The 288,358-nt window shown below is 38.6% G+C and overlaps 1 protein-coding gene, 1 long non-coding RNA gene and 6 pseudogenes across 9 annotated transcripts; 3 read left to right on the plus strand and 5 right to left on the minus strand.

Moving 5' to 3' along the window:
• Positions 1–878: 878 nt before the first annotated feature.
• Positions 879–1,180, plus strand: LOC120367377 (small VCP/p97-interacting protein pseudogene; annotated as a pseudogene).
• Positions 1,181–8,210: 7,030 nt separating this feature from the next.
• On the minus strand, positions 8,211–180,978 carry CCSER2 (coiled-coil serine rich protein 2). Of its 8 annotated transcripts, none has more exons than XM_010340546.3 (12): positions 180,759–180,978; positions 142,792–144,247; positions 141,393–141,589; positions 102,721–102,811; positions 94,843–95,005; positions 82,042–82,237; positions 62,642–62,725; positions 56,831–56,917; positions 43,734–43,823; positions 26,631–26,715; positions 20,094–20,133; positions 13,154–13,318 (listed from the first exon to the last, which is right to left on the minus strand). In XM_010340546.3, exons 2-12 carry the CDS (start codon positions 144,206–144,208, stop codon positions 13,255–13,257), a joined length of 2,514 nt encoding a protein of 837 aa, XP_010338848.2. In that variant the 5' UTR covers positions 144,209–144,247; positions 180,759–180,978; the 3' UTR covers positions 13,154–13,254. The 8 variants fall into 8 exon arrangements, with proteins under 8 accessions (XP_003929995.2, XP_074238295.1, XP_003929994.2 ...); XM_074382195.1 differs by having other exon boundaries at positions 26,583–26,715; XM_003929946.4 differs by lacking the exon at positions 20,094–20,133 and having other exon boundaries at positions 8,211–13,318.
• On the plus strand, positions 68,275–69,432 carry LOC141580683 (calcyclin-binding protein pseudogene; annotated as a pseudogene).
• On the minus strand, positions 119,362–121,225 carry LOC104651725 (transportin-1 pseudogene; annotated as a pseudogene).
• On the minus strand, positions 121,952–122,520 carry LOC141579886 (transportin-1 pseudogene; annotated as a pseudogene).
• Positions 180,979–221,612: 40,634 nt separating the features above from the next.
• LOC141580709 (uncharacterized) lies at positions 221,613–228,017 on the minus strand. The gene is made up of 6 exons (XR_012513001.1): positions 227,820–228,017; positions 227,452–227,629; positions 227,192–227,261; positions 224,439–224,874; positions 223,835–224,128; positions 221,613–223,035 (listed from the first exon to the last, which is right to left on the minus strand). It is a non-coding gene; the product is annotated as an uncharacterized LOC141580709 (long non-coding RNA).
• Positions 228,018–234,589: 6,572 nt separating this feature from the next.
• On the minus strand, positions 234,590–250,732 carry LOC101054182 (glycine cleavage system H protein, mitochondrial pseudogene; annotated as a pseudogene).
• Positions 250,733–286,294: 35,562 nt separating this feature from the next.
• On the plus strand, positions 286,295–287,464 carry LOC120367357 (ribonucleoside-diphosphate reductase subunit M2 pseudogene; annotated as a pseudogene).
• Positions 287,465–288,358: the final 894 nt, after the last annotated feature.

Here is a 288,358-nt window from a genome sequence, read left to right on the forward strand (position 1 = left end):
TTGTGTGTCTGTTCCTTAAGGAAGGAAGCTCTGACCAGGCATGTGCTGCTGAGAGCTGAGCAACTGGACCCTAATGGGGCTTTCCCCACTCACCCCAAACCAGAGTAGCACTGGCTTAGCGTTAAGGAAACCATAAATCAATGTTATAATTAAAGATTGGGGTCTCCTTCCGTGGCTCAAAACCGGTGAGCAGAATTAGATGACCTATTCTTTCTCTCTCTCTCTTTTTTCTTTTCTTTCTTTTTTCTTTGAGATGGAGTCTCACTGTCGCCCAAGCTGGAGTGCAGTGGTATGATCCCGGCTCACTGCAACCTCTGCCTCCCACGTTCAAGAGATTCTCCGCCTCAGCCTCCTGAGCAGCTGTGATTACGGGCGTGCACCACCATCCCCAGCTAATTTTTGTATTTTTAGTAGAGAAGGGGTTTCACCATGTTGGTCAGGCTGGTCTCGAACTCCTGACCTTGTGATCCGTCAGCCTCAGCTTCCCAAAGTGCTGGGATTACAGGCGTGAGCCACTGCATCTGGCCATAGATGGTCTGTTCTTTAGCTCATCTCAGCCTCAGAGGCAGGAGGCAGCAGAGCAGTGGCTGAACAAACCACAGGAATCCTCAAGCCTGTAACCAGTATGTGGGGCAAAACCCTGGGATCTATCTATTCTGGTTTTCAGCACTATAGAGCCATGCTACAAAAATCTGTCCAATGCAATCTGCATTCCGTCACACCATGCGCTAAGGTCCAGTTGATACTAAGAGTTGACATCCCACAGCAAACAGCCCTCACGCAGTAGGATGCTGGAAAGGACTTGTCAACCTATAAAGATTTCTTTTGAACCACTGGACTGCGGTGGGGTCGGGGCAAGAGCGGAAGACCAGGGACGCGCATCGTACCGCGCAGTTAGCGCCGCCTGGCCTGGGGTGGACCCTTCAGGGGTCCCCCAGTTGGTGGTCCCTATGGGGCTGTGTTTTCCTTGTCCCGGGGAGTCCACGCCTCCCACGCCTGACCTTGAAGAGAAAAGAGCAAAGCTTGCAGAGGCTGCAGAGAGAAGGCAAAAAGAGGCTGCATCTCGGGGACTTTTGGATGTTCAATCTGTGCAAGAAAAGAGAAAGAAAAGGAAAAAATGGAAAAACAGATTGCTACATCTGGGCCCCCACGAGAAGGTGAACTTAGGTGGACAGTTTAATAAAGCAGAACGTGAGTAGAAGAGTCTACTGCCAGTAACTGTTTATCTGTGATCAAGTGGACTTCGTCAATTTCATTTCTTCTCTTTGAATAAATAAAGATTCAGACTTTGTAATATTATTGCCTTTAAGGGCAATGCTAAAAAAAAAAAAACCTTTGATTTTCAAGCTTAGAAAATGGCTGGACTTTTCATTAAATACTAATTTTCCTACATTTGCTCTTCTGCAGTTAGTAGGTGATTTGCTATTTTTCTTAGTAGTTAAAAAATGGAACTAAATAGTGAATATACATATATTCCATGTAAAAATTTTCCATACACCTGTAAGATTAAAATTCATAATTGTATTTTCATCCTTTATAAAATGATCTAATTATATTTATGCTGCTTCACCTTACATCTGTTTTTATTTCACTATATATGAAGATGTTTGATTAAACTTATGGACTTACTGCCTTTAAACTGATCATGGGGGAAAATCTTGAAAAAGTCATTTGAAGGGCTGATGTGAAGGAGCACTGTAAATTTTTATAACTTACTAAGTAATGAATATTTTTAGGCAGATGTTAAGTGTCTTCTAATTTAATTTTATGTAGCTTATAAAATAAACATACTATGTTTTACATTTATGATAAAGGTTTTTTTATTGTTTGCTGAATTTAAAATTATATATTAGTGATACCATCAGAGGGCAGTGAAGTTCTATTATATATTAGATTCAGCTCTGTAAAGATCTTTGTAGTAATTGAATGAGTTAAACTAATAAGCTGGATGGGTTATGAGTGGTAATATATTTGTCCATATTTCATAAGTAGTGTTAATCTTGTCTACTTAAAAAGAGAATGATATAATATTTGATATAATGATATTTATAGAGATGTGAAATTGTCAAGGCAAGTATGAATGCATGAAAAAGAAAGTAGGTACTGTACTTAAAAAAGGTTTACTTCAGATGTAAAAATATTAAGAGGTAATTCTATACAATATGTGTTCATCAACCTTTACATTTTTGTTTATTAGAAACATGAATTTTATAGCATTTTTGGTTTCTCCTTATGTAATACACTGAAATAAAATAATTGCTATTAGCTATTAAGGTTGATAGCTCTTTTAAATGGCAAGGCCCATGTTGAGCCCTAAATTAGAATTTGCAGATATTAAGTGCCGATAGAAGTTATAAGTTACATTGGCCAAGTTTACTTGCTCTACACAAAGGAAACTGAGCCGCTTTCTTCACCTATCCCTACCACAAGACTTAAGTTATACTGTACATGTTAATTTTAAAAGGTTTGAACTATTATATAATACAGATTTCTTGACTTCTCACCGGTATGAAGTATTCTGTGAATATCTAGGAAAAACATACAGTTAGTCTCAATTTCTTTATCCTTTAGAGGATTAGTGCTGTTTTTGTTCATAAAGGATAATGAAATCATTGAACTATATTTTAGAATGAAAAATTTTGATTTTATTAAAATGATCTTTTTCAAAGAAAAAGGAATGATTAATAGCTTAGTGCCTATAGAGCTAGAGCATAGCATCCTTGAACTGTGCAAATCCTTTCTCCTAATAGCGAGAACAATTTTGTCTTTAATATATCTTAAAGAATTGGGACTTGGGTTCATATAAATGGCTTACTTCCATGGAATTATGTCCTATTTCTACCAGCAGTTTATACCCAAATGTCATGCTTATCTCTTGTTAACCATTAATTATATTCAGATATATTTCTTTTTGGGAAAAGTGGGACATATTCCTTCCAACCGTGGTCTGTTACCATGAGTGTAATCAGCTTTCTCCAAAACACTTGGGTTGTAGGGGATAAGGAGTGGTACCCATATGTTACGAACAGTGTTAGGAAAGGGCAAGGAAAAAGATGTGACTGGATGCCTAATGAGAAACCAGTAATATACCTATCTTATATAGGTGTGTGTGTACATATATATACACACATACATATATCCAGACATCTCCCTCATAAAGTAACCATCAGTTCTTATGAATACCTTACGTGGAAGCCAATTTCCCATAGTTAATAATTTAGGAGAAAATTTTAATGCTTAAAGTGTCACTTAAAACCCCTAACCAAATTACTAAACTATAATTGGAACAGTAAAATGCATATATGTAACTATCATGATGTAAAATGCTTAAACCACTGCTGCTTAATACTAATCAAACGTGGCTGCTGATGAAATAAATCAAACATGAATTATTATACAGCCCCTTTGTAACATGCTGCATGTTTTTTAAAACATTTCTGTGTTTCTGTTTGTTCCACTGCTGGTATTTGGAATGTAATTTAACAATTCCCACACATGGTTTGGTATAAATTCTGTTATTGCCTTTTAGGGATATAAATAGACATTTTTTTTCTATGTTTAAAAAAAATTATTTTAGGGCACCCCTATTCGGAATGGTGTAGATGGAACTGATGACTAATAAGAAAATATTACAAGAGCACAGAGAAGGGCTGACATAAGTAAGGATGAATCTCCCCAAGCTTCCATACTAAGGGAACAAACTATTCAAGTTTGGAAGAAATATATTTTGTCCCTGACAGTGGATGGATCCTGATGTATAAGGTAATGTGTTCCCAACCCCAATTACCACAACAACAAAAAAAAACGGAGTAAAACAATAATGCAGTAGTACTAGTTTTGAGGTCAGGGAGACAGGCCATTTGCTGTGTCTTTGCATAAATGACTAAAATTTTTTTGAAACATCATCCCATGATAACAAAGACCACTTATTAAGGCTGTGGCAAGGGAGATTAATTATTGGATGCCTATATGCCAGGTGCTTTACAAATGTTAATGTTGCCTGGGCAATAGTAATGACTCTATTAGTAAACACACACACAAGACATGCACACACACTTTTCTGATTATAAGAGCATAGTTTCACCATTTAAAAAAAATAGATGTATAAAAAGATAAAAATAAAATGACCCATAATTCAGCCATCATTAAGATGTTATTCTTTTATACAGGTGTTTATAAGCATGTACTTATTGATATTGTACTACATTCATGGCTTTGTAATTTCACTTTTGTTCCCAGTTGTAATGTGAATATTTTGCATAAATATTCTTACAGTGTAAATATTTTGAGTAAATATTCCCCAAGACCATAAGCTGTGGCATCATCTTGTCATATAAATCATTTAATCATTCTCCTACTCTCAGACATTTGTTTCTCAATGTTCCACTCTTTTAAAGTTATTTGCACATAAAGGTACATAAGCAGCATGTCATTCTGTTTTGCATCTCTTTGACTAACAGCCCAAATCATTAATTTGTTCTGTGATATTGGCCCTTTGGACTTCTGTGATTGATTTGTTCTTTGACTTAAATAATGCTTCTTGTAATATTCATAAACAATTCTAGGTCCATGGTCTCCTTTGCTTTCTCCTTGAATTCTTAAGGAGCTCTGACAGGCAGGAAAGCACGGTGTGCTCTGCTTCCCTTCCCTCAGCTGAAATTCTCTTTAGAAAGATAGTAGTCAGAACAATGGCCAGGGTTCTGAGTGCCCAGGTCTGGCCCACAGTCTTTCCCAAACACCTCCTGTGAGCTCTGTCTAGTCCTGAATCGCTGAACCTGGTGGAGGCAGCCTCTGGCAGCAGGGAGTTTATAGAGTGTCTGTGTTTGCATCTCAGTATCACTGTGGAACACAATTTAGGAAACCACTTACATTAACAATCCATCACAGATCCTATTTTGTTTTTCATTGCAATTCACATTTGCATTTGACTTACTGTAAATGTAAAACCTCAGCTAAAACTTGTGAAAATTTTCTAAATTCCTGATAATTCAGAAGTATTCTGAATGTGCTTAAAAAGGTCTCGAGTTAGAGCCTGGCCAACATGGTGAAACCCCATCTCTACTAAAAATACACAAATTAGCTGGGCGTGGTGGCGCGCATCTGTAATCCCAGCTACTCAGGGAGGCTGAGGCAGGGGAATCACTTGAACCCGGGAGCAGAGGTCGCAGTGAGCCAAGATCATACCACTGCACTCCAGCCCGGGCAACAGAGTGAGACTCTGTTTCAAAATAAAATTTTAAAAATAAAATAAAATAAAATAGGTCTCGGGTTGAATTTATCATTACCTCTACAGATTATGTGATAGTGGCCTAATTTTTATTTAGCTGTCATTAAAAACAAATCTTAACACACATGAACATTTGTCAAGGAAGAATGGTTTTGGAAGCAAGTTCACCTGTGGTCTCAAATGTCTCCTTCCTGCCCACTGGCTCTCTTACAGTGCTTTGTTTGGGATCCCTCTTGTTGTGTTGCAATTTGATCTCCTCAATTGCAGGGCCTCTGTCTTAACCCATCTCCTGCCACAAGATCGAAACCAGAGCTGTGCACAAAACGGGCATTTCAACCATGTTTCTTGCGGGGAATAGTTACCTTTCACTTTAATAGACTGACATTTGAGATATACTTTTGCTACAGAAAGGATTTGTTCTGTAATCACTTAAAATATAACCAAAGAAGGATTATTCATACTCAAAATGGATGTCTGAATGAATTCATGTGAGGATTAATGGATAGTTTTGAGATCTGGAAAACAGTAATACCATTTTTAAGGCTGAGTAATACCATTTTTAAGTGACTGTGAGGAACTGTTTCTTCCTCTCTGATCTTTGCACAGAAAAGATGCTAATTTGAGAGCTGTGTGTATGGAGGGCGGGGGGCGGTGAGAGGATTAATCAATGAGGAAAAGGCTCCTCTGCATGACTTAGATTCCTCCTTAGCGACTCCTTGGCAAGAAATGGTAGGAAACCAGCAATAATAGGAATGAAACTGGAGGTCATTATGTTATGTGAAATAAGCCATGCACAGGAAGGAAAATGTTGCACCTTCTCACTCATGTGGAAGATAAAAAAGAAATGCTCTTACAGAGGTAGAGAGTATAATAGTGGTTACCAAAGGCTGGAAAGGGTGGTGGGGAGGCAGGAATAAAGAGGAGATAGTTAATGGGTATAAGAATACAGTTAGAAGGAATAAGACCTAGTGTTCAGCAGCACAGTATGGTGACTATAGATAATAATTTACTGTATATTTCAAAATAACCAGAAGAGTAGATTTGAAATATTCCTAGCACAAAGAAATGATAAATGTTTGAGGTGATCGATATCTTAATTACACAGATTTATTACAGTATATGTTTGTATCAAAATAATACAGGTATTTCATAAATATGTATATTATGTATCCATAAAAATTAAAAAGAAAAATTTAAAGAGAGAAACTGAAAATGTCAAGTAGAACATATTAGATTTGATCTATCCAAGAGAATGGTATGGAAGGAAGAGCCTGGACAGGAATTTGAATGTTAAAGGTAGACTTCAGAAAGGGAGATCTTATGGTTTGAGGTTCTAAAAGGGACAGTGGCCTTAGGATAGTTGAAAGGCCTCAAAATTAAATTCTAAGAACCTATGGTAGAAAGCAGAGTACTTAATACCTTATGTGGCTAACGAGGCAGTTTGTTCTTGAATAAAATAATAAAAAACCAGGTTTTCGAGGGAAATGAAGGCATGCAACCAAACAAGAATAAACATAATATAGAATCCAAGATGAGAATACTGCAAGGGAGCTAAAGCCCAGAATGAAATAAAACTGAAGAGGAAATGTCAAAGGAGACTGGTAGGTTCAAAGGAAGATAATAAACAGGGAATGCAAGGGAAGGGCTCAGCACTGCAGTGGATGGGATGATGTTAAAAATCCCTTAGGGTTCCTAAGCTCCGTGAGGCAGAACCTGTATCATTATTACCTTTGTACACCCAGCAGCCAGCATAGAGAGTAACACAGGTAACACATCCCACCAAACTTACTTAAACCAAGTTAACACAGGAAGAAAGAAGTCAATTCTTTAACTCCCGCTTAATTGTCTTTTCTGTAGGGACAAAATATTTTCAGAACGGAAAATGTGCAACAGACAGCATAAATGAAGAAACTGAAACTGCTACACTTGATGACAAAATTAAAAGGGACATTTTTTAGTATGAGAAAGTATTTGCTAATGATAGATGGCAGAAGGCAGATACCGGGAACTCTTCAGCCGGCCTGTGCACTGAGAGAACTGGGTAGAGCCATGGGAATTTCACAACGTTGGGCAGGAGGGAAGAGCCTGGACTCTTTGGCTCCCAGGTGTGTTGGCCTGATATCAATCTGTGAGGTGAGAATCTCTTAGCAGGACCCCCGACTCCTCACTTTGCCGAAATTTTATTTTTTCCTTTTTGTCCAATGAATTCCATTCCCCACACAATTCAATGTGTCCGTGTGCCTAAATTTTCCTGGTCCCGACACAAGAACCCAGATTTAGCTGACCTAAGGAGCAAAATTCTGCAACACTAACAACTCAGATGGCCTTAAAGTGCATACAGGTGTCTTAAGAGGTAACAAATGCCATTATCAAACTTATTAATAAAATTTCCCTCCTTTTCCAGAATTCATGTAACCATTTTGGATTAATAACATATCACTGCATCAACTTTTTTGTAGCTTTTTATCTATCATAACTATCACGTGACTAAACGAGAAAACTGAAAAACAATATATTCCTTAATCCTTTTGTTCCTAAAAATTATGTAAAATTTCACTAAACACCTTTCTTGCCTCGAGCTATTTTGTATATATAATGCTTAAAAACAATAAAACAAAATAATTAAAATTACAAGTTTTCTTCCTTGTACAGCATTCTAAATCCAAGGTGTTAATGTTTCTTTAAATATCCATAAACCATTATCCAAATATTCTAAGATAAAGCAGATATTTTATCACAATGGAAACTGAAGTACTAGTTCACTTAGTGAATCTATGAAGACACAACAACAAAATACTTACCAACTCCTACTCAGTCAGGGCTTGGGGTGTGAGGATGTGTGCAAAGAAGGCAGCATGTAAAATAAAGTATCAGAATTGGGAAAAAAAAATAAGCAAATGAACAGTATCTTAGATCTTTGTGGGAAAAAAGATACCAAAGAAAAAGTAAACATGGGAGTCAATGTTGAGAAAGACAAGAGAACTTTTATAATTATGAACTTTATTTACTATGCCAACATTTTCAGGAGAGACTTTACATCTGTTTTTTAGAATTCATTTTACAGGCAAATTCTAATATACAGTTTATACTCTGAACTGACTTTTAAAATCAATGGGAAAAACAATATTGCAGACATTATTTTTGCTCTTTGTTAGTAATGACTTAAGAGACCTTAAATTCTTAGGGTCAGTATTATTTTGTTAAGTAAATGCTTTAGCAAGGAGAAAGTGGGTAAGCTTATTCCCAACAAGATTAAAACATGTATCTTCAGTTAATGACATAGCTGTAGATTGGCGCCCACCATCAGAATCATTTATCCAAAAGAATTCTTTCAAATTGCTGCAGCAAAAAACTTAAAGGGAGATGTGAAAGATCATTAGAAAATAGAATTCAAGCATCAGAATTTAAAAAGTAACAAGGCCATCATCTCCAAGGAAGAACATCAGGTATCACATCTATAATTAATTTTCAAATGTGTGCATAAGCATGCAAACATAACTAATGTTTCCTAAATATAGGAAATATAGCCAAACTAATTTAAAAACACAAAAACTACTGTGTAAGATGGAAAGTAAACTGAAACGGTGCTGCAGTCTTAATTGATCTTAATTGCAAGCCTATTTGGTGATTTCAAAGTACATCCCCAGTGCCCTAGAGGCCAGGAAACCAGTATGACAACCCTGCTCAGAAACCAAGAGAGCACCTCAGTGTCTGTAATACCATTTATGCTACAGGAACATTTGGAAGTGACAGCTGTAGAAGGGTCACACTCTGTGATGCACTGAGAAAAAGTAAGTAAAATACTTATTGAGACAATGGAACATTCAATGAAAACTTAGTGCTTTAAGGGGAAAAGTGACATGCTGGGAATATATTTCTGTGAACAGCTGTACTGATATCTTCAAACAGCAACAATTACAAATTTATTTCAATGAACAAAGCCACACCCAATAGGAGGCATTTCGATATTTCAGGCACAACTTCAAGCAATTAAGCTCATTTAAAGTGCAAATCTGGTATTTTCTTTCATATGCAGATTTTTACTTGTTAAAGTACTTAGTAAATTCCCTAATATCTATATAAATACAATGAACAGTAGCCTACATGCCTGAAAATATTGCACAAATAAAAATGAGACTCCAAAAAAAAATGCTAGATGGTCTCCATTATTAGAAACAGTCTAAATGACATAACTCTATAATCCTTTAATGCCTTAAAATCATCTGCACCTGTACCAATAAACTCCTTAGGCCAAACTCTTCTTTTAAAAATTTGATTTGCATCCCATTAATAGCCAAATATCTAATTCTACATACTCTACTAATTTCCTCTTTCGCAAATGTGAAACTTAACCGACTCCATAAAATTTCTTCCTCGGGACTTAGAATGCATACACTGTAACTATCTTCACTGATATCACTAGAACTAAGACAATAAATGGTTTTGAGTTCCTGTGGAGGAGGATTTGGCACAGAGTTGATTTACATTAATAGAAATAATAAACACAGATCAAGCCAAATCTAAGATGATATTTGATTATTCAGTAAAGTTACATCCTCACTTCCATTTTGGACTTAACATTTACTAAGAAGCAGACAAGCATGATATTCTTGCAGTTTTTAAGGAAAACTGCAGGCAAATACTTTGTCATGCAAGCATCCTAGATTTGTTTTCTCTTACTATATTATGCTTCATAAATATACTGATGAGCCTATCTTCTAAAAGATTAATACTCAACAAAGGTACAGAGAAGTAGAGCTAATTGGTTAACATTTGTGCAAATCCATCAGGGAAGGAAAAAACAGAGAAAATGGAGTAAATACATGGAAGAAAAAAGAGAAAAACAAATTACTGGAGTCAACATTTTTACGCAATGGACAACAAAGACATTTCCCTCGAACTAGGGGGTTAAAAATTTAGGACTTTTCCCTTACGGATAAGGCCAACTAGTAAATAATGTTTCATAAGGGTCTAAACCAAATTCTACATAAACAAAAACCACTAAGTCTGGTACATTTTACTTAAGGGAAATATAGTATGATTCACGTATTTGCAATATGTGAGAACGGTTTTCTTTCTCCTTCAAAAAGATAGACCATGTATGCCCACTTACAACTGCAGCCCATTATGGGTCATCTCGATGAACAAGTAAGTGCTTTGCTGATTTGCCTGACTCTAACAGTAACTGGACTATGTAAACAACATTTGGAACTGTTTCTCCAACAGAAATGCTGGCATATGAGTGTATAATAACAGATTTGTTTTGCTCACCTGTTACCAAATCCAAAAATGGTTTCCATCCAGTGAATGGCAAATTCATCTAATAGGTAAGGGAATAATGGGTCAAAACAGTAGCAAACACTTCTTTCAAATTTCTACTAAAAGATTTGCTGTTGCTTTTCTTATAAAGGGGCATATTTCATCAACATACATCTTTTAAAGGAATCTGTAGAAAATTTCAGTGACTTTTTGGCCGTAATCCTGTTTGATACATTTTTGGTCAGCTGTTCAAAACAAACCTGCACCTTGTAAGGTTACCTATCTGAAAGATATTAATTCATTTAAAGCAGCTGCAGGTGAACAACCTAAAGATGACATGATTTGGGAGAAGAGGAAGGCAGATTCACTGAACTGACAAGTGGCCAAAGCATGATTAGGTTTGTGCACGTGGTTGCGTGGAGGTTCCATACCTACCTTCTACAGAGCATTAAAATAAATAAGAATGCTGTCTTTGAAATACCTTCCAGCGCCTTTTTAATAAAACAAAATTTCCCATCTTTAATTCTGTTTTCTTCCCAAATCTATCTTCAAAAAATTGTCTTTTAAAATACACCACAGATGAGGCAAGCGGATCTTCTAAGGTCAGGAGTTTGAGATCAGCAACAAAGTGAAATCCCATCTCTACTAAAAACACAAAAAAATTAGCTAGGCGTGGTGGTGCATGCTTTGCAGTCCCAGCTACTCGGGAGGCTGAGGCAGGAGAATTGCTTGAACCTGTGAGGCAGAGGTTGCAGTGAGCCGAGATTGTGCCACTGCACTCCAGTCTAGGCAATGGAGCAAAACTCCGTCTCAAAAAACAAACAAAAAACCAAAAACCACAGAAAAGGGAAACCTAGGAAATTCATAAGGGAAAAAAGTATTATGAACTCCAGCTTTCTCAAGATAGTCTTATATGTGTTATTTTTCTCAAAATATTTTAACTTGTTTTGCTATAGAAAATAGTTTAAAATTCCTATATATGGGATATTTATATGCCATCAAAGTTTTGTGCAAATGTTTCAAGTCAATTATTTCAGTCTTCAGATAGTAGCAGAAAATCAATAAATATAAACATTACAATTAAAGACATAATTTAAAATATATGCTGTGGAAACTTAAAATAGCTATCATGGATCCATAAGCCTATAGGGTTCAAAACTGAATTACCAGCAAAACTCTAGCACCAACATAAGTTACAAATGAATACATCTTTAGGTACAGGTTTCAAGATGTATCTCAAGCTCTCCTAAATTTACCCAGTAACAAATACAAACATAAATGGTATGTGTGTGTAGATGTGCATATGTTTGTGCATGTACATGTGCATGTGTTTGTAAAACAAGATGTAAAGCAATATATAACTGATTTATATGTAATAAGAAGCATTTTCAGCCTTGGGAATCTGTCTGGGAAATGAATAAATAGTAACATTAGCTTGCTGACCCTGGCAAGGAAAAACAAAACTTACATAGACTTTCCATTAAAAGCCTAATCTTCTTTATTCATCACAAAGCTTTTGCATAGACCTTTTAAATATACAAAACACTGGCCAGAACTCTGCTTACAGATTATCATCTTCCATTATCACCATATCTTTAGTTAAAATAATAGCCATATTCACAGGAGAGACAAGTGAAAAGGGGTGAGGTTCTGAAAACCACAATAAATACAGACCTTAACAGGACTAAACCAGCAAAGCACACTTCTTGCCTGCTCAGTAAAATATGAATTTTCTGAAGTGGAGAGGGATGGATAACATGATTGGGGCCTTTGGCAGGCCTCTGAAATGGGTAAGCAAACCTTTGTGTTTACCTGAGATAATTATGCTCAAATGGCATGTACTTCAACCGGGATATCAAATGGAAGAGCCAAACTAGTAGAAGCTTCTACATTTTAATTTAAGATTTGCAGGCTTTAAATGGAACCTCCACCACGGTAGCAAGCTGCACATAAAGCTATTACAGATTAAAAACAGATTGTTTTTAAGGAACAAATTGGCAGGTGATGGCTATGTACTTAATGTATCTTTGGTTTAGGAAGACGAGAATATCGATTAGAGGCCAAACAATCCCCAGAATGCAAATTGCCATTTGGATTCTGCATGATTTCTTTTCGTTGCATTAGTGGCCTTGGGATGCTTGTCTTGGCCTGGAAACTTTGAGGCTCTAGTTGGGGGTTGGTTGGTTGTTTTTGTTTGAAAGAGCCTGAGGGGGGGCGGAGCTTAGATGCTTTCAAATTCTGATTATTTGAAAGATTTGTTTGACTAGATGTTGGCTGAAGTTTTGCTGAATTACATGTTGTGATTATTGGTGACTTTTTACAAGTGGGAGTCCTACTTGGAGATGATTCAGAAACTGGAGGCGGCACCAAAGAACTCAATACGGATGGCTTTAAAAGCTGCAAGGACTTGGGCTGAGACATACAGCCGACTGATGGAGACTGATTGCTTCCAACTCTCTTAGCCTGGTCTACTGTACTTGACTGGGGAGGTGTCTGAAGAGAAGTGGGTATAAACTGCATGTCACTAGTTTGATTATTTGCCAAATGATAAGGCTCTTGAGCATTTACAGTCATGTTTAAGTTTGCTTCAGAAGGTGTACTCTTAGCCGCATCCATTAATTGTGGGCTTGATGAAAAAGACTGGTCTTCCGAACCACAGTTGCTTTCTTGTTGCAAGATGTGTGTAAAGCTTTCTTCCATATGTGCAACGCCCTGATGCGTGTCTTGAATTGAGGATTCACTGTGGGCCTCGATATGTTGCGGCTTTATTAGTTTTCCCTGGGTGTGGTCTGTGGGTCTGGGAAGGCTGCTGGAAGGCTGTAGTACTTGAGGCTGTTAAAATTAAAAACAACATTAGCAACAAGTTATCTTAGAAATTTCACCCAGATTTAATATAAATACCAATTAAGCTGTGTTGGTACTTATTATGGCTTTAATATGGAAAATATGTGGAGTTTCTTTTATTTAAAAAATGAACTGTAATATTCAAGCAAATTAGACACAAACAAGAGTGATAATGCAAACAAAAAATGATACAGGCAGTAAACACTGAACAAGATCCAAAATTAAATGAGAAAAAACATTAAAGTACTAATTTATTACAGAAAAATTCCTGCCGTAATAGATTCATTGGGTATTTTAAACCTTACAGCTTGGCAGAATGATTCCACAGTTTTTGGTTTAACCTCCACAAAGCATTCAGATGTTAACTGTGACTTTCAGAATATTATTCATATTAAACTTAAAAAAAAAAGTTGTACACCACGTTAACAAGTGTTGTACTTCTGTCAAGAATGAAAAGTACCAGCAGATAGACAATATTTAGAATACTATATTCTCGGTTTATGTGAAATTTTATTTATTTAACAAATATAGGTCAATACATTTGGCTAATGCTAACCTTTTAATATTCTTGCTGAAAAGTTTCCAAATAAAATGTTTCAGAGTTTATTTATTTTGTCTCACTGCTATTATGGCAGACATACGAAAAAATAGATCTACCCTGACTAAAGGTAAACATTCATTCACTTAAATTTAGAATAATCAGCCTTTTTTTTTTTTTTTTTTTTTTTTTTTGAGACAGAGTCTTGTTCTGTCAACAGGTGCCAGGCTGGAGTGCAGTGGCGCAGTCTCGGCTCACTGCAACCTCCACCTCCTGCGCTCAAGCAATTCACCTGCCTCAGCCTCCCGAGTAGCTAGGACTACAGGCGTGCGCCACCACACCCAGCTAATTTTTTTGTATTTTTAGTAGAGATGGGGTTTCACTATGTTGGCCAGGATGGTCTCGATCTCTTGACCTAGTGATCCGCCCATCTCGGCTCCCAAAGTGCTGGAATTACAGGCGTGAGCCACCGTGCCTGGCCGAATAATCAGCCTTTTAAATGATGGCTCAGAGTAAAACAAATTTGAAGTTGCCTCTAACTGGAACTAAAGCACAGAAGCCTATGACGACAAAATTCTTATGGTTTATATGCCTCACATGTACTTCCCTGAAGCTCATTGTGTAGTGGTTTCAAAAAAAAAAAAAAAATATTAGAGGAACAGTGCAATTTCCACGATTTCAGGGTATCCAGTAAAAAATACAAATCTTAAGTTACCTTTCAATGGCCCAAATAGTTAAAATATATGGGGCAGGGCCTACTGGGCCTGTCCTGATACAGGCGTATTTGCTACAAATATATAATATCTCTCTCAATTTCTCTTCCCCCTACCTCTCTCTCTCTCCCCCCTCCCCTTCCCCCCCCCCCACACACTCTTTCTCTCTCCCTCTCTCCCCCTGCCCCCCCTTTAAACAGTGTGGGCTAAAAGTCAAAGAGTTTGGCAAAAGGCTTTACTACGTGAATTTCAAAGGACTGTTTCTCACTAGTAACTTTTTTAAATTTGCTAATCCACAAATAAATCTACATAGTATCGATAATTTCCGCATTAGAAGGGGAAGATCTATTCATACTGCATCATTTATGTGTTTTTTCACTTCTTTCACCTCCCTGACCAGCACTGGACAATGACTGCCCAGGATCAGCAGCCAGCAATTAGATTATGGCTGGACTGGGAGTGACTGAGGGCAAGGCTCATCAACTCATGGAGGATGGTTGGCTATGATGGCATATGGCTGACTTGCTATTAAAAAAAAAATGAAGCCAGTGACTATTCAAAATTTGAAACATATCATATCAAATCATATTGCAGAATATTTAAAATAAATAAGCCATCTCAATTGCTGTCTCAAGCTAAATATCTCAGACTTTAAAGTCACTGGGTATTTTCACAGTACATCAACACAAAAATGAATAGACTGTCCTGCAAAACGGAAGATACTAAAATCACCACACAATTAACAGATTCTCCCTGGGGTTCCCTAGATAAAAATGACAATGGCAAAGTGATCAAAAACCTTGAAAGATTAGTGAAAAAATAGAGCAGGACCATATTAAGCAAACCAAAATCTACCAAAGGGAATAAAAAGTAAAAAAGTAATCAAGAAGGAGGCACCATCAACTGGTTGAACTAGGATTTGTTTTCCCTTTTCACCTTCAAACATGTTAAGATATTCCAGGTCCAAGTTAAGAATCTGAAAGCAATTTGAGACTTTTGAAAATATCAGTGATAATTTTAAAATGGACTTTATTATGTCTATTGCCAGTAACAAAAAAGGTATAAATGTGCTATCAGTGGAAACCATAAAAAGAGATGATTTTTCAGTTAAGACAGGTAATTAACCAGTTATTCAGACAGCCAACTTCCAGAAATGCCCAGGTAAGGGCCATTGTGAACTACAAATTTGTACTATTTTGTACTCACCACTTATACTGTTTTGATTACTCATAGTACCCAACTGACCACTGCTTAGAGAAATAAGTGGAAATACAGCAGAGTCAAAAAGATATGCTACTTGTATTAAATGCAATAAAACTTCATATCAAATATTAATGAATTAGAAAACAGTTTTTAAAGAATAACAAAATGTTGAGTCAACTGAGAGGAATGTAACAGTTATATAATAAATGTCTAACGTACTAGACATCTACACTACTAATTAATTACTTTAAATCAGTGGTTTCCATATGCTAAATAATATAAATTTTGTATTTTTATTAAAAATTAATTTTGGTAGCATGATATAATTTCCCTATTCCAAAATCAATGTCTTGTTTTATTTATTTGGTAACTATAGTTTGGAAAATCAGTTCACTACTGTAAAACAGAAAGTCTACTTTATGAGGAATAAGAAACACCTATATAATGTGAGGAACAAGGAAACAACTTGCTCCTGATATGTGCAAGACTACATGGAAGTGGTTATCCACTAAGGGCTGGATTGACGCTAATTACACTTACCAGCAAGTTGAACAAGCTACCTCTTAACCACTAATAAGCAAAGCTTATTAGTGTGTTAAGCTTATTAGATGTGTTCTGATGGCTTGTTGCTACAGTTTCCCCAAATTCTAAACAATTAACTGTTTTAATATAAATGCAAGATGTTAATTCATCTTGCCCATATCCACTACTGCTTCTATGGCCATTAAAAAGACACCCTCAGACATTTTTAGAATGTAAATATAAAAAGAAATATCCCTCATCCTCTTGAATGATAAGACAAATAGGAATGAATATAAAAGACTATAAACTTTTTTTTTTGAGATGGAGTCTTACTCTGTTGCCAGGCTGGAGAGCAGTGGCATGATCTTGGCTCACTGCAACCTCCGCCTCCCGGGTTCAAGTATTCCTCTGCCTCAGCCTCCCAAGTAGCCAGGAGGACTACAGGTTCGCACCACCATGCCTGGCTAATTTTTTTTTATTTTTAGTTGAGATGGGGTTTTACCACGTTGGCCAGGATGGTCTCAATCACCTGACCTCGTGATCCACTCGCCTTGGCCTCCCAAAGTGCTGGGATTACAGGCGTGGGCCACCGCACCCGGCCCATTTTTTAAATGTTTATTATGTATCATGTACTATAATAGAAGGGAGAAAATCTGGAGCTGAACATAACTTTGTTCCTGTGTTTGAGGAGCTCAGTGAGGGAGACAATAAGGTTAAGGAGTGATGAGACCATGTCTCAAGCATAACAACATATGAGAACAAAAAGAAAACATGCCTGCCTGGAGAGGTCACAGAAGGCATTCCTGAACAGCAAACCATCTGCCCTGAGTTTTAATAGGGTGAATAGGAGTTCATCAAGTAAACAAGAAGGGGAAAATATTCTGTGTAATGAGCTAGTACAAGCCAAACACAGAGGTAAAAAAAGAAAATGGCATGATCCAGTCACTTCAAATTATAGACTGAATTTGAAAGGACAGTGCAAAAGCATAGATAAGGGCCAGCAACTAAGGGACCTGTGTCAGGCTAAGTAGCTCTGACTTTGTGTTGTAGATGATGGGAGATGTGGATGAATTTTAAGCAGAGGCATCCCAATATCCAACGTGTGTGTTTTAGAATGATCACTCTAGTGGAACTAGTGAGGAATGTAACCAGAGGGGATGAAACTGTCAGAAAAGCCATATAGTAAGCTACTTAGCAAAAATCTGAAGGTGGGACAGGCAAAATGAGTACTGGCTTGTATCCAAAAAAGGCCTCTGGGGAGCTGTCTACCAATCCATGGATTTCATAGCCTCAGCAGCTCACGAAACCTAGAGGGTAAAAGGAATCCCCCCACTACTGGGGGGACTTCAGGAAAGACCCCATATTTTAACTACTCCCTATAGTCACAAATGAGTAAAACTTTAATCCTGAAACTTGTGCAGGGGTTGGTTACTGAAGCATCAAAATGAGGAAGAATCCAGGCTTACAGAGCTAAGTGTCTCTAACTGAACTCAGCAACTTCAAGTCTTACTTTAGTTAGATATGTAAACTTCAGCATACCATTCTAATAATTCTCAAAGAGTTCCATGTGTCAAGGTCAAGAATGTCAGCAACAGGCACTACTGGGTGGTTGTGCAAAGGCTTCATAAACATCTTTAATGATAATCATAAATGTCTACTTTAGGCTGCTTTACGAAGATAACCAGAGACTGGGAGCTCCTTACAGGCATGTACCATGTACCATTTTTCATTATAGTTGGTATTTCTAATATTTGGCACAAAGTAGGGATGAAATACATATTTGCTAGATAAATGAATAAGTGAATATTAGCAGTATGTTCAAGGATTACTTATTTGGCCAAGAATTATCAAAGTGATACTTTTTTTATTAGGCCAATGATGAAGCACTAATAAATAAAAACTAGTTTAAAAAAATAAACACTGATGGAAAAGAAATTTAATAGGAAAAACCTATTGTTCCCTTCAAATAAGTCTGTGGTTAGCTTAATGATTCATGTTTAGAAGGATAGCAGGAAATACTGACTGCATGTTAAACCCAAGTACCACTCATAATGACCTTTTAAAAGCTTAGCTGCCAAATGTTTTCTATCTGAAGACCAGAAATAGTTTGGGAAAAGTGTCTTAACAAGCATTCAGCTATTTTCCATTTCTAATTCTAATAATTAAATATGATTACATATGTAAAACATTTAGCATAGGACTTCCTAGCACATAATATGTGCTCAATAAATTTCATCTATGATTATTAAAGGATATAAGAATGATGAGTTCAAACCATAGCTCTTTCGTAACTGGGTCTTCAAAACAAAAGCAAGTTCTTTGGCAATATAATAATAAACTAGAATATGAGGTTTCTAGGCTTCAAATACATAGTTCAATAATGTCAATATTATCTACATGTTTTGAATCTGCATAAAGTGTATTTGATATGACACAGAAGTCAAGGATTTTTAACTGCCTTCCTGGAGACAATAACCAGAGCAAAGACATACAAGTTTAGAGAGAACTTTACAATGGCTCTACAAAGGAGGTAGTACAACACAGTATTGAATCATTTAGCTTTTAGAATCAGACTGATCTGAGTTTGAATCCTGGATCTATCACTTACAGATCTATCATTGATAGATCTACCACTGATAGGTGAGATAGTGGGTAAATATAATCCCAATATCCTAAAATGGAATTTCATAATTTACAAAATGAGGGTAGTATCAGTATATATACGTCATGGAATTGTTGCAAATAATAACCAGTGACAGTACAATGCCTGATACATAAATACTTGAGAAATGTTATACCCTGGGCTCTTAGAGAGCAGTGTTCCCTTCTTTCCAATGGTATAGATCCAAACTCTTGAGTTTGCATGCATGATCTCTAGTTATCATGAGACCCCTAGGTACAAAATATTGTTCTTTTCCTTTTATAAATGAGTAAAGTGGGGTTAAAAAAAGTTAACATGTTCAAATTCAAACATTTTGGCAAATGAAAGACAGAATTTGGACCATCAGATAATTTCTTAAAATGCAGCCCTAAAATTTAACATTCTGTGCTATCTGGTTAGTTCTGATGAGTTCACAGGCTTTCAGAATATGCAATATAACCAGATGATTATTTTAATATATTTTAAAACACTATAGGCAGATGCAATACCAATATTAAGGAACTAACTTTCCAGGATAATGTCCTATTTCCTTCTTAGATGATCTAGCCTACACAAGATAACTTTCAGACACTAAACTCAAGCCACACTGTGGAGCAGTATTTCTGGAAAGAGGTGATTCCACAGTGACCCACTGGGGGAAACATAATGAACATGTACAAAGGCAAAGTAGCACCCATCAATGAATAAAACAGTTCACCTTCAATGTTTTACAACACTTCAAAGACCTACAGCATTAGCATATGGAAAAGCATTCATGCCAGTTTTCATAAGCAGTCTTGTTCTAGGGTTATTAGCAAAAGATGGCAGCTAAAACATCAACTCCTGATTGAGTAAAAAATATGTCAAAGTGTACAAAGATAGCAGGAAATGTTTTAAAGTGTAATAATGCTACTGCATAACAGACAAGATTTACCTAATTTTTTTCCTGGGTACATACAAATTTATTGTTGTTATTAAATACATTTTAACCATAAAAAGGAAAGTGAAAATAGAGCCATCTGTAACATGCCTGTACATTCATGCAGGCTCTGACATGCATCATGCAAACTGGAAAAAAAACAACAACAACAACCAAAAAGTGGTTATGAGGAGGGTGGTAGAAAAAAATCCGAAATTGTACTGTACCACGCTTTGTCAGAGAAGTAATGGACTAACTTCTCAACTCCTTGCCAATGGCATAATGGGAGAGCAGAGACAAGAAAAAGACAGGACAATGGCATCAGAGACCACACACAACACCAAGGATTGCCATGACTGGGTGGCAGCCACAAGTATTTGCTTTGCTCTCGTTGTGTTTTCATAGGCATTATTCATTATTTCATTTAATATACTTGTGCATAATAAAAACACTTAATAGATTTATACTTTCTTATTAAAATAATTTGCAAATTAGTACAAATGCTCATAACCATAGAAAGGCATGTGCACAACTTCTCACACTTAAGAGGGATCACTTGAAGACTCTTACCAAATAAAATATTTAAAATAATTATGGTAAACTTTAATATTCATACTCCAAAGACCTAAAAAGGTTTAGTCACACATAACCCCTTATGAAGAGGTAGAAATTAAATTTTAAATAATTTCAAGCTTTTGTAAGTTATAAAATTAAATGATTCAGTATGTGTTAGTTTAGCTTTATTATTGTCACTGCATTCAAGACCAGTAAAGGTATAATCTAACCTATGATGCAAATTATACGTGAGGTTCTGCAAATCAGTATAGAGATGAAAGACTTAACTGTATCCCTAATACTGTATTAGAACTAGATTTTAGCTGGGCGTGGTGGCTCAAGCCTGTAATCCCAGCACTTTGGGAGGCCGAGGCGGGTGGATCACGAGGTCAAGAGATCGAGACCATCCTGGTCAACATGGTGAAACCCCGTCTCTACCAAAAATACAAAAAATTAGCTGGGCATGGTGGTGCGTGCCTGTAATCCCAGCTACTCAGGAGGCTGAGGCAGGAGAATTGCCTGAACCCGGGAGGCAGAGGTTGCGGTGAGCCCAGATCGCGCCATTGCACTCCAGCCTGGGTAACAAGAGCGAAACTCTGTCTCAAAAAAAAAAAAAAAAAAAAACAACTAGATTTTAAAGACTTTTGCTTTAGAGATCACAAGAAGCCAATTACAGCTTCTAGTGCTTTTCAGGAATCAGGAATGCTCTTATTCTTCTGTATCTCACTATTATCTCAGAATGGTGCCTCTATACCTCAGAAAATTTAGAGGATAGCAGATTGGTAATATAAACTGTTTACAAATAATTTTGGAAATAAAGAGTTCAATGGCTTTTCTAAGTTGATAACCAGTTAACGTTTTATTTTTTTAAGTATCAAAGTGATTAAGAGGAATTTAATAATAGAGGCACAATCACTGTGAGATGATCAATTTTGTGTGTCTATATCTCAAAGACACAGAATCTATTAGCATCTACCTCTCGCATGATGCACAGTAGTTAAGGGGGAAAAAACTTAAATCATAATAGCATAATTCCATTGATGTGACCAATAGACACAGTATATTTATCCAGATTACAAGAATACTGCAAGCATTACAGTACAGAAACAAAGACTGGCTAAAAAAAATAAATCCCACAAGCTGCAAAGCAGATTGTAATAAAAGGCTTTATAGAGAAAACACTAATTGTTGCATTTCTCATAATTGCAAGAAACTAAACCATGTCTGTATTTGTGGAAGGCTTATTGGATGATGAGTTAGATGCTTATTTCTAGTCAATTAACCAATGACTATACTAGATAGTCCCTAATTTCAAGGACTATGTTAACTATACTTAAATTAAAAATGAGCATACACAAAATTGAATTAGTAAAGTGTTCTTACTGAGTTACTCTAGTTTGCATTCCATTAAAAAATATTTTATTTTTATGAAAAGTCATCCCAGAGCTAATTTCTAAGGAGGCTGAAGCTATTTTTATGTATAACATTGATTAAGTCACACATTGGAGTCAATCAGATTGAGCCTTGTTAATTTATACCTTACAAGCATATTTGACGATTCAACAATTGTCAAATACACATTTGACACATCAAGTGCCCTTAGAAAGTGCATACCCTTTAAGTGATATCCTTCTAGGAATCTATCTAAGAAAAGAGAGACACTGACATTGATTTATATACAAAGATAAACTGCTTAGCAATATTCCTCTCTGTAACTAGAAACAACATTAATGCCCCATAGTAGAAAAGAATTCATTTAGAAATATTTGCCATGTTAAAATGTGTGTATATATATAAAATACTACATGAAAAAGGCAGAACGACTGAAAATACATAAATTCAACTTTAAAACATAAAATTTAGAAGACTGAAAGAAAATATACCAAAATGTTTCTTCTAATTCCTCCCTAATGGGTTACTACATTACTATTATAAATAGGACAAATGTACATTTTGAAGGAAGAGTTATTGTACTTACAAAAAATATTCAAAAGTTCAGATTCTGGAAATAGAATGGAATTTAATTCTGGTTTGTTCACTTACTCTGAGCAAATTATTGCCTCATTTGCTCATTTATTTATGATTTGCATTTTCCTTATTATAAAATTGGAGTAAGAGCTCTAACTCTGAGTTGTGAGAAATAATAATTAAAATGAAATACCTAGAAAAGCATTTAAGACATTAAAAATCTTAATAAGTACTCAATTAACATTAGTCTTTTCCCCTTTCTTAAAATGTATGGCTAAATTAAAAAATATGTACATAAGAGTTTCCTATAGGAGTATTTGTGAAAGTGTAATTTTTAAGTAGCTCTTAAAAAGATTATCCAGATGTATGAATTTCAAGAGAACAGTTCTCCAGCCAAACGGACTAAAAGAATAAGGCTAGTGAATTATTAAAGTGAGACAGTACAGCTGAGGCAAATGGCAAAAGTGGGCATTCAGTGAAATCATCATTTTGGCTGAACTGAGGAAAAGCTGACTGTGTTACAAAGAGTTCATTAGCCATTTAAGCCATTCTGTTAATGGCTTAAATAGATAATTCTTAGAAGGCACCACTTAAAAACAGTATTTCTGCAAAAAAAAGCTTTACTATGGTTATACACACAAAATCTATGCACATCAAATTACCTAAACTTCTTAACCTTCATATTTAAAGTCAGCATATTAAAACCTAAATGCTCAGATTTATATGGGCAAAATAGATCAATGTTTTTCTAACTGCAGGTTGCTACCAGCATTTAAAAAAACAGATTAGAGAGAACAAATAAGAGTATCATATGTTTTAAGAAAAAGAAAAAGTATTGTCTATGAATCTTTTATCTGAATTTTTTTTTTTTTTGAGACAGAGTTTCGCTCTTGTTACCCAGGCTGGAGTGCAATGGCGCGATCTCGGCTCACCGCAACCTCCGCCTCCTGGGTTTAGGCAATTCTCCTGCCTCAGCCTCCTGAGTAGCTAGCTGGGATTACAGGTACGTGCCACCATGCCCAGCTAATTTTTTGTATTTTTAGTAGAGATGGGGTTTCACCGTGTTGACCAGGATGGTCTCGATTTCTTGACTTCGTGATCCACCCGCCTCAGCCTCCCAAAGTGCTGGGATTACAGGCTTGAGCCACCGCGCCCGGCCAATTATCTGAATTTTAAATACACATACACATGTGAATCAGGTTGTAAATATATTCTTTCAGTAAATACATACTGTGCTGTCATGTAAAATAAATTTATAATCACTGCACATCAAAAATGTTTGTGAAACACCCCCTGAAATTTGTTAGGAGGAAGAGGATGTAAGACAATATAAACTTGTCATTCTTAATGTAATTCTGGTGGACAAAACTACTTACTACTATAAAATATAAACTTGGAATAATCAGGCAACACTACATCAAGAAGCTGTCAGGCTATTACGACAAATATAGATGCATTTAAGTAATTGTTGTTGTTTTAAAACCACTTTTTCCCTTCCCATTAAGTCACTGCATATGGAAGGTAAAGATAAATAGGACTTCTACATTTCTCAAGCAAGGTACTAAAGAGCAAATTTTAAAAGCTCAGTTAGACACAATAAGAAATAGATATTATTTCAAAACATACTTTCTGAAAAGTCAAGTATTCTTCCTGTAAGTACATGCTCTGGCAAGAAATGCTATTTGGAATTACCAGTAAGGCTTTCTACTTGTCAAAAGCAATTATTTTTATTAAATTTTCCTACTCTGAGGTAGGTTATTTATCATTCCCAATTTTACACAGTTGGGAAATTAGAGTAGAAAGACTACACCAATGACAGTTAAGTGAATCTGTACAAAAGCTCAAGTCCCTACTAACAGGGAAAGACCTCTACATGTCTAAATGTACATATTTTCTGCTAACCTAGAGAAAATTTAATTTGAAATAAAAAAGTAAGTATCACGAAGTAGAGACTAGTAATATACATAAGAAATGTAAGTCAAAATTTCCTGAGAAAGAAAAATAATAAAGACCAGAACCTTCCATTTACTTCTATTTTCCTACATTCTTAAACTCAGTATAAACATTGCTGGCCAGTACAGCTTTCTATAGTGACGAGGGCTAACTATTCCCTGTAAACATTAATTATTGCACTCTGCATATTTGGAATGAACTATATTTTCATATTAGAAGGTCTACTATACTCCTGTAACTTAAAAACAACAGATTGCTCTTACTGAAGACTCACAGCCAAGATTTACCTGGCCTCCCCATTTAGAAGATAAAGGCAGTTGACTCAAGTTGATGTTCAAGAAGTTATCAAAGAACTTTTTCATGAAACATAATGGAGAAATCTCTCAACTATCTTCCATTACTTAAGCACAATTAACCTCTTCAAACATGAGTACTAGGACCCACATAATGACTAAATGTGGAGACAAGTATCACTGACTACAAGTTTATTGCAGGAAAAGATCTATTCCAAAACCCTCTGGAAAACCATTAGATTTATTCTAATAATTTCGTACCTTTCTCCTCTGTATTTTATCACTAAAAAAAAACCCAAAAAACCCTTTATTAGTAAACTGCTTTAGCTATTCTCAGGGTGAATTCAAAATAGAATAGTAGTTTAGAGCATATTTCCCCTGTAAAGGAAACTTTCAAGCTCATTAACAGTTATTAAAAGGCTGTGAACAAGCCCTCTGGTCATTACTTCCCACCAACAGGGTCCTATAGTCTATTTGTAATACAGAATAACTAACCCCAAACTTCAATTCTGTATTATAGCTAGCTAAGGAGAAGGAGAAAGGAAGAAGAAAACGGTGAGACCAAAGGAATCGGGCTAAAAGGGGGCTTGAGTAAGTACAAAGGTGGGTGTGCTAATCTGAGGAGAAATGTCAAACCATGCTGTTTACTAGTTACAAGCCTAAGAACACATTATAATTTGATATATCTGTCCTTTAAAATTCCAGATGAATTCACTAGCAATTTAGTATAATTCTTTTTGTGTTAGGATTATTTAAATGGAGGAGAAAAGAAAGCAACTTACTTGCAGACCAGAGAAGTAAAAAGGAGGAGTTACTGAGGCGGTGGGAGACAGAAAAGGAAGAGGACAAAAAACTCCTTTTCCCATTGCTTTTATATGATGTTATTTGGTAGCAAGTTCATTCCTCATAAAGAAATGAACTTGCTACCAAATAACATCATATAAAAGCCTATACAAACTATTTTTCTTTAAAACAAAAGTACAGAAGGGAAGGAGAAGTATAGCAGCAAAAAATAAACTTCACGCCTTCTCTGGAATTTATGTTGATACTTCATAATTTTGGCTAATTCCAAAAAAAAAGAGATTTTCTTTAAATAAATAAAATTGCTAATTATTTTAAATTTCCTCCTTTTACACCAAAATGGATAATAAAAAAATTGAACGAATCACAAATCTGGATAAATCCTTGGAGAAGGCATAAAAGTATCTCTGATTGACTATATTTATATTTCTTTTAAATTAATAATAGCTTTTTATGGGTGACTTTTCAAAAAAGATAAAATATAACCAACTTACCAGGCATACTTAAGTACATAAAACAAAATAACCCCCACTGTTTTAGAAAGGAGAGTTAACATAAACAAAAATTTTAAGGTCAAACAATAACTAAATCATTAGAAATGTTAGTAAACCATGCATGTTCCAAAGCCATTTCTTCTGTGCTGTAAAGCTGATAAATTACAAAAACATCTTAGTTGTTTTAAACCACTTTTAGATAAAACAATTAGAAATATCTTTATTTTAGACGACAGTGAAATGCAATCCAAGCCCTTAATTAGGAAATATTTAAAGAAATGTGCAATGGTCTAGTAAGCCTGCTCCCTACACATTATGCATCTGTCCATCATACCACTGTGGATCATATGTACATTTTTTAAAACAATTAGATAACATAGTAATTTTTATTCACATATTTCAAGTTTTTGAAACTGTATTAAAGACAGATGCATGTCAGTAGGTCTAGGGTCACTGGCAATAAGTTTAAACAGTATTAGAATGAAATTAACCTCAGCTTCCATTAAGGCTCTAAGTGGAGGTCTGTTTACATGCAGTCAAAGGAAGTGTTAAGAGAGGAGACCACAGAGTGCTGCTTTAGCAGATGCCTGCAGAGCACTCAGGATAGGAAAGGAGGTGCTGGGGAGGAACAGGTCATGCATAAGGGAAATACCATGAAGGGGAAGCCAGAGCAGGATAGGAGTGAGAGACACAGACTCACTCTGTCTGCGGTGCGGTGGAACAGTCCGTGGGATCCCCTGGAAGGAGCCCTGCCAAGGAGAGAAGGAGGGAGCAGAATACCCACCCTGTGCAGAGAGAGATGGGGTAGGGAGGTATAATAAAAAAGGGAACCAAAAAATAGAGAAACCAAAGTCATACTTTGTTTTACTTTTAAATAACACAGAGCAATAGTGTTAACAAGAAGACAGATTTCATTTTTTAAAATACAGGCAGCTCAAATTGCTAAAAATACATCATAATCCAAACAGTTATTTTAATACTTTTAAAAAAAATATTCTCCTCTAATATTTGTAGTACAATGTAAAAAAATAATATATTCTTTCTGGTATACATTATATTTACCATCATATGTATCATTAAAGTAGCAGATTCCAGTCTTTTGCAGAAAAGGAAGGAATTTAAAGGGAGAGATAGACTTTAGGTGTTAAACACACAGAAAATGTATCAATTTATGAATCAGGCAATACAAAAAAAATTACCATACAAAAAATTCATTTCAGCCAGGTATGGTGGCTCACACCTGTAATCCCAGCACTTTGAGAGGCTGAGGAGGGTGAATCACAAGGTCAGGAGTTCAAAACCAGCCTGGACAATATGGTGAAACCCTGTCTCTACTAAAAATACAAAAATTAGCCAGGTGTAACGGTGGGCACCTATAATCCCAGCTACTCAGGGACTGATGCAGGAGAATTGGTTGAAACCAGGAGGCGGAGGTTGCAGTGAAGCCGAGAACCCCCACTGGACTCCAGCCTGGGCTACAGAGCAAGACTCCATCCCCCTAAAAATTTTTTAAAAAAATTTCTTCTTAAATCACAGGTTTTCAGAAGATTAGCAGGTAAAAATAAAGAATGTTAGCTAAAGGTAGCAAAACCAACACAACATTGAAAAAGATTTAGGATGTTGTAAGAGTAAGTACTATATAAAGAATGTGACATGCAGGCCACAGGTTACACGTGCATGCTTTTTAATTTGAATAACGTGTGGCTTTTTAGCTTTACTTATTTTAATCACAGATTATCATAACTATGATACTTTTGAAATGTCATTTACTTCAATTTCCTCACTTTACAGATAAAACTTTCTTCAAGAAAGTAACTGTTCAATGTTAAACAAAGGAAACCATATTGGGTCTTATGTCCCTAGCCTCCTCAGTGACTGAAACATATACACAAATGAAACTATTGAAACACTCTTAAAATATCGAGGAAAATGAACCTATAATCATCATACCCAGTTAAATCTGCAAAAGAAATTATGTATATTTTTTAGAGCAATTAATCCAACATAAAAAATGTTGTATGAAAAATTACTGATACAGTTTATCAGTGTTTTCAGATCTTATGAATGGTTTCAAATGAAAAATTTTTTCTCACTTTCTTTATCAACATTCTTTGACTCAGGTATAATCAGATACTTCTTTAAATTTAAGGCTGATCCCACATTGTTCAATATAAAGCAGAAACAAAAAAGATTCATTTTCTATGTTGATGAAGAAAAAAAACACCTACAAAAACTAAATTAACCATCTTTAGAATATCCTAAATACAAATATTATTTTTGAAATTTTGCTAATTTAGCAAAAACAGCTTAGAAAATATCGATTAGGGTGATGAACCCAGATGCTCTCCACAGATACTATGACCTGCTGTTCTGCTGTTTGTGAAATGTTTTGGTTCAAAGGCTTTTTACTAAACAAATTCTCAACCAAATCCTCCCCATGCATTTTGCAGAACCAAGCCTCTATCCACTGTACTACTAAGTAAAGAAATTTTCAGATGGGAACTTGATATATATGTTTAAGAAAACAGTCATAGATTCCTTCATCAAAGAGGTACGTTTACCTTTGAAGGTATGTGGAAATAGCACTGACCTTGGAGTCAGGGAAAACTGTTTTTTTCCCTTGACTCACAAGCCTTGTAACCTTGAGAAAATTACTGATTTTTGAGCCTCAGTCTCCTCATTTGTCAGAGGCAGAGGTGGGACTGGTTCATTTCGAAGAACGCCCTATTTCTATATTTTACTTAGTCATATCTGTCCCCATCTTCATTCCAGTCATTTTATAACTCTATTTTTAATTTTATAACTCTATTTATATGGCATTTAAAACAATCAACTTGGTATTAAATTGTGTCTTCTGCTATATAATTAATTCCTGAAATGATTTAAGTGAAAGTATCTGTCATAGTAGGAATTTTAAAAGATATTAAATGTCCCGCCTTCCATAGCCTAAAACTCCCCCAGCATAGAGCAGACACTAAGTAATTATTTACTGATTTAAACAAAATTAAATCAATTTACTGTGTTTATCTAGAGATGCATCTGTAGCATCTGCTAATCCTGGCCACACACTACAGCCACCTAAGAAATTTTAAAAACAAAAACAATGATATCTATCTTCATTTCCTCAAGACCAACAGATCATAATCTCTGGCACAGGCCTGAGCATGAGAAGGGAAAGACAACCTTGTGAAATAAATACATAAACAGCGCTGCCAGCGACTCCCAAGGGGCACCCATCTATTAGCTGATCAAACAGCTGTATGCCCCATCTAAGCTTATGCTCAGAAAGGCAAAGAATGTGACTCATTTTGTTTCTGCCACCAAAATGCCTCCTCCACTTCTCTACTCATCTGTTAAAATCCTATCCAGCTCCTTTAAGCTTTTTCAAACCCATTTCCTAAAAGCTTTTCCTGATCCTATGTAAATTATGAACATTCTTGTTCATAAACAGCCACCGATATTGGTGGAATCTTTCTTCCTCTTTTCATTACTTTGATTTGAGTATCTTAAAAATTATTCTACTAAGCCGGGCGCGGTGGCTCAAGCCTGTAATCCCAGCACTTTGGGAGGCCGAGGCGGGTGGATCACGAGGTCAAGAGATCAAGACCATCCTGGTCAACATGGTGAAACCCCGTCTCTACCAAAAATACAAAAAATTAGCTGGGCATGGTGGCACGTGCCTGTAATCCCAGATACTCAGGAGGCTGAGGCAGGAGAATTGCCTGAACCCAGGAGGCGGAGGTTGCGGTGAGCCGAGATCGCGCCATTGCACTCCAGCCTGGGTAACAAGAGAGAAACTCCGTCTCAAAAAAAAAAAAAAAAAAATTATTCTACTAAATGTAACCACCCTGAGAATAATAGCTGTCTTACTTTCCTTGGTGTCAACTACTTAGCTTCTTGTCAATTTAATTACACAGCGTAGAAATAACATACTTGGATCAGCATTTAATAGAGAGAATTTCAGTTTCAGGAAAAGATGGAGTAGACACACTTCTCCCTTTTCCTGCTGTCAAATACAGCTAAAAACCCTGGGCACTATATGTAAAACACAATACTCTGAAAAAGTGAGACCAGCTAGGGACGTTGGGACCCAAGGAAAAATACCGTGATTCTCTTTTTGCCTTATGTATCCTACACTGAGTGGTAGAAAAGCCAGCACCTGGAAATGCCAAAAAACACAAAATTTAAGAAAGGCTGCACTCTCTAGCCAAAGGATCAGGAAAGAGGTAGCCTAGCAATGCAGAAAACTTGTATCCAGTAACCTGCCTAACACCACATAAAAACCTGGGGTCCCGGCCCCCATTCCCATCAGAAAGGGAGGACTGGGGAGTGTAGGTCTCCACCCTTGCATGGCTGTGATATTTTCTTATGTACTTCTTAAAATACATACAGAAAATATTTAAGACACTTGTAAATGAGGAAAGAAAAGGGACTTAAAGGGACATAAGGTTTCTATATGCAGTAGACTATACATAATTAAACACATATATGTGTGTGTAAAATACAATGCCTAGCACAACTAAAAATTAATATAAAGAGATCAACTCAAAACACTATATAAATAAAAATGGAATTATTAAAAACATAACTAATATACAGAAAAGAAAAAAGAAAACAGAAATAAATAAAATGGCAGATTTATGCCTAACATTAGCAATAATGACATTAAATATAAAGGGCTGAAATACACCCATTAAAAGACAGCTTGGTAGAGTAGATCATGACCTAACTATATGCAGACTACAGGAAATTCATTTTATGTATAAAAATTTATGTATTTTAAAGTAAAAGATGAAAAAGATACACCACATAAAAAAACTTCAAAGGAAATTTGGTGTGCTTATTATTATTATCAAATAAACTTCAGATCAAAAAGAATTCCCACATATAGAAAGGGACCTCACAAAATGATAAAAAGGTCAATCTAGCAAGAAGGCATGGTGATCCTAACAGTACCCCTAACTGCCAAATGTACAGTACCTGAAGCAAAATCTCATAAAGCTGAGAGAATAGCCAAATCTACAATTACAGTTGGAGAGTTCAATATCCCATCCCAACAACTGATAAAATAACTAGACGAGAAAATCAGCAATGATATAAAACTCAAAGACACCACTAACAATCAGCACCTAGTCAATATTTACAGAATATTATATCTAACAATAGCAAAAAGCTATCTTTTCAAGCGTTCACCAAACATTTACCAAGACAGACCATAGTTTGGGCCACAAGACAAACCACAACAAAGTTAAAATAATTGAAATTATACAGTATGTGTTCTTTGACCACAATGGAATCAAATTAAAAATCAATATCAGAAAGATAAGAAAAATATTTCCAAACACTTGGATACTAAAATTCATACCCCTAAGTAATCTATGGGTCAGAGAGGAAGTCTCAAGGAAACAAAAAACCCCACACTGAACTGAACGGAAAAGAAAATACATAATGTATAGGAAACAGTTGCAAAAATATATATATTATGTAGGACACAGCTGAAATAGAGATAGAAAAAAAGAAAAAAGTCTCGTCAATAAGCTAAACTGGTATCATAAAGAGACTAGACCCCCCAACCAAAACAGTCTGAGCAGCACCAATTAGCCGACTTTGGTCTTCCAGATATTACCTTTCATCAGGACTCAGAGTTATGAATGGCTGCTTTCTGACTAAGCCTCATTCTACCTTGAATACAAGAGACCCTACAAGTTAGGAAGGAATATCATTGCCCCTATTAAGCCAAAGGAAGCTACCGAAGATGGATCTTGGTCTCTCTACAACCTTTAGGGTCTCTCTAGACCCTTTACGGGTCTCCTTGTAAAAGGTAGGGAGAAATAAAGGTATTTGAACCAGAGTAATTCCATCTTGAACAGGAGCTGGGCAAAATGAGGGTAAGACTAGCTGGACTACATTCCTAGGAGGTTAGGTACTCTTAGTCACAGGATGAGACAGGAGGTAGGCATAAGATAACGGTTCACAAAGACCCTGCCGATAAAACATGATGTAGTACAGCAAAAGAAAGTAACATCAGTGTGAACAGGCAACCTACAAAAATGGGAGAACATTTTTGCAATCTATCCATCTGACAAAGGTCTAATATCCAGAATCTACAAAGAACTTAAACAAATCTACAAGAAAAAAAAAATCCCTCAAAAAGTGGACAAAGGATATGAACAGACACTTCTCAAAAGACATTTATGCAGCCAACAGACATAAAAACATGCTCATCATCACTGGTCATTAGAGAAATGCAAATCAAAACCACATTGAGATACCATCTCATGCCAGTTAGAATGGTGTTCATTAAAAAGTCAGGAAACAACAGATGCTGGAGATGATGTAGAGAAACAGGAACATTTTTACAGTGTTGGTGGGAGTGTAACTTAGTTCAACCATTGTAGAAGACAGTGTAGCAATTCCTCAAGGATCTAGAACTAGAAATACCATTTGACCCAGCAACCCCATTACTGGGTATATACCCAAAGGATTATAAATCACTCTACTATAAAGACACATACACATGTATGTTTACTGCAGCACTGTTCACAATAGCAAAGACTTAGAACCAACCCAAATGCCCATCAATGATAGCTCAAATATACATACCATGGAATACTATGCAGCCATAAAATAGGATGAGTTCATGTCCTTTGCAGGGACATGGATGAAGCTGGAAACCATTATTCTCAGCAAACTAACACAAGAACAGAAAACCAAACACTGCATGTTTTCACTCATAGCTGGGAGTTGAACAGTGAGAACTCATGGACACAGGGAGGGGAACAACAAACACCAGAGCCTGTTTGCGGGTGGTGGATGGGGTGCATGGGAGGGATAGCATTAGAAGAAATATCTAATGTAGATGATGGGGTGATGGGTGCAGCAAATCACCATGGCACATTTATACCTGTGTAACAAACCTGCACATTCTGCACATGAACCCCAGAACTTCAAGTATAATTAAAAAAAAATTGATCTTGTATCCTGCAACACTGTTGATTTATTGGTTCTAATTTGTGTGTGTGTGTGTGTGTGTGTGTGTGTATGTATGTAAAATTCTCAGGATTTTCTACATATAAGATCATGTCAACAGCAAACAGAGATGCTTTTACTTTTTCTATTCCAATCTGGATGGCTTTTGTTTCTTTTGCAGTTTTTCTTCTTAATACTGTCCATTTTTGCATTATGTCTTTTTAGCCTATTTAGTTTCATAAAAGTTCAAAATTGTTATAACATTTTGTTATATGAATTTTGCAGTATAATTTTTAAAATATTTCCTTTATTATCATACTTCTTAAATTATTAACATCTTTTATCATTTAGCATGTAATTTACTAATACGGTATCTTGATTGGTCATAAGATTTTTCTTTCCTTTTCTTTTCCTTTTTACAAATTCATTAGGTCATCAAAATATATACCTTTAGTAACTTCACTATCAAATGATGTAATTGAAAGCAATATTTGCCAACATCTTTTTTTTTTTTTTTTTTTGAGACGGAGTTTCGCTCTTGTTACCCAGGCTGGAGTGCAATGGCGCGATCTCGGCTCACTGCAACCTCCGCCTCCTGGGTTCAAGCAATTATCCTGACTCAGCCTCCTAAGTAGCTGGGATTACAGGCATGCGCCACCATGCCCAGCTAATTTTTTGTATTTTTAGTAGAGACGGGGTTTCACCATGTTGACCAGGATGGTCTCGATCTCTTGACCTCGTGATCTACCCACCTCAGCCTCCCAAAGTTCTGGGATTACAGGCTTGAGACACCTCGCCCGGCGCCAACATCTTAACAAATGCAAGATCATAAATTATTTTAATGATTTTTAATCTTGAGAAAGATCTTAATGATGATGTAAGTGTTGCTGGAGTTGTTACAAGTATTTTATAGGTCATGACAACATTTAGATACATTTATCATAAATTATTTTGAAATATAAGTTTTAGTATAACTACAACTAATGACTTGTCATTTTTCTTAAAATATTTACCTTTTAATACAAATCAGTTTCACGTACCTCTGAATTTAATTTTAAATTTAAATTTATACAACAGAACGTTAATGTTTCCTCTGCAATTTCCTGTAACTTATGGAGGTTGTGTAAAATATTAAAAGTGTCTTTTTGATTTGTATATAATTCAAAATATTCACATATTCATTCTGTCACTGTATCTTCAATTATAAAAAAAATTAATTAAAAAACAAAACAAAAAAACATGATACAATAAATAAGCTGGCCAAAACACACCACAATCAAGATGGCAATGAAAGTGACTTCTGGTCAACCTTGCTGCTCATTATATGCTATTATAACTCATTAGCATGCCTAAAGACACTCCCAAAAGCACCGTGACACTTTACAAATGCCACTGGAATGTCTGGAAGTTACCCTACATCAGGGGTACCCAACCCCTGGGCCAAGGACCAGTACCAATCCATGGTGTATTAGCAACCTGCAACATAGGAGGAGGTGAGCAGTGGGCAAGTGAATAAAGCTTCATCTGTATTTACAGCTACTCCCCATTGCTCAAATTATCACTTGAGCTTTGCCTCCAGTAAGATCAGCAGCAGCACTAGATTCTCATAGAAGCATGAACCTTATTGTAAACTGTACATATGAAAAATGTAGGTTGCTTGCTCCTTATGAGAATCTAATGCCTAATGATCTGTCATTGTCTCCCATAATTTCCAGATGGGACAATCTAGTTGCATAAAAATAAGCTCAGGGCTCCTGCTGATTCCACATTATAGTGAGTTGTACAATTATTTAATTATATATTATAATGTAATCATAATAGAAATAAAGTACACAATAAATATGTAGTTAAATCATCCTGAAACCATCCATCCTCCTTCCATAACCCTATCCCTGTCTGTGAAAAAGCTGTCTTCCACAAAACCAGTCCCTGATGCCAAAAAGACTGGGGACTGCTGCCCTATATAGTTTAAAAGGAAGAGAAACTCAAAGTTGTAGGAAATTCTCATTCCTTTCAGAAAACTTCTGAATAATCTACCCCTTGCTTAGCATATGATAGAGAAATAACGATTAAAAATAGCCAACCAGTAGCCCTCAGGGCTCTGTCTATGGAGTAACAATTCTTTTGTTTCTTTACTTCTCTAATGAATTCACTTTCACTTTTAAAAAGAGTTAGTAGAATCCTTGAAACTGAACATAGCAAAACAGAGAAAATCAAGGAAACAAAATGTTGGTTCTTTGAAAAGATCTATAAAATTGGCAAACCACTAGCAAGACTGACAAAGAAAAATAGAGAAGGTAAATTACCAAAATCAGAATGAAATAAGGAATATCACTATAGACTCTCCGGCCATTAGGGTGATAAAGGAATATTGTGAACAACTTTACAGTTATAAATTTGACAACTGAGAAAAAGGCCAATTCCTCAAAACCACAAACTATCAAAATTCAGCTAAGATGAAAGAAGTCATTTGAATAGGTCAATAACTATTAAAGTTGAATTTATAACTTTAAAACTCCTAAAAAAAGAAAAAAGAAATCTCCAGGCCCGATAATTTTACTGCCAAATTCTACTGAATGTTTAAAGAAGAATTAACCATTAATTCTATACAATCTCTTCCATAAAGTAGAGGAGGAGAGAACACTTTCCAAAGTATTTATAAGGCCAAATTTAATTTAATATGAAACCAGACAAAGACAGTACAACAAAAGAAAAATGAAGACTAAAGAGCATTAACCCCCAGAATACAGATGTAAAAATCCTTAACAAAATACTACTAACTAGAGTTCAGGAATATATAAAAAGAACTATACACCATGACCAAAGGGAGTTTATTTCAGGTCAATGAGATTGATTTAGTTTTAGAAAATCAATCGGTGCAATCAATAGGCTAAAGAAGAAAACTCACAGGTTCGTAGCAATTGCCAGAACAAAAGCAACAAAATCCAACTCACATTCATGATAAAAACTCTTAGCAATCTAAAAATACATGGAAACTACTTCAACTTGATAAAAACCATTCCCAAATATCTATAGCTAACATCTACTTAAAGGTGAAAGACTGAATGCTTTTTCCCCTTAGATTAAGAAAAAGGCAAGAATCCCCATTCTTATAATTCTTATTCAACACAGTAATGAAAGTCCAAGCTGGTGACATAATGCAAAGAAAGGAAACAAAAGACATCCAGATCAAAAAGTGAGAAACACTATTGCTATTTACAGATGACATAATGGTCATCATAGAAACCTGAAACTACAGAAAAATTCTCAAAACTAGTGAGTTTACTAAGTTCACAAAATATAAGGTCAATATACAGAAATCAATTTTATTTCTAAGTATCAGCAATCAGTACAGGGAAAGTGAAATTTAACAAACAGTATCACTTATAACCACCCCTAAACACGAAAAACTTAGCAAGAAATCTAAGACAGCTTGTAGAGAACTGTGTTCTGAAAACTGGAAAATGCTAATTAAAGAAATCAAAAAGATTTAAATTAATGGAGAGATATACCATTTTCATTAAGTGGGAGAATTAACATCTTTACTATTTATTTAAACAGTTCATTTAAACTGTGGTACATCCGTTATCACAGAATAGTACTCAGCAATAAAAAGTAACCAACAACTGACGCACATAACTACTTGAATGGATCTCCAGAGTGTTACACTAGTTTTAAAAAGCCAAGTTCCACAGCTAACTCAACACTGTATGGTACCATTTATATAAAATCTGAAAATAACAAAATCATAAAGTCTTAAAACAGGTTTAGTGGTTATCAGAGGCTAAGAATGGCAAGAGAAAGTGAAAATGATTATGAATGTAAAGAGGTAACACACAAGGGAATATGCTGTGGTAGTATAATAGTTCTGTACCTTAAATATGATGACTGTTACTACACAAGTGATAAAATAGCACAGAAGCACATGTGCGCGCACATGCGCACACACACACACACACACACACACACACCATCACTACTGTTAATTTCCTGGTTTTGACATTATATCACAATTATGTAAAAAATGACTGTTGTGGAAAGCTGGTTGAAAAATAAAAAAGATCTCTCTACAACTTTTGCAGCTTCTTATGAATCTTTTGTAATTATAGCACAGGCAAACTTTGCTTCTTCCAATGGATACTTTAAACAAAGTTTCAAAAACACCTTCTATAGTTCTGGTATTTGGTATTGAAAAAACATAGATTTAGATAACTGTAAACTTATAAACAATTGCTATAATATCCATATTTAATTTTTTCCTATCCTTCAGACACAATTCTATTTTTTCAGTTATTGGTTTAACATGTATCCATGAAAAAAGGTCACAATACTAATGTTTTCTTAAAAAAAAAAAAAAAAAAAAAAAAACAGAAGAAATGACACACATAAAATAATTCTTGTGTTGTCACAAATTCTGCATGTCACACAATGTCTCAGCAACACACATTGCTCCTGTCAACATTCAGATCATTGAAACACAGGCTGTATTCCATGGCCAATGTCTAATATTGAGTAAACATTAAACAATTTGAAAATAACTGCATGACCAAATCATAAATATTATTTGAACAACGTATGTGTGATTTTCACTAAAAATATTTTTAGTGGCATTTTAAAATATAAGTAATAGTGAATACAAATAAAAGGCTTTGGCAAAGAAACAATTCCCTTTGGATAATACAAACACACACACACGCACATGCACACGCACGGCTTTACCAAAGAAATAATTCCCTTTGGAACACACACACACACACACACACACACACACACACACACACAATGTCACTCCAGAGGAAAAAAATGGGCTCATTTAAATTTAAAATCAGGACATTTGATTTGGCCAGGCAAGGTGGCTCACACCTGTGGTCCCAGCACTTTGGGAGGCCGTGGTGGGCGGATCACCTGAGGTCAGGTGTTTGAGACCAACCTGGCCAACATAGTGAAACACCATCCGTCTCTACTAAAAATACAGAAATTAGCCAGGCATGGTGGCATGCACCTGTGGTACCAGCTACTTGGGAGGCTTAGGTGGGAGAATCTCTTGAACCAGGAGGCGGAGGTTGCAGTGAGCCAAAATCATGCCACTGCACTCAGCCTGGGCAACAGAGCAAGATTCCATCACCAAAACAAAAACAAAAACAAAAACATGACATTTTTCCCACATAAAAATTAACCAGTAATGTTGCCCATTTCCAAATCAGGAAAGAATATAGCCTAAGAAAATGGATTTGGGGAAGATTATTCATAAGATAAAACTTTTGCCTGCAATGTGTCTTTCAGTTAGTATTCTATTCCACGTCTCAGGCAAGAAAAAAAAACACAGAGTGGAGTTCTTTGCTGATAAATTTCCATTGTAGTTAGCAACTAGGTAAAATCTTTCTCTTTTGGAAATTATAAACATTTGATGTGATTTTTGTGATGTAACTCTGATAGTTTTCTGATTTTATCTTTTCTATTTTATAAATAGATATGATGGGAAAATACTTGACTTGGTAAATCTGAATCCCAAAAACCTAATTCTAAGCACAAAGGATGGTTGATAATGCTGACCACATTTCAATGGCTGACCTTAAATAAATTACATATGCATATCTTTTATATATACTGTAACATGGATTAATATTTGATTCAGTACTATAATTTCATCAGATCATTTTTAGTGTATATAAAATCATCTTTTCTTGCCTCTTCGCTACATAAAACAGTTAATTCTTAAAAATATGAGAGAAAATTACCATTAGAGCAAATTATGCCCAGTCAGAATTTTAACTAGTGGGCACCTTTTCACACTGATACTGATTCAATGAACTGTTTATTTATACACTTAATTTTCAGAGTAATCCAGGTCAGGTCACTAAATGACAGGCCAGGTAGATCTTTTGGGTCTATCCTGTACTCCCTACTTAGAGATTCAAGGGGATAAGTAATAAGCTATTTGAAGGTAAGAGTCCAGAAATGTTTATTCTAATATTTTAGTTTCTCTGGTTAACTTGAGGTGTTCAAACAAATGGCCTACAAAAGATATATATAAGATTTTACAATTTACTTAATGTGCAAAATATTCATATTTTTAAATACTGATGTTAAATGTTTTTAGAACAGTATTTGAAATACACAAAAATTAATTCAGTCCAAGATAATGCTAATCTTTAAAAGTATGCTTGTACATGGATCTGTACACTAATACTATGTTTAAAAATAGTTTTATAGGTTTTTATGTTATTTATTTATTTTTTTTATTTTTATTTTTATTTTTTTTAAGATGGGGTTTCACCAACATGGCCAGGCTGGTCTTGAACCCCTGACCTCAGGTGATCCACCCACCTCGGCCTCCCAAACTGCTAGGATTACAGGTGTGAGCCACCGCACCCAGCCAAGTTTTTATGTTTAAAATGAATCTTGATTTTCTTGCATAATCAACATCCTCCAGCAGTATTCACAGTAACATCAACTATTTTCATGTGAATGATCAGGCAATTTCCATATTGTTATTATTCTTTTCTTGTTACCCATTTCTCCATTGCATCTGGGTATTTTGCTCCTCAGATAAGGAAATGGCCCACTTTCCTCTGGAGGTATCATTTTCTGCTCTTACAGCTCATTCTTATCTCTTTTCCCTCTTTTTTCTCCATCTAAACCTGAATTCGATTTTTTCTATTTTCCTTCATTTCTTCTGAAAATTGCTTTTACTGACTTGCCCTTTACTTATTGTTCTAGGTGGCTTTCCATTTTCCATATCCATGTAAGTAGATTCCATTAGTTCTAAGGCTGCTTTGTCCAAAATGATATCAATTAGCTACATGTGAATATTTACATTTAAATTAATTACAACTAAACAAAATTTAAAATTCTCTTCCTTAGTCTACTGACTACATTTTCAAGTGCTCAACATTCATATGCAGTTACAGGCTACTGCAATGGACAACACAGAAGTTGTATAGGAGTGTGCCACTCTAAGAGTACAGCATTCTCAATTCTGGAATATAGTCCTTATGGCTGCTCCTCTTTTTTTTTTTTTTTTTTTTTTTTTGAGACTCGGTCTTGCTCTGATGCCAGGCTGGAGAAGAGTGGTGCAATTTCAGCTCACTGCAACCTCTGCCTTCCAGGTTCCAGCAATTCTCCTGCCTCAACCTCCGGAATAGCTGGGACTACAGGCGTGTGCTACCACATCTAGTTAATTTTTTGTTTTTTTAATAGAGATGAGATTTCACCATGTTGGTCAGGATGGTCTTGATCTCCTGACCTTGTGATCCACCCACCTCAGCCTCCCAAAGTACTGGGATTACAGGCGTGAGCCACGGCATCCAGTCTGGCTGCCCTCTTTTTATAATGCAAGGCTTGGGGGAGTTTATAACCCTATATTATTGCTTTCCCAAGCAGAAGATAGCTCCCTTACTCCAATAAGAAGTACTTCACACTGGTCCTCAATGCTGAAAACACTGTTCTTAAAAACTTATACTTAAAAACATCCTGTATTATGCCTACAGCATAGCCTAGGCAGCTCCCTATAGTAGTAGAAATCTTTATCTTGCCCTAAATGAATAGACCTACCAGGTGACTAACTACTATTCCCTTGCTGGGTTCAATATCACAAATAATACCCAAACCAAACCCAAACAGTTTTGATCTTTATCCCTACAGCTCTAACACCAAAAGCATCTGTAGCATGAAAGCCAAATTTTACTATAGGCATAAAAAGACTCCTAAAATTCTAAGGATCAATATATATAAAATTAATATACAAAAACAGAGTTTGAATGTATGCAGAAAATAGTATGATAAAATGGTTTCTAGGCCAGGAGGAAGAAAGGATTTGTAAGGTGAGAAAACATCACATAACAGGAATAGTCGTAACAGAAATAGTTGGGAGTGGCTTCCTAGTACTACCTGAAATGATGGTGTGCGGCACAAAGGGTAGCCCTCTGGCCTTTCTATTTCCTCTTTTGTGGTGGGAAATAGCAGGGGCTTTTTTAAAAAAAATATATAATCTAATGACATCAAACACTTGAATCATACAACCTAACATCATGGCCACCAACCACTTTCTGATTATACTTGGTGGTAGTATAAGGCTGTATAAATCTTTCAGGAAAAAAACTGTAGTAATGTATTTCAAAAACCTTACAAAAGACCATCCATTAAATAAATTAATTCCTTAACTTGATTAAAGGTAATGCATTTCTTCGTTTCGATTTAGCAAAAAACATACCAAATAATAATAGCAACCACCATTACCACTACCTATGTAGGTTAAAATGCCACATATACAACATAATTACATTTAAATAGATATGACAGATGGCACATACATATATACACACATCACCAAAAAAGGCTGGAAGACCACATATGAAATGTTAACAATGACTGTCACTGGCTTGTATGATTTAAGTACTTCTTCAGTTGTTTTGCTTCTCTATTTTCTATATTGGGTATAGAATGAATATATCATTATCTCTCAATAAAAACAGACAGGAAAGGAAAAATCCAATTTAGAGTACTTCTCTTTTAAGCATATATTTTTTGGCCTTACGTTATTCATAAGGTACCCTTAGTAATAAAAGTATGTGATTAGGCATGATGGATCATGTCTGTAATCCCAGCATTTGGGGAGGATGAGGCAACATGATCACTTGAGCCCGGGAGTGTGAGACCACTGTCTCTACAAAAATTAGCCACTCGTTGTGGTGCACACCTATGCTCCCAGCTACTTGGGAGGCTGAGGCAGGAGGATCACTTGAGCCCAGGAGATCAAGGCTGCAGTGAACCATAATTACACCATCGCACCCTAGCCTGGATGACAGAAAAAATCTTGTCTCAAAATAAATAAATTAATTAAATAATTTAAAAAATACAAGTATGTTTCTATGGATTATCACAGTGGACTGCCAAGTCTTCTAACATCCAGTGCAAACCTGGGCACCTGTGTTTTCTCTCTCAGGGAAGTAAGTCCTTATTATGATCTCTCACTAAGATTAAGCCTCTGTCCTCCCTTCCCAGAGCTATGATCCTTTTCTCTTCTCTATTCCTTCTAGCCCCGTCACCTCCTGCAACCGTTCAAAACAAAAATAACTAAAATAAGACTGCTGCATACAAGTTGTGTAAACATTTGCACAAGTCACTTCTTAGTCTTAGCTTCTTCACATGCAGAAAGAGTGAGCTTACTATTATTTAAGCACATTGGAGGTTGATAAAGCATCTTGAGGGATGCAACTGTTACCTTCTTTATATTTACATATTCAAATTAATATGGTGCCTGGCATGACGTAGGCACATAGATACCTGCTGAATGACTAAGTGAATATCTGCTTTTCATCCTTTCTCCTGTTCTATTATTGTGCTTCTTCCTCTTATTTCCTGTTGATTCTCTACCTCAGAGATATCTGCAGCCATGAAGTGATACCAAAGTCCCGTTGGACAAATCTATGAATTAAATTTCAGCTAGATTCAATACATTCAAATTTTTGCTCTGCTGCTCTTGGCGGCAAACCACTCTCCTTCCAAGGCTCTTTAATGTACTTTTGGGGAAAAGAACCTAGGACTTCTATTAAACAACTGTCTGCAAACAGATGAGTTTCCACAACCTTTTACATTAAAAAATATTACGTCATCTTTGTTGGTGTCTTTTGCTTTTTAAGATTCCAACACAACCTTCACTTTCTTCATCAAGCTCCTTGATTCTTTCAACCAGACTTTCCCATATCCTTTGAACCTTATAGACTTTCACAGTACTTTAACTATATCAGTGCATTGCCAGTTTCTTTAAGAAGTACTTATAAACAGAGGAATCCTTATTTGTCTGTGTATTTCCTTCCCTAATTCCCCACCTCTAATTTGAAAGCGAAATATCTGGGATGAGAAAGGATCACCAAACTTTTGTTGACAAATTAATTCCTATCACCATATCTTATACAGAGCACACAAAAAACTACTTGCTAGATGAAAAGAAACAAAACTCTTCTACAAACTTTAAAGGCTTATGGCTAAACTTTATAAACTAATTTGCTGATTACATTAGCCATTATATTTCCCTTTTCTTTTGTGTTACTAAATTCCACTGCTAAATATAAGGCAAAAGAAGTGGCAAAGCTGACTTGCTAGGCAATCTCTTAACAAAACAAGAAATGTCTATTACTTGGCCCCAAACAATAGGAGAATGATGACTAATGTTCATATGGTAATTCTCTGGTCACACACATCCTGAACTGAGTTCTGAAGAACTCAGATTAAATGATAGAGTATTTTTAGCACTAACCATGTTTTGAGATATAACATTTTTGTAAAACAAACGTGGAATATGTATTTACTTTCTATTTAAAAGAAACCATTGCCTAATTCTGCGTAAACATAACTTTTATTTGTCTATATCTTTGTGCCTTTATATTTCCTAATACCCTCAACATTTGAGTAATTATAATAAACATATTTGAAAAGTTTTAACAAAAAAGGAATATGCTACATCATATATTTTCAAAGTGTCATATGCTGCTAAAGTGGAATGATTGCATACTGGACTGTTGTTTCCTTTAAGGAATGTGGAACTACTCTCTTATAAATACATGCAATAAGAGGAGAGTAGACACGCAAATAAAATGAACTACAGTATGCAGAATGGAAAAGCTATTAAATGCACATTCACTTACGTAAGACACACAAGAGAAGCTTTAGGAAAGCACATAAACACCTAAGAGACAAGCAAAAATAAATTACCTACAAAAAAATTAACAGCCATGGCAGATTCAAAATCATGAGAGATTACTGTAAAAAGAGGGAAATAAAACATCAAAATAGCAAATGACAGGAGAGGAGGCTAAGAGCACATGTTACTTACAGGAATTCGTCTCCAAGGTGTTTGGGTATATTTATCAGCATAGGTGCATTTTTCCTCTTTACATTTTTGGTGGCAGTTATACTGAGTTGCCTAAACAAAAATACAAATTTTTACATTGGTTTAATTCTGCATATACATACCAAAGAGGTAATCAGGGCTCTTTTAGTGGGTATATAATCAAGTCAACAAAAAAGTCACACATGGTAAAATAGTTCTGGCTACGTTTTTGAAGGAAAAATGTTATCAACAGCAAACATTAAGGTCTATTCAGTAGCCTCTCATTCAGGGATTGGGTTTGAGAGTCAGCCTATAAGGTTAGAATTTTGAATAATCTAAATTACCCTGGGCAATCTCTTACATTATCCATAAAAATGCAATACATGATTTTATGTATATCAATATATAGAGCTAAGTATATGGATGTAGAATACATAGGGATATTCAGTACATAAAGAATACAACTGCAAAGTTTACAGTATTTCCCTAAACTGTCATGGTACTACAGTCACTAAAGCTCAGTTTCTGAAATAAATGCATTTTTTAATGGGACTCTTCTCGACAATGAATACCACCAGTCCACTTGTCAGGATGTCTGTTCTCACGTGCAGTGTGGTGAAGCCTCTTTTATGATGTGTTGACTTTACTAGACTAAAATATTTTGAAGAGTGTCAGCCCTTTGACAAGATCCATCTGACCATTTCTGTTCACAAATGAATTCTCCACACATGATTCCATTCAAAGCACACTCATTTATATAACACAAAGTAACTTTCTCAAATAATTATCAATTTCAAAAAAGATTATGAAACACACTGATAAAGAAAATTCCCCTTAGTGCAAAGCTAGAAAATAACCATATTATTTGTTAAACAACCTCAATGGAGGTAGATATACTTTCTCATAGGAAACTAAAAAATTCTTGATTATTACATCAGGTTAAAATGGTAAATTTCTACTTTCATAATATTTATCCATATTTGAAATTTTTCTTAATTGCATCAGATCATTCCAATTTCTTTATGCCAAATAAAATCTAAAAACAAAAATGTCTATCATAGAGACATATTTCCCATTCCTAAGAAATGAGACTGTCACTGAAACAAAATTCAATATAGGCTGGGTGCAGTGGCTCACACCTGTACTCCCAGTACTTTGGGAGGCTCAGGTTGGCTGGTCAACATGGCAAAACCCTGTCTCTACAAAAAACACAAACAGAAACAGCTAGGCATGGCAGCACATGCCTGTAGTCCCAGCTACCTGGAAGGTTGAATGGGAGGATCACCTGAGCTCAGAAGGCTGAGGCCGTAGTGTGCTGAGACTACACCACTGTACTCCAGCCTGGGTGACAGAGTGAGACTCTTAACTCCAAAAAAAAAAATCCCCTAAATTCAATATATAATCAAGTCAACTTAGAGTCTCTTGAAATTCACTGTAATAGGATAAACTTTTAACATATATGAGGGGTATACAAGGAACAGAAAAGATAATTTGAAAACACTACCATAATAAAAGCACTTTACTTATTCCATGCTACTGCAATTCCAGAAATTCAGGTGCTCCTTACGATGGGGTTACATCTGAATAAACTCATATTTTTGAAATTGCACTTTTGACTTACGATTATTTTCAACGTATGATAGGTTTATCAGGATATAAGTCCTCTTAAGTTGACAAGCTTACTGAATGAGTATCACTTTTGTACCATCATATAATTTAAAAAGTCCTAAGTAGGAGACTGTAATTTATTTTCTGTGCTCTATATGCTAACATATGAAAAATAATATTTGGCAAATGCATGAGTTTTCCAAAATTTGAAAAGTCTAGTTTCTAGTGACATGTCAATATATATAAAATGACTACCCAAATCATTTTCTCACCATCTGCCTTCTTTATTACTAACAGACTGTACAGATGTACAGCTTCTATTTGGTCCCATACTTGGGAAAATGTGTCTTCATCTCTAACCCCAAGGAGATAGATCTTAATTAGTCTGAACCAATGTGATTAATACCATTCCTCTATGCTTAGGAAGGGACAAGTAACTCAAATCTAGCCAATAAAACAGAAAAGTCTGGGGTATTTCTGAGAAAGGGTTCATTAATTTTAAAAACAGACAAACACTGGAGATAACAGACTCTTAACCTATCCTTGGGTGTTATCATGTGAGAATGTGACACGCACAGCAACAGACATCTTGTGACATGAATGGACTGCCAAGAAGATTTCAAAAAAGCTGATCTGGAACTTAATCAGTAGCCAAATAACCAATAAGCAACCACAGAAATCGATGGCACCTATATAATTTCTTGTTGAGTTTACAACTGTTCTTTAAAAAAAAAAAAAAAAAACAAAACCTTTAGTTAGAGACTTTTACTTTGAACTTAAAACATTATAAGATATGCACAGATTTACACTGTGCGATTTAATGCCTATATAAGAGTTACTATTCATCATGTATCCATGGACCAGGTATTAGGTAGTTTACATATGTAGTTTTATCACAACATAATTATCATAACCCTGTATGGTCAGTACTATTTTTTTTTTTTTTAAGATGGAGTCTTGCTATATCACCTAGGCTGGAGTACAGCAACATGCAATCTTGGCTCACTTACAACCTCAGCCTTCTCCCAGGTTCAAGTGATTCTCCTGTCTCAGTTTCCCAAGTAGCTGAAAATACAGGTGTGTGCCCTCATGCCCAGCTAATTTTTGTATTTTTAGTAGAGATAGGGTTTCACCCTGTTGGCTGGGCTGGTCTCAAACTCCTGACCTCAGGTGATCTGCTTGCCTTGGCCTCCCAAAGTGCTGAAATTACAGGTGTGAGCCACCATGCCCAGCCCAGTACAACTTTTATTATCCTCATTTACAGACGGGGCTTAGGAGAGATTGTAGGACTCCCTTAAGAGAGAACGTGGCTCTTAAGTTTCAAAGTCAGGATCTGAACCCAGGTCTGTCTCGGTTTTTCAAGTATACTATATTGCTAGCCCACTTAACCTGAGTTCTACTGTCTATGTGTCTCCATACAGGAAACTCTATACTAGCAATTTCCCAAGATTATTCTGAAGATTCCCTAAGAAATGTATCTGAACTATTATTTAACTATTATATTATGGTAAAGATAAATGGGCATTCTTAGCATTTTTGAATAAGATTTGAATAGTTAAACCTCTATGACCTCTATATCCTGATTTTATATTGTCAATGTATTTTTATGAAAGTTTGCATCCAAACCTAGGTTGGAGTTGAATGTCTATTTTTAAAAAAGATAAAAAAGGACAGAAGGCTAGAACTGAACGGGAACTTGGAAACCACCTAGAAAAACTCCCAGACTTTGGATAAAGCACTATAGAGAGGTGACGGAAACTGACAGTGCCATTCAGCTAATGAATACTAGAGACAAGTCCTTTAATTTCCAGTCTATAATTCTTCTGATTTTTTCTATTTTAAGAAGTATAGTTTAGGGACGTAAAAAAAATAAATTTAAATTAGGTGATTTTAATTTGATAATGTGAAAAATGCTGTTAGTTATCTTTGTTTTCAAATGGCTTGTATCTGTTAAAAAACTCCCTTAGTTTGAACAAGTCACTTTCTTGAGGTCTATAACTAAACTTTATGCTATTAAAATCTTTGAATGATCTCTATTTTCTACTATAAAAAGGATGCTTGGCTACCTAAAACTGAGGCATTCACTTTACAGAGATCACTGCTTGCAATGAGTACCAGTGAATCTTCTCCAATTCTCTAAATTTATGTTGAGAAAAACCACACTAATGTTAGTCTTTACACTAACTATAAAGAAAATTTCACAAAGCTCCCTTGGCACAAAGAAACAGCTCCTCCACAGTTTGTAAACGTACTAATGAGATTGTGATATGTTTACAGAGGAAATTTCTAGCTGAATGAACCACAGCCTCCCAAGCAATCCATAGAAAAACAATGCACAGCACCTAGAAAAACAAGTGACAGGCTCTTTTATGACAAATATGATTTCTAGGTTTAATATATTGAGTATAGAGAATTTCAAGGTACATACTGATAAAGATAAATGTTTTCACTTTTCTGTCTTTAGACGGCTCTTCAATATTTCTTAAATCTTTCTAAAAATTATTTTCAAGATGAGATATTGTTTAGGAAAACTGGCACAGTCTCTTCAACAGATCAATTAAAAAAAAAAAAAGAATGGTTCTAAATTAAAAGAGACTTAAGGGACATATACAGGTGTGCATAGCCCTAGACTGAATTCCAGTTTAGGCAAAATCAAAAGTACAGGATGTTTTTGGAACAACTGAGAAAATCTTAGTATTAGAAGACGTTAAGAAATTTGAGCTATGAAGACACCTGTTCTTATTTTTTTTTAAAGATACATTCTGAGGTTAAAAGAACACTTCATAAAAACTTTGCAGCATAAAAAGATTCATCTTTCATTATTTATCCTATGTCCACATAAAGTAAATAAAGTAACCTTTTTACAAATCTTTTTTTCTATGCTTTAAGTTCTGGGGTACATGTGCAGATCATGCATGTTTGTTACATAGGTATACACGTGCCATGGTGGTTTGTGGAATCCATCATCCCGTCATCTACACTAGGTATTTCTCCTAATGCTATCCCTCCCCTAGGCCCCACCCCCATCCATCCCCTGACAGGGCCTACTGTGTGATGTTCCCCTCCCTATGTCCATGTGTTCTCATTTTCCAACACCCATTTATGAGTAAAACATTTTTCAACACCCATTTACGAGTGAAAACCTGTGGTGTTTGGTCTTCTGTTCTTGTATCAGTTTGCTGAATGATGGTTTCCAGCTTTATCTATGTCCCTGCAAAGGACATGAACTAATCCTTTTTTATTGCTGCATAGGGTTCCATGGTATCCATGTGTCACATTTTCTTTATCCAGTCATTCACTGATGGGCATTTGGGTTGGTTCTAAGTCTTTGTTATTGTGAACAGTGCCACAATAAACATATGTGTGTACACGTGTCTTTATAACAATGATTTATAATCCTTTGGGTATATACCCAGTAATGGGATTGCTGGGTTAAATGGTATTTCTAGTTGTAGATCCTTGAGAAATTGCCACACCGTCTTCCACAATTGAACTAATTTACTCTCCCAACAACAGTGTAAAAGCATTCCTACTTCTCCACATCCTCTCTAGCATCTTTTGACTCCTGATTTTTTAATGATCACCATTCTAACTGGCATGAGATGGTATCTCATTGTGGTTTTGATTTGCATTTCTCTAATAACCAGTGATAATAAGCTTTTTTTCATATGTTTGTTGGCCATATAAATGTCTTCTTTTAAGAAGTGTCCCTTCATATTCTTCACTCACTTTTTGATGGGGTTATTTCTTGTAAATCTGCTTAAGTTCTTTGTAGATTCTGGATAGTAGCACTTTGTCAGATGGGTAGATTGCAAAAAATTTTTTCCTATTCTGCTGGTTGCCAGTTCACTTTTGCTATGCAGAAGCTCTTTGATTTCATTAGAAATCATTTGTATATTTTGGCTTTTGTTACCATTGCTTTCGGTGTTTTAGTCATTAAGTCCTTGCCCATGCCTATGTCCTGAATGGTACTACCTAGGCTTTCTTCTAGGGTTTTTATGGTGTTAGGTCATATGTTTGAATCTTTAACCTTTCTGGAGTTAATTTTTGTATAAGGTGTGAGGAAGGGATCCACTTTCCACTTTCTACATCTGGTTAGCCAGTTTTGCCAACACCATTTATTAAATAGGGAATCCTTTCCCCATTGCTTGTTTTTGTCAGGTTTGTCAAAGATCAGATGGTTGTAGATGTGTGGCATTATTTCTGAGGCCTCTGTTCTGTTCCATTGGTCTATATCTCTGTTTTGGTACTGGTACCATGTTGTTTTGATTACTGTAACCCTGTAGTATAGTTTGAAGTAGTGTGATGCCTCCAGCTCTTTTTTTTTTTTTTTTTTTTTTGCTTAGGACTGTCTTGGCTACACAGACAGTTTTTTGGTTCCATATGGAATTTAAGGTGTTTTTTTTCCAATTCTGTGAAGAATGTCAATGGTAGCTTGATGGGGATAGGATTGAATCTATAAATTACTTGGGGCAGTATGGCCGTTTTCACGATATTGATTCTTCCCAACCATAACCATGGAATGTTTTTCATCTGTTTGTATCCTCTCTTATTTCCTTTAGCAGTGGCTTGTAGTTCTCCCTGAAGAGGTTTTCCACATCCCTTATTGGTTGTATTCCTAGGTATTTTATTCTCTTTGTAGCATTGTGAATAGGAGTTCACTCATGATTTGGCTCCCTGTTTGCCTGTTATTGGTGTATATTAAAATGCTTGTGACTTTTGCACACTGATTTTGTATCCTGAGACTTTGCTGATGTTGTTTATCAGCTTAAGGAGATTTTGGGCTGAGAAGCTGAGATTTTGGGCTGTGGTTTTCTAAATATACAATCACGTCATCTGCAAATAGAAACAATTTGACCACCTCTTTTCCTAACTGGATATCCTTTCTTTCTTTTTCTTGTCTGATGGCCTTGGCCAGAACTTCCAATACTATGTTGAATAGGAGTGGTGACAGAGGGCATCCTTTTCTTGTGCCAGTTTTCAAAGGGAATGCTTCCAGTTTTTGGCCATTCAGTATGATATTGGCTGTGGGTTTGTCATAAACAGCTTTTACTATTTTGAGATATGTTCCATTGATACCTGATTTATCTAGAGTTTTTAGCAAAAAGGGCAGTTGAATTTTGTCAAAGGCCTCTTCTGCATCTATTGAGATAATCTTGTCGTTTTTGTCTTTGGTTGGGTTTATGTGATAGATTACATTTATAGATTTGCATATGCTGAACCAGCTTTGCATCCCAGGGATGAAGTCAACTTGATTGTGATTGATAAGCTTTTTGATGTGCTGTTGGATCGTTTACCAGTATTTTATTGAGAATTTTCCCATCAATGTTCATCATATATACTGACCTGAAATTGTCTTTTTTTGTTGTGTTTCTGCCAGGTTTTGGTATCAGGATCATGTTGGTCACACAAAATGAGTTAGGAAGTATTCCCTCTTTTTGTATTATTTGGAATAGTTTCACAAGGAATGGTACCAGCTCCTCTTTGCACCTCTGGTAGAATTTGACTGAGAACCTGTGTGGTCCTGGAGTTTTTCTGGTTGGTAGGCTATTAATTGCTGCCACAATTTCAGACCTGGTTATTGGTCTGTTCAGGAATTCAACTTCTTCCTGGTTTAGTTATGGGAAGGTATAAGTGTCCAGGAATTTATCCAGTTCTTCTAGATTTATTGGTTTATTTGCGTGGAGGTGTTTATAGTATTCTCTGATGGTAGTTTGTATTTCTGTGGGATTGGTGGTGATATCCCCTTTATCATTTTTTATTGCATCTATTTGATCCTTCTCTCTTTTCATCTTTATTACTCTGGCTAGCAGTCTATACATTTTGTTGATCTTTTCAAAAATCCAGTTCCTGGATTCACTGTTTTTTAACAGGGTTTTTTGTGTCTCTATCTCCTTCAGTTCTGCTCTGATCTTAGTTATTTATTGTCTTTTTTGATCTTGCTCCTCTAGCTCTTTTCACTTTTGACAATAGGGTGTTGATTTTAGATCTTTCTTCACTTCTCATGTGGGCATTTAGTGCTATAAATTTCCTTCTAGACACTGCTTTAAAAGTGTCCCAGAGATTCTGGTATGTTGTGTCTTTGTTCTCATTGGTTTCAAAGAATATCTTTATTTCTGCCTTCACTTCATTATTTATCCAGTAGTTACTTAGGAGCAGGTTGTTTAGTTTCCATGCAGTTGTGTGGTTTTGAGTGAGTTTCTTAATCCTGAGTTCTAATCTGATTGCACTGTGGTCTGACAGACTGTGTTTTGATTTCCACTCTTTTGCATTTGCTGAGGAATGTTACCTCCAATTATGTGGTCAATTTTAGAATAAGTGTGATGTTGTGCTGAGAAGAATGTATTTTCTGTGGATTTGGAGTGGAGAGTTGTGTAGATGTCTATTAGGTCCACTTGGTCCAGATCTGAGTTCAAGTCCTGAATATCCTTGTTCGTTTTCTATCTCATTGATCTAATACTGAGAGTGGGGTGTTAAAGTCTCCCAGTATTATTGTGTGGGAGTCTAAGTCTCTTTGTAGATCATTAAGAACTTGCTTTATGTATCTTTGTGCTCCTGTATTGGGTGCACACATATTTAGGATAGTCAGCTCTTCTTGTTTCATCGATTGCTTTACCATTATGTAATGCCCTTCTTTGTTTCTTTTGATCTTTGTTGGATTTACAACTGTTTAAGATTGCAACTTCTGCTTTTTTTTTTTTCCTTTCCATCTACTTGGTAAATCTTCCTCCATCCCTTTATTTTGAGCCTATGTGTGTCTCTGCATGTGAGATGGGTCTCCTCAATACAGCACACTGATGGGTCTTGATTCTTTAACCAATTTGCCAGTCTGTGTCTTTTGATTGGGGCATTTGGCCCATTTACATTTAAGGTTAATACTGTTACGTGTGAATGTGATCCACCATTTTGATACTAGCTGGTTGTTTTGCCTGTTAGTTGATGCAGTTTCTTCATAGTGTCAGTGGTCTTTACAATTTGGTATGTTTTTGTGGTGGCTGGTACTGGTTGTTCTTTTCCACATTTAGTGCTTCCTTCAGGAGCTCTTGTAATGCAGGCCTGGTAGTGATGAAATCTCTCAGCATTTGATTGCCTGTAAATTATCTTATTTATCCTTTGCTTATGAAGCTTAGTTTGACTGGATGTGAAATTCTGGGTTAAAAATTCTTTTAAGGTTGTTGAATACTGGCCCCCGCTACTGGCTTGTAGGGTTTCTTCAAGAGATCCTCTGTGTCTGATGGGCTTCCCTTTGTGGGTAATCCAACCTTTCTCTCTGGCTGCCCTTAGCATTTTCTCCTTCATTTCAACCCTGGTAAATCCAATGAGTATGTGTCTCAGGGTTGCTCTTCTTGAGGAACACCTTTGTGGTATTCTCTGCATTTCCTGAATTTGAATGTTGGCCTGCCTTGTTAGGATGGGGAAGTTCTGAAGAGTGTTTTCCAACTTGGCTTCATTCTCTCTGTCACATTCAGGTACACCTATCAAACAGAGATTAGGTCTTTTCACATAATCCCATACTTCTTGGAGGCTTTGTTCTTTTCACTCTTTTTTCTCTAATCTTGCCTTCTCACTTTATCTCATTGAGTTGATATTCAATCTCTGATATCCTTTCTTCTGCCAGATCAATTCAGCTATTGAAACTTGTATATGCTTCACGAAGTTCTCATGCTGTGTCTTTCAGCTCTGTCAAATTGTTTATGTTCTTCTCTACACTGGTTATTCTAGTTTGTATTTCATCTAATCTTTTCTCAAGGTTCTTAGCTTCCTTGCATCAAGTTAGAACATGCTCCTTTAGCTCAGAGAAGTTTGTTATTACCCACCTTCTGAAGCCTGCTTCTATCAATTCGTCAAACTCATTCTCCATTCAGTTTTGTTCCCTTGCTGCTGAGGAGTTGTGATCCCTTGGAGGAGAAGAGGTGTTCTGATTTTTGGAATTTTCAGCCTTTTTGTGCTAGTTTCTTCCCATCTTCATGGATTTATCTACCTTTGGTCTTTGAAGTTGGTGACGTTTGGATGGGGTCTCTGAGCAGACATCCTTTCTGTTGATGTTGAAGCAACTGCTGTTTGTTAGTTTTCCTTCTAACAGTCAGGTCCCTCTGCTGCAGGTCTGCTGGAGTTTGCTGAAGGTCCACTTCAGACGCTGCTTGCCTGGGAATCACCAGTGGGGGCTGCAGAACAGCAAAGTTTGCTGCCTGTTCCTTCCTCTGGTAGCTTTGTCCCAGAAGGGTACCTGCCATCTGACAGAGCTCTCCTGTATGAGGTGTCTGCCAGTCCCTGCTGGGGGGTGTCTCTCAGCCAGGGAGTCAGGGAGCCACTTGAGGAGGCAGTCTGTCCCTTATCAGAGGCTGAGCGCTGTGCTGGGAGATCTGTTGCTCCCTTCAGACCTGCTGGGCAGGGCCATTTAGGTCTGCTGAAGCTGTATCCACAACCACTCCTTTTCCCAGGTGCTCTGTCCCAGGAAGGTGGGGGCTTTATTTATGAGTCCCTGACATGCTGCTGCCATTTTTCAGAGATGCCTGCCCAGTGAAAAGAAAACCTAGTGACACAGTCTGCCTGCAGTGGCCTTGATGAGCTGCAGTGGGCTCCGCCCAGTCACTGTGTAAACTTTCCTGTGACTTTGTTTTACACAAGTGTGGCTAAAACCACCTACCTGAGCCTCAGATATGGCAATGCCCCTCCCCCCACAGAGCTGACCATCCCAGGTCAAGTTCAGACTGCTGCGCTGGCTACAAGAATTTCAGCCAGCAGATCTTAGCTTGCTAGTCTTCATGGGGTGGGATCCATGGAACCATATCACTTAGCTCCCTGGCTTCACCCTCCTTTTTCAGGGGAATAAGTGGTTCTGTCTTGCTGGTGTTCTAGGTGCCACTGGGGTATAGGAAGAAAAAAAAAAAACTGCTGCAGCTAGCTCTGTGTCTTCCCAAATGACTGCCCAGTTTTGTGTTGGAAACCCAGCGCGCTGGTGTTATAGGCACCGGAGGGAGTCTCCTGGTCTGTGATTCGTGAAGACCATGGGAAAATCACAGTATCTGAGTCAGAGGGCCAGAGTGCTGGGAAAAGTCCCTAATGGCTTCCCTTGGCTAGGAGAGGGAATTCTCCAGCCCCTTGTGCTTCACAGGTGAGATGATGTCCCACCCTGCTTTGGCTTGCCCTCTTTGGGCTACGCCCACTGTCTAACCAGACCCAGTGAGATGAACAAGTTACCTTAGTAGGAAATGCAGAGATTATCAGCCTTCTGCATCACTCCTGCTGAGAACTGTGCACTGGTACTGTTCCTATTTGGCTATCTTGCCAGAAATCCCAAATCTTTGTCTTAAATTTAGTTTTCTAATTTTAACATGTCAATCCTGGTATTTTTGATAAGAATAATTTTATTCTGTCTCCCCTAATCTTTTATTTTATTTTGTTTTTTGAGACAGAGTCTCACTCTGTTGCCCAGGCTGAAGTGCAGTGGCATGATCTTGGCTCACTGCAACCTCCACCTCCTGGGTTTAAGTGATTCTCCTACTTCAGCTTCCCAAGTAGCTGGGGACTACAGGCACACACCACCACACTCAGCTAATTTTTTAAATATTTTTAGTAAAAAGGGGGTTTCATGATGTTGGCCAGGCTGGTCTCAAATTCCTGACCTTCCAGCAATCCACCCACCTAGGCCTCCCAAAGTGCTGGTATTACAGGCTTGAACTACCACATCCTGACTTCCCCAACCTTTTATGTTCAGCCTTATTGTGCCATTTTCCTTTAGCTAACTTTTTTTATACAAAGGAAGTTACTGGATTTTGCTTTAGATCCTCAAGAAAAGTCTCTCCAAGACATAAGACCATTTGCAATTACTATTATATTTGTTATATTTGTTTTAATTTCTATTACTTTAGTTTTGCTGTTTTTTAAGTTTTCCTTATTTTTCTACTTTTTCTTTTCTTTAACTTTTATCTTTTGCAAAATAACATTATTCCAACCTACTAATAGTTACTTTAAAGCACTTAATAAACATTATAATTTATGTAAGTATATTTTTGAAAATTAAGAATAATGTAGAATATTCATTTGTAGAAGATAAAAATTTCAGTACTTCTAACTTCCTTCAGCATATTCCTTATCGTCTTCCTCAAACTTATTTTATCTTAATATTTTCCAAAATCGCAATTTGAAATTTTAAAATAGAAAATAATCTTTAATTTCAGAAAAATTAAAGATTTAAAAATGCAAACAAATCCTAACATTAGCATGATAGTAATTTACACTAGGTAAAATGGGCAGTAAGTTTTCTCCAACTAGTGACTCAGAAGTTTATACCACTGTTTCCATGTCACCTCATTCATTTTAATCTTTATCTCATTATTCTTGAGTTATTTTTCAATTAACCTCTCAAATATCTGAAAGGCATTAACTGGGTGGCATATATGTCAAGACATTAAAGACCAGAATTTACCTTTGAATATAAACAAACACTTGTGTGGATATAAAATATGAACTTTATAACCTATTGTCTGAATTGTACAAGACATAATATCCTGTGCTCTATAATATATTTTTATAAAAATCAAAGCTTATACAATTTCCTTTGTCTTTTTTCTTCTCTCCCAAAGTTGGTTGGGTTCTTGTCTTTTGTTCTGAACATAAACACTAGGTCTTATTATTTTCCTTTTTAATTTTGTATGTGACAGGACCTCAATTTACAATATCATGCAATTTTTATTCAGATTCATAAATCTTCTTTGTACCCTTAATCAAAATATCTGATCTGTATGCTCTATTTATTCATGAGATGGATCTCTGTGAGCTGACCCCAGTGGCTCAAAGCTCATTATATTATACCCTTTATATTTTCAGTGAGATTAATATTTCACACTGCCAAATTGCTCCGTTAGACCAAAATGTGCTTTTAACTCACAACAAAGATTTCCTTTTGACTGTTGTGATTTTTTTGGCCATTATTTTCTTTTTATCATGGCCTTTTATATACAAACTAAATTATAATTAAATTCAAGACACTATATAATTGTTTTCATATGATACTAATATTTGAAATTGCACAATTATTAGATTATAAAAATTTAAACAGGACTCTGGGGCATCATTCAGTATCATTCATAGGATATAAACATTTCTTGGAATACCCTTCAATCTGATAGTTATGCAGCTACCTAAATCTGAATACCCAGTCTAATTCTGCTCACAGAGATAAAATGTCCTGTTCTCAACTCAATAGTATTTTTTTTTAAATATATCTGAAGAAAATGTATTTACCCTTCTATCAACTAAATGAATATAAATTGGTGAATTTTAAATCCCCAAAACTGAGAGCCCTGAATCAATGAAAATTTCCAAACCAAACACTTAATATTTATATTAAAAATTAAATCATATACTTATATTACAGTGCATATATAATCTAAAAATAATATAAAAGTACAACTTTGTGAGAGTCAAAAAAAAAAAACACTAAACTTTAATTCTGGCTCCTACTTTACATATTATACTACAATACTTACAAGCTGAAGTTCTAATAGTTGGATCCTTTCATCTTTTTTCTTTATTTCCTCTTTAAGTTGTTTTATTTCATTTAATAAATCTTCATTCTGAAATATTAAAAATTTTTTAGATGAGTTATTTAAAATACCATATAATGAGAGGCATGAAATCAATGATGAAGACCCAGTAATGAATGATTTTGTCATTAAGGGGGGAATCCTCTATTAAAAAAAAATATTTAAGATTTCATCCAGTAATAAAGTCTGACATGTTGACAATAAGCAATAGTAGCAGCAACAGTTAGCATTCATTGAGGACTTACTAGATGTCAGAAACTAAACACTTTCAGGTATTTAAGCATTTGATTCTACCCACACTTCTGCGGTAGGTACTGTTTTCCCTTTTTTACATTATTAGAAAACTGGGACATAGGCCAGAGAGTTAAAAAAAAAATCCACATATAAAAGAGCAACTTCAGCTGCCTATGAAAGAAGACAAAGGGCACAAGGCGCAGAGGGAATAGAATTTAAGGTGCAGAGACATTTCATGGTTGGTTTAGAAATCAGCAAAAAAGATAAATGTGCTTGAAAGGTAACGAAGATTCTTTGTCCATGAGCCACTTTTTGAGGAATACCTCCTGAATCAATGAGAGAACATCTTGTCAATTGGATCTATAAGAAATACCTAATGGAAACCTACTGTCAAGCAGGAATCCAGTTACATTTCCAAACTGTTAATCTTCCCCTATAGTCAGTTCATGTTGTTTGTGTATCATTCAGTTATCCAAAAGAGAAAGTAGTATAAACAAGGAAATTCAAATATATATGTGAATAATGTATCTTTCCAGAGAGAATAACAAGTAAGCAAATAACTAGAATGTGTTGGAACTAAGCAAAGAACCTCATCTTCTTTAGATACATTGGGAACAAAAACATATATTCTTTTTAACAAAGAGATCAGAAATAGACATTTTACAAAGGCTTGAACATATCATATCAGCATCCCAAACAACGTGGAAGATTTTTAAAATATGTATACTGTAACTGAAAAAGACTTTATTACATACAAACAAATGATCTCCAGTTGCATTTTAAGTTTACAAATTATAAAAATTCACAAATCGAAATGAAAGAAGATGGACTGCAAATCACGAAAGATACATTTATAAGAACATATTTCTAAGTTGTGTAGCAAATACAGCTATTCAAAAGAAATGATATATATTTAATTATATAACATTTTAAGGCATCTAAACAATTACCATTAGTTAAAAGCTATTGAAAATCCATGCAAATATGACAGATTTATATCTCAAGTATTTTAAAGAGCCTGTCCAAACATTTAAAATCATTTTTAAAGGCCTCAACAGACAAGTAGCCAGTTCTCACAAATATACATATAACTGGTAAATGTTGTATTTAACTTGTTGAAGAAAGTATTGTTTTACAAATACTAAGTTAGTGGTGAAATACCCAACATGATTAACCAGATTGCAGGAAAAAAATAGCACGCCATCAGACATAGCAGTTAACCTTTCTGGACAAACATACAGCCATCAAAATACCTGAACACTGATTCAGTTATCCTACTCCTAGGAATCTATGTGAAAGAAATGATCTTAAATAAGAGAAAACCTACAACAAGGTGTTATCTGAAAGTTAACAAGTTTATCACTGTCCTGTAAGAGGACAACTGAAATAAAATGTAGCAACCTGATGGAACACTACCTAGCCATCATTCACGCAGTCATCAGTAGGTTCTGCAGTGTCACACAGGAAACTGACCAGAAAATGAAATCAACAATGTGCTAAGAGCATTAATAGCCAGCATGTATACAGCACTTGCTATAAGGCAGGCACTGCTCTAAGGACTTTTTTCCCCACCAAAACCATTTCATTGTTTTAATTTTATTTTTAATTGACAGATAACACTGTACATATTTATGGTTTATATAGTGATATTTTGATACATATAATGTATAGTGATCAGATAAGGGCAATTAGCATATCCATCATCTCAAACATCTATCATCTCTTTGCATTGGGAACACTGATTTTATACATAAAGACAGGCAAAGAAGTGACATCACACATCAGGAATGAGTGACTACAGTGGAGTTCCAAAGGATGAGCACAAGATTTTCAAAAGATAGAGGAGTGTGGTAGGCTTGGAATTTTAGTTAAAGGATTCTAAGTGTCATACAATAATACAAAGGTAAAGGCAAGCATAGCACGTCTGGAAAATAAGCAGTGACCCTATTGCACAAAGGCTCTAGTGAATGGTGAGGAGCAATTTGGCTAGTAAACTAGGCAAGGGCCAGATCACAAAGAGCAATGACTATCACACATGGCCTTAGCTAGGGAGTGACAGATTTGTATATGAGTTGGGTTTGACAGATGTTTAGAGGACAAATTTTAACAACAGCAACAAAACTAAGCTAGACACTTATAAAGGATTGTAATAATCCAGGTAAGAGTAGAAGCCTGATCCAAGAGAGTGATAATATAGATGAAAAAAAGAGAAGAAATCAAAATTTAGAGATTTTTTGGCATTTCACTGCATGTAAGAAAAGAAGAGAGGAGTATTCAAGGGTAACAGTGTATTTCTAGCTTGAGTGTCATGGTGAACTGTGCCAATAAAAGAAATGGCAAATAAAGGAGAAAAATAAATAAGAGGAATAGGTGTATGAGTTTTAAATATATTGTTAGATGGGTCGTGGCAGGGTAGGAGGGTGCATGGTGGAGCCAGAAGAGACCTTGAGGCTTCTTTAGTTCAGTATATCAGAGCACTGTATGTTGGGGTATTGGTTTCTGAGCTCAACAATTATCAAATTTTTCATTAAATGCTTAAGACATCACACACACAAATACACACGCACACAAACACACACACACACACACACACACAGTGGTGAGAAAGAGACAGTATGTGTTAGAAGTACTTCTGGGTGAAACATACAAAAGAAGTGTGTCCAGTGGGCAACTGGATTAGCAAGTATGAAAGACAGGTTCAAAGAAGACTGGACTAAAGATATAAATCTAACATTTAAACAAGAGGAGAAACCTACAGAAAGAAAATGGTGAAAGGTATGAGGGATTCCAGAGAGAAGTGACACAAAAGCCAGAGAAGAAAGCTTTTTTTTTTTTTGAGATGGAATCTTTCTCTGTTGCCCAGGCTGGAGTACAGTGGTGCAATCTTGGCTCACTGCAACCTCCACCTCTCTGGTTCAAGTGATTCTCCTACCTCAGCCTACTGAGTAGCTGGGACTACAGGCATGTGCCACTATGCCCAGCTAATTTTTGTATTTTTAGTAGAGATGAGGTTTCCCTGTGTTAGCCAGGATGGTCTCGATCTCCTGACCTCATGATCCGCCTGCCTCAGCCTCCCAAAGTGCTGGGATTACAGGTGTAAGCCACCATAACCCACCGGGAGAAAGCTTTTAAAACAAAGGTCATGTCAAACATCTATAGCATTGAAACAGTAACTATTTTCATTGTTCCAAGTTTTCACACTAACTGGAAAGGAGTTTAAAGGGAGTCAAGGAAAAATTTATTTGATTTACTGAAATTAAGTGACATACAAATTTACAAACGAATAATGACAAGAAAGTAGAGGAAGCACACTCAAGACAGATGAGAGAGGAGGAAGAGATGTAGTTAGGTCCTTAAGCAGCAGTAGCAGACAAGAGTTAAGAACACAAAAAAAGAACTGATCTTCCACAGCAGAGTGAACACTTTTCCCCTATAACTGAAACAAAGAAGGCAGGAAGCAGAAGATATTTAATGGATGAATATAAGGCTACCTGCAGAGGTTGAGAAGCATAGCTGAGCATGGAGCTTGAGAGGGCTGTTTAGAATTGCTCATTAAAGGAATGGGAGAGGGAGTTGTCCAGAGATAAATGAAAGGATAGATTACAGGCATGGTAGGTCCAATGGAGACTTTAGATACAAAAATTTAATGGCACAAGACACAGTATTTGTGATATTTGAAACTGCACTGCTAAAGCATTTTGGATGAAAGGTGACATAGTTGGGGATTTGCTGATTAAAATGAAAGAGAGACCAGAATACTGAAGAAAAGAGACAGTATGACCTATTGCATCTCAGCTTAAATAAGAAAGACTAGGAAAAATCTTCCTGGAAGGAAATGGAGCAGTGACAAGAAATAAATATTGTGTAACGATATGTCTATCATATAACATTAAATATGTAGATGAACTAGAGAGAAACACTGAAAAAAAAGTAAAGATAACCAGTTGTGTAACAATGTTGAAATTAATTTTTTTCTTTAAAAAATAATTCTTTGTCCAGGCATGGCGGCTCATGCCTGTAATCCCAGCATTTTGGGAGGCCCAGGTGGGTGGATTACCTGAGGACAGAAGTTAGAGACCAGCCTGGACCAACATGATGAAACCCCATCTCTACCAAAAATACAAAAAATTAGCTGGGCAAGGTGGCAGACACCTGCAATCCCAGCTACTTGGGAGGCTGAGGCAGGAGAATCGCTTGAACCTGGGAAACAAAGGTTGCAGTAAGTTGAGCACGCCACTGCACTCCAGCCTGAGCAACAGAGTAAGACTCCATCTTTAAAAAAAAAAAAAAAAAAAATTTTCACAAAAAGAAATTCAGGAAAAAGGTCAACTTTGCTTTTAAAATGTCACTTTCTTTTAAAACCAGGAGGTCATCAGAGATCACCTAAGTCAATGGTTCTCAACTGAGTGTTGTGAAAGAGATGGCCTGCTCTGAACTTGCTGATTTAGCGTATTATACCGAGAGCAGAATGAAAGCTCAGGGTTGGGAAAAATTTGGGAAAAGACAGGTAGTCAACAAGTTGAAAAGCCAAGATGAGAGAATAAGATTTACTACTATACTATACTCTTGCTTTTGATTTCTTTATATACAATCTTGTTCCCCATAGATCACTCTGCATCCTATGAGAAAATAATGCTTTTCTGACCCACTAATTCCAGGCCTGGCCATGTGAATTGTTTTGAAAGTGATATGTGCCACATTCAAGCAAAATTCACACGTGATCCTATGAAAGTTCTTTTCCCACTGGTACAATAATAACATATCCCACAATAGAGGCTGATCCTTTAGTATGGATCACAGAAGGAAGAAGACACATGAAGCAGAGTCCCAGCTGATTTACAGCCAATATGTAAGTGAGACATAAATTTCATTATTATAAGCCACCATTGCTTTGAGGTTGCTACTGCTGATGACTAGCAAACACTAACTAGTGTACCCTTAAAACAGGATGGAAAAGCTAACAATAACTGACTTGGAAATATTAAATAAATCAATATCTGTGTGTGCTTAAGAAATAAATATGTGCTTAAACAGTTGCAAAATAAAAGAGCTTTCTTCAACTAGAACTAGGCATAATGATAATGAGAATGGTAAAAAAACACTTTCACAAAATACATCTGTAGTCTATAACAATATTTTTAAACATGAAAAGAGGTAACAATCTCATTTTCATTATATTTCTTCAATTTTGGGATTTACATATGAGAAGTATCTATAACCATTTGAACTTTTATTGGTACTCATATTTTTAAAACTCAATTATTTATAATTGTAAGTGACATTTTCTTTTAACATCCTATAACAGTAGTAATACAGGGAGAAATCATTATCTAACTGACAAATTCAAATGAAAGCACCACAGAGATATCATTTCAACCTAATAAAGTAGCAAAAGTTAAGAACAAACCTGATGCTCTAGGTATTAACACATTTATTATTAAATGTTTTCATTGTCACTGTATCATTATCTTAGTATTAAAAAAGAATTCTGAAAAATCCAGCATGACTACATAGTCATACCTTATATACTTGATCACCATCTTCTGGTTCCGGACTGGATGGTAATGATAGTTGAATATCATGCAATGAACCACTTCCATCATGCTGTCAGAAAGAAGAGAAGAAAAACACTAGATTAATACAATAATTATGGACATTCAATTCAACCTGCATTTACCAAGACCTAATGCTAGCATGCTGAAGAACAAACAGGAGATAAAATTTAGAAATCTTCTTTTCACCTATATGCACTGGTAGAAGGAAATGTGGAAGAAGAAAAAAGGAGCTATGATAAGAATAATCTCTGGAAATAAATAACAGATACTATATAAGTGGTTGATGTTGGAAGGAAGTCTTGATGCGCATGTGCTGGAGTATATGTTGTTTGCTGAGAGGAGATGGCAAGGAACACCGAGCCACTCCCAGGCAGGAAACTGCTAGAATAAGCAAGCAGTATATGAACTAATTAAACTAGCTCTCAAAACACAGGATATTTGACTTTGTCCCCATTGCTGACTCACAAAGAGTGTTTTTTTAGCTTATTTCTATCTTAGTAGTGAATAGGTACTATCTGCCTGTTTTGTCTATTTTTATTTTATGAAGAAACACTGAATACCTGCTTATTAAAAATAATCCCTTGTTGACAAAGAATAAATACATGGGTCAGAGTCTGCTCTGGGCTGTTTCTATTTCCCATTTCCTTCAGCGCCACCTGGGTTGGGGTCTCTATGACTGAGCTGGTCTCAGCAGGTTGAAATAGAGAACCATTAAACATGTGAGAAATTTCCTAAAGAATTTTAAGACTGTTTCACCTAAGAAATATGTAAAACAAAAGTCAACTGAATCTGCTTTGGTTTAGACATGTTTTGAGTAAAAAAGAGCCATAAGCAATAATATTAAATAGCTCAGTAAGGCTAAGCAAAAAAATAACTGAATTAAAAATACTACTTACATGAGGCTATATATTGCATAAGTCCATTTATATGAAGTCTGAAAAAAGGCAGAATTAATCTACGGTGTTAGAAATCAGAAGAATGATGGTAGCCTAACAGGAAGGGGGGTTATGACTAAGAAGGAACTCTAGGGAACCTGGTAGGAAGCTGGAGATGTTCTATGTCCTGACTGTATGGCAGTTAAACATACATATGAAAAGCTCAAGCTGTACATTTAAGAAGGGTACACCTTAACCATTTTACTGGATGCATATCATGCCTCAAAAAAAAAGTTGAAATAAAGATTTTTGTTCTAAAACATTACGAAGAAAATATGATGACAATATTAAGTTCCATCCCTTGCTGAATTGGTTTAGTAATAAGAAACATGCTCAATGGTTCAGAAAGACAGCCTCAAGAAAAATGAACCCATGGAGAATACAACAGGATGATGTGCTACCTTGATCAGGACTAAGCCCCTCACCAAGGCAGTACAACTGAGGTTCAATACCTTATTTGTTCAGATGGTTCCTGGCTGCCTCAATATACCCAGTGACTGAACCAGCAAACTTCAAGGAACACAGCATTGAAAGCTTTCTCAGATATATCTTTTCTGGTTCTCCCAGACCATGAATAATGTCTAAAATAGGGGAGGTGAGCATGTAGGTTACATTCTTAATTTTTTGTACTGTATACCTACTGACACAGAATCTCCAGGGATGGGGCCCAGAATTTCTAAATGTATATTTACATTTCCTAAATACATTATATTTAGGAAAGTTCAACAGGTACTGCTGATTGACAGTCAAGAGTAAGTGTTTACCAAACTTCCAGCATAAATAAATTACTTTTCTACTGGTGATGTCATACAGACATTAAGACTTTGAGCTAAGAACATAGGCAACCTTCTAATGAATAGCAATATTCTCAGAACACATTTTTAAAAATTAAGAAAGTAAAGTTAGTTTTACAGGACTCATCTCAGTAAAAAATTGATCTCTGTTACTAAAGCCTAGACATGTAAACACATGGCCAGTCCTACCTTCAAGTATATTTGAAAAGAGAAAGACTGTAAGATGTAAATTATTTCCAAATATCTAAACATCTTGCCAATTGCAATGCAGGAACCCCAAGGAATGTTAGACAACACAAGCACATACTGCTTTGCATTAGACACTGGTGCACTTGTGGGAAATGTACAGCAGAATAGAAAAAATAAAACAACAGCATTTAGGATAGAGGAAAAAAGAGAAGTCCAGCAAAACAAAAAACACCAGGGCAGTCGCAAAATACCAGGAACTTAGTAAAGTAACTCCATAAAGCTGTCTGTGAATTCATCAGTTCATCCCTGAGCAGCAGCTGATTGGACTTCATCCTAAACAGCATAGCAAAGACTTTGAAAAATAAACTAAGATCACTTCTCAGGTCCCAGACTAGCCTCTGCAGGGTGTATACTCAGAACAGATCTGGAAAGTATGGCAAAAGTTTTGAAAATAGAGCTGGCATTAAAACCACTATCCAAAGACAACTAGCTAGAACTTGTAGCTTAAACTCAATCAGATCGTTTGCCTGTTCAAAAATAAGATAAAATAAAGATTTAAAGAAGATCAGGAATCTCATTATAAAATGTTCAAATACTGAATACATAATCCAAAATTACTCAACAGCTCAACATTTTCTCAAAAGGAGAAAATGTCAACTCACAAAGAAAAAGACAATCAGAAAACATCAACACCAACCCCGTCTCTACTAAAAACAGAAAAATTAGCCAGGCATGGTGGCATGCCCCTGTAATCCCAGCTACCTGGGAGGCTCAGGCAGGAGAATCGCTTGAACCTGGAAAGGGGAGGTTGTGGTGAGCTGAGATCATGTCCAGTATGGGCAACAGGATACAAGCCCAATATACAAAATCAACTATTTTATGGCAAACAACTGAAAACTGAATTTTAAAAAACTACCATTTATGATAAAGCAAAATTCAAAAGACAAGGGAAAAAAGTCCAAAATAACACAAGAAAAATACTTAGGTACAAATCCAACAAAACACAGACTAATTCTGTATATTAAATATACAGGGAGATTTCTTTCACATATACATATATATATATGTGTATGTATATATGTATATGTAAAAGAATATTATATAGGTGTATATGTGAAAGAAATCAGAGAAAACTAAATAAATGGAGAGATATCCTCTGTTCATGAAGGGAAAGATTAAATATTGTTGAGATATCAATTCAACTATAGATTCAGTATTCTCCTATCAAAATCCCAACAGAATTTATTTTTTGTAGAAATAGAAAAGCTACTTCTAAAACGTACATGGAAAGGCAAAAGAACCAAAATAGTCAACAATTTTGAAAAGAGATGGAGGAAGACTTATTATAAAGCTCCAGTAATCGAGAGAAAATGATAACAGCAAAAGACAAACAGACCCACACATTTATGGTCAAAGGCATTTTTGACAAAATTACAAAGGCAAAACACTATAGAAAGGATATTCTTAGGCCGGGCACGGTGGCTCAAGCCTGTAATCCCAGCACTTTGGGAGGCCGAGGTGGGTGGATCATGAGGTCAAGAGATCGAGACCATCCTGGTAAACAAGGTGAAACCCCGTCTCTACTAAAAATACAAAAAATTAGCTGGGCATGGTGGCACGTGCCTGTGATCCCAGCTACCCAGGAGGCTGAGGCAGGAGAATTGCCTGAACACGGGAGGTGGAGGTTGCGGTGAGCCAAGATTGCGCCATTGTACTCCAGCCTGGGTAACAAGAGCGAAACTCCGCCTCAAAAAAAAAAAAAAAAAAAGAAAAGAAAAGAAAAAGAAAGGATATTCTTTTCAACCAGTGGTGCTAGGACAACTGAACATACACATGTGATAAAAATAATCTTGGTCCGTAACTCACACCATACACAAAAACTCTTAAAACAGATTATAGACCTAAATTTTAAACTTAAAACTATAAAACTTCTCCAAATAAACATAAAAAATCTTTGTAATCTTTATTTGAGTAAATATTTCTTAGACCAAAAACACAATCTATGGAAAAAATAATGGCAAAAAATATATAAATTTTGCTTTAAGAGCAAAACTTTTGCTCTTATACCTGTAATCCCAGCAGTTTGGGAGGCCCAGAAAGGTGGATCACCTGAGGTCAGGAGTTCGAGGCCATCCCGGCCAATATCATGAAATCCCATCTCTACTAAAAATACAGAAATTAGCCAGGCATGGTGGCAGGTGCCTGTAATCCCAGCTGCTCTGGAGGCTGAACGAGGGAGGCAGAGGTTGCAGTGAGGCTAGATCATGCCACTGCACTCCAGCCTGGGCGACAGAGCAAGACACTGTCTCCCGAACCAAAAATATTAATAATAATAATAATAAGTGCATATACATACACACACACACACACACACACACACACACACACACAATAAAAAGAGAAGACGTGGACTGGGAGAAAATATCTGCAATCATTCAAATAAAATACTGAGCATAATGCCTAACTCATAGAAAGCCTTTTAAAAGTGTTGGCTAATTTTAAAACAATAGTCACAAAAATAATGTGAAGGGCTAGGGTTATTAACTCACAATTGTACATAGCTTCCCAAAAAGCTAGTCCCATTTTAAAAACTATCCATTTGTCTCATCACTTACATACCTAATAAAGCAGATATATCTAAAATATATAAAGAACTCTAAAAAATCAGTAAGAAAACCTACATTAGTGTTAATAGGCCAAAAAAAAAAAAAAGACATTCCATCAAAAAAGATACACAAATGGCAAACAGTCATATGAAAGCATGCTCAATATCATTAATCTTTACACAGATGCAAATTGAATCAACAATGAGATACCACTAAACACCTATTGAGTGGCTTTTAAAATATACTGATAATGCCAAGTGCCAGCAAGAATGCAGAACAATAGTTACATTCTTACACTGCTAGTGGAAACAGAAAATCTATAGTCACTAAAGAAAACAGTTTGGTAGTTTCCTCAAAAGTTAAGTTTACACTTACCATACAACCCAACAATCCTACTCCTGGGTATTTATTCAAGAGAAATGAAAACACATGTTCACATGAAAATCTGCAAATAAACGTTAACAGTAGCTTTTTTTGTAACTGCAAAAAATTAGAAAGCAACGTAAGTACCCTTCAGCTGGTAAATGAATAAGCAAACTGGTAGCATAAAATAGAACACTAATTCTGCAATCTATAGAAACAAATTACTCATGCGTAGTGTAGGATAAATGAATTTCAAGTTGCATTATGCTAAGTGAAAAAAGCCAGACTCAAAGGCTATATATCATATTCAAAAGGCTATATAATATCCATTTATATGGTAACCTTTTCACATTAGTGGTTGCCAGGAGCTTGCAGTGGGTGTAGAAATTGCCTACGAAAGAAAAAAAGGAATTCTTGCAGGTGCTTGTAATAGCTGCACAACTGTCCATAAAAGCTTATAGAACTGTACACGGAACTCATGCAGGTGGAGGTCTTTGCTCGATCTGAGGTCTTGGCATGGCATTTCCTGTTGTCTCACCTGTGTGGCTGCAGCTCGGGCTTTTGGCTTGACCCAGCTCAATCTAGGCTTTGGAAGAGCTACAGAAATATCTAAAAGAGACGAAAGTATTGCTGGAAAAGGCTACTGGGAAGAGAGTAAGTGATGCCCTTACAGCTGAAAAATCCAAATGGGAGACAGAAATCAAGAACAAGATGCAACAGAAATCACAGAAGATAGCAGCACTCCTAGGTAATAAAAAGCCAGCTGCTGTGGTTGCTCCCATTACATCGGGGTATACAGTGAAAACCAGTAATTATGAATGGGATCAGTCAGATAAGTTTGTGAAAATCTATATTACCTTAACTGCAGTTCATCAAGGTGCCACTGAGAATGTGCAGGTGCATTTCACAGAGAGGTCATTTGATCTTTTGGTAAAGAATCTAAGTGGGAAGAGTTACTCCATGATTGTGAACAATCTCCTGAAATCCATCTCTGAGGGAGGCAGTTCAAAAAAAGTCAAGACTGATAGGGTTCTTACTTTATGCAGAAAGAAGTGGAAAACAGCCAGGTACGGTGGCTTGTGCCTGAAATCCATGCACTTTGGGAGGCCAAGGCAGGCGGATCACCTGAGGTTAGGAGTTTGAGACCAACCTGACCAACATGGCAAAACCGGGTCTCTACTAAAAGTACAAAAATTAGCCGGGTGTGGTGGCAGGCACCTGTAATCCCCATCTACTGGAGAGGCCAAGGCAGGAAAATCGCTAGAATCCTAGAGGTGGAGGTTGCAGTGAGCTGAGATTGTGCCACTGCACTCCAGCCTGGGCGAGAGTGAGACTCCTTCTCAAAAAAAAAAGGAAAGAAAGGAAGTGGAAAACACAAGCTGGGATTACTTGGCTCAGGCTGAAAAAGAGTGCTGTTCTTACACTGCTAGTAAAGTACCTGACACTGGGCAATTTATAAAGAAAAAGAGGTTTAATGGACTCACAGTTCCATTAAACTGTGGGGATGGAACTGTGGTTGGGGATGTCTCATAATCGTGGCGGAAGGATAAGCAAAGGCTTGTCTTACAAGGTAGCAGGCAAGACAGCATGGGCAGGAAAACTGCCCTTCATGAAACCATCAGATCTCATGAGACTTATTTATTATCGTGAGAACAGCATGGGAAAAACCCTTCCCCCCATGATTCAATTACCTCCCACCGGGTCCATCCCACAACACATGGGGATTATGGGAGCTACAATTCAGATGACATCTGGGTCGGGACACAGCCAAACCATATCAAGTGCAAAGAAAAAGAGAAGCCCTCCTATGACACTGAAACAGATCCTAGAAAGAGACTGAATATTAAAGGAAATTTTGGAAGGAGATAATGATATGAAGCAAACCATTAATAAAGCCTGGGTGTAATTGAGAGAGAAGTACATCAAAGGAGACACAGAATTTTGAGACTTAAAATTCCTTTTGGGAACTGCATTGGGGAAACACTGATGTTTCTAATAAGGAAATATTGGTGAGCTGCATCTATAAATTTGACAGCTAACTATTTACATGGCCAGGTACGGTGGCTTGTGCCTGAAATCGAAGTAAAGGCAAAGAATTCTTCATTTCCTATTAGAAGATTTATTTAAATAAAATATGTTTATTAAACACTTAAAAAAATTATACACCAAAAGGCTGAATTTTACTGTGTATATCTCAACAGAACTGCACTAGCTTGAATAACATCTCTGCTCCCTGCCCTAGAAATTTATGCCTATCCAGAACCTGTGAATACGATCTTACTTGAAAATAAGCCTTTGCAATGTAATCAAGTTGAGATCACGCTGGATTAGGGTGGTTCATACATCCAATATAGCTGATATCCTTATTAGAAGAGAGAAATTTGGATGCACAGACACACAAGGGAGAAGGTCGTGTGAAGATGGAAGTAGAGACTGAAGAGATGCATCTACAAACGGAGGAATGCCAATGATTGCTGGTAATCACTAGAAGGTAGAAGAAATGCAAGTTTCTCATCTAGAGTCTTCAGAGAGAGCAAAGCCCTGATGAAAATGCCTTGATTTTGGGTTTCTAGCCTCCAGAACTAAGATAAAATAAAATTCTATTGCTGTAGGACTCCAAGGTGTTTGTTATAGCAGCTCTAAAAAACTAAGATTTGATCAAAACAGTTAAAAGCTAACCAAAAGGAGAGAGAAACACCAGATAAATTTCTACAATCACATCCACAAAAAGCTGAAACAGCAGTATTATTGTAACACAAGAAGCAAAGTAGCATTAAACAAGGAGAGTATTAATAAAGATAAACAAAGAATTCTAATTAGTCATCAGAGGACCAATCTGCCAAGAAGTACCAATCACAAACATGTGTCTACCTAATAGCCCAAAAATACTAAAACAAAAATGGAAAGTATTAAAAGGAGAAACTGAGACATCTGCAATAATAGTAAGAGATTAACACCACTCTCAGAAACTCACAGATCAAATGCAAAAATTTAGTAAGGATAAACAAGCTATAAATATTATAATTAACAAGCTTGATATTATAGACATACTGCTACCTAAGATACAGAAAATATCTATTTTATTCAAACAAATGGAGCCATCATAAAAACTGACCATGCTGTTGGCTAGAGATTAACAAACTATGATTCACAGGACAAATCTGGCCAGCTGCCTATTTTTACTAGAGTTAAAAATGCTTTCACATTTTTAAATGGTTGAATTTGAAATGTTTTATCTACACAATACCCTCAATTTTATGTCTTGCCCCAAAATGCTAAAATATGTGATATTCTAGTTTTCCAAACCCTGTTCTAGCCCACAAAGAAAATATTGACACATTCCAAAGAATTTTCAGAGAGTATATTGTTCTGATCAATTTAAAAATTACAAATAAATTAAGTATAAGCCCCATATACCAAGTCATTATTTTTGAAAACTGAAAAAAACTGAAATAAAATAAACACATAGGATAGGCCGAGACAACTAGGAGTTATTAATGTTTAAGTTATTCATATGCCTCCAAAATATTCTGCTCCTTTTTATTAAACAATCTAGCAGTCCAGATTTTAGGAGATCAAAAAGAGAAAAAGCTATTATTTCCATCAAAGCACAAGAGACTTAAAGATTAGGAATATAGCTACAACTGAATCAAACAATAACCACTCCCCCTAATAACTCTGACACTACCAATGATTAGTACTCTCTATTAATCCTTGACTAAAATCAATGTGCCCAAGCCAAAATTAGGAAACATTTGGTGGGGGATGGGGGGAACCAGGAGATCATAAAATTGAAAAAATTCCCTTTTTAAAAAATACTGAAGAAATAACTTCATGCACGCAATTTTCATGTTTCACATTATACATACTAAAGATCTAACATTTATTGACCAGTGATGGGTACTGTTCCAAGTATTTTGCATAAATATATTTAATAAATGCATGGAAGCAAAAATACTACAAAAAATCCATAGCAATGGAACAAAAAATAAGTAACTTATAGTTAACTGACTTTCCAGGAATTCTGGGCTGCTTTCCTAAGTGAAGTGTTTTTGCAGTTTCTATAGGTTCTAGTTAAAATCTGTGAACTCTAAATGTAATGAGGATGCTAATACATAATCAGCATTTTATTAAAGATGGATATACCTTCCTGTATTCTGAAAGCATTAGAGAACTATTGTCAGCAAACCATCCTCCACTCTTCTTTTTTGACATAGCATAAAGGTAAACTTTTGTTTTAATATTATAATTCTTCCACATATTAACTTACTAAAAACCCTGTAACAAACTCTATCTTACCCAGGTGTTTCTTCCATGAGTTTGCAAAAACTGGGATCTTCCTATGAGTTCCAGAGCAGCTGCAATGGACATGGACACTTGAAATAGCTAACAAAAATGTTTGGCAGCATTGACCAGTCCCTACTAACAAGCATCATCAGTGATGTCAACAAAGCTGCCTTTTGTTTCAGCTATACGATAACACAATCACAAGAGGCATCCCAGGAAAGGGAGCAGAGGAAGAGCAGAGAGAGGTTTTCTTTCTTTTCTTTTCACACATTTTTTTTTAAAATACAAAGGTATATGCATGAACAATCACAACATATCAGACAGTTTAGAATGTACAACTAAGAACAATTTTTGAGTAATACTGTAATTCAGCTGTGAAATTTAAAATCTAGTATTTCAAGCTACAGTTGAGAGGATTTTGAAAACAGACCTATAAAATCTGATTTTTTTTTATGCTATGCCTTAAGAGATAAAGTAAAGCAAAAGTATAAACAGAAGCACAATTAATTACTTTTAAGTTTTTTAAACTTTATTTTTATTTTTATTTTTTTGCCCAGGTTGGCCTCAAACTCCTAGGCTCACAGGATTCTCCCACCTCAGCCTCGCAAGTATCTGGGACTAAGGGTAAACAACACTGCACCCAGCCATTTTTTTCTTGCTATATTTAATTTTAAAAAATTCATGGCTGGGTACAGTGGCTCGTGTCTATAATTTCATTTTCAGAGGCAGAGGCAGGAGGATCACTTGAGGTCAGGAGTTCAATACCAGCCTGAGCAGCATAGCAAGAACTGTTTCTACAGAAAATTAAAAAAAAAAAAAAAATTACCAGGGCTTGGTGGCACATTCCTGTTACCCCAGCTACTTGGGAGGCTGAAGCGGGAGGATCACTTGAGCCAAGGAATTCAAGGCTGCAATGAGCTAAGATTGGGTCACTGCACTCCAGCCTGGGTGACAGAGAAAGATCTTGTCTCAAAATATAAAAATAAAAATAAATTGAAAAGAGTTCATGTTCATTTTAGAGAATTTAGTAACTATTGATGAAAAAATACATTTATTCTTTTTTTTTTTTTTGGTACTTTAAAAAATCTTTGCCAACATTAGAGAAGGTCTCAAAGATATTTTAGTTGCTTTTAAAAAGAATCTTTTAATTTTAAGATCCATATTCCACCTCATATTGATATTTACATATGGGATGTGCGAAAGGTCAATATTATTTTTTCCGGTGAAGAATATACAAAGGACTTATCCTAACTTCCTTTTTTTTTTTTTTTTTTTTTTTGAGATGGAGTTTCACTTGTGTTACCCAGGCTGGAGTGCAATGGCGCGATCTCGGCTCACTGCAACCTCCGCCTCCTGGGTTCAGGCAATTCTCCTGCCTCAGCCTCCTGAGTAGCTGGGATTACAGGCACGCACCACCATGCCCAGCTAATTTTTTGTATTTTTAGTAGAGATGGGGTTTCACCATGTTGACCAGGATGGTCTTGATCTCTTGACCTTGTGATCCACCCACCTCGGCCTCCCAAAGTGCTGGGATTACAGGCTTGAGCCACCGCGCCCGGCCACAGAATAGAATATTTTTATGACCTCAACAAGAAAGGATTTTCAAACAAGGATTTCTCAAAGTACAAACCACAAAGAAAAAGTCTGACAGATTCAACTATATTAAAACTAAGAACTTTAGTTCATTGAAGGATATCAAGAGAATGAAACAGTAGTGTACGAAATGGAAGATATTTGCAACATATATAACCAATAAAGTACTTACATCTAGAATATACAAAAATCTCTGTTTCTCTCATATACACAAAAGACAAAAGCAGGCAACAAACATTCCATAAACATACAAAGAGGTTCAACTTTATTAGCAGTCGGAGAAATGCAAATTAAAACCACAATTAAATGTCACTATATTCTATCCACATGACAAAAATTCAGAAGTTGGATATCAAGTTTGCATACATGTGAAATAATGAAAAACAACATCTACTACTTGGGGGAGTAAGGAAAACAGTTTGGTTTTTTTAGAGTGAAATATTTCCTTGTTTCAGGACTCAGAAATTCCAATTCTGATTAGATACTCCAGAGGAACTTTCTCACAGTTGTACCAGGAAAATGTTCATAGCAGTACTATTTGTCAGAGTCAAAAAAAACTGGAAACAAAATGGACATTAAGAGTAAAACAAGGCCGGGCGCGGTGGCTCAAACCTATAATCCCAGCACTTTGGGAGGCCGAGGCGGGTGGATCACAAGGTCAAGAGATCGAGACCATCCTGGTCAACATGGTGAAACCCTGTCTCTACTAAAAATACAAAAAGTTAGCTGGGCATGGTGGTGTGTGCCTGTAATCCCAGCTACTCAGGAGGCTGAGACAGGAGAATTGCCTGAACCCAGGAGGCGGAGGTTGCGGTGAGCCGAGATCGCGCCATTGCACTCCAGCCTGGGTAACAGGAGCGAAACTCCGTCTCAAAAAAAAAAAAAAAAAGAGTAAAACAGACAAAGATACTATGGTTTATTCACAGATTGAAGCACCAATGAAGCACCAATGAGAAATGAAAATTAATGAAACAGAGCTAAACATAAATGAACCTTTTTAAAAAGTTGAATGAAAGAAGTCACAGAAAAATACTCCCATTATAATTTCACTTATATAAAGTTCAAAAAGAGGCAAACCTTATATTCACAAAAATACAAGCACAGATGGTAAAAATGAGAAGGAAAACTCTAGACTCTGGAAAGAAAGGTACTGCAATCAGGAAGGAGCATACAGGGAGCTTATTAAGGTCCTATTTCTTAACCTAGGTGGTTAGGGGTACAAGCTCCTTCACATTCTAAGTTAAATTGAACCTTTATGTTGCATATATTTTTATTATGAATATTTAATAAACTCCTTTTTTTGGAGTGATAAGAAAAGTGGGGGAATAGAGAAGCATGCATGCTCTGGCTTTTCTTTGGTTCTCTGCTGCCAAGTGGCAAACATTCCGAAGCCTCTTAGCTCTTAGGGAACCCCACTTAGGATGATGCCACTTCTAATATTCCATTACCTACTATTGCCACCACCCCCAGCGCCCCTACACACAGAGAACAGGATAATTATGTGAGGGAAAAATTACTGGTTTTATTCTCAATGTTGGAGGGGAGAGGAAATAATGAAACTAAATATTTGCATATCACATTTGACAGGTCATAAAACACTATTATATACTCCTTTATTTTTATCACCAAAACAAGCATCCTGAAGTAGAAAGAACATAAATCATAGAAATCAAATATTTTCCAATGCAAATAAAATGCTAGAAAGAGGTATCATTATGCCTTTCCATCACTCCATCTTAAATTCTTCACTTCTTATTGCAAGGTCAAAACAGATGCTGAATGTGATAATATGACAAGAGAAAACAAAAAATAATGAAAAGAAATAAGAAGGGGGAAAAGTGGATGGGTATAACTACTTTAGAAAACCTTTGTACTATCTACTAAAGCTGAATATTTAACTAACTTATAACTAACCCAGTAATCCCACTTATAGGTATAAATACAATAAAAATGCACACATATGTTCACCAGAAGACACATACTAGAATACAGCAGCAACAGTGTTCATAATAAACAACAACAAAAAGGAAACCTGTCCAAATGTCTATCAAGTAGAGAACAAATGAAATAAACTGTGGTATATTAACACAATGGAATAATCTACAGCAATGAGAATGATGCAAAAAAAATAGATGACTCATGAATATAATATTAAGCAAAAGAAAGCATATATAAAACAAGTATATCCTGTAAGATTTCATTTCAAAGTTCAGATACAGATAAACTCATCTATATTTTCAGAAATCCACTGGCCACCATGACAATGGGCAAGCAGAGGCCTCTATTCTAGTAATGTTTCATTTTTGCTAGATGCTGGCTACATAGGTATTTTCAGTTTGTGAAAATTCATTATGATACATACGTATTAATCATGCCCTTTTCTGTATGTATAATATGCTTTGATAATAAGTTTTTGAACGAGGGTGTAGAGACTTAAAGAGACAAGATAACATAAAAAATGACCTTTTTCATCATGTCCCTATGTTCTTCATATCAGGATCAAAGTTCTTATTCAAAATTTCTAAATCAAGCAATAAACTGTATAGAGGTGTTAAGCTAAAATAATTAGAAAGCTCTGAATTTAAAATACACTCTACATTAATATGCAACTGGGTGACCTTGCAAAACACAATTAAATTTCAGGCTTAGTTTTCTGACCATTAAAATAGAATTATTACTGTTGTCTTTCTTATCCCATAATGATGTTATGATAAGTAGAATGAGGTATACAAAAGGGCTGTTTAAACTATAAAGTAATCTTGATTTGAGTAAAACCACAAATAAAAAATAGATCAAAGGCCAAATATAATGGTTTACAATTTTTAAATTTTTGTGTGCAGTAGGAACTTTGCTCAAGTCAACTCTTAAACCCTGGTTTTATCACTAATTAGTTTTCTGAGCCTAACCCTTTTCAACTCTGAGGGTGAATCCAATATCACCTGGTCTTTGGACTAGAGATAATGTATAACGGAGAACCTAGAAAAATGCCCAATTAAACTTAACAACTTTAGCCTAAAATTTGGATGTGTGCAACAGCCTCCTAACTACTACAACTTAGTTCACTTCCTCTGCTATTCACTTTCTTCAAATCCTTACAGTAATTTTTCTAAAAATAGCAATTTGGCCAAGTCACTTGTCTGGCTTACTACTACCAACAGAACAATGCCCCAGCTAACTTTGTGGCACACAAGGCCATTGACAAGGTGCCCTAAATCAATCTATCTCTTCTGCCTCTTCGCTAGCTTCCTACATTTTTAAAAATTATTATTATACTTTGAGTTCTGGGATATATGTGCAGAATGTGCAGGTCTGTTACTCAGGTACACATGTGCCATGGTGGTATGCTGCATATCCATCAACCTGTCATCTGCATTGGGTATTTCTCCTAATGCTATCCCTCCCCCAGCCCCCCAATCCCTGATAGGCCTCGGTGTGTGATATTCCTCTCTTTGTGTTCATATGTTCTCTCAATTATGAGTAAGAATATGCAATGCTTGGTTTTCTGTTCCTGTGTTAGTTTGCTGAGAAAGATGGCTTCCAGCTTCATCCATGTCCCTGGCAAAGTACATGAACTCATTCATTTTTAAGGCTGCAGAGTATTCCATGGTATATATGTGCTACATTTTCTTATCCAGTCTAGCACTGATGGGCATTTGGGTTGGTTCCAAGTCTTTGCTATTGTGAACAGTGCCTCCATAAACATACGTGTGCATGTGTCTTTATAGCAGAATGATTTATAATACTTTGGGTATATACCCAGTAATGGGATTACTGGGTCAAATGGTATTTCTGGTTCTAGATTTTTGAGGAAGCGCCACACTGTGTTCCACAATGGTTGAACTAATTTACAGTCCCACCAATAGTGTAAACACATTCCTATTTCTCCACATCCTCTCCAGCATCTGTTGTTTCCTGACCTTTTAATAATCACCATTCTAACTGGTATGAGATAGTATCTCATTGTGGTTATGACTTGCATTTCTCTAATGACCAGTGGTGATAAGCTTTTTTCATGTTTGTTGGCTGCATAAATATCTTCTTTTGAAAAGTATCTGTTCATATCCTTTGCCCACTTTTGGTGGGGTTGTTTTCTTCTTGTAAATTTGTTTAAATTCCTTGTAGAGTCTGGATATTAGCCTTTTGTCAGATGTATAGATTGCAAAAATCATCTCCCATTCTGTAGGTTGCCTGTTCACTCTGATGATAGGTTATTCTGCTGTGCAGAAGCGCTTTAGTTTAATTAGATCCCATTTGTCAGTTTTGGCTTTTGTTGTGATTGTTTTCGGTGTTTCAACGTCATGAAGTCTTTGACCATGCCTATTGTCCTGAATGGTACTGCCTAGGTTTTCTTCTAGAGTTTTCATCGTTTTAGGCTTTTAAGTATTCAAACCACCTTGAGTTAATTTTTATATAAGGTGTAAGGAAGGGGTCCAGTTTCAGTCTTCTGCATACGGTTAGCCAGTTTTCCCAGCACCATTTATTAAATAAGGAATCCTTTCCCCACTGCTTGTTTTTTGTTAGGTTTGCTGAAGATCAGGTGGTTACAGATATATGGTGTTATTTTTGAGGACCCTGTTCTGTTCCATTACTCTATATATCTGTTTTGGTACCAGTGCCATGCTGTTTTGGTCACTGGAACCTTGGAACATAGCTTGAAATCAGGTAGTGTGAGCATCCTACATTACAAAGTATCCAGTTGCTTAACTAATCACTGGATAAGACACATATCTTTTAAGAAACCTTTTTTTTTCTTCCCAAAAATAATAAGGTGTAGAGAATTAGAAATGAGAAAGGCCAGGTGTGGTGCTTCATGCCTATAATCCCAGCACTTTGGGAGGCCGAGGCAGGAGAATTATGAAGTCAAGAGATCAAGACCATCCTGCCCAACATGGTGAAAGCCAGTCTCTACTAAAATACAAAAAATTAGCCAGGCATGGTGGTATGCGCCTGTTGTCCCAGTTACTTGAGAGGCTGAGGCAGCTTGAAACTGGTAGGCAGAGGTTGCAGTGAGCCAAGATTGTGACACTGCATTCCAGCCTAATGACAGAGCAAGACTCCATATCAAAAAACAAACAAACAAAAAAAGAAATAAGAAAGCACAATTTTTTAAAAAAACACACAAAAAAGAAATTACATTCTCACCATCCAGGTAATATCATTACTAATACCTTAGTGCATATCCCATTGGAAAAATACACAGATGTAAATATAGACAGCTAAATGATCATAATGTACATACTGCCTTATAACCTGCTTTATTCAGTCAACAATCTCTCCTTTCCATTTTAGTAAATTTCCATCTCCTCTAATATACAAGCCATATTCAAATTTCCCCAACTAATCCAAAATGTCCTTTATAGCTGATCTGTCCAAATCAATATATAATTTAGTTTCACATCGTTATCTATTTGTCCTCTACATTTCTTTTAACGTAGCACCGTCACCTTCGCCCACCATCTTTTTAGGACACTAAGAAGCTAAAGAGATCTCACTAATTTTCCTACTGAATATCCAACTTCTGAATTTGTCTTCCTCTCATTCTTTTATCACCACATAATGTATGACCCCTTAAGGTTAAAACTCTGGGAATGAATTGAAAGTCTGTGGAGGAAATGAACATTTTCCCAGTCTTACACCTTATTCCAACATAAAATTTTCTTCTTAAGATAAATAACAACCAGCTCAAAAGGAAAAGCCTTTCACTCAGTAGATGCTGAGGGTTCATTTATACCCATACAACACCATAACATAAAGCCAGCCAATTCAGAAGCCTGGCTTATGTACAGAGTCCTGAGTAAACAACTAAGAGTCATTATAAACCTGAAGAAATACTCCAAAAGAAAAAGAAATCAAAATAAGCATAAAGAAAAAAATGATCATTTAAAAAGAGAAAGAATGCAGGGAATCAAAGAATTCTCAACAAGAATAAACAGAAATTCTCTACTTAACATAGTTCTTCAAAAAAAGTTGAATAATATGAATAAGGAATAGTTCTTAGAAATTGAAAATATGATTGCCAAGATAAAGAGTTAAATAAAAATAGAGAACTGGAATATCAAGTTGAGAAAATATACCAGGAAACATAACCAAACCCAAATAAAAAGAAAAACATATAAGAAAAAATAAAAAGATGAAGAGATTCAATTCAGAAGTTCTAGTTTCTGATTACTAAAGATTTCAGAAAGATAACAGAGAAAACAGGGGAGAGAGAATAATCATAGCAACAACAACAAAATTTCACACTACATTAATCTCCAAAGAGCCTACTAACTGCCAAAACATCAGGTGGAAAACAACCAACCAACTAAAACAAAACTCAAATCCAAGGACATCACTGTGAAACTTCAGAATGCTAGAAATAAGAGATTTAAAATATCCCAGAGATAAGAACAGCCAAAACACAATGTACAATGGACCAGAATGCAGTCGACCTTCCAATGGCTAAATGAGATCCTAGAAAAGCAATATCCTCAAATTTCTAAGGGAAAACTCTCTTCTGTGACAACCAAACTATTTCATACCAACCAAACTTATTAATATCAATCAAATGTGAGACCAGAATAAAGAGATTTTCAGTAATGAAGTAACTTAAAAAGTGTGCCATTCATTAATCCTCTCTTAGAAGTAAATATATGTTCCAGCAAAGTGAGAGAATAAACTAGGAAGAAAGAAGACATGCTATCCAGGAAAGAATGTATCCAATCCCAGATTATGGGGGGAAAAAAAAAAAAATTCCAGACTATGTCCCTCCATGACGGCTCTGGAGAAGCTTTGGACAGTAACCTGTTCAGATGAGAATGGGTGGACTGAGGTGGAGAGGGGGCCAGAAATACTGTTTTTTTAATTAAGCCTTTAAATAGTGTATAAATTTTTTTTGAAGACTATGTATATGTATCACATTGATTTTTTAAATTCAGTAAAATCAGAAACAAATTTAAAGAGGCAAGACATAAAATTTTGAACTCAGTCACCTTTAAAGCATTTGGGAAACTTTAAAGATGACCTAAAAAGATGTTGCAATTTTCTTCTCATAATTTTGTTGTCATTACATAAACAAAAAATAAAATCAATTTTATGAGTGTGTAGTACCTAAGATTTCAGAGGCCACAATAACAGAAAAAAGTCATTAAGAGATTTACTACTTTATATAAAGAACCTCAAAAAAACACTTTTTAACTCCTATGGTACCAATCATTGGTTACCAATTCACCTATTACCGCCTGAATTATGCTACTTCTTTCATTATTAGAGGTGGGTTGGTCTTATTAGCTAATCATGCTTCATGATTCAGGACAGTACACTCAAACACAAAAGCTGGTACATGGTATAGCTAGTACAATGATTGGTTCACAGTGGATATCTGACATATTTTACCTATTTCCAACTATTCCCTACCACCTCTTCCCTTTGACACTACAACTCCTAATCAAAAAATCATCTCCCCAGACCAGCCAGCAGAAAAACACTATATACCAATGCCTATTTTCTAGTTACAGTTAAACTAGTCTGTAAGCTCAATGTCTGGATAATTCAATCATATAATCTATTTCTACCTCAAGAGAAGTCAAACATTCCCAGATGCAAAAAGATTCTCCACACTTTTGTTCTTTAGCACAGAAAAGTTTCTTTTTAAAAAAGTAGTCATATATACACAAGATTGGAGAATAGTACAGAAAATCCATAACTGAGTAAAAGAAAACAATTTACCTGACTTTAACAGAATATTTACATTCACCATCATTTCTAACAAAGGAGCCAAATTTCAGTTCAACTAGCCTTTCGTGTGCATATATCATGTGTTTGGTTTTGATGGCCACCAGGAATTATAAGACAGAAAGCAAACTGAGCAGCAAAGTCAGGCTGTTCTTTCTCAACTGTAGTTTTAAGCTAATGTTGGCTATTGTACGAAGTATAAATATAGATTTAAAACCAAACAAAAGGTATCTATAACTTAAAATTAGTGTTTTATTCCTTGATTTTCTGCTATACATCTGACCTTGTCTCTAAGTGCTAAATGCTTAAACAAAGTAAGTGCTACTGAATCAGATGCCAGGTTCCAATATCAGCTTATCCTGTGACTTTGGACAAGTGACATCACTGCTATGAGTCTAGACTTTCTCAAAACAAAACAAAACAAAAGGCTGGAGAATATTAAACTTGAAGGTTCCAAACAAAAACTAAATTATATGATTATATAGGCAAAAATCGTTTCTTATTTGCCACTTAGCTCAAATCAGAGTAGCAGCCACTGAATACTGAATGCCTACTATGTTTCAGGAATTGGATTGGCCAATTTACAACTACTATTTCTAATTCTATCAACAACCTTACAATGTAGGTATTATGGAAATGAAGAAACAGAAGCAGAGATTGGCTTACCAAATATTATACAACTCATAAATGCCAGGGGCTGTGTAATGAGACTATGATGCAATATTCCACAGGTTTTTTCCACAAAACTTTCTGTTATGTACTATATACAAGCACTACTGTACAGAAATCTAAAAAGACATTAGTAACCCAAGTAACTATTTTTAAAAAGTAAATCCATTTTATAATTCAAAATATCAGAGCTAGAAATGCTCATTATGTACTCACCTGATGCAGGAGACGTTTGAGTTTGAGTAACTGAGTTTTTACAGCAGTGCAATCCTGAACCATGTGTCGAAGGGTCATCTCATCCAGTATCACTGTATTTTCCGGTACATCAACAAACATCTTCTGAGCCTGGAAAAAGGGCATCCCTCCATAGCTTTCAAAATGACCCAAAGGAGATTCTCTATAGGGAGAGCCTCTGGAAGGGCAGGGAAGAAGGTGGAGGGAAAACATATGCAATATAATTTCAGAAATAAATAAATAATGAAATTATTGCAGTGATTATTACAAATCATTTACCATTATCATCAAGCCTCTAACTTGTACTCATCTCAGTCACTAAATGTGAGTACACAGTTTCCACAAAAGGCGTAATCTGCTCTAGTTCATTAAAACAATTATCTTCTATATCCCCCATCCTTTTTGTATTTTACACATTAGATGAATAAACCTTCTTTAGGAACCCGGATAGAAACAAAATACTCTGAAAAGACCTCATCTGAAAAAATTTTATTCTTCCTTTTCTGCACTGACTGTTGTTCATTAGTTTTTGACTTTGACCTCTTAAATTGTACACTTTTTTTTAGCCCCATAACGATGCTATCAACATTAACTCTCAGTTTGTACACATCCTTGTATTCCCATTTCTTCAGAGTCCCAACAGGCAGTTAAGACAGTTTTTTTATTTTTTATTTTATATTATTGATAAAGCGTGTTTTCCAACAAAGTTTAAATAAGCTTTGATAAAGGTTTTCTATACACAACATATTTCCTAATCTTACAGTGCATTAAAAAAATCTACTCTCAGTGAAAGCCCGCCTCTATTAAAAATACAAAAATTAGCCGGGCCTGGTGTCACACGCCTGTAATTCCAACTACTCCAGAGGCTGAGGCAGGAGAATCCCTTGAACCCATGAGGCAGAGGTTGCAGTAAGCTGAGATCACACGGCTACACTCCAGCCTTGGTGACAGTGTGAGACTCTGTATCAACGACAAAAAAAAAAACTACTCCAAAAATTGTTACATTTCCCTTCGGATTCATACAATAACATACATGCTGAATAAGAAAAAAATTAAAAGTAATGTGTTTCATAGGAGTAAAAACTAAATATTTTAACCAGAAGTCATAGTTATAGCAATTTAAAAATTGCTACCTTAATTCCAGTTGGTTCTTAAATTGTAATGAGAACTTTTTTTTTTCTTTCTAAGATGGAGTCTTACTTTGTCGCCCAGGCTGGAGTACAATGGCACAATCTGGCTCACTGCAACCTCTGCCTCCTGGGTTCAAGCAATTCTCCTGCCTCAGCCTCCTGAATAGCTGGGCTTATAGGCACCAGCTAATTTTTGTATTTTTTTAGAGACAGGGTTTCACCCTGTTGGCCAAGCTGGTCTTGAACTGCTGACCTCAGGTGATCCATCCCCCTCAGCCTCCCAAAGTGCTGGGATTACAATGTGAGCCACTGCACCCGGCCAAGAATTTCTAATATATGTGAAATTGTTCTCATTCTCTCTCTCTCCCTCTCCCTCTTCCTCTCCCTCTCTCTCTCTCTCTCTCTCTGTGTGTGTGTGTGTGTCTGCGTGTGCGTGTGTGTGTGTAGTCCGCTAGTTAGCTAGTAAGTAGAGACAGGGGTTGCCCAGGTTGGTCTTGAACTTCTAGCAAAATGTCAATAAATAAGACAGTGAAAAAATATTATCTCCAATATAATGGCTATTTTAACATCAAGATTAAAGTTAAATTCATCACGTATTAAATATGCAAAAATCCCAATGCATTAAATTTCAACCATATTGAAAACAGAAATATGGTTTCTACCAAATTTTCTAGCTTTTGACAAATATTTCCGAATCTCTGAATTCTCGAATATTCAAAATGAGGTCAATTTTCACAAGATTATTTTTCTCTGAAACTAATTCTCATAAATTCTCATAAGTACTTCAGGCCTGACTTTCTTTTAACCCAAGAAAAAGATTTTTAGAAATGTTTAAACTGTTGCTCTTGAATCCTATTTATTTTTCAACTTTTTCCCTCACCACACGTGCCTCCCTCAGAGTGGCTTCTTAATTCACAGCTAATTAACTGAGATCCCAAAAGTATGCTAAACTCTCATCTCCAAACCACAACCTCTGGGGAGTCTTTGCCAGTCTCTCCATTCTGCCCTCCACTGCACACTCGGTCTAGATAATTCCTCTTCATCTTAAATTAGTTGACACTACTTCAGAGAACACTTCTCTAAATCCCTAAAGGCAGTATTTGGCACTTCCAAAGCTGTTTTTATAGAGACCTGTATACTGTGACCCATTATAGTATTTATTACAATATATATATTTTTGCAATTCAGGCCAAATTATAAACTCCATGAAGGAATTAACTGTGTACTGCATCTGAGTTTTGGTTTTTTAGTTTACTTTATTCAGGGTTTTTTTCGTTTGTTTTTTTTTTGTTTTGTTTTTGTTTTTTGGTTTTTGGTTTTTTGATTTTGTACTGAATGGGTAAGGAACATGTATTTTAACCACTAGAATTTTTTTTAAAGCTTATATCTCCAAGATTCTAAAATTTTGTAGCTGTCGCATGACAAAAGCACTGCTTTAGAATTATAATCTGAATAGTTAATACTCAAGTTAAAATGTACTTCTTATTTTGCCAAGTGAGAGACAGGTATGAATCAGATACGGAATATGGACACATATTAAGCTGACATAAAGGTGATCCAAATGCATGGAACTAATACATTTAAAATGTTTTAGGAAGAGTCAACAAGTCTTTGTTCACCAACTTAAAGAACTGACATCTAGAAAAACCACAACAGCCAGCTCTCACCTCAGATTTAGGTTTAAATCCTATCTGACAGTAACTAGCTATTGAAAATATTTATTCCATAGTTTCTTTAACTCTCAATGTTCTCTACTGCCCACTGGACAAATTTATATCCTTTGGGTTGCATTTCAAATACCTTCATCATGAGATTCAAAATTAAACCTGTATTTATTCCTAGTACTGAAATGCTGCTTTCTTCAGAAACCCCTTCCTGATCCCTTCAACTAGATAAAACTATCATTTTATGATCTTTAATTTCTTTCACAGCATAAACTAAAGAAACCTATATACTTATCAACTCTAATTGGATTGTAAGCCCTTCGGAAAAAAAAGAGTCACATCTTATTCATTTTAATGTTACCTGCATAGATCATTTGAGTTCAAATTCAGTTGCCACTTACTAGCTACACAACACACAGGGCAAGTTACTGAATCCCTCTATGCTTCATTTTCTAGTCTATAAAATGGGCATAATAACAATACTTATCTGCTTAGATTAGTATAAGATTTAAATGAGATAATACACCTTAAAGTACTTGGAGTAGTACATAATATACAGTAAATATTAAATAACTTACTATCATATTATCAATAGTTTCCAACCTCTTTATCTTGAAATATTTCTTCAAATAGAAGTATCAAAAGAATACTATAATGAACAACAATATACTCTTCACCTATATTTACCAACTGTTAAAATATTAACACATTTGCTTTGCCTCCATGTATATGTTACTAAACCATCTGACAGTAAGTTAAAAGGGACATAAAATCCCACTGGGAGGAAAAGTTTTCTGGGGGGAAAAATGAATATAACTGAGAAATCTAAGAGACAGAAAGAAGCAAAGATGAAACAGAAAGGAAAAACATAACAGGCATTACTTTCAGAAAATTAAAAGGAGATTGTGAAGATAGGAGGGAGAAGGAACACAGGACAGAAAGATAATGAAGATATTAATATCAGAATTGAGATTTCAGATTCTGAGGTGATGATGCTGTTCCCACATAAGAAAATAAATTTTAGAATAGGAGGTAAAATCACTTTTAAAGACTAAAGACACAAATCTAGCAGCAAATGTGTAAGAAGGGCAATAAAAAATAAGAGATGAAGGGAGAATTACTGACCGTAATATCCCACATTAAGTTGACAGGGATAAATTTGTACTTCTATATAAATTTTAACATTCATGAATTTCTAACAGAAAACTCTGGCAGTGAAAGCAACAAGAAGACTGCAAAGTTGTTGTGGCATGAACACACTAGAATGCTAGCCAGGTGTCAGTGAAGTGAGGTCTTATGTGGACAATCATAGCCCAGACAAGCAAGTAAATATGAAGAAATGAACCCTTAGAGATATGGGCAAAGGCAAAAATAAGTTCAGTAGTTACAGAAGCATGAGAAATGAAAGCCCACTGTCTCCAATATTATTTAATATTTTTAAGTGCTGCCAATAAAATCAAAAAGAATAGGATGCAGACAAAACTGCAGAAAAGATTCTTGAAGAGATAACCTTTACCCACTTAAACTCAATTCACATATAGTAGAAGAACCTGATATTAAACCCACAAGCATAAAAAAATCATTGTTGCATAATTATTTATTGCACTTTTAAAGGAATTTCTCCAAATTCTATGGCTACACATATACTTAGAAACAACTTTATTCTCCCTACTTCCAACAGAACTTCTTGATTACTAAGATGTGAGATTTCATGTTATTCTAAAAGTCTGTGATTCATAGGTTAGACTGGCAAGTGCAGGGGTGTGTGTGTGTGTGTGTGTGTGTGTGTGTGTGTGTGTCTGTGTGTGTATGTGTCTGCATGTACACATGTGTGAGGTGAAGAGAGATTTTTTTCTTCTTCATTTCTTATGTAACCTGAGTCACAGTCTTGATTTCACAAAATCATTAATGTTTCTTCTCTCACCATTAACAAAAACTTTATACTAAAAGTTAAATGTATGTATTTTTATGTTTGTGGTAATATTTTAACACAATCCCAATCAAAATTTCAGCAAGTTATGTTGAGGATGCTTGGCAAGGTGATTCTAAACTTTTTATTAGAACAGGCAAAAGACCCAGAACATTTGAAACAATATTGAAGAAGAAAATTGAATGACTAACACTACTCAACTTAGAGACTTACTACACAAAGCTACAGTAATCAAAATGACATGTGTGGTATTGGCAAAAGAACCGACATATCAACTGAACACAATAAAGAGCTCAGAAATAGACCCACATATATATAGTCAACTGATCTTTAACCGCGGAGCAAAGGCAATTCAACAGAGCATAAAAGATAGTCTTTTCAACAAATGAGACTAGAACAACTAGACAACCACAAACAAAATAATGACTTTAAATCTTTCACAAAAATTAAGTCAAAATGGATCATAGGCATAAATACAAAATCCAAAACTAACATCCTTACAAGATGAAAGGGGAGAAAATCTAGGTGAACTTTGATTTGGCAATGAGTTTTTTGGATATAATATGAAAAGTGCAACCCACAAAAGAAAAAAATGGATGTTCAAAATGATAAAAAATTTTTAAAATATGTTCCGCAAAAAGTACTATCAAGAGAATAAGACAAGTCACAGACTGGAAGAAATTATTTGCAAAACATACATGATACAAGAATTGGTATCTAAAATACACAAAGAATTCTTAAAACTCAATAATAGAATAAATAACCCAATTTTAAAATGGGCAAATAGCTAGAGGCCATTATTCTAAGCGAATTAAAGCTGGCACAGAAAAATACCACATGTTCTCACTCATAAGTGGGAGCTCAACATTGTACTCATGACAAAATGATGGTACCGTAGACACTGGGGACTACTAGATGGGACTGAAAGAGGAGCAACAGCTGAAAAACTGTTGGGTACTATGCTCACTACCTGCGTGATGGGATCATCTGTATCCCAAACCTCAGTATCACACAGTATGTCCATGTATATGTGATACAAACTTGCATATGTACCCACTGAATCTAAAGTATAAGTTGAAATTGTAATAAACAAAATAGGGCTGGGTGCGGTGGCTCATGCCTGTAATCCCAGCACTTTGGGAGGCCAAGGTGGGCGGATCACCTTAGGTTGGGAGATCAAGATCAGCCTGACCAACATGGAGAAATCCTGTCTCTACTAAAAATGCAAAATTAGCCGGGCATGGTGGTGCATGCCTGTAATCCTAGCTACTTGGGAGGCTGAGGCACAAAGATTGCTTGAACCTGGGAGGTAGAGGTTGCAGTGAGCTGAGATCATGCCTTTGTACTCCAGCCTAGGCAACAAGAATGAAACTCCATCTCAAAAAATAAATTAGTTACATTAAATTAAAATGAACAAAGATCTGAACAGACACATCACTAAAGAAGATATACAGATGGCCGGGCGCGGTGGCTCAAGCCTGTAATCCCAGCACTTTGGGAGGCCGAGGTGGGTGGATCACAAGGTCAAGAGATCGAGACCATCCTGGTCAACATGGTGAAACCCCGTCTCTACTAAAAATACAAAAAATTAGCTGGGCATGGTGGCACATGCCTGTAATCCGAGCTACTCAGGAGGCTGAGGCAGGAGAATTGCCTGAACCCAGGAGGCGGAGGTTGCGGTGAGCCGAGATCGCGCCATTGCACTCCAGCCTGGGTAACAAGAGCGAAACTCTGTCTCAAAAAAAAAAAATAAAAATAAAAAAAAAATAAAAAAAAAGAAGATATACAGATGGCAAATAAGCATGTGAGAAAATGGTCAACATCACTTATCATTAGGAAACTGCAATTTAAAACAACAAAGAAATACCACTATATACTTAATGGTTAATGATGTCCAAAGCATAGAACCAAAGGCTGATAAGGATGGAGCAGCAAAAGAAGCTCTCCTTCATTGCTGGTGGAAACACAAGATGGTAAAGCAACTTTGGAAGACAGTTTGGCAGTTTCTTACCAAATTAAACATGTGCTTCCTATATGATCCAGCAATATTGCTCCTTGATATTTACCAAAATGAGGTGAAAATGTACACCCATGCAAAAATCTGTATATAAATGTTTATAGCAGTTTTATTAATAATTGTTAAAACTTGGAAGAAACCAAGATATTTTTCAGTAAGTAAATGAATAAACAAACTGTAGTACATCCATACAATGGAATATTATTCAGTTGGTTTTTTTTTTTTGAGACAGGGTCTCTCTCTGTTAAACAGGCTGGATGGAGAGTGGTGTGATCTCGGCTCACCTCAGCCTCAACCTCCTGGGCTCAAGTGATCCCCCCACCTCAGCCTCCTGAGTAGCTGGGACTATAGACACGTGCCACGACACCCAGCTAATTTTTTTTTTTTTTTTTTTTTTTTTGTCAAGATAGGGACTCAATATATGTCCAGCTGCTCTTGAACTCCTAAGCTCAAGCTATCCTCCTGCATTGGACACTCAGAGTGCCAAGATTCTGGGCCTGAGTGACTGCACCCCGCCATTTTGTTTTTGTTTTTGTTTTTAATGAAATACCAAGCCACAAAAGGATGTAGAGGAACCTTACACATATTTTGCTAAGTGAAAGAAGCCAATCTGAAAAGGTTACCTACTATCCGATTACAGCTATCTGGCATTCTGGAAAAGGCCATATTGTGGAATCAGCAAAAAGATCAGTATTTACCAGGAGTTCGAAAAAAGAAGGGAGGGATAAATAAGTGGAGCACACAGAATTTGAAGGGTAGTGAAACTATTCTGTATGATACTATAATGGTAGAGATACGGCATTATGCATTTGTCAAGGCCTATAGGATATACAAAACAGAGTGAACCCTAATACAAACCATAAATTTTAGTAAATAATATCAATAGTGACTAATCAATTACAATACCAAAATCATGCAAGATGTTAATCACAGGAGAAACTGTAACAGAAGGTGAGAAAGCATAAGAGAACTCTATTTTTGCTCAATTTTTCTGTAAACCCAAAGCTGCTCTAAAAAAAAAAACCTATTAGTTAAAAAAAGAAAAATAAAGCATGACAAATGAAGAGAAACATTTCCAGAATGACAGAGATTTCTAAAACTCCATTCTTCCATTAAAGCACTGAGAACACTGGCAAATCTGTCAAACTCAACTTTTTCAAAACTCTAAAAATCAGTCAAATGCTTCCAACAATTAAGGAGCATTTAATCAATAAACACTGCTCAATCTCAGAGAGAACAGCAAGCTCAAGGCATTTTAATTTATCCAGTAGTCATGCCCATCTCCTTAGCTTTGCAGTAACTTGAGAACCAAAAGCCTTACAACAAGTATGGCAGCTGTGAAATCCAGCAGTTACCAGGGATTGGGGGACAAAACGGGTTTAGAACTCTCCAAAAAGCACCACTCACAAAGAACTGCTATGATTTGATCTGTCTGGGAGCCTCCCTAGAAATAGCCCATTCTCAGAAGTTGATTTGAGCTGATTCAAAGCTTGTTCAGTAATTTCCTTATCCCTAATGCACTGCTTAAAATCTCAGCAGCCTGAAATGGCAATATCAATTGGGACAAACAAGGAGCTGAACAGAAATCATAAAATGAAAACCTGAGGAAAGCAATGTCCATAAGAGGCTTTGAAAGCTCCAATACAGTCTTGGGAATAGAAAAGAACATCTGCATGTGTAGGCTGTGTACATGCCAAGGAAATACCAGAGAATTCCCTAACCTTCCACCTTTGGTTAACTTTGAAATTTGGAACAAGCAGGAAGTGAAGGCTAAGGTAGAGCTGCAAACTACTTACAGGGACTGCAGGTGTGCCTAGGCTGCAAACTACTAGGCAAACACACAGAGCCCCCTGGTGAAGGCTGAGAGACTTACTAGTTCAAGAAATTCAATGAAATCTCCATCCAACCATGAGCTGACCACTTAACCAAACCAAGCAAAGACTTCAATTTTTTTTTAAATACAGACTTTTTATAGAATCTGTCTAGAAAAGTCAGTAAACCACCACAAAAAAAAAAAAAAAAACAAATCCTGGCCAGGGAGAAATCTGATTTAAGTAGTTTTCACATTATTTGTATTTATCTTTTTCAATTTTTTTAAGACAAGCAAGGAATGATGCTCATATATTCCCTTAGTTAAGTGGCTAGAGCAAAGTGCGGAGAGGTAGAAAGAACTTAATGACCAAACGTGTCCCAAATTTGATGAAAAACATTGGTCTGCATATCTAGGAGGCTCAACAAACTACGTATATGATAAACTAAAAGAGAGGTGCATTATAATTTAACTGTTGAAAGCCAAACAAAAAGTGAAAATCTTTAATGCCGAAAAAATGGGAGGGATTCATGTGGAAGACATGCTCAATAACATTAACAGCTGATTTCTCATCAGAAAGCATGGGGGTTAAAAGATTATAAGGAACACTGTCAGTCAAGAAGTCTACATCTGGCAAAACTATCCTTCAAAATAAAAGAGAAATTAAGACATTCCCAGATAAACAAAAACAGAGAGTTTATTGCTATTACACCTTCCCTACAAGATATAGTGAATTAGGAGACTTGAACACCTCACTTTCAATACGGACAAAACAACTGGACAAAGATATATGAGAAAGAACAAGATTTAAACAACATTATAAATCAACAAGTTAAAAAAGACATCTATAGAATCTCTAAAAAAAATTAAATTAGCAATCAAAAAAACTGCCACAAAGAAAAGCCCAGGCCCAAATAACTTCAATGGTGAATTCTAGAAAACATTCAAAGAATTCACAAAAATCCTTCACAAACTCTTCCCAAAAGTAGAAGTGAAAGGAATACTTCCTAATTCAATCTGTGTGGTCCTGATATCAAAATAAGACAAGGATACTTCAAGAAAGAAAGAAAAAAAAAAAAAACTGACTACAGACCAATATTTCTTGAGAATGGATATACACAAAATCTACACACACACACACACACACACACACACACACACACACACACACATCTTCAATAAATATATATGCACAAAAATCTTCAACAAAATACTAGCAAACTGAATCACGCAGCATACTAAAGAATTGTATAGCATGACCAACTGGAATTTAGCCAAGAAATGCAAGGTTGGGTCAACATCTGAAAGGCAGCCAATGTATTACTCCACATTAGTAGAATGAAGGGGGAAGAAAAGATTACGTCCATAGACACAGAAAAAGTAACTGACAAAATCCAACATCCTATCATGATAAAAACACTCAACTATTCATGAATGAAAGGGAACTTAAAACTGATAAAAAGTCTCTTTAAAAATCCACAGCTAATATCACACTTAACAGTAAAATATTTGAAATATTTATTTTCCCCTATTATCAGAAACAAGACACAGTTATTGGCTTTCACAAGGTTGTAGCCATGGCAATTACACAAAAGATAAAAAGAAATTAATCCAAAATGGAAAGGAAAAAGTTAAACTATTCGCAGATAACATATCTTGTATATAGAAAAATCCCATAGCAGGGGTCCCCAACCCCCTAGACAGGGACCAGTACCAGTCCATGGTCTGTTAGAAACCAGGCCACACAGCAGGAGGTGAGCAGTGGTCCTGCGTGCAAGCATTACCACCTGAGCTCCACCTCCTGTCACATCAGCTGTAGCCTTAAGATTCTCACAGGAGCACAAACCATATTACAAGCTGTGCATGCAAGGGACCTAGGTTGCACACCCCTTATGAGAATCTAACTAATGCCTGATGATTTGAGGTTTCATTCCAGTCCCAAAACCAGCCCCCCGGACTCCTGTGGACAATTTGTCTTCCAGGAGACTGATTCTTGGTGCCAAAAAGGTTGGAGACTACTGTCCTACAGGACTAAGCAAACAGAGGATTAAATGATTCAGGTACATGAACGCTGCAGCCACTGCCACTATGCAGCAAAGCTTTTAATAAAGAGGGAAAGTGGGCCAAGGACCAAGCCTTTTGTAAGCTCCAGGTAGGAACCAGTAAACAGGAGTTGATACAGCCAAATGCCCTAAGTCTCAAAAAAAAAAAAGGACTTAATACTACTTCCTTTAAAAGTGACAATAAGGAATGAGGACAAAAACCCCATCTCTAAACAGGAAAGTATTGGGTGATTGGAAAACAAGAATCTTTGGTGTAAAAATGTTACTGGGAAAGGAGTACATTTGGGAAAGACCTAGGTTTCATTTAGGATTAGGAGAATGTAGCTGAAGAGATGAAGAATGTGAGTTTGCTAGGATATGAGAGAATTCCAGATAGTATATCAACAGGTGTAGAAGGAAAAAAAGGTCTGGGCATAAAAGAGGAGTAAAAGATTAGGCCAGGTAAAAAGACAGAGCAGTATTATGATGAGAACATGAGAGGTTGTATTAGTTCTCAACCACTAGTCTTTCCAACACCCCTGGGTTATGAATAGGACATGATCCTAACTAATGACATTAATAATGGTAGTTAAAGAGACTGAAGAAAGCGAGGCAACATTCAGGAAGTCTTAAAATGGGAAAAGGACTTTTGCACATACAATACTGGAAAGGCCCTGGGGCTAGTACACTCAAACCTTTTTAATATTAAGGCACAGAGATAAATTAATAGTTTTAAGGTAAGGGGTAAGGCTCATATTGGAGGAGGTTTCTTTTGGTACCACCCATCCCAAAACTTGCTCGAGTGGATCTAGGTGTCTGAAACTCAGCACCAACACCCCAAAGCTTGAGGGTTTCAATAAAATTATCAACCAGTGTACCTCAGTCCAATTGTTGGGAAGTTCTGTGCTAAGTCAGTCAAATTAGCAACCCCTAAGAATGCTGCGCATTTTTCTCTCCTCAGTAAGAATCACTCATGTGGATTATCCATACCATAGTCCCTTAAAAGACACTAAGTAGAAGGAATTTGTGATCATACGTTTTGGAAAATGGCTACATATTACACTTTTTACCACCTTTTGCAAAATCACAGTATTATAATATAAAAGCACAGTGGAGTCCACCGTCTAAAAAATGTTTATATCTATTCATTCTCATACTCATTTGACTGGGGAACCTCTTTTACTACAACTGTTGACATCCAAGGAGCACAGTTTTTTTTAAACGTTGCTTAACTGTTCTGACAAATTATTTCAGGAAAAAAATACATCCTTTATCTTATGCATACTGTGAATGTCACACTAAATTGAATTTTATTCTTTGCTTTTACTGCAAAGAATCTTAGAATCAATTTTTTTGCTCTCGTTTTACAAAATACATGACAGCATGTTTTTCTTCCATTATTTTTATACTAGTTGTACTATTTGTATTGTAAATGTGCTCCAAAATGACCTCAAATCCCTGTGGAAAGGGGTAAGAAAGTGAAAAGGAAAAATTAATAACTTCCATAGAGTGCCTACTGTAAACTAGACACTACTCTAGGCACTTTTATCCTTGATTCTCAAACACTGAGAGAAAGATATTATTAATTATGTTTTAAAGACGGTAAAGTGAAGTAGAGATGGCTTTAAAAAGTTATCTAAGATTGCAAAGCTAATCTGTGCCAGGTCAGGTTTTGATCCCAGGTTTGAATGACTATTGAGCTTCGTTACAAATAAGATCTAACCAAATTAAAGACTACCCTCTACTTTGGAAAAGACTAAACAGTACCTTCAGCACTAAACAGTACCTTCTTCTGTTTTTAATGGTACTTGTGGATTTTTAAAATTTTAACTTACTACATGAGCAAAAGAAGACCAACCACTTGGCACTAATTCTAAATATTATTTAGAAAAATAATAAACTTTAACAAAGTTAACATTTAATCATTTCCAAATGAGAGCTAGAAAATCATACCATAACTTGAAGTCCAAAAAAGCAGATATAAATAGAATATTTATATTTATGATAAAACTAATGAAAAAACATTTGGGCCACAAAGAACAAATTAGACCACATAAAATCCGAAGTGCTTTTTGGTGCCTCTAAAAACAAACCAGACAAAAACAGGTTTTTGGAAGGTTGTGGGAAAGGGAGAATTATAACTCAAAATCAGAGGACAGCAAATGAAATCTAAGTTAGAACAGTACTCACCTGCTCAAGTCACTTTTTCCATGGTGATGATAGTGGTCAGGGTGGCTGAGGTGGTAATGCTCCTGTCCACTCCACCTCTGGGGTGGCCTTTTCCAAAATCCTTCCTGAGGCTGCCGAACATTTCTGTCTGGTCGGTCAAAGCGGTTCATATTGTCACACTCCACTAGACAGATTCAAAAGCAAAAAGACTATAAACATGTGCACACTCCATAAAAGTTAACTACTTACAGCTTGGTAATTAAATGCTGCTGAAAATATAAAAATAATATTCTAAAAATACCAGTCATTTATGTGAATCACAATATCAAGATTTCTAAAAGCATAATCAGTTCTTCTGGTGAAAACTGAACTTAATATTATTCAAAATAAATCAAAATACTTTTATATCACAGTCACATAAACCATTAACTGCCACACTGTTTTAAAACAGGCAAATTATCCTTGAAATCAACATTATACATTTTAAACACTCATAATCAGTTTTAGGTAGTTTTGATCATATCACAAATTGGCTCTAATTTCAGAAAGAAAATGACAGGAAACAGCAGTTTTTTAAGAGAACTCATTCTACAAAAGGCTGCTACAATTAATTTTCACTGATTTCAAGAAGCACAAATTAACTTTTCATCATAAACAAACCACACTTTTAAAATTAAGCCCACATTTTCAGAAAGTAAGATGCTTCAATCTGCCTGCAGTAAGAGCTTGTTCAAAAAGTCTAAAATGCCACTGAAAACAAAGCCAGTACTTTGCAGTAACAAACAGTACACTCCCTTAAACCCAAATACCACAAAAACATGAAAAGAATTCTTCTGAAACATCCCAAGCTTCTTCACTTACCCAAATACTTTTTCCTCACATATCTGAGCACTCACTAAGAGAGTTACTTTGCACAAGGGAGACATTATGTTACCGCTGCCTACTCAGACATAGTTGCACACAAGGCACTGCTGAACAGGCCTTCCTTCCTGCTCAATTCCCAGCCCTCCCTGTGGGAAGCAAGCCCAGTTTGCCCTGTGACTCCATCTTCACTCAGTGCTTACATAGCTACTGACTTAAGACGGTTACTAAAAATACTGCTAAACACTAACCCAAGCCACAGAACAGGAAAGATTCTCTAGTCTGAGAATTACTACATGAGAAAGTTCAAGTCCTGCATGTTCAGAATTCCTTGTAACAAAGAGCTATACAATCAACATAATCCCCACTAAAACAAAACAAAACAAAACAAAAACTCGCTTATTTAAATTACTGTTTCACTGACCCAAAAACTTGAATTTGAAACATGATGAGTGTTTCATTACAGTATACTGGATGAAAACAAACTTTGGCATTCCAAAAAAGGATGATGCAGTTTAAAAAGTATAGCTGTTCCGTTCTCATATATACTGAATTCATTTTAATGTATTTTCTCTAAACGTATAACAATTCAAATAAATTTTCAAAAAGACAATGAAATTTTGTTTAAATTCATTAGTCACCTTGAGGAAGAAGAAATACACATTTAATAGTGTGAAAAATTGTTTTCATGTTTTAAAAGAAGACTTATGTTTGAACTTACATGTTTTTTTTTTTTAAGTTCACTTACAGAAAACTTGACAAAGGCATGGTGATCATTATGTCAAAAAAGGTCAGAAGTAGAAAACGAGATTGCAAAAGAAAATTTAAAATAATCATCTCAAGAAGGTTTTTCTTTTTGTTTGAGACAGGGTCTCAATCTGTCACCGAGGCTAGAGTCTAGTGGCATAATCATAGCGTACTGTAACCCCAAACTCCTGAGCTCAAGCAAACCTTCAACCTCAACCTCCAGAGCAACTAGGACTATAGGCACAAGCCACCATGCCAAGCCTATTTTTTAAATTTTTATTTTGTTGTTGTTGTTTTAATAGATAGGGTCTTGCTATGCTGCCCAGGCTGGCTGGTCTCAAACTCCTGGCCTCAAGGGATTCTTCTACCTCAGCGATCATATATAAATTCATATTTGTATTATATTCAGAGATTCAGTTAAGGCCCAGTTAAGTATTTCTATATGATATTAAAATGTTACTTTAGTTTGAGTAACTCTACAGAGCAAGAGATAATCTACATTTAACTATTCTGAATTCATATATTTCTTCAATTCAGGCAAGAAAAATTCTACTCCCTCCAAAGCAAGAAACGCCATTAAAAAAAAAAAAAAAAAAACACCACTTGATATGTTATTTGAATGGTATCAACACAGAAGTGTACATAGAAGAAGAAGCAAGCAAACTGGGAGAACAGGGCAGGAGATGTGTTAAATATTGTGAGCAATTACAATGTAGAAACTGATGTGGTATTTTCGTATTTGCTAATGTAGGTTGCACATATAGACTCCAAATTGAGGAATCTTTATTGAAACCTGAACTCAAACGTAAGCATAATGGCAAGTAAGCATTGGAAGCAAACATTCACCATAACCAAAAAAGACTAATGTTCAAACTGAGACAAAGTGGGCGTAAACTCTAGAGAAATGACTGCTCCAAGATTCTGCAGGAAGCGCCATGTTTAACTTCTCAAGGGATACGTCAATCACGCATTTATATATTGTAAAATGCTGCTAAGAAGATAATGTGGAATAAGACTGCTGAGGGTTCCTTAGAAAAGATTAACGGTTCCCTGACAAAACAAAAGAAATAATATAGAGAAGAAAAGAGAAAACAAACAAAATTACAAGACGGAGATAAATCCAGTTGTCAGAGACTTTTTTTTTTTTTTTTGGTGAGATGAAATCTAGCTCTGTTGCCCAGACTGAAGTGCAGCAGCATGATCTCGGCTCATTGCAGCCTCCACCTCCCTGGTTCAAGCTATTCTCCTGCCTCAGCCTCCTCAGTAACTGAGATTACAGGTGCGCATCACCACAGCTAATTATTTGTTTTTTAGTAGAGAAGGGGTTTCACCATGTTGGCCAGGTTGATCTTGAACTTCTGACCTCAAGTGATCCAAATGCCTTGGTCTCCCAAAGTGCTGGGATTACAGGAGTGAGTCACCATCCCTGACCAAGAGACTGATAAAATTTAAAACAGAACAAATACAACTAAAAAAGAAAATAAGTCCCTCTGAATGTGTGTTATACCATAGGGAATGATATGGTTTGTGGCAAACTAAAGAAAGAACTAGTAAACCTGAAGGCATCCCAATTCAAAAACCCAATGTGCTGATCACAACCAGATGCAGATGCAGGCGAGACTGGGCCTTAACTGAGTGGAGAACCCCTGCTAGAGAAAAACATAGGCCTTCTGAAGGAAGTCTTTAGCATGAGATAACAAACAAAGAAGAAAAACGTGTTATTAACAAAAGCATTCTGAAGAAGTCAAGCACCAAATTTTGTTTCACCCTTAAGGTCAAAAATAAATTTCTCTAGGTATTAAAGGACAACCTTACAAATGTTTAATTGATACAAGCACTAAAATATCAACCTATAACCACAACTGTTACCTTATGCTCAGGGTCACCAAAACACTCAGGTGTGGATTTCTCCGTTGGGGATCAGAATATGATACTACAAAGCCTGGCACTTTGGCAAGATGAGTACTTTGAACTGAGGAAAATTGGAAATGCCTCAGGGGCAAGATCCTTCTGATCTTCCTATCCTCACTTCTTCCTTCTTCAAAGTGAGTCACGGAAACCAGAATTCCTCTCCTAAGGCAGGTCATAGAAACTAAAAATCCTCTACCTCAAAGGAAGCCCTAAAACCCTGAAAGGTCACTCACTCTCTTTTCCTTTCTTCCTTTAAAGACTCTCATTTCAGAGGGGTTTTGCGCTATACCTAGGAAGCAGAAGTACTACAGAGAATCCAAGAAGAATCTAAACAGACAGTCCTTGTTGGGTCACCCTCCCCACCCTCAGTTTATCACTATTAGTTCATAACCCTTTTGTCCAATCATATTTCTATACAGCTGTCCATTCTTTATCAAGCTTAAGAATAAAATTAGAGTTTTCCCTAGGTCTTTAGGTCTTCACTTCCTAAGAATCTCATGTCACGTAAAATTTCGATTAAATAAATGTGTTATACTTTTTTGTTAACCTGTCTTTTGTTATAGGCATGTCAGCCATGACCCTTTTGATGGGTGAGAAAATGTATCATACTTTTCTGTCCTTACATCTCTGATATGGTTTGGCTTTGCGTGCCAGCCCAAATCTCACCTTGAATTGCAATAATCCCCATGTGTCAAGGGCAGGACCATGTGGAGATAACTGAATCACAGGGGTGATTTCCCCCATGATGTTCTCGTGATAGTGAATTCTCACGAGATCTGATCGTTTTATAAGGGGCTTTTCCCCCTTTGCTCAGCACTTCTCTCCTGCCATGTAAGGGATGTGTTTGCTTCCCTTTCCATCATGATTCTAAGTTTCCTGAGGCCTCCCCAGCCATGCAGGAGGTCAACTAAACCTCTTTCCTATATAAATTACCCAGTCTCGGGCAGTTGTTTATAGCAGCATGAGAACAGACTAATACAATCTCAAAAAAACTTTCCTCCGAGAACAGCCTCCAAATCCTAGCCCACAAATACCCAGAAAACATTTGACCAACATTCGCTCCTCCTTTGTGCTACTACATATGCCACTTAATAGGGAAAGATTAACTGTACAAATGCATTCACCAGAGAAATATTCTCATCATGGCTTCTTCCATGATATGACAAGTTGACAAGTGGCATTCATGAGGTCACATCAAATTTGTATCCTTAAAGATTTCAGTGAGGTGCCACTGTTCTGTGGGCAAAATCTCCACTGAGCTCCACTGATACTGGTAAAATTAGTGGCAGTGAACCCATTCATTATGGTTCAAAATGATCAAACTTTTTTTTTCTTGAGACAGTGTCTCGCTCTGTCACCCAGGCTGGAGTGCAATAGCATGAGCTCAGCTCAGCACAACCTCTGCCTCCCAGGTTCAAGCTATTCTCCTGCCTCAGCCTCCTGAGTAGCTGAGACTACAGGTACGTGCCACCATGCCTGGCTAATTTTTTGGATTTTTAGTAGAGATGGGGTTTCACCGTGTTAGTGAGGAGAGTCTCGATCTCCTCACCTCATGATCCGCCCACCTAAGCCTCCCATAGCCCTGGGATTACAAGAGTGAGCCACTGCAACTGGCCCCAATCTAAACCTTTACCAAACCTGCATAATATCATCAACAACCAGAAGCTATACAGAACTAAAACCTGTAGTAGAAAGCATATTATAAGACTCCCTAAACCTCTACCAGTCCCTGTAACATTCTCATACTACCGGCCAAAAACAATGAAATGGGTGTGTACTGTCATTCGGGACCTATGAGCCATAAAAAGAATAATTTCCCCCTTTCCTATGGTACTAAACCTAAATACTATTTTATCTTTGGTGCCTACAAAGGCTACATGTTTTAGATCCGTGTTTTTACATGCTTTCTTTAATGTTCCTTTACTCAAAATAGCCAATAGTTGTTTGCCTTCTCCTAGAAAAATCTAAAGTACTGCTTATGTGGGATGTTCCCAAAAGTTTCCTCCTACTTTTCACAAGTCCCCATTCAAGACCCCAAAGACTAAATTTCCCTATGATTCTACTTTTATCTAATACTTGGGTAACTTTCTGTTGTCTGCTAAAGATAAGGCAAGTTCTAAGTTCTAAGATGCTTTCTCTCTACTTCCATTCAGAAAGGGCATAAAGTTTCCAAGAGAAATTGTGATAATTCTGTCAAAGTAAAATGTATTATCTAGGATGTGATTTATTCCAAGAAGTAAATTCCTCACTCCTCACTAACAGCCCTAAAAATTCCCATTAAATTTCCCAGATCATCAAGTCTCATTATTTTTCCCCTATAACTTTCCAATGGTTGATGTTTTTCCTCTGCGTTCCACAATGTTTTTCTACTTGATCTTCCAAGTCAATCTTTCAGATTCGACAGCAGTGATGCTTTCTGTCATTTACTGAATAAACTATTCTGTTGGGAAATCTTGTCTTTTAACTCCAGAAAGAATTGTGCTGCAATTGAATCTAAGTGATTATTTCCTCGGACTACTCTAATCCTCAGGGTTCTGTCACTTTCCTTGTTCTTCCTGAGTGTTGGCTGGGGTTTTTTTTTTTTTCTTTTTCAGCACTAGAACTCAGCTGTTACTAGAGCATCCGAAGTAACAGCAGAACTATAAAAAGGTGAAACATTCTCTATCTCTGTGAGAGAGTAGATACTGTCTTCAACTCTTCATTCTCTCCTTACAGAATTATATATGCAATGTCCTCTATCATGTGCAGAGCCTTCATCATGAACAGTACACTTCCCAGTCCCAAAGGTGTTAGGTTTGGCCATGTTACCTGCTATGACCAACAGAATGTGCTTAGAAATAAGTGTCCTCTGTGAATGAAGGTAGCTGTCAGGTTAGCTGCAGGGGTGTGAATGTCTTTCTTTTCTTTTCCTTTTTAAGGAAGGAGGTAGTTTAATTTTATGTGCTCCTTTCTCCTGTTTTTTGGTGATCTAATTGCACTGGTTAACAGCAGCTAAGCAGATCTTTACAATATGTTCTCTAGCTAAGCCTAATTTTATTTAAACAATGTAGATGGACAAGGTTGACTGAAGTAAAACGGGAACATTAAACAAACATCAGAGCCCTCACTAATAACACTGTGACTTTGCTGTCAAGTGTACATTCCCCGCTTCGAAAAGGTTTGTGACCATTTTGAATGGCTTATCTGGAAACTTCTGTAAACCTTATGTTTTGATAAAATATTTTTTGTTACTCTAAAAAAAAATGTGCTGGTTCTTAGCCAAGACTTGAAGAGACATAAATATGCATGTTTCTGCTCACCTGTTGCATTTCTGCTGTCATGAGAACAACCTACCCCAAAGTATTTCTGATCTCAAAATGAAGAAACATGGAATAGACCTAAAGCCAGTCACATGGCCTGAGCTTCCCAGCTAATCCTTAGATCCATGAATGAGAAAAATAAATGCTTATTTTGAAAGCCACTGAGATTTTGAGAATGCTATATCACATTCTGGCAGGAAAACTAAAAGCCATACCAATATGACAAATATAAGCTGGTAGTAATGTAGCAAAGCAGGCTACTAACACCCCAGTGAAGCACTAAGACAAACACCTCCCCTCTCTGAAATATTCCTTGCATTTTTCTAGCACCATGGATAAAAGGACCCCACTCACCCTTTTTACTTTATCTCTAGCCCATGGAGGCTTGTGAGACCAGCCAAATTCTGACTGACAGGAAATTCTTTTATTTCTTAAGCTATCCCTCTTCCTAGAAGCATCCCTATTTCAACCTTTGCCCCCAGGGCTTTTTTATGCTGGTTTCTGGTTCTACAACAGTCCTTAAGACAGAAAATCCTACAAGTGCTATGTCATTGGAGGCAAGAGAACCTAAGGTCTGTCTCCCATATGGATTATCTAAAGTCTTACCCCAGCAGTTACTGGGATCTAGAGAGAAAGACAGACTAGAATTCCGAGTAAAATGTACAGAATGATTCATTCAGAAGGTTATCACTTTCCCAGAATCTTTATAAAATATCCGATTAAGATATTATAGTGTTTCACAAGTCAGATGGTATGTTTCTGAAATACATTTCTTCTTACAATCAAAATGAGATAAAGGGAGTAAAAACTGGGTATTTGTACACAGAAAAAAAGAAAACTCTTAATCTGCAACTGACTTTATGGTATACAATGTTATTGGATCATACAGAATTGTATCTAAGACTTACAAAATCAAGTTTTAAGTTAGTTTTCGAACGAACCTATTTTACATCACTTTAGACTGATTCTCAGTCTGAAAGTCTCCATTAAGATCAAGAAGTCTGCAAGTAACAAATATCAAATTGGCTACAGTCAATTATCTTAAGTATATACCTCTGAAGGTTCAATAATCTCAACTTACCATTTTCAAGAGGTGCATCCTCAGGTAGATCCACATCGAGCATAAGGTCATCATCCTCAAGGTCACATGATTCAAGATTATTCAAAATATCCTGTGAACAAAGCAGTAAAAAATATACTAGAACTTAGCTCTAAGAATATATATAACAATTATTTTTTAAAATATCACTATTATGATATCCTGAATTTACTCACTGTCTGCACTGTAAGAATAAAATAATTACATTTTTTAAAACAAAACTAGATTCAACTAGTTTAAGTAAGCTATTTATAACATCCTTCTCCTAGTCTTCCTCCTTCCTAGTATTCCTCTCCAACAGATTTTTATTTTCATATTTAAAAACTTTAAGCCCATGTTTTTAACACCTTCCCTGATAAGATACTGAAGAATAAAAAATAGTAAAGAATTGCCCAAAATTTATTCATAACTGGTATAAGAGGTAAGAGGCTGTGTTTTATTATTTCTAGAGATTGGACCACTTGCATAAATAATAAAACAAGTCTTTAACAATGTGGTTAGTCCATTTACTTTCTTGTGCCAAACCTACCTCCTACTACCATTAGCACCCTGTCACCTCCTTGGCTTGATTCAATTTATTCTTTTTCTGTGATAGAACTAGACTTTTCTAACAAGCATATGCAGTCCCTGCTGGGTTTTTATTTACAATCTTACTAGCTATTATCTCTTCTTAGAAAAGCAGCATTTTATTTTCAAAGACTGCTGTTCTGAAGCCTAAAGAACTGAATAAACAATAAGGTTAACGTAATAAACTCAGTTTGACCTACAGCCCACTGGTGAGTGCTTACAATCCAAGAATGGATCCGAATATCCTAAGACCTTTCATTAGTATATATAAGTAAAAAGATCAAAAGTCCAACAAACTTTTAGAAGACTAAGACATCATGGTAATGAAAAACTCTTATGGAAGGGAAATATCTATTTTATTCAGACAATATGAATAAAATTAAAACTGTTTCCTATGGCAGGTGTTCCATTCAAATATGTCCAATTTTTTATTGGGCCCTCCAAAGACTAAAAGTAACTAGAAAAATTATTTGAAAAACAAAATCTCTGGAAATTTTTTTTTTCATTTTAAAAACTCTATTGCAGAATATTTGACATGCAGTTAAACTGTACACATTTAAGGCAAACAGGAGAGAGTGCCAAGATGGCCAATTAAAAGTAGCGATGGTCTACAGCACTCAGAGAGAGGGCTGTAAGCAGCGAGTGAATTCAGCACCTTCAACTGAAATATCCAGGTTCTTGTATTGGAACTGACTAGACAAACAGCTTGACCCATAGAGAATGAAGAAAGGCAAGGTGGGACAACAGTCCACCAGGAGCAATGCAGGGCCAAAGGAACCCCCACCAGCAGCCAAGGGAAGTGATGAGTGATTGCGCAATCCAACCTGGGGAAACCACGGTTTTCCCACAGTCTTTGCAACCAGATCAGGAGATCCTCTCATAAGCCCTAGTCACCAAACAGAGAGCTGTGTGGCGTCCAGGTAGAGCAGCAACTTGGGCACACACAGACATACAGGAGTTTTGTATGTTCTAGCCCCAGGATTCCTGGCAAGGCAGATTTGTCCCTACATACCACTAGGAGCAAGGCTGAATCCAAGGATCCAAGCAGTGTTGTTCTTCAGGCCCCACTTCCATGGCACCTCACAAGTTAAGACCCACTGACTTGGAATTCCAGCCAGCCAGCAGTGACAGGCTGGAGTCTGCATGAGAAGGGCTGAGTTCCCAGGAGGAGAGGCAGCCACCATCTCTGCCATTTGGTCAACTCAGTAGATCAGTCTGCTGGCTTGGGACAGTCCAGACAGTCCGGACAAGGAAGGGTCCCCTACAACGCAGCACATCTGTACTACCAAAAGGCAGCCAGACTGCTCCTTTTTTTTTTTTCCAGATGGAGTCTTGCATTGTCACTCCGGCTGGAGTGCAGTGGCACCACCTCGGCTCACTGCAACCTCCCCTCCATCTCCCGAGTTCAAGCGATTCTCCTGCCTCAGCATCTCAAGTAGCTGGGACTATAGACTCATACCACCACGACCGGCTAATTTTTGTATTTTTAGTAGAAACGGGGTTTTACCATGTTGGCCAGGATGGTCTTGATCTCTTGACCTCATGATCCACCTGCCTCAGCCTCCCAAAGCACTGAGATTACAGGTGTGAGCCACCGCGCCTGGCCCAGACTGTTTGTTTAAGTAAATCCCTGATCCCATTTTTTCTGAAGGGATGAGACCACCCAATAGGTGTCTCCAGCACCTCCTACAGATGCAGCTGGGCTGCCAACAGGTCAGTAACCCCTGAGATGGGAGTTTCCAGAGGAAGAATCAGGCTGCTATCTTTACTGTTTAACAGGCTTCGCTGGTGATACGTCTAGGTGAGAAAAAAAAACTGAGGCAACTAGGGTCTAAAGAGGAACCCCAGCAAATCCAGCAGCTCTTTAGAAGAGTAACCTGACTGGTAAAAGAAAAACACAGAAAACCACAACAAGCAAAATCAACAAAGAAGATCCCACAAAAACTCCATTCAAAAGTCAGCAACCTCAAAGATCAAAGGTAGATAAGCCCACAAATATGAGAAAGAAACAACACAAAAACACTGAAAACTCAAAAAGCCAGAGTGCCTCCTCTCCTGCAAATGACTGTAACATCTCTCTAGCAAAGGTACAGAACTGGGCTGGGGATGAGAATGGCTTAACTACAGAGTAGGCTTCAGAAGGTGGGTAAATAACAAACTTCGCTGAGCTAAAGGAGCATGTTGTAGCCCAATGCAAAGAAGCTAAGAATGATCAAACAATACAGGAGCTGACAGTCAAAATAGTCAGTTGAGAGGGGAACTTAAATGACCTGATGAAACTGAAAGGCAACATGAGAACTTCCCAATATAATCGCAAGTATCAGCAGCAAAACAGACCAAGCAAAGGAAAGAATCTCAGAGCCTGAAGACTATCTTACAAAAACAAAATAACTGTAGAGAAAAAAGAATGAAAATAAATAAACAAAATCTCCAAGAACTATGGAATTATGTAGAAACCAAACCTATAACTGATTCGGATACCTGAAAGATAGGAAGAATGGAATCAACTTGGAAAACATACTTCAAGATATCATCCCGAAGAACTTCCCCCATGTAGCAAGACAGGCCAACATTCAAATTCAGAAACTGCAGATAACCCCAATAAGATATTCCATGAGAAGATCAACCCCAAGACATATAATCATCAGATTCTCAAAATTAAAATGAAAACAAAACAAAACAAAACAAAAAGTTAAGGGCAGCCAGAGAGAAAAGCCAGGTCACCTACGAAGGAAAGCCAATCAGACTAATAGCAGACTTCTCAGTGGAAACCCTACAAGTCATAAGAGACTGGGGCACAAAATTCAACATTCTTGAAGAATTTCCAATCCAGAATTTCATATCCAGTCAAACTAAGCTTCATAAGCAAAACAGAAATAAGATCCTTTTCAGGAAACAAATGCTGATGGAATACATCATCACCCATCGCCAGTCTACCTTGCAAGAGCTCCTGAAAGCACTAAATATGGAAAAGAAAAAACCATTACCAGCTACTACAAAAGCACACTGAAGTACACAGACCAGTGACACTATGAAGCAACTACATAAACAAGTCTGCAAAATAACCAGTTAGCATCATGATAACAGGATCAAATTTACACACAACAATACTAACCTTAAATGTAAATAGGCTAAATGCCCCAGTTAAAAGACACAGAATGGCAAGCTAAATAATTAGCCAAGACCCATCAATATGCTGTCTTCAAGAAATCGATCTCACATACAAAGACACACATAGGTTCAAAATAAAGGGAAGAATATTTACCAAGCAAGGTGATAAACTGAAGGACAATTATAATTTTCCAGTATGTGAGAATATAAGCACATATTTATGTTTTTTATATTCTTTTTACTTTTCTGTATTAAATTTTCCTTTATATAAAAAGAACATAGGGCTTTTATAATAAGTAAAATTTCATGTTGGGTTAAGTCCTGAAACCACTGGGGAATTTGAAACCACACAAACCCAGCCTGCCTGTGGGAACCTTCAACCCAGTCCATTCACCAACCACGACAAATATCAGTGCCACCCGCCCTTCCCTCCACGCAAACCATTCTGAACCAGTGTGGGTGACTGCCTTGTTCTCCCCAGAAAGTCTCACTTTGTGAGTTAAGTCTTTTTAAACATTTCTGGTATATGTGTGGTACCATCAGTCTTGGCAGCCAGCCAATTTGGGGGGGGGGGGGGCTAGGCATTGATTCAGAATATACATTCTCAATAATTTACAAACACAAATATCAATATATGCAAAGCACTCATCTGGGTACAGGATATGCCCAGGTAAACAAGACTAAAGAGTTTTAAAAAGCAACAAATTGAGAAACACATTAGAGAAGTATTATTCTGGCTGCAATGTAGGGAATAGATTTAAGGGAGACAGAAAAACCAGTTTTTTCGCTATTGCAGAATCCATGTGGCATATAACAGTGGCCTGATATTAATTAGTGTCAGTGAGAACAAAGAATAAGCAGTTTTGAAGCATAATGAGGAGTTCAGAATCTATAGGATGAAAGTTAACTGAGAAGTAAGCAAGAAGTCATGGATGACTTCTTAGTTCCTGGCTTGAAAAACAAATGTATGATGCGTATTAACTGAAATAAAGCATAAAAAAGGAAGGCCAACCTCAATAAAGCTGGAAGAGATTAAACACATGAATAAAACAAATGACTGAAGCAAAACAAAAAAGGAATGTCAACCTCAATAAAGCTGTAAAAGATTAAACAAACAAATAAATAAACAAATGAAGCAAAACCAAAAAGGAAGGCCAGATCTGGTAGAACATAAAAGAATACACATGGACACAGGGAGGGGAGCATTACACACTGGGGTCGGTGGAGGCGGGGGGCGGGGGGGGAGCGGTGTGCTAAGGGAGGGACAGAGCAGGGGGTAGGGAAGCTAGAATGGATAACAAGGGGAGAAATGCCAGTACAGGTGATGGGGCGATGCTTCCAGCTACAGAAAGCAAACTACCTTGCCAAGTATGTACCTATGCAACGATCCTGGATGATCAGCACATGTACCCCAGAACCTAAAGTACAATTAAAAAAAAAAGAAGAATACATAGTTTTAGCCACGTGTGGTGGCTCATGCCTGGAATACCAGCGCCTTGGGAGGCGGAGGTGCAAGGACAGGAGTTCAAGACCAGCTTAGCCAACATGGTAAAACCCCGTCTCTATTAAAAATACAAAAATTAGCCAGGAGTGGTGGCGCATGCCTGTAATCCCAGCTACTCGGTAGGTTGAGGCAGGAGAATCACTTGAACCCAGGAGGCGGAGGTTGCACTGAGCAGAGATTGCGCCATTGTACTCCAGCCTGGGTGACAAAGTAAGACTCTGTCCCCCGCCCCCCCCAAAAAAAAGAATACATAGTTTTGAAATCCAATTATTTTGATGTGCATACTGCATCTTTGAGAAGACAAATCCAAAGGACAATTGAATATAGGGGTCTAGAGTTAAGCAAAGAGATTTAAAGTGTGGGAGTCATTACCAACAGATGACAACTAAAAGATGTTGAACAGTAAGTTTGACCAAAAAAAATCATACAGCAGGATTACTGAATTCCAACATCTGCTTTAGGCAGTTCTTCCCTTGCCCATTTTTTGGGAAGGTCTATGTTTAACATCAGATTTTAAGAAGAGTTACATCACAGATAACCTTAGAATTGAAGTGGGGGTTCGGGTAACGGGAGAAAGAAAAATTAACTTATTCTAATTTTTCTTCACCAGCTTAGAAACTGCATTTTTATAGGAAGAGAGGAAACCATGTAGTGCAGAAATTGATTAATGTGGGGAAGAGTTTCTATTCCTTGTTTGTCGTGGCAGCCTCTTTCTCTAACCGGCAGTCCTGCACTTATTGGGAGCCAACATCCATATAGACATGTTTTTCTTAGTAGACCATTCAAATGCAATCATTTGTTCAGAGTATGACAATGAAAACCAAAATGTGTATATTCTCTGGCTTCCAGAGGCTTCCCATAAGACCCAATGGAATTAAAACTCTGAGCACATAAGAGCAGGTTTACCACAGAACCTCCTTGAACATTGAGAACACATTTCTATTCAAAGAGTGAACTGTGAGATGGTGTTTCAGTGCTTCCTTCACACATTTCTCCTTCACTAGAAATTTGAGTGTCAGAAACACTATAAATGTTTCTGATGAATGACACCATTATTAGTTTAATTACCATACTGTAAAATTAATTTTGGGGGGTATGGTTTATAAATTTTAAAGCACAAATAGATGTATAAACACCTACACAATTAGGATGCAGAACAGTTTCTTCACTCTTGAAGAAGTTCCTCATACTATCCAGATATAGTTACACTCTCCTCTCATCCATAACCTCTGTCAAACACTGATCTGTTCTCTATCACCATAGTTTTGCCTTTCAAGAAATATCATATAAACGGAATCATACAGCGTGCAACATTTTGAGAATGACTTCATTCACTCAGCTTAATGCCTTTATGATTCACGGGTTTCTTTTTATTGCTTAGCATTTCATTGCGTATGTACAGTTTGTGTATCAATTTACTAACTAAAGGATATTTTGATTCTTTCTAGTTTTTAGCTACTATACATGAAGTTATTATAAGCATGCATGTAAGTTGTTGTGTGAATATAAACTCTCATTTCTCTATGGTAAATACCCAGGAGTAAGACTGCTAGATGATACATTGAGTGTCTATTTGCTTCCTAAGAAACTGCTAGGTCATTGCCCAGAGTTGCTGTAACGTTTCACATACCAGCAATGAATGAGACTTCTAGTTGCTCCACATCCTCACCAGCCCTTACCACTGTCAGCAATCTTTTATTTTAGCTCTTCTAATATGTGCGCAGTAGTATCTCAGCATGGCCTGAATTTGCTAATGACACTGAACATACTTTCACATGTTTATGTGCCACTCATCCTTTTTGGTAAAGTGTCTATTCAGGTCTTTATACATTTTTTAATTTGGGTTGTCTACGTACTTATTGTTGACCTTTTTTTTTTTTCTTTTCAGAGCCAGCTGAGGTTTTATTTTGGACAAAAAAAATTGTTGATTTTTAAGAGTTCTTTATACATTCTAGATAAAAGTCTTTTCACAGATATGTGAGTCACAGATGTTTTCTCCCAGTTTGTAATTTAACTTTTTATTGTTTCTTGACAGTGTCTTTGGTAGAAGAAAAATTTTTAATTTAATGAAATCCAGTTAATTTTTTTTATGGATCATGCTTTTGGCATAATTTCTAATAACTTTCATCTAATCCCCAGGTCACAGTATTTTAAAAATAGGTTTTCTTACTGTTTTACACATTACAATTACATCAAAGGTTCATTTTAGAATAATCTTTGTATAAGATGTGAAATTATAGTGAAAGTTCATTTTTTGTTTTTTAATATATGAATGATCAAATAGTTCCAACAACATTTGTTGAAAGATTTCTCTACTGAATTTCTTTTACAGCTCTGTCAAAGATCAACAAGCCATCTTTATGTAGTTCAGTTTCTTTTCTGGAGTCTCTATTATGTTCCACTGATTGACCTGACTGTCACTTTGCCAATATTACAGTATCCTGATTACTGTAGCTTTAAAATGGGTTAGTACAATTCCTCCAGCTTTGTTCTGCTTTTCCAACAAAACAGATTGGTATCCCTGCTGGGATTCTGATAGGTATCACATCACTTTGGGGTAGAGTGATATCTTCACTACACGGAGTCTTCCAATCCATGAACACCACATGACTTTATGTATTTATATAGGTCTTATTTTACCTAGATCTTCTTTAATTTCTTTCATAATCTCCCTATACTCTTCAGTATAGACTTTGTTAGATTTATACCTAAGTGTTTTTGTAGATGTTATAAACAACATTGTTATATTAACTCAAGTTTATAACTAGTCATTGATTATATAAAGAAACAAGAATTGTGTGTGTTGACTTTGTATCTTGCAACATTGTTAAATTCACTTATTAGTTACAGGAATGCAGTGTTTTTTTTTTTTGTTTTTTTTTTTTTTTTTTAAGTCAAACTTTAATTGCCCTTTGAGGACAATGATCTAATCAAAACACAACACACATTCAGTAGCTAACTGGGCAAATATGCTCAACTGTGGTGGCCCACCAGTTTTGTCCTAAACAAGCACTAATTTCATTTAATGTGAAACAAAATCAAGCAGCTTGAACTCCACATCCAGTTTGTCCCAGTGGCATGTGCTTACTTCCTGGCCACTCCATTTTAAGTATTTGCATGACTAATCTTGTCCAATATTAAACCACATTTAAAATCAAGAAAACGGGAGCAATCAGTCAAAGGAATAGGAAGACAACCTAAACAACCTTGTTAGTAAGCTGAGGATACTCCCCAATCTGCTTCCCCATCAACAAAGGAAGTGGAGGGGTAAGTTTGTTTCTATGGGGTTGGCATGGTGAAATTACAGTTATTTGATACTGAGGATCAAGGGATGAAGCTCCTTGTGCATCCTGTGGGTTTCAGGGGAGTTTAATAAAATCAGAACAGAGATGGCTCCTTGTGTGCCCACAGGATGTGACCCTTTGGCATCTGGCTACACAGCAACCTGGGTAATGAATGTTAAATTTAAACCTAGTCTTATTCCCTCATGATCAGAACCAGAAAGTGAAGATGACAACTCTATTTTCAAAGATTATTGGTTTAGAAATGAATTCAAGGTATGTTCTCTCTCTAAATCTGTAACTCTTAAGTTATTTTCCATACGCTGAACAAAGACAAACTCTGTCTCTTATTTGTTATCTTCTAGAGTGCAAAGAGGCTTTTTCCAGCCCAATTTATTTAGCTTACACCATTTATATATATATTTTCCAGCTGAATCATTTTAATTCCACCAGAAATATATGAAATGTTGTTTCTTGGCATTTTCACCAGCATTTGTTATTATCACAATTTTTTATATTGGTCATTCCATAGGTATGTAGAATATGATTTTAATTTGCAATTTCCTATGGGTTAATTATAACAAATGTCTTTCCATGTCCTTATTTCTCATCTGTATCTCATCTTTGGTGAAATGTCAAAGTCTTTTACTCCTTTTCTAATTAAATTGCTTGTGTATTTTTTATTGTTGGACTTGTTTGTTAGATATTTTGGATGAGAACTTTGTCAGATACATGGTTTGCAAAGTTTTTCTCCCACTCTGTATCTTGTTTTCATCCTCTTAACAGAGTTTTTGCAATGCAAACATTTTTAATTTTAATGAGGTCTAAATTTGTCAATTTTTTTCTTATGGATGTTTTTAATATCAACGAACTCTTTGCTTAGCCCTAGTTCCTAATTATTTTATTCTATATTTCTTTTAAAGTTTCATAGTTTACATTTTATATGATCAGTGATCCATTCTGAATTAATTTTAATAGGTGGTAAGAGGTTTAGGTTGAGATTTATTTTGTTTTACCTATGGATATCCAATTATTTCAGTACTATTTATTAAAATTGTGTAGGTCTACTTCAGGATTCTTTAATCCATTCCACTGATCTCTGTTTCTATGCTTCTGCCAATACTACAGTCTCTTGATTATTGTAACTATTAAGTCTTCATACTAGGTGGAGTAATTCTTGCCACTTGATTCTTATTTTTCAAAATTGTGTAAGCTACTCTGTTCCTTTGCTTTTTTTATATAAATTTTAGAATAAGCCTACCTATATCTATAAAAAAGTACTACCTATATCTATAAAAAAGTATTTTAGGGTTATGATGAAAAACTTGCATTAAGCCTTTAGAAATTTAGGAAGAAATGACAACTTAACTATGTTGAGTCTTCCATGGAGACAATAATGTCATCTGAAAACAAAAATCCCTTTTCTTTCTTTCTCTTGGCTTATAACACCAGCTGAACTTCATGAACTATATTAAATAAGAGTAATGAGAATGGACATATTTGTCTTGTTCTCAAATTTAGGAGAAAAGCATTTTATGTTTCTTCATTAGCACTAACATAATGTTAGCTGTAGGTGTTTTAAATATACCCTTTGTAAGGCTGAGGAAGTTCTTTTCTATTAGTTTGACAAACGTCATTAATTGATGTTATATTTTGCTAAATGAAATGTTTTTTTCCACCAATTGTTAAGATTTGTTTTCCCATAAAACTGTTAACATGATAGACTATACTGACTGATTTTTTTAATCTTGCATTCCTAGGACAAGCCCACTTGGCAAATAAATAGTGTTTTTTGTTTTGTTTCATTGTTTTACACGTTGGTTTCAACTTTCCGACATTATATTTTTGTTTTGCTTTTATATCATAGTTTCATTTGCTGATATTAAGACTTTTAAGACTATCTTTATTTTGAATAAAACTCTTCAGGTTTCTCTGTCAACACAAGCTGGTAGCTACTGTCACCAGCAGCCACCAGAGGCCCAGATAAAAGAGTACTCACAGGGTTCACTTGCATGGGTCCCTTCAGGGTAGGCACTGCAGTTATGGGTCAGATTGTGGACATGGCTTCAATGATATAACCACAATGTGAAAGTTTAAAGAGTTTTTAGTACTTATAGATCCTGAAGCATACAGGGAATGCTTTGAAGCCACACACGGAGCACAGGTAGGCAGAGAGAAAGAGAGATTTTGGTAACTAGTAGTAGTATTGGGAAACAGGGTGTGGTCACTTTAAGTTCCTAGGCAAATATAATGACTGAATGGTTCATTTAAAGCAAGCTGAGGGAAAGAGAAGAACCCTGTCTGCTAGGCAGGAGTCATGGGCTCTCAATTTTTACCTCTGGCCACCAGCTTGTCATTTGGGTGCGGTATAGAACTAGAAACTGTGTCAAGGGCGACTATAGCCTGCCTCTGACACTAGAAAGCTAAACGTGCACTCGAAATGGCTGCTGAAGCCACATAAAATTACAAGCATGCACTACAATGTTAATGAGGGATACTGACCTGTAGTTTCCTTTTCATATAATTTCTTTGTTTGGTTTTAGTGTGAAGTTATTGCTGGATTTGTAAAATAAATTGGGACTATCTCTCCCTTTTTCACTTTCTGGAAGTTATTTCTTCATTAATTGTTTGGTAAAATTGGCCAGTGAGACCATATGGACAAGGAGGTTTTTTTTGGATTTTTTTTCTCTAATTATTAAAGCAAATTCTTTAATAATTATAGGGCTATTCAAATTATCTATTTCAACTTGGGCGAAGTTTAGTAGTTTTTGTTTTTAAGGAATTGGTGCACTCAACTAGTAAAATTTGTGCTTAAGAGTTTCTCGGCCGGTTGCGGTGGCTCACGCCTGTAATCCCAGCACTTTGGGAGGCCAAGGCGGGTAGATCACGAGGTCAAGAGATCGAGACCAGCCTGGTCAACATGGTGAAACCCCGTCTCTACTAAAAATACAAAAAATTAGCTGGCATGGTGGTGCATGCCTGTAATCCCAGCTACTCAGGAGGCTGAGGCAGGAGAATTGCCTGAACCCGGAAGGCGGAGGTTGTGGTGAGCCGAGATCGCGCCATTGCACTCCAGCCTGGGTAACAAGAGCGAAACTCCGTATCAAAAAAAAAAAAAAAAGAGTTTCTCATAGTTTTCTCTCATTATCTTTTTAATGTCTGTGGAATCTGTAGCAGTATCTTTATCCTTCAACCCTGTAATCTTTCTTTCACTATGCTTTTGTCAGTCTTGCTAAATGTTTATCAATTTTATTGATCTTTTCAAAGACCTAATTAAACTAAAGAGCTTCTGCACAGCAAAATAACTTATCATCAGAGTGAACAAGCAACCTACAGAATGGGACACGATTTTTGCAATCTATGTGACAAAGTGCTAATCTCCAGAATCTACAAGAAATTTAAACAAATTTACAAGAAAAAAACAACCCCACCAAAAGTGGGGATATGAACAGACGCTTCTCAAAAGAAGACATTTATACAGCCAACAAACATATGAAAAAAAGCTCCTCATCACTGGTCAGTAGAGAAATGCAAATCAAAACCACAATGAGATACCATCTCACACGAGTTAGAATGGTGATTGTTAAAAGGTCAGGAAACAACAGACGCTGGAGAGCATGTGGAGAAATAGGAATGCTTCTACACTGTTGGTGGGACTATAAATTAGCTAAACCATTGTGGAAGATGGTGTGACAATTCCTCAAGGATCTAGAACCAGAAATACCATTTGATCCAGCAATCCCCTTACTGGGTATATACCCAAAGGATTATAAATAATTCTACTATAAAGGCACATGCTCACATGTTTATTGAGGCACTGTTCACAATAGCAATGACTGGAACCAACCCAAATGCCCATCAATGACAGACTGGATAAAGAAAATGTGCCACATATATACCATGGAATGCTATGCAGCCATAAAAAAAAAATGAGTTCAAGTCCTTTGCAGGGACATGGATGAAGCTAGAAGCCATCATTCTCAGCAAACTAAAACAAGAACAGAAAACCAAACGCTGCATGTCTCACTCATAAGTGGGAACTCAACAATGAGAACAAATGGACAAAGGGAGTGGAATATCACACACCACGGCCTATTGGGGGGTGGGTCAAGGGGAGGGAGAGCATTAAGACAAATATCTAATGCATGTGAGGCTTAAACCTAGAGGACAGGTGGACAGGTGCAGCAAGCCACCATGGCAAATGTATACCTCTGTAGCAAACCTGCACATTCTGCATCTGTATTCCAGAACTTAAAGTAAAACTAAAAAAAAGGAATTCATGCAGAGGGAATGTATTTTCAAAACAATGTTCCCAATTCATCTAGCAAGGAAGAAAAAAACAAGGAAAGAGTAAATAAAGTTCCAGAGGAAGGGGAAAGAAATGAGAATTTCAGAGCTGGGAAAAGGCTCCAATCAGTTGATGCAACCTCTCATGGGGGAAGAACTCTACACATTATGTCATATGAGATACTAATTATACAGCTACGGTTGAAATCTGGGTTTCCCAATGGTTGGTCTAATGTTCTTACGCTACTTTCTCCTTCACCCATGTACTAAAAGGTAAAAAGAGGTTCAACAGACCAACTTTCCCTTCTGTGTCTCCATGCAACTCAACTGAAGCTACCAAGCTGGCAGCTTCTACTAATACAGGTTGCCGGACTCCCAAGACCAGAAAAGGCATCAAAGATTATGGAAGTACCACCTAAATGCCACTAGAAGTTGAAGAGCCTGAAGGCAATGCTTTCAATCACCAAAGGACAATAAAACAGAATAGCCTAAATTGAAAAATACTTAATTATTCATTCAGGCTAGAAGAGCAACTTCAACAACTTCTAAAATTCATTCAATCAGTGAAAGACTCTTAGCTTCAGTGTCCTCATTAACTATAACAATTTTTTAATAGCTACTTGATCCAAATCACATAATTCAATATTTTCTCCAAAAATATTTCTCATTATACATCTACTCTATGCCAGGTCCTATGCTAGGTAAAAGGAATAAATTACACTGTGTTCTTTTGTGGTTTTTTTGTTGTTGTTGATTTGTTTTTGTTTTTAAGACAGGGTCTTGCTCCGTCACCCAGGCTAGAGGGCAATGGCGCAATCATGGCTCATTGCAGCCTCAACCTCCTGGACTCAGGTGATGATCCCACGTCAGCCTCCCAAGTAGCTGGAACCAAGTAGCTGGAACCACAGGCATATGCCACCATGCTCAGCTAATTTTATAGTATTTTGTACAGATGGGGTCTTGCCACATTGCTCAGGCTGGTCTCAAATTCCTGGGCTCAAGTAATCCTACCACCTCAGCCTCACAAAGTGCTGGAATTACAGGTGTGATCCACTGCACTCAGTCTGCTCTCTGTTTATGAATAAATTAATTTTAAGTTCACTGACTTTTTCTCTGTAGCACAGGCTTTGATCAAGAAGGAGTTTAGATAATCCAGTAACTTCATTTTTATGAGAAAAAATGTTCAGAAAAAAATACTCTATGGTCTCATACATAGATGGGAAGTGTGTATGAAGAGCTGATACAGAAATATTGATAATATTTAATGTTATATCTTTCTTATTTTAAAAATCTGATTTATAAATATCATTTGTCCTTTCAGTTTGAGATACTGAATTTTCCTTCCTTTCCACCGTCTTTATTTCCCTGGGGTCATTTCTAACTACCCTCTACCCAACACACCATATTCTTAGCAATGCTGATATTCCTCTCTCACACATCATGATTTTGTGATACACTCACATGCTGTACATGCTGTTCCCTATGCTAAAATGTTCATCCTCTAATTTCCTTGGTCAATTGATAAAACTTGCATTCATTCTTCAACACCCAACTCAGATGTTAACTTCCTCTTCAAAAGCTTCTGAATGACTCCCTGACACAGACACACCTTTCATTTTGTTATTTCAAGACCACATGCATACTAATAATTTATAAATTCATACTATAATCATGTGTTTATAATTTATCGGCCTATCAAACAAGATTTTGAACTAATTAATGACAAGGACACTCTTATCCACCTCAACGACCTAAGAAATTAAGAATATATCTGGAAAATAGAAGCTCAAGAATTACTGAACTGATATTCATATTGTAAGATACTTAATCTATAAGAAACATTACTTCTGAAGAAAGAAAAATATAAATCTGTTTAAAGAATCACAACAACTGCATTTCATAAACTTTTCTTAAAACATAAACGTTCTATTAATAGGACAAAAAAGGATCTATACTGATAATTAAATGGACATGAAAGATTCACTACTGGAGTTGGAATAGAAGCTTCCTTCTATTCTTTCAAATTTTGTCATTCAATGTCAAAGCGTACCTGAAAGTATCAATTATCAGTTTGAGATTTCTATTTACCTACATTAGGACCATCTCAACTTTCTGTAAGCTGTCCCTCCACTACCACATCTATGCAAGCATCATCGTTTTAGTTACTTGTAGCTTGCTATTATGACATGTGATGCCTTAGAAACTTATTTTGTAAACAGGTTATGTCATAATGTGTATAGAAAACTAAGTGAAAAATACTAAACAGTACCTTTAACTTTTTTTAAGGTTAATTTAACAAGGATTTATTCACAGAAATATATGTAAGTAGAGAAAAATAACAGAAAAGCTAAACAAATAAAATGAAGAGGATCCAAACCAACTTTCACTCTGCAGCTTTTAATTTGCACCCTGTGTGCATATATCTAGGGCACAGAGGGCCACAACATGCACAAAATACAGTGTAGGAATTACATCCATTAACTTAAACATATCTTTAAGACCATGCTTTGAACAAAAAAAAAAAAAAAAAAAAAAAAAAAAAAGGAAGCTTAGAAGGTGGTATGTTGAGTGGGAATAAACACTGAAATACAGCAATCATTTTTCAACTTCTACAATTGTCTTTATGTGCCAACTAACATTTATGCAGCCTTTTACAGATCTTTTACCTTGTAATTTAAATTTTAGAAGTTTTGATAAAATCACTAGTAGCATATAACCACGCAAAAAGCACACCACATTGACAGCACAGAGGCAAAGATTTTGCACAGGTATATCAGCTTTCCACACTGTGCAGGTTACACACAATACAGTATCAATCTTATTCCTAACATATCCTAAAGAAGACATTTCAAGGCCTAGCTGTAAACTATAGTTACTTTATATATCTATATTCTTAATAAAAATAAAATTCACAAATCTTAAAAAGGAACTTTAAATGCAAGGCTGTAACGAATTGGTAAACTGCAACACAAACTGGCACAACATAGGTAAATGAATATCAATCTCTCTATGTGATGCAACCATGCTACTTTCCCACTAATTTAAATTACTTTCAACCACTGTGAGCCAGAATGCATGCCTGCACCTTAAAAAATAACATCTTGGCCTAGAAATTAAATGTGATGAAGTACAACCATCAAACTTATACATGTTACATTAATGTTCAAAGCAAAATTAAGATGTCATCTTTAGTTTGATATGCCCTACCCCATTTATTCCTCCCTCTCTCCCCACCCCAAAAAAGGTAAAAGGAGTGACTCATTTGGCATTCCACAGGGTACTTCATTGTTTATGCTTGTTTTATTTCTAACTTTTTGGGGTATCTTAAATTGCAGCTTCCAAGAACCTGCTACTCCTATGGGAAGGCAAGCTGATTTTAACCTATATTAACTTTGTTTGTATAGTTCTTCATCAACATGCAAAACAAGGCCCTATCGTGTGGAAAAACTTATATAAAAAAAATTTTTAATTTAAAAAAAAAAAGCTTCCTTAGTATTTGTAACTCCCATTCTTAGGTTTCCTTTATTGTACACTATAGAAATGTTTCTCTTTCTTGTCCCTATGCAACATTTAGATGATTCTTGCTTTGGTACAATTCCCCATAATATTCCACAATGTTCTGTTTTGTGAGTAGACTGAACAGACTTTTTTTTTTTTTTTTTTTTTTTGCTTCTTCAAATCCAGTGTGGAGCTGTAATTGGAGACATACTTCCACCCACAAAAGTTCCAGATGTTAAAACGTATCCCAACAAAGACTTGACAGCAAAAGCTCCCTCCCACCCCTCTCAGCAGGGTTGTGATTTTACATATTGTAGTCCCTACTGGTTTACCCGCCCACCCCCCCCCCCCACCCGTTAACATTTTCCCTGGCTACAGAGGCTCCCCCATAGTCTCCAAGACTGAAGGACCCTTAATTTTGGGACTGCAGCTTAAGTCTATTAGATTAAACACCATAAAGAGCTGCAAGACGCTCTTTTAAGGAAAGAGGAAACTGTCAGATTAACACCTCCAATTTTCAGCACCAACTTGATTTTTAAATCCATGAAGGATCTTACAGAACATGTCTCTGAGATCATCTTTTAGGTTAATCCATGACGCAACAGCATCACAAAAAAATGTAAAATCTTGGATTACACCGAGATTCACACTGATCATAGTACGAATTCCATGGAAGGGTGAATCCTTTTCCTCATTGTCTCTTATGTTTCTCAGAGAGGTGCACAAGGGTCTTATAAATTGCTGTAGCATCAGAGTCACCTCTTGAGGATAAATGTAACCAAGATGACCAGTTGTTATTGCTGTATTCTCTAACAACTTTGTGGTATTGGGTCTGTTAATTCTACAAGCTGGTGCAACACCATAGAATATAAGGCTGCATCTCTATACCCGTTTGAATGGAACTTTCTCCAATTGTCCTTGTGGCATTGTTGCAGACTGAAATGAATTCTGGATTTAGGCTGGTTTCCAATATTGGCATGAAATCAGCTATACAAGGTTTAACATGCTGAAAGCAAGCTTTTGTGAGGTCACCTAATAGGGCAAAAGAACTCTGTTGAACTTCTGGCATTTTATCCTGCATGCACTAGTGTTAGGATACATTAGTGTTAGGATGTTACTTCGGGCTACCAGCTAGCTGTTCAACGTTGCCTCCAAGTCCTTCAGCCAGGCCACTCAGTAAATCAAGAGCCACTATCATAAAGTATTTATCTAGAGCATCAGACTGATCTGGTTGAGCACTGTTTAGCATGGCTTGTGCAAGTGTCTTCTGTACTAGGTTTATACAACACTGATACACAGGTTCACAGTACAGAAGGAAGCCAGGCTGTACAAGCTTCCTAGTGTAGCAAAGGCACTGCAGGCAGCTTCTTGTGCTCTCTTGTTGCTATCCAAGATGCACTTTGGCAATTCTGTCATTAATGGCTTCAGGTACGTGTCTGGTGGCTGGCTGACTACCCAGTATGCATAGTGGCTAAGAGTACAGCATGTTATGGAACACACAAGAGCCTTCCTATCAAAGAGGCACTGAATAAGGTGAGGAATAAGCTCAGGCAAGTACGGAATCACGCCCGCATGCAACCTTCAGCAATGGCTCCTAAAACCAAGATGCCTGATTCTTTAACAACTCATTCATGATGAAAAAGTAACCTTTCAAAAGGGGCTAAATACGTGGCAGTAGTTCATCATGATACACATTTGCAAGAACACGTAGGGTAGCAGCAGAACATTTTCTTAGATTCCAGTCAGAAATTGTATCATCATCAACATTGTCTTCATCTTCAATTCCATCTTCATCATGCTGCTCGGCCACTGTCCTTGATCAGTGAAAATGTGGCCGTATATGCTGTTCACTATCAGGAATCATCTTGTCTTCTTCAACATCATCCTTAAATAGGACAGTATCTATATCTGAATACTTTATGCCATTCAATAACACAGGAATCAACTTAGGAAGATACCTTACAAGTACATTTTTGCGTAATGGCTATTCAGCTAAAGTTAGCAAAAATTCACAGGCTTCTAAAGCCACATTTTCATCTTCATCTTGAGTCACCTGTAGGATGTACTCAACTATACTATGCATGTAAGGAAGCAGACAATCCATTTGAACTTTGAGCAACATCACAAGTGCTAGGCACATATTTTTCCATACCTCTGGTTCTTCATCACCAGCCAATGCAAACAGTGTCTCAGTAAAAGAATCAGTGTGAAATTCAGTAAAAGAATCAATGTGCAACATCCTACTGACGATAGACTGATTTGAGGGACTACATTAACTTCTCTACCCAAGTCCACAATGGGCGTGGTTTCAAAGGCAAGAACTTCCCAGTAACACGCCCAACCTGCCTTCATTCCCATCTGGGAACTAGAGTTCTTTAACTTTCACCAGCAAAGTTAGAAAGGTAGAAAGCCCTTCACCAGCAAAGTTAGAAAGGTAGAAAGCCCAAGTAAGCTTCCTTTGTTTAGAAAGCCCGCCAAAAGCCTTGAAAGAAGGGGCTCTACTGTGAGCCAGGCAGCCAATCCAGCATCAGAGTTGAAGAACAATCACTCCAGAGGAAGTCTGGAAAAAACTTCTTTCACTGGACAAGAACTTGAATGGGGCTGGAGTTAACTCCGGGGTTAAATTCCCCCTACTCCCTTACCTATATGGATTTCCCTCTCTGGGATCCCCTCCAACAGCAATGTGGGAGCCCTCTCTCTCTATCTGTGCAGACTCCATCTCTGGATACCCTCCCATGACAACGTGGGAGCTCTCTCTCTTTCTTTCTCTCTCTCTCTGACAAATAAATCACTTTTCTGCAGAGCTCTTTGGGTCTGATATTTACTTGAACAGTATCTCCGTGGCCGCCTGGGTCTCTTCCCCATTATCGGATGAGGAAGAGCCCAAATACCTGGAAAAAACACATTCGATTGGGGAACAGTGAGCATCACTGGACTGCTCCGCAGCCCTGCTCCTGTCCCCCAGTTAGAGATTGACATATGCAACAGCGTGGGACCTTATTTTTGGACTACTGTGCTTGAAGAACTGTAAAATTTTGGGAATCGTGATGTTGAGAGGATGATGTAAAACATCACTATTTAAAACCTCAGCAGAATCTTCACAAATCTTCTGAAGGGTGTCAAATGCTCCCTGACAGGTGTTATAATCTTCACAATCCAACAGGCTACAGTTTTGGTAAGAGGTCAGGCCAATTCTGCAATTCTCCCTTGGAGACTATAGTTGTGATAAAAATACCAGCAGTGGCTCTAATCAGAGGAGAGGAGTCACCAATATTATCTAAACATTCACTTTTAATAAAGCCTGTTTCACATTATTCTTCAAAATGAGACCACTCAATGATCTTGTGGGTTCATCCTCAGATTTTAATTTTGTAAGAACAAAAATCAAGTAGTTGTTAAAGTCTGGATATTAATTAACCTGTTCCAGTTTCTGGTGCACAGTTCTCTGAATGGTGGTGTCTGGGGACTAGAACTACTTCAAAACTTCAGGATTTGCTGAAGCCCTTGCTTGTCAGGTTTCCACTCATACTCCATCTTGGTTTGCTGGTGAAACCAATGGAACTGCTCCTGGCAGCCCGAATCCCCAATGTCGGCTGCTGCTGCCACGGCCACCAAGCGTCAGTACCTTTAATTTAAATGTTTCCATTTATTTTTATGAAAAGGCAATATTTATCACATGTCATCATGACATCATCATGACCCATTTCAACACTTAATTATTGAGTCCTTGCTTAGTGCCAGAAACTTACAGGAGAGGTAAGAGAGGTAACAAAGTATCAACTATACATTCAGGAACATGTAGTAGTAACTAGAGATTAAAAGTGACTAGACAGACTGAAAAAAAGAAGTGAGAACAGATTATGAAAAGAAGAAAGCCAAAGTTTAGATATGACATAAGAAGGAATGGGAAAGCCACAAGAAAAGTAACAAGTCAAACTGGTGATAAAATAATTTGGCAAAATGAATTAAAGCAGAAACACCAGTTATAATTTCTAAAGCTAGGGAGGTGATGTTTTTCACCCTTACAGTCAATCAATAATGGAATTTGGTCAATGTACCCTCTAAACCCATGTTCAAAACTACTCGCCCCACCAGATCCTCCACTTTACCACCAAAATAGCATTAAGTGACTACCACCTCTCACTTCAACATTAGCTTCCAGCATCCTGTCTAGCTCCCCTCTAATTCAATCTTCATACAGAGCATTTTAAAAATGTAAACTGAATTAAATTTTTTGGAGTTTAAAATTCTCCAACTGCTTCCCTTCAATTTTTAGGTCAAATATCCAAATCCTTCAAGCTCTGTGAAAGTTCTGTACTGACAGCCTCTCTCCTGGCACTTCTTTCCTCTGAGTCAGTGCTCAGGCTATCCTGGCCTTCTTATAGTTCCTCATACACTCCGCAATCCCTCCCGCCCTTTCTAAAGCATTCAACATTCCTCCAGCAGTAGCAAACAGAAAGCAGTTTTTAAAAGCCAGCTGAACATAAATGAATGAACGAAAAAGAAACATACAGAGAAAACCTTCTATATACTGCCTTTTTTCCTTTTGTTCTGAGACCCTAATATATAGGTCAGTACAGAGATAAATAAGTGCAGAAGCAGATAATCTGAATGTCTAGTTTTCAAAAAAGGTTTCTCTGATAAAAGCCCAAGTGAACCATTCTCCAAAAGGCAGTCATTTGGTAACAGACAGAAAACAGAGGACAGTGCTAAACAGGTTTTCTTTACCTTAAAGGAGAAACCCAATATAAATCTATTGTGGCAGTAAAAACAATGACTAGAGTGACTATGTGACTTTACTTTTCTAGGCCTCAGTTATCTATCTATGAAATAAATGGATAAGACTAAATGATCTCTATGACCTTGATCTTATAGCATCTAATTTTTCTGCATATAAAATATACTACAGCTTTGCCAAATAGTAAAAGGCCAAGTAAATGAAAGAAGAAAGGTCTAGATGCTCTCCTAGAGCATACAAAGGAAGACAGCCTTGCCCCAGGACACATTTTGGACTTGAGCTTCAAAATGGTAAGATAAATGCTGTTTTAAACTACTAACTATGGTAATATGTCACAGCAATGAGAAAAAACCAATACACCAATATATTTACAAATGTGTTTTTTATTCAGTCTGAACCTAATTACAAAAAAAGAAAAAAAAAGCTCTGGATACCTAGCACCCTTAATGATATTCATTTAAAGGACAGAAAGTTCTTTATCTCTACAAATACACAACAAACGTAGTATCATATGTGCTGTTTTTTTCTTATAAGCAATATTTTTCCCTTTAGAAATAACTTTGAAAGAGATGTTTCTCAAATCTTTAGGATTGAGCTGATCTCAGGATTCTTACAAATCCTTCCAACACTAGTCGCTGTGCACTTTCATAAATGATTATAATTAAACACTACGATATAAACTGACCATTAAGATAATCTAATTTGCATTCCCTAAAAATCAGAGAAGTTTACACCAAATTTGGAACTATTATTTGAAAAAAATGAAGCTTTTAGCTCTCTGCACACTTCTAATTCCAAGCCTCCGTATTAATCACACTAAATGATCCAGATACTATAAAGTTATTATACACAGAAGGATTTTTCATAGTTTTTTAATGTCATTCATTTTGATAATGAAACAGATATATGCCTGGCCAGGCATGGTGGCTCATGCCTGTAATTCCAACACTTAAGGAAGCCGAGGCAGGTGGATCACTTGAGATCAGAGCTCGAGACCAGCCTGGTCAACATGGTGAAACCCTATCTCTACTAAAAACACAAAAATTAGAAGGGCATGGTAGTGTGTGCCTGTAATCCCAAGTATACAGGAGGCTGAGGCAGGAGAATCACTTGAACCCAGGAGGCGGAGGTTGCAGTGAGCTGAGGTTGAGATTGTGCCCTGCACTCCAGCATGGGCAACAGAGCAAGACTCCATAAGAAAGAAAGAAAAAAAAAAAACAGATACATGTGAAGCTCTTAGAATATTTATACGGCATCTATATTATTAAGATTAAGATGTTCAGCCTGGCATGGTGATTCACACCCGTAATCCTAACACTTTCGGAGGCCATGGTGGGCGGATTATCTGAGGTCAGGAGTTTAAGACCAGCCTGGTCAACATAGTGAAACCCCATCTCTACTAAAAACACAAAAATTAGCCGGGTGCAGTGGTGTGGCCTGTAATCCCAGCTGCTGGGGAGGCTGAGGCAAGAGAACCACTTGAACTCAAAAGGCAGAGGTTGCGGTGAGCCAAGATCATACCACTGCACTCCAACCTGGACGAGAGAGCAAGACTTCGTCTCAAAAAAAAAAAAAAAAAAAAAAAAAAGATTAAGATGTCCAAGATCATCTCCATAAATCCTTCTTCAAATAACCCATGTATAATAGTGTAGAAGTTTCAGACCCCAAACAGGATGAGACTTCGACGTGAAAGAGGATATGGTGGCAGAAATGAAGTGGGTTACAAAGGAGGTTTGAGAACAGTCATGCACCATATAATGACATTTTGGTCAAGGACTGACTGCATATAAAACTTGTCCCTTAAGATTATAACGGAGCTAAAAAATTCCTATTGCCTAGTGACATAATGATGTCATAACTGTCATAACATCATAGTGCAGTGCATTACCTTTTCTGTATTTAGATATGCTTAGATACACAAATTATTATTGTTACAACTGCCTACAGTATTCAGAAAGGTAATATGCTATACAAGTTTGTATCCTAAGAGCAATAGGCTCATACCATATAGACTAGGTGTATAGTAGGCTACAACATCTAAATTTGTTAAAGTACATTCTATGATGCTTGCACAACAATGGAATTACCTAACACATTTATCAGAATATATTCCCACTGTTAAGTGATGCATAACTGTAAATATTTTAAGGATAATAGAAGTTAGGTTTCTCAACATCAGAGATACGGGGTTGCAAATACAGAAAGGGAAAAAACTAGAATTGAATCCTGTGGTATTAGGATAGAACTGGAGGTATTAGTATGAATTCATGGTTTTAAAATTATATAATGTGGACATAAATATTGATATGTATGTGCACATATGTGTGTATGTGTATATATATATTCCCCAGCTCTCACCACTGAAGATGCCTGTAAGCAGCAACTTTTGGCTCACAGTGAGCATACCTAACCCCCAAAACTTGGCTCTAAAACAACATTTCCCAATAAAAAGAACCAGGACTCTAGAAGAAATCATTCATTCCAGGCCTAGGGTAGAAAAAAATGCAAAATGAGACTAAAACATCGTGTATGAAAGAGCAGAGGAGTGCTCAAAGAATTATGATAGAAGAAAAAAACACAGAAGCTTGTTTGAAGGAGCACGCACTGGCCAGGAGACTGAAGAGACTAATGTCAGTAACACACCAAACCATCATGTGATTCTAACATAGATCTTTTTACTACAGAAGATATTATTGCCTTCAGTTTTTCGCTCAGAGGAAGCCAAGGTGTAACTCTGGCTGTACCGAATCTAGGTTAATCCGACACCAGCTGCCTCCACCATGCTGCTGAAGTTCCACACCAACGAGATCAAAGTTGTATACCTGAGGTGTACCAGGGTAAAGTCAATGCCACATCTGCACTGGCCCCCAAGATGGGTGCCCAGAGTCTGTCTCCAAAAAACGGTGGGTGATGAAATTGCCAAAGCAACCAGCAACTGGAAGAGTCTGGGAATAATAGGAAAACTGACCATTCAGAATAGACAGGCCCAGATTGAGGCGGTACTTTCTCCCTCTGCACTGATCATCAAAGCCCTCAAGGAATAGCTAGGAGACAGAAAGAAACAGGAAAATATTAAACAAGGTGAAAATATCACTTTTGATGAGATTGTCAACACTGCTCGAAGATGTGGCACTGATCTTTAAGCAGAGAACTCTCTCTGGAACCATTAAAGAGATTCTGGGGACTGCCTTATCTATGGGCTGCAATGCTGATGACCACCACCCTCATGAGATCATACATAACATAAACAGTGGTGCAGCAGAATGCTCAACTAGTTGAGAAGCACAAAGGAAAATATTTCAATAAAGGATCATTTGTCAACTAAATATATATATACACATATATACATATATATGCATATATATACAAATTATTGATCAAATGGAGAAACTTGAATGGGGTTCAATAATTTGGTGGTAGTAATGTATCCATGTTAATTTCATGATATGAATGGTTATTCTGTGATTATATAGGAAAATGTTCTTGTTTCCAAAAAACATACATTAAAGCAAGGGTCTCCAACCCCTGGGCAATGGACCAGTATCAGTCAATGGCCAGATAGGAACACACTGCACAGCAAGAGGTGAGCAGCAGGCAAGGGAGCATTACCACCTAAGCTCCGCCTCCTGTCATATTACCAGCAGCATTAGATTCTCATAGGAGAGTGAACCCTATTGTGAACGGAACACGTGAGTTCACACTCCTTATGAGAATCTAATGCCTGATGATTGGAGGTGGAAAAGTTTCATCCTGAAACCATCGTCATCTGCACACCAGTCCATAGAAAAACTGTCTTCCACAAAACCAGTCAAAAAGTTTGGGGATCTCTGCATTAAAGTATCTGAGGGTCATAGGACTTCAGGTAGGAAGCTTATGTTTAAATGGTTCAGGGGGTAGGAGGAGTCATTTGTACTATTTGCTGTCACTTTTTAATAGGTACAAGTACACTGGTTTCTGCATCGCTTTGAAAGATCATCAACACCATCTATCCTACCCTTCCCACCACTTCATGAGGATGAATTAAAGGGGAAAATAACACTCTACAGTGGCCTCAGTAGAAAAGATTTTTTAAAAGGCTATTAATTCACAGTGACAGCACAAATGTAAACAAGGAAAAGTCCAGCCATGAAATAACCTTATGAATCACAAACCAAGATTTGAGACTTTATTCTAAACTAAAACAAAATAATCTAAATACACATAACTGAGAAGAAGCTTAATACTGATGCAGGGCATACAATAAAACCTGAAGTAAAGGGGCATAAGCATCAAAAAATGAGAATTTTAGTAAAGCAAAATCCAGGTTGGGCATGGTGGTTCACACCTGTAATCTCAGCACTTTGTTGGGGCCAAGGCAAGCAGATCAAGAGGTCAGGAGTTTGAGAGCAGCCTGGCCAGCATGGTGAAACACCATTTCTACTAGAAATACAAAAAATTAGCTGAGTATGGTGGTGCACACCTGTAATCCCAGCTACTCAGGAGGTTGAGGCAGGAGAACTGCTTGAACCTGGAAGGCAGAGGTTGCAGTGAGCCAAGATCGCACCACTGCACTCCAGCCTGAGTGACAGAGTGAGACTATATCTCAAAAAAAAAAAAAAAAAAAAAAAAAAAAAAAAGATAAGTCCAGTCCAGTCCTTGTCTTCAAAATTATTTCAGTGCAGGTATGAAGATCAATACAAAGTCGTACACCATAAATTAAAATAAAGTGCCAAAAGTAGGAGGAAGCAAATGATTAGATGTAGGAAGAATGGAGTAATTTACTCTAACTGGAAAGAACCATTTATCGATACTGACACACACTAAGTCGGTATCACAGCACAAAGAGATGAGAAGTCTTCTTGATTTAACAGGAAGGAGACAGGAAGAAAATCAGGGTGTAATTTAAAGTGCTATGGGGTCTCATCACTGAACAGTTAACCATTAGGGGAAATGGAGAAAATAAAAGTCTGAATACAGCCTTAAAGGAGGAACAGATGGGAGCATTAAGAAAAAATATAAGTAACCTCAAATGGTCTTAGCCCGGGAATGTAGGTAAGGTAGCAGCAGTATGAAATAGGGCCCTGAACGTGGATACATACTTTTTTTTTTTTTTTTTTTGAGACAGAGTTTCACTCTCATAGCCCAGGCTACAGTGCAGTAGCGTGATCTCAGCTCACTGCAACCTCTGCCTTCCAGGTTCCAGCAATTCTCCTGCTTCTGCCTCCTGAGTAGCTGAGATTACAGGCACATGCTGCCATGCCCAGCTAATCTTTTGTATTTTAGTAGAGATTGGGTTTCACCATGTTGCCCAGGCTGGTCTTGAACTCCTAAACTCAGGCAATCCACCCACCTCGGCCTCCCAAAGTGCTGGGAATACAGGCATGAGCCACCGAGTCTGGCCAGATTTTTTTAAATTTTAGATTCATGAGATACATGTGAGTTTACTCCATGAACATATTGCATAATGGTGAGGTTTGGGCTCCTAGAAACCCACCACCCAAAGAGTAAACACTGTACCCAATAGTTAATTTTTCAACTCTTAACCCCCATCTATCCTCTGCACTTCTGAAGTCCCCAGTGTCTATTATTTCCATGCTTATATCCATGTGTACCCACTGTTTAGCTCCCACTTACAAATGAGAACATGCAGTATATGATTTCCTGTTCCTGAGTTATACTTAGAATAATGACCTCTAGCTCTGTCCATGTTGCTACAAAGGATAGAGCTTCATTCTTTTTTTTTTTTTTTTTTTTTTTTTTCTGAGACAGAGTGTTGCTCTGTCACACAGGCTGGAGTGCAGTGGCACTATCTCCGCCACTGCAGCCTCCGCCACTGCAGCCTCTGCCCGGGTTTGAGTGATTCTTGTGCCTCAGCCTCCCAAGTAGCTGGGATTGCAGGTGTGCACCACCATGCCTGGCTAATTTTTGTAGTTTTAGTAGAGACAGGGTTTAGTCATATTGTCCACACTGGTCTTGAACTCCTGGCCTCGAGTGATCTGCCTGCCTCAGCCTCCCAAAGTTCTGGAATTACAGGCATGAGCCACTGTGCCCGGTCTGTTTCATTCTTTTTTATGGTTGCACAGTATTCTATGGTGTATATATACCACATTTTCTTTATCTAATCAACTACTAATGAACACTTAGGCTGATTCCATGACTTTGCTATTTTGATTATTTGTTTATTGTGATAAACATACAAGTGCAGGTACCATTTTGATATAGTAACTTCTTTTTCTCTGTGTAGACGTCCAGTAGTGGGACTGCTAGACCAAACAGTAATTCTATTTTTAGTTCTTTGAGAAATCTCTGCACTGTTTTCCACAAAAGTTATACTAATTTTCAATTTTCATTCCCATCAACAGTGTTATAAGCATTCCCTTTTCTGCACATCCTCACCAACATGTTATTTAACTTTTTTATAGTCATTCTAGCTGGTATGAGATGGACTCTCACTGTGGTTTTGATTTGCATCACTCTAATGATTAGTGATGTTGAGCTTTTTTTTCATGTTTGTTGGCTGCTTGTATGTCTTCTTTTGAGAAATGTCTGTTCATATCATTTGCCCATCTTTTAATGGAGTTAGACAGTTTTTTCTTGTTCATTTCCTTGTAAATTCTGAATACTGGTCATTTTTCAGATGCATGGTTTAGAAATATTTTCTCATTTTCTGTAGGTTGTCTGTTTACTCTGTTGTTTCTTCGGTTGTGCAGAAGTTATAATTAAGTCCCATTTTGTCTATTTTTGTTTTTGTTGCATTTACTTTTGAGGTCTTACTCAATCTCTTGCCTAAGTCAATGTCCAGATGAGTTTTTCCTAGGTTTTCTTCACAGATTTTTTATAGTTTCAGGTCTTACATTTAAGTCTTTAATCCATCTTGAGTTAATTTTGGCGTACAGTGAGAGACAGGGGTCCAGTTTCATTTCTTCTGCATATGACTAGCCAATTTACCCAGCACCATTTATTGAAAAGGGTGTCCTTTCCCCATAGTTTATTTTTGTTGATTCTGTCAAAGTTCAGTCAGATATATGTATATGTCTTTACTTCTTGGTTCTCTCTTCTGTTCCATTGATCAATGTGTCTATTTTTGTACCAGTACCATGCTGTTTTGGTTACTAAAGCTTTGTAGTATAGTTTGAAGTCAAGTAATGTGATGCCTCTGGCTTTGTTCTGTTTGCTTAGAATTGTTTTGGCTATTTAGCCTATTTTTAGTTCCACATGAATTTTAGGTTAGGAACTAATTCTGTAAAAACTGATGTTGGTAATTTAGTGGGAATTGCCCTGAATCTGTAAATTTGAGCAGTATGGTCATTTAAATAATATTCTTCTAATCCATAAGAATGAAATGTTTATCAGTTTGTTTGTATCACTTATGATTTCTTTCATCAGTGTTTTGTAGTTCTCCTTGCAGAGGTCTTTCACCTCCTTGGTTAAATGTATTCTTAGGATATGTGTGTGTGTGTGTGTGTGTGTGTGTGTGTGTGTGTGTGTGTCTATTGTAAATGGATTTCAGCTCTGAATTTGGTTCTGTTTGATCACTAATGATGTATGGAAATGCCACTAAATTTTGTATATTAATTTTTTTAAACTTTACTGAAATTGTTTATCTATTCTAAAAGTCTTTCAGAGGAATCTTTAGGGTTTTTTAAGTATGAGATCATGTCATCAACCAATAGGTAATTTTACTTCATCGTTTATAATTTGGATGACTTACTTTCTTCTCTTGCCTGTTTGCTCTGGCTAGGATTATGATGATAAGAGTGATGGGAGTGGATATCCTTGTCTTGTTCCAGTTTTCAGGGGAAATGCTTTCAACTTTTGCCTATTCAGTATGATACTGGCTATGGGTTTATCATATAGAGCTCTTATTTTGAGGTATGTTCCTTTGATGCCTAGTTTGCTTAGGGTGATCATGATGGGATGCTGCATTTTATCAAATGCTTTCTCTTCATATATTGAGATAAGCATACAGATTTTATTTTTAATCTTCTTACGTGGTGAAACACATTTACTGACGTATCTATGTTGAACCATCTTTGCATTGGTAAAATAAAACCCACTTGATCATGATGGATCTTTTTAATTTGCTTTTTGATTTCGTTTGCCAGTATTTTGTTGCAGTTTTGCATGTGTGGTCATCAAGGATACTAGCCAGTAGTTTTCTTTTTTTTGTTGTGTCCTTGCCAGATTTGGGTACCAGGACGATACTAGTTTAATAGAATGAGTTAGGGATTCCCCCTCCTCAATTTTTTGGAACGGTTTCAGTAAGATTGATGCCAGCTCTTTTGTATGCCTGGTAAAACTGAACTGTGAATCTGTCTGCTCTTGGGCTTTTTTTGGTTGTTGTTGTTGTTTTTTTTTTTAAATGACCAATTCCGTTTCGTTATTTATTATTTTCATTTCTTACTGGTTCAATCTTGGGATGTTATATGTTTGTAGAAATTTATCCATTTCCTTTAGGTTTTCTAGTTTGTGCACAGAGATGTTTATAGTAGTGTCTGATGAACTTTTGTATGTCCATGGTATCAATTGTAAAATCACCTTTATCACTTCTGATCATGCCTATCTGAATCCTTTCTCTTTCTTCTTGGCTAATCTAGCTAGCAGCCTGTCCATTTTGTTTATCCTTACAAAGAACCAACTCTTCATTTCACTGATTATTTTTATGATTTTGTCATTTCAATTTCATTTAGTTCTGCTCTGATCTTTGTTATTCAGATACAGATTTAAAGTAAGAGCAATATGATCTCACCAGAGTTTAATGAAAACAGTCTGACAGTAGTATAATACTATTAAATAAAGTGAAAAACGCAAAATGTAGACAAGGTGCAACTACCTGAGATAGCATAGGTGAATATGTGTGAGAAAGATTAAAGCATCTCTGGTCTCTTAGAGTATAACCCAAGCTAAGTAAAATGGCACAGATACAAAATTAGAGAGCAATTAAAACTTCCTAAATTCATTTTAAAACTCAAAACTAAATAAGGCAAATACAAGCCAGGCTTGATATTTTTATGTTCTTCTTCTATATTTTTGGACTAGAGAAATTCCAAAATTCAGTACAAATAATCTAAGAAACTCACATACCCACACAAACACTGCTAAGAATATTATGACATTCAGCAGACATTTAAATCTCAATAAAGTCTAGCTACATCAATCACAAGGTAAAAATCCAAATTTAGCCAGCTATCCCCTTAGAAAAACACAGATAAAGAAATGTATAACAAAATGTGTTAGCCTCATGAAAATGAAGGCATAACTACTTATTGGTGTGTCGAAAGCGTTCAAGTAAGTTTCTGGATCTACTTCTTAAAGTGAACAAGAATCTCATTTAAATAAGGAATTAAACTTGTCCACTAAATGAAGATAAAGCAAGACTGATAAAACAAAGCCAGATACTTTTAGTGATCATCTGATTCACATACTTCTTTGGGTCTCCTATAAAAATCATTCCAAAAATAAAGGCACTCCATGTGATGATTTAAAATTATCACCTCCTAAGTATTTTAGTGTTAGAAAATCAATCATCATGACATTGTAGTTCAACTATTCTTCAATGAGAGCTCTCACACTGGTCACAGCATTGCTACAAAGAAGATTCTGAGAATGGCTCACTGTTGCTTACAAGAGAAAAAAATGTCTTTTTGCCTAAGACTGTGCACATACAATATGATTGTAATAATATTTACCAGAAAAAAAATGGTATATTTAATCTTCAAGAAAGTTAAATATTAAAAGTTTACTGAGTTCAAAAATTCTGAGTTAGCCTGAGCATATATAAGGCTGAAAATCAAGAACCCCAGACAGAGAGTGTAACAAGTAGTAAAATCGTTCCCAACTTACCAGTGCCAGTTTGCTCAACTCCTCTAGAATTCATCCTAGTCTGAAACCAAAGGTAATAGGTAGTCCATAGCTACTCCAAAGGATTAATATAAAAGATGACGAACAAAATAAGATGCTATCATGCAGTAAACAAAGATAACTTCATATCAGTACCTGTGTCAGGAGGCCCCAAGCCCACAGCCAAGATAGACAATTCACTAAGAGGAGTCAAAGGATTCAGCATACAGTAATAATAACTAAAATTTATTCCAGCAGAAGGATACAAAGCAAAATAAGAAAGGAAAAGGCACATGGGGCAAAATCGGGTGTAAGCTTCCAAGAGTCCTCTCCCAATGGAGTTACACAGGATGTAGTTAATTCTTCTACCAACCAGTTGTGACAACACATGCAAAGAGTATGAAGTCTTGTCCATTATGGGTGTTCCTAAGAAACTCAGCTCCCAAGGTTTTCATTGGGGGATGGTCATGTGGGTACACTCTGCCTCACACATACCAAAATTCCAGATTCCCAGAAGGAAATCAGGTATTCAGCATAAATCACATTATTTGTGCAGTTTAGGCATAGCAAACCTACCACACTCTTACCATTTATGGAAGTTTTATATCACTGTAGGGAACTGTTTACCAGCCAAGGGCCAACCATTCAAGCAGGTTATCTAACAAGAAGCAATCTTAGAACCTGTGACATTAATTCTTTTCTGCATAGTACCCCAAGTATATCATGGAAGAATATTAATGAGTGTAAATTACTGTGCCTAATATCAACTTCAGATGAATAAAAGTCTTAAAATGTAAAACATAACAATTAGACGATAACATAACAAACATATGTTGAGCTCTTGTTATGTACCTGGCATTAATAAGTACTTTATATGTATGACCTCGGTTATTGTTCATAGTAATCCCATGAGTTAATCAGAGATGATACTCCAAAAATACTCAACAACCAGTATCACAAGGGAATCACATGCCTGTCATACTATCCAGGTGGACTTCCTAACATCAGTCCTGGAGGTGGGTACAATTATCATCTATATTTTTTAAAAAGGAACACAGAGAATCCAAGGAGACATGGCAAGTACATGACAGAGGTGGGTTTCTAACTTAGCTTGTTCCAGAGCTCTGGCTCTTAATCATTATGCCATAACAACTCTTATTAAACAAAATACCTGCACGGCCTTAGGATGGGAAAGGGTATCTTATACACACAGTATACATAAGCATGTGAAGCAAAAATGATAAAGAAAAACATTACTAAATTTGTCAAAATTTAAAACTATGAATGGTAAAAAGATACAAAAAACAAAACAGAAGCCATGGGCTTAGAGAAAATTCTCTGCAACACATTTAACAAGAATTAAATTCCAATCATGTAAAAACCTTTTCCCCAGTAAGAAAAAAGACAAAACAACCCAATTGAAAAAAATCATTCAAAAAATTTAAAAATTTACATAAAAGGAAACAAAACAGCCAGTAAAATATGTGAAAAAATGACAAAATCAACAATGGTATAAATGTAAATTAAAATTATGTATTATCTCACACTCACCAGACTGGTTAAAATGTTAAAGTCAGATGACATATGGGGTTAAGATGAGGAGTGACAGAAATCCTCAGCCTCTACTGGAAGGTATAGACTGGTGGATCATTTTAGGGAGAAGTTTGGTAATACTTAATAAAGTTGAAAATACACTATTCCTAGTTTTATATGCTAGGAATGCTATTGCTAGGTTTCTATCCTAAAGAAATTGACTTACATGATCAAAAAGAATTGAATCCGAATGTTCACTGCTACACCATGTAGACATTATTATTAGCAATAAAGAATAACTGAAATGTTGATTATCAGGGGAACAGAAAAATACTGGTATATTCAAATGACAGAATATTATAAAGTAATAAAAATGAATTTGAACTACAATATAAATACATATATACAGAAAAATATACAATTGAGATTAAAAAAAGGAACCTGTAGAATATTATATATCACTTACCGAAGTTGTAAAACACATATAAAACCATACTGTATACTGTTCATGGATATATAAAAGCATTAAGGAAAATAGTCTATACAACATGCCTGAGAATTCATACTTTTAAAACAAGGCACAAAAAAAGAAACTGCTATGTTTACTACTAGGGTGCTTCCTGTATGCTTTCTTTCCCACATAATAAAGCCTTCTCTTTGTGAGAATTCATTCACATGACAGAGAAGGGAGAAAGGCTAAAAAACAATTATCTAGTTTCCATGTCAAAAACTTTGGAAAAGAAAAAACAAATTGAACTAAAGAAAAGCAAAAGGAAATAAAGATTATAAACCGAAATCAATAAAAACAGAAAATAAGCAAAACATAGAAAAATCAGGAAGCCCAAATTTGATTCTTGAAAAAGAAAAAAAAAAAGGGGGGGGGGGAATATCAATTACCAGTATCAGGAATGAAAAGCAGACGTCACTATAAAACCCTAAAGATGTTAAAAAGATGATCCTAAACAACTTTCACCAACAAATGACAAATTTAGATGAAATGAGCTAATTCTCAAAAACCAACATGAATATACATACAAATTTTAATATGCCAATATCTAAAAATTAAATCTGTTATTAAAAACCTTCTCATAGGCTGGGCACGGTGGCTCACGCCTGTAATCCCAACACTTTAGGAGCCCGAGGTGGGCAGATCGTGAGGTCAGGAAATCGAGACCATCCTGGTCAACATGGTGAAACCCCGTCACTACTAAAAATACAAAAACTAGCTGGGCATGGTTGTGCACACCTGTAGTCCCAGCTACTCAGGAGGCTGAGGCAGGAGAATCACTTGAACACCAGAGGCGGATGTGGCAGTGAGCTGGAATCGTGCCACTGCAGCCTGGTGACAGAGCGAGACTCCATCTCCAAAAAAAAAAAAAAAAAAAAAGCACCTTCTCATAAAGAAAACTCCAGGTCCAGAAGGCTGAATTCTGGTGAATTCTTTTACATACTTAAGGAATAAGTACATCAGTTGTACACAAACTCTTTCAAAGGACAGAAAAATAAGAAACACTTGTCAACTCATTATAAAGCCAGCATGATCTCAATACCAAAACATGGCAAAAACATCAAAAAGAAAATTACAGAGTTGAACAATCTTGCTCATGAACATACACAAAATCATAGAATATTAGCAGAGCTGGGTATGGTGGCATGCACCTGTAGTCCCAACTATTTAAGAGACCATGGGGGGAGAATCACTTCAGCCCAGGAGTTCAAAGCCAGCCTGCACAATATACTAAGACCCTATCTCTTTTTAAAAAATTAATTTTTAAAAATAATTTTAAAATTTAAAAACTTAGAAAATCTAGTTTAACAACATTTGAAATAATAATACATCATGACCAAGTGAATGTATTCTCAGAATGGAAAGGTATTCTACTATTTGAAAATCAAGACATGCAATCTACCACGCTAACAGAAAAATGTATTTCATTATGTAGAGAAAGCATTTGGTAAAACTTGACATTCATTCACAACAAAAAGTCAGCAAACAAAAGAGAATTTCCATACTCTGATTAACCCCCATCACAATTCCCCCACAAAAACTTTAATGGTGAACTTCTAAAGCTTTCCCTCTGAAATTATATCACCATTTCAATTCAATATTATATTGGTGGTCCTAGCTCATGTATAGGGGTAGTCCTGGAGTGGTGAGGCAACTTTGCCAATGGTATGATTATATAGTGTATATACAAGTTGCAAAAACACCCACAGGCAAATTATTATAGAAAGTAAGTGAATTTACAAGATTATTAGAAAACTCACCAAACAAAAATCAGAGATATTTGTACATAGAGCAAAAACTTATAAAATTATAACAATAGTACCACTTACATTGCCAAAATCAAATATGTGTAACATTTTATAGAAAAGTACAAAACATTAGCAATAAGTATTTCTAAAGTCTGAAATCAATGGAGGACTATATCTCCATGATAAATATGTTAATTCTCTCCAAACTTATCTATAAATTCAATGCAATCCCATTCAAAAATCTCTGCAGGTCATTTCTGGAAACTGACAAGCTCATTCTAATATTTAATTGGAAACATAAAAGGCTAAGAAGAGCTAGGGAAATCTTGGACAAGAACAAAGTTGGAAGACCTAACACTACCAGGCAGCAAAATTTATTTTAAAGCTATAATAATGAAAATAACATAACTGACAAAATAAACAGAAATATTTGTCTATGCAATAAAATATTTATATATGCAGTCACTGATTTATGACAAAGATGATCCTATAGTATAATGGGGGAAAGATCACTTTAAAATAAATTAATCTTGACCACTATCTCACGCCATACACAAAAATAATTTCCAGATGGACTACAGACCTAATCGTAAATGACTAAAAATAAATAACACTTGCCAGGCACAGTGGCTCACACCTGTAATCCCTGCACTTTGGGAGGCTGAGGCAGGCAGATCACAAGGTCAAGAGTTTGAGAACAGCCTGATCAAGATGGTGAAACCTCATCTCTACTAAAAATACAAAAATTAGCCAGGCAGTGTAGCAGGTGCCTGTAATCCCAGCTACTCAGGAGGCTGAGGCAGGAGAATTGCTTGAACTCAGGAGGTGGAGGTTGCAGTGAGCCAAAATTGTGCCACTGAACTCCATCCTGGGTGATAGAGCGAGACTTTCTCAAAAGACAAACAAACAAAAAACAAAAATGGCTTCTACGCTTTTAGAGCAAAACACCGAAACAAATATTCATGATATTAAAGTGGGAAAAGACTTCACAAACAGTTTAAAAAATTGGTAACAACAAAGGGAAAACCTGTAAAATTGGAAAATATCAAAACTGGTTAAGTTATATCATCAATAGACACTATAAGGAGATTTCAAAAGCAACTCGCAGTAGAGAATATAATCTACATACATAAAATGTAAATACACGCATACAAATGTCTACATGTTTACACAAAATAAAAGATTTATATCCAAAAATATCAAGAATTTTTACAAATCTTTAAGAAAAACTACAAATAACCCAACAGAAGACACTTGACAAAAGAGGATATAATCTCATTACCCAAAAAACATATGGAAAGATGCTCTGTGAGTAGTTATCAAAATACATAAGATAATATCGCAATGCAATACTATTATGCCCACTCCGGAATATCAAAAATGCAAAAAATCAGAAAGCACCAGGTATACAGAAGAAGGTGAAATTTCTGGAACGTTCATTTACTGCCAAAGAGGAGTGTACACAAGCACAACCACTTTCAAAACCTGACAGCATCTTTATACATGAGCATAGCCTGTAACCCAAGAATCTCTCTCTTACACATTTTCCCAACAAAAATGTATAAATGTTCACCAATAAAAATACATCAAAATCTTCACAATAGTGCATACTCTAATAGCCAGAACCTGGAAGCAACCTAAATGCCCATGAACAATAAGATAAATTGTAGTTTATTTTCACACAAAGGAATATGATACGAGAAAACACTACAAGTCACAAACACATAATATTAATGAAAAGAAGCCAGACATAAACTAGTACATGTTTATGGTTTCATTTATCTAAAGTTCTTGCAGAGTAAGAGAATGACTGAAAGGAACAGGAAGGCACTGTTTCTTTTAAAAAGGAAGACTTACTATAAAAACAATGTCAGCAGAAATAAATAGTGGGTGGAAGTAAGCTGTGTCAGAAGTGACACAGTTGATGTACATTCTAGAGAAAGCTCCTGATCTTGACCTGGACCGGAAGAAGCAATGTTGTAGAGACCAAAAAAAGTGAGAATATGCTAAAGGTCTTTAGATTAAGTTAGAGATACTATTTTGAACTACTTTAGGAAAAAACAAAAAAAGGACAATTTAAGTAAAAATAAGATGGCAGAATAAAGTCCAAGTATATCAATAAATGCAAACAAAAAACTTGAACTCGGTAGTCAAAAGAAAAAGACAAATTGAAAATGTTAACAAAATAAACTGTTTGCTACATATCAAAGAGGTTGATAGTAAAAGAAGAGAAAAAGTATAAATAAAACTGGTAAGGTATACTAATATTTGGGGAAAAGAAGTCTGAAAACAAAAAACATTATTAGAGATAGAGAAGATCTCTAAATGATGATAGAAAGTCAAATTCACAAAAAAAAAAAAAAATTCCGAACAGGTACACACCTAACAAAATAAGCCTAAAATTTATAGAAAATAAAAAATTCACAGAACTTCAAAGCAAAAATGGTAACTCCAATAGCACTGTAGGAGAATTCCACACACTGTTCTCAACTTTTGCCATCAATTCTCTACCCGTTCTCAGACTTTGTCTTCTCCTTAGATCAGAAACACCGTCGTGTTCCAAAGCACAGAATGAATGTTTTTGTTGTTTCCCATATCATATACATAAATCGACTGAACAAGGAGCAAACTCAGGGATCTTAAGAACTAACAGTCAATCCAGATGCATTCTAAACTCTTTCAGAGAAAGCTATTTTGTGATTAAACAATAAACTCAAGATTGTTAGCCTCTAAAAACTGTCGGGTACTAAGTGGTACACTACTGCCATCTGCTGGACACCTTTTTCATTTGCACGTCAATCATGTTTGCCTTTAAAGTCCTAGTAAGACAAAGGTCTTAAAACTGTTTCGTTTTCTGAGCCTCCTTTATCTATGAGATGAAGATACTCTCTCTAAATTAAATGTTTGTATATAAGGTGTTGATATAGGTTAAAAAAAGCTTTGTGCTATGTAAGTCTCTGGTAACAGTGGCTTTTTAAAATAAAAGGTTTATAGAAGTATAGAAAATTATACTGCCTGAAATTCACCTGGAATTTAATATATCCACAAAGACTACCAATTTTCCCATACAACTACTGGAAAATCATATTTTATATACTGAATAATTGCAATGAGTCACTTTAAACATACCAATTATAGTTTACCTATATGGCACATTATCCACATAACTTGCTGTGTTTCTTAAAATATGCACATATAAATTCAAGGTAGGTCTTCTAACACTTGCCGATACCTGGTTCCCTTGCCTTCCAGGCACACAGTAAGATTACACTTCCTGTCTTTAGTTCTTAGGTGGGACCATATGATTCGTTCTGGCCAACAGATCATGAATGGAAGTGCCAAGTGTTGCTTGCAGGCCAATACAAGTATATGTGTGAGACCCTCCGGCACTCTCTTACTCTGCCATAGTGACAAGAAGGGACCTCCAAAGATGGTCAAGCCCCAAAATCAAAGCAGCTTAGATCACTAAAGGCAGCTGCCCTAGAGAGCTGTCCAGACCCACAACAGACTAAGAGTAAAAAACAAACTTTTACTGTGTTATCCCACTGAGAGTTGGCACTTCAATGTTACCTCAGTAGAGCACAAGCCAAGGTTTCTCAACAGCAGCACTACTGCCGTCTTAGGCTAGATAAATAATTCATTGTGGTCTCTGTCCTGTGCACTGTGGGATGTTAAACAACATCCTTGCCATCTACCCATTAGATACCAAGAAGCCCTCATCACTATGACAACCAAAAACACCTCTTGTCATTGACCTCCTTCCCACTATCTTTGAGAACCACTGGCAAAGATTAACTTACTAATATAGAATGTACATACATATGTACATATGACGAATATCTATGTAAATATGTTGAGTATATTTAAGTCAAATGTCACATATTCTCATGCTTTATTTCCTACTATGGTCAGATATTTTATAGGCTCTTAAGAAACATGAATTCCCATTTCTCAAAGTAGTAAAGTTAACTCATAAACTTTTTAAAAAATCAATCATAGCACACGTGTCTCTATAATAGGGTAAATAAAACGTCCCAAGAATATATAAATCCATACATACTATGCTGTTCATTTCAGAGGACTCATAGCTCCCAACTGGATGGACATTTCCAATGGGTTCCAAGCCTTCTTCATCCCACATGTATGTTCCATCAGAGCTATCAGATGGAGAGAGTTCAAATGAAGAACCAGCTCTGTAGTCTGTATCCGGTGAAACGAAATTATTCCCAGAAGTATGTTTTGTACATTCACTCCTGTCTTCAATTCATTTAAAGAGACACAGAGAGAAAAGATTACTGACTGACAAAAATATAATTGCTTCTCATGTCCTAAAAATATAAATGTGTATAATTTGATACATCATAGCAAAAAAGCTGGTTCAAAAAAAACAGCACTTATAACTAGCATTTTCTATATCCTAAGCAATGAAAACATCAAGAGGTGAAATCTTTAAAATAACCTACTGAAATATTTTCTAATAGACAAAAAGAAAATTTACTTAGTCATCTTTCACTTCTGTAATATTTCCAAAAATGTAAATAAAGCCCCATATTCCTATGTTTCCCAAGATACTTATTTTTAAACATTTGCCAGGAAACTCCTTTTCCTCTGTGTACACTATTTAACTTCATAGATTAAATAACATAGGGTACTCGTAATTGCCTCCCTATAAGGAAATAAACTTGTTCTGGCAGTCACTTTTAGAAAACCTATAGACAACCAGGGGTTTGTACATGCATCTCTATGCACTGATCTGGTTATACCACGGGACAAACTGAACAAACTGAAGGGACTGGACACACCACATGTCTATATCCAATCCCTTCAGTTTGTTCTATTTTCAAGCACATGGGCGTACAAACACCAAATACATTTTCTCTAGCATTTAGTAACAGGATAACCAAACATAAGAGGAAATGTTTAACAGGTATTATTTCACTTTGTTCAGTTTAAAAAATAAATAAAGCTCCTTCTGGATATGTATCTACAAAAATTGCTAAACAAAAAAAATGTTTTAGGATTAAAAAAAAATCAATCAGATTAGACAAAACCTAGATTATCTCATTTTACCCTTTGGCACAGCTTTACTCTTAACAAATAACAATGATATGCTACCCTAAGAGATGATTTGATGAATGTCATACCACTGTTTGAGGTAAGTAGGGGAAAAGTCATTTAGAAGTACTGTCTATACTAAGCAGGAATAAGCCTGTGTGTAACAGCCAAAGAACAACAAAGATTAAGAGTGGTTTTATTAATGTTGTTTTAGATAAGGTGAAAAATGGGGTCTGAAGCAAAAGTCACAAGGAAAATAAATGTTACCCCACTCCAATTTTGTCTAGATCTATCCCTCTGTAAAACTGATAGTACCTTGAAATCTACCTGAAGATAATCCTAAATGTAAGTTCCGTTATATTATCTAAAAGAAAGCAAAGAGACTTAAGGTTAGTAATATTTACCAGAGACACTTATGTCTATCCATTCATCAGTTTTACTGAGGGCTTTTTCATTTTCCTTGGGGGAATCAAATATATCCTGTGGTAGCACATTTTCATGTTTCTCTTCTTTGAGAGACATTTCCTCTGGAGTTATTCTAGTTCTGTTAGAGTCTTCTATATCTATAAAATCATCACTAAAGTCTTCACTTAAATCATTCTTGTCAGAAGATGACAAAGAAGACAAGGAAATGTCATCCACATCATCACTCAGGTATCTCGTTTTAGCATCATGTTTCATGCTCTGGTTGTTTTTCGTTCTGTAACTTTCATTTTCAATCACTTCTTGGTCCTTATTAGTAGCTCTGCCCTCAGTCAAAACTGTAGCATCTTCCTTTACATATGTGTCAGCAGGTGAATTTTTATTTCCATCAACTGTGATAGTCCCAGAAAATGGAGATCGGCTAGATTTCAGTAGAGAGGGATGAACCATTCTATAGCCTAAAGTAGAAGTTACACCTGGACCATTTGGTAAAGCCAACTTCTTTCCACTAGCAGCATAAGGCCTATTAAATCCATACCCCAAATGTTCATTCCCATTGAGTACTTCTGACTGACGGGAATTTCTTGTTAGCATACTTGACCGTAGAGGCACTCTAATGGATAGCTGTTGGTTTTGATAAGGCTTTGTAAGATCCACTGCTCTATTAAAGGAATGTGATCTGGTTATAGATGAAGGTGGAAGAAATGAATTTTGAATGGAATGTGAAAAACTTTGTGACCTTACCATTTTTTCACAATTAATAGGTTTACTACTGTCTGGGGATTGAGCTAAGCTTTCACCAGAACTGCTTCTGGTGGCACAGGAGTTTGCTCTAGGCCTTTGCATGCTACTAGCCGACCGGTTTCCATAAAATCCATTCAACTGTGATTTTGGAGTGTTGACTGAAGAATATGAAGTCCTTCCTAATAATGTGCCTTTGGTAAATTTACCCAAATTAGATGGTCCAGAAAAAGACTTTTGGTTTAACTCCTCTGTAGATGACACTAACATAGTGGATGGCTTTGCTAACTTTGATGTGAATAACGACACACTTTTCAAACCTCCCTTTACCCCATTTTTATCAAACATTCCTTGAGTAGGAACAAGTTTTTCAGGATCAATTATTTTATCATGTGAATTTTGAGTATTGTTAGGCTCTTCGGCACCTTGTGCACAAAGCTGGTATTTATTTGCTTTTCTCCAATTAAATGAATGAGATGATGAACAATCCGAGCCATTATTTTTGATGTAACTTTTGATGTTACTATTCTTGGAAGTTCCTAATAAATTAACAGGAGTCCCATTTGACATTGGCTGCAATGTACTTCTTACAGATTTTGTTCCATACTTTGGCAACTTGGAACCCAAAAATGTCTTGATTTGTGTTTTTTCTTCCATGAGCTATAAGGTGCATTTGTTCTTAAAATTTGACAGAATCTGTGAAGAGAAAAAAGAAGTACATTAAACATTCCTAAATAAGGATAATTACTTGAATTATTACATAATATGTACTTACATTTTTATATGCAGAAAAGCCCAAAAACTACTCATGATTTCTATAGATCTCTTAGCAAATAATGAATGCACTAATAACTTTATGTTGGAAGAAAATAAAGAACTTTTTTTTAACTTTTACAAACATATGATATGAATGATGACTACAAAATCCAGAAATAATAAAACCAAATTACCAAATTTGATTATGTAAAAAACAATACTCTCAGAGTACTTCTTCCAATTTCCAATCCAAGTAATTTTTTCATTTTGGATAACAGTCTCTCCTTTAAAAATAAGAACATACAGAAAGCCATAGCCAGTTCACTCAGGCAAGAGAATGAAATAAAGGGCATTCAGATTGGAAAAGAGGAAGTCGAACTATCTCTGTTTGCCAATGATGTGATTATATATCTAGAAAATCCTACAGACTCCTTCAAAAGATTCCTAGATTTGATAAATGCATTCAGTAACATCACAGGTTGCCAAATACAGAAATCAGTAGCACAACAACAATGACTAACAATCAAGAACTCAATCCCTTTGACCATAGTTGCAAAAAAAAAAAACCTAGCAATATACTTAACCAAGGAAGTAAAAGATCTCTACAAGAAGAAGTGCGAAACACTTCTGAAAGAAATCAGACAATGCAAATGAACAGAAATACATCCCACACTCATGCATTAGCGGAATCAATATCATGAAAATGACAATGCTGCCAAAAGCAGTCTACACAGTCAATGCAATTCATATCAACATACCAACATCATTTTTCACTGAATTAGACAAAACAGTCCTAAAATTCACATGGAGCCAAGAAAGAGGACAAATAACCAAAGCAATATTAAACAAAAAAACAAATCTCGAGCCATCACATTACTCGACTTCAAATTATACTACAAGGCTACTATAGTAACCATAACAGCATGGTACTGGTATAAAAGTACATACACAGAGCAAAGAAACAGAGTAGAGAACCCAGAAGTAAAGCCAAATATAACTAACTGACTTTTGACAAAGCATACATAACAAAAATTAGGAAAAGAACACCTTATTCAATAAATGGTGCCAGGAAAACTGGATAATCACATGAAGAAATTGAATCCCTATCCTTTGACTTATACAAAAATCAACCCAAGATGAATTTAACACTTAAATCTAGGGCATAAAACCATAAAAATGCTACAAGAAAACCTAGGGAAAAATCTTCTGAATATTGGTCTAGGCAAAGAATTTATGACTAAGACACCAAAAGCAAATGTAACAACAACAAAAAAAGGGACCTAATTAAACTAAAAAGCTTCTGCTCAGCAAAAAAACAAGCAGAGTAAACAGACAATCCACAGAATGAAAGAAAATATTTGCAAACTACGCATCTGACAAAAAACTGATATCCAGAATCTACAAGGAACTCCAACTAATCTGCAGGAAAAAAATAAAATAATCCATTCAAAAAGTTGACAAATGACATCAATAAACATTTCTCAAAAGAAGGTATACAATGGCCAAGAAAGATGAAAAAAAAAAAGTTCAACATCACTAATCATCAGGGACATGCAAATTAAAACCACAATGAGTTATCACCTTATCCCAGCCAGAATGGCTACTATTAAAAAGTCCAAAAACAATAGATATTGGCATACATGTGATGAAAAGGGAACATTTATATACTGCTGGTGGAAATATGAATTAGTACCACTTCTATGGGAAATAGTATGAAGATTTCTAAAGACCTAAATCTACCATTTGATCCAGCAATCTCACTACTGGGTATCTACCCAAAGGTAAACTGTATTTTAAAAAACAGCTGCATTATGTATGTTTATTGCAGAAAAATTCACAATTGCCAGATGTAGAACCAACCTAATTACCCATCAACTGATGAGTTCATTAAGAAAATGTGGTATAAACACACCAAGGAATATTACTCAGCCATAAAAAACAATGAAATAATGTCTTTTGAAGCAATGTGGATGGAGATGGAGGCTGTTATTCTAAGTAAAGTAATTCAGGAATGGAAAACCAAATACCATATGCTCTTACTTATAGTTGGGAGCTAAGCTATGGTTATGCAAAGGCATACAAAGAGGTATAATGTACACTGGAAACTCAGAAGTGGGGACAGTGAGAGAGGGATGAGAGATTTTTTAAAAACTACACAATGTAGAAGGGTACAATGTACACTATTTGGGTGGCATGTGCACTGAAATCTAACTTCACTGCTATACAATTCATTCATGCAACCAAAAATCACCTGTTCCCTTAAACTCAGTGAAATAAAAGTTAAAGAACATGTATTTTTTTAAATGTATATAATTTTATAAAACCTGGAAGACATCTGAAAAACATTAATTACTAAAGCCATAGAAGTATATAGGTGAAGAATATAACAGTACCAAAAAAATTATTTTGGCATCAAGTGTTGAGTAATAAGCTGTCATTTTAGGCAACTATCCCAAAAGAATTTCCATCTAGTAACATAAATACACATTACAGTTAGTGCCAGGGTGAGCAGTATAAAAATTTAATAAGGTTGATTTGTCCATTAATCTCAATCTTACACAATTTATTTTATTTTATTTTATTTTTTGAGCTAAGCTCTTGCTCTGTCACCCAGGCTGCAGTGCGGTGTCATGATCACGGCTCACTGCAGCCTCCACCTCCCTGGCTCAAGTGATCTTCCCACCTTAGCCTCCTGAGTAGCTGGGACTAAAGGCACACAGTATCACATCCAGCTAATTCTTAAAAAAAATTTGTACAGTTTCACTATATTGTCTAGGCTTGTCTTGCATTCCTAACCTCAAGCAATCGACCCACCTTGGCCTCCCAAAGTGCTGGGATTAGAGGCATGAGCCAGCGCACCCAACTTGTATTTATTTTAAATATAACACAAAACTACAAAAACAAAAAGGTTCAATGCACACAAAACAGCATAAACTAGAAACCAATAGTGTCCTCTATTTGAGTAACTTTTTAATAAATTATGACATATCATGTGGTAAGATTATAAAGATGAGCTAGAAATATTAAAATGTTTGTCTTAATATTAACAAAAATACATGGTCACTATATGCTCACTGTAATTATATAAGAATTCTGTAAAAACTCAAACAAGGGAAAAAATGGAAATTTACAGATGCCAAATCACAGATGGAAATATATATATCCTAGTTAATGAAATACCAAGGATAAAGAAATAATTCTCCAGAAATACAAGCAGACCAAAAAAAAATCACCTTTAAAAAATTTTTTTAGGGGCCGGGCGCGGTGGCTCAAGCCTGTAATCCCAGCACTTTGGGAGGCCGAGGCGGGTGGATCACGAGGTCCAGAGATCGAGACCATCCTGGTCAACATGGTGAAACCCCGTCTCTACTAAAAATACAAAAAATTAGCTGGGCATGGTGGCGCGTGCCTCTAATCCCAGCTACTCAGGAGGCTGAGGCAGGAGAATTGCCTGAACCCAGGAGGCGGAGACTGCGGTGAGCCGAGATCGTGCCATTGCACTCCAGCCTGGGTAACAAGAGTGAAACTCCGTCTCAAAAAAAATAAATAAATAAATAAATAAAATTTAACTTTAAATATACAAAGGAAATTACTAGATATCCACCCAAAGAAATGCTGGGGACTCTAGTGATAATTTAATCCTATAGGAATCACATTAATTTTACCTTTAAAATTTATTCTAAATTCACCATTTCCATTTCAGAATTTTAGTTCTTAAGCTCATCATTTTTTCCTTTACTACTCCCAAGGGTTCCTACATTTATGTCAAGATTCCAACCTTACTTCTATACAAACTGTCAAGAGTTACCTTCCTCTTAAAGCACAGATCTGGATCACATCATTCTACTGATTAAAAACCGTGTGTGAGACCAGGAAAAACAAAATAAAACCCAAAACCCATTGTACAGGGAGGAAGCTACTCTATTTGCTTCTACCTTATCTTTGTTATGTACTTAAGCCAAGATACATTATTTGTCATTCCCTAAAATCCATCCTACACTTTCTATCTTCTATACCTTTGCTAAAGACTACTTGAAAGATTCTGTTCTCAAAATCCAAAACCACCACCTGGGCGACACAGCAAGACTCCATCTCAAAAAAAAAAAAAAACTTAAAATAAATTAATTAACATTAAAAAAATAAAAGGATTCTGAGGTCAAATCTAGCTTCTGAAGTAGTCACATTATCAAGCAGCAATGTTTGCCAGGAGCAGAGCAAGGGACAGTGGCAATATCCATGCCACATAACTGTCTTCTTCATTTTTGATAATGGTCTTTTCTATAAAACATACTCCTATGCCCACAACCACTTTCAGTATAAACATAAGAATACGGGTAATGATACTACATATTAGGGTCATTTTGCAAATCAATAAATAATACATGTTAAAGATTAAAGAGCCCATGAGTCAGAAAGGCTTTAACATTTCCCTGCTTGTCATAAGTAGACCATGGAAAGAAAATTCTATCTGTTCCCTTCTCTATACCTCTATTTTCCTGCCTAAGATGAGGGTAATACATGTTATCTCCCAAGAGCAGCTTAAGTCTTAATAACTTAGAGGCACAAGATGAGCCCAAAAAACATATTACTAGTGTTTGTGGCTGTTAACACTTTACGGGGGAAAGGAATAATGTTAGAACCTGAATGTGCTATTCCCTATGAAGAATATTTATTGATTTTCGAATGTGCAAATAATTTCAACACAAATGACATCAATCGCCTTGAACTTTGATCTTAAGATAAACTAGTCTGACAGCTCCACTATAAAGTTTACATTATGAATATTATCACTTCATTTGATGACCTACCTACTGTCTTCAAATGTTCATGAAACTTTCCCTTACATTTGCTTATACTTTTGAAGTAAAATAGACATTGTGAGTCTGCCTCATTTTGGTAGCCATGCTGTCTTTCACGCACTTGACCTAATTTGTAATCTGTTAGGTGTCTAAAAAATGCATTCATTAACAATTTGAAAAATAAAAAATAAAAACATGTTGCCTACATCATCTAATGATACAATCTTTTATTGAGGAAGGAGACCCAGGCATCTGGAATCACCTCCTCCTAGACTTCCACACTACATTTCAACAGAAGAAAAGGCCGGGCAACTGTCCCCTCCTGAATCCCCTTCCTGTAAATAGCAGACTTGGTATTGGGGAAACTCTCCAGAAGACACTGTTTTTAATTAAAACAAGACCAAACCTCCATCAGAAGACCAGAACCTTTTCACATGTGATTGCTAAAACTGTAAACCCGAAACCCTTTCATATGTGATTTCTAAAACTGTAAACCTGAAACCTTTTCACATGTGATTTCTAAAACTGTAAACCCGAAACCCTTTCATATGTGATTTCTAAAACTGTAAACCTGAAACCTTTTCACATGTGATTCCTAAAACTGTAAACCCAAAACTCTTTCATATGTGATTTTTAAGGCTGTAAAACCTAAGATTCTCCCATGCATAATATCTAGAGTATAAGCCTATGTAAAGGTAGAACATTCCTTTGTTGGACAAGCGAGCTGAGTTTAGACAACTTATCGCTTGGCTCCCAGCCAGAATAAACCCTTTCCTTCCCCATTTGGTGTTCAAGAGTTCTGTTTCTCGTAGCCGCTCTTGCTACACTATGAGACACTTCAATACCATCTGTGAGGTTTAATTTAATGGTGAACTAAGACTAATATCTGGTACAGTACTTGGAAATGTCTAAGTCTTTTTAGTTTCTGTAAAAGTATTTTTTTTTTAAGTATAGCACATTTATAGTATTGGTATTTCATATTTTAAAAATTTTTTTCAGGCCAGGCATGTTGGCTCATGCCTGTAATCCCAACACTCTGGGAGGCAGAGGCAGGCAGATCACCTGAGGTCAGGAGTTCCAGACCAGCATGGCCAATATGGTGAAACCCCATCTCTACTAAAAATATAAAAATTAGCTGGGCATGGTGATGCACACCTGTAATCCAGCTACTCGGGAGGCTGAGGCACAAGAATCACTTGAACATGGGAGGTAGAGGCCGCAGTGAGCCTGGATCGCACCATTGCACTCCAGCCTGGGCAAAAGAGCAAGATTCCGTTCCCCCAACCCAAACAAACAAACAAACAAATAAAAACTAAAACTACTTATAAATGCCTCTTTTAAAAAACTGTACATCAGGTTTCTTGCTTTTAAAAGGAATCTATAATTGGATAAGGGAAAAGCAGAAGCAAATATTATTAAGCACTTACATGACAGGTACCTTGCTTATCACTTCGTCCTCATTGTTTAATCTTCATAACATTATAAAGTAGCATATTTCATCCCATATTAAATAGCTAAAACCAAGACTCAGAGAGGCTAATATACTTGTCTAAAGTCACAAATTCATACACTGTCAAAGAGGATTCAGGTTCAAGTTTACCTGATTCCAGGGCCAATGAAAACTGCTTTCGTTGACAAAGGAATGAAATACAGTCAATGAGCCACATAATGATGTTATAGTTAATAATAGACTACATTTACAACAATGATCCCATGAGATTATAGTAGAGCTGAAAAATTCCTATAACCTAGTGACACGGTAGCCATTGTAACACTGTAATGCAATTACTTTCTTTTTACATATTTAGTGTATCCTGTGTGTACAGTGTTTATAAAGTCTACACTAGTGTGCAATGATGTCTTAGGCCTTCACATTCACTCACCACTCACTCACTGACTCACCCAGAGCAACTTTCAGGTCTGCAAATTCCATTCAAGTGTCCTATACAAGTATACCATTTTTTCTCTTTTATATACTATTTTTATTGTAACGTTTCTACATTTAGATAAACAATTCTGCACCACTGTGTCACAAGTGCCTGTAGTATTCAGTACAGTAACATGCTGTATAGGTTTGCAGCCTATGAGCAAGACAGTATACTATATAGCCTGGGTGTGTAGTAGGCTATACCATCTGGGTCTGTGTAAGTATACTCTATGCTGTTCGCAGAACGACAATGGCTTAAGGAGGCATTTCTCAAAACAGATCCCCTTCATTAAGCAATGCATGCCTGTGTTTTGAAAAGCCTACTGACAGCAAGGGACAAGAATGAAGGAAGGGACTGAACAGCTAGTATCAGAGGAGAAGCATAAAGACTGCAAAGGGCCCAGATATTAATTTCAGACATTTTGCAGAACAGTAAGAGCCGTTACTTTTCAAACTCCTTTCATATCCATTACCTCATCATCTGAGGAACCACCCACTCACTTTTTTTTTTTGTTTTTCAAATAATTTTTTACAAGGTATAAATTGTCTGCATTTTAGGGATTTAAACAGACATAAATTCACTATAAGTACAAGAGCAATTAACTGAACAACAATACTGATGACTACACATGTATAAGCAGTTACTTCTGAAATCTGCTTTCACATTCAGATAACTAGGTCAGAATTTAAAGTGATTTTTTTTTTTTTAACCTTATGTTACTCAATTACTTCTTTTCTATCCCCTTTCACATTTTTCCTGGCTGTCATCTGTGGCATAAGTTGATTCAAAGGCTTGATTATAGCAACTAAATAAGCAAAATTGACAACTTTAGCCAAAGGAAAGGTTTAAAACACTGCACTTACTTCCAGATTCTTCAAAGCTTTAAAGAGGACATGCCATGCTCAACACAAAGCCTCATTATTATATCAGTTTGACCTTTCTGTACTCCAGCTACAACTTCATTTTCACTCACTTAAATGGGAGTTCAAAGTAACTTGTAAAAGTTAGGCTCAAAAGGAATTTGTGGTTTAACAACCTTAAATAAGGTTATTATACAGATCCAATATATATTACATCCTAAAATTTCAATTTAAAAAGCAAAAATACTAAGAAATAAAGAGAAACCAGAAGTTCCCATGGCCAAACCATAAAAATTTGTCCCTCCAAATTTTACCAGTTGGCACAGGAACACAAACTCAAATACCTGTAGGACATGCCAATGTCATTAATGTGCAGAGGGCTAGGAAAAGATGACACGTGCCAAACTACATGAATACTAAGCCATATACTGACTTTTAAAATAGTAGACAGGTATAACAATTAAGTACAGACATTTTACAAACACTGGGTCAAATCACAAGAAGCAAACATTTAACATTTCAGTCTATATAAGATCTGCTTCAGCAAAGTTCCCTCAGTTAAATTAAATGGGCAGAAAGGACAGGGCCTTAGGAGCTTCAGCATCAGGGAGAAGAGTAACAGGAGTAACAGTAACATGGATGGGAGACTACTAGGCCATAAATTCACTAATGGCACATACTGGGCTTGATTCACCAGATTACATTAGTCAACCCCAAGTTTGCTCAGTACATGACAAACAGTAAATACCTAAACATTAAACATTTTATAAAGAACTACATACATTAGAATTATAGTTTCATAGAATGATATTAGCGGTACTTTTTACATAATAGAATACAACATGGCAATGAAGACCTAAGTATTGCTATATGTAACAACACAGATAAAACCAATAGGATCCTTTAAACAGGATCCAGAGACTTGAGAGGAAACTGATGTGGTTCCATTTATATGAAGAATTCTATAAATAGACTCCAGAGACTTGAGTGTAAAAAGGGTGTGGTTCCATTTACATGAAGGTCAGATTTCCATTTTCAGTGTAAAAAGCTGCAATTAATATCACTCTTACCTAAAAACCTGGAAGAGCCAGATAATCTTCAAAATCATAACCTTTCATAAGCCCATCAGAAAGCTGGTATTATAAGGCAACCAAGTTGACCAAATTCCAAAGGGAGAAAAGCCCCTGCAAGGAGAGATGGGACATTTACAGTTTCACTTTTGGCTGAGCATAAGAGACAGAAATGACCACCATAACAAGAAGTAATAAGCTAACATTTTAATGTTGGCTTAAAAGCCAAATGTGGACTAGCACAACAGCAAGCTCTTCCACATGGGCCTCAACCCAGTGTTCATGAGAAAAACATGGGAAAGCCCCCTCTTAATGGCACACGCATGCAGGAGGTGATCAAAGGCTGCACTGGGGTAAACATAAAGCCTCTCACTTTCCTGCTCCTCCTGTCCTCTGAAGCAAAAGCCTTAAACTACCGGGGAAGGGGATTTAAGACTTCTCACCCACGAACGAAGGAAAAAGTCTACTGCATCTGGGGGAAACAGAATGGAATGTGAGAAATGTTCAGTTGATCCATTTACGTGAGTGCAAGGTTATGAACTGATTAATTATGATAATATGTGTTAGAATAGAGCAGTGGTTCCACAGTGCTTGTGTGTACCAGAATCACCCGGAAGACTTCATTAAAACAAGATCTCTCAACTCCACTCCCAGAGTTTCTGAACCAACGTATCTAACGTAAGGCCTTAGGAAAATGTATTTTTAACAAGTGTCCAGGTGATGTTGATTCTGCCAATCTGGAGTTCGTATGTTGAAAATCCCTGGGATAGAGATTAACTCTGCAGGAGGTGGCTAACTGAAAAGGTGTTGACTGAGAAGTTGGCAACTTGATCTGGATGGTGTAAAATTCACCAAGAGTACATCATTTCAGATGTATGCATTTTATTCTATGTAAGTTATACCTCAGTTTTTTAAGTTTCCCTTAAAAAATTAAAAGACTTCAAACTGCTTCTAATGCTATAAATAGTAAAAATGAGCCTTACTGCTGACAACTTATTCTATGAATTGATAAAGGAATTAAGCATGTATCCTGCTCTTCTCGTACTTCAAAGCGATCAAAAGATTGACAGAAAAATCTTTATAGAAGAACCACAACTAGTAAGTACAGAAAAAATGATGGAATCACAAAGTAAAAAAATCTGAAACACTCCATTAAATACCAAAACACCTCTCTAAAAAGGAAGTGTGACAGTTAAAACTGGAACTATTAAAAGCTGAGTTGTAAATAACACTAGGGGTTAATTATGCTGTTTTCTCTACTCATTATGTTTGAAAGCATCCAGATATTTCCATTTAAAAAAGTAAACTCTGGCTGGGCATGGTGGCTCACACCTGTAATCCCAGCACTTTAGGTGAGACAGGTGATCACCTGAGGTCAGGAGTTCCAGACCAGCCTGGCCAACATGGTGAAACCCCATTTCTACTAAAAATACAAAAAAATAGCTGGGCGTGGTAGCAGGTCCCTGCAATTCCAGCTGTATGTATCTCAGGGATAACACAAATAGTTTCATAGAGGAAGCAATGCTTGAGCTGAGCCTCAAAAGATAAACAGTAAATAGAAATAAAGACACTGAATGTGAAAAACAATAAAGCCAAGAGCATAAAGAAAATTATAGAACCCAGATTCCAACAAGATGGCCGAAAAAGAACAGCTCCAGAGTGCAGTTCCGAGAGAGAGAGAGAGAGAGAGAGAGAGCGAGCGAGAGCAAGTGATCTCTGCATTTCCAAGTGAGGTACCAGGGTGATTTCAATGGGATTGGTTGGACAGTGAGTGTAGCCCAAGGAGGGCAAACCAAGACAGGGTGGGGCACTGCCTCACCCGGGAAGTGCAACGGACCGGAGGATTGGGGACTTACCCCCTACCCCTACCCTGCACTCCAGTTCAGATACTGTGCTTCTCCCATGGCCTCTGCAACCCACAGACCAGGAGATCCCCACCTGGCTGAAAAGCACCATAAGTTAACAGCACAGATCTAAGCAGCAGCTTCAGCCAGTGCCGCGGGTTGTCAGCACAGATCTGGGCAGACGTTTTGACTAGCACCAAGAGCACCTGTGGGACAGACCTACCTGCTCCCCAGAAAGAGGGAAGCTGAAAGCAGGGAGACAGGTGATATCACTGGGTGGTTTCCACCCCCACAAAGTCCAAACTGAAGCCCTCTCACTTGAGAGTTTCGCAGCCAGCACACCAGTTCAAGCTCAACCCAGGACAATGGAGCTCAGCAGGTGAATCATCTGAGGTCAGGAGGTCGACATCAGCCTGGCCAACATGATAAAACCCTGTCTCTACTAAAAATACAAAATTAGCCAGATGTTGTGGAGCATGCCTATAATCCCAGCTACTTGGGAGGCTGAGGCATGAAAGCTGATTGAACCTGAAAGGCACAGGTTGCAGCGAGCCGAGATTATATCACTGCAATTCAGCCTGGGTGAGAGAGACTCTGTCTCCAAAAAAATAAAGAAAGAAAGAATTATCAAATCTTAACTTCTTACCTTAACAACTAACAACTACTAGAAAAGTATATTTATTCCCATTTCACAGATGAGGAAATAGGTTTAGAAAAGTTAAGTAATTTGTCCAAGCTCATACAGAGAGTAAGGCATCAGGTTCAGTGGCACTTAATATGGTAGGAGGAGGAGGAGGTGGTGGAGGTGGAGGTGGATGTAGAGGTGGAGGTGCTGGTGGTGGTGGTGGTGGTGGAGGTGGAGGTGGTGGTGGTGGTAGTGGTGGAGGTGGAGGTGGTGGTGGTGGTGGAGGTGGAGGTGGAGATGGAGGTGGTGGAGGTGGAGGTGGTGGTGGTGGTGGAGGTGGTGGTGGAGGTGGTGGTGGTGGTGGTGGTGGTGGTGGTGGTGGAGGTGGAGGTGGTGGAGGTGGAGGTGGAGGTGGTTGAGGTGGAGGTGGAGGTGGAGGCGGAGGTAGAGGTAGAGGTGGTGGTGGTGGTGGTGGTGGTGCTGGTGCTGGTGCTGGTGGTGGTGGCGGCGGTGGTGGTGATGGTGGTGGTGGTGGCGGTGGCAGCAGCAGCGATAGGGTAGCAACAGCAGCTAACACTTACAGCTCTTACTATGTGCTATGCAATATTCTAAGGAATTCACATATATTAATTCATCTAATCCTCACAACTTAATGAAGTAAACATAATCTTTATTTTACAAATGAAGAAACTAAATAGGGTCACACAACTAGTAAGTGTGGGGCCAGGATTGAAATTTAACCATTAACCTATACAGCCGCTCTCCAACTATTTTTCTTAAGGTAACATTCAATGTATCTGTGTTTCTCAAACTGCAGATCATGATATTAATTTCTTCGTTTATGACAAGCAGATTTTGTTGGTAAATACAAAGAATAGAATAGAATGAACTATCCCATTCCTTTCCCAGTACCTTCTCTAGTGCTGAACGAGACGACTGAGATACTAGAGGTGACAAACTACACGACAAGCCAAGGTAATGGTTGCATTTAGTTTCATAATGGGTAGGGGGAGGAATAATCAAATTTAACAGTGTAAAATATTTAAGAACATATTTATGGAGCACAAATCAGAAAACCTGTTTCTTCTGTAAGTGCAGAAGTTACATAGAATAGAGAAAATATTTAAGAATTACTCAAAGCAACTGCAGAGTTAGTTTCAATGAAAAAACCAAAAGAACAATCAATTTTCTTAAGAAATCAATACTTTAGGAAAACTTTTAGAGGAATATGAGAAAAAAGGGGGGGAAAGGAAAAGCAGAAAGTTAAAAAAATGCTCAATTTAACTTTAATAAGCCAAAAAAATTTAGTCACAAAACACAAGCATGCAAAAACAGAGGGGGGAAAATGGTGCCACCAGAGCCTCCTGAAGAACTGAAAACAAATATACAAATTGAAGTTTTATCAAGAATATTACAGTAAAAAACACTTTAACAATGTGTTAAGATGGACAGGAACTATATCTTAAAATAACTTTTCGCACAAACATAGCTAATGCCAAAAAAATGTAGCACTGAAAGAAAATCACACAACTACCACAAAGAATTAAGATTCTTAAACATTAAGCAAAGAAAATACTTCTCACCACCTCAGGAAACTAAAGGTGGCTGAGAAATCTACAGAGAAAAGTGAAAAGCAATGTTCTAAACAAGACAATGACGTAAAACCAAATTGGAAGTACACCTGGGTGGTGCAGGGAGAAGTTTTGAAAAGCAAGTGGAGAAAGAAATCTTAAGGGAGAGAGAGTGAACTGAAAACCAGTCAGCTTGACAATTAAAAGGAAGTTAAAGAAACAAACACAAATTATGTAAACAAGCAAGCCTGTGAAAGATTAGTCTATAAAATAGTAAACAGTATTATACTGACTCAGCTTCCTGAAGCCAGCCCTCATAAATAGGATCAGTGCCCTTATAAAAAGCTTATTTTCCCCTTCCACCATGTGACAACACAGCTATTAATATAAGGCACAACATACAAGGAAGAAGGCCCTCAGCAGACATCAAATCTGCTAATACTTTGAACTTCCCAGTCTCCAGAAATGTGAGCAAAGAATTTCTGTTGTTTTGAAGTGGCCCAATCTAAGGTATTTTGATACAGCAGCCCTAATAGACTAAGACAAGTATAATAAAATGCATTTATTTTATATACATATTTTGGCTTTAATAAGTATCTCATATAAGTAACGCCAATATAGAACCTAAGATGGTTACAGCTTCTGTGGCTTCTTAACGTTCAGTTGCTTTCTTTAACTTAATTTGGCATATCCTAAAGCAGTCTTTTCCAATTTGGCATATCCTAAAGCAGTCTTTTCCATCTTAATAATAATGGGTAATTTATCCTTGCCACAACAATAAAAATACAATAGACAATATCAGAAAACATCATATATAGCCGGGCACGGTGGCTCAAGCCTGTAATCCCAGCACTTTGGGGGGCCGAGGCAGGTAAATCACGAGGTCAAGAGATCAAGACCATCCTGGTCAACATGATGAAACCCCGTCTCTACTAAAAATACAAAAAATTAGCTGGGCATGGTGGCACGTGCCTGTAATCCCAGCTACTCAGGAGGCTGAAGCAGAAGAATTGCCTGAGCCCAGGAGGCGGAGGTTGTGGTGAGCCGAGATCACGCCATTGCACTCCAGCCTGGGTAACAAGAGCGAAACTCCGTCTCAAAAAAAAAGAAAAAGAAAACATCATAAATAGTGAGACTGTTTTTGACACTGTTTCAGTTATAACTCTGGATATATGTGTACCATGTAAAATACATTTCTATTGAGTCACAGTCAAAAAAAGCTTGATGAACACTACACTACACTATGAAATGTGGGAGTCTTTCCCACAAGAAGTGAGCAAAGAGCCCCTGAGATTCCAGGTTAGGAACTGGCACTAGAGCACTTCATAAAGCATCAGGGGAAGCTTTGACAAGCATGGCAGCTAAGACTTTGTTGGAGTGAACCAGCCCAAGACAGCTCCGATGCCCTGTTACAGAGACACCACTCTCTATAGAGTCACTTGGTTAACTTCTTTACGGAAAAACAGAAGTAGTTGAAAATCGACTATTAAAGACTAATCGCTGTTCCACAGAAAGGTCTTTTTCAAATATGCTTCTTTAAATTCCCTTGAACATTACAAGACTAAAAATACATAAGGGCAAAAATATTTTTATGTAAATGTCTAAGAATTTTTTTTCTGTATAGGCACTCTTTGAAATATAAAGACCCTACCAATTAACTTTTACAGACACGGAAAGCTTGCACACTAGCTCCCACTCACCTAGAGGACTGCTATCCTCATTATTCCTACTCCCAGAGTGCTTCTCCAGTAAACTAGCAGGCCTGAAGAGATACTGCCACCTAATGGCAAGTGCAATGAACTATGTCTTGTGGCCCTATTTCCATACCTCACTTTGGCTCCTCCACCTTCAACATTAGGCCTCTAAAAGATTGGATGCACACAAGTCACCATTTTGCCTATCTTGCTCTCATGAGTGATCCATCCCACACAATCTCTTATTCCAGCACTATCCATAGAACATGGTGCCATAAGAAATGCTCCCTATCTGTCCTTACCCAATACATACATCTGCCCTGTCAATACAATAGCCACTAGCCAAATGTGGCTATTATTACAATGTGATAAGGTTACAAAACAAGCATTCGTAAACTACATTAAAGAAATATAGTCTTGCCGGGAGCGGTGGCTCACGCCTGTAATCCCAGCACTTTGGGAGACCGAGGCAGGTGGATCACGAGGTCAAGAGATCGAGACCATTCTGGTTAACATAGTGAAACCCCGTCTCCACTGAAAACACAAAAAAATAGCTGGGCATGGTGGCGCGTGCCTATAATCCCAGCTTTTCAGGAGGCTGAGGCAGGAGAAGTGCCTGAACCCAGGAGGTGGAGGTTGCAGTGAGCCGAGATCGCGCCATTGCACTCCAGCCTGGGTAACAAGAGCGAAACTCCATCTCAAAAAAGAAAGAAATATAGTCTGAATGCAGACCAGTGAACTCTCACTTAATTCTAATTGCAATGACATTTCCAAGCATTAGATTTTTCTCCTTTCTTATTAAACTATTTATAAAATACTCTATATTTTAAAATTTCTGGGCCAGGCATGGTGACTCATGCCTATAGTTCAAGCTACTCAGGAGGCTACAGTGGAAGGATCACTTAAGCCCAGGAGTTTGAGAGTTCGAGTCCAGCTTGGGTAATATACTGAGACCCAGTGTCCAGAAGAAAAAAAAAAAAAAAAAAGCCAGGCACAGTGGCTCACACCTGTAATCCCAGCACTTTGGGACTTTGGGAGACCCAGGCAGGTGGTTCAATTGAGGCCAGGAGTTCGAGAACAGCCTGGCCAATAGGATGAAACCCCATCTCTACTAAAAACACAAAAATTATCCAGGCATGGTTGCAGATGCCTATAATCCCAGCTACTCAGGACACTGAGGCACAAGAATAGCTTGAATCTGGGAAGCACTGATCTGAGATTACACCACTGTACTCCAGAGTCAGGAAGACGGAGTGAGACTCTGTCTCAAAAAAAAAAAAAAAAAAAAAATTATCCCTATAATTCTACCACCCTAACACAACTATACAACTATTCTCTCACGTATCCTTTTACATTTGGCTACTGGCTACTGTACTGACAGGGCAGATATATGTATCGGGTATGTACCTTTAGAAGGTACTCACGTACCCTTCTAAATTTCATCTATACACACACAGTCAGCTACATTAACTATCTAGATACAATTCAATGTTCTACTTTTAAAGTATCATTGTTTTATAAATATATCCCACAGTTCTACAGTTATATTTCTTATTTTAAGGGCTATATTACATTGAATTAATGTGCTATAAATCGTTTAACCACAGATGACTGGACCAAAGATTGTAACTATCTCTATCCTTCAATGTACCACTTTTAAAGCTACCCTGGCAAAATGAATACAGAGGAGGTAAGAGTAAAAAAACGTGTCACATGATGAAAAACTGAAGCACTTATAAATGGTTTAGCCTAACAAAGCCAAGAGCATATATAACTGTTGCTGTCAAATAGTTTAAGTTACTACATAGAGAGTCAAAATAGGTTAAGTTTTGACAAATGGGCAGAACTAGATCAATGAACAGAATTAAGAAAAGGGCAGCTTTCAGCCCAAAATAAGGAAAACTTTTCAAACTATCAAAATTATTCAAAAAAGTAAACTACATAAAAAACACTAAGCTGTCCATCTGTGAAAGCATTAAAAAAATAAGCTAGATAAGCACTTGCCAGAGATAGTGCTGACTCTTACAACAGGTGGGAGGCAGTACTAGGTAACCTCTCAGGTCTCCTTTCACTCAAATATTCAAATATTTATTAATCGCCTGTTATAATCCTAGCCATGTGCTAGGTATAGAAAAGAGCACAAAACAGACAGGGTCCCTATGCTTTTTCCATTTACAGTCTAGTGTAGGAAATAAAGGAAAAGAAAAAATAATAATTACAAATCACAAGTGCTGTAAAGGAAAACGATGAAATGCTATAGTAAAAATAACAAACTAAGCATCAAGGAAGGCCTCTCAGAGGGAGAATATTTAAAGTTGTGGACTAAAGAAGAGTTAAGCTATGCAGAGAGCGCTCTCAAGCAGTGGAAAGCCAGTTAATATATAAGCTGGGGAGTGACACAATCTGATTTACATTTCTCAAAGATCACTCTGGCTGTTATATAGAGAATGAATAGGAAAGAAGAAAATGTAGAAGCAGGAAAATCAGGTAGGAAATTAGGTAGGAGTGCAGATGAGAAATCATGATAGACTAGGCTGGTTGAAGTCGATGGATAAAAAGGCATACCAAGTTTCTTTATTTTGAAACAAGGTCGGTCTCTGTCATATAGACTGGAGTACAGTGGGATGATCACAGTTCACTGCAGCCTTAATCTCCTGGGCTCAAACAATCCTCTCATCTCAGCCTCCCTAGGAGCTAGGACCACAGGTACATGCCACCACACCTGGCTAACTTTTTAATTTTTGTAGACAGGGGGTCTCACTGTGTTGCCCAGCCTGGTCTAGAACTCCTGAGCTAAAGTGATCCTCCTGCCTCCCCAAGTGCTGGAATTACAGTCACGAACCCCTTCAACCCAGCCAACAGAAAGGTTTCAAGACATACAGGGAAGACAGATGCTAAAGGACTCAGTGATGGGTTAAACGCAAAGGATAAAGTTAAAAGAGAACCCAAATAAGCTTAAAGTTTCTAGCTTGAACAACTAACGGGGTTGTGCTGTCATTTTCTGAGAAGAAAGTTTAGGGGAGGTATGGATGTGAATCAAAACAGGAAACCAACTTTAAGTATGCATGATTGTCTTTCTACCCTTAATAGAAAGTTTCTACTAAAAACTGCTCATGACTCATTCTTTTCTCTTTAAAAAGCAGTCTGTGGAAGGGGAAATACTATAAAGGTGACTGGGCCAATTGAAAAAAAAAATTGGAATACAAATGGTAGATTAAACTATTGCGTCAATGTTAAATTTAGTGAGGTCTATACTGTACAATTTTTAAAACATCCCTATGGTTAGGAAATACATATTGAAGTACTTAGGACAGGCATCCCCAAACTACGGCCCGCGGGCCACATGTGGCTCCCTGAGGCCACTTCAGGAAGGGGCACCTCTTTCATTGGTCAGTGAGAGGAGCACAGTATGTGGTGGCTCTCCAACAGTCTGAGGGACAGTGAACTGGCCCCCTGTGTAAAAAGTTTGGGGATGCCTGACTTAGGAGGTAAAGTGCCATGATATGCACGTAAACATACATACACACACACACATACATATTCATATATACATATATATGAAATAGAGGAAATAAGAAAATGGCACAAAATATTAACAACAGGTAAACCTGGATAAAGATTTTATACTATTCTTGGTCTTGCAACATTTCTCTGAGTATAAATTACCAAAATTAAAAAAAAATTAAAAGTTTTTTAAGACAGTCCCAGATTTAACTTATTCACATCAAATAATTCAAATTCCTTTAAACTCACATGTATTTCCCTCCTCAAACCACTCTATCATGTCTTATCCATCACCCAGAGTAGTGTCCCCATGAGGGAGACAAGGAACATACACAACATACTCTATAAAGAAATGGCATAATAGCCGGGCGCAGTGGCTCACGCCTGTAATCTCAGCAGTTTGGGAGGCTGAGACGGGTGGATTACGAGGTCAGGAGATCGAGACCATCCTGGTCAAAGTGGTGAAACCCCGTCTCTACTAAAAATACAAAAATTAGCTGGGCATGGTGGCGCATGCCTGTAGTCCCAGCTACGTGGGAGGCTGAGGCAGGAGAATTGTTTGAACCCAGGAGACGGAGGTTGCGGTGAGCCGAGACTGCGCCATTGCACTCCAGCCTGGGTAACAAGAGCAAAACTCCGTCAAAAAAAAAAATTGAGGACTGCAAGAGGTTTGCAATCTGCTATCTCCCATGAAGCAGCATGTCCTTAACTGTGCTCTCTGAAATACACTCTGTCCTTACCTGTAACAGGTGGCTAGATAATAGACTCCTTTCAGTTCTAGATCTACTCCTCTCATGTAATATACAGCAATAAATCTATCAAATCAGCATGATCATGTGGTATCTGCAGATTAGATGTTCCTCCTACAAATGCCCATGGTTTAGCTGGGTATCCCTGGGTACAGCAATTATTACACTATTTTATTTTTAAAATTATGCTTTCCTGTGTTCTACTTTCTTCAGTAGACTGAGAGCTCCCTTAAGACAAGCAGCATGAAATATTTAGTTTTTTTTTTTAATTCCTAAAGACTACTCTAATTAATAAAAAAGGCTGCATGTAGTGGCTTACGCCTGTAATCCAAGCACTTTGGAGGCCAAGGCGAACAGATCACCTGAGGTTGGGAGTTCAAGATAAGCCCGACCAACATGGTGAAACTCCATCTTTAAAAAGATAAATATAAATAAATAAATAAAACAGTAAAAAAACACTAATAAAAGCTACTAAGTGAAGAAATGAAGATCACACTGAAAAATCTTTCTTATGATTGCAGCTCTACTAAATGTTATACTATTCTAAATAGCATATTCTACTAAATGTTACTTTTTTGCCCTTGGATATAGCAGTATGTAGAAAGAGTCGTACTCTAATTCAGTAGTGAAGGAGACATAACTTCTAGGGTTGCTGATAAACAAGTGAAATTGCCTATAACCTGATACATAATCCCAAAATCTTGTTTACTTCAATAATTATTATAATTTTATAAAATATGATTAATAAAAAGTAAAATATCTTAGGCCTGAGTCTCAACCACACCTTAAAGTACATTATATTTAACCCACAGTACAATTGGTCAATACAAGGAACACTTCAGTGAAGAGAAAACACGTCATAGTCTAGACAGAACTTTGTTCTGTATTATCAAAGAATTTAAGTAAAATTATGTAAGTTAAGAACAGTCAACTGAGTAAACAAATTAAAGTCTAATCATTTTACTGTGAAAGGGCAGTTTTTCAATGCTACAATGGAACTTGCCAAAGAGAATACCATTCAATGAGAATGTACATAAAGTACTCCAAAAACAAAATTGTGTAAGTAGACATGTATCTTTATCCCAAATGATTATATGGTAACACTTCAAAATGTCCCAATACCAAATGTCAAAATACCAAATGCTTTTAAGGTATGTTTATGAGCTATATTCAGAGGAGGAAAACACAGTGTTCCTTACTCAGCTACGTATTCTGTCCATACTCTTGCTGTCAATTCTCCTATTTCCCTTTAGATCTCCCCATCTCATGAGATACAATGCACATGATAATTTGCAATAGTTCTCAAACCCATCCATCCTGTCCTCTCCTCTCCTCTCCTCATTTCTTAATCTAGAATCGTACTAGCCAGTATTCTACACAGGCCTACTTAATTTTCTGCCTTCCATTTCTTCCCTTTCAATCAATTTTTCACAATTTTCCTGAGGTTAATATTTAAAATTGAGTCTGATCGTGTCACTCTTCAATTTAAAAACCTCCAGTAATTTGCTAAAGTACAAACACCTAAACACAGCAGCTGATATTTATTAGGTACTTGTGTGCCAGGTACCAATGTTACCTAATTTAAATCTCACAACAATCCTACAGTGTAGATATTTTTATTATTCTCATTTTGCACATTTAAGGAAATTGAAACTTAGGGAAATCATATATAGACACATAGCTAGTGAGTGAGTGCATTAACCAACAAACCACTAACCAACAAACCCTGCCTTCCAACCATACAAACCACCTAAGGATCTATAACCATAAGATGCTCTTTCAGGAGTCCTTATCGAAGTGCACCCTACTCCCTTGACTCAAAATGCTACTTGTTCACCATGGGAATTCTCTCCAAAGAATTTTTCCTTTCTTTCCCACCTTCCCTAGGGAAAATGCCCTGGGCAGAATAACATAAACCAAAATGATACACAAATCCGACTATCAACTTCAAAATGCTACAATACGGAGTACCCAAATCGATTTTCCATTTTCCAAGATAATGCCCAGGTGACAATCTACTGCCAGCCTCATAAACCCCTAAATTCATCAGAAAGTAAATAAAGATAAACAATAAAGCAACATGTATTCAAAAGATAACATTAAAAAGGAAAAAAAAATAAAGCAACAGCAAAATTTTAAAAAATGCTTTCTAATACTTTTGTAAAATATTCAAATATAAATTCAGTTATTTTGAAATACGTTATATGTGCAAACTTTTAATCTTTTCTTGCCTTTTCCCTGTAATACTAACACATCATCTGCTTAAGCCTTAAGTAAATTTTTTGTAAAAAGTAAAAATTACTTCATAACAATGTCATCTAACTGAGATATTTAGGAAACTGCCCTTTAATGGATACAGAATAATTAGTTGGTGGTTTAAGCCCTATTCTAGGGTAGTCAGCTCAAAACTATATTTCGTGTTTAGCATTCCTACTGGCTATAACCAAAATGCATTTCCTGAATATGTGTTACATATAATATCCAGGACCAGGTGAGGACTTAACACTAAACGGGCTTTTTACAGTGGTGTACTTCAGATGTTAGATCTAGCCCAAGGAAACAGTAAAGAGAATGAAGAGAGAAGAGATACCTCACCAAGACTTGAAAACAAATGGAAAATGAAAGATAAGAAAAGTCTGGATAACTCCCAGCTTTATAATTTGGACAACTGAACGACTGGCAGTATCATTAACTAAAATGGGAAAATGAGCTGAATAAATGAACAAGAAACAATAAAGACAGCTGGAAAATAAGAGGTATAAAAGAGAAACAGGGCCAGGCATGGTGGCTATAATCCCACCACTTTGGGATGCCAAAGTGGGTGGGTCACTTGAGGTCAGGGAGACCAGCCTGGCCAACATGGTAAAACCCCAACTCCACTAAAAATACAAAAATGAGCTGAGTGTAGTGGCAGGTGTCTGTAATCCCAGCTACTTGGGAGGCTGAGGCAGGAGAATCGCTTGAACCTGGGAGGCAGAGCTTACAGTGAGCGGAGATTGCACTACTGCACTGGGCAACAGAGTGAGACTCCGTAACAAAAAAGGGAAGAAGGGAAAGAAAGGGGAGAGGGGGAGGGAGGGAGAGAGAGAGAGAGAGAGAGAGAGAGAGAGAGAGAGAGAGAGAGAGAAGGGAGGGAAGGAGGGAGGGAGAAAGAGAGGGAGGGAGGAAGGGAAGGAGAAACAGGAGACTGAAGCTTTGGAAGACAAGAAAGTGTCAAGAACATGGGCATGATGGTCTAAGGAGGGTTTAACAATTAGGAACTATGTCAACAGATACAGTTTCAGTAAATAGAGGAAGCAAACGTAAAATGTTGGAGGAGACTTAGTACAAAATCAAGACAAATAAAGAATGTGTTTAGAACAGAATACAGAAGAGTTTTGCTGGATGAAAGGTTCATGTAGCAGAAGACAAGAAAAGAAAGTCTGAGTCAAGGGCTTTGAATTCTAGATTTTATTTTTGGAGTTCATTCTGTGAACAGGAGAAGGAAAGGCATGTAACTTTTTTTTCCTTTTTAAGACAATTTTCTGATGACAGGGTGCATGAGGAACTGGAATGACAAGAATTAAGACAGGACTAGCTATTAAAAGGTCTTACAATTACCTAAACATAGTAATAAGGACCTGAAAGAGATTGGCAGTTGCCAAAGTAAAAAATAAGGAATATTTGAAAGAGATGTTCTTCATTCCCTGGCTGCTTTTGATACTGTGATATGATAATATTACATATATATTTGGTCCCTGCCCTGGTTCAGGACACAGCTCCTAAAAGCCATGGAATCTCCAAAGTGATGAGTGTCTTTTGTATGCTAATGAGGACTGCTGGCTGGGAACCCCTAGTTAACCATAGGATGAAAGCTGGTCACCAGAAAGACCAGGTCATGAGTACAGGGTTGGGACTTTTCAGCCCCATTCCCCAACCTCCATGGAGGGGAAGGAGACTGAAGGTTGAGTTCATCACCAATGGCCAATGATGTAATCAATGATACCTGTGTAATAAAGCCTCCAAAAAAGGCCAGAAGGACAAGGTTCAGAGAGCATATGGATTGCTGAATACATGGAGATACCAGGAGAGTGGTACACCCAGAGAAGGCAGAGAATCTCCACACCCCTTTCCATGCCCTACCCTATTCATCTCTTCCATCTGACTGTTCATCTATATTTTTCGGAATATGTTGTTTAATAAATAGGCAAACATAAGTCAAGTGTTTCCCTAAGTTCTATGAGCTGCTCTAGCAAATTAATTGGACCCAAGAAGAGGGTCATGAGAACCCCAATTTATGGCCAGTCACAGGCACAGGTCATAATCTGGAGCATGCATCTGAAGCGGGTGGGGGCAGTCTTGTGGGACTAAACCCTTATCCTACAGAATTTAACACTATCTACAGGTAGACAGTGTCAGATTGGGCTTAAATTATAGGACATCAGTTGATCTTCACTGGAGACTCTGGTGTCAGAATTGCTTAGTGTGTAGCAAAACAATCTCCATTTAGTGTAAGTGGTGCTCTGTGACCAGGTGCTGTGGCTCACTCTCGTAATCCCAGCACTTTCAGAGGTGGAAGCAAGAGGATCACTTGAGGCTAAGAGTTTGAGACCAGCCCACACAAGATAGCAAGACTCTTCCTCTTAAAAAAAAAAAAAAAAAAAAAAAAAGAGTTACAAAGGCCAGGGCAGTAGCTTATTCTTGTAATTCTAACACTTTGGGAGGCCAAGGTGGGAGGATCCTAGAGGCCAGGAGTTTGACACAAGCCTGGGCAACACGGCAAGACCTCATCTCTACATAAAAATGGTTAAAAAAAAATTAGCTGGGCATGGTGGCACACACTTATGGTCCTAGCTACTGGGGAGGGCACATCACTTAAGTCCAGAAGGTCAAGGCTGTGGTGACCCATCATCAAGCCACAGCACTCCAGCCTTGGTAACAGAACAAGACATTGTCTTTAAAAAAAAAAAAAAACTGTTGTATTGAGTGGTATGAGAGTAGAAAACACACTGGATTTTTTATTTCCCATCTTCTAATAGTGCCCTAAATATTTCACTATTACTATATTACCATACTCATCACATTGTATCATAATCATTTCCAGACTAGGACCATCTGTTATTCAGCTTTTTACTAATACTAACAAGACAGGAACATAGGAAGTGGCCAAAACATGTTTGCTCAACTCAGTAACTAATCTTATGTAGAAGTAAGACCTACAGATACTACAGAGAAACCTAAATGACTTGTAAGCTGGAGACAGAGAAAACACTAATGGAGAAGTCAAGAGGGGGATCAAGTTTAGGGGATGAGTGCTAGGTTAGAGGATGGTTAAGGTCAACATCCAAAGACAGAAGTCAAAGAGGAAAAAAAATGAAATCAGAGGAAGAAAAAAATTCAGAAAAAGTAGAGATTTAGGTTAGAAAATAAACAAGTCTCAATATTTGCTAATGAAAAGAAACATTTAATAAGTATAAATTTCCTAAGACACTTTAGGATACAACTGTCTTTAAGAACACTGTTCGAATTGCTCATTTGTATATTCTGTACAAACTGAATGATGTAAATTCCCAACCAAATTGGTCAATCAAAACTGGATCAACATTGAATGATTATTCGCTTTCCTCATTCATTCAACAAAAAATTTATTGAGTGTCTGTAAGTTGGGGGCAAGAGAAACCTGTCATGAAAGCAAACAGTAAAATACAGCAATTACTACAACAAAATAACTGCATAATGTTAACAGGAACACAGGTAACAGAATATAATGAAGAATAGATGGAAGAGGCATAATGAACATATGTCTAGCAGCTTTCTAGGAAGAAGAGGCATCTGTATTGGGCTTGTAAAAAAAGATAAAGTGATGGCTAGGCTCAGTGGCTCACGCCTATAATCCCAAAATGTTGGGAGGCTGAGGTGGGTGAATCAGCTGAGGTCAGGCATTCAAGACAAGGCTGGTCAACACAGTGAAACCCCATTTCTACTAAAGAATGAGTATATACAAAAAAATTAACCAGGCATGGTAGAATGCACTTGTAATCCCAGCTACTTGGGAGGCTGAGGCAAGAGAATCGCTTGAACCTGGGAGATGGAGGTTGCAGTGAGCCGAGATCTCGCCTTTGCACTCCAGCCTGGGCAACAAAAGTAAAACTCTGTCTAAAAAAAAAAAAAAAAAAAAAAAAAAAAGATGAAGTCATTTAATGAGAAGGCTGACAAGATGAATGGTATTCTATTAAAAAAAAAAAAAAAAGGAATAGTGACAGGGCATGATGGCTCACACCCATAATTCCAGCACTTTGGGAGGCCAAAGCGGGCGAAATCACCTGAGGTCAGGAGTTCGAGACCAGCTTGACCAACATAGAGAAACACCATCTCTACTAAAAATACAAAATTAGACCGGGCGCGGTGGCTCACGCCTGTAATCCCAGCACTTTGGGAGGCCGAGGCGGGTGGATCACGAGGTCAAGAGGTCGACACCATCCTGGTCAACATAGTGAAACCCCATCTCTACTAAAAATACAAAAAATTAGCTGGGCATGGTGGCACGTGCCTGTAATCCCAGCTACTCAGGAGGCTGAAGGCAGGAGAATTGCCTGAACCCAGGAGGCAGAGGTTGCGGTGAGCCGAGATCGCACCATTGCACTCCAGCCTGGGTAACAAGAGTGAAACTCCGTCTCAAAAAAAAAAAAAAAAAAAAATACAGAATTAGCCGGGCATGGTGGTGCATGCCTGTAATCCCACTTACTCAGGGGGCTGAGGCAGGAGAATCACTTGAACCTGGTAGGCAGATATTGTGGTGAGCTGAGATCATAACATTGCACTACAGTCTAGGCAACATGAGGGAAACTCCATGTCAATAAAATAAATAATAATAAAGGAATAGTATGTGCAAAAGCAGAGAGATGTCTACGTATTTCTCATTATCATGGAACCTCCTCTTGGAGGACTATCTGTATGCTAATAAAAACTCTGGTCTTTATTCTATAGTCCTATGGTAAGAAACATCATGTGTGTATTAGATTCCCTTAGGGAGGCAGGGCATGGTGGCTCACACCTGTAATCCCAGTACTTTTCCCAAGGTAGGAAAATTGCTTGACACTAGGAGTTCAAGACCAGCATAGTCAACATAGCAAGATATCCTAGGGAGCACTCCAGATCCCCTGAAGCATGTGCAGGCAAAAGGTAGGTAAAGAGGCAAAAAAAGAAAACTAACTTCTGCAAAGAATAGGAAGCCACAGGTGATTTTTTAGCAAAAACAGAACTGGTCAGATCTGAGTTTCAGAAATCCAAAAGTCAGGAGCATGGATCAGAGGCTAAGGTAAGAAAACTTGGAGAAAGAGCAATGAAGAGGGTTAAGAAGCATCTGCAATGATGCTCCAGCACTAAATATTGACTACTACTTACTCAAACATAAATGAACCACTAAAAGAGGCTTATAAAGTGCTATAACTATAATATGTGCTTTCAACATAGTTTCTGAACTCATCTCGAACATCAATTAAATAATCATAAACAACCATGGTAAAATGCGCTCAGGTACATTTGAAAAAAAAGAAAGGGGTGGTAGAGAAGAGTAGCCATCAAAATTTCCCTGGAAGGCCAGGCGCAGAGGCTCACACCTGTAATCCCAGCACTTTGGCAGGCTGAGGTGGGTTGATCATGAGGTCAGGAGTTCAAGACCAGCCTGGCCAAGATGGTCAAACCCCATCTCTACTAAAAATACAAAAATTAGCTGGACGAAGTAGCAGGCACCTGTAATCCCAGCTACTCAGGAGGCTCAGGCAGAGAATTGCTTGAACCCAGGAGGGGGAGGTTACAGTAAGCCAAGATCACACCACTGCACTCCAGCCTAGGTGAGAGAGCAAGACTCCGTCTCGGGAAAAAAAAAAAAAAAATCCATGGAAAAGTTGCTCATTTGTTCTTCAATTTAATTTTTATTTTTAAAAAGGTAAAACATAACAAACAGGTTGCTAAATCAAAACTTAGAAGCTACTACAAGGCAAGCACTGCACAAAACTTCTAAGAATAATCAACAGAGAAAAATAAGTTAGCACATATATGGCTATTTAACTCATTTTCTGTTAATGCATAAAAAAACTGTTAATCATATATAAAAACAACAGTTTTTATATTAATAAAAATTCACCCACTCCACCTACTAGAAAGTAAGTGGGGGTCAAGTGTTCAACATCTCTCCCCAGTGGCCATGATCTTCATTTGAAAGAAAGCAGGAAATTACATGCAAAGATACATATATAATGATGATGGACCTTGGGTGCACAGATTAAGATACAATTAATTTATGTTTCAAGGAAATAGATCCTGTATTTCTTTCTCTATTAACTACACATACTTGTATTGTGAAAGTAAAAAATTAGAGTGGTAATTTCACTATGCCAAAAAGAAAAAAAAAGCTGAAAGCTAAGTCACAGAAGAAGCTGCCTTTCCTTTTGTTCTTGTTTTGTTTGTTTGTTTTTGAGATGGAGTTTCTCTCTTGTTACCCAGGATGGAGTGCAACCTGATCTCAGCTCACTGCAACATCCAACTCCAGGGTTCAAGAGATTCTCCTGCCTCAGCTTCCCAAGTAGCTGAGATTACAGGTATAACCACCATGCCCAACTAATTTTGTATTTTTAGTAGAGATGGGGTTTCACTATGTTGGTCATGCTGGTCTCAAACTCCTGACCTCAGGTGATTCACCTACCTTGGCCTCCCACCAAGCCCAGCCCCCTTTCCTTTTGTTTCTAAGCTGATAGCTACAGATAAAAAGTTAAATATATCCATGAGTAGCTACTGGGTGTTCACCTTATCTTATGTAAAGCACCAGTTTACTGGAGTGCTAGACAAAAACACAATTGACTATTCCCCTACCCGTTCCTTTTCTTTTGCAATGTGTGGATTCAGTAATGGGATAATTTCCTTTCTCTTGCCCCGCCACCTGCTTTTTCCGTTTAAATAATGAAGCTCAAAATCATCTTTGGAGGAAGACACAGACCTGTCTCCCTGGCGTACATCCTTAACCATGGCAAAATAAACTTCTAAATTGACTGAAACCTGTCTCAGATACTTTTTGGTTTACAATTTATATACACGAGAATAAAAAAGCACCTATCTTTAAAAAAAGAATTCCTTGACAACTGGCTATTCCCCCCAGCTACCACCCTGGCCTTTAGCTTCACTTTATAGCAAACTCCTTGAAAAAAAAAGTCTATCCCAGTAGTCTACAATTCATTTCCCCCAATTCTCTCTTAAGCCCACTCCAATAAAGTCTTCACTTCTACCACTAAACCAGAAACAACTTGTTAAGGTTGCCAATAATTTTCATATTGCTCTATCTTAATCCTCATCTAATAGCATCTGACACAACTGGTTACTCACTCGTTCCTTCTTAGAACATTTCACTTGGCTACATTGATACCACTCAGTCTTAGTTCTCTTCCTTCTTCATGGGGGTGCTGCTTCTTGGTCTTCTTTGCCAATTTCTTTCCCTCTGAATACATTACATGATCCCAAGGCTAACTTGTGGAACTTCTCCAACCACACTCACTCCCTAAATTATTTTAATCCCTTCGCGTGGAATTAAAAACTGTCTCTCTAATAACTGGAAATTTATATATCTCTAACCCAGACCTCTGCTGTGAACTGCAGACTCATGCACACTCAGCTCTCTACACAATCTCTCCACTTGGATTACTAACTTAAAATGTCCAAAATTGAACTCATTATTTCCCCCCCAAAACCTGCTTCTTCTGCACTCTTACTCATCTCAGTAAATGTTGACTCCATGTGTCCAGTTGTTCAGGCCAAAGCTCATAGCCCACATTCAATCCATCATTAAATTGTTGACTCTGCCTTCAAAATGTATACAAAATGGGAGCATTTCTCCCAATCCCTGCATAAAATCACCCCCGACCCAGGATTACTGCTGCAGCCTCCTAAATAATCTCATTATGCACCACCCCTGACATTCTCTACATAGCAGCTGAGAGTTCTACTTAGAACAAGTCAAAACTCTGGTGGCTTCCCACCTTTTAAAAGGCAGTCTCACTGGCCTACAACACCATATATCATCAGATATCTCCCCCAACTCAATCCACCTCTCTGATCTCATCTTCTACCAATCATTTCCCCTCAGTGCCTCCACTAGCCTACTTGCCACTCCTAGAACAGGTCAAACAAGCTTCAGCCACAGGATCTTTGCATTCCATTTCTGTCTTCATCAAGTACTCCCTCTCTCCTAAACATGTGCATAGACCACATTTCCACTTCTCCAAGATCTCTGCCCAAACACTAGTTTTTTTACAGCCTTCCCTCACCACCTTAGATAAGACAGCAGCATCCCCCTCACATGCTCTTTTCACCTTATCCTGCTTTATTTTTCCCACAGAGATATAATAGCTGACATATCACACATATGCTTTTTCATTTTCTGTATCTTGTTATTAGAATGTAAGCTCCACAAAGGCAGAAAACTGTCTTGTTCACTGAACTATTCCTAGCAAGTGTTCAGAATACATTTCTTGAATAAATGAATGAGAAAAATCCAGAATGAAGATCTGTTCTCTAAGCCAGGATTGAAGAAATTTTTAACATCTCAAGTCCTGGAAAAACAGGACTGCAAGAAAGGCCACAACAAGGCTGGGCGCCGTGGCTCACACCTGTAATCCCAGTACTTTGAGAGGCCAACATGGGCGGATCCCAAGGTCAGGAGTTTGAGAAGTGCCTGGCCAATATGGTGAAACACTGTACTAAAAAATACAAAAAAAAATTAGCCAGCCTTGGTGACGGGACACCTGTATTCCCAGCTACTTGGGAGGCCAAGGCAGGAGAATCACCTGAAACCAAAAGGTGGGGATTGCAGTGAGCCAAGATCACACCAATGCACTCCAGCCTGGGTGACAGAGTAGACTATGTCTCAAAAAAAAAAAAAAAAAAAAAAAAAAAAGAAAGAAAGAAAGAAAAAGAAAAAGAAAGAAAGATAAGAAAAGAAAGGTCCACAATAATGGCCAAGTTACAACTCTAGCTGGTACCAATAATAAATAAAAGTTGACAAGCCATACCATTCCTAAACTGAGGAAAATACACTCAAGGAGAATTTAAAAAAAAAAAAAAAAGATAGCCATTCCTGCCTCCCCACCCCTGAAAAGAAATATCACCTGGATGTTTCCTAAAAGTGGCCTACCAACTCTGACCAAAATATCACCAACTCCATTCTACAGACTCAAATAGCTGTTAAGAATAGTCCCTGTTTTTCTAAGCTAAGGTCTTCAGAGAAAATTATTACGTAACTTCCAATCCTAACACTGGCTGCCAAGAGATAATGGTCAGAGAAAGCTCTCAAATTGCCCTAAAGCACTCAGGCTGCAACAAAATACCATTAATATGATGACAACAACAATTCAAAGTACCTTCTGGTATCTGTCTTGTTTCTTTGTCCCTCGGGTATTCACTAGAGGCTCCATCATCAAAGGTTTTGCTATCTTGATATGGGGGTATCGTTAGGGAGGAGGAGAGGCAATTCAAAAAAACAGGACTGGAATTTAACTTTGCATTTTAAAGAAAAGTAGGGCCAGGTGTGGTGGCTCACACCTGTAACCCCAGCACTTTGGGAGGTCAAGGTGGGAGGATCACTTGAGCCCAGGAGTTTGAGCCCAGCCTGGGAAACATGGGGAGACCATGTCTCTATGAAAAATTTTAAAAATTAGCCAGGCATGGTAGCACATGCCTGTAGTCACAGCTACCCAGGATGCCAAGGTAGGAGCATAGCTAGAGCCCGGGAGGTCAAGGCCGCAGTAAATCATGATGGCACTACTGGTGATAAAGTCAGACCCTGTCTCAAAAAAAAAAAAAAAAAGAGAGAGAGCGAGAGAAGTAGAATGCCGGGGAACAGAAAACATTTGCTCAGATACAAGATGTCACTGAGCTGCCTTTTCAATACCAGGCACCAAAACAGAGATCACAAAAGGACCAAAACCCTGAGATGCCCATCATTCCTCAGCTAAAGAGCCATGCCTTGCATTTCTATTCCCACACACAGACCTCAAGATACAGGGTAGGAGACCATGCCAAAGTGAACAGCTGGGAGCAGTGATGGCAGGAAGGAGAGCAGTAACGACTCTCATAACAAAGGGAAGGGAGGAGCTTCACTCATGCCTTTTCTGTTTTCCCCTTCCTACTGTTCTTACCCCTTCCTACTGTTCTTACCAGGTAGATGAAACCAGAGAAGGCAGAGAACACAGGGTAAGGATGGCCAGAAGCAAATGGTTGTAGAAAAAAATCAACAGCTAACTCCTTTACCAAGTAACTCATTGAAAAAGAGACACATGAACTTAGGAACTGACCAAGAAAATGTAAAACAAGCCCCTATGTCTATATACTTTGTATAAAGAAAACAGACAGTTCTTAATTATTTGGAATAATCTGTGGCATTTTTAAGACCAACAATCTTCTAAGATGATCCAACTACATTCAAACTAAGCTACGGATCAACATGGAAAAGGAAACAGGTGAAAAATTTCAGTGCTCGCGGATCCAACCTTTAAGGATCCTTTGGCTTCCCAATGGCTCCAAACCATAATATAACCAACCAGAAATCTTTAAAGGTAGAGAAGTAACTCTAGGGCATTCCAAAGCAATCAACTCAGCAGAGAAGAGCTAAAAACTCAGACACTACATCTCATATACTGTGATTGGTCAATTCACTTAAAAAGAAAGGACTGTTCTCATTGGTTAATCTCTATAGGCTGAATCACACCCCAGCATCAGCACCTGTAGCAAGCAGAAGTCAGAAGCAAGAGAGGCAGAAAGCAATCAGATACTCAGAAAAAGCTTGGTGGGGAGGGGTGTGGGGGCCATAGGGGGAGCGGTCTGTAACAAAGGAAAGACAAAGTCACCCCATACAACCACTCATTGGCTTATGACAGCAGGCCACATCAACCACAACTGTTTGCAGCCTGAGGTGGCAGCATTCTACATGCTCACATCTGTGCTAATACTTTCCTCCCCTCTGCTCCCTCCCTGATGGCTCTTTCCCCATCCTCCCTGACAGCTGTCACATTCTAGAGCTCCTCTTCCTCCACCCACTCTTTCATTTTGGTGATTTGGTTTTTCCCAGTTCAGTCAGTTGATGTCTTTCTGTATTATCTCATCCTACATTCACTCATTCCTCTACCCAGTCCCTATCCTTGACAAGCACACAATCCAGTGGGGGAGATAGATGTGTCACTAGAATAGGTACAATACATCACAGTCAATGCTGTGAAAGAAATATAACAAAGCGCAGTGAGCACATATTCATCTGTCATTACCCCACTCTATGTCTTCCAAATCAATACTCTGCCTTCCCGCTCTCTTATAGATCAGTTACTAAATCCTGTATCTTTCCAAAATATCCCCTGATCTCCAATTCCACCTCAAAGTTTAGGCTTCATTTCTTGCATGACTATTTCAACCACTTTCTATTATAAACATAATTCAATATATAGCCACTTTGTCACATGAGCAATCTCCCCAAAAGAGATAACATACCATACCATCCCCTTGCTTTGCAACACCTAATCTTTCCAATGTCTGAGAAATGAAGTCCGAATCCTTGGCATCAAATAGGATCTTTTAAAAGCAGGCTGAGTTCCACTTCCAATGCTTACTACCTATGTTATCTTTGGCAGGTCACTGTCAGGAGCATCACATTCATTCTCAGATAACACAGTCAAAAGAAAAAAAATCACTGAGCTTTTTCTTTTATCTTTTTCTCTTTTTAAATAGAGATGGGGTCTCACTATGTTATTCAGGCTAGTCTTGAACTCCTAGGCTCAAGTGATTCTCCCGCCTCAGCCTCCCAAAGTGGTGGGATTACAGGCATGAGTGACTGCACCCAGCCACACTGACTTTAAAATAAATATATAATAATATAAATTTAATAATACAAAACCTATAAAGCCTATAATAAGGAAAAATAGATCAGAAATAATTTTCAAGAGATTAATATATTTATGATACTAGTGCTAATGAAAATTGGTGAGAAGACTCCAATAAATTTATGGATGATGGACAAATAAAGGAGAAAATAAAACTAGAAGAATACTGCTTTTGTTTTTCTACTATGGATTATGATGTTAGACTGCAAGTAACCTTATCATCGTTTTTAAAAAAAACAAGCTTTTAAAAGCAAAATCCTATGAAGTACAATAGAACTAATCAACCAAACTCTACTGGAGTCAGGTGTAAATCAGTATCTTTTAGAAGTAAATCTGGTAATATTTTTCAAAATTAACAAAACCTTCATACCCTCTGACTTTGTCATCCTGCTCCTAGGCCTTTAGCTTAAAGGAAAGACGCAAAATTATGAACTATACACTAACTGCATTACCTGCAAAATAGTAAGCAATCTAGATGTGCAATTGTTAAGAAACAAGTCACTGTAACACTGCATAATCATCTAAAGGTATAAAAACTACAGCAAAAATGAAACATCCAATATGAAAACAAATATTCAGCATTACATTTATGCTTTATTGTTTAAAATCACTTAGACATGACAAGAGATAAGAAGAAAAATTAAAAGTTTGTTTTGATTCTTAAAATTTCTTTGACCATTAAGTTGTTGGTAAGATAAAAAGCCTTTTGGAATTGGTCAGGCCCATACCACTAAGTACACATTTTAAAACGGACTTTTTAGAGACAGCCACAATCATCAATTTCCCCCCCTCCAAAATCCTATCACATAGGAGTAAGACAGGCTCTTCTCACAGACAAGCCACATAAGTAATTTTAGCCATTACCCAGCTGCAACCTTCTTAAATTAAAATCTCATTTTACCATCAAAACTTAACTATATGAGAGACCTCCATATGGTGATCAGAAGCCACTTGTTATGGGGCATCTGGAGAGAGGGCACCAAGGAGTGATGTTAAAACTATCTGGCTGAATGGAATAGTGAAGGTTAGGTTACTTATATCCCCAAATGAATTATCATGTTTCTCAGCCACAAGGGTTCTAAGTCCCTAGAAGTGGCAGCTATGGATTCAAAAAGGAATAAAGTACAAGCAGATGTGCACTCCCTCTGAAAAAACTAGCAACTCCTTCATTTCACCCCAAAGCACCATGGAGTGGCGAAAAACGCACAATCACAAGGTCAGATGTGAAATATAGGTGAACCTAAGCAATCTCAAACAAGTTATTTGTCTTTTCAGCCTGGAGCTGTTTAATGCTAAAATTTTTAAAGTTAAACCAAATAATCTGTTAATTCTTTCAAGTTCAATATTCTATTAATTTAACATACCCTTTATTCAGTACACCTCCAATTCGCTCACAACCCCCATTGGAATTGTAAAACAATTAAAATTTAGAATTAGGAGACTGGGAGCAAAAGTCAAATACAAAGATGGTCAAACCTGGACTGTAATCCTTGCCTTCCCTTTCTACCTGTATGACTTTGGGCAAATTACTATGCCTCAAAATAAAGTTGTAGGACCAATGAAGCAGCATCTTTATTGGTCATGCTCTTAAGTTCCTGTGTCATAAAATGAACTTTTTAAAACATAACTGGGGCTTCATTCCTAACCAGCAACAATTTTTGCTTCATTCTTGGATATTTAAGACAACCTTGTGCGTTCTTCTTTTCTAAATTATCTGATGCTGAATACAGTGGTCTAACATATTTCACCTATCTTATAGCTATATTCAAGACTTGGATTATTTGTCAAAAACGCATTGAGTAAATGGTTTTTGAGGATTTGCACCACACAACTCTGTGTTAGGGTTGCAAAGTTCTGTTCCCGTAAGAAGCCCAAAAACCAGTTGGCTCAGGCCTGTAATCCCAGCACTTTGGGAAGCCGAAGTCGGTGAATCACCAGGTCAGGAGTTCAAGACTAGTCTGACCAACATAGTGAAACCCCATCTCTACTAAAAATACGAAAGAATAGCCAAGTGTGGTGGTGTGTGCCTGTAATCCCAGCTACCAGGGAGGCTGAGGCAGGAGAATCTCGTGAATCTGGGAGGCAGAGGTTGCAGTCAGTTGAGATCAAAGCCAACGCACCCTGGCCTGGGCAACAGTGACAGATACCCTCTCAGGAAAAAAAAAAAAAAAAAAAAAACGAAGAAGGCCAAAAACCTGGTGGAGACAGACATACAAACAAATCATTAACTACCTGTTATCAAATACTAACTGCAGAATGTACAAATCAGTTAAGACAAGAGGAATGAGCTGTCTAGACAAGCCTCAGAGATAACACTTTAGGTAAGGTCTTCAAGGGCAAGTTGTTTACTAGGTAGAGAATTCTCAACAAAGGAATACTGAAAAACCACAGAGGAAGATGTCATCTTCAGAGAACTGCAAGCAGTCTTATACGGAGAGGGCAGGCATAATGGTAGAAGATGACACTAAAATGTTGACAAATACCACTAGTCATGAAGGACTTTGAATTTTATCGATATAGACTATGGAGTCACTGAAGGACTTCTAAATATGGATTCAAAGTCCTTTCTTCCACCACACAGTCAAAGGAGTTGAGTCAAAGCAACAAAAACGCGGGTCTGAATGTGGAAAGGTAGAATTTTTACAGAATTCTTAATGGAGACTTTCTGCTTGCTTTCAGGATGGCTTCTAGCGCCTTCTTAACTATGGCTAATTAATACGATGCTGAAGTACCACAGTATAAATTATGGCTAAAAGGTTCAACAAAGTGCATTTTTAACCCGGAGATTATTTGAACCCAATGTGCTAAGAACACAAACGAAAACAAAAAATAACAGTAAAGAGTTTTCACAAATTAAGAGAAGCAAGCAGTAATGAAGTCCAAGAGAAAGAACACTGATTTCAGGCAAACACTCAGGAATATTTACATCGTTATCATATACTGATGACGGATAAGATGTTTTGCACCTACCTTTTGCAGGAGAGCATCTTAAGTTCCTTTTGGTTAAAGAGCAGCTGCCATCTCTAAAGTCTCTAAACTAGTCTAAAAGAGGATGCTCTAAAAACACTGGCCAAATTTATAGGCTCTGCTATATTTTAACGCTCGGGAAAAAAAGGAATGCCTTTCATATGGCCATTTTGAAAAGCTTAAAGCTCAATTTCTCACCCATAGGAGTGAGCAACCAACACTCTAATCGGAGACCAGAGTCCCTGCATCAGTCATTTCCACCCCGCTAAGGCCTAGTCTGGGAGCAGCCAGCCTCACTGCCCGGGGAGCCCACACAGATGAATATGCAATTATTGAAATGAAAACTTAAGTTTCGCCACCAAGGGCCACCACGAAGGAGTCCTCGCATTCCTTTTACTTTCGCAAGAAAGTAGGTGCATTACAAATAAAATGTATGAAAATACATGTCTAAAGAGAAGAGAGAGGATCTGAATCTACGGCAACGGTGTGCCCCGCCAAAGTTCCACCTCAGGATGGGTTTTAGGGTGTGTCTTTGATTTAGTCCTGAAATTACAAAAAAAAAAAAAAAAAAAAAAAAAAAAATCCCACTCCTTGGGGCGCCCCGGTACTTTCCTCATCCACCCTCACAAGCTACCAGGTTCTGAAATCACTGAGTGCCTCGGCCTCGCCCTGATTCCCCGTGAAGGCGGCGGCGCCCGCGGCCCGAGGCCCCACGCTGTCACAGCCGCAGGGAGGGCGCCCTCCAGCCTCTCGGGTCCGCGCCCGCCCCGCGTCTGCGGGGAGCTAGAGAGGCTGACCCCGGAGGCCGGGGGACAGGAGGGCGCCACCACCTCAGCCCGGGAGCCCCGGCCACCGCCCCGCCCCGCACTGTGCGCCTAGTCCTGGGCTGCCCCCGGAGCCCGCGGCGACCCCGGCCCCGGCTCGGGCCCTGAGCCCCGCGCTCACCGTGCGGAGGTCGCGCTGCCTCCTCTTCCGCCTCCCAGCAGGAGGCCGCCCAGCGACCCGCGGGCCGGAGGAAGGAAGGTGAGGCTAGGGCCGCCCGTCACATCCTCGCCGTCCCCGCAGCTGAAGCCTCAGCAACCAGCATCGCGTCCGCGGCCTGAGGGAGCGCAGGACTCCAAAGCCGCCGCGCCCCCTCCCTCTGCCGGCGCCAGCCTGGACTCCGCCCTCCAGGGTCCACGAAACGCGCGCGCGCAGCCCCGCCCCGCCGAGTGACCATGCGCAGGCGCGAGCCTCACGGGGCTACGGAGCCCGCCCCCACCGCGTGATCCAGCCTCAGCCCACCTCTGGCCCCGCCCCACCCTCGCACCAGACTTTCCCAAGCTCCGCCCCACTGCGGCCCCGCCCCCTCCACTGACCTTGCTGGGCTGCCTCCTGACTCAGGTTTTTGCTCGGCCCACGCAGTGACGCTCGTCTTGCGGACGACCTCACCTCTAGCCGTCCGCGGGACTGCATTTGCTGCTTGACCGTGGTCAAACCTGACAGCTCTTTCTCCAGGATGTGAAAAGTGAGGAGTGGTCTGAGCATTGGGCATGACTGAACCACGCACCTGCCTTCCGCTTCAAAACACAGGATCTTGCTAAGGCTGAGGGGAAGGGGCACCCCACATGCTAATCTGGTTTTCTTTTTTCTTTCTTTTTTTTCCTTTTTTTTTTTTTTTTTTGAGACCGAGTCTAGCTCTATCACCCAGGTTGGAGTTCGGTGGCGCTGTCACAGCTTACTGCAGCCTCCTGGGCTCAAGCGATCCTCTCGCCTCAGGTGTGCACCTCCACGATTACGAAATAATTACATCTAAGACCAAACTGGTCAAAGTGAACTATCACATACTGATCACATATGTACACATATTTATATTTTAAAATATAAAAATACACGGCTGATTTTTATATTTTCTTTTTAGAGACGGGGGAAGTAATCTTACAGGCTGATCTCAAACTCCCAGGCTCAAGCAGCCATCCCACCTTAGCCTCCCAAAGTGCTGGAATTACAGGCGTGAGCCACCGCTCCTGGCCGATGTGGTTTCCTTTGCCAGACACCAGGTCCTTTGGGCCGTCCATCTCCCAGAGGCCATCTCTTCCCGTCTTTTCTTCCTCGACCACGGCCAGCCCGGCCCCTGAGAGCTCTCAGCCTGGAAGCCTTCCGGGCCTGGTCGGCTGTTTAAAGCGCTGGAGCTGCCCTTATCTGGTTGTAGACTTGCAGTTCTCTTAAATCCTTGTCCGCCCCAACAGCTCGACTGCAATAAATAACATTTCAGGAGAACTGCTTGAAAAATAACAGTTCCTTTATGTCTCCAGATCAGTGATACTCAAATGGGAAAAGCATAGAGTTGCCTGATTTGTATGACCATATTTCATTTAATAATATATTTTTATATTTAGAAAATAATGGCTTTTAAATATCAGTCCCTAAAAGATTTTATTGGACGAAAATGTGCGTGCTCAAAATGTTGAGAAAGAGTAGGTCTAATCGCTGTGCAATTTCTCTTTGGATTAAGTGAGATTAGAAAAGCAAACAGCAGGCTGGGCGCGGTGGCTCACGCTTGTAATACCAGCACTTTGCGAGGCTGGTGGGGGGGTCAGATCAGGAGGTCAGGAGTTCGAGTCCAGCCAGACCAATATGGGGTAACCCCATCTCTACTACAGAAATTAGCCAGGGATGGTGACACGGGCCTGTAATCCCAGCTACTCAGGAGGCTGAGGCAGGAGAATCACTTGAACCCGGGAGGCAGAGGTTGCAGTGAGTCGAGATTGCGCCAGTGCACTCCAGCATGGGCGACAGAGCAAGACTCTGTCTCAGAAAGAAAGAAAGAAAAAGGAAGGAAGGAAGGAAGGAAGGAAGGAAGGAAGAGAAAAGCAAGCACCAGATGGAACTCTTCAACACACCCCCTCAAGAACATCGTTCAAGAGATGCAGTTATGAAAATGTGCTTCGGGGTTTATGCCACCAGCTAAATTGAGAGATGGTTCAAGAAAGGGCTCCCCACAACTTATCCTGGGGAATCAGGGATGCTACATTATCAAGCCTCCCTCCATGTGATGATGAGGGAAAGAAACATCTCTCAATTCCCAAAACCAGGAAGAGCTATGCTTCTCTAAACTGCTAGGCTGTTGTCTTGTGATTGACTGCCTGATTACTTGAGGTGATCATGTGTTCTTTTATCTGGGGCAGTTGTGACAGACTCAGTAACCCTTCCCTTCCTCCTCCACAAAGTTAGAAGGCTTACTGGGTGCTTGCTGCACACAGTATTTCCAAGTTTCATCTGATTTTCCCTATTCCTATTTTGTCTTTATCTCAATGTTCTCATTTCCTTGGTTGTTACCGTGTCACATGAATTTTATTTCTATTAGCCATGTGATTCGAAATGTACAGAATTATAATTTACGGAGATGACTAAAATGACACGAGGGGTCTCAATACATTGAAAGAAGATTTTTATTACCTACATTTCTCAGGGGCTGGGAACGTGCCTCTTCATACAAGGGCACATGAAGAAGCACCAGGTTTGGTCAGGAGGCAAGAGCAGAAGTGAGGGGAAAGCCCAGAACTTTAATTGAAATTTCTGGTGGAAAGGCAAGACAAGGAAGGGGGAAAAGCTTGGGATTAGCTAGTTTGAGTAACGTCAGCGAGTAATGTCAGCGAGCTCTGGGCTATTAGGGTGGTCTCTAGTTGGCTGGTACCTGGCCTTGGGTGAGTTAGGAAAGGGGAAATATTGGCTTGGTGTGAGAGAGTTACATAAAGAGAGTGGTTCGAACTATGGACTTGGGTTTGTTTGGAAGGCTTCAGAATGATTTTTACACACTCACAGAAGCTAGATTTCAGGGGAGGTGTAAACAACTTTGACTATTAGCTTGGCTTTGTATTAATGGATGTCAACTAGACAAATACAGAATCTGAAAAAAAAAAAAAAAAACACCAAAAAAAAAAAAAAAAAAAACGTGGGCCAGGCGTGGTGGCTCATGACTGTAACCTCAACACTTTGAGGGCTGAGGCTCGAGGATCACTTGAGTTTACAAGTTCAAGATCAGCTTGGGCAACATAGAGACCTCGTCTATGAAAAAAAAAAAGTTACCCAGACTTAGCGGCATATGCCTGTAGTTCTGGCTATTCAGAAGTCTGAGGCAGTAAGTTTACTTGAGCCCAGGAGGCTGCGACTACATTGAGCTAAAATCATGCCACTGCAGTCCAGCCTGAGTGACAGAGCAAGACTCTGTCTCAAAAAAAAGAAGAAAAACAAAAAGAGGCTAGGAAAAAATTCCCATAATTCTAATACATGTATGTACATACTTAGCAGACTCACGGTAGCATTTTAGTGTATTTTCCTAATTTTATAAGCATCCTTGATATATTTTATTTGTTTTGAGTTATTTTTCCTGGCCCCCCTTCTTTTTTTTTTTTTCTTGAGACAGAATGTCGCTCTGTTGCCCACACTGGGGTTCAGTGGTGCGATTTGGGCTCACTGCAGCCTCCACCTTCCAAATTCCTGCAATTCTCCTGCCTCAGCCTTCCGAGTAGCTGAGATTACAGGCATCTGCCACAACGCCCAGCTTATTTCTGTATTTTTAGTAGAGACAGGGTTTCACCATGTTGGCCAGGCTGGTCTCAAACTCCTGATCTCAAGTGATCTGCCTGCTTCAGCCTTCCAAAGTGCTGGGATTACAGATGCGAGCCACCGTACCTGGCCTGCCCATCCTCCATCTTCAAAACCAGCAAGAGTAGTTTGAGTCCTTCCCACACTGAATCACTCTGACCTCCTCTTCTGTCTCAGTCTTCTACTTCTAAGGACACGTGATTATGTTAGATCCAACTGGATGCTCTAGAATAATGACCTTATTTTAAGGCCAGTTGATTAGCAGCCTTAATTCCATCTGCAACCTAAATTCTTGTTGGCTGGTATCCCCTTGATGTAAGAGAGAGACATTCTTTCCGGGGAAGTTTTAGAGTTCCATGACTAATAGCACAATGAAACATTTGTTAGAGCCCCGGTAGATGATTCTGGAGACCATCCCAAAACAGACAAGCTGGGTGCAATCTCACACACCTGTAATTCCAGCTACTTAGGAGGTTGAGGCTGTAGGACTGCTTGAGGCCAGGAGTTCAAGCCCCACCTGGGCAACATAGCAAGACCCTGTTTCTTAAAAAAAAATACAAAATTACAACAGATGAGAATCTCCGATGAAATCTCCTGGCTAGGCATGGTGGCTCAAGCAAGAGCTTTGGGTGGCTGAAGCAGGAGGATAACTTGAGACCAGGAGTTGTGACCAGCCTGAGCAACATAGAGAGACCCCCACCCATCTCTACAACAATAAAAAAAAAAATAGAAGTTATCTGGATGTGTTGGTGCAACCTTGTAGGTCTAGCTACTCAGGAGGCTGAGGTGGGAGAATTTTTGAACCCGGGAGTGTGAGGCTGCAGTGAGCTATGACTGCGCAACCACACTCCAGCCTGGGAAACAGTGAGACCCCTATCTGTAAATAAATAAGAATAAAAGAGAAATCTCCTCCTTTCATCTCACAAGTATTTACTGAGCATCTACAGGCACTGTTCTGGATTAAGTCATGAACAAGGATACAAATCAATAGGATTGACATTCTAGAAAAATCACCAGTTCTCCACAGAAGGCAGTCTGATGATGGAAATTCTTGGCTCCCACAGTCACAGAAAGTTTCCTTTTTTGGCCATAACTTCTCTTCCTTTGGATGCCCTGATGCCTTCTGGATCTAGAATCTGGCAACAAGGAGCATCTTCAGCAGTAAAGGACAGAGTATTCAAGATCTGGCCTCCTGGATGAAGATGGAGAAATCCTGCTTCTCAACCGTGAAGATGACAAACGGGAGCAAAGTAGAATAAATTCCTTCCTTTAACTCCCTAAATTGCTGGGCCCAAGCCCAGAAAAGTGAAGAACAACGTATTCATCAGAGTTCTCTAGAGGGACAGAACTAATAGGATAGCTGTTTATTAGGGTGTATTGACTCACACGATTGCAAGGTGAAGTCCCACAATAGGCCATCTGCAAGATCAGAAGCAAGGAAGCCAGTCAGAGTCCCAAAGCCTCAAAGGTCGGGAAGCCAATGGTGCAGACTTCAGCAAGAGCCCCGGGCAAGTCACTGGTGTACGTTCAAGAGTCCAAAAGCAGAAGAACTTGGAGTCTGATGTTTGAGAGCAGGAAACATCCAGCACGGAAGAAAGGTGAAGACCAGAAGACTCAGCAAGTCTAGTCCATCCATCTTCTCCTGCCTGCTTTATTCTAGCCACGCTAGCAGCTGAATAGATGGTGCCCACCCACACTGAGGGTGGGTCTGCCTCTCCCAGTCCACTGACTCCAATGTTAATCTCCTTTGACAACACCCTCACAGACACACCCAGGAACAATACTTTGCATCCTTTAATCCAATCAATTTGTCAATATTAACCATCACAAATTTACCCCTTGTCAACCTGAACTCATACACATCTCCTGAAATCATACATAATCTTCAAATAAAGACAACAATAAGGTCATCATTTTGCCTAACAGAATACAGCTATCCTTCATACAACTGGAAGTGCACTAATCCTTAATCTAAATAATATCACATAAAGTTAACAACACTTAAATGCTGATATGAAATCAATAAATCTTATGTCACATGATAAACAAAAAATAAAGAAAATAAAATGAAGATATTTTCTTAGTACAAGTGTATACATGCACAAACATGTTCTTAACAAAACAAGGAGGAAATACGGCAATTAGAGTCCTGATTGCTGCAACTGGTCATGTGGCTGTAGCTGGTGTTGCTGACTACATTCTTTTACTACCCATTCTATATTCCCCTTGATGTCAGCAAGCACGTCCCCAGGTCATGGTTTTTTACCTGGTAGAGTGACCCAAACCTTCAGTCCTGAAGGGTCTGGGCTATTTGTAGTCCTGTCTGAATTGGGTTGTTGTAGTTTCCCATTAATCTTAATCATAGGTCATAGTAATACTAAGAGACACCCTAAGGGATTTCCTATATTCCACTGATACTCTTCCTTGCCTCCATTGTGGAGTAGTAGACTGATTTCATCTTGATAGTCCAGCTCAATCACCCCAGCCAACGTGTAACGTCCTTCTTAGCCTGCTGACTTCGAGGTAGAAGGAGCCCAAAGTGGCCAGGTGGCAATCTTCCAGTTTCATGGAATCATTGTTGTGTCTCCTGGTGGCAGCGTTCTTCCCTCTGGAACTAAGACCTCCAAGCTAGCAGAACATAAAGTTGCAGGAACAGGAAGCAAAAATTTTGCTAGTGGGTCACTAGGGGTGATGAGGAATGGAGATAATGGGGAGTGGTGTCACTTCCACTTCCAACACTTGATTTCTGAAACCATGAATTCTGTTCATGGGAGAAACAGTATCATACATTGCACACTGATTCTGAAGAACTTTCCCCCAGCCCTGCAAAGTACTGTCACCTAGGTGGCATTGTAATTGTGACTTTAAAAGGTCATTCCACCGTTCTATCAATACAGTTGCTTCAAGATGATAGGGAACATGGTAAGCCCAGTGAATTCTGTGAATGTAAGTCTACTGCTGCAGTTCTTTAGTTGTAAAGGGAGTGGCCTGGTCAGAGGCAATGCTATGTGGAGTAATATGATGGCAGATAAGGCATTCTGTGTATCCATGGATGATAGTCTTGGCAGAAGCATTGCGTACAGGGTAGGCAAACCCATATCTAGAGCAAGTGTCTATTCCAGTGAAAACAAACCACTGCCCTTTCCATGATGGAAGAGGTCCTAAATAATCGACCTGCTACCAGTTAGCTGATCACCCCGAGGAATGGTGCCACATCAAGGGCTCAGTGTTGGTCTCCACTGCTAGGAGATTGGGCACTCAGTGGCAGCCATAGCCAGGTCAGCCTTGGTGAGTGGCAGCCCATGTTGCTGAGCCCGTGCATAACCTCCATCCACGTCACCATGGCCTCTTTGCCTGGCCACAAAAGGCACTATGCTTGTACATTGGCATCCTTCTCCTCGTCTCTCATGCAGAGTTCACAAAATAACAGCACTAGATAAAATTCAGCCAACAGGTACATTTCATTTGGCCACAAAACATTTGGCCACAAAATGATTTTTAAAAATTGAATTTATTGCCAAAGTTTAAAAATTGATGATTTCACATATTTTAATAATCCACATTTTCAGTTATCTACAATTGGCCAGAAGTCTACAAGGACCTTTTGTCTATACTGACTCCATCCACTCATTTGCTTGCCTGTTTCCTGTAAGCATTGCAGTTTGCGATCCTGCTGTAGAGGTTGCAGAGAGAGAGGATGGATTCTACATGATACAGCTTTCAAATTCATGGAGAGTTTACAATGCTTCTATGCTTTCCTCTCCTCTGAAGGAAAAATTAAATTAACACGATTGTGAACCTCATATGCATTAGATTGTTTTTTACAGTGGTTGTGGTAAAATACATGCGAAGTCTACTCTCTTAACCATTTTTAATTATATAGCTAAGTAGTTTAAGTACACTCAGGTTGCTGTGCAACCATCACCGCCATGCATCTCCAGAACTGTTCTCATCGTGCAAAACTGAAACTCTATACCCATGAAAGAACAATTCCCCATTCCCCTCTCCCCCAGCCTCTGGGAACCACTGTTCTACTATCTGTCTCTATGAATTTGATTACTCTGTGTACTTCATATATGTGGAATCATACAGCATTTCTCTTTTCACAACTGGCTTCTTTCACTTAGCATAATGTCCTCAAAGTTCATTCATATTGTAGTATGTGTCGGCATTTTTCTTTCTAAGGGTGAATAACATTCCATTGGATGTACAAGCCACACTTTGCTTATCTGTGCATCCATTGAGGGACACTTAGGTTGCTTCCATCTTTGGCTATCATGAATAATGCTACTATGAATATGAGTTTGCAAATACGTCTTTGGGACTGTGCTTTCCATTCTTTTGATTATTTACTCAGAGGTAAAATTACTAGATTGTATTCTAATTCTTTTTTAATTTTTTGAGGAAATGTCATACTGACTTCTACAGCAATGTGTGAGTCCATTCTTGCATTGCTATAAAGAAATACCTGAGACTGGGTAATTTACAAAGAGGTTTAAGTTACTCACAGTTCCTCAGGCTTAATAGGAAGCATGGTGCTGGCATCAGCTTGCCTTCTAAGGAGGCCTCAGGAAGCTTACAGTCATGGCAGAAGATGAAGGAGGAGCAGGTACATCACATGGCAAAAGCAGGGGCGAGAGAAAGAGTGGAGGGGGAATGCCACACACTTTTAAATGACCAGATCTCTTATGAGCTCGGAGCAAGAGCTCACTTATCACCAAGTGGTTGGTCAAACTATTCATGAGGGATCCACCCTCATTATCCAAACACCTCCCACCAGGTCCCAACTCCAGCATTGGGCATTACAGCTCAACATGAGATTTGGTGGGGACATATATCAAACTATATCAGTGACACAGGCAGACTTGCAAAAAACAAGAAATATGTTTTTCTTATGAGAAATAAATTAAATATCATATAATAAGAAGCAACTGAAATTAGGCTAACAATAAATCCATAAGAGATTTAATTATTTAAAAATTTTGAGTATGACTAGTTTTATAGTCATACATTTGATAATCTCAATGAAAGAAAAATTTCCACTCAAAATTATTAAATTTAATGCAAGGTAGAAGAAATCTCAAATGCCTTTTTAAACTCTAAAAGAAACTGTTGGCCAGGCACAGTGGCTCACATATGTAATCCCAGCACTTTGGGAGGCCAAGGCAGGCAGATCACCTGAGGTCAGGAGTTCAAGAACAGCCTGGCCAACATGGTGAAACACCATCTCTACTAAAAATACAAAAATTAGCAGGGCATGGTGGCACATGCCAATAATCACAGCTACTTGGGAAGCTGAGGCATGAGAACTGCTTGAACCTGGGAGGGAGAGGTTGCAGTGAGCTGAGATTGCACCACTGCACTTCAGTCTGGGTAGACTGTATCAAAAAAAGAAAAGAAAGAAATTGTTAAAATTGCTTTAAAAATTGATACAATAAAAAATACTTAGATACTTGAATATTTTTTAAGTATATTATTTCATATTTTCAAGAAGAAACTAATTACCACAAGAACACTGTGAATCGGAAAAATAACTTGTACTAAGAATACTTAAAGAACTCATCCACTTAATAATGAAAAGATAACTGTAATTTTGAAATGAGAAATAGCACTAAATAGACACTTCACAAAAGAAGACATGTAAATGAGCACATGAAAAGCTCCTTAACATCATTAGTCACCAAGGAAGTGAACATTAAAGTTTAATGACATCTCACATCACATTAACATATAAGTTGGCTATGAATTTTAAAGGATTGACAACACCCAATGTTGGAAAGAATTTGAAGCCACTGGAACTCTCTCATATGCTGCTGGTGAGAATTTAAAATTATAAAACTATTTTGAAGCTCACTGTGTCAGATTTTTATAAAGTTAAATATGTCCTTGCTCAGCGATCCAGCAACTTCAGTTTTAGATATTTACTCAAGAGAAATAAGAACGTAGGTTCACAAAATGACTTAAATGAGGATGTTCAACAAGGCCAAAACTGGAAATAATTACTTGTTTATGAACAAGTAATTATTAATGAACAAGCAATTATTAATGGATAAACAAATTGTGGCATACAAGGTAAGAGTAAGTCAGCATTTAAAAGGAATAAACTACTGATATATGCAAAATAAATCAGACAATAAAGGGTACATACTGTGTTATTTCATTTATATAAAATTCTACCACAGAAAAAATTAGGCTATGATGATAGAAATCAAAATAGTGGTTGCCTCAGGGGCAGATGGGAAATGGTAAAGGAAAAGTGGCATGATAATACTTTCTGGGGTCTTGGAAATGCTTTCCGTTTTCATTGACATGGTGGTTTCATTGGGGTATAAATTTGTCAAAATTCATTGAAGTATTCAAACAAAAGTTGTGCATTTTTATGTAACAATTATACCTCAATTAAAGAGTATTATTTTTGGCCAGGCATGGTGGCTCATGCCTATACTCTTATCCCTTTGGGAGGCCTAGGTGGGTGGATTGCTTGAACCCATGAGTTGAAGACCAGCCTGGGTGACATGGTGAAACCTTATCTCTACAAAAATTAGCCAGGCGTGGTGGCATGCACCTGTAATCCCAGCTACTGGGGTGGTTGAGGTGGGAGGATCACTTGAGCCTGGGAGGTTGAGGCTGCAGTGAGCCATGATTGCACCACTGTACTCCAGCCTGGGCGACAAAGCAAGACCCTGTTTCAAAAAAAGAAAAAAGAGTTTTTTGGGTTTTTTATTTTTGTTTTTGTTTTTGTTTTTGTTTTTGTTTTTGTTTTTGTTTTTGAGACGGAGTTTCACTCTTGTTACCCAGGCTGGAGTGCAATGGCATGATCTCGGCTCACCGCAACCTCCGCCTCCTGGGTTCAGGCAATTCCCCTGCCTCAGCCTCTGGAGTAGCTGGGATTACAGGCATGCACCACCATGCCCAGCTAATTTTTTTGTATTTTTAGTAGAGACGGGGTTTCACCATGTTGACCAGGATAGTCTCGATCTCTTGACCTCGTGATCCACCCGCCTCGGCCTCCCAAAGTGCTGGGATTACAGGCTTGAGCCACCGCGCCTGGCCTAAGAGTATTTTTTAAAGTCTATTATTTCCTCACTGGTTTAACATTTGGCTATGTCATCTTAATATTTAATATTGATACATTGTCATGTATTACTTTTTTTTTTTTTTTTTTTTTTTTTGAGATGAATTCTTGTTCTGTCATCAAGGCTGGAGCACAGTGGCATGATCTCGGCTCACTGCACCATCTTCCTCCCAGGTTCAGGTGATTCTCCTGCCTCAGCCTCTTGATGCCATATGACCGTAATTTTTTTTTAAGTTGTATTACCTTTTCAAATTCAATGTAGTCTATTTTTGTATGTTAAGATTTTGTATATATTGAGCCATTGTCAAAATGTTTTAAATATAGAAACCGAATAACATATTTTAATATCTGGTAAAACTATCCCCGAGCCTCACCATTTCCTTTTTATTTATTTTTTTTCCAGGAGTTTTCTGGTTATTTTCATTCTCTGTTCTTCCAAATCAATTTTATAATCAACTTATCTAGTTCCAGGTGAAACGGTAGATGGCATTTTTATGGGAATTGCTTCATTTTTTTTAATATATATTTTTTGTAAAGACATCTCACTATGTTAATTGGGCTGGTCTTGAACTCCTGATCTCAAGCAATCCTCCAGCCTCAGCCTCTCAAAGGGCTAGAATTACAGCATGAGCCACTTTACCAAGCTGCTTTGCATTTAAATTGGTTTTATAATACCTCATATAAAACCTCATCTTTCAGGGCACAGTGGCTCACTCCTGTAAACCCAACACTTTGGGAGACCAAGGCGGGTGGATCACCTGAGTTCAGAAGTTGGAGACCAGCCTGGCCAACCTGATGAAACCCGGTCTCTACTAAAAATATGTAAATTAGCTGGGCATGGTGACATTTGCCTGTAATCCCAGCTAATCAGGAGGCTGAGGCAGGAGTATCTCTTGAACCTAGGAGGCAGAGATTGCAGTGAGCCCAGACTGCGCCATTGCACTCCAGCCTTGACAAAAAGAGAGAAACTTTTTCTCAAGAAAAAAACAAAACAAAAACAAAAAACAAAAAAACCCTCGCCTTTATGAGATTGAATCTTCTTATCCAGCAACTTGGCATGTCTTTCTATTTTTTCAAATCCAATTTTGTGTTTTCAAAATTATTTTGTGGTTTTCATCTTGTGGACATTATCTGTTATTTTTGTGCCTGGTATTTTGTATACTGTAATAATGGGGTCTTGTTTTCCATTTTGTTTCCTGTTTCTAGTTTGTATGCATGAATTTCTTTGGTGTTTTTATGTTAATTTGATTTTAACATTTGGTACTTTACTACATTATCTTGTTTGTATGAGTCTTCTCACCAATTCTTCAAGGTTTTCCAGACATAATCATGACCTCTGAAAACAGCATTTATTGACTAATGCTGACAACTTTTATGTTTCTTGGTATAGGATACAGTGAAATCTTTGTTTTCTTCAGTGTTTTAGCAGAAAAGCTAGTAAGATGCTGACTTCTGGGCTGTGACATATTTTTTATCATGTTAAGGTTATATCTATCAATTCCTAGCTTACTGAATGTTTTGTATTGAAAAAAATACACAGATTGAATTTGCCAAATGCCTTTTCTACATCTGCAGAGTTGATCACATAGTAATGAAAAACTTCGCATTCTCAAATTTCAATTTGACACTGAAACACTGTATTCTTTAAATCAACCCCACTTGATCACAATGCATCTTTTAATCTGCTATCAGAGTCTATTTTGAGTTTTCTGCATTGAAATTCCTTTTTTTTTTTTTTTGAGATGGAGTCTCACACTGTCACCCCAGCTGGGGTGCAAAGGCGTCATCTCTGCTCACTGCAACCTCTGCCTCCTGGTTCAAGTGATTCTCCTGCCTCAGCCTCCAGAGTAGCTGAGATTATAGGCACCCACCACCACATTTGGCTAATTTTTGTATTTTTAGTAGAGATGGAGTTTCACTATGTTGGCCAGGTTGGTCACAAACTCCTGACCTCATGAAGCGTCCTAAAGTGTTGGAATTACAGGTGTGAGCCACGGCTCCCAGGTCTGCATTGAAATTCTTAAGGGAGAATTGTCTGTGGTTTTCTTTTATTGGAATAAAAGTCTTTGAAGTTTATTCCGAACCAATCTGAAATGTATTGGAAGAAAAACAATGCAATCTTTGTCAGGTTGGGGGATTAATATTATAAGTGCTTCCTAAAATGCAATGTCCTGAAATAATTTAAGTAACAATGGAATTAGCAGATCTTTAAAGATTATGCAGAGTCCTTTGTGATATCATTTGGCTTAGTGTTGCTTTGTTTCTGTGAAAGAACTATTCAGCTTTTCACTTCACCCTCAAAAATTAGTTAGTTTAGACTTTCTGTTTCTACTGGTTTCAATTTTATTAAGTTGTGTTTGTCCAAAACAAAATATCTATTTCTTCTAAATTTTCACACTTATTTGCATAGAGTTTATCCATCTTCTTAAATTGCTTTCTGTTTTTTATGCTATTATTTCTATATTTATGTAGTATCTTTTCTGTTTAAAGCTAAAATTAGACAAGAGCCTGTGTATTTTTTGTGCTTTTCAAATATCTAGCTTTTAAATATACTATATTTACTCTTCTGTTTTCCAAATAATTACTTGTAATTTTATCTTTGTTAATTTTTTTTTCTCTTGGTTTACTTTGTCATTTTGTTTTCTATTTTGGACATTAAATTTATTTATATTTATGCTTTCATTTTTATTCCACCAGATACTTAAAGCTATACATTTTCCTGTAATAACTGCTCCTTGAGAAAAACTTTCAAACCATGCTTTTCCTCTGCTTTCACTCCACTGTGGCAATCCACACAGAAGATGTCTGTGACCAGATGTGTGTCCTTTTCCCCACCAACAAGCAGCGGACATCAGCTGCATATAATCCAATTCCATTGTGATACTATTTACTTGGAGACAGTGTCAGATCTCACAGGTTGAGGGCTCACAGTCCCTTAGAATACTCTCTCTCCCTTTACACACCCAGTGGCAAGTTGGAGACTCTGGAACTTCTCAGTGATGGGCTTCAAGTTGGCATTACCAACTGGGCATGGTGACTCATGTCAGTAATCCCAGTGCTCTGGGAATAGGAAGATCACTTGACAACAGGGGTTTGCCACCAGCCTGGACAACACATTGAGATCTCATGTCTATTAAATAAAAAAAGTTGGGGTTACCATGACTCCATCTTTGGGTTTAATTTGCTGGAGCGGCTCTTAGAACTCAAGGAAACACTTACTTATGTTTAATGGTTTATTTTATTTTATTTTATTTCCAAGATGAAGGCTTGCTCTGTTGCCCAGGCTGGAGTGCAGTGGCGTGATCTCAGCTCACTGCAACCTCTGAATCTCAGGTTTAAGGAATTCTCCTGCCTGAGCCTCCAGAGTAGCTGAGATTACAGGTGGTGCCACCACACACAGCTAATTTTTGTATTTTTAGTAGAGATGGCATTTCACCATGTTGGCCAGGCTAGTCTCAAACTCCTGACCTCCTGATGTGCTCACCTTGGCCTCCAAAGTGCAGGGATTACAAGCGTGAGCCACCATGGCTGGCCTGATTTTTTTTTTAAAGGATGTAACAAAGGATACAGATTAAGAGACTGGGTAGTCAGAGGTATGCCCAATGGGTATGCCACTCTCCAGGAACCTCCAGGTATTCAGCTACCTGGAACCTCTATGAATTCAGTCCTCTTAGGTTTTTATGGAAGCCTCATGACCTCAGAATTTCCAGAGTGTGGAGTGGAATCCTCTGTGGAATAAGGGTCTTATGATCCACAATCAGAAATGAGGAAAGATTAGATTATTGCCCTGGGTCAGATGAAAGAAGGACAGAAGGTCAGAGAGATTCTGTTTCCTGAGACTTAACACACCCAACATTGTAACAAAAGACTAACAAAGGCTATGGGAGTTATGAGCCAGGATCTTCAGACAAAGAACAATATACATACCATAACAACACAAGGGTTTTAGCATGATCACAGAGATTACGTCTTGTTTTTAATCACTATTTTCCAAAAATTTTATAATTTTATTTTTTTATTTTCCAAAGAGCTGCTTAAAAGAGTATTTGTAAATTACCAGGAAAAAGGCAATTTCAGATTAAAAATACCTGTCATTAATTTCTAGTTTTACTGCAGTATGATCAGAGAATACAGTTTTTAATTTCTATTCTTTGGAATTTCTTGAGAGTTTCTTGGTGGGCTAATATTTGGTCAATTTTCATGAATGTTTTATGGTCACTTAAAAAAGAAGGTAATTTCTCTTTTACAGAGGAACAGAATTCAATATTCTTTGGTAGAATTCAATAGTGTTTGAATTCTGTTCCTCTGTAAAAGAGAAATTGTTTGCAGGATCTGTTATTTTGCCGTCCCCACCTAACAACATATAAGAAACCAAAATTGTAAGACGCTAGAGGACAACATCTAACACGGAAGATAGAGACCTAAGGAAATAAACCTGAAAGGACCCGGAAACTGTAAGAAGAACACAATGCTTCTGACGCTTCCTTCCTAAAAACTGTAAATGATATGTCCAGAGAAATGAGAAAAAATATTGCATCCATGAAGCAAGAATAAATGTCATAAAAAGCACAAAAGAGTCCTTGGAAACGAAAAAGATGTAGCAGTGATGACAATTTAATAGAAGGGATAGAAAATAAAGTTGAGGATATCTACAAATGGGAGCAAAAAGAAAAAAATTGAGAATAGGAGAAAAAGATAATCTTGAAAGCTTGCCAAATTCCTGGGACGCTAAGAGGAAACCCTGGCAGCTAATCTGTGAGAAGGATTCCTGGTGGGATGTGAGCTTAAGGAGCTTCCCCACTGGGCGGGGCAGGCAGGGTATGTGACCAACACTGCAGACTCCTTTCCCACCGCTGGGCCTGTGCTGTTGAGTTGCCTCTGGGTGCAGGATGCCCCTTCTCTGGTCCAATATCCCTCCTGGGCACTTGTCTAAAACCCTCTAATGCCCCTTTCTCCATTCAGATCTATTCCAGGCCGTACACCAAAGATGGGACCGTAGACCAAAGGCCAGGTTCCCAGACTCAGGACCCAGAGACCTTGGCCCTGTTCCCTACTCCCAGTCTTGCCTTAAGATGCCAGCTCCAAATCTCTCCAGTACCACTCCTGCAAACACTCATTTTGCTTCCTTTCTCTCATAATAAGGCTTAAAGTCCTTTCAGGTAAAACTTCTCAAAAAGGAGCTCCAACTGTTAACAAAGAAAAAGTGTGTCTTCCCTTTAAGTTAATAAAAACCCACCAATCTTTAGAAACACAATGACCAAACTCTACTTCTACTTACAAGAGAGGAAATGAGTTCGTTCTTTCCAGATGAGTCACTATTCCTGAAGGTCGACAGAAGGCTAATTGTTAAAGCAGCAATATGCAGGCTTCATTTTTATACCCTAGAGTAAAACATGAAATTCCATGTGGCTCTTAAATGCAGTACTGACCGGTGAGACTACCAGGAAGTATCTCCCCACACCGAGAGGGAGTCTTGCTCTGTCGCCCAGGCTGGAGTATACTGGCTTGAGGTCAGCTCACTGCAACCTCCACTTCCCCAGGTTCAAGCGATTCTCTGGCCTCAGCCTCCTGAGTAGCTGGGATTTCAGGTGCCTGCCACCACCCCAAGCTAATTTTTGTATTTTTTGTAGAGACGGGGTTTACCATGTTAGGCAGGCTGGTCTCAAACTCCTCAACTCAAATGATCCACCCAGCACAGCTTCTGAAACTGTTGGGATTACAGGCATGACCCATCACCCCTGGAAACTAGCAGAAAGTATCTTTAAGTAAAAAAAAAAAAAAAAAGTTTCCCTGTGCTGGGAAGGGCACAACCCAACCATGTTGCTCTAAATCCTGGCTCTGCCTTTTCTCACTTCCATATTGTGAAGCTTTGGGCAGTCTACTTTATTTCTCTGTCCCCCAGTTTTCATATCTGTAAATGGGGATTAAATTAGATTACTATGAGAATTAAGTGAGTTTACTTATGGAAGCCTGGCACATAGGAGGTGCTAAAAAACTAGATATTATGGAAGAGATGGCTGATCACTAGCAGCTCGGGGTTGTAGCTCCCACTGAAAACGCAAAGAACGAGAGGACGCCACACCTTCACATGAATTCTTGTTGCTCACGCACCAGAAGATTCCCAGCGGAGGAGCCCCACGGGTTGCCAGCGCGACTCTTGTGACTGGCCAGGCGGTTTTGCCGGCGCCTCAGAGCATCGGTTCTTGGTGCAGAGTCAGAAAAGCACCATCCATCTTAACGCCGCTGATTTGGTCAGCGCAGTGGGTTGCTCAGATTTCGGCGCTGAGAATCAATAAGTTGGACGTCCACTCAGAAACCCAATTACAAAGACGGTAATTATAAAGACCACAGATGGATAAATCTACAACAAAGGGAAGAAAACAGCCAAAAAAGGCTGAGAATACCCAAGATCAAAACGCCTCTTCCTCAGCAGGGGATCACAGTTCCTCATCAGCAACGAAACAAGGCTTGATGGAGAACAAGTGTGTTCCAATTACAGCAGCAGGCTTCAAAACGTGGATAATAAGAAACTTCTGTGAATTAAAAGAACTTGTTCTAACACAATCTAAAGAACCTAAGAACTTTGAAAAAAGGTTTGACGAAATGTCAACAAGAATACAAAATTTAGAGAGGAAAATAAGTGAATTGATGGAACTGAAAAACACAATACGAGAACTACGTGAAGTATGCACAAGTTTTAACAGCCGAATTGATCAAGCAGAAAAAAGGATATCAGAGGTCGAAGACCAACTCAATGAAATAAAACAAGAAGACAAGATTAGAGAAAAAAGGATAAAAAGGAATGAGCAAAGTCTCCAAGAAATATGGGACTATGTGAAAAGACCTAATCTACGCTTGATAGGTGTACCTGAATGTGACGAAGAGAATGAATCCAAGCTGGAAAATATACTTCAGGATATTATTCAGGAAAATTTTCCCAACTTAGTAAGGCAGGATAATATTCAACTCCAGGTAATACAGCGAACACCACAAAGATATTCCTTAAGAAGAGCAACTCCAAGGCACATAATCGTCAGATTCACCAGGGTTGAAATGAAGGAGAAAATACTAAGGGCAGCCAGAGAGAAAGGTCAGGTTACCCACAAAGGGAAGCCTATCAGACTTACAGCAGATCTCTCAGCAGAAACCCTACAAGCCAGAAGAGAGTGGGGACCAATATTCAACATCCTTAAAGAAAAGAACTTTCAACCAAGAATTTCACATCCAGCCAAACTAAGCTTCATAAGTGAAGGAAAAATAAAGTTTTTTGTGAACAAGCAAGCACTCAGAGAATTCATCACCACCAGGCCTGCTTTACAAGAGCTTCTGAAAGAACCACTACACATAGAAAGGAACAAACAGTATCAGCCTTTCTAAAAAATACCAAAAAGTAAAGAACATTAATATAATGAAGAATTTACATCAACTAATGGGCAAAATAGCCAGCTAATATTAAATGACAGTATTAAACTCATATATATCATTATTAATTCTAAATGTAAATTGACTAAATTCCTCAATTCAAAGACAGGCAATTTGGACAAAAAACTAAAACTGAATGCTGCATCCAGACCCATCTCACATTCAAGGATACACAAAGACTCAAAACAAGGGATGGAGAGAGACTTACCAACCAACCAGAGAGCAAAAATAAATAAATAAAAAGCAGAAGTTACAATTTTTGCCTCTGATAAAATAGTATTTAAAGCAACAAAGATCAAAAGAAGCAAAGAAGGACATTATATAATGATAAAAGAATCAATGCAACAACAAGAAGAGTTAAAGGTCCTAAATATACACGTACCCAATATAGGAATACCCAGACATACAAGACTTATAAAGAGACTTAGACTCCCACACAATAATAGTGGGAGACTTCAACATTAATATTAGACAGATCAATGAGACAGAAAATTAACAACGATATCCAGGACTTGAACTCAGATCTGGAACAAGTAAACGTAATTAACATTTATAGAACTTTCCACTTTACACAAAATATACACTCTTATCAGTACCACATCATATCAACTTAGAAGTTTAAACGAAATGTTGATTGGCTCCTTGTTTGTTACTCTCTTCCCTCATTTTCTTTCATGTCTCCATTTTTAAGGACAATTATAGGCATACCCATATTTAGACTGCATTCTAGCCCGGGCAACAAAGCAATACCCCCATTCTCTCTCCCTCTTCCTCTTTCTCTTTCTTCCTCTTCTTTAAAAACAAAACAAAACAAAACAAAAAACTAGATATTATGACATACTTCTATTATGTGAAAAATTTAAGATTTTACCAAGAAACATTCTCACTGTCTGATGCACATATAAAACAATACTAGGGCACTAGCTTTTGAAAAATTGAAAGGCTTTATTGCGAGGTCAACCAGCAAGGAGATAGAAGGCTGGACTCAGATTTGTTTCTCCCTTCTGGGAGTTAGGTCAACTATTATTTGTTGTTGTTGAGACAGGATCTCACTGGGTTGCTGGCTGAAGTATAACGGTGCAATCACTGCTCACTGCAGCCTTCACCTCCCAGGTTCAAGCCATCCTCCCACCTTAGCCTCCTGAGTAGCTGGGATTACAGGAACATGCCAAAACACCTGACTAATTTTTAATTTTTTTTTTTAGATGGAGTTTGCTCTTGTTGCCCAGGCTGGAGTGCAATGGTGCGATCTCAGCTCACTGCAAGCTCCGCCTCCTGGGGTTCAAGGAATTCTTTTGCCTCCGCCTCCCGAGTAGCTGGGATTACAAGCACCTGACACCACACGGAGCTAATTTTTGTATGTTTGGTAGAGACGGGGTTTCACCATTTTGGCCAGGCTGGTCTCCAATTCCTGACCTCAGGTGATCTGCCCACCTTGGCCTCCCAAAGTGCTGGGATTACAGGCATGAGCCACAGTGCCTGACCATCTTTAAATTTTTTGTAGAGCCAAGATCTCACTATATTGTCCAGACTACTCTTGAACCCTGGGCCTCAAGTGATCCTCCTGTCTCAGTCTCCCAAAGTGCTGGGATTATAGGTGTGAGTCACTGTGACTGGTCCAATATATATATACATATACGTATATATATATGTGTATATATATATATGTATATATGTATGCATATATATATATATATATATACACACATATATATATAGTTATTTTTCTTTTTTGAGATGGAGTTTCATTCTTGTTGCCCAGGCTAGAGTGTAATGGTGTGATCTAGGCTCACCATACATCTGCCTCCCAGATTGAAGCAATTCTCCTGCCTCAGCCTCCTGAGTAGCTGGGATTACAGGCATGTTCCACCATGATGGGGTAATTTTGCACTTTTAGTAGAGATGGGAATTCTCCACGTTGGTCAGGCTGGTCTCAAACTCCTGACCTCAGGGATCCAATCACCTGTCCACCAAAAATTCTGGGATTACAGGCATGAGTTACTGTGCCTGGCCAGTAAATTTTTTTAAAACAATAGTTATATATTTTCATTTTATTATTATTTTTAGTCTTCTTCTACTTCTTTTTTTTCTCTTTTTTTAAAAGAAAATCAGTTTATCAACATGAATTTTAAGAGAATACAATTCAGCCAATAATGGCAGGGAAAGAGAAATTCCTTTATTTGACTATAACTAATCTGGATTTTTTTCATGAGTCTCTATTTCCTGTTTTTGAGAAAAAAATAATTATAAAATACTAATTTACTTAAAATTTGGATATAGGTGATCTTTGGAGTAATACCGTTTAAGAAGACTTTAATCAATTTTGGATAAAAAGGTCCAAGATCTCAACGGCTGCCTCCATTTTTGCTTTTCTTTCTAAGATGGTATCTAAATATATGGAGAGAGGTTGTAGCTTTCAAAACCTTATGCCAGCATTTGGGAGAAGTTGTGCTCCTGCACTAGGAAAAAGTAGAGTTGACCAGCTGTTTTGGTACAAATGGGCACGCCAAAAGCCCATGGGACCAGGTAATATTTAAAAACAGAACAAAACAAAACAAAAACTATGGCAGCAGGGAAAAATGGAGGTCATCAAGAGGGATGTTTCCTGATTCCTCTGGTTGTTGGAGCAGTATCCCTGCCTACTCTTCCAGGCAGAAGACTCCAGCCACTGTGACAAGAAATGTTTCTGAGTAGCTCTTCCTGGACACTCAGCCTCATTCTCAGCTCTTGCAAACACAGTGGATCCCTCTTAGGTCTGTCTGCCATTCCACTCGGTCCCATCCTGGGAAGCTGGCCCCATAATGGGCCAGGTAAGAAAGGGATGATGGATGATCCCCAGTCTAGGAGAACCAAGGACATTGTGGAGAGGACTCACAGTAGAGGAGGTAGGGATTCCCAGTTGCCATACTGAGAATATAGCAAATATGGCTTATGTGAGCTGGCATCTGCCTCAGCCTGACACTGTGGATAGGGCTCAGAAGCAGCTTCTGTAAGCAGTATGGACACCCTAAGTCAGTTGGCAGCCCCTGAGAACTTTCTGACCCATCGGGTTTAGAGCTGGGCCAGGGACCAGGCACCAGCAACCCAGAAAGACTTCTCTAAAAAACTATGAAAATTGCCCTGTATCCTTAAGCTGGGTAAACATGCCCATGCCCTGCCGCCCAGTGGTGGTGCCAGTGATGGGGAACGATCAGCATAGTGACCCAGTGCCACCTCCCTTACTTCTTCTCAACTGGCTCCTATGCCAATTCTGCCTCCAATTTCCCTGATACCTGGGACCAGCTGTGGAGAGGAATCCCATCCTAGGCCTCTGGCCAGTAGCCAGTTCTTCCAACAAAGATCGGAGGAGGATGAGTGCCTCTGAGGAGTAAGTGGCCGGCTCATGGGAGAAAGGCTGCAAGTCTGTTCCTGCCACTGTGGGTCAGCAGATATTAGGCTGAGGTTCTATGTGCATGTAGGTTCCCATGGGGTCAGCTGGGTAACCTGGGCATATTAGAGTCCAGCCTCCTGAAAGAACAGTGCCAAAATCCTCTGTACCTCTCTGCTCCATTCTACATGCACACTCCACGCCCCTCTCCCTGGCTCATGCACCAAGTAGGGTGAAAGTTTCAAGCTGAAGTGTGTCCTACGGTTGGAAAGGCAGGAAATCAGAATAGCAGACACCTTTAAAATCAACCTCTATAAATTAAGCATTGTCATTGTTGGCAGAAGAGGTTCAAAAAATATACATAAAAATCTATTTATTTTCTTTCTTTCTTTTTCGTTTTTTGTTTTGTTTTGTCTTTTGTTTTAAGATGGGGTTTCTCCACAATGGCCAGGCTGGTCTTGAACTTCTGACCTCAGGTGATCCACCCACCTCAGCCTCCCAAAATGCTGGAATTATAGGCATGAGCCACCGTGCCTGGCTTCTCTTTCCTTTTTTTTTAAAAAAAGAGGTGAGGGCTTCCTCTGTCACCTACATTAGAGTACACTGGCATGAATATAGCTCACTGCAGTCTTGAACTCCTGAGCTCAAGTGATTCTCTCACTGCAGCTTCTGGAGCAGTTGGGATTGCAGGTATGCACCACAATGCCTGGCTAATTTGTTAAATTTTTTGGAGAGACAGGGTCTCACTATGTTTACCAGGCTGATCTCAATCTCCTGATCTCAAATTATCCTCCCGCCTTACCCTCCATAAATGCTACAATTACGGACATGAGTCATGGTGTCAGGCCTTAAAATCTATTTCTGAGTGGATGGTAGTTCATTACTTAGGGTAGATAGAGATTTAAATTAAAAGAAAAAGTCAACATGACAGAAGCTGTGACGAGATCAGAATCTATTTCTCCCCCATGGAAAAGTCATGATGTGTGTGGTTCAAGGTTGGTATGAGGGCTAGATTCCTTCAAGTATTTTTTTGCAGTCCCTCATTCCTAGACTCTGGCCCTTGACAAAGATTCTTTCCTTAGCCAAATTTTACTCAAACACTTCTGAATTCTTTTTCTTTTTCTCTTGAGACAGGGTCTTGCTCTGTCCCCCAAACTTAAGCAATCCTCCCACCTCGGCTTCCCAAGTAGCTGAGACTACAGGCATTCACCACTATGTCCAGCTAATTTAAAATATGTATAATATTGTAGAGATAGGGTCTTGCTATGTTGCCTAGGCTGGTCTCAAACTCAAGACTCCAACAATTCTCCCACTTTGACTTCCCAAAGTGCTGGAATTACATGGATGAGCCACCGGGCCCAGTCCCTAAATTTTTTTAACTGGGTCTAACTTTGAGACTTTTACGTTTGTCTCTGCATTGAATTAGTGGAGAAGAGGCTAAATTTTTAGGCAGTGATAATTGCATAACCCACTAAGAGGTCCCATGCTTCAGACTTACACTTATGAAGGAGTAACAAAATTGAGATACCATGCAGCACTGGGCCCTGAGAAGGATGCTGACTGTTTCTTGTGCAAAGTGACCCCTTGTTTATCTTAAAAGAGAAGCAAGCATATTAAGCAGGAAGGATTGCTGATTTGATATTGCTGATACTGGTCCTAGCGGTATAAATGCCATTTATCTGATATGGCTGGGAAGGTTTTGTGAATCTGGGCTCCTTGCCAGACACCAGCAAATCATTGTTGAAAGTCCTCAGACTCCCTTACAGGAAAAGCCATTTCCCTTTTCAGCTCAGCTGTTCTGTAGTAGAAATGAAAAGTTCTGTGGCTAGAATGGCTTCATTCCTCTCCATCACTGGCAGGAAGGCCAGGGAGAGGGGTGGGGATGGTGCAAATCCCTGAGTGCGGGCTGGCAAGCAGAGGGTGCCTCTTGCTAGAAGCTGTAGTACAGGGAGCAGAGGGAAGGTGAGGCACTCCCAGAATGGCCCAAGACTTTTGTTCCCAAGTGTCAAAGCCAAAGAAAAGTGATAGTATTAACAAGAATGAGCCGCTCTCTGTTCACTGAAATGGAGCACTCTCCAAGCTACGATGTCAGTGGGAAAATACCAGATACAGAGCAATCTGTACAGTATGCACAATCTGTATAGAAGAAAAGAAATATGTGTATATACATAAATATTTATAAGTTCACAGGTCATCTCTGAGAAGATACTCAAGAAAGTGGTAACAGTGGTTACAACAAAGGAAGATTCCATTACTATGAGATGTGGTGAAAGGGGACTTAACTTCCACTTGTATAGCTTACAGTGCTGTACCATGTACATCAAATACCTATTTATAATAGGATATTAATACAGATTGGAAAATAAATAATAAGAAATCACAACTGAAAAGCACCAGAATCAGTGGCTGAAGCAAACAGGCTTGAGGGAGGAAAAAGGAGGCAGCTTTGGGAACCAAGAACATGAGATGCAGAAAAGCCAGGAGTGGGTACCACAGTGTGATGTGAATAAGCTAGGAGAGCAGTTTGGTGAGTGAGCATCAGAGAGAGGGAGCTGTTCTCTGGGGCTGAGCACTCATGGGATAGGGGGATGGGAGCAGACAGTTAAACTCCACCATAACTCACTTAAAATTGTCCAGAAAAATTCAATCTTGTAAAATGTATGGGATCATGTTACTGAGAGGCTAATGAAATGAAAAGATACAGGACAGGTCCTGTAATTGTCTTTTTTTCCATCATCCAGAATTATTAAGAAGTGAGATGGCTTTAGAGAGCCAAATTTTATCAGTTTTCAAAAAAATTATTTTTATTTATTTAGAGACAGGGTTTTGTTGTGTCACCTAGGCTAGAGTACCGTGACATAATCATAGCTCACTGTAAACTCAGCTTACTGGGCTCAAGTGATCCTCCCACCTCAGACTTCTGAATAATGGGGACTACAGGTGCATGCTACCAGGTGTGGCTAATCTTTTAAAAAAATTGTCACAGGCTATTCGAGGTGACTCACACCTGTACTCTCAGCACTTTGGGAGGCAGAGGTGGGAGGATCACTTGAGCTCAGGAGTTCAAGATCAGCCTGGGCAACATAGTAAGACCCCATCTCTATAAAAATTAAAAAAATTATTCAGGTATGATTGCACATCCCTGGTAGTCAAGAAGACTACCAGCTACCAGGAGCCTGAGGTGGAAGGATCTCTTGAACCCCGTGAGCTCCAGAGGCTACAGTGAGTCATAATATATATATATATATATATTTTGGTAGAGACAAGGTCTCGCTCTGTCTGCCAGGCTGGTTTCAACCTCATGGCCTCAAGTGGTGATGCTCCTGCTTCACCTTCCTAGTGTCCTGATATTACAGTCGAGCCACTGCGCCTGGCCAGGACAAGTGTTTATAGTTGGGAGTTCCCCAAATCCATCCAGGTCCTGGCTGTATTTGGTGCTATCTGTAACAAAGATTCTGTGCTCGACCAAACCTGAGTCAGGCTCCTCTGACTCCTCTTCTTGACTAGGTCCCCACCTTGGCTTCTGTCTTTGGACCACTTAGTCCACACGATCCTCGAAGTCAGTTTAGTGGAAATGCCCCACCTTGGTATTTGATTACTCTCAATACCTGATCAAATTCCTCACCTCTCACCCCCAATTCACATTATTTATCATGCTGGCCTGCCTTGAGCAAACAAGAATCCTGTTGAATCAAAAAAAACAAAAGATAAAAAGTGCTGGTGAGGATACGAAGAAAAGAAAACTCGTGTGCACTGCTGGTCGGAACGTAAATTGGGATTGCCATTATGGTAAATAGTATGGTAGTTTCTCAGAAAATTAAAAATAGAACTACCATATTATTCAGCAACCCCATTCTGGGTATTTATCTAAAGAAATTGAAATCAGGATCTCAAAGAGATACCTGCACTTCCATGTTCATTGCAGCATTATTCACAAAAGCCAAGGTGTGGAAACAACCTCCACATTTCCATATGAATGAATAAGAAAAATGTGGCATACTTGCATCATGGGATATTATTCAGCCTTAAAAAAAAAAGAAGAAAACACCACCATTGGGACAACATGGATGAATCTGGAGGATATTATGCTAAATAGAATAAGCCAGACTTAGGAAAGCTAAACACTATCTGATCTCACACGCAGAATCTAAAATAGTCAAACAAAAAAATGGAAAGCAAAATGGTGATTTCTAGGTGCTAGTGGGAAGTGGGGAGGTAATGGTCAACGGGTACAAAATTTCAGTTAAGAAAAATAAGTTCTGGAAATCCACTCTACAGCTGATACCTATAGTTAGCAATACTGCATTGTATACTTGAAATTTTCTAAGAGGGTAGCTGTTACATTAAGTGTTTCTACCCCACTTATGCAAACATGCAAACACCCACAAATGGCAATAATAATCATAAAGGCAATTGGAGGAAACTTTGGGAGGTGATGGATGTATTTATGGTCTTGATGATAGTGACAGTGCCACGATTGTATATTCATCCCCAAACTCATTGAGTTATATACATTATATGTGTACAGCTTTTTTCATGTCAGTCATGTCTCAATAAAGTGGTTTTTCAAAAAACAATATTTTTGAGTTGGCCTAGCAAGAGTCACCCTAGTTTTGATGTTTCCTCTGAGGAATTTTCCTTTCACTGGTTCCCATTTCACTCAGCTAAACATCGCATTTGTCCTTTTTGTATTTAGAGTGGAGCTTGATCTCTCTCCTCCCCACTACAAAACGTTCACTGCAGTAACTCCTCTTGAGAGAAGCCTTCCTACCATCTTTAACAAGTGTCTTAAGTAACTTTTCTTTACTACCTGCTAGTAGCTGGCTGCCTCAACTGAAATATGGGACAATGCTAGGTTCTGTGCTGATTCAGACATCCAGAGCAGAAGCAATAACCTCAGACGAATTAGTCCATTTTCATGCTGCTATAAAGAACTGCCCAAGATCGGGTAATTTATAAAGGAAAGAGGGTTAATTGACTCACATTTCAGTGATTTCTGGGGAAGCCCCAGGAAACTTACATTCGTGGTGGAAGGAAAGGGAAGCAAGGCAGCTTCTTCACAAGATGGCAGGAAGGAGAAGTGCCAAGGGAAGAGGGAAGAGCCCCTCCCACACCATCCGATGTTGTGAGAACTCATTACCTGGAGGGTCCAGCCCTACAGGGTTCCATGAGTTCCTCTCTGCTGGTGTGGAGATGGGAAACTGTGGAAATAAAAGACACAAGACACCAAGAAAGGGAAAACGGAGTTTGGGCCCAGGGGTCCACTACCCATCAAAGTGCAGAGTCTGGCAGTGGCACAGAGTACCTGGACGTTCCGACTTTTATTGAGTACAAAGCAGGGTGCAGGGAAGGTAGGGTGCGGTAACGTTGGTCAGTGAAAGGGTCAGGTAAATCAAGTGTCTTGGAGATAGGGGGCCCAGGACTTTCAAGTAGACCAGACGAGGAGAAAACCTAATGCATCAGCACTCTTCGAATATTTGTCAGAAATATCAAGGACGTTAAGATTATGTTACTATTATTAATTCTTATCTTCTGAGAAAGAGAAACCAGGTGCAGAAGCAGAGCTTGAAAGTAGACATTGAACGTGGCCGCTGAAGCACAGCACCACAGAGAGACAATTAAGTCTCTGGATGTCTGTGGGCCTCGCTGACAGCGTCAGGCCTGTCACAAGAACTTGGAAGAGCAGAGTTTTCTCCTCACTCTCTTGAGGACGGAGACGTCTCAGCCATCTTGGACATCTCCTTCCCGAGCTGGCTAAACACTGAGGGGTTTCACAGTGCTGACACTGTCTCACAGCCGAGGCGTCTTCCAGCAGCCCTTATGCAGGCATGATAGAGGACTTAGAGCACCTTGTCTTAGGGTCACCTCTTTTCCAATGCCACTTCAGTCCCATACTTCATGACCTGAGTAAGATTAAAGATTACATGATTATATAGATGTATATATTTATGATTACATCTGAATAGCTATATTATTATTTATGATTACATATATATAGGAATAATTATATAACTATATTTCTAATTCTTTTCTAATTATATATTTATATGAGAACATCCTGAGGCTTCAGACCCTTTCTTTGGCTCTTGCTGGGTTTTCCCCTCAAATGACCAGGAGTAGAGCATGGGAGAAACTGACCCCACGATTCAGTTACCTCCACCTGATCTCTCCCTTGACACATCGTGATTATGTGGATTACAATTCAAGATGAGATTTGGGTGCGGACACAAAGCCTAATCATATCATTAGTAATCTCAAGGCTGGTTGGTATCCAGTCGATGGGGAAGAATGGATCAGGAAAACCCCAGGAAGTTGGTAGTCATGTTCTCTTCATTTCACTGCCTAGTCTCTCCTTCTTTTAACATCCTCTTTCCTCTGTGGAAGAAAAAAATTTTAGCTTGCTCTATTTTTTTTTTTTAAAGAAAGAAAGAGAGACAGAAAAAAAAATAAGAAGAGGAAGAAAGAGAAAGAGGAAGAGGGAGAGAGAATGGGGGTATTTCTTTATTGCCTGGCTAGAATGCTGTCTAAATATGGGTATGCCTATAATTGTGCTTAATAATGGAGACATGAAAAAAAATGAGGGAAGAAAATAACAAACAAGGAGCCAACCAATATTTCATTTAAACCTGTAAGTTGATGTGATGTGGTACTGATAAGAGTGTATATTTTGTGTATTTAAAGTGGAGAGTTCTACAAATGTTAATTAAGTTTACTTGTTCCAGATCGGAGTTCAAGTCCTGGATATCATTGTTAATTTTCTGTCTCACTGATCTGTCTAATATTAATGTTGAAGTTTCCCACTATTATTGTGTGGGAGTTTAAGTCTCTTTATAAGGCTTACATATCTGGGTATTCATGTATTGGGTGCGTATATATTTAGGATCGTTAGCTCTTTTTGTTGCATTGATCCTTTCATCATTATATAATGTCCTTCTTTGCTTCTTTTGATCTTTGTTGCTTTAAAGACTATTTTATCAGAGGCAAAAATTGTAACTTCTGCTTTTTGTTTATTTATTTATTTTTACTCTCCGTTTGGTTGGTAAATCTTTCTCCATCCCTTTGTTTTGAGTCTTTGTGTATCCTTGCATGTGAGATGGGTCTGTATGCAGCATACCGATGGGTTTTAGTTTTTTATCTAATTTGCCTGTCTGTGTCTTTGGATTGGGGGATTTAGTCAATTTAAATTTAGAATTAATAATGATATATGTGAGTTTAATACTGCCATTTGATGTTAGCTGGCTATTTTGCCCATTAGTTGATGTAAATTCTTTATTATATTGATGCTCTTTACTTTTTGGCATTTTTTAGAAAGACTGATGCTGTTTGTTCTTTTCTATGTGTAGTGGTTCTTTCAGAAGCTCTTGTAAAGCAGGCCTGATGGTGATGAAATCTCTGAGTGCTTGCTTGTTCACAAAAAAATTTATTTTTCCTTCGCTTATGAAGCTTAGTTTGGCTGGATGTGAAATTCTTGGTTGAAAGTTCTTTTCTTTAAGGATGTTGAATATTGGCCCCCACTCTCTTCTGGCTTGTAGGGTTTTTGCTGAGAGATCTGCTGTAAGTCTGATAAGCTTACCTTTGTGGGTAACCTGACCTTTCTCTTTGGCTGCCCTTAGTATTTTCTCCTTCATTTCAACCCTGGTGAATCTGACAATTATGTGCCTTGGGGTTGCTCTTCTTGAGGAATATCTTTGTGGTGTTCGCTGTATTACCTGGAGTTGAATATTATCCTGCCTTGCTAGGTTGGGAAAATTTTCCTGAATAATATTCTGAAGTGTATTTTCCAGCTTGGATTCATTCTCTTCGTCACATTCAGGTACACCTATCAAATGTAGAGTAGGTTTTTTCACATAGTCGCATATTTCTTGGAGACTTTGCTCATTCCTTTTTATCCTTTTTTCTCTAATCTTGTCTTCTCGTTTTATTTCATTAAGTTGGTCTTTGACCTCTGATATCCTTTCTTCTGCTTGATCAATTCGGCTGTTAAAACTTGTGCATACTTCATGAAGTTCTCGTATTGTGTTTTTCAGCTCCATCAATTCACTTATATTCCTCTCTAAATTGTGTATTCTTGCTAACATTTAGTCAAACCTTTTTTCAAAGTTCTTAGTTTCTTTGGATTGGGTTAGAACAAGTTCTTTTAATTCACAGAAGTTTCTTATTATCCATCTTTTGAAGCCTGCTTCTGTAATTGGAACACACTCGTTCTCCATCAAGCCTTGTTTCGTTGCTGATGAGGAACTGTGAACCCCTGCTGAGGGAGTGGCGTTCTGATCTTGGGTATTCTCAGCCTTTTTTGGCTGTTTTCTTCCCTTCATTGTAGATTTATCCATCTGTGGTCTTTATAATTACCGTCTTTGTAGTTGGGTTTCTGAGTGGACGTCCAACTTACTGATTCTCAGCACCAAAATCTGAGCAACCCACTGCGCTGACTAAAGCAGCGGCATTAAGATTGATGGTGCTTTTCTGACTCTGCACCAAGAACCGACGCTCCGAGGCGCCGGCAAAACTGCCTCGCCGGTCACAAGAGTCGCGCTGGCAACCCGTGGGGCTCCTCCGCTGGGAATCTCCTGGTGCGTGAGCAACAAGAATTCATGTGAAAGTGTGGCGTCCTCTCCTTCTTTGCGCTTTCACTGGGAGCTACAATCCTGAGCGGCTAGTGATCAGCCATCTTGGATCTCTCTCCGCTTGCCCTATTTCAAAAGGAAGAGAGAGTAAAGAGGAGGAAAGAAACAAAGCACCAATCTCAATGGATCTAAATATGTACTGTCTCCAATTTCACATTGTTTATGGCTCAAACTACAGCAAGATTTTCATGTCTGTAGAAATTAAAAGACAGTGATAATGCTACCTGTTGAAGTAATAGAATACAGTCAAACCATATAAAAAGGTAAGCTTCTCAGCAGAGAGTAGTGGCTCATGCCTGTAATCCTAGTGCTTTGGGAGGCCAAGGCAGGTGAATCAGCTGAGGTCAGGAGTTTGAGACCAGCCTGGCCAACATGGTGAAACCCTGTCTCTACTAAAAAATCCAAAAACTAGCTGGGCATTGTGGTGGGCACCTGTAATCCCAGCTACTTTTGAGGCTGAGGCAGGAGAATCACTTGAACCCAGGAGGTAGAGGTTGCGGTGAGCCTAGACTGAGCTATTGCACTCTAACCTGGGCAACAGAGCAAACTCACCTTCTTAAAAAAAAAAAAAAAAAAAGATAAGTTTCTAGCTTGAGATGTTTCATTATATTAGAGGAACAATACGAGGTACGGTGCTCATGTGAAGAAAATGGTGGAGGTGGGAGTGGCAGAGAGGGCCTCTACAGTAAAAATGGCACCTATGGCATGGTGCCATGTGTGTACAATTACATACTTCTATGTGAGTGGGAAATATATTCTTAAAGTTAAAATGATAAAAAACAAAAGAAACTTTCTATTCAATATGTTAAGAAAAAAAATCTACAAATGAAGAACATTAACTGTAGGAGATCAGAATATGCTAACCCAAAATATGACTGTAGGAAACCAGAAGGTAACACACCAAATATGCTTCTTTGGCATAAGGGTTATTTTGAGCTGATTATTTTCAGAAACAGTGGTCACAGGAGAAGCTCCAAAACAGAGTATAAGTTATCCTTTGGTAAAGGAAATTTAAATTTATAGAGGAAATCTCCATTTGTAAGAGTGTCTTCTTCTCTGTACCAGGAAAAGAAGGATGGCTCTGAATCACAAGATAGGCAGCCACAAAAAAGAATGAAATTATGTCCTTTGTAGCAACGTGGATGCAGCTGGAGGTCATTATGTTAAGCAAATTAATGCAGGAACAGAAAACCAAATGCTGCATGTTTTCACTTATAAGTGGGAGCTAAACATTGGGAACTCATGGACATTAGGATGGCAGCAACAGACACTGAGGACTACTAGAGTGGGAAGGGGGGTGAGAGTTGAAATAATATTAGGCACTATGCTCAGTACCTGGGTGATGGGATCAGCTGTACCCCAAACCTAAGCATCATGCAACATACCCAACTAACAAAGCTGCACATATGCCCCAAATCTAAAATAGAAGTTGAAAAGCTGAAGAAAAAAGAAAAAGAAGAGAAAAAAGAAAAACTCTACTAAAATTTTTTTTTTAAATTACAAAAATACAAAAATTAGCTGGGCATGGTGGTACATACCTATACTTCCAGCTACCTGGGGGGGGCTGAGGCAGCAGAATCATGAGAATCCAGGATATGGAGGTTGCAGTGAGCCGAGATCGGGCCAATGCACTCCAGCCTAGGTGACAGAACGAGACTTGGTCTCAAGGAAAAAAAAAAAAAAACTAATACTCTAGTCCATGGAGAAGACTCCAATTTCAATCTACGTAACCTCACCTGGTCACCTGGTTTTCTGATCACCTTCCCATAGCTTGCCTCCCTCACACCTTTTCTTTCTTTCTTTCTATCTATCTTTCTTTCTTTCAGCTTAAAGCCATGTCTTTGGCATCTGCACCTCTGTGTATTACATATATATGTTGATAAACTTCTGTTTGTTAATCTTCCTTTTGATACAGGATTCTAGAAAAAACCTGAAGAATAGAAGAAAAAATATTTTTCTTCCCTTATATAATAAAGGTAACATAATTACTGAGTCTGAAAATAGGAAAAAAAAGTAAAACTGATAAGTAAAGCCAAATAAAGCAGCATAAACAAATAGACAAATGTCTGGCAAATGTAATGAAGAAAAATAAAACACAATTACTACATGTACCAGAGACATTTTGAAAACATTAAACTCTATATTTTTAATATTCTATAAATTATATTTCCCCGAAGCCACTGTGCCATTATGGCTCCAGGGAAGGTGGCCAAATGTCTACCACAGACACATACACAGCAAAATGAGGCATTAACGATGGAGGGGTGACTTCCGGACAAGAGGGGAAACAGAAGAAAGGCTTTCCGGTTCTGGGAGGATTGTGAGGAGTAAGAAAGAGATGAATAGGATCTCAGATTACAGCATCCTTGTCTACCTCTTTCCACATTCAGGTTTAATGTTAAAGTGGAGGAAGATGGCAGATAAAAATTACTTTGGAGCAAAAGCCTGAAGTAAGGGACTTGTGTTTCTCCTCCCAGTTGGTGCTTTGGAAGGACCTCTGAAAAGGAGCCTCCACATCAACATGGGGGAGAGGAGGCAGCATGGGATGTCCCCAGAGAGAGGGCTGCAGGAAGCACTCCCCGCTTCCCCACTTGGGTTTCCCTTGTGGAAATGCAGGAATCTAGGATATATCTCTTAAGCTCTAGTAACATGTAGGGAGGGAGCTTGGTTGAGAGCCAGTGACCAGCCAAGGTACTACCTTGGTGAGAGCAAAGTGATTCCACAGCAAGGCTGTGGTGGAGATGTAAATGAGGGTATTCAAAGTGTGGCTTAGGGAACTGCCTCACCTGGGAGCTTGTTAAAAGTGCAAACACTCCATCCCACCCTGACTTACTGACCAGAATCTCTGAGTGTGGTGTGTAGGAGTCTGTTTTCACAAACTTTCCGGGTGCTTTGCATGCCGGCTGAAATCTGAAAGCACTAGTCTAGACAGACAGGCCAGGAGGCTGATGGTGAAATGGTCTAGCTTTGGAAGGCTTGCAGGAGTGTGTACAGGGAGGCTCCCATGAGGCCAAGGTGCCTGCTCCACTCCATGGCCAGATGCGACAAGGGACACAGCTGGGAGGCCTGCTAAAGACAGTCTGTGCTCCCTATCAGCCCAGAGGCTGATTTCAGAAGTAGGAGACTGAATATTGACAGAATAATAAAAGGCATAAACCAGACGAGATAGCTAAACTTTTAAATGGCACATTAAGGTTTTTTTATTATTACACACAGTAGAGACTGTCTTATGATAATTACAGAGAACTTTAAAAGCTATGCTCTTTGGACCTGAGTAGACTGAGAATTTTTTCTCTCAGCACACACACAAAACTTGGAATAATAAAATGCTGCTTGTGATGGACAATGGGTACTAACAAGGAGTAATGCAAATGTGAAAAGGCAGCCATTAAAAATTATTGTTGACTTTTTTCTTAAATGGAAAAAGAAAACTATAAATGATCTATCTTAATTGGTAAAAAGAAAACTACAAAACAGTATCACAAAACAAACTTTTGTAAGGAGTTATGTCTGCATGTAGTGTACCAATATATTGTGTGTATATTTCTATATATGTGCGTGTATGTGTATTATTCACATGTATATACACACACGCAAAGAAAAGAGATTTGAAATGTATACACCAAATATATGGTGGTTATCTTTAGGGGAGAGGGTAATATTCCAAGTAGCTTCTGTTTCCTTTTTTTTGCTCATATGCCTTGTCTATTTTTTTCTTTAATGAATATGAATTTTTCTGTGTGATTAAGTTTCATGAAAATTGTATAAGGAGATTTATTTAAGTGAACTTTAGGAAAAAGAAAGCCTGTATTTAAAATGAGGATGGTGGCCAGACACAGTGGATCATGCCTCTAAGACCAGCAATTTGGGAGGCTGAGGCAGGAGGATCACCAAAGGTCAAGAGTTCAAGACAAGACTGGCCAACATGGTGAAACCATGTTTCTACTAAAAATACCAAAATTAGCCAGGATTAGTTGTGTGTGTCTGTAGTCCCAGTTAGCTACTTAGGAGGCCAAGGCAGGAGAATTGCTTGAACCCAGGACGCAGAGGTTGTAGTGAGCCAAAATCACACCACTGCACTCCAGCCTGGGCAACAGAGCAAGACTCTGAAAATAAATGAAAACATGAATAAAATAAAATGAAGATAGCTTATTATTATTATTATTATTATTATTATTAGAGACAGGGTCTTACTCTGTCATCCAAGCTGGAGTGCAGTGGCACAGTCATAGCTTACTGTAGGCTCAAATGGTTGAACTCAAGGGATCCTCCTACCTCAGCCTCCGAGTAGCTGGGATTTCAGGCACCAGCCACCTAATCTGGCTGGGATTGCTAAAAAACAGTAATAGCTAGAATGTATCATGTGCTTACTAAGCAGTGGGTCCTGCTTTGAGCACTTTGCAGGCGTTTACTTAAATCTCACAGGTGCCCTGTGAATTAGGTACTCTTATTACCTCATTTTACAGAGATAGAAGCTGAAGCTGTGTGTCCTCCAGTGTCACACCACTGGAAAGTGGCAGCCCAGAAAATAGGATTGCTGCACCTGCACTCTTAGCCAGCACAGTGTTGTGTTTTAGATATGCCGCTAACATGGTTTAGACACATGATGAGACCAGGTATAATTTACATCAAATTCCAAAAGATACATATTGCACAAAAACTCCCACAAGATAATGTTAAATGGGAAAAGCCATATACAGAGCTGTGTGAAGCTGGAGAGTTGACCTGGCCTTCCCCGGTGAGGGCCAGCTGCCTCTCATGTGTGGAGATAGAGAGAAGGTTCTGACCCATGGTTCGGGAGGGATCCCCTCTGGGGGTGTTCAGCATCAGGAGCTCTTCCCTGCTGGGTGGCTGGAAGAGCATGACCTGCCGGGGGGCTAGTCTCTGGACCCTGGCTGCTGCTCTCCTGCAAGGCAGCACAGGGATGATAAGGCAGTGGAGGAGGCCCCTCTCCTCCAAGCCCCTTGCAAGCCCCAAGACACCTGCTTCTTACAGCAGCTATTCCAGAAGGCACATTTTCATTTTACAGACGGTTGGGGCACTTTTTCTTTATAGGTGTATAAATTTTTAGTAAACATTGTATACGAACATGGCTAAGAGTACTAACAGGATACACCACGATGAGGTGATGGTGAGGTGATGATGAAGATGATGGTAAGCACTGCTTTGTGCCACCTCTGACCGCACCCCATCGCTCCCCGGGCATACACTCAGACTTGCAGTTTATTAAATTTGGACATTACCTCTTTGCCTCCTGTCGATCATGATTTAGCTCTCTTACCTCCCCCTCCCCCTCTTCATTCTCCCCATGTAGCTCTATTTCTATTTTTGGTTAAATCAATAAACAGAGGCTACCTTATTATGTCCACGTTGACAATGTTCTTTGTAGGGCTAGGGAGTGCATTTTGACTACATTGTCCTTCTTGTACAGCTTAGCTCTGTGTCTTTCCTTTCTAATGTCCTAACATTCTTTCTTTTCTCCCATTAGACAATAACCACAAAAACAAGGTTTCTGTGCTATCAGATACAGAGTTATTGTGTTTTTTTTTTTCCCAGAAGAGAGCTCCCTTCCGGTGGCCTCAGTCTCCCTACTACAATATGGGCTGTCTTGGCATGATTTGGGGGCTTTGATTTGGGCAGTAGAGGAAGATTTGCCTAATTGAAGGTAATGACTAGCATTTCTCCCCAAAATCCAAGAGATGGCAATGGGTTCACAGGCCCCTCACAGAGAATGTAATTGAGGGCATGTCCCAGGTCCAGCCTCCCTGTGGCGATGCACCTTTCTTAAACCCTCCATTCCTAGCTGGGCGCAGTGGCTCATGCCTGTAATTCCAGCACTTTGGGATACTGAGGTGGGCAGATCATGAGGTCAGGCATTTGAGACCAGCCTGGCCAACATGGTGAAACCCTGACTCTACTAAAAACACAAAAATTAGCCTGGCATGGTGGCACACACCTGTAATCCCAGCTACTCAGGGGGCTGAGGCAGGAGAATTGCTTTAATCTGGGAAGTGGAGGTTGCAGGGAGCCAAGATCGTGCCACTGCACTCCAGCCTGAGCAACACAGCAAGATTCTGTCTCAAAAGAAAAAAAAAAAATTCTCCATTCTATTTTGGGCAACAGAGGCCCCCTGTCTGAGCAACAGGATCTCCTGCCCCACTTCCATCCCTTTCTATGGCTCCAGTACCTTTCTCCTAGTCTGAGTCTTTCATCTTCAGCAGCCCCTTGGCTTCAGCAGAATGGTCAGGAAGCCCCCCAGTGAACACGTTCCCTGTGGATTCTGGGCTGGGAGAGACTTTGGCACTCAGATGCCAGGGGTCCAGGTGGACACTACTACTGGGACAGATTTTCTAGGCAACATCCCCCCTAGTGTGACCCTCAGGCTCTTCTGCCTTCTTAAATTATGCACCTGTTACATCAAGCATCGCCACCCACATCTCTCAAGGACAAACACTAGGACCAACTGTCAGGGACCCTGCCCAAACCCACAATGAGGAAGGAGCCCTTTCCTTACCAGCCTCATAATTAGGAGCACGCCTCCCTTTTTCCTGGGAGTCAGCACAATGCATTGTTATACTGTGCCTGTGTCCTGTTTGGCTTGCTTCCTGCCTTTTGGGGCCAGTCCGAAAAATAAAAAGAACACATTATGCTTCAGAGGAGGCTCCCTTGGTTACCCTGAGAGAGGCTGTGAAATGGCCCTTCCAAAAAGACCTTCATTTCATTTTCAGCCAAGAGCCTTTGTTCTTCCAAGTCCTTCTGAAGGAAAGGGAGCTAATAGCCAAGGATGTGTTACGTGTTTCCTATTGTACATATATTGGTAGTAAAAACCAGGCTGGAAGAAAATATACCAGTATTTTAGCATTGTTATCTCTGAATATGAGTGTAGAAATCATACTTTTTCTTTTTTATACTTTCTGCATTGAGATGGAGTTTTGCCAGGCTGGAGTGCAATGGCGCGATCTCAGCTCACTGCAACCTCCGCCTCCTGGGTTCAGGCAATTCTCCTGCCTCAGCCTCCTGAGTAGCTGGGATTATAGGCACGCGCCACCATGCCCAGTTAATTTTTTGTATTTTTAATAGAGACGGGATTTCACCATGTTGACCAGGTTGGTCTCAATCTCTCGACCTTGTGATCCACCCACCTCGGCCTCCCATAGTGCTGGGATTACAGGCTTGAGCCACCGTGCCGGTCTTTTTAAATTTTTTGTGTATTTTCTTTCTCTCTCTCTCTCTCTCTCTCTCTCTCTCTCTCTCTCTCTCTTACTTTATGGCTTCCTTCTTTCTTAAGAGTCTTGTTCTGTCATCTAGGCTGGAGTGCAGTGGCACAATCTTGGCTCACTGCAACTTCTGCCACCTGGGTTCAAGCGATTCTCCTGACCCAGCCACCTAAGTGGCTGGGATTATAGGCATGCACCACTACATCCAACTAGTTTTTGTATTTTTAGTAGAGATGGGGTTTTGCCATTTTAGCTAGGCTGGTCTTGAACTCCTGGCCTCAAGTGATTTGACCACCTCGGCCTCAACGGCACTGAGATTACAGGCACGAGTCATTGCATTTGGCCCACTTTTTGGCATTTTTTCTTTCTTTCTTTCTTTTCTTTTCTTTTCTTTTTTTTTTTTGAGACAGAGTTTCGCTCTTGTTACCCAGGCTGGAGTGCAATGGCGCGATCTCGGCTCACCGCAACCTCCGCCTCCTGGGTTCAGGCAATTCTCCTGCCTCAGCCTCCTGAGTAGCTGGGATTACAGGCACGCGCCACCATGCCCAGCTAATTTTTTCTATTTTTAGTAGAGATGGGGTTTCACCATGTTGACCAGGGTGGTCTCGATCTCTCCACCTCGTGATCCACCCGCCTCGGCCTCCCAAAGTGCTGGGATGACAGGCTTGAGCCACTGCGCCTGGCTTGCATTTTTTCTAATTGCAGAAACTATATCTAATTTTTGAAACTATTGTCTACCCTCTGTCCGGACACCATGGCTCACACTTGTAATTTCAGCACTTTGGGAAACAAAGATGGGCAGATCATTTGAGGTCAGGAGTTTGAGACCAACCTGGCCAATGTGGTGAAAACCCATCTCTACTGAAAATACAAAAAAAATTAGCCAGGCATGGTGACACACGCTTGTAGTCCCAGCTACTCAGGAGGCTGAGGCAGGAGAATCACTTGAACCCAAGAGGTGGAGGTTGCAGTGAGCCAAGATTGATCCACTTCATTTCAGCCTGGCTGGGTTGTTCAGACAGAGGGCCTTTGTAGCCCAAAAAATGGAGGGTTTTTTTTGGAAACAGTCAGAGGGAGACTGTCGCAAAAACAAAAAAGAAAAGAAAAGAAAAGAAAAAAATAAGAGAGAAACTATATGCCCATGAAATGCTATTTAACAAATGTTATAAAAATATGTAAATATACAACATAGTAGGAGTAAAGGAGGTCATCTTGAGTTTGAACTGGAATCAGATCTATGTGGACACATCTACCACTGGTGTGCTGGGAGCAGAGGTCTCCTTCGTAAGGATGGGCACCCCAGAATGTCAGAGATGGTTAGTCACAGCTGTTTCCCCAGCACCTACAGCAGTAGGCACTCGAAATATCTTTTTAAAACACACTAGTGAGTGAATGATGGGGGAGAATTCCTGCACGTTGAGCCTGATCCAATCAGGAACTTGATGGCCAGGGAGGCAGCCAGTCTAGGCGTCCCTCGGCTTTGTCTCTCAGCCCAGCCTTTAATGTCCTGGGAGAACAGGATGTTGTAAGGAAAGACAGAAAGGCCGTCATCGTAACAACAAATGATCTTGCTTTAGAGCTGCATGAAGAAATTGCATCACAGAAGCTAGGGAAAGTAGCTTCCCTGTAGACCACCCACAATCTTAGGCAAAAGGGACTTCTCTGTGAAACAGAGGTGAAGCCCATCCGCTGGAGCTGAGGGGCTTGGTGAAGCAACATAGCAGCCAGCAGCTTAAACCAGGTTTTGAGCCAGCTGGAGGCGGCTCAGTTTTCACCACATCGGCCACTGTTACGAAACTTTGTTAGAGCACAAGACACTGTCAAAATTTTCTGCTTGTGGGGAGGATAGAGGCAGTTTCTGTTTATGTTCACCTCACCCCCACTTTGTCAAGCCTAAAGCTTATTCTTGCGCATCGGGAAACAGAAACACAATGGGAAGGGAGACTTTCCACTCCAGTCGTCCTTGATATGAGGTCTGCGGCCTCACCCTTCCTTGTTCACATGTGCAGATTAACAATGCAACGCTTGCACTGGCGTTCACAGCATTTTTGCCAAACCCCCAGCATCTCTGGGACTGAGACTTTACTACCTAGTTCAGGAGACTACTTCCTTCACTCCTTGGTGATGGCCGGCATGAAATGTACCCAATCATCATTGTGTGGCAGTCAGAAACCGAGGAGGGTGCTGTTCTCAGTCCAGTGAGTCTCTGGACATCAGTTGTCCACTTGAGGTACAGGAACAAATGTTTTTATAAAATTTTTCTTTTCAGGACAGAATCTTGCTCTTGTTGCCCAGGCTGGAATGCAGTGGCACAATCTTGGCTCACTGCAACCTCCCTCTCATGGGTTCAAGCAATTCTCCTGCCTCAGCCTCCTGAGTAGCTGGGATTACAGGCACCTGTTACCATGCCCGGGTTATTTTTGTATTATTAGTAAAAACCAGATTTTGCCATATTGGCCAGGCTGGTCTCAAACTTCTGCCCTTGTGATCCACTTGCCTCTGCCTCCCAAAGTGCTGGGAATACAGGCATGATCCACCATGCCTGGCCCAGGAACAAATCTTTCTTACCTTATTTTTATTTTTTGGTTATAGAAAGGGGTGATGTGGGTGGGGGAGGATCCTCTACATTATCTTCTCTAAAAATAGGATCAAGTGGGGAGACTTGTGAGCATCCCTCGGAAGTGAAAGTGGACTGAGTATTTCTGTCTGGGTGTCCACATTCTCTAGCCCCTGTTAAGGCTAATTTTTTATGTCAACCTTCCCAGGTGATGGGGACCAGTTGTTTGGTCAAACACTAGTCTGGATGTTCTTAGGAAGGTATTTTGTATATGTGATTAACATTTACAATTGGCGGACTTTAAGTAAAGCAGATCACCCTCCATAATGTGGGTGGGCCTCATCCAATCAGTTGAAGGCCTTAGGAGCAAAAGCTGAGGTGTCTCGGGGAATAAGGCATTCTGCCTCAAAACTGACGTAGAAATCCAGTCTACGTTTCCAGCGCTCTGATCTGCCTCACAGACTTTGGACCCAAGATTACAATTTCAACTCTTGTCTGAATTTCTAGCCAAGGGGTCTGCCCTAGATTTCAGAGGTGCCAGCTTCCACAATGGCATGACTCAATTCCTTATAATAAATCTCAGTCTCTCTCTTTTTTATTGTTTCTGTTTCTCTGAAGACCCCTGACTGAAACTGACAAAGACTTTCTAATTGACCAAACTCTGAGCCCTCTTCTCAACTAGGCCTCCTCCATGGCCCCCTGAGTACGGTTTTAGCAAAAAAAAATTCGCTGAAGCAGTTTATTGAGAATCCCTCCCCCCAGCCATTGATATCTAATCAGGTTTCTCTCCCCTACCCCAAGTTCAACCTAGTATTTCTCTGTGCTCTCCCCTACTGGGCCCACTGGCTACAAATCTTCATTTGTCCCTGTTTGTATTTGTAGCTGAGTTCTGTCTCTCTCCCTGTCTTAGTCTGTTTGGGCTGCTGTAACAAAATACCATCAACTAGAAGGCTTGCAAACAACAGAAATTTATTTCTCACAGTTCCAAAGGCTGGAAAGTCCATGGTTAGGGCATCAGCAGATTCAGTGTCTGGTAAAGGCCAATTTTCTGGTTTGTGGATGAAGCCTCCTGGCTGTGTCCTTAAATGATGGAAGGGGTGAGGGGTCTTTCCCAAAACCTCTTTTAGAAGGGCACTGATCTTGTTCATGAGGGTTCTGGCCTGTGACATAGTCATCCCTCAAAGTGCCCACCTCCGAATTCCTTCACCTTGGAAGTGAAGCTTCAGCATATGAATTTGAGGGGGACACAAACGTTGACAGCATAGCACTTCCCTATTGTAATACTCTTGAATAAGCTGTGTCTTGCCACTTTTTACAAGTGTTTGCTGAATAATTTCTCTTTAATAATACAGACCCTATGCCTGAGGCCAATAACTATAAGGACTTTATAATACTCCAGAGTCAAACTCAATTTCTCACCTGGCTGCTGCCTCCTGTGTTCCTACAGCAATCTGAATTACTGAAGTCAAGAACAGCAAATCTAGGGTGCAGCAAGCAGGCTGATGGGGAGACTGCCTTTTACTGTGTTCCACTAGAGGACACAGAACAGAGGGTGGCAGTTCTATGGGATAGGAAAGCTTCTCAATCCCTTTGATCTGGTGGAGAAACAAAAGAGCTGGCAGCAATCTGGGGTGAGGTAAGGGCCAGAAGCTAAAGAGCAGGGTGGTTTCATGATAATGAGCTTCTTTTGCAGGTAGGATGTCTATAGCAAGTTTATCTGCAAGACCCACAGGGACCTCAGCAATGACACATTGTGGGGTGGATTGGGAAGCCAGATTAGGTCATCACAGAGCTGGAGCACTGCTCTAAGAACCAGCTGGGGCTCTGCAGGGGTGTGACAAGTGCTCATTCGGATGAGGGACTCACAGAGACAACTGGCACATTAAGCAGATTGCATCGTCATTTTCCTGACAGCACACCCACAAAGGACCATGCTCAGCTGTCATCTTCCAGTGTGGAAGCAGCTTCCTTCCAAGCCCTGAGCAAGAGGCCACAAGATCCAGGTGGGGACCTGGTCTCAGACAAGTGTGCAGTCGTGGAAACGAGTCAGAAACCAGGTCAGATGGGCAGGGACAACAGGGCAGAGAAGGTGAGGCCTGAGACTTGATGGGAACCCAAAAAGAAGCTTGGCTGTGTTACAGATCATGAGTTGAGGCCATGATGTCCTCCTGTCTGGTGAGGAATGGTGCCGGACATGGCTGGAGTTGCTGCTTCTGAGGAGTGTCATGAAGACTCCAACAAGAAAGGCCTGGGGCAGTGAGGCCAGACCCATCCTATCATTTCAGCTCCCCTTCAGGGAATATGGAGATGCACTAAAGGAGTGTCTCTCTTAAAGTTGAAAATGTGCACCTTTTCCTTCAGTGACCTGTATCACTGCACAGTAATAATGATAATAATAGAACTATCTAAAGTTTATTGAATACTTTCCTTAGGGCAAGCAGATGATATACATTGCATGTAAACAATCTATAGGTCCCATTTTAAAGATGCAAAACCTGAAGCTTATGGAGTTAGTGCCCCCAAATAACACAACTCAAAACTGGAGTTTAACACAGTGAAAACTTAATGTGAATGTAGGCAATCTGAGTCAATACTTAACCACCACATTATTAGCATAAAAGTTCATTCTAAAGTGTGCTGACTGATCACATCTCAGGTATACTGAGATTACTGAGAATAGCTTTACAACCAAATGACCAGGAGCCTAATTTTGCCTCTGCTGTTTTCTGGCTGAGTGACCTCAATAGGTATGGCTTATTGGCAATGTATCAGATTCTTCATCCATAAAATGAGGATGGCAATGTATATAGTATGTAGTATGTAGTATGTAGTAATCATACAGTATGCTTACTTTCTAGTCTGAAACCCATCTGGAAGCCATGCCTGAGATGTGTTTAGGTGGGGCCCCATTCTGTTCACTGGGGACCTTACCACACAAAGGGGGATCTCTAGATTGTCATAGTCTTTTTTCTCAGGACATTACCAGCCTAAGTCCTTAGCTTCTGGGACAGTCTCACTTTCTCCCACTGAGTAGGAACGCAGCTATTCGTATTCTCTTTCTAGAAGCAAGAGGACCTCCTCTGAAGGGTGAAGAGAAGGTATAGAGACTCAGTATCACCTGGATTCCAAGAAGACAACCGACCATAATTAATTAGAAAACAAATTGTGTTACCTGCTTCAAATACTCTTTATTTTTTAGACAGGTTGAGAGTCTGAAGTGTTGTTGACTTTTGGGAAATAGCAGCATCCAAAGTGTAAGGATCTGGGCTTTGGAATGAAAGATCTAGAATTAAATTCTTTTCTCACTGCTGATTAGCTGGGTGGCCTTCAGTGAGTTAATTAAATTCTCCATGCCTCAGGTTCTTTGTCAGTAGGGAAAATGCTGCAGGATTGTGACTAAAAACAAAATAATGTTTATAAAGCAACCATCCTGGTGATGAACATAGAGTGGAAGTTCTATCAATATCTATTCTATTCTTTTCTTTTCTTTGAGACAGAGTCTCACTCTGTCACCAGGTGCCAGGCTGGAGTGTAGTGGCTTGAGCTCAGCTCACTGCAACCTCCACCTCCCAGGTTCAAGCAATGCTCCTGCCTCAGCCTCTCAAGTAGCTGGGACTACAGGCGCATGCCACCATGCCTGGCTAATTTTTGTATTTTTTAGTAGAGATGGGTTTTCACCTTATTGGCCAGGATGGCCTCGATCTCTTGATCTTGTGATCTGCCCGTCTCAGCCTCCCAGAGTGCTGGGATTCCAGGAGTGAGCCATTCCCCTCGGCCTATTCTTTTCTTTTTCATTGTTGAAAAGATATATGTGTATAAAGACAGCTTATATCAGGCTAGAAGTCCTTGGTTGATTCAAGTTTCATTTCATTTTAAGAGACTTCTTGTTCCTAGGAATATCCAACTTTGGTAGAAAGCTGAGTACACACGCTGCTGGTGGGCTGAAGTCAGAGCCCTTCTAAGGGGACCAGTGGGATCATTCAGCACTAGAACTAGGACAGCACTGGCTCGCTGGGTTTCCCTGTTCTAATTCTGTGGCATAACTTCTGGCCAAGGTGCTGAAAGACACTTTTCTTGATTCCCTAACTAATTTCTCTTCTCTCCACTTCCTTTAGTCACAGGGTGGTTCATGGTCTTGTGGGCAGCCTGGGCTGGCCCCTAGTGAGTACCATAGATAAGCTTCACATCTCTTCACTGGAGCCTTTTGTCCAACTTAGGAAGACAATGAATCGAGGTTGGAAAACAGGAGACAGACCAGTTCCAACAATTTCTGATTCAGTGTTCGTTCGAATGACAAGCTCCCTGCTGGTTAATGTAATAACAACGCTGATAATTGACATTCATTTAGTCCCTACTACTTTGCCTGTATTATTAAATTAAGCAATGATATAAGCAACTCTGGCCTGATATATTACTATATATTATAATTACTCCTTTTTTTTTTTTTTTGCTATTGTTATTTTCATTTAATTCTCTCAAATCTCTGATGAGCAGACATTGCCATCTTTATTTTACAGATGAAGAATCTGACACTTATTGCCAATGAGCAGTACCTATTGAGGTCACTTAGCCAGAAAACAGCAGAGGCAAAATTAGGCTCCTGGTCATTTGGTCCTAGAGCTATTGTCAAAACATTACACTGTATCTGAAGATCCTTCTGTCCAAATAGGCAGAGGTCAGTATGATTACTTGACCCAATCTATTTGTTCTGAGCTCAGTTCAGTGGTGCATGGGAGCTCATATGAGCTTGCAAGAGACAATTGTGTGCATTTCTTCCCAATTCTATGTTGGTAGCATGATGTCGACCAGTGGGAATATTTGCAACACACAACTAGGTAAACACTGCAAATTAGGGCTTTCCAAATTTTTCTGGAGGTACGGCTTAGTAGTACCTCACCAGACCAGATTATTAAAATAAGACGTAGGTAATGTCAAAGACTATCAGATATGCCTGTGGATTTTAGTCTATGGTTTTCTGGCTACATGTATAGCATGACAGATTAATGGGAATTAACACAATTGGTGCTATTTTTTTCTGTGTAACAAATTATTCTGAAATTCAGTGGCTTAAAAAGCAATAAATATGTATTATCTCTCATAGTTTCTTTGGGACAGGAATTTGGGAGAGACTTAGTTGGCTCTGTTGGGTGGTTTGGCTTGGAATCTCTCTTGAAATAGCAGGCAAAAAGCCACTGAGCCTCCAGTCACCTGAGCAAAGTTGTGCAACTCACCTAGCAAATTTGTCGTGGCTGTTGTAAGGAAGCTTCAAGTCCTGATCACCTGGACTTTACAGAGGGTTACTTGAGTGTTTTCACAACATGGCAGCAGCCTTCTCCAGGGTGCATAATCTGAGAGAGCAAGGTAAAAGCTGCAATGTCTTTTATGAACATCAAATTCTGCCATTTCCACAATATCCTGCTGTTCACACATCAGCCCTATTCTGTGTAAGAGATAACTACACAAGGGCATGAATAGCAGCAGAAGAGAATCATTGGAGGAATCTTGAAAGCTGGCTACCATGATTGTCCACCTTCATGGCTGACAGCAAATAATTTTCTCCTAAATCCCATGCCACTTGCCTGATATCTGTACCACATAGCTTTTTTTTCTAAGCAATGAAGAAGGATAGCTGTTGGATAAGAAAACAAATGACGGTGTATACCCCAACATTATACACTCCCCAGATAAGAAACTCTTCTTGTACTCACCATACAATTAGCCTCTACATGTTTGCTCCCAGCTTATTAACCAGAATAAATTGTTCTTGTGTATTTTTTGTTTGGTTTGCACAAACCATCTTTGTGTTTCTCTGACTGAATAGACAGCCTTTTCTTGGGGTGGGGTTGAAACCAAGAATTAAACTCTGGGCAGTGAGTAAGGGAAAAAATGAAGCTGATACAGAAAATAAACTTAGTTTCATTGGCTCTGAGAAGATAAGGGTAGATGATGCCTCTATTCTAATTGGCCTGATCACAGGTGCATAATTCTGAAGCTGCTGCTTGCTGAGTTAATGTCCACGCTGAAGGAGAATGTGTATGACTGCTCTAAAGGTAGTTTGAAATATTTTCAATACAGTGTATAGTGAAGGAAGGGGAGGGGAAAGCAGTTTTACAACAAAAAATGTTTATGATCATTAACATTTGATTTCTTCATTATTTAAATGGTACAGTAAGTTTAAAAACAGAAAAATATTGTTGCCCTGACTTAGCAGACAGTGTTTTTTACTCAAAACTTTAGTATGAAGAGCTCAAAATAGTAACTAGTTAACACAGCATCACCTTGTAAAAAGGTCTGGATAAAGCAGACACTACGAACTGTCATCTTTATTCCTTTTAACCTCCAAATTGAATGCATAAATCCAAGCGTTCTCAAATAGAAAGCATATTTTTCTTCTAACTGAGATAGCTGGGCCTGGGATAAAAATGCAATGAATGTAGCATTCCTTATTAATTAGATTAATGGTCCTGCCCACCTATAATGTGTGTTTTGTGTAGAAGATAACACCAAGCCCAAGGTGTGGCAGACTTACTTGAGCCATTCGTGATGAGATCACCAGACAAGCATATTAAAGAATTACTCAGACAGTGGTATCTGAACTTCTGAAAGATACACAATGAATGCCTTATGACCACTAGGACAAAAGTGAGGAATGGGGGCTGGATAGCAATATTGTAGAAAGTCATAATTGGTTGTCTCAAAAGGGTCCCAAATGACAGTCTCTAAGACCTGAAGTGAGTTTCCCTTTCTTCATCCTAGAAGCTGTTAATATGTTCTTGTCAAAATTCTTACCTGTAACAGGGTTCAATTAGAGAGGAAACCACTGGGATATTACATATACCAGTGATGTGTTAGTAGGATTTGACCTTACATAGGCTGGCAAGATATTTAACCACCTTAGAGGCTAAATAGTCTCTATAGGGCTGCCATCTTCGTATCTGAAGCTGAACCGTGAAGTCCTCAGGGCAGTCTGGGAAGGAGAGGAAGATGGCTGCAAAGTGGAAGAGAGCAGGGACAAGCTGGAACCCGCAAGCACGAGCTGAAATGTACACAGAAGGGCTGAAACCCCTGTTAGTATTGCACTGCCTCCAATTTTAAATACACAGTGTCTTGTAAGAAAAGCTGGTGCCCTTCTTCATGCAGATGACCACATATCTTACCCATAAATGGAGAAGCTGAAGTAGAAATTCAGGGGAGGATGGAGCAGCTGCAAGCCTGGCTGTGTCCCATGCCAGCAAGGTGGCCGAGCAGATAAGAGACAAGGTGCATGAGCTGCCTGGTGCCCTCCCATAGACTTTTCAAGTGTTAGAAAAATGTGTCTTCATGCCTGGCAATTTGTCTCTTGTGGCCAAGCCTAACTGGAAACAAACAGGTAAGGGATTCTAGGAAACCTGCTTCCACCTAGCCAAGTTGACATGTTACTAAGCCACCACACCACTTCACAGGCTAAACATTAGGTTCCTGGTGCAAAGTCCTGCTCTTCACCCTATCAGCTATCCATAAATCTGATGACTTCAGCATTCAATATCTGCGACTCCTGTTTCCTTGACCTCCTTAATACCAGTGAACTGCTTGTCCACTTCACCTCACCCATGACTCCCATAATTATCCTTGACCTTGGGTCCCCTCCAAGATGGTCCATCTTCATAGTCTAATTAAAATTTCATTCTCTCTGACCCCTCCTTTCCAACCAGCTTGCATACTCCACTCTGTGCTTTTACTTCATTAGGATTTCTAGTCTGTTGACTCTTTTGCTTTCATCCAAAACATCACCTCTTTCTCTTCACTATCCTCCTCAGTCAGACTAGATTCTCAACGCTGTCATTTTAATGGCCCTCAACCTTATCTTTCTGTTTTTGCTTTTTCTTTTTCTCACAGTTATCAACAAAACCCCACTTCTGGGTGAACTCACATAGTTTCCTCTCAAGGCCTTTCCTGAGCAGCCAAGAGCTGTTAGAAGAACTGAAACAACAGGACTATAGTCACTTACCTCAAATGGTCATGGTTACTGTCCTGAACTTCTACTACACTCTCCAGTCAACTTGTATTTTTATATGAAATAAAATCTATAATTTTATTAACATATATGGAAAAACAATTATAGATTCAGATGCAGCTGTAAGAAATAATACAGAGATCCAGGCTGGGTGTGGTGGCTCACACCTGTAATCCCAGCACTTTGGGAGGCTGAGGTGAGTGGATCACTTGAAGTCAGGAGTTTGAGACCAGCCTGGCCAACATGGTGAAACCCCATCTCTACTAAAAATACAAAAATTAGCCAGGCATGGTGGCAGATGCCTGTAGTCCTAGCTACTTCAGAGGCTGAGGCAGGAGAATAATGGCCTGAACCCAGGAGGCAGAGGTTGCAGTGAGCGGAGATTGTGCCATTGCACTCCAGCCAGGGCGACAGAGTGAAACTCCATCTCAAAAAAGAAAAAAAAAAGAAAAAGAAAAAGAAAAAGAAAAAAGAACAGAGACCCTTCGCACAGTTTTCCCAGTCTCCTCCTATGGTAATATTTTGCAGAATTATAGCATAATATGACAATAAGAATACTAACTGATATAATTCACTAATCTTATTCAGATTTCCATTTTACTTGTCCTCATTTTGTGTGTATGTATGTATGTAAATTGTATAGAATTTTATCACCGGTGTAGGTTCATGTATTCTTTATCATAACAAAGATACTGAACAACTGTAACAGCACAAGCCTCCATCGTGTATTCCTTTATAGTCACCCCCACCTTCCTCTCACCCCATCCCATCCCTAACCCCAGAAAAATCCAAATCTGTCTTCCATTTATAAAATTTTGTCATTTCACAAATGTTACATAAATGAACTCATTCAGTATGTAGCCTTTTGTTACAGGGATTTTTTCTTAGTTTAAGTCTCTGGATATTCATCCAGATTGTTGTATGTATCAATAATTCATTCTTTTTGATTACTGAATAGTATTCCATGTATGTGCATACCACAGTTTATTTAATCATTCACCTTTTAAAGGACGGCTATATTTACTCCACTGTGGGGGCTATGACCAAAAAAGCTGTTATCAACATTTGCATATAGTTTTTTTGTGTGTGAACAGAAGGCTTCATTTCTCTGAATAAATGCCCAGGGGTGTAATGGTGTTACGGTAGTTGCACATTCAGTTTTTAAGAAAACTACCAAGCTGTCTTTCAGAGTGGCTGTACCGTTTTACATGCCCACCAGCAACGTGTCAGTGGTGAAGTTTCTTTACATTCTCACTAGCATTTGATGTTGTCTCCATTTTTCAATTAATTTATTTACTTATTTATTTATAGTGACAGGTCTCACTCTGTTATCCAGGCTGGTATCAAACTCCTGTGCTCAAGCCATCCTCCTGCCTCAGCCCCCTAAAATTTTGGGATTACAGGTATAAGCCAACATGTGTGGCCTGTTTTTAATCTTACTCATTTCGATAGCTACGTGAGGTTATCTCATTCTGGTTTTAATTTGTATTACCCTAGTGGCTAAAAAGGTTGAACATCTTTTCATGTGCTTATTCACCATCTGTATATTCTCTTCAGTACAATATCTCTACATATATTTGCCCATTTTGAGTTGCATTATTTTTTTGACTGTTGAATCTTGAGGTTCTTTATATATTCTAGACACAAGCACTTTGTCAGACATGTAGTTTCCAGATATTTTCTTCCATTCTGGAGCTTGTCTTTTCATCCTCATAACAGAGTACTTTTGCAGATCAAAAGTTTTTAATTCGATGAAGAGCAATTTATCAGATTTTCCTTTTATGACTCATCCTTTCGGTATCACTTCTGAAAACACTCTGCCTGGTCCTCTATCCTGTAGATTTTCTCCCGTTTTTTACTAAAAGTTGTATAGTTTGACATTTTATATCTTTATCCATGATCTATTTTTAGTTAATTTTTGTATAAGATGTAGGACACAGGTCAAGGTTTTTCTTTGTTGTTTATTTATTTTCGCCTGTAAATGTCCAACAGTATCATTTGTTGGAAACATTATCTTTCCATTGAATTGCTTCTGCACCATTGTCAAAGTCAGTTGGGCATTTTTGTATGGGTTTGCTTCTGGGTTCTCTGTGCTGTTCCACTGATCTGTGTGACTATCCTTCTGCCAAGTTACACAATCTTGGTTACTGTAACTCTATGTCTTAAAATTGAATAGGCAGATTTCTTCTTTTTCTTTTCCAAAAACTTTGAAGTATTCTTGCTTTTTTGCCTTTCTTATAAATTTGAGAATCATCTATAGCTACAAACATTTTGCTAGGATTTTTAATGGTCGTTGCTTTATACTACATATCAATTTGGGGAGAATTAATACCTTAACAGTGTTGAACATTTTGCTAGGATTTTTAATAGTCATTGCTTTATACCTATATATCAATTTGGGGAGAATTAATATCTTAACAGTGTTGAATAATCCAATTCATGAACATGATGTGTTGCTCTGCGTATTCAGATCTTCTTTGATTTCTTTCGTCAGCATTGTGTAGTTTTCAGTATATAAATCCTGTATATGTTATTTAATATTTGCACCTGAGTATTTAATTTTCTTTGAGAAATTGTAAGTGGTATTGTATTCTAATTTCAGTTTCAATGTATTGCTAGAATACAGAAAAATATTGCTTTTTATCCTGCAGGCTGCATTGATGGTGGATTAGTTCTGGGAGCTTATTTGTAGATACCTTGGAACTTCCTACGCAGACAATCATGTCCTCTGCAAATAGAGGCAGTTTGATTTCTTCCCTTCTAACCTGTATGCATTTTATTTCCTTTTCTTGCCTTAATTGCACTAGCTGGAAATTCTAGCACTATGTTGAATAAGATTGCTGAGAGCAGACTGCTTGCTTTGTTTCTGATCTCAGGAGGAAAGCATTCGGTTTTTCACCATTAAATATGTTAGCTACAAGTTTTTATAGTTTTTAAAATCAAGTTAAAGAAGTTGTCCTCTATTCTTATATTTCCGAGAGTTTTGCTATGAATGGGTGTTGAATTTTGTCAAGTACCTTTTCTATATATATTGATACGATCATGGAATTTTAAATTCTTTAGTATGTTTGTATGGTGGGTTACAATGATTAATTTCCCCATATTAAAATTAGTCCTGGATCCCTGGGAATAAACCCTATTTGATCATGGTATATAAATATTTTTGTATATTACTAATTTCTGTTTGATAGTATTCTGTTAAGAGTGTTTGCATTTATAGTTATGAGGGATACTCGTCTGTAGTTTTATTTTCTTGTCATATCTAGTTTGGGTATCAGGTTAATAATAACTTCATAAAATGAAATTGAGAAGTGCTTCCTCTCGCTTCCATTTTCTAGACAGATTGCATAGAATGGGTATTTATTCTTCTTTAAACATTTGATGAAATTCATTAATAAAATCATCTGAGTCTGGAATTTCTTTTTTAAGAGTTTTGAAATTATACATTTAATTTACTTAATAGTTGTTAGGCTATTTATTTATTTATTTATTTTGAGATGGAATCTCATTCTGTCACCCTTGCTGGAGTGTAGCGATATGATGTCAGCTCACTGCAATCTCCACCTCCCAGGTTCAAATGATTCTCATGCCTCAGCCTCCCTAGCAGCTGGGATTACATGTGCGTGCCACCACACCTGGCTAATGGACTAATTTGATTATCTATTTCACATTGGGTGAACTGCAGTAGTTTGTGCTTTTTTTGAGGGATTGATCCATTTCATCTAAGCTGTGAGATTTATTATAAGTGTAGATTGTAGTATTTCTGTATTATTCTTTTGCTGTCTGTAGGATCTGTAGAGCTATCCCAGTTTTGTTCTTGATATTTGAGATTTTTGTCTTCTCTCTTTTATTCTCTATCATTCTTACAAGAGTTTTGTGAATTATCTTTTTTAAAAAAGCTCTTTGTTTTATTGATTTTCTGTAGTTTTGTGTTTTCAATTTTAGTGATTTTGCTGTTAACTTTTTTTTTTTTTTTTTTTTTTTTTTTTTTTTTTTTTTTGAGACAGAGTTTCACTCTTGTTGCCCAGGCTGGAGTGCAATGGCACGATCTTGGCTCATTGCAACCTTCACCTTCCAGGTTCAAGTGATTCTCCTGCCTCAGCTTTCCGAGCAGCTGAGATTATGGGCATGCGCCACCACACTTGGCTAAATTTTCTTGTATTATTAGTTGAGGTGGGGTTTCACCCTGCTGGCCAGGCTGGTCTTGAACTCCTGCCCTCAGGTCCTCCACCCACTTTGGCCTCCCAAAGTGCTGGGATTACAGGCATGAGCCACTGCATCCAGCCAATTTTGTTATCTTTGTTATTTTCTTTATTCTGCTTGTTCTGGGTTTGTTTTGCTTTTCTTTTATAGATTCTTGAAGTGGGACTTAGATAATTGAGTTGAAATCTCTTCTCTTTTCTAATGAATGTATTTAGTGCTATCAATTTCCCTCTTAACACTACTATAGCTGTGTCCCATACATTTTTATATGTTACATTTTTAAATTTTAATTCAGTTAAATGCATGTTTAAAATTTTCCTTGATATTTTCCCTTTCACTCATGAATCATTTAAAAGTATTTTGTTTAGTTTGCAAGTGTTGGAAGATTGTCCCGTTATCTCTCTGTTGTTGATTTTTAGTTTGGTTCATTATGATTACAGAACCTACTCTCCATCATTTCAGTTATTTTAAATTTGTTGGCCAGGTGTGGTGGCTCGCACCTGTAATCCCAGCACTATGGTAGGCCAAGACCAGCCTGGCCAACATGGTGAAACCCTGTCTCTACTAAAAATACAAAGATTAGTGGGTGTGGTGGCACAGGCCTGTAATCCCAGCTTCTAGGAAGGCTGAGGCAGGAAATTGGCTTGACTTGGGAGGCAGAGGTTGCAGTGAGCTGAGATCATGCCACTGCACTCCGTGACACAACATATTACCTATCTTAGTATATGTTCTGTGGGCATTTGAAAAGTATATGTATTGTTGTATATATGTATGTATGTATGTAAACATATATGTAAAGTATATGTTGCTGTGAGTGGAGCATTCTATAAATGTTGATTAGATACTATTCCTTGGTGTCATATTTAGTTCTTGTACATCCTGGCTTATTTTCTGCCCAGTTGTTCTCACAATGATTGAGAAGTTGTTGAAGTTTCCATTGTTGAGTTCTGCTTTCGATTCTATCAGTTTTTGCTTCACGTATTTTTCAGCTCTGGTATTTGGTACATCCAGAATTATTAAGTCTTCTCGAAGGATTTGCACTTTATCACATATAGGGTGCTCTTCTCTCTTTGGCAATTTTCTTTGCTCTGACATCTACTTTACCTGATATTAGCATAGCTGCACCTGCTTTATTTTGTTCAGTGTTTCTTTTCTCCCCTCTATTCTGCTGTTAAGCCCATTCAGAGTTTTTTCTTTTTTCTTTTTTTTTAATAAAGAAGTATTTTATTTTGCTGCAAAGCTGTTGCTTCACTGTATAAAAATAGCACCAGCAAATGCAGTGTATTGCAAAATTAAGGTAGTGTTATTCTTCATCTGACACTGTACAAGCAACAAAAACTCCTTCACTCCCAGTTATTTCCAGTGGACAGATCATTAAGTATTTCACCCCAAATCCACGTATGGATGTACACTAAGTTACAATATCATATAAGGCTTAAGAATAACAACATTATCTCTGGATTATGTAATTTTTATAACTAGTTTTTAACATGGATAATTTCATGAATTCTGAATACTAAAGCCTAGTCTAAAAATCATAGGATATTGTGAAAAAGACATGTATTATGTTTATGTATAATCATTAGAAAGTTAAAGGGCATTGTCTTTCAATAGCAGGGTCAACAATAGATTTTTCCCCATCAGTAATGCTAAAAGTTGCTATTCTAAGTCTTCTACCCACCACTAATTTAAGACAACTCTGCTGGGTTGCCTTAAATCCTACTGGTTTATTTAGCGGTTCCATTTTCACTCCTCAATAGATTTTATGTATTTCTCATACGATTCTTCACTCATAAGTCCATCTAGTTCTGAAGGGTTACTCAGTGTCGTCTTGATCAGTCAACCATCTTCACAACAAGATTTGTTTACAAGTCCTGGATTTTCTGCAAGAGCTTCATTAATTTCGGTGACTTCTCCTGATAAAGGAGAATAAAGTTCACTAGCAGCTTTCACACTTTCCAAAGCATCAAATTCATCGTTTATTCAATTTTGTCCCAACTTCAGGCAGACTACAGTAAACAACATCTCCCAACGCTTCCTGTGCAAAATTGCTGATTCCCACTGTTCCAACACCGTTTTCTGTTGTTATTCATTCATGTTTCTCTGTGAATTTACGCACCGAAAGCAGAGCGGGTCCCGTGCGCAGCTTCCGGACGGCGCCCGCCCCCAGCTGCCAGGGCCTCGGCGGGCAGGACGCGGCGGGTGACCGGACCGCGCGCAGGGTGCAGAGCACAGCCCGCAGGTTCCGCGCCGCTCGCAGGCCATGTTCGCAGGGTTACCCGGGTCGCGGCGCTACGCCTCGGCCACCCGCACGGGGAGGTGGAGTGGGGCCCAGAGTTTTTTCTTTACATCATCTATTTCTTAGATGAGTTTTTCTAATTATTTTCATTTGTTTCATGCATGTTCCAATAGTTTGTTAAAATATGGGCCAGGCGCGGTGGCTCATGCCTGTAATGCCAACACTTTGGGAGGCAGGTGGATTGCTTGAGGCCAGAAGTTTGAGACCAGCCTGGCCAAAATGGATAAACCCTGTCTCTACTAAAAGTACAAAAAATTAGCCGCTCGTGGTGGTATGTGCCTGTAATCACAGCTATTCAGGAGGCTGAGGCACGAAAATTGCTTGAACCTGGGAGGTGGAGGCTGCAGTGAGCCAAGACCAGGCCATCGCACTCTAGCCTCGACAGGAGATCAAGAGTCTGTCTCAAAACACACACACACACACACACACAAAATTAATTAATTAATTAATTAATTAATTAATCATGGCTGCTTTAAAGTCTTTATCAGATAATCCTAACCTCTTTCTTTCTTTCTTTTTTTTTGAGACGGAGTTTCGCTCTTGTTACCCAGGCTGGAGTGCAATGGCGCGATCTCGGCTCACCGCAACCTCCGCCTCCTGGGTTCAGGCAATTCTCCTGCCTCAGCCTCCTGAGTAGCTGGGATTACAGGCACGTGCCACCATGTCCAGCTAATTTTTTGTATTTTTTTTTAGTAGAAACGGGGTTTCACCATGTTGACCAGGATGGTCTCCATCTCTTGACCTCGCGATCCACCCGCCTCGGCCTCCCAAAGTGCTGTGATTACAGGCTTGAGCCACCGCGCCCGGCCTAATCCTAACCTCTTTCTTATCTTAGTGTTGGCCTCTATAATTGTCTTTTTATTTTTTATCTAGTTTGAGATCTTCCTGGTTCTTTGTGTGATCAGTAATTTTTACTTGAAATCTGGATATTTTCCTATAATATGAACCTGTGGGTCTTACTTAAACTTTCTGTTTTAGCTGGCATGCCCTGGCACTTCTCTGGCAAAGGAAGGAGGGGTCACCGCCTTGTTACTTCCAGGTGGAAGTAGAAGCCTCGGTTCTCCACCTCGCCTCTGTCGACATCTGAGGTCAGGTGAGGCCCCTCCTTACTGCCGGGTAGATGTGGAAGTCCAGGCTGCCCACGTGGTGCTCATTGACAATCAGGAGTGGCCTCATTACCGGTTGTTGAGAATAAAATTCTCAGTTCCCTACTTGGACTTACCTGACTCAAAAGGGGTCTTTGGTGCCTTTTTACAGTCCTGCCAGAGTGTAAGTCTAGGCTCCACATTCAACCTCACCTGGGCTGGTGGTGATAGGGGCCATGGTCTTTTTCATCATGTTTTGCTGGAGTGGGACAGTTATTGTCTAAAAGTTTTCTGCCTTGCTAGGCTGCCCCTTTCCAGATTATTTGGCTAAACACATAAGGCCTTTATTGGGGCTGTATTTTTTTTTTTTTTTTTTTTTTTTGGTCTGCATGAATTATCTTGACTGAGCCACTGGCTTCTTCAGTTTCAAAACTGTGATAAATGAGGCAAAAAGAAAATCCAGGGAACTCACCACTGTGTCATTCTTCCGTCTGGAGAGCTCTCAGCAATTTTTCCTTCTCTGCGTCTTTCAGTTTCCTGTGTTTGTTTTATATATAAAATGTCGAGGGTTTTCAGTGGCACTTAGCAGGAAGAATAGAGAAGGGTGCTTCTATTTCGTTTCCTTGGAAGCAGTTCTCTCTCTGTGATTTTAATTTGCATTTCTCTAACGCCAAATGATGTTGAACATGGCCTCCTGTACTTTTGTGGCATCTGCAGTTCTCTTCCCTGAAATTCAACTACTATCTTAAACTTCATTCTTTCAACCTTCCAACCATCTTATTTCCTGCTTTGCTAACAGCAGATTTTTCTCTTCTCAAAGAAAATTGAAATCATCAAATGGGAATCTCCTCAAATTTCTAACACCAATCCCACAAATGAATCCAGATTTGTCCCCTTCAACCTTTCTATCCTGCTACATGGGGTCCTCCTCACTTCCTCTTCTCTGAACCCTAGGCCATTAATGATTGCTTATCTTTCCCATATATTTAATTACTTCTCAATCAACCTTTCCCATGAACATTTAAACTGGCTCAAGTTTCACTTTGTTAAACAAAAGCACACAGGACTTCCCCTCTCTTGTGTTATTTTGTTTCTCTCTTCTATCTCAGTCAAAGTTTCTCAAAACAAACACTTTATTTCTACTAAAAAAAAAAATTGTTTTTTAAAATAGAAGCAGTGTCTTACTCTGTTGCTTAGGCTGGTCTCAAACTCCTGGTCTCAAATGATCCTTCTGCCTCAGCCCAAGTGCTGGAATTACAGGTGTGTGCCTCCATGTCTGGCAAAACAAGCACTTGTATTTCCAGTCTGGCTTCTATTCTCTTCTCCTGACTGAAACAGCTCTTGCTCAGGTCAATGAAGGCCACCGAGTCACCAAATCCAGTGGGCATCTGTCCACCCATACTTTACTTGACCATTTTTTTTCCTTGAAATACCCTCTTCCTTCTACTTTGGGACACCCCCACTCTAGGTTTTCTTCCTGGTGCTCTGGATACTCATTCTTGTCCCCTTTGCAGACTCTTCCTCCCCACCAGGCCATTAAGTATAGTGGATTCCTCAAGGCTCTGTCAGGCTCTTTTCTCTCCTCCATCTAAAACCTTTCCCTGGGAAACCTCATCCACCACCATCGCTTCAGTTATCAGTTCCATAGCAAAGACTTACACATCGATATCCCCACCCAGACTTCTCTGAGCTGCAAAATCTCATATCCAATTGGCTTCTCTAAATCTCTACTTGGCTGTCACAAAGATACCTCAACCATAACAATCCCAGACAGAACCCATTACCTTCCCCCATAAGCCCAGTCACCTTCTGTTGCTCTTTTCTTCATTTCTACTGCTGCTACCACGGTTCAAGCCATCAACATCTTTCACCTGAATGTCCATAAATAGCCTTAATTGTACTCCCTGCATCCACTCCACCTGGATGGATGGATGGTTCTTTGTGCCAGAATGCCAAAATAGAAATTGGATTATATCAGCTTCTGCTTAAACCCTTTCAATATCTCCAGTTACAGTTAGCGTCAAGCCCCACATCTTTTTTTCTTTCTTTTTTTTTTTTTTGAGACAAGTTCTCCCTCTGTTACCCAGGCTGGAGTGCAGTAGCACAATAATAGCTCACTACAGCCTCAAACTCCAGGGCTTAAGCAATCCATCTTCCTTGGCCTCCCAAAGTGCTGAGGTTACAGGTGTTCACCACCATGCCCAGCTAAATATTTAATGTTTTTATTTGTAGATAGAGTCTTGCTGTGTTGCCCAAGCTGGTCTTGAACTCCTGGGCTCAAGAGATCCTCCTGCCTTGCCCTTCCAAAGTGCTTGGATTATAGGCTCACACCACTGCACCCGGTGAGCCCCAGATCTTCAACCTGGTCTCTAAGGGTTTCTGTGATCTGGACCCTATCTCTTGTCTAGTCTCATGTCATGTCATTCCCCCCACTTTCATTTATCACTTAAGCTCCAATGGCCTTCAGTCAGTGCCTTTACCCTCATCTCAAAAACACCCCAACTAAAAGGATGGGATTTTCTCAAACCTCAGCAATATGAAGGTCCAGAAAGTCAGAGGGGAAGCCATCTCCTGTTCTAAATGTGAACATTCTTTGCTTCGGGACCTTGAGTTACAATTCTGCTCCTCCCAGCACTGCCCATTTCCAAATCTGTCCTTCATGAATCCACGTGGAGGCTTTCACCACTGCCTGCCTGTTGTTTCTGTCTTCTGTCTCCTCTTCAGATCAATACACACCCAATGGATCGTGGCATTGGGCCATGACATCCTTATCAGCTTTGCTTCTGCGGCTCTGTTATGCTGAAGCATAGTGCTTAGTAAAACCATGCTACAATTCAGTCATGGAATAATGCCCCTTACACCCTGACATTCAGCCTCCCGTAGCCCCCTTCCCTTATATCCCCATGGGCAATTTTTCCCACCCAGCTCCGAACTTGAACATGGGAGAAATATGAGAATTTTTGTGCAAGATGTCTGTAGAAATTGATTTTTAAAATGACAATAAAAAATGTATTTAGGTGTAGGAGAAGCTTCTACTAAAAAATAGGTGAACAGATGGGGCTTGAGGGATTTTGTGATTATTACGTAAAGCCTGTACAGAGGAGAGGAATGCACTGGGAAGGAGTATCAGGATGTGAAGTAAGACCTTTCTGCTCTGCTGAGCCATTAGTTTTGAAAATAATTGTGCACGTACTATGCTTCAGGGCCTTCAGTGTTAAGAGGAGGACTTGTGTCACCTCCTCAGGGAATCCTTTCTGGATCCCTCCTGCTACTTTTGAGTTTCATCTTTTCTGAGTTCCCATTGTACTTTCCATTAGTTAATTTAATGAATTATTAATTTTATTAAGATATTTATATACCATAGAATTCATTCTTTTAAAATGTACAATTCAGTGGCTTTCAGTATATTCATAAAGTTATAAAATCATGACCACTATTTAATCTCAGAACGTTTTGAATATCCCCAAAATAGGCCTCATACCTGGTAGCAATCACCTCTCAAACTTCTGTTCTCCCAGCCCCTGGCAACCCCTAACTTACTTTCTGTCTATAAAATTTCCTATTCTGGACAATTTATATAAATGAAATAATTCAACATGTGATCTTTTGTGTCTGGCTTCTTTCAGTGTTTGTTGATATTGCAGCATGTATCAACACTTCATTTTTTTAACAGCTGAATGATATTTCCTTGTATGGATAAATTACATTTTACTTATCCATTCATCAGCTGATTGACATTTGGGTTGTTTCCACGTTTTGTCTATTGTAAATAATGTTGCTATGAATAGGTATACAAGACTTTGTGTAGAAATATGTTTTCAATTCTCTTGGGTATGTACCTAGAAGTAGAATTGCTGAGCAGATGATAATGGTATTTTTTTTATTTTTTGAGGAACTTTCAAATTGTTTTCCAAAATGCCATACGATTTAACATTCTTACTAGCAATGTATAAAGTTTCCAGCACATTCAGATCTTTGCCAACACTTATTATTATTACCTTTTTTATTTTTGCCATTCTAGTAGATATGAAATGGCATCTCATTATGGTTTTGATTTGCATTTCTCTAATAACTAACGATGTTGAGCAATTTTCATGGGCTTATTGGCCACTTGCGTAACTCTTTGGAGAAATATCTATACAAATTTCTTTGACCATTAAAAAACTGGTTATTTATCCTTTTTCTGTTGAAATATGAGTTTTAAAATATATTCTGGATACTAGTGACTTATGAGATATATAATTTCCGAATGTTTCCTTCAGTCTGTGGGCTGTTTTCATGTTCTTGAGTATTTTTTGAAGCACAAATGTTCTTAATTTTCAAAAAGTCCAGTTTAGCCATTTCTACTGTGTTTGGCTTGTGCTTTTGTTATTGTATGTAAGCAACCATTGCCTAAGCCAAGGTCATTAAAGTTTACGCCTATGTTTTCTGCTAGAGTTTTATAAATTTAACTTCAGTATTCTCACATATGTAATGCAGACAATAAAACTTTAGATCATAATATTTTAATCTCAGTATTGTTCAGAGGCTTGGATATGTTGACACATAGAAAGCTCATAATTAAAGGTTAGACTCTGATGTTTCATAATTATGAGTGTTTATTCTTCGTGCCTTCCTAACTTCAAGGAGTTCTTTAATCACTCCCTGTTTAACTCCAGCAAGGGTTGGCAAACACACCTGCTAACAGCAACTGATAAACAATGGTGTCTGCAGCTTTCTAATGCCTGAGCTTCTACAAAGGCCTTCTTTAAACCCAGGTAGGCTGAACAACAAGGTGCTCTATCCATGGGGCTCATGCAGTAAGAACACTGTGAACAGAGAACACCTGCTGCCTGTGGCACTGGCCAGGTGTGAAGAGAAGTACTGTGAATCCGTTTTCCTGGAAAAGTTGGGGCATTAGAACTAGGGGAAGGCAGGCAATCTCAGGACTTACCTAGAAAGAGATGCAACCCAGAGACTCCTAGAAAGCAAAGCAGAGTGCATTGAAGATTTCCAAGATGATAGTCCTGGGGGTGGAGGATTTTCCCCATTCACCATCTTAAACATTTGATAGGAGAAGTTATGCTAGGATTTATTTATGTTTCCTGGCATGTGTATTCTTTTTCCCAAAGAAAATGCTTTTTTTTTTTTTTTTTTTTTTTTTTTGGTGGAGGGAGATGAAGTCTTACTTTGTTGCCCAGGCTGGAATGCAGTGGCACGATCTTGGCTCACTGCAACCTCCACCTCCCAGGTTCAAGTGATTCTCCGGTCTCAGCCTCCCAAGTAGCTGGAATTACAGGCACACACCACCATTCCCATCTAATTTTTGTATTTTTTGATGAAGATGGGTTTGTATCATGTTGGCTAGGCTGGTCTTGAACTCCTGACCTCAAGTGATTTGCCTGCCTCTGCCTCCCAAAGTGCTGGGATTACAGGTGTGAGCCACCACGCCCAGCTGAAGTGTAAAGCACCTTCTTCCATTTGGAATTCAACCAGTGACCTAAGGATTGCTTCAGTTTTTTTTTTTTTTTTTTTTTTTTTTAAGTTTGAGAACAATTGATCTGATCCAACCCATCATAAATGAAAATGCAGCCCAGAAAAATTCAGTGACTCACCCAAAGTCACACAGGACAGGAGCAGTAAAGCTGGAACTCCAAAGCAGGTGTCTTTTCTCACCAGGAGACCAAGATTCTTTCTATCTCACCTGCTGCCTCCCTGTTAAGTCACTTCCCACAGCATCTGAAAAAGTCTTAGCATGTGCTGACTTGAGTCACAGAGTATCTTTGATTATAGATATATTGTCTCCAGGAACAGATTTATCTGATCATAGATGTTTGGATCTTCAGGGCATGGGGACTAGATTTAGGATCAAGACGATGAATTTCAAACTCAGGCCCTGGTGGATCTGAGGTTACCACGTAACCTGTGCACATCTCAACTTTTTCATCTGAAAAATGGGATTCTAAATTCTCTTCCTGCTACCTTTCTTTCATTGTTCTGAGGATTGCTCGAACAAAAGACATGAAAAAGATGTTTAATTGTAATGTATTCATTTAGATCTTCGTTTATTCCTTTAGTAGCAGAATATTGATGCTCATGGCTTTATTTGGTTTAGAGAATCACTAGTTCTAATCCTGTCATCACAGGGTTTTTCTTCTGACTCCTAAGCTGTCAGGGAGAGACTGTGCTAGTGGCTGAAAGTTTGTCACTCTGTCCTACACCTAGAGGACGTCATGTGATGTGGGTGACTCCACCCAGGACAACTCCCTTCAGCTCTTGCTCCTATTTCCAGATGCTCCCTAGACTCAGATACCTGAGGATCTAAGAGACATCTGTATTTACCCTACCCCAAGCCTGGTTTGTCTTTCTCATCTTAGTATATGGCACCTCCAAAACCCTAGGTACCATCCTGATATACTCCCATGTCCTCAAACCTCACCTCATTTACACATGAAAATAGGAATTTTCTCTTCAGCATCCATCCTGCCCTCCCCCACTACTCAGCCAACTATGTCATTTGTGTAACAGGACTGACTACATTCCTACCTTTATTGGCCCAAGTAAATTAAAATAATGTCACTCCCTTATCTATGGTGATTGTTTCCAGTAACTCCCATCTAAGCTAAGCTAATCAATCCATTGGCAACTGGGGATTAATGGGAGTATTAAGCCAACTATCATGTTAATTCTCCTGGAAACAGGAATTTGTTTAGAAGTTGTCCAACTGGCTGGTTGAGGTGGCCCATGCCTGTAATCCCAGCACTTTGGGAGGCTGAGGTGGGCGGATCACAAGGTCAGGACTTTGAGACCAGCCTGGCCAACATGGCGAAACCCTGTCTCTACTAAAAACACAAAAATTAGCTGGCACACTGGCAGGCACCTGTAATCCCAGCTACTCAAGAGGCTGAGGCAGGAGAATTGCTTAAACCCAGGAGGCGGAGGTTGCACTGAGCTGAGACCATGCCACTTGCACTCCAGCCTGAGTGACAAAACAAAACTTTGTCTAAAATAAAAAGTGGTCCAATCCAGCCCCAACTCAAGATTTTTGTTTTATGGTTGTTCAGAATGATGCTTGCTTCCTCCTATTCCTCCTGTATGTGAACAGAACCTACTCACAATCATGTATGTATATGTTCTTGGAGCCATCCTGCAGTTATTAATAAAGTCAGCATAAGGATGAATGGACACATAGGGAGTGGGAGAAAGAAAGGGTAGGCCTGAGAATCGGAAAAATAAAGCTGGAGTCCTGATCAAACCTTGCCTGAAGACTCCACTCTTCCACATTTCATTTGTGTGAATCTGTAAGTTGTGCTTATTTTTCAAAGACAGTTAGTATTTAGATTTTCTGTTACCTGAAATCAAAAGCACCCAGACTGATAAACTTACTTAAACCACTAGCAAGTCATGTAATATCTGTTTTCAAAACTGTACACCAAATCTGTCCATATCTCACTGTTACCGTCACCACCATCTAGTTCAAGGCAGCAGCATCTTTGGTCTGGACTTCTGGGCTATTGTAAAAATCCTTACTTCACTTTCCAGCCTCTACTGTTCAATGTAGCCCCCAAACAGCAGCCAGAGAGATCAGTTAAAAATGGAAACCAGATCTGGTTACTTTCTTGATAAAAAACCTTTCAAAGATTTTCATTTGCTCTTAAAATAAAACTCACTCTTCTCCTTCCCCGTCCCCGCCAGTCCTACTGGATGGACATGGCCCCTGTGTCTCCTGTTGCTTCTCTTTGGGCTCTCTGCCCCAGCCTCTTACCTCTTCGTGGTCCTTGAACAGCCATGCCCTTTCCCACTTGCTGTTCCCCCTGCCTGAAATATTTCCCTTTTGCCCTCACCTGACTGCTTTATTCTGAACCTTTAAGTCACAGCTCCAATATCACCTCCTCAGAGGTCTTTCCTGACCACCTCTCCCAGCTTCCCTATCTGATCCCTAGTTTATGTCCTCCAAAGTGCTTATCACATTTTGTAACGATCTCTTTTATACATTTGTTTATTGTCAGTACAAGGTAAGCCCCTCATGAGGGCCTTGTCTGTCTCGTTTAAACTTTGTCCCTGACTTATAGGTAGGCTCAAAAATATTTGTTGAATTGTCGTTGAATGTTGAACACCCAACAGCTGCTCTACAACAGGAAATGCCATAGGGAGGGGCACCCAGAGTGCCCCCAAGTGGCACTTTAGGCCTGGCATGGAGGTCTTCAGAGCTGAGTCCAATGACACAACTTCAAACATTGATCTGAATCATCTGGCAGGTCAGAGACAATGAACACCCAGTCAGAGGCTGGGAAGTGACAGAGGGGCAGCTAGGATCATAATCTGTTGCTTTGGCTGAACACACTGCAACTTCAGTAACATCGATTTACTTGGGAGTTTGTCAGAAATGCACCCTTGGGCATCCCAATACTTTGGGAGGCCAGGGCAGGTGGATCACGAGGTCAGGAGATCAAGACCATCATCGCTAACACAGTGAAACCCTGTCTGCTAAAAATATGAAAAATAGGTGGGCGTGGTAAAACATGCCTGTAGTCTCAGCTACTTGGGAGGCTGAGGCAAGGCAAATTGCTTGAACCTAGGAGGTGGAGGTTGCAGTGAGCCAAGATCGTGCCACTGCACTCCAGCCTGGCGACAGTGAGACTCCATCTCAAAAAAAAAAAAAAAAAAAAGAAGAAGAAGAAGAAATGCACCGTTGATCCCTACTCAGGCCTACTGAAGCAGAGTCTGTGTTTAACAAGATCCCAGGTGATTTGCGTGCACCTAAGAGTTTGAGACATGCTTCCTACAGCATCCTAGATTGCACTGCCTGCATTGATAACCAAAAATCCCTGTGCCCGGAGGCAGAAACCAAGCTTTCTCATTTACTGTACAACCTTAAGCAGTATTTTTAGCCTCTTATGCTTTAATGTCTCCACTAAAAACCCTGGCCCTATTATCTTGTAGAGGATATCATGATGATAAAATGGAAAGACTTGGGCTGAGGCTCTCCGGCTGACCTATGGTCTTTGGAATTTGGAGGGACTAGTAAGGGAAAGATGAGAGCAAGCCAATGAACAAGAGCAAGTGAAGAGGAATGAACGTCTAGAGAGAAATATATATTCATAAAGAACAGCAAACAATGGCCTCAGAGATAACTCAGAGTGAAGCTCAGCTGAATCACTCTTCATGAAACAGAACTGTTCATACCATCTCCCAAAAGCGGTGTTTCCCACTCATGGCTGCATATTAGAATCACCTGGGAGCTTAAAAAGCCCAAGCCCGCCAGCCTTTTAAACCTATTACATCAGAATCTCTGTACCAGGGACCTAGACAGCTATAACTGTAAAGCTCTCTGGTGCTTCTCAAGTTTTAAGGTGTGCACCAACCACCTCTGGGGAGTTGCTAAAATAAGGATTTGGATTAAGGAGTTCTGAGCTGGGCCCTGAGACCTGAGGGCCCAAAACATTTCTTTTTTAATTATTGTATTTTATGTATGTATGCATTATGTATGTATGTGTGCATTTACAGAGACAAGGCCCTGCTATATTGCCTAGGCTGTTCTTGAGCTCTTGGACTCAAGTGATCTCCCACCTCAGCCTCCCAGAGTGCTGGGATTACAGGCATGAGCCACCGCGCCCAACCCTGAGACATTTCTAGCGAACTCCTAAATGACGTTGGGGCTTCTGGTGCAGGGACAACACACTGAGTCACCAGGCCCCAGGTGATTCAAATGTGCAAACACAGTTGAGAACTGTGATTTTGAGAATGTTGCGGGGATTAAATGATGGAGTAGTTGGGACACCTGTGGTGTGTAATTGCCCTTCAATTATGGTAATTCTCCTACACACCCTTTTCTTGAGTGAGAGTAGATGATGAAGTCCCTGATGGAACGTATCTAGTATCAATTGAGCACCTACCATGTACCATGTGCTTTAAAGTATGTCACCCAAATGGGTCCATTTTGTGGATGTGGAACAAACTCAGAGATAAGAAATTTGTTCAAACTTTTTTAGACATTTGTTAAAAAATACTATTCAAAAACACTGTGAAAGCATGGTAAATACTTTATTCAGGACCATTGCTATAGGTGTAGGGACAGCTGCAATGGAATGTTGCATTGGGCGAGAGAGATGGACAAGTGGGGAGTAACAGCCCAGGAGCAGGGTGTGGTTTGCTGAATGGAAATTTACTAAGACAAAACATCAAGAATAAAGGGGATTCTGGCTGAACCTATCAAACAAGATTCTTGTGAAAGACAGGCCAGGGTGATCAGAGATCACCTGGGGGATGGGACAGATTGAAAAACGTGATCAGATATTGAGGGATTGATGGTTCTTGCTAAACTAACTTAATAGGGTTCTTTGCTACAACTGGGTGTTACAAGTAAGTGCATAGATGGGTGTAGGAGAAGGTTCAAGAGCCTGACTCAAATTTGGTCAAGCAGAGAATCTTTGTCACATTGAATAAATGGTGAATCCTGGATTCATGCCCAGGGCTTTCCAACACCCAAGCTGAGCCCTTTTCAATCTGCCAAGCGGGCTGTGATCTAGAAGGCGAAGGCGGTGCATGTGTTGGACAGCTGCAGAGGGCAGAGCAGCTGAGCTGAGGATGCTGTGCAGGGGACAATGGAGGCCATTGTGAGAGCTGCCAGGTGGAGGGAGGGAAGAGCAGGTGTGTGGTGTTGGGCCAAGGAGCAGCTTAAGAGGGGAGCAGCAAGTTATCTCAACCAGGAACAGAGGGAAGACTTAAGGATTATGTCTCTGGCCTTCATCCAGGGCTTTTTGAGGCCTCGTTACCTTAGAAACACTGCTCACAATTGCCAAATGTCATTTTTTCTGCATCTGCCTGAGGTGTGGGCAGCTTCTCTGGACCCTCTTGCCCCACACCCCATAGTATGCAGTGTGCTTCCACGTATGATTGCAGCATCGGGGTAATCATCACCACTTTTCAGGTGAACAATCCCAGATAGGAGAAATCCAGGGACTGCCCTGACTTATCAGTCAGGCAAAGACAAAACTCAGACCCAGAACTCTTATAGAAATGCTGTGGTGTGCGGGGCTTTGGAGGCCTCCATTTGTCTAGAAAGTCAATGGCTGTTCTATAGGCAGAGAAAAGGGACTGATTCCACGGGGCCGTCAAAGACTCCTCTGGCCAATGGGCATGACATTCTGTTTCCTTTAAGAAAGATGTGGAATCATGTCATCATTTGAGGTAGAAACAGCTAAGCATCAGGCTTCTGTACCATGGGCAGGCAAAGGGAAGCGTGTCATAAATCCTTCAGGAATCAATTATCCATCCAAGCAGCCTTGCCAGGAGACCCCCAGCTCTGCAGAGAGGCACTACCATCAGGGTGGGTGGCTCAGGATGCATCGATCATTGAGAGGGCACTGCCACCTCGTGGTACCTGCTGAGCACTGCTCCACCCTCACGTTCTCTGGGCCCCAGTGAGTGTTTATGCATGTCAGATCTCTGCTTTTCCCTCCTTCTCTCTTCTTTTACCTTAGATGACAGGACAGATAGTAGTGACATTTACATAGATAGGAAACACAAGAAGAGAGGCAGTCGTGGTGGGAAGGAGAGTGAGCTTGTATTTGAGAGAATTGGACTGGGGGGAACAGCGGATATTCTATTAATTTTGTGGCAAAAAGAAAGATATGAATAAATTAGACCAAACCCTTTGCCAATTTATTTATTTATTTATTTATTTATTTATTTATTTATTTTGACACGGTATCTCCCTCTGTCACCAGGCTGGAGTGCAATGGCACAATCTTGACTCACAGCAACCTCCGCCTCCTGGGTTCAAGCAATTCTCCTGCCTCAGGCTCCTAAGTAGCTATGATTACAGGAGTATGCCACCATGCCCAGCTAATTTTTGTATTTTTAGTGGAGACTGGGTTTCACCATGTTGGCTGGAGTGGTCTCTATCTCTTGACCTTGTGATCTGCCTGCCTCAGCCTCCCAAAATGCTGGGATTACAGGTGTAAGGCATCATGCCTGGCTGCCAATGAATTTTTTTATCTATGTAGAAAATTTGCAGAATCCCTTTTCCCTTTAAGAGGAAATATAGGCTGGGCATGGTGGCTCATGCCTGTAATCCCAGCCCTTTGGGAGGCCGAGGCGGGACTCTGAAGTCAAGAGTTTGAGACCAGCCTGACCAATATGAAGAAACCTGGTCTCTACTAAAAATACCAAATTAGCCAGGCTTGGTGGCAGATGCCTGTAATCTCGGCTAATCAGGAAGCTGAGGCAGGAGAATCACTTGCACCTGAGAGACAGAGGTTGCAGTGAGCTGGGATTGTACCATTGCTCTCCAGCCTGGGCAACAAGAGTGAATTTCAATCTCAAAAATAAAGATGTGGCAGGGGGAGGAATACAGATACTGTATAGTTCAGGTGATATCTAATTGATATCTACTTTTTTGCTAGCCAATCAAATGCACAGCCCTTTCCCTCCCCAGGAGAATTGTGCCAGTGAAGGTCTGGGGAAGGGCCCAGTCCTTTACCTTGGTTACAACTTGCTACTTTATTTGTGATGTCAGGTCCATTTGGCAATAGGCAGAGCCATCTTTCCCAGAGAGAAGATGAGGTGGGTGATAATATTCTACTGTCCTTACATTTCTTTGCAAAATAAATATATTCTAGAGTCAATGGATCTTAGAGTGGGAGGAATCTTAGATGCCAAATTTGGTGACTTTTAAATTGGGTTTTGTACAATCCTAGGGTTCTGCAGAAGTGGCACTGGGTGTTCTGGGGCTGGGGGTACCAGCTGGGCTGTCGGTCCCCTCCACTATCATCTGCTTTAATGATGAGCTTTGATGTAACATTATATTAGTTTATTAAAGCTGCTATAACAAAATACATAGACTGGGTGGCTCAAGCGACAGAAATTTATCTCGCATGTTTCTGGAGGCTGGAAGTCCGAGATCAAGGTGCCGGCGGTGTTGGTGTCTGGTGAGGGCTCTCTCTTTGGGCTGGGCCAACTTTTCACAGTAAGCTCACATGGTCTTTCCTGGACGTTTGTGTGGGGTGGGGGAAGAGAGAGTTCAGGCTCTCTGGTGTCTCTTAAGGACACAATATTATGGGATCAGGCCTCCACTGTTATGCCCTCATTTAACTGTATTTCCAGTACAGCCACACTTGGCTTTAGGGTTTCAACATAGGAATTTCAGGGGACACAAACATTCAGTCAACCACAAATATCTAGTGTGGAGAAAAAAATTTTGATAGTGTTTGAGAACCTTCTCCTGTGTCAGAGCCCCCAGGGACTGAGATGATGGAGGGGATGGACCAGAGCCGGTCTTGACCCCCAAGGCTACCCAGCGAGGGGACAGCAGGGCCTGGTCACACCACAGGAGTGCATGTTATGGGGCCCTCCTATGTGGATTGCAATTTAGGGAAAACTCTTCTTAGAAATAATGGTGGTTTGCTTACACAGGGCTATGTGGTTTAAAAAAGAGCGTGAGAGAAAGAAAAGAAAAAAGAAAAAAAAAAGTGGTTCCCAAGTCAAATAGAAATTTTTAAAAATCCAGAATGGGGCTAAAATTGGCTACGTATTGAAAGTCAGTTGGGGATTATTCCCTTGAAATACAATTAAACCAAGTACACAATGAAGCACAGAGTGCACGCTGAATTTATCTAGAGCAGGTGTCCCCAAACTACGCCCGTGGGCCGCATGCAGCCCCCTGAGGCCATTTATCTGGCCTCCCGCCGCACTTCAGGAAGGGGCAACTCTTTCATTGGTGGTCAGTGAGAGGAGCACAGTATGTGGCGGCCCTCCAACGGTCTGAGGAACAGTGAACTGGCCGCCTGTGTAAAAAGTTTGGGGACGCCTGATCTAGAGCTTGGGATAAGTGTTTAGTTTTGTGGTAAGGACTTATAGAGATTTTAAAGGAATCTTCTGGGCTATCTTGATAACACTTATTATTACACCTGATTCCACTTACTTGGACACAGCTGTACTGTAATTCCTACCTTTGATTTCCTAGCTATTGTTAACACCTGTATTTTACTCACAAATGTAATGAAGAGATAAAGAGACAGTGGACATTTTCCAGCAGTATCTGGAAAGGATCTTGGTACTGCGTCGTCACATCAAGCACGTGTCTGACACACAGCAGCTGTTTGGTAGATACGTATTGGATGGATACGTGCATATGTCAGAACTAAGTGACACAGACAGGGATTTGAGGTGAAATGGATGCTGGCTTACAAATGACGAACTGATTGCTGGAGGTGGCATTTTCTGGTGCTTGGTGCTTGCTGGTTCTGGACGTCCACCTGCCTCCTGGTGGCCCCTTCCAAGTCCAGTCTGTGGGTCTGCGTTATCAGTGTGTTCTTTAGTGTAGAGTGTGGCTAGAGGCCAGGGCAAGGGAAGGTTGGGCAGATTCTCCGAGCCTCCGATGAAGATGCCCTGAGTCCTTGTGCTCTGCAGATGAGGTTCTGGCACCGTCTCTGCTGTTTTCACACTTATTTTTTCCTTCCTGACTTCTCCGGACTCGGTCTTCACACCTTGCTCTTGTTCCCTTTCCATCTGCGGCCGCAGTTCTCCAGGGCTGCACGGAACTTGGAGAGAGCATTGTGGTGTCTGTGATGACTGACGTGGGCACCTTGTTGGTGTGTCCCCCTAAAACTCACTGTGTCTGCAGGGGGTGGCATTAAAGGGACACAAGTGAATGAAGAAAAAAGACCTAGGGATGCCCAAGAAAGGGTGAGCAGTTGCTCCAGAGGAGCCTGGGAGGGAGGCAGGAGAGGAAGTCTGGTGGGAAGGACATTCAGCAAAGTCAGACTGACGGGGCTTATCTATTTCTCCCCTCCGCTCTGTGGGACGAGCTTGCCTTCTCCTGCCTCCATGGTCCTGGGTCAGCTGCGCCTTCTCATCAGACTTCCTCGGTCACCTTGTCCACCATCTCCATTTCCCCGCAGGACCCCGGGTCTCACTCAGGACCCTGCACTCGCCACGTCTGCTCGCAAAGTGCTGACTCTGTAGGAGCTGCTGATATACATTCAGGGGCTCCTTCGTATATACATAATGGGGACTCCTGAGTTAGTGTCACAAACCCATGGGCTCTGCAAGGAACACACAACCACAGCCAGGGACAAACACTGAAGGAGGTAGAAGTAACATTTGTATTTACATGTTTCTGTGATTCCAAAAGTGGTACATATTCATTTAGAAAACCAGCAGAGAGCTTGAGGGCTGTGAATCCATCACTCTGAGGACTGGGCAGAGCAAAGTAATCCTGAGAAGGATTTAGGCCTCTGGGGGCTGTGGTCTAACTTCTGCCAGGCCAAGTGCCAGGGATGGGCAGCCTTTGATTCCTATCCACGCTCAGTGACTGTGCCAAGGGCCCGCCTGGACTGAGACAGGATTCAGCCACTCCCTTTGTCTTCTTTTCCCAGGGCAGCTGAGTTGCTTAAAGGAAGGCAGGGGTGCAGGGGAGGCTGTGGGGCGGGTGGGAAGGAGGGCAGAGGAGAGGCCCTGCACGCAGTGTCTGTTCACAGGGCACAAAGATCCTAAACGTGCTTGGGAATATGGGCAGAAAAGCCCGAAGGTGATGAGTCTCTCCAAGCCCAGCCCGTGAGTGGGAATTGGGGGTGTGGGCAGACACGGGGTTCTGAAGTGAGTAGCTTCTGGCGGGACTGGTCATACCGCACCAGGTGCTGCTTCAGCCCTTCCCATGTCCTGCCAACCCAGGCCAGGGTGGCCATGCCCAAGCCCACCTTTCCCTCCTCCAGGAAGCCTTGGGGATGCAGGGCTTGAGCTTAAGCCATCCCTGAGAGCAGCCTGGCCAAACTGCCTTCCTCCCTGCCTCTCCTCTGAGCACAGGTGAGGACGCTGATGTGTTTGGCCTTGTCTCCTTCTCTTGGAGACCTGGGATGGCTCTAGTCACAAATCCAGAGGCCCACAGGACCCACAGGGAGCACAGGCGCTGCAGCTGACAGAAGAGCACATGTCCTGGGCAAAGACCCAAGGTGCCCTGAGCTCTGCAAATTTGAACCTTGTAGGAAGGCAGCCTGGTAAGGCCTCATCTTCTGACATCTGGATTTAAACAAATTGTCCTGATTTTTCTTTTTTTTTTTTTTTTTTTTTGAGACGGAGTTTCGCTCTTGTTACCCAGGCTGGAGTGCAATGGCGTGATCTCGGCTCACCGCAACCTCCGCCTCCTGGGTTCAAGCAATTCTCCTGCCTCAGCCTCCCTAGTAGCTGGGACTACAGGCGTGCGCCACCATGCCCAGCTAATTTTTGTATTTTTAGTAGAGACGGGGTTTCACCATGTTGACCAGGATAGTCTCGATCTCTTGACCTCGTGATCCACCCGCCTCGGCCTCCCAAAGTGCTGGGATTACAGGCTTGAGCCACTGCACCCGGCGTGTATTCTAATTTTTTTTGCAATTGGCCCAGTCACCTTTATAGTATTTCCCCTTCCACAGACTGTTTTTTAAAAGAGTAAAGAATGAATCATGAACAATTTTTAGTAGAAACTTTCTATTAAGGATAGAAAGACAATCATGGAGACTTAAAGTTGGATTCCTGTTTTGATTCACATCCATGCCTCCACCAAACCTTCTTATCTCAGAAAATCACAATCCCATTAGTTGTTCAAGCCAGAAATCTGAAGCTTATTTGGGTTCTCTTTTAACTTTATCCTTTGTGTTTAACCCATCACTGAGTCCTGTAGTGTCTGTTTTCCCTATATATCTTGAAACCTTTCTGTTTGGCTGGGTTGAAGGGGTTCATGACTGTAATTCCAGCACTTGGGGAGGCAGGAGGATCACTTGAACTCAAGAGGTCAAGACCAGGTTGGGCAACACAGTGAGACCCCCTGTCTACAAAAATTAAAAAGTTAACCAGGTGTGGTTGCATGTACCTGTGGTTCTAGCTTCTGGAAAGGCTGAGATGAGAGGATTGTTTGAGCCCAGGAGATTGAGGTTGCAGCAAACTGTGATCACCCCACTGTACTCCAGTCTGGAAGACAGAGAGAGACCTTGTTTCAACAAAAAGAAACTTGATAGGCCTTTTTATCCATCCAGTTCCACCAGCCTAGTCTATCATCATTTCTCATCTGGACTCCTACCTAGTTTCCTACTTGATTTTCCTGCTTCTACATTTTCTTCTTTCCTTTTCATTATCCATATAACAGCCAGAGTGATCTTTTAGAAATGTAAATCAGATTGTGTCATTCCCCAGCTTATATATTAAGCGGCTCTCCACTGCTTGAGAGCGCTCTCTGCATAGCTTAACTCTTCTTTAGTCCACAACTTTAAATATTCTCCCTCTGGTAGGCCTTCCTTGACGCTCAGTTTGTTATTTTTACTGTAGCATTTCATTATTTTCCCTTATAGCACTTGTGATTTGTAATTATTATTTTTTCTTTTTCTCTATTTCCTACACTAGACTGTAAGTGGAAAAAGCATAGGGACCCTGTCTGTTTTGTGCACTTATGTATACCTGGCACATTACTAGGATTATAGCAGGTGATTAATAAATATTTGAATATTTGAGTGAAAGGAGACCTGAGAGGTCTAGTACTGCCTCCCACCTGTTGTTAAGAGTCTGCACTATCTCTGGCAAGTGCTTATCTAGCTTATTTTTTTAATGCTTTCATAGATGGACAGCTTAGTGTTTTTTATGTAGTTTACTTTTTTGAATAATTTTGATAGTTTGAAAAGTTTTCCCTATTTTGGGCTGAAAGCTGCCCTTTTCTTAATTCTGTTCATTGATCTAGTTCTGCCCATTTGTCAAAACTTAACCTATTTTGACTCTCTATATAGTATCTTAAACTATTTGACAACAACAGTTACATATGCTCTTGGCTTTGTTAGGCTAAACCATTTATAAGTGCTTCAGTTTTTCATCATGTGACATGTTTCTTTACTCTTACCTCCTCTGTATTCATTTTGCCAGGGTAGCTTTAAAAGTGGTACATTGAAGGATAGAGACAGTTATAATCTTTTGTCCAGTCATCTGTGGTTAAACGATTTATAGCACATTAATTCAATGTAATATATTGTAGCCCTTAAAATAAGAAATATAACTGTAGAACTGTGGGATATATTTATAAAACAATGATACTTTAAAAGTAGAACATTGAATTGTATCTAGATAGTTAATGTAGCTGACTGTGTGTGTATAGATGAAATTTAGAACGGTGCGTGAGTACCTTCTAAAGGTACATACCCAGTACATAAATCTGCCCTGTCAGTACAGTAGCCAGTAGCCAAATGTAAAAGGATACGTGAGAGAATAGTTGCATAGTTGTGTTAGGGTGGTCGAATTACAGGGAGATTTTTTTTTTCTTTGAGACAGAGTCTTACTCTGTCTCCCTGGCTGGAGTACAGTGGTGTGATCTCAGATCAGTGCTTCCCAGGTTCAAGCAATTCTTGTGCCTCCGTGTCCTGAGTAGCTGGGATTACAGGCATCTGCAGCCATGTCTGGCTAATTTTTGTATTTGTAGTAGAGATGGGGTTTCATCCTATTGGCCAGGCTGTTCTCGAACTCCTGGCCTAAAGTGAACCACCTGCCTCGGCCTTCCAAAGTCCCAAAGGGCTGGGATTACAGGGGTGAGCCACCGTGCCTGGCTTTTTTTTTTTTTTTTTTGACCCTGGGTCTCAGTATATTACCCAGGCTGGACTTGAACTCCTGGGCTTAAGTGATCCCGCTACTGCAGCCTCCCAAGTAGCTTGAACTATAGGCATGAGCCACCATGCCTGGCTCAGAAATTTTAAAATAAAATATAGAGTATTTTATAATTAGTTTAATAAGAAAGGAGAAAATCTAATGCTTGGAAATGTCATTGCAACTAGAATTAAGTGAGAGTTCACTGGTCTGCATTAAGACTATATTTCTTTAATGTAGTTTACGAATGCTTGTTTTGTGACCTTTTCACATTGTAATAATAGCCACATTTGGCTAGTGGCTACTGTATTGACAGGGCAGATATATGTATTGGGTAAGGACAGATAGGGAACATTTCTTATGGCACCATGTTCTATGGATAGTGCTGGAATAAGAGATTGTGTGGGATGGATCACTCATGAGAGCAAGATAGGCAAAATGGTGACTTGTGTGCATCCAATCTTTTAGAGACCTAATGTTGAAGGTGGAGGAGCCAAGGTGAGGTATGGAAATAGGGCCACAAGACATAGTTCATTGCACTTGCCATTAGGTGGCAGTATCTCTTCAGGCCTGCTAGTTTACTGGAGAAGCACTCTGGGAGTAGGAATAATGAGGATAGCAGTCCTCTAGGTGAGTGGGAGCTAGTGTGCAAGCTTTCCGTGTCTGTAAAAGTTAATTGGTAGGGTCTTTATGTTTCAAAGAGTGCCTATACAGAAAAAAAATTCTTAGACATTTACATAAAAATATTTTTGCCCTTATGTATTTTTAGTCTTGTAATGTTCAAGGGAATTTAAAGAGGCATATTTGAAAAAGACCTTTCTGTGGAACAGCGATTAGTCTTTAATAGTCGATTTTCAACTACTGTTTTGCCATAAAGAAGTTAACCAAGTGACTCTATAGAGAGTGGTGTCTCTGTAACAGGGCATCGAAGCTGTCTTGGGCTGGTTCACTCCAACAAAGTCTTAGCTGCCATGCTTGTCAAAGCTTCCCCTGATGCTTTATGAAGTGCTCTAGTGCCAGTTCCTAACCTGGAATCTCAGGGGCTCTTTGCTCACTTCTTGTGGGAAAGACTCCCACATTTCATAGTGTAGTGTAGTGTTCATCAAGCTTTTTTTGACTGTGACTCAATAGAAATGTATTTTACATGGTACACATATATCCAGAGTTATAACTGAAACAGTGTCAAAAACAATCTCACTATATATGACGTTTTCTGATATTGTCTATTGTATTTAATTGTTGTGGCAAGGATAACTTACCCATCATTAAGATGGAAAAGACTGCTTTACAATATGCCAAATTAAGTTAAAGAAAGCAATTGAACGTTAAAAAAGCCACAGAAGCTGTAACCATCTTAGGTTCTATGTTGGCTTTTTAAATATGAGATTCTTATTAAAGCCAAAATATGTATATAAAATAAATGCATTTTATTGTGCTTGTCTTCGTCTATTAGGGCTGCTCTAACAAAATACCTTAGTTTGGGCAACTTACAAACAACAGAAATTCTTTGCTCACATTTCCAAGATATTAGCAGATTTGATGTCTGCTGAGGGCCTTCTTTCTTGTACATTGTGCCTTATATTAATAGCTATGTTGTCACATGGTTGAAGGGGAAAATAAGCCTTTTTTTTTTTTTTTTTTTTTTTGAGACAGAGTTTCACTCTTGTTACCCAGGCTGGAGTGCAATGGTGCGATCTCGGCTCACCTCAACCTCTGCTTCCTGAGTTCAGGCAATTCTCCTGCCTCAGCCTCCTGAGTAGCTGGGATTAGAGGCACATGCCACCATGCCCAGCTAATTTTTTGTATTTTTAGTAGAGACAGGGTTTCACCATGCTGACCAGGATGGTCTCAATCTCTTGACCTCGTGATCCACCCGCCTCGGCCTCCCAAAGTGCTGGGATTACAGGCCTGAGCCACTGCGCCCGGCCAAAAATAAGCCTTTTATAAGGGCACTGATCCCATTTATGAGGGCTGGCTTCAGGAAGCTGAGTCAGTATAATACTGTTTACTGTTTTGTAGTCTAATCTTTCGCTGGCTGGCTTGTTTACAGAATTTCTATTTGTTTCTTAACTTCCTTTTAATTATCAAGCTGACTGGCTTTCAGTTCAGTATCTCTCCCTTTACTTAAGGTTTCTTTCTCCACTGGCTTTTCGAAACTTCTCCCTGCACCACCCAGGTGTACTTCCAATTTGGTTTTACGTCATTGTCTTGTTTAGAACATTGCTTTTCACTTTTCTCTGTAGATTTTTCAGCCACCTTTAAAATCTTGAGGTGGTGAGAAGTATTTTCTTTGCTTAATGTTTAAGAGTCTTTTAATTCTTTGTTTGTGGTAGTTGCGTGATTTTCTTTCAGTGCTACATTTTCTTGGCATTAGCTATGTTTGTGCGAAAAGTTATTTTAAGATACAGTTCCTGTCCATCTTATAGTTCACTGTTAAAGTGTTTTTTACTGTAATATTCTTGATAAAACTGCAATTTGTGTATTTGTTTTCAGTTCTTCAGGAGGCTCTGGTGGCACCATTTTTCTACCCTCTGTTTTTGCATGCTTGTGTTTTGTGACTAAATTTTTTTGGCTTATTAAAGTTAAATTGAGCATTTTCTTTAACTTTCTGCTTCTCCTTCCCCCCCCAACTTTGTCCCTCATATTCTTCTAAAAGCTTTCCTAAAGTATTGATTGCTTAAGAAAATTGATTATTCTTTTGTTTTTTTTCATTGAAACTAACTCTGCAGTTGCTTTGAGTAATTCTTAAATATTTTCTGTTCTATGTACCTTTTGCACTTACAGAAGAAATAGGTTTTCTGATTTGTGCTCCATAAATACGTTCTTAAATATTTTATATTGTTAAATTTGATTATTCCTCCCCCTACCCACTACAAAACTAAATGCAACCATTACCTTGGCTTGTCGTATAGTTTGTCACCTCCAGTATCTCAGTCATCTTGTCCAGCACTAGAGAAGGTACTGGGAAAGGAATGAGATAGTTCATTCTATTCTATTCTTTGTATTTATCAAGAAAATCTGCTTGTCATAAACCAAGAAATTGATGTCATGATCTGTAGTTTGGGAGACACAGATACACTGAGTGTTACCTTAAGAAAAATAGTTGGAGAGCAGCTGTATAGGTTAATGGTTAAACTTGAATCCTGGCCCCACACTTTCTAATTGTGTGACCCTGTTTAGTTTCTTAATTTGTAAAATAAAGATTATGTTTACTTCATTAAGTTGTGAGGATTAGATGAATTAATATATGTGAATTCCTTAGAATATTGCATAGCACATAGTAAGAGATATAAAAGTGTTAGCTGCTGCTGCTACGCTATCACCGCCACTACCTTCTCCTACCATATTAAGTGCCACTGAACCTGATCCCTTACTCTCTGTATGAACTTGGACAAATTGCTTAACTTTTCTAAAGCTATTTCTTCATCTGTGAAATGGGAATAAACATACCTTTCTAGTAGTTGTTAGTTGTTAAGGTAAGAAGCTAAAATTTGATAATTTTTTTTTTTTTTTTTTTTTTTTAAGACGGAGTCTCTCTCACCCAGGCTGGATTGCAGTCATATAATTTTGGTTCACTGCAACCTCCGCCTTTCAGATTCAATTGAATCTCGTGCCTCAGCCTCCCAAGTAGCTGGGATTACAGGCATGCTCCCCCACATCTGGCTAATTTTGTATTTTCATTAGAGACAGGGTGTTACCATGTTGGCCATGCTGATGTCGACCTCCTGATCTCAGGTGATTCACCTGCGTTGGCCTCCCAAAGCTCTGGGATTACAGGTGTGAGCCACTGCACTCAGCCTAAGATATGATAATTCTTGTAAGTGAGTAACAGTGCTACACATAAACCTACTTGCTAAAAATGAGTTATCATTAAAGGGCCTTATAGTCATGTTCTCCTCTTTTGTTTTCAGCAGGGACAGTTAAGCCTTTCCACCCTCTGGTTGCACAGAAAGGACAATTTCATGCCTGGGTTGTGGAGACCATATATAGCCTGTCTTCCACAGGTGTTCCTGTCTCTTGAGACAGTAGCCTGAGCCAGCAGCAGGATGTTATTCATTTGTATGTACTAACATCTGTTATGTGCCAGGCTCTGTGCTAGACACTGAGTATTTTTAAAAAATGAGTCTTTAATTAGTGTATTTTATAGATATTTTCACTATGCTTATGTTTTTGAAATTACTGTATTGCTCAAGTTCTGTATGTTTTTGTTGGTTGAGTTTGCTCATAACATTTAGTAAGACCTGGTCCTTACTTCCTCCATCCCCATTCAGCTGCAGGTACAATTGCCACACCTTTCACGTTTAGCCAATGCTGGCTTAGGTGGGGGATTGGGGCCTGCAATTATTATGGCTACCATAGGCCACGATGTTCAGCATTCTCGTCAAGCTGCCCCCTTCTTCTGGACTCGGCTGCAAATCAGAACTTCTGCCTTGTTTTCACAGTTAGCATTTTCAGTTTCCTAATGGGACTGGAAGCCCAACTTGATCTCATCGTGGGATCTTGTTACAAATATTGTCCCCACTATTTTCTTACCTTCTTTATGAGCTCTTTTCCTGCAGAAAAGAGGGTACAAATGAAAACAAAACATAAAAACCCAGGCCACGCCTGGTGGCTCATGACTGTAATCCCAATCCTTTGGGAGGCGGAGGCGGTGGATACCTTAAGCTCTGGAATTCAAGACCAGCTGGGATAATGTGGCGGAAACTGTTTCTTTACAAAACAAAATACCAAAATTAGCCAGGTGTGGTGGTAACACCTGTAATCCTAGCCTCTGGAGAGGCTGAGGCGGGAGGGTTGCTTGAGCCCGGGAGGTCGAGGCTGCAGTCAGCTGTGTTTGCTGCAGTGAGCTGTGTTTGCACCACTTCACTCCTGCCTGGGTGGGTGACAGAGGGAGACCCTATCTCAAACAAACAAACAAACGAAAAAGAAGATTGCCTCTATGTTGTCTCAAGTTACCTTTTTTTTTTCCTTTTTCTTTTTGTCTTTGAAAGAACAGGGTGTGTTTCCTGTTTATCTCTTTATTCTTTAACCTGCTGTAGTCAGGTTTCTGTACCTCATCTTGTCTCCTAAAACTGCTCTGCGCAGGTGAGCAGATTTGTAAACTACCACGCCCAATTATTCTTTGTAGTTTTTAGTTTACTTGTATGTGGAATTTGACACTACTGCTTGTTATCTTCAAATTTTCTTTCAAATTACTTTTCAAATTCTCTTCTTTACGCCAACCCCCCTCTTTCCCTCCCATCCATTTTGTAAGTGTTGGTGATACCAGTATGGTGCCCCTAGGCTTTCTCTCGTTGTTATACATCTTTTGCAGATGACCTCACTTGTTTTTGGTGGAAAATTTGATAATCATTTCAGTACTGACAATTCCCAAATAAATCATCATCTCTCTTTCAGACTTTGCCCTTGTATTTCATACTCCTTTGAGCAGTAAACATCTTTGCCTATGCTCTCTATATGCACCTCAAAGTTAGTTTGATGTGCTAAGTTTACGATCATTTTCCCCAGGCATAATGTTTGCCCTCAGTGAAAGGCAAATATTATGTCTGGGGAAAAAGATAATGTCCAGTCAGATAAGCCTAGAATTTTGAGCTCTTTCCTCTCATCTCCACATCTAATCAATTATTCATCCATTTATTTGCTAAATACTATGCTATCATTTTGTGCTCATTATTGTGACCAAATTCTTTAGATTTAATATTGCTAATATCTTTTATATTTGTACATTTTTGCTACAATGTTTGTTTTCTTTCTCATGTTGTAACCTCTTAAACCCATCTCCCCTGCTTAACCCATCTTCTCCATACTGAAATCAAAGTGATTTTTCAAAATTCAGGTTGGATTTTTTTTTTTTATGGTTTAAAATCCTTTAGTTTTCTAGTTGTCCGTAGTAAAACCCAAACTTCTTAGTATGGCACATAAGCCACTCTGTAGGCTGTATTGTCTTCACTATTCTTTTTTCTTAGGCATTTCTGAAACCCTGTTCACTACCGTTGTTCAGCTAATAACAATTATCTGAATGTGTCATGCTGGTTCTATACATTTCTTTCTTTTTAAAAAATTTTTATTGTATTTTAAGTTCTGGGGTACATGTGCAGATGTTGCAGGATTGTTGCATAGGCACACACATGCCGTGGTGGTTTACTGTCTCCATCCCCCCATCACCTACATCAGGCATTTCTCCCAGTGTTATCCCTCTGTAACCTCCCCATCCCCCACTGTCCCTCCTCTAGCCCCTCACCCCTCAACAGATCCCAGTGTGTGACATTCCCCTCCTTCTGCCCATGTGTTCTCATTGTTCAACACCCGCCTATGAGTGAGACCATGTGGTGTTTGGTTTTCTCTTCTTATGTCAGTTTGCTGAGGATGATGGTTTCCAGCTTCATTCATGTCCCTACAAAGGGCATGAATTCATCCTTTTTTATGACTGCTTAGTATTCCGTGGTGCATATGTGCCACATTTTCTTTGTCCAGCCTATCACTCATGGGCATTTGGGTTGGTTCTAGGTCTTTGCTATTGTAAACAGTGCAGCAATGAACATACGTGTGCATGTGTCTTTATCATAAAATGATTTATAATCCTTTGGGTATATTCCCAGTCACAGGATTGCTGGGTCAAGTAGATTTTCTATTTCTACATCCTTGAGGAATTGCCACACTGTCTTCTATAATGAACTAATTTACACTCCCACCAACAGTGTAAAAGTGTTCCTATTTCTCCACATCCTCTCTAGCATCTGGTGTCTCCAGATATTTTAATAATCGCTAGTGTAACTGGCATGATTTGCATTTCTCCAATAACCAGTGATGATGAGAATTTTTTCATATGTTTGTAGGTCTCATAAATGTCCTCTTTTAAAAAGTGTGTGTTCATATCTTTTGCCCGCTTTTGAATGTTTTTTTTTTCTTTCTTGTAAATGTGCTTTAGTTCTTTATGGATTCTGGATATTAGCCCTTTGTCTGACGGGTAGATTGCAAAAATTTTGTCTCATTCTGTTGGTTGCCAGTTCACTCTGATGATTGTTTCTTTTGCTGTGCAGAAACTCTTAAGTTTAATTAGATTCCATTTGTCCATTTTGGCTTTGGTTGCCATTGGTTTTGGTGTTTTAGTCATGAAGTCCTTGCCTATGCCACGTTCTGAATGGTTTTGCCTAGGTAGTGTTTTTATGGTGTTGGGTCTTATGTTTAAGTCTTTAATTCATCTGGAGTTAATTATAGTGTAAGGTGACAGGTAGGGATCCAGTTTCAGCTTTCTGCACATGGCTAGCCAGTTTTCTCAACATCACTTAATAAACAGGGATTCCTTTCTTCATTGCTTGTTTTTGTCAGGTTTGTCAAAGATCGGATGGTTGTAGATGTGTGGCATTAATTCCAAGGCCTTTGTTCTGTTCCATTGGTCTATATCTCTGTTTGGGTACCAGTACCATGCTGTTTTGATTACTGTAGCCCATAGTTTGAAGTCAGGTACTGTGATGCCTTCAGCTTTGTTCTTTTTGCTTAGGAATGTCTTGGCTATGTGGCCTCTCTTTTGGTTTCATATGAAATTTAAAGTGTTTTTTTTTCCAGTTCTGTGAAGAAGGTCAATGGTAGCTTGATGGGGATAGTGTTGAATCTATAAATTATTTTGGGCAGTATGGTCATTTTCACAATATTGATTCTGCCTAACCAGGAGCATGGGATGTTTTTCCATCTGTTTGTGTCCTCTCTTATTTCCTTGAGCAGTGGTTTGTAGTTCTTCCTGAAGAGGTTCTTCACATTCTTTTTTGTATTCGTAGGGATTTTATTCTTTGTAGCAATTGTGAATGGGAGTTCGCTCATGATTTGGCTGTTAGTCTGTTATTGGTGTATAGGAATGCTTGTGATTTCTGCACATTCATTTTGTATCCTGAGACTTTGTTGAAGTTGCTTGTCAGCTTAAGAATATTTTGGGCTGAGGCAATGGGGTCTTCTAAATATACAATCATGTCATCTGCAAATAGAGATAATTTGACTTCCTTTTTTCCTAACTGAATGCCCTTTATTTCTTTTACTTGCCTGATTGCTCTGGCTAGAACTTCCAATACTATATTGAATAGAAATGGTTAGAGAGGGCATCCTTGTCTAGTGCCAGATTTCAAAGGAAATGCTTCCAGTTTTTGCCCGTTCAGTATGATATTGGCTGTGGGTTTGTCATAAATAGCTTTTATGATTTTGAGATATGTTCCATCTATACCTAGTTTATTGAGAGTTTTTAGCATAAAGGACTGTTGAATTTTGTCGAAGGCCTTCTCTGCATCTATTGAAATGATCATGTGGTTTTTGTCTTTGGTTCTGTTTATGCGATGGATTACATTTATAGATTTGTGTACATTGAACCAGCCTTGCATCCTACTTGATTGTTATGGATAAGCTTTTTGATGTGCTGTTGCAGTTGGTTTGGCAGTATTTTATTGAAGATTTTTGCATTGATGTTCATTATAGATATTGGCCTTAAGTTTTCTTTTTTAGCTGTGTCTCTGCCGGGTTTTGGTATCAGGATAATGTTGGTATCATAAAATGAGTTAGGAAGGATTCCCTATTTTTGTATTGTTTGAAATAGTTTCAGAGGGAATGGCACCAGCTTCTCTTTTTATGTCTGGTAGAGGTTGTAAAGTCCTCTGGACCTGGTCTTTTTTTGATTGGTTGGCTATTAATTAGTCCTTCAACTTCAGACTTTGTTATTGGTCTGTTCAGGGATTCAACTTCTTCCTGGTTTAGTCTTGGGAGGGTGTAAGTGTCCAGGCATTTATCAATTTCTTCCAGGTTTAGTGGTTTTATGCATAGAGTTGTGTGTAGTAATCTATGATGGTAGTTTGTATTTCTGTGGAATCGGTGGTGATATCCCCTTTATCATTCTTTATTGCATCTGTTTGATTCTTCTCTCTTTTCTTTTTTATTAGTCTGGCTAGGGGTTTATTTTGTTGATTTTTTTCCAAAAAACCAGCTCCCAGATTTATTGATTTTTTAAGGTATTTTTTGTGTCTTTATTTCCTTCAGTTCTGCTCTTATCTTAGTTATTTCTTGTCTTTTGCTAGCTTTTAATTTTTTTTTTTTATCTTGCTCCTCTAGCTCTTTCAATTTTGATGATAGGGTGTCGATTTTAGATCTTTCCTCGCTTCTCATGCGGGCATTTATTGCTATAAATTTCCTTCTGGACACTATTTTAAATGTGTCCCAGAGATTCTGGTAAATTGTGTCTTCATTCTGGTTGGTTTCAAAGAACATCTTTATTTCTGCCTTCATTTCATTGTTTATTCAATCATTATTCAGGAGCAAGTTGTTCAATTCCCATGTAATTGTGTGGTTTTGTGCAAGTTTCTTAATCCTGAGCTCTAATTTGATTGCACTGTGGTGTGAGAGACAGTTCATTATGATTTCTGTTCTTTTGCATTTGCTGAGGAGTTATTTACTTCCAATTATGTGGTAGATTTTAGGGTAAGTGTGATGTGGTGCTGAGAAGCATGTATATTCTGTGAATTTGTGGTGGAGAGTTCTGTAGATATCTATTAGGTCTGCTTGGTCCAGATCTGAGTTCAATTCATGTATGTCCATGTTGATTTTCTCTCTCATTGATCTGTCTAATATTGGCAGTGGAATGTGAAAGTCTCCCGCTGTTATTGTGTGTGAGTCTAAGTCTCTTTGTTGGTCATTAAGAATTTGCTTTATGTATCTGGGTACTCCTGTATTGGGTGCATATATATTTAGGATAGTTAGCTCTTCTTGTTTCATTGATATTTTTTACCTTTATATAATGCCCTTCTTTGTGTCTTTTGATCTTTGTTGGTTTAAAGTTTGTTTTATCAGAGACTAGGATTGCAATGCCTGCTTTTTTTTTTTTTTTTTCCTCTCCAGTTACTTGGTAAATCATCTTCTATCCCTTTATTTTGAGTCTATGTGTGTCTTTGCACATGAGATGGACCTCCTTTATACAGCACACTGATGGGTCTTTACTCTTTATCCAGTTTGCCAGTCTGTGTCTTTTGATTGGGGCATTTAGGCCATTTACATACAAGATTAATATTGTTATGTGTGAATTTGATCCTGCCATTTTGTTAGTGGCTGGTCGTTTTGCCTGTTAGTTGACGCGGTTTCTTCATTGCATCTTTGGTCTTTCCATTTGGTACATTTAGGCAATGGCTGGTGCTGGCTGTTGCTTTCCATGTTAGTGTTTCCTTCAGAAGCTCTTGTAAGGCAGGTCTGGTGGTGATGAAATCTCTCAGCAATTGCTTGTCTGTAAAGGATTTTATTTCTCCTTCACTTATGAAGGTTGGTTTGGCTGGATATAAAATTCCAAGTTGAAAGTTCTTTTCTTTAAGGATGTTGAATATTGGCCCCCACCTCTCCTCTGGCTTGTAAGGTTTCTGCCGAGAGATCTCCTGCGAGTCTCATGGGCTTCTGTTTGTGGGTAATCCGACCTTTCTCTATGGTGGCCCTTAGCATTTTTTCATCCATTTCAACCCTGGTGAATCATATGATTATGTGCCTTGGGGTTGCTCTTCTTGAGGAATATCTTTGTGGTGGTCTCTGTATTTCCTGTATTTGAATGTTGGCCTGCCTTGCTAGATTGGGGAAGTTCTCCTTGATAATATCCTGAAGAGTGTTTTCCAGCTTGGATTCATTCTCCCCATCACATTCAGGTAGACTGTTCAAGCGTAGATTAGGGTTTTTCTTTATGTAATCCTGTATTTCTTAGGGGCATGGTTCATTTCACTCTTTTTTCTCTAATCTTGCCTTCTTGTTTTATTTCCTCGAGCTGATCTTCAATCTCTGATATATTTTATTCTGCCTGATTGATTCAGCTATAGAAACTTGTATATGGTTCGTGAAGTTCTCATACTGGTTTTTAGCTCCATCAGGTCTTTATGTTCTTCTGCAAGCTGGTTATTCTATTTAGCATTTCATCTAATCTTTTTCCAAGGTTTTTTAGTTTCTTTGCTTTGAGTTAGAACATGTTCCTTTAGCTCAGAGAAGTTTGTTTTTACCCACCTTCTGAAGCCTGCTTCTGTCAGTTCGTCAGACTCATTCTCCATTCTGTTTTGTTCCCTTGCAGGTTAGGTGCTGTGATCCCTTTGAGGAGGGAGGAGAGGTGTTCTGGTCTTTGATAATTTCATCCTTTTTGTGCTGGTTTCTTCCCATCTTTGTAGATTTATCTACCTTTGATCTTTGCAGTTGGTGATTTCAGATGAGGTCCTCTGCATGGACGTCTTTTCTGTTGATGTTAAGCTATTTCTTTGTGTTATTTAGTTTTCCTTCTAACAGTCAGGCCCCTCTGCAGTAGGACTGCTGAAGGTCCACTCCAGACCTTGCTTGCCTGGGAATCACCCATGGGGGCTGCAGAACAGCAAGGAATGCTGCCTGATTTTTCTTCTTGTAGCTTCATCCTAGAAGGGTAACTGCTAAGTGTCAGACAGAGGTCTCATGTATGAGGCATCTTTTTGGTTATATAGGGGTCAGGGAGCCACTTGAGGAGGCAGTCTGTCCCTTGTCTACTTGCAGAGGCACTGCTGGGCTGTCATGGACTCAGTCCAGCTCCTGTGTAAGCTTCCTCTGGCTTTTGTTTACACAGGTAGGTTTAAACCCACCTGAGCAATGGCAGACACTCTTCTTCCCACTGAACTCCATTGTCCTGATTGAGCTCAAACTGGTGTTCTGGGTGCAGAACTTTCAAACGAGAGGGCTTCAGTTTGCTGGGTTTTGTTGGAAGGGTACCACCCAGCTGTATCGCCTGTCTCCATGCTTTCAGCTCCCCCTATTTCTGTGGAGTAGGTAGCTGTGTCAGAGGTGTTCTCAGTGCTAGTCAAGATGTCCACCCAGATCTGTGCTGACAGCCCGTGGTGCTGGCTGGAGCTGCTGCTTACATCTGTGCTGTTAACTTGTGGTGCTTTTCAGCCTGGTGGGGAACTCTTGGTCTGTGGGTTGCAGAGGCCATGGGAGAAGTTCGGTATCTGAAACGGAGTGCAGGGTAGGGATGGGGGGAAGTCCCCAATCCTCTGTTCAGTTGCATTTTCCAGGGGAGGCAGCACCCTACCCTGCCTTGGTTTGCCCTCCTTGGGCTACACCTACTGTCCAGCCAGTCTCATTGAAATCAGCCTGGTACCTCCGTTGGAAATGCAGAGATCACTTGTCCTCTGCATCTCTTTCTCTCTCTCTCTGGGAACTGTGCTCTGGAGCTGTTCCTATTCAGCCATCTTGGCAGAATCTGGGTTCTATATGTTTCTTTATGTTCTCAGGCTGTATTGTTTTTCACATTCAGTGTCTTTATTTCTGTTTACCATTTATCTTTTGAGGCTCAGCTCAAGCATCGCCTCCTGTACGAAACCATTTGTGTTATCCCTGAGATACAGACAGCTGGAATTACAGGGACCTGCTACCATGCCCAGCTAATTTTTGTTGTTTTAGTAGAAATGGGGTTTCACTGAGTTGACCAGGCTGGTCTGGAACTCCTGACCTCAAGTGATCACCTGTCTCAGCTACCTAAAGTGCTGGGATTACAGGTGTGAGCCACCATGTCCAGCCAGAGTTTACTTCTTTAAATGGAAATATATGGATGCTTTCAAACATAATGAGTAGAGAAAACAGCATAATTAACCCCTAGTGTTATTTACCACTCAGCTTTTAATAGTTTGTTTTAACTGTCACACTTCCTTTTCAGAGCGGTGTTTTGGTATTTAATGGAGTGTTAGTGAATTTTTTGTTTTCTATAAATTTTAGGCTTATTTTCTTAGGTGTGTACCTGTTCGGAATTTTTTTTTTTTTTTTTATTGGTGACTTGGATGTTCCATCATTATTTAGTGATCTTCTCTATCTCTAATTGTGTTTTTTGTTTTCAGATTTCTTTTTTCCCAAATATTATTAAGCCTTACCAGTTTTATTTATATTTTTTCTCTACGTTTATTTTGTTAACATTTTCAATTTGTCTTTTTCTTTTGACTAGTGAGTTTAAGTTTTTAATTTTGCATTTATTGATATACTATACTTGGACTTTATTCTGCCATCTTATTATTTTTACTTAAATTGTCCTTCCCCCCCCCGCCCCCCGCCTACAAAGTAGTTCAAAATAGTATCTCTAACTTAACCCAAAGACCTTTAGCATATTCTCACTTTTCTTGGTCTCTACAACACTGCTTCTTCCGGTCCAGGTCAAGATAAGGAGCTTTCACTAGAATGTGCATCAACTGTGTCACTTTCTGACACAGTTTAGTTCCATCCACTATTTATTTCTGCTGACATTGTTTTTACAATAAGTCTTCCTTCTTAAAAGAAACAGTGCCTTCCTGTTCTTTTCAGTCATTCTCTTACTCTGCAAGAACTTTAGATAAATGAAACCATAAACATGTACTAGTTTATGTCTGGCTTCTTTTCGTTAGTATTATGTATTTGTGAGTTATTGTTTCTTTATTCTTGTTGTATCATATTCCTTTATGTGAAAATAACTACAACTTATCTTATTGTTCATGGGCATTTAGGTTGGTTCCAGTTTCTGGCTATTAGAGTATACACTATTGTGAAGATTTTGATGTGTGCTTTCATTGGTGAACATTTATTCATTTTTGTTGGGAAAATGTGTAGGAGAGAGATTCCTAGGTTATAGGCTATGCTCATGTATAAAGATGCTGTCAGGTTTTCAAAGTGATTGTGCCTGTTTACACTCTTCATTGGCAGTAAATGAATGTTCCAGAAATTTCACCTTCTTCTCTATACTTGGTGCTTTCTGCCTTTTTGCATTTTTGATATTCTGGAGTGGGTATAGTAGTATTGCATTGAGATTTTGTCTTATATTTTTTGATAACTACTCACAGAGCAACTTCACATATGTTTATTGGGCCATGTGTCTTCTGTTGGGTTATTTGTATTTTTTCTTAATGATTTGTAAAAATTCTTGATATTTTTGGATAAAAATCTTTTATTTTGTGTCAATATGTAGATGTTTGTATGCATGTGTGTATTTACATATTATATATGTAGATTATATTATCTACTGAGAGTTGCTTTTGAAATCTCCTAATAGTGTCTATTGGTGATATAACTTACCAATTTTGTTATTGTCCAATTATATAGGTTTTCCCTTTATTGTTACCAATTTTTTAAACTGTGAAGCCTTTTCACATTGTAATATGATGAATATATGTTTCAGTGTTTTACTATAAAAGCGCAAAAGCTAGGTGCTGCTGTTACAGAAATAAAATCAGACATCATCTCCTTTCCAATCACTCTCCAAAGCAGCCCTTCGTGATTCAAAGGCCAGTCTCTTGACTCCGAGTGCTGACGTTTGCAAGCTTTACTTAATGTCGTATATATCCCCCTATTCTCTAGGTCTTCTTTCTTTCTAGTTCTCCTTAGTATACACAACCTCTCAAGGCAATCACTTCCATGCCCATGGCTTCAGTTGCTTTCTCTATTCATTGAGGATAATAGAATTTTAAATTTAAAATATTAGCTTTATTTTATGTAAGATCCCTCATTTGCTATAACCATAGATTCAGAGTTACTCCATGAAAGTAAGAAAAAAATGGTGATATACTTAGCATGTAAGTTTTAGGAAATTTCCCCAGTTACTCTTAATGGTTTGATTTAGTTTGTGTGCTATTTTTAAAAGCATATGTTGGGATGTCACAAATGGACTTAACCTACAGAGATTTATATTCAACTTTGACCAGAGAGTTCCATTTTAATGTGACACTGAGCGTAAAAAACTGTCTTTTCCTCTTATCTATTTCTCTTCCTACCTTCTGTGACAGGAGAAAGGTATAACTCTGTACCCAGTCTTCCCCAGCAGAGCCCGAGCAGCCCTGTTTTTCCCTCTACTTCCCTGTTTTCACATCTCATGAACAAGTACTTCCTGTTCTGTCTCCCCAATAATCACAAAATGTTTTCCTCCACTTTTGTCACTGCCACTGCCTCTAGCATCAGTCTTCCTTTAGATAGTCTCTTAATTGGTCTGTCGCTTCCTTCAGTTCTTATCATACAGACCACTACACACACATCTGACAGAGACTCCTCACCTTTGTATGGTTCAGTGACTCAAATTTTCAGAATAAAATTAAAACCACCCCATTGTCAAATTTGGGGTCAGATAGAGGTGGGTTTGTATCTCAGATTCATACAGTCTCCAGTAGTGTAATCTCAGAAAACTGAACTTGTTAAGCCTTTGTTTGTGTATCTGCCTACCCTCATTGAAATTTGGGACTGTTTCACACATATGGTGTCTGGCATGTAGAAGGGACTTCATCAATGTTGAATGAACAGGAGGCATTTTAAAATTCACATAAAAAAGGAAGTTTTTTTTTAAAAAAATGCCAGTCTATAATGTCACTTCCCCTCCAAGCTTAACTTCTACCTGTACTTTCTGATGTGCTTTGGTCATATCCCCACCCAAATCTCGTCTTGAATTGTAATCCCCATAATCCCCACATGTTGAGGGAGGGACTCAGTGGGAGGTAATTGGATCATGGGGGCAGTTTCCCCCATGCTGTTCTTGTGATAGTGAGTGAGTTCTCATGAGATCTGATTGTTTTATATGTGTTTGACAATTGTTCGTTCACATGCTCACACTCTTTGGCCTGCCGCCATGTAAGAAGTAACTGCTTTCCCTTCTGCTGTGATTGTAAGTTTCCTTAGGCCTCCACAGCCATGTAGAATGTGTCCATTAAACTTCTTTCCTTTATAAATTACCCAACCTCAGGTATTTCTTTATAGCAGTATGAAAATGAAATAATGCACTTTCTGATAATCACGCTTGAGGAATTGGGGAATTCATAGTACCTGAGATCAAATACTGGCCCCAGCCTGGGCAGTCATGTGACCTTGGGGAGATAACTTACCTTCTCCATCTTAATGTCTTCTCTAAAACTGGTGAGATTGTTTCTGAGGGCTAAATGAGCATAGGCCGCTTGGAGCACTATCAGGCACATACTGCTTGCTAGGTGTTCAGTATTCATTTTTATTGAGTTAGGACTGTGGTAACCCACTTTACGGCTCTTGATTTTGTATAACAAAGTCATGCTTTGCGCTTTGTTAGTAAAAGAGAGAAAATCTGAAAGTCCCTGCCATCAAAGGAAGAAACAGGAGAAAAGGAAGTTCGTACTTTTCAGCCCTTTAGAGCTTGGGGGGACAAGTTAGGTTTCTAATTTATGGAGGAGGTGGAGGCAGGATGGTCCTAAGGTGTCATTCAAAACATACAGCCGTAACTCTTTTTTTTTTTTCTTGAGACAGAGTCTTGCTCCGTTGCCAGGCGCCAGGCTGGATTGCAGTGGCGAGATCTTGGCAACCTTCGCCTCCTGGGTTCAAGCAATTCTCTTGCCTCAGCCTCCCGCGTAGGTAGGACTACAGGCGTGCACCAGCACGCCCAGCTATTTTTTTTGTATTTTTAGTAGAGACGGGGTTTCATCATGTTGGCCAGGATGGTCTTGATCTCTTGACCTCGTGATCCACCCGCCTCGGCCTCCTGAAGTGCTGGGATTACAGGTGTGAGCCACCACGCCTGGCCCACACAGCCATAACTCTTTAGTGAGAGTAGAGCTAGGGCCCCAGGGATTTCTGTCATCAGGTTACAGACAAAAACTACCACTCACTGGAAGACAGGAGAGGAGTATTTCATTACAATAGCAGTGAACAATTCAGTTGTATCTACATTGAGTCAGCAAATAAAAGTTCAACTTGGTTGCTAATGGGACCCACTCTGCCAACTGCCACTTTGTATAGAACTCCTACAGGAAGATGGCTTCCAGTAATGAACCGCCCTGTTTTTAGGACTAAAAAGCTCAGGAAGCTGGTGGGGGATGAGTGAAAACCTTAGTCCCACTGGCTTTTGTGAGTCACATGCCTGGGCTTCCACCTGGGGCAGTGGGCTTCAGTCTGTAGTGACTGCAGAAGGAGGAGCAGCTCCTTTTGTGCTCTCTTCAGGCAGTTGTTGTATCTCAGTGTTTGTTGGGTTCCCAACCTATTAAATTAGCCAGCTGTTTTTCCACCCTCCCAGACAAGTCAACTTAGGAGAGGCAGCAGGGTGAGGGCCTAGGCCCGAGCCCTGGCTGGGGCCGGGCTGTGAGGTGGCCAGGTGAGCAGCGGGCAAGACCATCTCTGAAAGTGGGGCATAGCCTCGGCCTAGGGCAGCAGGAGTGCCTGGCCAACACTGTGAGCGGAGGCACAGGTGGCAGCAGACAGGAGTAGAGGCGCCCCATGGGGAACATACTGAGCTGTTGTGTGCGCACCAAGGTCTGCCAAGAGTCAGATGAGGATGAGGGGTCAGGGTGTCCTCCTGAGTCTGAAATCTGTGAGGCAGCAGCTGAGGACACAGCAGCCCCAGCGCCCACGGCTGTTGCCATAGAACCTGCCGAGTTGACTGTTGAAGCTGTTGAGGGCCTTCCTGTGCACAACATCTGTGATAGGGAGATGCCTGAAGGTAAGGAGGTGACGGTGCCATCTGCCCTGGCCGTGCCTCTGGCTGCTGCTGTCTTCCAGGTCACCTGGGTGTTATCCCCTATACCAGGCTCCTTTTTGCCTGTAGCCAGCTTTTCCAGGGCTGGTCAGAAACAAAGCCTGGCTCTGCCTTGCGTTCCTTTTTCCTCCACTTAGTCTTTCTCCACGGAGTCCAGTCAATTTCTTTTCTCCTCCCTTCCCAAACACCCAGTTCTTGCTCCCTCATCTCATTCTCTCAGGCTGGCCTGGGACCATTTATTTATGGCTCTTCTTGTCTGTAGCTCTGTTCATTATTCTGTGGGACTTTGTTGAGGCTTTTTTGGAATATTCTCTTCCTTTTTTCAATAAAAACTCAAATACCCCAACTTTCCAGTACCCATCTCATTCTTTTTTTGTATCTATCCAGATGGTACCTAAGTGAAGGAACCAGGTAAGTGCCTAATTATTTCCTTCATTAAAGTAGCTAATCTCAGGACAATTAATACTGAAATATTTGGGGATTTCTTCTTTGAAATCAGAATGAAGGTTGCCGTGGGAGAGATGATAGGATATATTTAATGGGTTGCTTTAAGTCACCTTGATAGGTGCTTATTTTTTTCTAACTGTAATTTGAACACAAAAGGAAAGAAAATGGGAGGGTGCTTAAAGTAATTGTGAAAGGTATGAAATGTCATGGCCAGGGCTACAGAAAAATGGGTGTTTTTTTCCCCCAGAGGAGTTTACCTATCAGGTTCTGATGACTTTAAAATTCTTACTTTAACACAAAATGTGTCTCTAGATTTATTCTGGTGACTTAACAGACTTTATTTACCTCCTTGTTCTAAAAGAGAAGTAGGGATGGTTCGTGGTCAAAACTTTCAAAAGACATGAAATGTCAATGTAGACTTTTAACGTGTAACATAAAGATTGAAGGTTCAAACTGGGGAGAGTGTTTGCTGCCATGGCTCCCCCTTTGTCCTTCCCCTACCTGACAATAGCATCTTGTTCAAAGATAAGAAAGTAAAGCGTAAGAAGCTGGAAGCTATGATTCTCAGCAAACACAGGAACAAAAACCAAACCCCACATGTTCTCTGTCATAAGTGGTAGTTGAACAATGAGAACACATGGACACAGGGAGGGGAACATCACACACTGGGGGGTTCATTGTGGGGTGGGGTGTAAGGGAACGGAGAACATTAAGACAAATACCTAATGCATGTGGGGTTTAAAACCTCGATGATGCATTTATAGGTGCTGCAGACCACCAGGGCACATGTATACGTATGTAACAAAGCTGCATGTTCTGCACATGTATCTCAGAACTTAAAGTAAAACAAAACAAAACAAAACTTTGGTTGGGCACTTAGTTTTTTTCAGAGGTAGAATAATTAAGACTCATGATGAATGTGACTTTGTAACTTGGAGTACTATACTCACTTTTCAAGATATTTAAGAATTTCGAATAAACAAATATATTACATGAATTGATTGTAGCTTTATACACCAAATGTGTAAGTACTTGTATAAACTTATATGCTGGTTCCTGGTGTAAGGAAAGCCTGTGAGTCACTTTACACACCAGTTCATAGATGGGTGGTGTTGGATGAGAGGCCAAAAAAGGCTCTTTATTGTTATTCTTTAGGATTACAATACAGTTTATGTATGTCTCATTTGGCCCCTTCCAATACAAAGACGGCTTGTGTATGTTCTCCGTATGTATTGCTAATGAAGAAATGAAGACAGAGATCTCGCATGACAATGGAAGACAGCTGTTCAACAGAACTAAGGTTCTGTGTCTTCAGAATGACATGGAAGTGACAAATATCCTGAATTTACTTTTAAAAAGAATTTTTCAAACTCCAGAATACATCTTATATTTTGCCTATAAAATAGGCTTCCCTTTTAAAATGTATTGCCATCTTGATTTATTTTATGCAAAGTTGATTTTACACAACTCAAATGGAATATTTACCTCTTTTTTTCTTTTTCTTTTTCTTTTTTTTTTTTTAAGTAAAAAAAGTATCTCACTATGTTATGTATGCTGGCCTAAATTCCTGACTTGGGTTCGAGGGATTTTCTTATCTTATACTCCTGAGTAGTTGGGAGTACAGGCATGCGCCACCTTGTCTGGCCTTGTCTTATGTCTATACATTCATTTTAATAGATAAGACTAAAAGTTGAGGTAGTGAAATGGCCTCCTTGTGGAATAAATGAATTGATAAATTGTTATAATGATCACATCTTTTTTCTTTTCTCTCTGTATAGATAGGGCTTTGGAGTCCGACCCTTCCGATCATCCAGAAGCAAAGAAATCTCAAGGAGATGGTGAGACAACATTGTCTTTTCCGCCAAGAAAGAGAGTAAAAACTCTTGTTTGATGAAATATATTATAGAAAGTGTTTACCAAAACTCATACTGTTAAATTTTTAAAATTTTCACATTCACTTGCATTATTTTAATATGATCATGTTAGTGAAACATCTCAATTTTTTGTTTATACATTATACCGTCTTTTTATCAACACAATTTATCATGTAATGAAGTCTTAGATTTATCTTTATGTATAATTCTTTGTCCCTTTTCCCAATGGATAAGAATAAAAGTAGGGGTAGTGAAATGGCTTCCTTGTCAAATAAATGAGTTGATAAATTGTTATAAGTGATTACATATTTTTTCTTCTCTCTCTGTATAGATATGGCATTAGAGTCCAACCCTTCTGAAGCAAAGAAATCCCAAATAGATAGTGAGATAACATTGTTTTTTCTGCCAAGAAAAAGAGTGAAAACTCTTATTTGATCAGATGTATTTTAAAAGTATTTAGAAAAACTCATGTTATCTGACATAGTGGGAGATCTCTTTCCCCTCCTGGATTTCCCCTCTGGGGTCCCACTTTCACACACTCTGTCTTGTGGAAGCTTTCTCTCTTCTCCTGTGTATCTCTAAATAAATAAATAAATCATTGTTCTGCAAATAAACAAACAAAAAGAAAAACTCACATTGGTTTAATACCAGAATGAGAATCTGCCTCCTACCATGGGAATGGCACCATGCCAATTGTATCATTCTTATGCCTTTGTATCTTCATGGCTTAGCTCCCACGTATGAATGAGATTAAATGTCCTGTAAGGTCATTGGTCCTTTCCAGCATATAAATTCAAATTCAGTGATTTTAAAATTATTTCAGAGATGAAAACTACTTGAAGCACTATAGACATGTCCATCTGAAGTGCTAATGTTACAGGCTTTTTAAAAAGTGCTAATATTGTATCAACCTATTACTGAAATTGAGATTTGCCTTCCCTCAGTTATTTTGAGCCTCATCGTAGATGCTGAGGGCAAATGGAAGCACATAACCTATGTAAGAGAACCTCATGTTTTTTGATACACAGCCTCAGTGGGTAACTTAGGAATACAGTTAGATATCTGAAGAGTTGTGTCTGTTCATAAATATTTCAGTTAAACTAACTGAAGATAGCTGCCATTGATATTACACTGTGTCATGCTACACTTCCTTGTTAGCTCTGCTTATTTTAGGATTGCTGTACCTATCATTGATGTCATGTGAGCTAATGTTTACTAATATATTTTCTAATAATTATGCAAAAGCAATTTCAAATAATTTTATTTGTTATAAAGTACTTTCATTATGTTATGCATTTTTTAGGAAATAATTTAAAAAATGGGTGTGTAGGAGATAGTGAACGAAACTAAAATGCAGGGTTTAACATCTTAAAAAAAGAAACCACTACTGTGTGGCTGAAATTTAAATGTATGTACACATAGATATAAATTGCATAAGGTAGGTGACTCAAGCTGTAATCCCAGCATTTTGGGAGGCTGAGGCAGGCAGATCATTTGAGGCCAGGAGTTTGAGACCAACCTGACCATCATGGCAAAACCCGATCCCTACTGAAAATACAAAAATTATCCAGGCATAGTGGCACAAACCTGTAGTTTCAGCTAGCTACTTGGGAGGCTGAGGCATGAGAATTGCTTGAACTCAGCAGATGGAGGTTGTGGTGAGCCAAGGTTGCTCTGGGCAACAGAGCAAGACTCTGGGTCACACAATAAATAAATACATAAAATAAATTACACGTGATCAAAGGTTTTATGGTAGAAGAACATATAACAGGGAAATATGTTATTTATATGTCATAATCATCAACAGAAACACATTTTCTAACAGTGTATTGTATTGACTTGCATTTTTGTTCTCATATTTTTGCTAAAACCCAAGAAATGAAAACAAGAAAGTTCCCTTATGGAACTGTTCTGAACTAGAAGGTTTTAATTTCAGGGCCACTAGGAGAGTTTCCACCACACACTTTTCAAAAAATGTCTTCAGACCTAACAAATGATAACATCTATTGTTATGAATGTTTTTCCTTCCATAGTGTGGCCTTGGAGATATATTACCTTATCAAGAAAAGGTGAGCTTTTTGAAAAACTGTCTTGTTATTCTGTCTAATTACTTTGCAAGCTATCAAGCTCTTTAGATCACAGCTCTAGACATCATGAGCTGTATTGGGCCTGCTAAAATATCCAAGCAAATCATTTGTGTTTTCCTTGATCCTTAAGACTTAATTCTTAAAATGATTGGAAATCTCAAAGAGTATGTGTCTACATTGATAATATTGATATTTACTGTCATAGAACTATAAAATTGAGATTTTTTTCAAAATCTATTTTTAGTTTAGATTTCACAGCCTTACCACTGTTGATATCTTGATCTAGATAATGCTTTGTCAAGAGGACTGTCCTGTGCATTGCAGAAAGTTTAGCAGCTCTGGTGGCCTGTACCAAGTAGATGTCAGTAGTACCCATGACCCAGGTTGTGACAACGGAAAATACTCCTTGAGAACAATAGTGTTAACATAAATTCTTTAATGAGAAAATAGCTTTTCTACAACAAAAAGTGAGTAAAAAGAGTGTCATGTATTTATATTATTGAAAACCTTGAATGTCACGCTTCATAGAAAACAGCTGGATTCTCTAGGTCTTTCTTTGCAATTTGCTTTAAGAAGCAATAAGATGGCCAGGTGTGGTAGGAGGCACATGCAATCCCAGCACATTGTGGGAGGCCAAGGCAGGCAGATTATTTGAGGTCAGAAGGTTGAGACCAGCCTGACCACCATGGTGAAACCCATCTCTACTAAAAATACAAAAAACAGCTCATGATAGTGCATGCCTGTAGTCAGAAAAGGGAAGCAATGACATGCCCTAATCTCATGCAATATGTAGTTGGTAAAAGGTGCATTTTTAAAGCTTTGAGACAGTTGTGGGTATTTAATAAGTGAAAACTTGACAAGTGATACTTTTTTAAATTAGTTGCAGTGGTATTACACATATTAATAAATTTATTTGATCAGTACTCACTAATCTGTCTTTCATGGTTAATGGATCTTTTCCCTAATAATTGCATTTATACTATCATGTATTCGTTATTTGGAATATATTGGTTTATATTTTATTGTGTCAAAAATCACTTTTAACCAACAATATTATTTTAAAAGTCTTTAAGTGTTGAAAAGCTGTCAAGCCTATAGTAGAAGGAGCAAGATTTCAAAGTCCTCAGGAAAGCTTAATTTATGATTGGGAACACATGCTTATTTTCCTTGAAGTGACAACCTCAGTTTATTTATTTTTGAGAATGATAGTTGTCCTTTTTTTTTAGACTGAGTCTCACTGTCACTTGGCGGTAGTACATTGGCATGATCTCAGCTTAAGCAATTCTCTCACCTCAGACTCCTGTGTAGCTGGACCCACAGAGATGTGGCACCACGTCTGGCTAATTTTTGTGTATTTTTGGTAGAGACAGAGTTTCACCATGCTTCCCAGGCTACTCTCAAACTTCTGAAGGAGCTCAAGTGATCTGCCTGCTTTTGTATCCAAAGTGTTTAGATTTTAGAGGTGTGAACCATTGCACTGGCACAGTAGTACTTTTAAATAAAAATAATGTTCTGTGAAAAAAGTGATTGTTCAGCTCACAATTAAATTGTGACGTTTTTTAAACACAACCGTACTGCAGTCAGCAGAAGTGCTTCTTCTTAGCTTTCTGCTGATTCAGAATACTAAAGAGACATGTCAAGATTTAGTAACACCATTAATTTTCACCACCTCAACAAAGACATTCTTAAGTACTTTAGACTGCTTTTTAACTGTAAGGGACAATAAAGAACAGAATTACTACCAGTGTAATTGGTACCACTGCCTTGATTTAGGCTGAGAAACCAGCAGTTTTATCCACTTTTGCTTTTATACAGTTATGGCAAGTGTCTATGAAAAAGCAGTCAGTGTCTTTGTATTACTTTCTTAATTTAAAAAACAAAATTTTTAAATCAACTTTCTGAGGTTGAATTAGTATGATTATCAGAACAGTGTTCAACAGAGACGGTGGCTCAGGCCTGTAATCCCTGCTCTTTGGAAGGCCAGGCAGGTGGATCACCTGAGGTCAGGAGTTCAAGACCAGCCTTGCCAGCATGGTGAAACCCTGTTTCTACTAAAAATAAAAAATTAGCTGAGTGTGGTGGTAGGTACCCATAATCCCAGCTACTCAGGTGGCTGTGGCAGGAAAATCACCTGAATCTGGGAGGCAGAGGTTGCAGTCAGCCAGGATTCCACCATTGCACTCCAGCCTGGGCAACAAGAGTGAAACTCCGTCTCAGGAAAAACAAACAAACAAACAAACAAACAAAAAACCGTGTTGACCTCTTAGGCCTTCTCAGAAAGGGTCTTCAGGATCCCCAGAGGTCCACAGAGCACATTTGGAGAACCACTGGTTTATCACATAGCCACAATGCATTAGTTTTACAAAATTTAATCGAAGACTCGCCTCTTTTGAAATAAAAAGGCAGATGAGTTTTTAATTCCAACAACAGAAAACAAATAAATACATTGTGAAAGTATACGACAGAGAACTAAAAAGAAAGGAAACTAGGAAATTGGAATCACATTTACATTTATTAAATTCTAAAGACTTTATTGCCCACCACTACTGCTTTGTAAAACATTCTTGTGTTTCAGTGTGTGGTTAAGAAGAGTAAATATATGTTTGGTTTACTGCCATTGCCTGTTAGGGAGGGTCAATACCTATAGGCAGTTCTGACTGGTTATTGTGAAAAAGACTTCACAGTACAGGATGTGATGTGCTGAGGAAGAAGAGGTCGGGAAACATTCTGCAGGGCAGGATCCAGGAGAAGAATTTGTAAAAACTGTTTGCTCTGGTGAAGTAAACACCGAAGCACATAGGAGGCATTATTATACTAAACAGGTATTATACTAAGATATTAACAGTTTTTGAAGTAATGCACATTCTTATTTTATAGAGATGCAGATGGAACTTTGGGCATATTTGATGAACATTTATACCCATTTACAGTAAGTGGCACTTTATCGAGGTTGTATTTTTATCATAGACTTGTATTTGTTTCATGCTGAAGTCAAAACCGTCTTTAAATCTTCACCATTTCATGTTGCATTTAATCCTCTTAGGTGTTGTAAAAAGAATGTGTTGGAATAAGAACTGATCTGCAGCTCTGTTTAGTTAGTGATCTAGTATAAGTATATATACTATCCAAATAACAGAAAATGTATCTTTTAAAAGACAGTTATTAGTAGCATCAAGCAATATGAGTATATGTAATAACACAGAAGCGTGACTTTTATGAAGAGTATTAAAAATAATTTAAGTTTAAATCAACCTACATGGTTTAAAAATTTCAAAATGTACTTTCTCAAGTACATAATAGCCACATGTGGCTAGTGACTATTGTATTTAACAGCGTAGGCTTAGAGCCTCGTGGTTACAGGAAACTGTATTTTCTCAAAGTTTATTGCAGAGAATGACATACCTTCAGTAAGATATTAAAGCCTAAGAGTAGCTTACATTTGGATAGAATTATGTGAGGCAAAGAGTAAAAAAGAACAAAAATTTTCTGAACTTCAGCTCTTATGATTTTTAAGTGAATATTGATGAGTATTAAATCATTATGGTATTTTAAGATCCCACTGTTCATATTGTAAAAACCCAAAGACATCTCCCCAATCAAAATGATTGTAAATGATACATGGGCACAAATGTGAACACTGCTGTCTTAAGAACACTTCAGATTTTCTCTTCAATGGATACTTACATTGCATCCTTTCTTCTTTCAGCGAGGAGAGGTGCTGGAAGAATACTTTATATGTGATCCTAAACACAAAGTGATTTACAGATTTATGCGTACTCTGTTTTATCCCAAAGGAATAAATGCTGACTTAGCAATCATAAGTTTGGTAAGATATTTTCTATTTATAAAGCATCTTTAGAAATTGGTCTTGTAGAATGACCTGGCCAATGTGGTTAAACCCTGTCTCTATCAAAAATACAAAAATTAGCCAGGCATGATGGTACCCCCCTGTAGTCCCAGCCACTTGGGAGACTGAGGCAGGAGAACTACTTCAACTCAGGAGACAGAGTGCAGTGACCTGAGATCAAGCCAGTGTACTTCAGCCTAGGCAACAGAGCAGGACTCTTATTTCCAGAAAAAAAGAGAAATTAATCTTGTAAACATGATTGTATGTTCCCGATTTTAAATGAAAGTAGGTTTCTGAAATTATTTCAGAACTTTAAGAGAAACTTATGAAAGCAAATACACACATTTTAGTTGAATCATCATTATGGCTTAAATGTTGCCTTGCATTTCTCATTATAGAACAATTGCTATTAAAGGCAGCAGGAGGGATTTCTGATTTCTACCACCACACTTCAGTGCACACATGCACATGCAGTGCGCACACATCCAGGGCATGTGGAGGGCTTGGAATGAAGAGCAGTAACAAGACCATCTGGTTCATGGGCAGGAATGCATGCCATTGTAGGTCTAAGCTCAGTCCCAGGGTGTATCCCCAGGCAGTTCTCATGTATGTTGTGATTGAAAGCTACTGCCCTCCGTTCATTGTTCCTTGGATGTGTTAATCTACACCCGCTGGGCAGAGTAGGTAGCAGAAATATTTGGGCTATGATTGTGATATGGCCTCTTACTTAACCTGATGAAACAAAGTCTCTGTAGAACATAAGAATAAAAGGCATCGACTTTCTGGTCAAAACCAGAAGTATTCTGGTTTTTCATAAGAGTTCTTATCACAGCATTTAAGCTGAGCTAAATCAAACGCCAGTGCTCTGTTTTGCAGGTTTACATAAAAAGACTTGTAAAGCGTGCTGATATCAACATTTGTCCAACCAACTGGAGGAGGATTGTCTTGGGAGCCATTCTTCTTGTCAGCAAGGTTGGAAGCAATGTGGCTATGTGCAATGAGGACTTATGCAGGCTCTTTGAGAAAATCACAGTTGAAGCTATGTGAGTTTGTATGTTTTTTTTTGAACTTTCTAACCATTTTTGAATACTTTATTTGCTCTCATAAACTTAAACACTTTGAGAAATACTTTTAAAGTTTACATTATACAGATAATAAGAATGGGCATAAATACCACATACTCTTTCTCCCCAGCTTTAGAAGAACAGTTCATATTTTTCACTATTCATGGGTAGGTCTTGGTAAATTGCCGTTGTAATAATCTCATAAATGGAAAAGAATTTTTCTGGTGAATGTTTTTGGCAAATATCTTACCAGTGTACAATGAGAAACATAATAGTATAGTCAATTTCCTTACGGCTTTTACAAGCTGTCTGCAAGTTGTAGTCTCTTTGTGAGGAGCGCATATCTGGCCTTTGAAATAATTGTTTGCCCGTTGACAGGTCTGGGGCCTCTGCATTGTGAAGTAGAGCTTCACCCTGAGCCATACGTTGTGTATTTGCGTTTGCTGGTGTTCTCCTGCTTTTCTCTGAAGATCCGTTTTGTAGAAACCTCGAGATACCGAATAGCCACAGTTCCCTGTGCCCCTGTCCTCTTCCCATTAGGACTGCTGCATCACTGGGCTGATGAGTTAGAAGTTCCAGTGTTCCCCTCAGGCAGTCTGAGAAACATTGCTGGGGCATCACCCCATGCTCACCACACTCAGGAGGTTTCTGGGGCATTAATGCAACCACAGCAGCACTTGGGGGGTCCCAAGTTATCTATGAGAATGCAAGAAATCTTGCTGAATCATGGGGTTGCTCATAGACAGCAACGTGACACTGAAACAGGAGCTTCATGAGTCTTTCAGTCTGGCCTCATGACTGCTGTAAAGGGAAGGGTCTTGGAGCTGGTTGGTAGGGTGAGCCAGGGAGGCATTTCCAGCACAGGCTCTCACAGTGTCCACTAGACAGCGAGAATGGCTTTGTGGGTGACACTTAGGAAAATCTGAAGGAACACCTCTTGATGACATAGAATCATATGAAGGGTATGAAGATGAAGATCCTCAGGCAGCGGAAAGAGGGTTTTTGTTTTTGTTTTTGTTTTGTTTGTTTGTTTGTTTGTTTTTACGTTTGCCTGTTACTCCAGATAAGACTGTGATTCAGGATGTAGGCAGTCACAAATAGAAGTCTCTGCCAATTGTGCACCCCACAGGAACAACAACTTTAGCAAGTATCTAAATAAAAAAGCACCTCCATAAGAACTGAAAATATTTAAGTGTTCATATGACATGGTTTTAACGTCATATCACTGAAAGAGGCACTGAATGGCATAGAAAAGACAGGCTTGAACTGGTGATGCCACCACTGTGAACCTGTGGCAAGGAGAGAGGCGACATGCTTGGGGAAGGGAGAGCACAGCAGCTGTGGGACTTTGCCTGAATTCAGTGCTGCCTTGTCATAGCAGAAAGCAAAACAAAGCTGAACCCACCCAAAGCCCACTCACAGAAAAAACATTTAGAGTAGCCCCAACCATAGGGGAATTATTCATCCTTGTGGCTGGAACTTGCGTGGTGAAAGCCTGGCTGCCGTGGGATGAAAGAGTCTGGGGTCCTTAATCAACCTGAAAGCCTGTCTAGGCCACAAGGACTGCAACTCTTAGGCAAGTCCGAGTGCTGTGCTGCACTTCAGCCAGTGTGTCTGGGGGCCCACCCCTCCTCCAGCCCTGGATAGTGCAGCTCGTAGCTCTGACAAAGACTTCTTTCTTCCACTTGAGGGTAGGAAATAGGAAAGAGGCCTTTGTCTTGCAACTTGGATACTCGCTCAGCCACAGTAGGAGAGGGCACTGGTCAGAATCTTGAGACCCCCATTTCAGTTCTCAGCTTCAGGATAACATCTCTAGACAAACTCTGGGCCAGAAGGGAACCTGCTACCTTAAAGGGAAGGACTCAGTAATGGCAGGATTCATCACTTTGTGATGAAAGAGCCCTTGGGCCCTGAAGAATCCTCAGTGGTGAGCAGGTAGTACATGCTTTGGGCCTGGAGTGAGACTGAGAGATGTGCTGGCTTCAGGTGGAACCCAGCACATTCCTAGCTGTGGTGGCTATGAGAAGAGACTCCCTGTGCTTGATAAATGCTGAGGGAAGAGTAAAGAGGATTTTTCTTGAGCTTAGATACCAGCTCAGCTAAAGTGAGGAGAGCACCAAGTGAGCTGTAGGAGTCCATGATCCAGGCCTTGGCCCTTCAATGGCATCTCTGGACCTACCCTGGGCCAGAGGGGAGCCCGCTGCCCTGAAGAGTGAGTTCCAGGGCAGGTAGCACTCACAAGCTCACTGAGAGCCCTTGGGCATTAAATGAACATCAATGGTGACCTAGCACTGATCCCCATGGGACTGGTACGATGTTGTAAGTGTGGACAGACTACTCTGCCAGGGGAAAAGGGAGGGAAGAGTAGAAAGGGATTTTTCTGGTGGATTCAGTGCCAGCTCAGCCATGGTAGAACAGAATACCAGGTAGATGTCTAAGGTTTATGACTCCACCCCTGGCTCCCAGACAGCACCTCTGAACCCATCCAGGGAGCAGGGGAACTTACTGCACTTAAGGGAAGGACAGAGGCCTAGCTGGCTTCACTACCTGCTGATTGTAGAGCCCTGGGTCCTTGAGTGACATAGGTGGCAGTGGATAGTTGTTACAGTGGGCCTTGTGCAGTCACAGAGCTGCACCACCTTAAACCTAGTGCCATCTGGACAGACCTAGTGCTGTCTCAGGTCATGGCCACAATGGTGCTTGCTTGGCCACTACTCTCCCAGCCCCAGGCAGCCTAGCACAGAAAGACAGACTTTATTTGCGGGAAAGTAAGGGAAGAAGCGAGTCTTTGTCCACTAATCTAGAGAATTCCTTCGGGTCTGATCTCAGACCACGAATGTGGAACCTCCACAATTCTGCAAAATCCAATGACATTCTTCACAGAAATAGAAATAAAAAAATGAATCCTAAAATGTATAGGCAACTACAAAGGCTCAGAATATCCAAAGCTAACCTGAGCAAAAACAAACAAACCTGGGAGAATTACATTATCTAATTTCAAATTACCCTCTACACCTGTAGTAACCAGAACAGCATGGCACTGTGATTAAAAACAGACACAAAGCTCAATGGAACAGAATAGAAACCCAGAAACCAAGTCATATATCTGCAATTCACTCATTCTCTATGAAGGTGCCGAGCACGTGCAATGGGGTAATGGCAGTCTCGTCAGTAAGTGGTGCCGGGAAAACTGGATATCCATATGCGGAAGAATGAAACTAGGACTCTATTTCTTATCTATTACAAAAATGAAATCAAAATGGATTAAAAATGTAAATCTTGGCTGAGTGTGGTGGCTCACACTTGTAATCCCAGCACTTTGGGAGGCCAAGATAGGAGAATGGCTTGAGCTCAGGAGTTCGAGACTATCTGGGCAATGCAGTATCTCTCTCTTTTAAAAAACTGAAAATAGATCTAAATGTAAGACCTCAAATACGAGACTAAAATAAAACAGTGGGAAAACACTCCACGATATTGGACTGGGCAAATATTTCTTGCATAATGTTTTATAAGCACAGGCAACCAAAGCAAAAATGGGCAAATTAGATCACATCAACTTAAAAAGCTTCTACACAACAAAGGAAACAATGAACAAAGTGAAGTGACAACCCACAGAATGGGGGAAGGTGTTTGAAAACTGCCTGACAAGGGATTAATTACCAGAATACGAAGGTATTACTAACTACTAACTCCATAGGAAACAAAAAAAACCAACAATCTAATTTTTAAAATGGGCAAAATATCTGAATAGACATTTCTGAAAAGAGGACACATTAGGCAGGCTTGGTGGCATGTGCCTGTAATTTCAGCTGCTTAGGAGGCTTAGATGTGAAAATTACCTGAGCCTGGGAGGTCAAGGCTGCAGTGAGCTGTGATTCTGCTTCTGCACTCCAACCTGATTGACAGAGTGAGACCTGTTTGAAAACTCCTTAAGAAAGGCATACCAATGGCAAGCAGGTATGTGAAAAGATACTCAACATCAATATCGTTGATGTTCAGAGAAATGCAAATCAAAATTACAATGAGGGATCATCTCACCTCACTTTAAATGTCTCTTATTGTAAAAATAGGTAATAACCAATGTTGGCAAGGATATGGAGAAAAGGTAACCCTTGTATGCTGTCAGTGGGAATATAATTTAAATACAGGTACTATGGAGAACAGTTTGGAGGTCCTCAGAACTAAAAATAGAGCCACCATATGATCCAGGAATCTCACTGCTGGGTGTAAACCCAAAAGAAAGGAAATCAGTATATCAGAGAGATACCTGCACTCTTATGTGTGTTGCAGCACTATTCACAACCGCCAAGATTTGGAAGCATTCTGAGTATTCACCAACAGATGAGTGGCTAAAGAAAATGGTTCATATACACAGTGGAGCACTGTTCAACCATAAAGGAGAATGAGATCCTGTTATCTGCAACAACATGGATGGAAATGTGAAGTGAAATAAGCCAGACACAAAAAGACAAAATTTACCTATTCTCACTGATTTGTGAGAACTAAAAATTAAAACAATTGAACTCATGAAGATATAGAGTAGGAGAACTGTGCAGCTGCTGGTAAAAGTAGCATGGAGGATGAGAGGAGTAAGGGGTGATGGTTAATAGGTGCACACATTTGGTGAGAAAGAATAAATAACGCCGTGCACCCCTTCCCAGCTGCCTGGCCCCGACTGCCAGCTCTCTTTTGTCGCGCCGCCACCATGCTTTCCGTCTGCTTCCTGCTCGCGCCTGTTGGGGACCCACAGCAGCTGCAGCTCTTGCCGCTGAAGGGGCTCAATCTGGTCGACAAGGAGAACACGCCCCCGGCCCTGAACGGGACCCGAGTCCTGGCCAGCAAGACCGCGAAGAGGATCTTCCAGGAGCCTGTCGAGCCGAAAACTAGAGCAGCCACCCCTAGGGTGCAGGATGAGCCGCTGCTGAGAGAAAACCCACACCACTTTGTCATATTCCCCATCGAGTACCCCGATATCTGGCAGACATATAAGAAGGGGGAGGCCTCCTTCTGGACCACCAAGGAGGTGGACCTGTCCAAGGACGTTCGGCACTGGGAATCCCTGAAGCCCGAGGGGAGATACTTTATATCCCACGTTCTGGCTTTCTTTGCAGCAAGTTATGGCATAGTAAATGAAAACTTGGTGGAGCGATTTAGCCAAGAAGTTCAGATCACAGAAGCCCACTGTTTCTATGGCTTCCAAATGGCCATGAAAAACATACATTCTGAAATATATAGTCTCCTTATTGACACTTACATAAAAGATCCCAACGAAAGGGAATTTCTCTTCAATGCTATTGAAACGATGCCTTGTGTCAAGAAGAAGGCAGATTGGGCCTTGCTCTGGGTTGGGGACAAAGAGGCTACCTATGGTGAACACGTTGCAGCCTTTGCTGCAGTGGAAGGCATCTTCTTTTCTGGTTCTTTTGCATCCATATTCTGGCTCAAGAAACGAGGACTGATGCCTGGCCTCACATTTTCTAATGAACTTACTGGCAGAGATGAGGGTTTACACTGTGATTTCGCTTGCCTGATGTTCAAACACCAAGTACACAAACCATCAGAGGAGAGAGTAAGAGAAATAATTATCAGTGCTGTTCGGATGGAACAGGAGTTCCTTACTGAGGCCTTGCCTGTGAAGCTCATTGGGATGAATTGCACTCTAATGAAGCAATACATTGAGTTTGTGGCAGACAGACTTATGCTGGAACTGGGTTTTAGCAGGGTTTTCAGAGTAGAGAATCCATTTGACTTTATGGAGAATATTTCACTGGAAGGAAACACTAACTTCTTTGAGAAGAGAGTAGGTAAGTATCAGAGGATGGGAGTGATGTCAAGTCCAACAGAGAATTCTTTTACCTTGGGTGCTGACTTCTAAATCAACTGAATATGTGCCTTTATTTTTCTGATTGTTTTTAATCTCATGAAAAAATCAGCTAAAGTGTTATCGACTAGCTACACCATGCATTGTCCATAATGTTCATTAACAGCATCTTTAAAACTGTAGCTACCTCACAGCCAGTCCTATTTATTTATAATGCTGGTGCTATCACCTTTTGCTAGCAGGCTGGCTGGCTGTGACTTACCATAGCAGTGACAGTGGCAGTCTTCTTGGCTTTAAAGTGAAGAGTGACCTTCTAGTGAACTTGACACAGCAGGATTAAACATTTTATTTAACCAGCACAGGCAGTTGAAAGATGCAGCCTCACTGCTTCAATGCAGATTTTTTTTTTTTTTTTTTTTTTTTTTTGAGACGGAGTTTCGCTCTTGTTACCCAGGCTGGAGTGCAATGGCGCGATCTCGGCTCACCGCAACTTCCGCCTCCTGGGCTCAGGCAATTCTCCTGTCTTGGCCTCCTGAGTAGCTGGGATTACAGGCACGCGCCACCATGCCCAGCTAATTTTTTGTATTTTTAGTAGAGACGGGGTTTCACCATGTTGACCAGGATGGTCTCGATCTCTCGACCTCATGATCCACCCGCCTCTGCCTCCCAAAGTGCTGGGATTACAGGCTTGAGCCACTGCACCCGGCCTTCAATGCAGATTTTAATGTTTACTTAAATATAAAACTGGCACTTTACAAACAAACATTGTTTGTACTCAAAAGATGATAATAGCTTGATTTATTTGGTTTCTACACCAAATACAAAGCATTCTCCTGACCACTAACAGGGGCCAATTCACAATTCACTAAGGAAATAAAATAAGTTAAACTTGTATAGACTCAGCATGTAATTTCTAACTTTTATTTTAATGAATTAAAATACTCATTA

Source organism: Saimiri boliviensis, chromosome 12 (genome assembly GCF_048565385.1).
Source record: "Saimiri boliviensis isolate mSaiBol1 chromosome 12, mSaiBol1.pri, whole genome shotgun sequence".
NCBI classification, from domain to species: Eukaryota; Metazoa; Chordata; class Mammalia; order Primates; family Cebidae; genus Saimiri; species Saimiri boliviensis.

Coding starts and splice junctions, on each gene's coding strand:
- CCSER2 (XM_003929945.4), bottom strand. CDS start 144,208: ATGGAAGAAAAAACACAAATCAAGACATTTTTGGGTTCCAAGTTGCCA. Junction 82,238..94,842: donor GGAAAAAGTGACTTGAGCAG/GTGAGTACTGTT, acceptor CTGCCCTTCCAG/AGGCTCTCCCTATAGAGAAT. Junction 13,319..43,733: donor CACCTTGGAGACGAATTCCT/GTAAGTAACATG, acceptor TAATTTTAACAG/CCTCAAGTACTACAGCCTTC.